Source organism: Pipistrellus hanaki (assembly GCF_964339955.1).
Source record: "Pipistrellus hanaki genome assembly, chromosome: 15".
NCBI lineage: Eukaryota > Metazoa > Chordata > Mammalia > Chiroptera > Vespertilionidae > Pipistrellus > Pipistrellus hanaki.
In genome coordinates, this window is record NC_140517.1 from 6,190,912 (window position 1) to 6,479,269 (window position 288,358).

Sequence of the window (288,358 nt, forward strand, 5' to 3'; positions counted from 1 at the left end):
TTTTTTTTTTTTTAAATATATTTTTATTGATTTTGTACAGAGAGGAAGGGAGAGAGATACAGAGTTAGAAACATCGATGAGAGAGTCATCGATCAGCTGCCTCTTGCACACCCCCTACTGGGGATATGCCCACAACCAAGGTACATGCCCTTGACTGGAATCGAACCTGGGACCCTTCAGTCCCCAAGCCGACGCTCTATCCATTGAGCCAAACCGGTCGCAGCAAGGCTAAGCTTTGTTGTCACTTCCTCTTCTCATGAGGACACCCATCATTAGGGCTTCACATTCATGACCTCCTAACACCATCATATTGGGAAGCCCAGTGTCATGGGCTAGGCTTGAGAAGGAAGGATGAGTGATCCACACTGAATCTTCAAAAGATTAAACCCATTGGGATCCCACCAGGAAAGGGGAAAATAAGACCAGAGAATGGGGCTTCCCAGTAGTTCAGTTCTGCTTCATATTGAAGCCAAATGGGAAGGAAACAGCCTTGAAATTCTGGAGCCTCCAAAATGCAAAGGAGAGAATTAAACATGGAGGGAGCTAGGATGTTCCCCCACTGCTGGGTCCTCCAGCATTTTTCTGATTGATTGGTCTTTACATGGATGGTCTATGAAGCTCTTCAGTGCCAGACCCAAATCCAAGTTCAGAAGACCACTCTTCCATGGGAGGTCTGCCTTTTCTCTTCTAAACCTGCCCCTACCATGCTCCCCATGAATCCTATACTCATGGCTAGCCCTCTGAGTGCAACTCCATGCTCCAGTGATTCTTTGACTACCACTCATCTGATTACTATTGTAGGTCTTCAAGCAGGACCGCCTAGAACACTACTGTTGATGAATTGTAATGTAAATATCTTGTGTTTTCCGATGGTCTTGGGCTCTACAGCAGCAGTTCTCAACCTGGGGGTCGAGATGATTCAAAACAGTAGCAAAATTACAGTTATGAAGTAGCAATGAAAATAATTTTATAGTTGGGGGTCACCACAACATGAGGAACTGTATGTATTAAAGGGTAGAGGCATTAGGAAGGTTGAAAACCGCTGGCTTAGAATATACTGTCTCCTTTAATTATCTTGCAAATTCCTAGTTACTTTTTAAAACTTGACTCCTGTGTCATTCCTTCCAGAGAGGCCATCCCAAGGCCGAGTCTGATGTATGCCATGACTTCCATCTTCACTTTTAAAAATGCTTCTTTGGCATTTGGTGTGTGTGTGTGTGTGTGTGTGTGTGTGTGTGTGTGTGTGTTTGTTTGTGTGTTTTATTTATCGTAACTAATTTAATGGAAGTGTTTATTTACTGCCTGTTAAACCTGTTAAGCAGAGAGTCTCTTAAGGATGAGGAGTGTGACTTATCCCTTTCCATATTATACTCAGATAATAAGGGTCCAGCACCTAAGAGGTGCTTAATGAATATGTAAATGAAGAAGTGAATAAATGAATGCACAAGAGCTACTCAAGTCTGAGGCCATGCTGCTGAAGTACAAGTCTCTTCAGCATCATGCCTGTTACCACAAGATAAACAGAGGAACCCCTCGCTGCTTCGATTTGATTAACATGTAGTTGTACCTCATTTAGAGAGGCCATGGTGAACAGGTTGGCAGTTACACACTCTTCTATACTTCTGGTTTTTGAGGACAATAGTCAAGTGGGATGTTTATTTTTGAAAAGTGATCCCACATATTAATAGTGTCACTGACTATCTTGCATGGGAGTCCTTACGGGTCAGGTGCTGTGCTAAGTACACTGGAACAGAATTAAGTGCTTAGAGCCATCTTCTTGCATTTACAGAGCGGGAGTGGGGTTAGAAAAGCGAAGAGGCTCCCCGCTGTGCTCCAGAGCCTCTACTAACCCAGGCTGGGGACCTAACCTTGGCTGTTCCCGCTCCAGAAGCTTCTACCCATCGTGAAACCCTGCCAGATGTGGGGCATCTGGGAGGTCTGTAATGCTTTGCTCATTTTTATATTTGATTTATGCCATCCACTTGAGTCAGAACGTCTATAGTTTTAATAGGGGAAAAAGACCATTGTAACTAATAGCCAACGGGGACAGGACCATTCAGAAGTAAAGCAAGATTCATATCATGTAGTTCTATAAGAGCAAATCCATGTTGCAACCTGGGCATGTGGCCTCATCAGGAATTGAACCCACAACCCTTTGGTGCATGGGATAACACTCCACGCACTGAGCAACACTGGCCAGGATTTAAGTGTGTTATCTTTGCACCTCATCACCGGTAGTAGTGTGGGAGGGACTGGGATGGGTTTTGGGGCAGGCAGACAAATTTAATGCCTAGGCAGGTCTTATACTTACTAGCTTATTGACACTCAGGTCTTTAAAATCTCAGCCTCAGTTTTCTCAACAGGAAACGAAGAGTATGCAATGCTCAGGTTGTGGGTACTAACTTCAGATATGTGGCAACACACTTGGCACAGAAAATGCGCTTTATCGAATGAGCTATAGTCATAGTTAATAACATTAACAATAACAATCCATCATAATGATAAAGATATTAGAATAGTAATGGAGCATTATTTTGTACATGTCACGTAATCATTAAACAGAATTACTTGCAATTTGTTTTCCATGAAGTGGTACAATGCGGGGGAAAAAGATGGTTTACTTGAGTTGTATCCCATTTGTGTACTTTATTTTAAAATGAGATATTCTTCCCTTAATAGGTACTTAAGAGTGTGCTGTCTTCCTTCATTTGTTTGAATAATTACTTTATGACTGAGACTTATAGAAACCTGATTAAAAATCACCAATAATACCGTTTCTTTTACCCTCTTCATGCTATGTAGGATGCTGTGAAAAACGATTACACCGGAATAAAAAGCTGATTATTTAAGCAGCTAAGTAGTCAGAATCAGTTATCCACTGCCTCCTTTTTTTTCCTTGCTTGGATTTTCAAGATAATAAGTGGCCTTTTTTTTGGTAACAGCGAGTAATTGAGCTTTCCTTTGGGCACCTGGAAATGAAAAAAATAGAAAAGGAAAAAGGAAGGACTTTAAAAATGCACACAGTCACAAACACTGGTCTTGCATACAAATCTCAATCCCTGCCCCAGGGCATGCAGAGCGCTCCCCATCAGGGTTCCGGTCCCCACCCCAGTGCCTCCGGGATTTCAGAATAAAACAAGCATCTATGCTAATCACACTTTCTAGGCATTTAAAGAAACCATTTATCAGAATCAGGATGTTTCTAAAGTGGTGTTTGTCAGCTGAGACATTTAGATTTGTTCTAATGACAAAGAAGAATGAGGTTAAATTAATCAAGTAATCACCAAACTTTTGCTTGGGTAAAGAAATTAAACACAGCCTTGGAATCAGATGAAGGGTCTCTAGAGAGCAGTGTTTATGAGGTCATTGGAAAAGTATTTCAGGCCTGCCTGGTGTGGCTAAGTGGTTGAGCTTCGATCTATGAACCAGGAGGTCACAGTTTGATTCCCAGTCAGGGCACATGCCTGGGTTGCAGGCTCGATTCCCAGTGTAGGGTGTGCAGGAGGCAGCGGATCTATGTTTCTCTCTCATCATTGATGTTTCTCTCTCTCTCTCTCTCTCTCTCTCTCTCTCTCTCTCTCTCTCTCTCTCTCTCTCTCTCCCCCCCCCCCCGCCTTCCTCTGTGAAATCAATAAAATATATGTAAAAACAAAAAGAAAAGGTATTTCAGCCAAAACCGGTTTGGCTCAGTGGATAGAGCATCGGCCTGCGGACTGAGAGGTCCCAGGTTCGATTCCGGTCAGGGGCATGTACCTTGGTTGTGAGCACATCCCCAGTAGGGGGTGTGCAGGAGGCAGCTGATCGATGATTCTCTCATCACTATGTTTCTAACTCTCTATCCCTCTCTCTTCTTCTCTGTAAAAAAATCAATAAAATATATTTAAAAAAAAAAAGAAAAAAAAAGAAAAGAAAAAGAAAAGGTATTTCAGAAAGGAGGAGCAATGTCCAGTCCTCTAGAATGCCTAGTGCCCAGGGAGGTTTCCCTCTTTGTAGTAAAAGCATAAAAGTAAGAGCAAGGTAGCAGGTGTGTCTCAAAATGATTTTTGCTTCACTTAAGAGGCACACATTTAGAGAGTAGATGATCTCTATATCTGTCTATTATCTATCTTTCTCCTTATCTATCTGTCTGTCTATGTCTGTCTCAAAATGTGGAGGCAGGTCTACCTCATTTTCATTTAACTTTATAATTTGATTGGTCCTTGAAATTCCAATTCTATAATAGGAACAGTGACATAGAGTCAAACTTGGAAGATTATCTTAAAACTCCAGACCTACTGTTCATTGGCTCACCTCTTGGTCACCTTCTTCACCTAAAACTCAGTTTCTCACGAGAAACTTATTGTCATGCTGTAGATAATCTGGCCCAGTGTTACACCACGTGTAGTCTGAGGGCCAGCACCATCAGCACCACTTGGGAGCTTGTTGAACGTGCAAATATCTCAGGCTCCACCCCACACCTGCCGAGTTAGAAATGCTGGTGTTGGGTCCCAGAAATATGCATTTAAAAAAGTGTATTAATGTCAGAGAGGAAGAGAGAGGGAGAGAGAGATAGAAACATCAATGATAAGTGAGACACATCGATTGGTTGCCTCCTGCATGCACCCAGACCTGGGCCAACGATGGAGCCTGAAACGGAGGTATGTGCCCTTGACCGGAATGGAACCTGGGACCCTTCAGTCTGTAGGCCAATGCTCTGTCCCCTGAGCCAAACCGGCTAAGGCCAGAACTATGCATTTTAACAAGTTCTTCAGGCTATTTGGATATACTCTACAGATTGCGAATTACTACTAATCTGTCCACAGTGATAAAAAAAAAATGTGGTTGATTAGATGAGGTGTATCCAGGGTTATTTAACTCTAAGTTTCACTCTTGTTGGAAGGATTGGGAGTCATAGTGAGTTGCCAATATGTCAACATGCTCTCACTTGGTAACCAGAACAGCTTGGGGGACTAAATGACTCCTGGTGGGTCAGGTTCCTGGCCACCTTTCAGTGTGAAGGCTCTAAGAGATGCCACTCAACCAACTGAGCCACACAGGCCTAGGATGTATTCCTATTTTCCTCAAAATATTTGGTTAAAATTAAGAATGATTTGTACTGGATATAGTTCCATTGTTGCCCAGTATCTATTGCCATTAAGCCTCTCATATTGAGCACACTCAGTCAGCAGTCAGCAAGTGTTAATTGAATGCCTATTGCCTGTTCGGTAAGGTCTTTCAAGAGGTAAAAAATAGGTGTTCACATGGCATTTGAGAGCTGGGCAATCCACGTGGTTAAATAACTCCTTATACCTTTGGAAATTGCAGCACAGAGAGGGCAATTGGCTTAATCCAGGTCACTTTCGCTCTCCCAGGCCTAAATCTCCCGAATGCCAATCAAAGTCTCTTTCCTTGGAATCCCATCGGTATAGTTTTGCTGTTAGAGGATTTATCATCCATTTGTGATACTCCTCCAAGCACAAGGCAGAGCTTAATTAGAACATAAATAAGGAGACAGGAGAAAAGGGAGAAGAGATTTAACGGTGAAGCATTTAATATGTGTCTGAGGATTTTCTGTTTTAATTCTCTTAACTACCCAAGAAGTCGATGTTTTTATCCCCATATTGTGGTTGAGAAAGCTGAGGCTCCCAGGGTTTCCATGACTGAGCTAAGGTCAGGATGGTGGAAAGTGGCAGAACCCAGGTAGGCCCGGCTCAACATCTGAAGCTGGAACACAGCAATCCTTTAAGGAAGTGATCTCAGTGAGAAAATATCAACAGCCCGTCTGGTGGGCTCAGTGGTTGATTGTTGACCAAGAAGTCACGGTTTGATTCCTGGTCAGGGCACATGCCTGGGTTGTAGGCTCAATTCCCAGTGTGGGGCATGCAGGAAGCAGCCGATCAATGATTCTCTCTCATCATTGACGTTTCTATCTCCCTCTCCCTCTCTGAAATCAATAAAAATATATTAAAAAAAGAAAAGAAAATATTCAACAGACCGAACGAACCAACTGCTTTTCTTTGTTCTCTGTAAGGAAACCAGTTGCAAAGCTGTTTTGAGGTGTCCGTGCAGAATGGAAGTCCGTGCCTGGTCAACACTGGCAGAGAAGGCAGGATGTGAGAGAGAGCACGCATCTGGCTGTGTTTTGTTTCTCTCTTGCATTCATGATGAGTGCCATAGAACTTCTAATCAAGCATTGACTTCTTTCTCTTTGCCACTCAGTAAAAGGCTTTTTATTTCAATTTGCCTCCTAGGTGTTCTATTATTCCACCAGAAGGTTTCAAAGTCTTAGAAATGAAATGGGCAGTTCATAAGCAAGACCTTCTTGAAAGCATAATTGCTGTTAAGTGATGACAAACCCGAGCGCACACATCGGATGACCTTCTCTCAGCACCAGGGCTCTCTCCATCATCATCATCAGAGCAAGTTTCCGGGTATCAGAGAGGAAACCAGAACCAGATGCCCGGAGCAGCTGCCCATGTGATCAGACCAGAGAGCATAATCCCTAACTACATCACATTAGGTTTGCAGAAAATTTGACCCCGTTTTTTTTTTGCTTGGTTATTTGCTGAGTTCACTGTATTTTTATAGCTGGAAGTTTGATGACTTGAAGCTCCAGCATGACAAGAGGCCCTAGAAATGTTCAGCAGTCACAGGGGCTGAGAATGGGGTTCATCTGCTTAGGAAAGTGTGAATGAAGAGAATTCATCATGCCAAAGGGTTAATTAATGCCAGAAGTCTTTTATGCCAATAAGAGGCATTTAACATTTGGTTAATAGCCCAACATTCGATTCACAGACAATTTTTTATTGTGGAAAATCAAGCGTACCTTAGCAAATAGGCCCACATGCTTAATTGGCTTGGACATTATTATCTTTCACTTCACATTTAAGATGCAAGATTCAAATATTTGAATCATTGGAACCAAAACTTCCATCCGCCCTGGCCTTTCAATATTCCGCATTTGCCTGTGTGTCCATGCCAGGCTGGTTCGTAACAGATTAGTATGTTTTCATCAAGATTGGTACTAACCCCCAAATGAATGTTGTGTATGTTTGTGTATGCGTATACTTTCCTGATTGCTTTAAATGACCCTTTGGTGATGATGATGTAAAGGTCTGCGGCAGCCAGAGAAGAAAGAGCAATAGTGCCCGGTCAGTGTTCATGACCTTGGACTCCAAATTGCCTTGCTTCTCTCTTCCCCTTTCCTTCCCCATCCTCATTGGTCAGGCTTGCTCCCTTTCCTTTCGACTTTGTCCAGTGCCTTCAGAGAGGCACTCACCAGACTCCTCCGGGCCTCAGAGTCTCTCTTCATTTCATGATCACTGGTTGACCATGTGCCTTGAGCCTTAGGTGGCAGCTCTGCAGACGGGTGCCTGGAGACCCCCTTCTCACCTCTGAACCTGTGTGTCTCTTAACTGTGCCTTAAGAGTCTGGAGAGCATGCTCCCTAACTCTGTCATATTAGGTTTGCGGAAAACTGACCTCTTCCTACCTTTAGTCTTGTCATACTCCAATCCATCCATTCCCCAGACTGCAACCAAAGAAATCCAAGAAGTTAATCTGGTTCTCCAACTCCATTGGCATCCCGCACCCAAACCCATTACCATAGCTTGTGAAGTTCTTCCTGACAGGCCCACTGCTTCCCCCTCTGACTTCACCCTTTGTGCCCTTGTCAATGACCCCATTTGTGCTGTGGAGGTAGTGGCTACTCCATTTAGCTCCTCAGTTGTTCTATGTCTCCTCTTTCCTCTCCAGTGTTTCCCAAAGTTTGGTACGAGTACCCCCAGGGGTACGGGAAGAGTTTGGTGGGGGTACGCATTGCACTGGAGTTTGGTGGGGATATGCACTGCACCGTGCTTAGCTGCGCCTAATTCTATGTTCTCATGAGTACGAGGGGTACTCAGCGTTACGAAAATTATAGAAGGGGTACCCAGATGTCAAAAGTTTGGGAAACACTGCTAGGCATTTGTATGTTGTGTCCCCCCAACCCCAGCTGGTACATTCTTTTCTTTCATCTCTTTTTGTCCACAATGACTTAAATGTCATGTCCTCAAGGTAATGCGCTCTGATCTTTGAGGATTTTATTAGACAACCTTTTCTATATCTGTATCACCATAAACTTGACCTAATTAGAGCATTTAACTAAGCATTATAACAATCTGTTAAATTTATTTTTGTTTTGTTCATCCTCACCCGAGGATATTTTTCCCATTGATTTTTAGGGAGAGTAGAAGAAAGAGGGAAAGACAGAGAGAAACATCGATGTGAGAGAAATATATCGATTGGTTGTCTCCTGCATGATCCTTGACCAGACCCAGAGGAGGGAGGAGCCTGAAACCAAGGTACATGCCCTTTGACTGGAATCAAACCCTGGACCCTTTGGTACACAGGCTGATGCTCTATCCACTGAGCCAAACCAGCTAGGGCTGTTAATTTATCCTAGCTCCCCAAGAATATGTGATGTTACTAAGATGGCCCAGAGAAGCCATTCAAGAAATAATAATTCAAAGAAAGCTGGGGGAGGGGGAGAAAGAGAAAAAGAAATGTTCATCATTCAAGAAACAAATGTAGAAATGTATGAGCAATGACTTTTCTCTCCTATAAGCATTAGAAATTTCCCCCTCATAGACACCTATAATTTATATGCATGGTTGAAGCTCACGTCCTGTATAAAATGAGATGGATGTTTTGAGGAGTGAAATGCCAGTGTTAGTGAGTAAGAATGAGGGTTGCTGGCATGAGTTTGACTGCAGGAAAAATAGCTGTGCTATCGGAAGGCCAGTTCAGAATTTAGAATATGGGTGCCAACAGACCATCAAACCGCGATCATCCCAAACATACAACTTCCCATGTGCAGGTCTCTCCACTTAGGAGATGATTGATTAATAGGTACAGTTTTCACGAGCCAGATGTAAATTCACAAACTGTGCTCTTACTGATGAACAGAGTCATTATGGATGCATTTGAATCAGAATGCTTGCTGGGCTTGTCTAATGCCTGCAAGATTTTCAGATAATCATTGTGCAATTTGGGCTACCGATGCCCTTGTCCTGTGGGGTGGAAGGACTCCTCTCTCTCTCTCTCTCTCTCTCTCTCTCTCTCTCTCTCTCTCTCTCTCTCTCTCTCTCTCTCAAACTTCACCCAAGGTTATTATTTTTCCCATTGATTTTTTTTTTTTGAGAGAGAAAATGGAGAAGAGGGAGGACAGCGGGAGTAGTGGGGAGAGAAAAATCAATGTGAGAGAGACACATCAATTGGTCTTCTGTGCACACCCTGACAGACCCTGGGGATCGAGCCTGCAACTGAGATATGTGCCCTGGACCAGGAATCAAACCTGCAACCCTTCGGTCCACAGGCTGACACTCTAACCACTGAACAAACTGGCCAGGGCCAATATCTCTTTTAAATAAATGAACTCCCTTTAATCCCAATGTGGCTTGCTCAGAATAGAGTGGGCTGGTTATCATCTTTGTTACGAATGCTAGATATATTTGTTCACTAGTCAGTACAGTATCAGGGCTCTTTTGGTTGCAGATTGCAAAACCATTTAACTAAAAAAAACCCCCCACAAATAATTTATATTAGAAGTTCACTGAGGCGTGGGATAGATTTGATGAAGCTTCAGGAGTCCAGGACTTGTGTCTTGAACCCCAACCCTTTTAAATTTTGGTTGGAATAATAGAGTAAATTAGAGAGCAGAGCACTGGATATCCTGCCGACTCTGAAATATCTTTTCAAACAATCCCCACCCACCCTTCCATCCCCTGATAACACGTTTTGTGGCGATCTTTACATTTCAATTGGGTTTCAGTAATGACCTTGAAAAGGAGGCTGTACTATAATTGTTCATGGTACTACTATCATAGATGCATTGTGATTTCATAGAAAATAAGATTCTAAGCAAATTAAATGCACCCCTCCCCCCCCCCCCCCCCAGCCTACCAGAGAGGTTAGGCTAATGATGGGGCATCCAAATGATGAAACATAATGGGCCCTTCAAAATCATGGATGGAGAATTTATACTGACACAGGGAAATGTTGATTATATAATTTCAGTGAAAATTGAAGGGCAAGGAACTGCATAACCTGTGTGATTCTAATTACCTTAAAAACCAGGACTTCTACATGGTAAATGAATAGAAGCTTAATAGTGATAATATCTAGACCTTAGATTATGGATGATTTATAGTTTCCCCTGAATATATTTCCACAATTCCTATGAAGAACGTTTTAATTTTATAAAAAAGTAAATTTAGCAAAAAATGCAAATATAAAAAATTATAAACATAGCCCACTCAGTGAAATGGCCATGAATTTTGATTCTTATGTGAGGATTACAAGAGATAATGCATGTAAAAGGCTTACAAGAAGGCTTACAAGTCATAGGTACTCAGTAAGTCCCCTTTTCTCTTTCATTTTCTCTGTTCAGTATTGAGCCTTTATATGAAATAATCTATGTAGATAATTCATAGAAAGGCCAAACTGACATTGAATAGAATTTAATGTAAGTCAACAGAATAAAAATAAAGTGTGTTGAAAAACGAAAATAGCCCTGACTGGTTTGGCTTAGTGGATAGAGCGTTGGCCTGCGGACTGAAGGGTCCTGGGTTTGATTCCGGTCAAGGGCATGTATCTGGATTGCGGGCACATCCCCAGTGGGAGGTGGGCAGGAGGCAGCTGACCGGTGTTTCTCTCTCATTGACGTTTCTAATTCTCTATTCCTCTCCCTTTCTCTCTGTAAAAAATCAATAAAATATATTAAAAAAAGAAGAAAAATAAATAAACTTTGTGGGTAGAAGTAGCTTCAGAGGTGACTTTAAAACTCTAGGTTTTGCCTGATTCTATGATCTACTCCAGTACGGTCCAATGAAATGTAGCATAATTAAGGGGGGGAAATTCAGTGAGTTCACAGTGCTGTCTGTGGTTACACGTTATCAAGGCTAATTTGTGAACATCCTTTAATGTGCCAACAATCTCTAAAGGGGACTTGTAACTACACATGTGAGCTTTTCCTATCAGGCTGGGATAAAATGATTAGAGTGTCCTTGATCTAAACATATGATCAAGATATACATTTGAGAGTAAAGAATTGAAACCTAGTTGCACCGGAAGTGTCTCCTCTGCAGTTTTCCTTTTATTTTCAAGTTAGGAACTCTTTGCTTGTTCATTGTTCTGCCAAACATCAGAATAAAAAAAATCCTTGGCTTTTGGTTAACAAGAATAAAAAATAAAAAATAAAAGATCCTTGGCTTTTGTACCTCTCCACTTTGCTTCCTTAGCTGGGAGTTTGAGGCCGTTCAAACCCGCCTCAATTTACCAATGGCAAGCATTCAGGATGAAACCGAGCTCCAGAGTGTACAAATGAAAGGAGCAAAAATTAACAGCATTTTGGATAAACAAGGGCAGAGAGACACTTTGTTCTAGTTAGAGATGAATACACTCTACCCAAATTACCACGTGTCAAACTCATCAGAGGGAGCGTCGCTTCTCCCATGCTATTGTGCAAAAATAATTGAAGTGACATTTTCCGAAATCTAGCAGAGGTACATTTTACTTTCTAAAGCAGGCCTGCAAACTTCCAGATACTCCAGCTCACCCTAAGAGCTATTAGTAGTGTGTGCCCGGCTGAAATAATTGAAGAGCATGGTTTCAAATGTGTCCTTTCTACCTCAGAGAGTCAGGCCATCTCTTGGGGTTCAAAGTAGACCCCCATATGTTAAAGGGACCTTCTGAATCCCCTAGGCTGTCCGCTTGAGAGTCACCCATGACAGTTATTTTTTTTTGTTTGTTTGTTCATTTCTATATCTTCCCATTATCTCTCAAAGCGCTCATTGTCAAACCTATTTGCTTGTCATCCTTTTGTGCATATTGCACAGGAAATGTCTTGGCAATGAATCAACTTTCTCAAAATTTGTGCACGTTTGATCCAGAAATTAACTTAGGCTTTTATGGAGGCAGTTATCAAGTAGGACGTTAGGAAGTTTAGAACAAAGATGAATAACATAATCATTTTTTTTCATCCTTCTTTCTGTCTATTCTTCTCTGAGGTGAATGTTGCTTAAGGTTATACAATGAAAGCTCTACAAATCACAATCACCAAAGTGACTGGTGTCTGATTAAATTCCATTCAGTTGTCCACCAGTTCTTAAGGGACCATCACTACCTCCCAATGTACCCGAAGATTGAATAGAAAACGGATAAAAAATTTATGGGATTGAAAAGCCATCCTAAATTTGATCTGCTGTTGCTGGAGAGAAAACGGGGCCAAGGAGCTTAGCCTGTTAGGCAGCGGGGCGCTTGTGAACAGAGGAGTGACATGATTACATCTGGCTGTGACATCCAAAATTGATTCCTTGATCATTGCGTACATGCTTTTTTTTTTTATTTTATTATAAAGGCATGAAGAGTAGAACAACAAGACAAAGCACACAGGCTCGTTGGAAACTTAAATCGCGGTGGCAGAAAGTACTCGCAAAAATATTCATGCAGTCCTCTGCACTTCCCTGGCTTCCTTGGAGTTGAGTAACTTGTTCTGGCTGACAGCCTCTGAGTGACATATGTCACGTCTGGACGAAGGCCAGAAAGAGCGGGTGTGCCCCCTCCATCCTCTCTCCCCCTCCGTGGCAGCGTTGGAGGCCATCTGTTGAGATAGTAGATCATTGACATGGATGCTGTCTATAGCAACCACCGGAGGCCAGTTGCCCTGGAGCTCAGCCCAATTTGTTGAATTATGCCACTGATATTTCAGAATGGCCTCGCTTGTCCTATTCCAATGACAAACAAGTACAAGAAAAGAGAGAGTATATTATCATGGAAACAAAATCCCCAAATTAAAACAATGAGATACCATCTCACCCATTATACTATGCTATCTATCTATCTATCTATCTATCTATCTATCTATCTATCATCTATCTATCTATCATATATCTATCAATTTATCTATCTATCTAATCTTAATTCTCACCAAAGAATATTTTTCCATTGATTTTTAGAGAGAGTAGAAGAGAAATATCAATGTGAGAAAAACACATTGATTGATTGCCTCCTGCATGTACCCTGACTAGTGCCCAGGCTGGGGAAGGAGCCTGCAACTGAGGTATGTGCCTTTGATCAGAATTGAAACCAGGACCATTTGGTCCACAGTCCAGTGCTCTATCCACTGAGCCAAACACATAAAATAGCATTATGTTTTACAAAGTTACATATATAGTCAAGGCTGTGGGTAGCGAGGATAAAGGATAAGAAAGAAAGAAAAAAGAAAGTAAAACAAGAAAAGGGCTTTGCCTAGAACAATTGAGGAACGTGCTTAATTCAGTTTTCTAAACCTTAGATTGTCAATTAAAAAAAACGACAGCCATTAGAACAATAACCATCCAGTGTGAACGAATCAAAATTACACCTATTTTTTTTTATCAGATTGGCAAAAGATATATTTTTTGGTAAGCCGCAGAATTTTAATAATTAGTTTATTACTAAACTAATGAAATGAAAAAGGTTGAAAATTGCTGTCTTCTACTTGCTTACAGAAACACCTTTGAGGTTAGATTCACCTTTATATAGTCTCCTTTTTTTGGAGACTATAGTCCCATTATAAGGAAATATTTCTTTTCAACATGACCTTGGTCAGAGATTCATTAAATATCAACTGAAAACTTCCCTAGGTAGCACCTGGTCCAAATAATAATCCATTTTACATAAATCTGATTCGAAGAGCTAATTTACTTTTTCAGACTAAAAGAAAAATTCAAGGGTCGGGGCCAGCATTGAAAGTTAAATTTCCCATTTCCACTAATCAGCCTTTTCCATATTCATGTTAAAAATAAGAGTGTGGTGAGTGTCTGAACAAGATCAAAATAAACACCATCAGTCTGAATATTAGTCGGACTAATTCATGTTACACCAATTATGCTTGCCACTTGAAAAATATATTTTAAGATGATTTTTCAAGTACTCAGGCAACATTTGCAGAGGAAACTGTGATGGCATTAGAGGCTGCACTCTTGATTACAAATGGGGTGAAATTTTGGCTTTCTGTGATTTGTCTAAAGAGGCAGAAAAAATGAATTGAAGTGGAAACGCAGGGTACTATCTGAGCATTGCTCATTCTTATGGAATTTGATCCTTACACTCAAATAAAAGGAAGCTCTTAAAAAATTTTTTTATTGGCTGAAACTGATTTGGCTCAGTGGTAGAGTGTTGGTCTGCGGACTGAAAGGTCCCAAGTTCGATTCCGGCCAAGGGCATGTACATTGGTTGCGGGCACATCCCCGGTAGGGGATATGCAAGAGGCAGCTGGTCGATGTTTCTCTCTCATTGACTTTTCTAGCTCTCTATCTCTCTCCCTTCCTCTCTGTAAAATATCAATAAAATATATTTAAAATTTTATTTTATTTTATTTTATTGATTTAACAGAGGAAAAAAAAAGAAGAAGAGAGAAAAATCAATGATGAAAGAGAATCATTGATTGGCTGCCTCCTGCATGCCCCCTACTGGGGGTTGAGTCTGCAACCTGAAATTGTGCCCTGACCTGGAATCAAACCATGACCTCCTGGCTCCTGGGCATATGTACTGGGATTTCAGTCAGAGAAGACATTCATTTTAATTCTAATCTTTTTACAGTATTAATTTCTGGAGTATCTCCAGGAAAGTGGCATGCTGTATAGGGATGAGATAGGTTCACAGTGGGGGAGGATCAGTGGCTGAAACTTCTACTTCCCAGCATCTTGCATTGAAGGTCAATATCTGATGGTCATAGGGTAGCTCTACTCTTAAATTTTTTATACTATATTTATAAGATAAACTGTAAGTGTAGTAATGTAGTAGGTCAATTGAACATACATATGCTTTCTAAGGATTTCATGAAGGTGTAGTCTCCATGTTCCCCTCTCCATTATCCCCATTTAAATTCACAAATGTAGATTCTTTTGAGTAACCATATATCAACTTAGGTCAAAGAATGAAAGCAAAATGATAATCCTAATATATATAAACCCTGGGTCGTAATGACCAGTAACGACCAGAGGCTGGCCAATCAGAAGTCAGTGATGGCCCCGCCCCCAAGCAAGGGGTAAGGGGCAATCAGGCAGGCAGGCAGGCAGCGTGGTTAGGGGCAATCAGGCAGGCAGGCAAAGTGGTTAGGGGTGATCAGGTAGGCAGATGGCCCCTCGCAGGGCTGGCCCTACCCTCCAGCAAAGAAAGAGAAAGGCCCAGGCCAGCCAAGCCATTGCACCCCAGCCTGTTGCCTGCAGAGAGAGGCTACTGGTGGCAGGGGAGGGAGGGCAGCACTGCACAGATGGCAAGCAGTGGCAGAGGCGGGGGTGGGGCCAGCTGCCTGCAGCCTGGGGAAGGAAAGCCCCGATAGGCCCTGATCTCAGGCTAGGCCTAGGGACCCTACACAAGGGGTCCCGGATTGTGAGAGGGTGCAGGCCAGGCTGAGGACCCTTCCCCCCATGCATGAATTTTTGTGTACCGGGCCTCTTGCAGATAATAAGACACCTGGGAGAACAACATTTTGACTTTATCATGTTGTAGTCTACATCTTATTCCTCAGCATAATTTATGATCTAGACTTTTATAGTCAGATAGATGCCTGCTCCCCACTGGGGATTGAGCTCACAGCCGGGGCATGTGCTCTGACCTGGAATTGAAGCGTGACCTCCTGGCTCCTGGGTCGATGCTCAGCCGCCGAGTCACACCAGCTGGGGTAGGCTAGGACACTTTTAATCAAATGGCACTGCCTAGGGTTGGTTTTCTCCCCCACCCGTTTAAGAAGGGCACCCCAACCCGATGTGATCTGTGAGCTGATAACGGGATGCATTTTCTTCCAACTTTCCATATTTGTTTGAGACAACCTCCAAAATACTGATTAGATCAAGGACGGCAAGATTTTCCAATCTGCTGCTTCCCTTTCTTTTTGATTGTCTGGAAGGAACCCAAAACACTAGTCTTTTCAGAACACAAATCTGATGTTGTTGTTTTCTGCTAAAAATCATTTAGTGTTTGTTGTTTTTTTAAAAAATCATTTAGTGGTTTCTGATTGCTCTCAGACTAAAGATTAAAATATTTACTCAAGTTTTCAAGCGGCATGATCGGGCCCTTGCCACCCCTGTCCCCGTCCTCACACTTTCTCTAGGCTCCGATGCTCCATCCCTCTTCCTGCGATAGGAATGCTTCCTTTTCTGAGAGACGTTTCTCTCTACTTGTCATCTATTAACTTCCTCAAGGAAACGTTTTCTCATATAGTTGATTCGTTTCCATGGTTAGATGCTCTAAGTATAAAGCACTGTATTGCTTCATAGCATTTAACTCAGTTCCTATGGACTTAGAATAGCCAAACTCCTTTGAAAAAGAAGAATAAAAGCAATGGATTTACCCTACCTGTTTTTAAGACTTACTATAAAGCTGCACAATCAAGATAGCGTGGAGATGGTTTCCCGAGTGTGTACATTTGTCAAAACGAGTCCAGTGTACACTTTTAATATGTGCCACTTATCAGATGTCAATTATGCCTCAGTAAAGCTGTTAAAAATGATTCCTGCAATGAAATCATGTATTTTAAGTTATATCAATAATGCAGGAAAGAAGCAAAGATTGGACAATGATAGAGCCATCTTTCTTCTACTTCCAGTGCAAGCCTGTTGGAGTACAGTGAGGTGAAAAACAACAAGCTCATGAAGCCAAACAAGAAGCAGCCAGAAAAAAATTTTTTTTTCTAGTACACGATTTGATATATGGATCACAGACTCAATTATTAATATTTGACATTCTGTTTATTTTGCCTTGAGATATTGATTAAAGCTTGTATGAAATCATCACCCTTAGCAAGATATTTAAAAGTGATAAACCCATCCTGCTCAGCCTGCGTGGCTTAGTGGTTGAGCATTGACCTAGGAACCAGGAGGTCACAGTTTGATCCCCTGTCGGGGCACATGCTGGGTTGTGGGCTTGATCCCTGGTGTGGGGTGTGTGAGAGGCAGCTGATCAATGATTCTCTCTCATCATTGATGTGTTTTTTCTCTCTCTCTCTTCCTTTCCCTTCCTCTCTGAAGTCAATACAAATATTGTTTAAGAAAGTGATACATCCATGAAGTGAACCCTGTGTGGTGGGATGAGCACCATGGCTTATTTAGCAAGCTCATGGTGCTCTTTCTCTTCCCTTCTAGAAGATTCCTACATGTAGCAGATAGCTCGTTTAATGGTGCTGGTTTCTCAAACACAGTTTTGAAATAAATTGAACTAAGAGCCAGACCTTTGAATCATAGTGATTCTTTTTTAGTGACAATTTCAAGGTTGCTTGTTCCAATAGCACATAAAATAATAGTTTTAAAATGTGGCTTATTCCAATCTTAAAAATATTTTTCTCTGTATTTATAAAGTATATGAGTAGACTTGCATATACATAAAATTTATAAACATTGTAAATTATTGCACAAATGATGTCATATTTATATGGAAATAACTATACATATATCGGGGGTGGAGGGGAATCCATAGCAGAAACACGAACCTCTTAGGAATATTCAAGTATTCAAGAAGTATGCAGACTGTCCGAGCGAATGATACTGAATTCGCAGAGAATTTATGAGTATGTTTCTTTCAATTCACCCTACAGGGCTAGTTCAAATTTGAGCTTAATAACATTGGAACTTAATAGCCTGAAAAGTATAGCATTTGGACATATTCTATTTTGTGTTTCATAGAAAAGTTGTTGAGATGTTGACCTACAACTATTTATACTAAACCTTCAAAGACTTCAAGTTGCAGAGAAAATACTGGAACTTTATCTAGTCCCGCTGAATGGTGAGCAGCATCCAGAATGTGGCATTAAGATTGTACCTCAATCTTTCAAATTTCTATTATTATTATTAAGGGCTGTCAAAGCTCCAAAGAACAATAGCCACACACCTAGAATTTACCAAAATCATCCCAAATCAAACAGGCAAATAGCAAATTTATCACAGAGTTTCTATTGTGATGGGAAAAATATTTTTATTAAATATTAAGAAAAATTTATTATATAAAACTGTGTAGTGATTATGATTTCAATGTTCTGTTTATGTACATTTTGATATCTGTCTTTTTAGTTACGTATTTAAACAAAGAGCAGTTGCTTTTGGGATATGGAACTATATTTCTGCTTTTTAAACTTATATACTTTATGTGATCATATATTTTCTAAGTTATCTGAAAAAGCTCACTGATGAACATATTTGAATAGCTTTATATACCATTTCATATTTTTACTTTTTATTATATCAATTAAATATATATATTCAGTGTGATTTTAATTTTATAACTAAAGCTATTTTTAAAAGAAATTAGGAACCCTTTCTGAGTACATCATGAGCAAGATGAATGACATGGATGCCTGAATAGCGAGAAAAAAACCCTGGGGGTGATCCAGGGGAAAAGCATTTGTGTGAAAGATAGCACATGGAAAGCCTTCTGGTCAGAAGTGAGCTTAATACTAGAAAAACACAGAGAAAATCCATGTGGATGGTGTTTATCGAGTGTGGTAGTCATGGTACCAGGTGAAGGTAGAGAGTGGTTAGTAAGGGCTGATTTTGCATCAATTTCTCTAATGGTAAGCCAGAATATTAAATATTCCTCTAGGATATCAATCAAACACATTACAACTCATGAGTATGTTTTATTTCCACCCTGACTGGGGACTAAAAGCAGAAGGAAATAAGTCGAGCCTCCCAGGGTGCTTAGCATCTGTACTGCATGCAATTTAGCTCTTGGATCCATGTTTCCATGTGTTCCTTGCAAATTGTATCATCTGTTTTGGCCTTTTCACTCCGAGCAGAAAGGGCCATGTTATATTGGTTCGATTAATGCTAGACAGCTTCTTGAAAGGATGTTATGGCTGGGAAAGCAGGGGGTACAATGGATTGGTGCAAAATTAGCATGCTTCTTGGCAGTTGTATTAACCTGTTAGCTCTTAGAAGGAGTTTAACTGGAATGTATTTCTGGAATGTCAATCTAGAAATATGTATCAACAAATCTAAGGATCATTTTAAAAGGTTTTAATTAAGAAACTATATGAAAGAAGTGATCAGGATAAAGATATGTTTAGCAAAGATATTCATTGAATTTTTTTTTAATAATAGCAAAAAATTGTCAACAAGTTAATGTTGGAAGGATGAGTTACCAAGAAATATTCTGTATTAAAGTTATATAGATTTATGTTTCTTGATATGGAAAAATATCTAAAATACTTTAAGTGGAGGTATGATCCCAGTGTTGGAAAATAACAAATTAGTGTATGTATAAACTGAAAAAGAAAAAAATTGAAGATACAAATAAGTGGAAGCATATACTGTGTTCATGGACAGGAAGACTTAACATCATTAAAATGTTCATACACCCAAAGCAATCTATAGATTCAATGAAATTCCTATCAAGATACCAATGGTATATTTAAAAAAACTAGAACAAATAATACAGAAATTTATGTGGAACCACAAAAGACTCTGAATAGCCACAGCAATCCTGAAGAAGGAAAAAGTTGGAAGAATCACACTAGTTGATATCAAACTATACAAGACCATAGTAATCAGCATGGTACTGGCATAAGAACAAACATATAGATCAATGGAGAATCCAGAAATAAACCCACTGTTTCATGGCCAATTAATATTTGACAAAGGAGACAAAAACGGAGTAAAGACAACCTATTCAATAAATGGTGTTTGAAAAATTGGACAGATACATACTAAAAATGAAGTAGACCACTTCCTAATACCATACACAAGAATAAATGTAAAGTGGATTAAAGACTTCAATGTATAACTCAAAATCATAAAATCCTAGAAGAAAACATAGACAGTAAAATCCCAGACTTTTCTTTTAGCAATTTTTTTCCTGATATGTCTTATGTAGGGGAAACAATAAAAAATAAAAAATTGGACTACATCAAACTAAAAAGATTTTGTACAGCAAAGGAAACCATCAGCAAAATGAAATAGGAGAACACACAATACAATATACAGAGGATGCATTCTAGAATTGCACACCTGAAACCTATATAATTTTATTAACCAATGCCACCCCAATACATTCAACTTAAAAAAAAAAAGAATTGTAACATTCTTCAGAGCAATGACTAAGTCTTGTTTACACGATAGCTCCAGAATTGTACAGCATGTATATAGCAAAAGCTGATGTACTGCCTTTGAATGCACCTCTCGTTTTGCTGTTTGACGATTGAAAATAGAGACTGGGCATTCTATTCTATTGGATTTCATGTAAACCATGAGAGCAGTATTTTCATAGCAGTTCATTTTAGTTCCTCCAGAGTACATCTCAACTGGGGAGAAACAGGTACACGGTGGTGTCATTGCCTTTCCTTTATGTAAATGACCTTTTTCTTTGCTCTTGCTGTTATTTCCCATCATCTTTTTGCACCGACTTAGTTCACAATGCAAATCTCTTCAGTCAATAGATACGCTTGACGTAGTTAGCTTCTGGCATGTGGTTTGAATAACTTTTCATTATTCAGCCTTCTGAATACCAAATCCTCTAGAAGGGCCTCGGAGACTTCTTTGGGGAGGGAGGACCGGCTGGAGGATGGGTTATGATGGAGAGTGGGAGAAGTGACAGCGGGGACTCTTTGGAAGAGGGTGATCATCTTTAACATGAGTAGCATACGTTTAACTTCTAAGGATGGGCTCTTTACCGGAGAAAGAACTGCCTTTATGCAATAGGTACCAAGGTGTGGGAATAGCAACAGCATCAGCTGCATCCCTCCACTCTGCCCTCCTCTTTACTCATAATTCGGCCACTTGTGAGCCATCACACCCACAAGGGTTCTCTAACCTTCTCACATTGCACCTGCCACTTCCTGTCTTCTCCTCCCCTCCCCCCCCCCATCGTCCCATATCTAAAATACTCCCATTCAGTCCTCAAATTCACCGCTCCTATCAGGTTTTCCTGCTTCCCCCTGGCTTTCCTCCCTGAATCAAAGCCACTTATTTTATCCTTTGTGATGTCATGTAAGTTTGTTTGCACACATGCTATTACTTAAGCAACAGCGTTTAATTATTTGTTTGCATGTCTCCAAAAAGGAGGACAAGTCTTACATTCTCAGAAGTTGCACGGTTTATGCGGCAAAGCAATCATCACAAAAATATGTCCCGAATAAATGATTCAGAAGAAGTATTTACTGAGGGTGTTTTTATTTTTGCATATCACCTAACAAAATTCTTCCAAAATGTTCACCCATTTCAAGACAATGCCTTGGTCTTACTAAAGAATCTGATGAAAACATTAGTACATGGAAAAGGCAGATTAGAATTATAAATACAACCAACCTTCTTTTTGTTTTTTTGTTTCCTCTCTCTCTCTCTCTCTCTCTCTCTCTCTCTCTCTCTCTCTCTCTCTCTCTCTCTCTCTCTTTCCCTCAGACATGAAAGGTTTTTATGATTAAACCAGGAAACTTCATTCCTAGGTCTAAGGACTGTTATTAGAAATGACACAACCCTTTAGTACGCTGATTATTTAGGAAACTAGAGCTGGGATATGATTAAAAACGTCAAAAAAGGAAACCTGACAGGAAACCTAACAACAGTCAGGATGTTAACATCGGCTCAGGTAAATGTGTATATGTATATACACCAAGTGGCCAGATTATTATGATTTCTGAATGCATAATAATCTGGCCACTCAGTGTATATCCTACATAGAGATAGAGAGAAAGAGACATTAATGATGAGAGAGAATCATTGATCAGCTGCCTCCATACTGGGGATCGAGCCTGCAACCTGGGCATGTACCTGACCAGGAATCAAACCACAACTTCTTCATTCATTGGTCTCCGCTGAACCATTGAGCCATGCTGGCCAGGCTACACTAGATTCTTAAGTAGAAAGCCATTCCCACGTAATCTCTTTCACTGAGTTAAAAAAACACAAATAGGACTTCCCGAATATTTGGAATAGTGGCTTTTAAGAACAGGGTTTGGCACTTGAAACCTGAATCCCCTGAACTAACCAGAGTATAAGGCACTGAAGTGGGAAACCGGTAATTCTGATGTATGGTCCTACTTGAGGCAAGCTGAACTCGAGAGGTGCTCTGGGAATTGTAAACTAGAATGTTCTATCTTCAGCCCTCAGTCAGGGTTAATGGAAGGAAAGCATCGTAGTCCGGGCTATTGCAGTGGGTCCCCACGGTCTGCTCTAGGTTACAATGTCATCTGGTCTGGTTTCCTAGGAGATTTGCCATTGACAAGGCGATAAGAATCAATCTGGAGGGAAAAACCATGCCATAGACTAAGAACCAGAAGGCACCAGCAGGCTGTTTAGGTGCTAAGGAGCGACATTCCATCTTGAAAATATCACTGTCCTGGCACTTATAACTGCTTTTATTGGTGATTATTTATTTACAGTTTTGTTTCTTCAATAATAGGCCATGAATTCCTGGAGAGTCCATTTTATGTCTACAGTGTTTGGAAATACACACACACACACACACACACACACACACACATGTAGAAAATGATAATTTGTATCCTTTGAATTCTACATTGATTTGACAATTAATTATTGAAAAAGGAAGGCCAGGAAGGATAAAGGAAAGAAACTATTCTTAACCTTGACTTTCCCATGAATTTTAACGTACTCATGACTTTTCCTTGGGAAAGTCTGGTCTTGTAGTCAGATTATCTAAAGTGGTTAGATAAGACTAACTATGTTTTCTAAACATTTTCCAGATTTAATGTTTTATGGCTCCTTTGGATAGACCATCAGCCTGTGGACTGAAGGGTTTTGGGTTTGATTCTGGTCAAGGGCACATGTCCAGGTTGTGGACTCGATCTCCAGGGTGGGGCGTGCAGGAGGCAGGCGATCAATGATTCTCTCTCATCGTTGATGTTTCTCTCTCCCCTCTCCCTTCCTCTCTGACATCAATTAAAAAAGCACACAAAGCACCCCTTCAGGAAATCTCTCGCAGACACATCACTGTGGTCCCGCCTTTCCTCCCTGTTCCTCTTGCTTGCTTTCGTGGAGGATTTGCTGTTGGCCTTCCCATTCGGTTTGGGTGCATCCCATTATGATCATTGATTCTGAGATAACTTTTGGTAAGTACATTAGCTTTGCTATCTGCCAATATCCTTCTGAGGAAAAGTCCCTCATCCACTCTGTACTGGATTACTCAAAAGCTGGTGATGTGGTGGGAGGAGTTATGACATTACTGGCATCTGCCACAGAGACATTCCCAAGACATTGAACCACCAATCAGCAAGTGCTCAAGTGCCCTGGAGCCCACCCCTTCCTGTTCTGCCCTGGGTCCAACCTTTTCCTGTTCCTCCCCTCAAAAAAGACTTCCCAGATCCACCACGTGTTGCTTCTCTCCATGTCCATCTGTGGAGGCAGACCGGCTGGGTCCTTTCTCCTTTCCCCACTCCTTTAATTCTGATTTCTCTACCTCCATAATGAGTCCCGCTCATTATTGGGGAATAAACTTTAACATGAAAAAGAAAGAAAGGAAGAAAAAGAAGAAGCTGGTGATAAGCACTTTAACTAGGAGAAGAAAATATGTTTCTCACATGTTATGGCTTTTACAAGTGAATGGAAGTGTGAGGTCAACAAGATAGAGGCAAGAGAATGGACTCAACAGATATTAAAAAGCATTCATAATAGAAGCACCATGTATTGTATGCTGTTATGTGAAGGCCGGCATTCTGGGTGCTTTTCCTGTTCGATTTGTTGTGTCTGAAAGCATACACTAGTTAGGTAGGGAAAGCACAATCTCTATATGAGATGGTTAATATTATCTCCATTTAACAGACGAGAAAACAGAGGCAGAGCTAAGTTATATGATTTGCTGGAACTCATGAAGCTGATGAGGATCTGAACTGAAATTCAAACCCAAAGGAACTCAGAGTGTAAGCTTTTCTGAAAGATACATTTTTTATTGATTTCAGAAAGGAAGGGAGAGGGAGAGATTGAAACATCAATGATGGGAGAGAATCATTGATTGGTTGCCTCCTGCGCAACCCAGACTGAGGATTGAGCCTGCAACCCGGGCCTGTGCCCTGACCATCACCTCCTGGTCATAGGTCAACTGACACTCAACCACTGAGCGACACTGGGAGGGCAGAGTTTAAGTTTTTTTTTTTTTTTTTTTTTTTTTTTTAGAGTTTAAGTTCTTAAATGCCATGTTTTCCTCCTTTCTAAGGATCGGCAAGTGTAGGTAGAAGGTAAGAAATGTGGGAAGAGGCGTGTTGAATTAAAAAATACCCACATCCTCTCTACACGATATCAAGAACTGCTTCTTTTAGTAGCCATTATAGGTAGAGAACTGTGCTAAATATTTTGCAAACATTACTCCATTTAACCTTCAAAATAATGCTGGAAATGAGATGCTCTTATATCCATGTTACAGATAAGAAAACGGAGCTGTGTTGGAATCTCAGCAGGGGCATTTTAAACACCACAATCTCAGATATATTTCATCTGTCAGGCTCCAGTTGATTCCAAACGCCTTGTTCATTCTATTATGCTGTGCTAAGGGAAACTATATATGATATACTAATTCCATTTGCTAGCTTTAAAAGCCGTAGCCAACTGCAGGCTACGACCAATAAAAATTTATGTGATCGCGCAATCCATCCCTAACTCTGCAGAGGGAGCCAGATTTCAGCTCGCGCCATAACCAAGAATGGTTCCTCCATGTCCCCTCCATGTTCTCAGGAAAACATGGGTGTTATATTCTCCTAAACAGAGAGGCGTATTTCTCCCTTAGTCCTATTACCGACAGCTTCTAAATTTAATAACACCAACGCTCACCTCCAAATAGGAGAAATAAAAGCTTAACTTGCCACAGAGAGGAAGTTGTTTCGATATAACGGGCCCAGGAAGAAGTGATATTCCCGGGAAGGTCACCGCCTGAGGCTGCTTGATAAATCCCAGCCCTTCCCTGCATCCGCTGTTGGATGTTTCAGCTGCAGATGCTGAGACGGGCCACAATAAACTGCCTAACAGTGTGTCCCTTAGACTGCCCAAGAAGGTGACAAAGTAAAATTAATGTAAAGCTGTCAGGAGAAAGGCTCATCATTGAGTTATTTTGCTCAAGTAACCCATCTGCAACCTGATGCGTCCTTTGCTCCACTCTTTTGAAAGTTCAGCCACTGGAGACATTGAGGAGCTGGCTTCACTGATCATTTCACACCCAAGTCCTTTTTAAGAAAAATGCAGGCAAGGACCTAGCTGGTTTGGCTCAGTGGATAGAGCACTGGCCTGTGGACTGAAGGGTCTCGGGTGTTCAGTTCCAGTCAAGGGTGCATGCCCAGCTTTCGGGCTCAATCCCCAGTGGGGGGCATGCAGAAAGCGGCTGATCAATAATTCTCTCTCATCATTGATGTTTCTATCTCTCTTTCCCTCTCCCTTCCTCTCTGATATTAATAAAAAACACAAATATATTTAAAACAAAATGCAAGGCCAGTTCCTGAGCCGACCTTGAGGCAAGGTCATCAGAATTCTTACCCACATTTTTGTGCTGTCTGGTCAGATGAGTCCGTGAAATGCACAGATTAACTCGGGGCCCTCACTTAAGACATTCTAAACGCACCAAATGTTCAAGTGTAACAAAAAAATTACACATCTGGTAATTCTGCACGTTATTTATAGCCTCCCTGATAGAGGCATAATTGATTCAGAAATGTAATTTACAACTTGGCATCTCCATTTCAGAGCCTCAGTTCTATGACATCCACCAAGAGAATAATCTCACTTTTGTGGGGAAGCAGAGATAATGGTCGTGAAGAAATTCTGTGCGTTAGCCTCCTGCTTCTGCGTAAAGTTTTTCTGGCTCCCTGTCTCTCATTTGCAAAGTGGGCAATATTCATGTCAGCCACACACTTTTAATTCCACGGTATGATTTATGGAGACATAAATGGAGCATAAAGTTGATCAACAAACCCTGGGGTGATGGCAAATGGCGAAGGCAAGCTTCTCTTGCCCTCTATTTTTAATTGCAGCCCTCATAAGAAAACACTCTGGAATTTAACTAGGTAATTGTTCTTTTCAAAAGGAACATTTATTATTTAGGTCCATTTTTGAAACGACTAAGGAATGCTAAAACGTTTTCTTTATCCAAGAACAGTCACAAAATTGCCTTTTCCTCTTTTGTCCCTGGCTTCTTAAACAGAAAATTCATGCTTTACATATGGCTCTAGCCCCTGTCTAGGCCCTGTGCACATTTTGAGGAAGATAAGTTAATATATGGAGCGTGGGGGGATTAATTTCCATTGCTAGTGTGATCCAGTAGGAGTTTTACTGAAATAAGTCTAGGTGTCTTATACTCATCCTCATGCCTTTACCCTAATTATGATCATACATATCTAATCTATATAATGGAAGTCTATTTCAGTTTCTAATTAGCATCTCTAATTTCTCTCTTGTCCCAGAAATTGATCTTTTCATTCCTTTATTCTTGCTGGCCCACTCGGATCCATGGACTAGGTTGTAGATTTCCACTCAATATCCCATCATGTCTATACGCCCAACTATGACAATTTTAAAAAAAATTTTCTTTATTGATTATGGTGTCACATAATTGTCATATGACAAAATTTCAAAACCTTTTTTTTTTTTAGAAGAAAATGCTGTTTTCTACCTTATGGATATGCCAAAATGTATTTACTCACTTCCATATTTAGGGGTTTTGCTCACATCAGTTTTTTGTTTGTTTTTATAGTCATATCTTGATGAATGTCTTGGTATTCATTAAAAATGCCTCATGGAGGACATATGTGTGAGGCTCTGTTTTAGGCATTGGAAATACAACAAGCACAATTGCTGAATTTAATAGCCTTAGAAAAGAAGAAGTATAGAGAGGAATAGAAACGAAGGCAATGGCGTAATTGCATGATCAGTACTGTATACAATTGTAAGTTAGAGAAAACTTTAAAGAAGAGGTACTCTAGACTCAAACCTGAACGTTGAATAAGAGTTAACCATATAAATGAAAATATTGGGGAATGGTTCACTTTTCTAAGTGTCATGAACAGCAGGTGCAAAGGCTTATGGGCAAGAAAAACAAGTTGGAAAAGCCCCAGATAATTTAGTACACCCGGACATTGTATGTGAAGGATAAGAGGATTTCTGGAGAAGACAGGTAGGGGCCATACCATGAAAGGACTTTCCAAAATTATAAGGAGTTGGTTTTTTATCCTATAGGAAGTGAAAATCTTTAAAATGTTTTAATCAGGGGAGTGTCATAATTAGAGATGCAATGTACAAGATTATCCGTGGCTTTGTGGAGATTTCATCAGTGGAGAGCAAGGTAGACAGGGAAGCTGGTTAAGAAATTATTCCCATAATGCAAGTCATAGCTTGTGAGTGCTGGAGCTAAGGTAGTAAGAGAGTGAGAAATCAGATGGAGTGAAATATTGCTTTTTTTTCTTTTTCTTTTCAGTTGATATTGATAGGACATGATGATTTTTATTTAATGGGGGAGGGATTTTTATTCAATGAGAAGCAATCAAGGCTGGTGTGCATTGGGGAAACTGTGGAGCATATGCTTAGAGAGGCCACATAAGAGAAGTCAGCTTATAAGGAAGTACTGGTTTAAAAGATGTGAGCTATTCCTGAAGAATAGGCCGTTTGTTATACAAAGTTTAAAAGAAATTTGCGTGGGGGTAGAACAGAGATTTGAGGGTGAGAAATATGTCAACCCTGATCATACTATTCGAAGAGAATGAATGCTAGAAGTGAAATTTTTCATCCAAGAGTGTTATGCATTTGACACAATAATATCCAGAAAGGTCACAAATGTTGGCCTGTTGGCGCAATAATTTGGACTTGGGACCAGCCTGTCAGTGTATTTTTAGAGACCTTTTGTCCTCTGGCTTTATTGCTTGAGGTCAGAATGTCTCTTTCCTTCCATCCCAGAATATCTGCAGGAGAACCATTAAAAAAAATTAAATTTATCGGGGTGACATTGGTTCATAGGATCCTATAGGTTTCAAGGGTACGTTTCTATGATACACGACCTGTATATTGCATTGTGTGCAGGGGAACCATTTTACATCTTGACTCATTCCTCTGGACCTTGTGAGACGGGGCAACAAAATGCATGGCATCTTGGAAGTGTGGTTTTAGCAACATTCTGAACAGTAGCTGGGGTATTTCTACCAACGATTAAATAATCCAGTGTAAGAGAGACCCTTTCCAGTATCTGGCTTCCACTCAAATGGTAGCCTCAGCTGTGATCCCTAAATATTTTAATTAATGTCTCTCAAAGGGAGATTTTGCTAAAGCAAACAGGAGGCACCTTGATACATATCCACTTATGTACTGAGGCTTATGAGCAGGAGGCTCTGACTTTCCCTGAAGATCTTAACTCTCATCTTGGAATAGATGATGCTTCCCACTCCGATGACAGGTCTGTATTCTTTCTACTGTGCAACTCAATTCCAGGAGAAAAGGAAAGGAATTAGTCCCTTCATCATCTGGCGAGCCACCAGCTGGAGAATTAGCTTTGCATTTAGATACATTTGTGACTTTAGGAATGTATTCATAGAGTTCGGGAGCTTATTCATTTCCTGCAAGGATAAAGTGGCTGGGAAAATATCATATTTGAATCCACATTAAATCCATCATAAGAAGAGTTGATGCCGTCTACTTGGGATGTATAGGTAGATTCATTTTACTTTAAGCAACCACTACTATTATATATTGGGTATTTATTAGGGACCCAGGAGTTAGGTTAGACACTTGACATGTAAAATTCGTTATGTCTAATTACATGTCTGTGGCATGCCTACTATCGATCTCACCATGTTGTAGAAGAGGAATCTAACTTAAAAGATGAAATATATTTTAAAATATATGTTTTTTATTGATTTCAGAGAGGAAGGGAAATGGGGAGAGAGAGAAATATCAGTGATGAGAGCGAATCATTGATTGACTGCTTCCTGCACACCCCTTACTGGGGATCAAGCCAGAAAACCAGGCATGTGCTCTGACTGGGAATTGAATGTGACCTCCTGGTTCATAGGTTGACAACCACTGAACAACACTGGCTGGGCAAAGATGGAAAAATTTGTTTAAGGTCAGAGTAGGAGTAAGTAGTGGAGCCCATATTCAAACCCAGGTAGCCTGGTTCCAGAGGATGACCTAGAAATGATCCAAGATTCAGGATGTAGGAGCTCCAGAGTGTCCAGGACAGAAGTCATTCCTTGTTCTCATTCCGGGACTCCCAATAATGGCCACCCAAAGGAAGGCAGGTTCCTAGTGCATGCTACCCAGTGCCAGTGTGGATGGAAGACAAGAATTTCTAAATGTCTTGTACAGCACACTTTAGAAGACATAATCCTCCTTGTATAATGTCTAGCAGGGAGTAAGCCGATTGACCTTCTGGTTTTATCTGTTCTTACCCTTAATTAGCACATATTTGTCTTCTGTGAGCAGAAACCGAAGAGTCACTGGGGTTTAAACAAGTCATAATCCGCATGAAAAGAAAACAGTAATTTCTCTTTTTTTGGGGAAGCCCTGGGGGTTCATTATTTGATTGGGTTCTTAAGGTCCCGACCTACTCAGAGAATATCCACTGAGTCCACAGTGTACCTCGGCTAAAGCAACAGGCCGAACTCCCTTTCTTTGATGAGGAAAGAGCTACTTGAGGTAGAGTCCATAGGAACTCCGTGCGTGTGAGGGGACTGCTGAGTAAGGGCCACGGACAATCCCTGCCACCACTGAACCCTTCCTGCTCAGTCTTCCGCATGCTCTCTACCCTTGACTGACCTTTGAAAAGTTAGTCCATGTCTGCTCATGGATATCTATATTTAAACATTCTCAATCAGCACTTTTAATAGCTCTTCCGTAGGGGTTGGTTCCGTGTCCCTCAGAACAAGCCAGCATTAATCTCTTGATGTTTAATAATACTGAATAATTCTCCAGGAATATTTCAATATTCATCAGTAATGAATTTTTATAAGGGCTGATCTTTGAGTCTCTCTCCTGCCATCCGGGATCAGCTCAAGTCAACCTGGTGTGTCTGTGTATGAAGGAGGATACCTGGCATTTGAGGACTTCTGAGGTCAAACAGAGAAAGTTACCAACTGTGTTGATCTATGGATGTGCTGTCAGTAGTTGACAGGGCGAGTTAAGATCACTCCTTGTCCTAAGGGCAAAAACCCCAGAAATGCTAGCAGGCTAGCTAACAAGAGGCAGCCCCACATTGCAATTAAGTGCTCATTTGTCAGTATTTCCTGGGAGTCACACGTGTTCTTCTCACCTCAGTGTATCAGTGGCTCTACATTAAGTGCCAGAATCAACACAAAGAGTCTGGGGTTCATAAGTTTAAGCCAAGGTTGGGTTTCTGTGAATGCCAATGCTACTTTTGATCTTTTTCCCAGCCCGGCGTATCAGAGTTCACCAGAGAATGAAATTGGTTAGACAGGCATGCCTGTCTTCTTATAACCGGATACTTCACTTGTAATGCTAATATCCTAAGCAGCATTCATGGAACTCATGACAATCACAGACATGGTCACGTTGGAATTTTAAAAACTGCATGTGTGGTGGGGAGTATAGTTATAAAATAATCAGAAAGACATAATAAAAAAAGATCTCTTGACATCAGAAAAAACTCAGGGTGGAATCGCATTACTGCCATTTACTCGCTGGTCAATGTAGATAAGTCACTTGTCTCCGTGTTAAATAATTCTGTTTGCCTACCCGATATCCAGCTCCATTTCTTCATTTTCTTATTACTCAAGTCCTCCATTTCTTCATTATTAAATACATATCACCTACTATGTGTCAGATCTTTTTTTTTTTTTAAGAAGACTCAAAGTGTGTCCCATGCTGCCTTCTTTTAAAATATATTTTATTGATTTTGTACAGAGAGGAAGGGAGAGAGATAGAGAGTTAGAAACATCAATGAGAGAGAGTCATTGATCAGCTGCCTCTTGCACACCCCCTACTGGGGATATGCCGCAACCAAGGTACATGCCCTTGACAGGAATCAAACCAGGGACCCTTCAGTCCCCAAGCCGACGCTCTATCCATTGAGCCAAATCGGTCTCGGCTATGTGTCAGATCTTATTGTGAGCACTTTTCATGTATTAACCCATTACTAGTCCTGATTGTGTACAGTTTAGGGCTCTCAATTTAAAACGGTCACTGGCTTCATGGGAAGATGGATTTTATTTGTAAAACAGAAAATAAAAAGCTTTGAAAACAGAACATTCTATTAGATGCAGAATCCTAATAAACATTGCCTCCTGGAGAGATTGAGGTTTAGAAAACAAAATGGAAATGCAGGCAGAAAAGAAAAAAGAGAAATCTGGAGCTCTCTCCTTCCACATCACCCTCATTGGCTTAAATAGAATGGAGACGTGCTCTGTCTGAAATAACTATTGACATTGGAACCCTTGCCAGCGAGTAACCTAACCATCTCTTGGAGAACAACACTCATCTTTAAGTGATTTTCTTATCTGCAGTGGCGAGCAGGGCAGGGAATGAATGGCAGAAAAAAGTGGTTGGAATCACATCAAATGATGAAATTTCCAGAAGCTTAAACGCTTACAGACTTCTGGTCACTCATTGAAATTCTGAGAGGAGGCAGATATATCATCTGCGCGACCCTAAGAGGCAGTGGCCTCACGCAATTCCCCAAAATACCCAGGGACGGAGAGAAATATTTAGAACGGTCCCCAGATGGGAGAAAGCTGCTTCTGTGGAAAGTGGCGACTTTTGCTCAGAGGAATTGCAAAGCGCGTTTGTCATAGCGGGTTAGAGACTCTTGCTTTTGATTTCCTTAGCAGATGGGGTCTGTTCAGTGTGAGCCTTCTCAAGGGCTGAGCCCGTGACAGCCTTTGTGTGCTCTGTAACCCTCCCTCACTGGGAAGACACGACTGGTCTGGGGTTAGATTCCCCAGGCCAACTGGATCAGTCACATTCTTTGATAGTTTGCTGTGGGAAGCCGTGTTCCGTGGGGCCCGAGGGCAAGGATGGAGCATAGGGTAGAGACGCCTACCTGCTCTCCTGCAGGGGATTGAGCGCAGGGTAGGGACGCCTACCTGCTCTCCCCTAAGCCTTCAGGGTCAACTAGGGACAGGGCAGACCATAGCCCCATTGTTAGAGAGTGCGCGTGATGCACGACTTATCTGGATGTTCTCAGCTAGGCTGTTCTCAATGATATCTAACCAGACGCTTGCTCTATGTATCTTTTCTAAGAATGTCTTGAGGAGCTGACGGGCGGCCTTGTCCTGGGAAAGGGGCACTTGGAGAAATGCCCAGAAAAGCCTCATAAATGTACGCTTGCAACCAATAAAGTTACTGCAGTCTCATCATGGACTAGCAGTCCTCCTGAAGTCCCGCTTTCTCTTTGTCTTTATTTCTCTTAAAACCTCCTAGCCCTACCTCCAGGACCTGTGATGCCGGCTGGATCCGGTAGTTTGCTACGAAAAATGAAGATGGGAACTCTGGCGCTGAGCCAGGGCAATGGCGGATTTCTAGATGGAAGGTGTATTGACCTTTAAATAAGAGATCCTTGGGAGCATGTCATCTTCTCTGAGACTTGTAAGAGGAGGTCTATGCTGAATATGCTCATGGTTTCTACTGTCTACCCTTTGCCACACAGATTTCAGAAACAACTCTTCCATGGTTTCTTTCTTCTTGAGGGTAACTTCACAAGGAATGAGGCCACTGAGATGAGCAACAGCTCTTGTCAGTGCAGTTCATCTTGAGGTTGCCACGATCCATCCATCCTCCACGATCCATTTTAAATTCTCTGTATCCTCACCTTGGAGGTGAGGGGGGCTTATCTGGTAGTGTGACCAAACCTTCAAACCTGAATGATGTGGACACTTGACAGTTATGCCCTTCTCAGCTAAGGGTTGTTACCTGTCTGTGCTCACAGTTACTTCGGAGCTTGAAAGAACCAGGGGACACTCAATGGATTACCTAGGTCAACATATATTTCTCCCACCCTTCTGCTCCTGAGGGTAAATTAGCCCTGCCAGTATGGAAACTCCTCTTTTCACCTGCTGGCCTCTGACAAGGTGTCCGAAGGGCCCTAGCGGCAGCTGTATCTTGTAGTTCTATTGAATGAACCCTGGTGATGTCTGCTCACAAGAGTATGCCCCCTCTTGGGACCAGCACCTGCATCCTTACAGAGCCAACAATTACAGGGGCAGGAAGCACAAAGTCCTCTTGTTGGTCATTGGAAGAGGGGGGAAATAGGGTCACTGCTGTTTCTAATTTTTCCTTCTCAAGCCCATGTATTCTTGCTACTACAGAGACAGTTTCATACAATGATCTCTAATGTAATAAATATATTGCATTCTGAAGAATGACCATCAATTCTTTCAGAGAGTTTCCTCCAAGCTGACACTGTACTTGTGCCTATAGAAGCTGTTCTAGTGTCTTGTGAAGCTATCTGGCTGATTTTGGATGGTGTAATATGTGATATGACTAGTAAATTCCATAGTCGTAGGCCAACTGCTACACCTCCTTTGCTATAAAGTGGGTCCTTTGGTTGGCTGCTATGCCATGTGGAATTTCATGATGTGGGCCTGGAACTCCGTCAGTCCCCAGATAGTGGTTTTGGAATAGATTCTATGTATGAAAGGCAAATGCATACCTGAAACAGTCATCTATCCCAGTAGGTCTGTGAGGCACATCCTTATGGTTGCCACAGTTTCTTAACTTGGACTTTGAAGCTCCCAATAATTTAGTACCAACCTTCTTTTTTTTTTTTTTTTTAACTGTTTCCTTCTTTAAGAAAAATATTTTGATTGATTTCAGAGAGAAAGGAAGAGGGAGCAAGAGATAGAAACATCAATGATGAGAGAGAATCATCAATTGGCTGCCTCCTACACGCCCCCTACTGGGATATGGAGCTCAAAACCCGGGCATGTGCCCTGATCAGGAATGGAGCCATGACCTCCTGGTTCATAGGTTGATGCTTAACCACTGAGCCACACCAGCAAGGCCCAACCTTATTTTTTGGTAGCCATTTTTTTCCATTCTTGTATTTTATGAGGCGTGTATTTTGGATAGACCAGAGCTTTGCTGCTTTGTGCCTTAATAGCAGTTTGACAAGAGAGGGAAGAACTGTAACTCACATTTACATAGGCCTCATGAATTAGGATTCAGCCTTATTCTCCTTTTAGTTTCTCTTCTTGCTTATGTGTATGTTTCTTTTACAGATAAAGAAACGGAACTTAAAAAGAAATTCTGCTGTTACAGACTTGCATGTCAGGAAACTACGTAGAGCTATTCAAGATGAGACAAGTAGTAAACACCTTCCAGTAACTCCATAATAAGGCCAACATAATCTTGGCTTTTTATTTGATAATGTTACTAGAGGCCCGATGAATGAAATTTGTGCAAGAGTAGGTCTTCCTTCCCCACGACTGCTGGCACCGGCTTCCCCCTGGCACCCAGGACCCCAGCTTCCCTCACAGCCCCGGCTTTGTCTGGAAGGAAGGAAGGACGTCCAGAAGGATGTCCGGACTAATTAGCATATTATACTTTTATTATTATAGGAGTCCCAAAGGAAGCTTGAAGATTTCTCTTTTTACTTCTCCTAGAGAAATCAGATCTTTTCCTAGATCAGAATTGGGACCATTTGGGGAATGCTGTATGTAGAGTTTTGGGAAACGGGTCAACCAAGGTGAGGCTACACAATCCCTCTAAGTCCTGGGAGATGTGAACTTAGGCCTGTATGGAAATAAGTGCACATTTTCTCCAGAGTTCAGAGGATTCACCATCTGGTCCAATCTGCTGAATTAAATTAGAAGAAGATCCCCTCTTCCACCACCCCTTTTTTCTCCTCAACAATTTCGCTCTATGAAATCAAGCTCTGAGTTTTGTTTTGATTTAACTCTAATTGGAGCCATGCTTTTACCGAATCTAATTTCAGTTGAAACTAATTACAGGGGAAAAGGTCATAGCTGTATGGAGAGGATTGCTCTGCTCAAAATATATTGGCACCAGATTATATTCACTCTACTGGTGCGGAGATTGGGATGAAGACAAGAGTAAGCTACCAAAACATCCTGCACCTTCCTTTTGTTTAAATCAGTAGGGGAAATCCACGCATAGCTATTGACAAGAAAAACTTTCTCGGGTATGAATAAATACAAGCTTTTCAGTTGATTTGTGTCTATTTCCCCGAGAACAGTCTGGGAATTGGCAAGCAAGAGATGTATTTTGTGCCTGTTGAGCTTTGAAATGATGATACAATTGTGTTTCAATTGGTGCACCGCACTCACCTATATAAAATGCTCTTTTATAATAACCTGGCAGTCTGTAGGGGGAAAAGAAAAAGACAAATACCATTCGCTTGGCAAGGGGTGAAAAGACATTTAAGTGCATGTTTGAGATAAACGTTTGTTCAAACTGAGAGTGAGGTTTTGACTTTTAAATAGTTACATGATATCTGGCCTAATGCTGTTACCTCTGAGTCCAAGGCAGAGTCTTCTTCCTGACCAGACTCCCGAGGATTCTTATGGATTTGCATCTATTAGAGAATGCTCTATCGGTTAGCCAATGGTTACGGCTCACCTCTGGTGTTTAATATAAGTCAGTGTCAATTAGTAATATAATGTTGGGGTCAGCACAATAACAAGGCAGCATCAGAGTGTACCATGGTCTCTGCAGAAGTTTGCTTTCATCTATTATCTAGCTCTGAAAATCATATAAATCATGTTCTTGTGAACATTTGGAATCTAATACTCTGCCTTGATTTTTTTTCCATTGTGATGGGGGAAGTGACCCAGAATGAGGCAACACAGATCAGATTGAGCACAAGGTTTCCTACCTTCCTTCACTGTCTGAACCTCCGTGCGAATTTCCCACCCTGCTTTTTAAAACATTTTTTTTATCCTCACCCAAGGATATTTTTTTCCAGTGATTTCTAGAGATACTGGAAGGGAGGGAGGAGGGAGAGAGAGAAACATTGACGTGAGAGAGACATGTCGATTGGTTGCCTCCCATACGAGCCCCTCTTATCCTTAACTGGGAATCAAATGCGGCCCTTTGGTTCACAGACCGATGCTCTAACCACTCAGAAACCCAGCCAGGGCCTACCCTGTGTTCCTTTGTCTGTAGTGGTAGCACTGGGGTGTTGAGAGCACTATTTACTTATCAAAAAGGAATAAGAGGTTGGTATCCTTGATGCTCAAGTACCAAATGCAAATAGAAGAAAAATATCAGTGGCTCCCAGCAATCTATCAGGCTTGGGGACCATTTACCCTGGAATGCCAGTAATTTAACATATAGTTTTAAAAAAGTATATTAATACTGGAGGCTGCATGCAGGCCCTGGGATATTCATTAAGAAATAATTACGTTGGTCCAGATAAAAGTGGTAAAATAGTTTTCTTTAAACCACATGTGTCAAACACAAGGCTCGCGGGCCAAATCCAGCCCTCCAGGCCTTGCAATGTGGCCCGCACCGCGCTGTCATCACTGCACTCCGCTGTCAGTTTATGACATTGTCAGTTTATGACTGTTCAGTAAACCATTCGGCCCGCGATTTAGGCTGGATTTTAGATTTTGGCCCCTTCTCTGATTGAGTTCGACACCCCTACTTTAAACTAAGATTTTACTGTTTTGGAAATATATATGCCACCCATATGTTGGGTCTCTTCAGATGTTCAAGTGCCCAGATAGCGAAGATGGAAATAGATGCTGTGGTAGAGGGAAGAGAAGGGCCATCACAGTCAAATATTGTTATGCATCCTTAGGAATTATTCGCAAAATCTTCCCTTGCCCTTATATATTTAATTATGTTTCAATCTAGCTGCCCACTGTTCAATGCCGAAGGTATAAAAGAAAGAGCCCACAGGCGTGGCTCAGTGGTTGAGCATCAACCCATGAACCAAGAGGTCACGGTTTGATTTCAGGTCAGGGCACGTGCCTGGGTTGTAGGCTCGATCCCCAGTGGGGGATGTGTGGGAGGCAGCCCATCAGTGATTCTCATCATTGATAGTTCTGACCCCCTCCCTCTCCAAAAATCAATAAAAATATGTTTTTAAAAAAAGGAAGAGTTACACATGAGTAATTAATGGTCCTAGTGTTGCCCAGCCAGGCTCACTATTAAACAGAAACAATCAGGTAGTTAGTGGAACAACCCAGTTCTCTTTGGTCTGATACAGAGCATATTTAGCTCCAGGGAGTCAGGTATGGACCCCAAACTGCAATCAAGCCCCACTGTAATTCAATGAGTTTTAGATTATCCTGCCAGGTCTCTCCCTGAGTCTTCTGGTCTATATAAAGCTGTGCGTTATGATTGTATGTATCATTTCAAATGAGCGAATTGCTATCTCCTGGTAAAAATGAAGCCATTAATTAGAGTAATTGAACATAATTTCCACTGGAGAGTGGAAACTTTTAGAAAAGAGTCATTCTCCACCAGGGTCCTATAAACCCCATCTCCGCCCACTCAACCCACTGACATTTTATAATGCTATCACGAGTAAAGAATAATCATAATACTTAGCATTTATGCAGCTCTTCACAAACATCAGCTAATTAATCCTCATGCCATTTCTGAGAGGCAAGCGCGGTATCTATTGTTATCCACACTCTGCAAAGCCTGGGACTGGAGAAATGTTAAGAGATTCTCGGAAAGGTTAAGAGACTTGCCATAGGTCACCCCACGAGCTAGCGGTAGAAGCTGGATTCCAGCTGAGACATCATGCCACGCAGACAGGTGGCCTCTTGGAAGTCTGAAGGCTCATTAGAAATGTGAGACCAGCATGGACTGCATGAAACACCCAGTCCTGCTGCAGAGAAAATATACAGTCCAGTCATCGCAAACAGGAGACGTGTATCCATCCATCCATGATCACATCTACCTTTGGTGGGGCAGTATGTGTCTGGCAAAGCAGCTTTCCCCCTCTTTTCTGCTCTTTATAAAATGTTTTTATTGATTCCAGAGAGGAAGGATGAGAGAGAAAGAGAGAGAGAGAAAGAGAGAAAGAGAGAGAGAGAGAGATCCTTAATGAGAGAATCATTGATTGGCTGCCTCGATCCCCTTACTGGGGATTGAACCCACAACTGGGGCATTATGCCCTTGACCAGAATTGAACCTGAGATCCTTTGGTCTGCAGGCTGATGCTCTATCCATTGAGCCAAACTGGCTAAAGGTTTTCTGCTCTTTTGAAAGCATAGAATAAAATTTGCAAAGCTCTTAAAAACTGCCAAGGAGTCAAGTATAATTTCAAAATTACACTGCTCTTCTCTGGCTAGTGTGAGACTACTAGAAACCCCCCACTGAGGTAAAATGCAAGGGTAGCAAATTTCATACCTGTAGATCCAAGAAAACTCAAGAGGAAGGATAATCACATGCTACTTGTAACAACAACAACAACACACACACACACACACACACACACACACACACACACACACACACGAAAAAAATCCAAAACAATGAAACAAACAAACAAAAAAATTTCCCTAAAGTTTACCTACTCAAATGTGGGAAATTGATTTACATAAGAAATATGCTTTCTAATGGCCACCAATTTATATGAATGAGTAACATGATAGATATATCCTAAATGATAAAACTGCCTTTCAAAGATAAAAAGGTTGAAATCAAGAATAGAGCTCACAGAAGAAATGAGAAAATGTTAAATTAGCAAAAAGTCAGAGTGACGTTAATATAAAAGCATCTGTGGGTCTGAAGAGTATTTGAGATGTCCTGCCAAACCAATTATTAAAAGTCACTTTATTTTCAAAAAATAATTTTGTACCACTCTTTACTGTTACTAACAGACAATCCTAGAATAAACATGCTCACGTTGATGCTGTGAAAAGGAAAACTCTCCTCTCTTCAGAATATGAATTCCTGGAGCACTGATAGAGGAAAACCTTCAGGTTGGGAAGAGGACACGGAGACGGTAGCTTTGACGCTCTCCTGAGATGTAAGAGGTCACCACTCTAGTTGCTGGGAAATATGCCTCAGCCCTGGCATAGCCCCATATAACACTCAGTGCTGATATGACCAAGTCCCTCGACTCCTGGAACAAACATGAGATAATCTGACACTGTCTAAAAAAAGACTTATAGTATAAAGAGAAAGGGAAAGCAGAGACAAATTAAACCTATAACTATAGAAAGCTAGAACATCCACTCAAATCCAATATTTAAAGAAGTTGTGGTTTCAAACAGTTGGCACACCTTTGTGGCATTTTGCCTGCATTACAAGGTCAGGATCACATACTTTAGACAAGATAGGTCTAGAGCTACTCTTTAAAGCTAATTTCATTGGTCAATAATCCACATGATCATCTATTCATCCATACATAGATGTTTACTTTTGGCAGAATCTAATATAGGGATAATTCAACTATTCCAATGTTTATTTCAGTTTATTGGTCACTCCTATATAGGGCATATCTAGAATGATAATTGTTTACTGAAACTTTCATTAAAGTCTCACTTTTTGTTTGTTTGTCAGAGATTGTTAGGATCTCGTAGGAAAAGGATGATATTTGGCAACTTCTATCCAGGGTGGTAAGTGTATTAGGAGCCAGTTACATGCCATGGTCTAAATGCCCAACCTCACTGGTAGTCTGAGAATGAACTGCGTGAGAACAAGCACACTGGTCATCAAAAGAGAAACACCTGAGGAGAAACGCACTGGGAAACTAAACTATGTAGGCAATTTTGAATTGTTTGTAACCGAGCTTTTAAATATTGTTTTCTATATTCAAACATGGACTGCCACTTAGAATGACTTTAAGAAGACCATTGTGATTTTGTGTGAATTGTCATAAATCAAACCAATTCCTCTTGGGCATCAACACATAAGTCTTGCTTATCTTGTATGAAATCACTCAGAGTTGGAGGGTAAAGATGGAACTTCATAATCAAGTAGAAAAAGATTGCTTCCTTTACCCACACGTTTTTGTATTAACTAACATCCAACTTCCTGGCATATCGGTGCTTTAGCCTAATAGGGTAGACATGTATTTGATTCATTAGTATTCATTAATATTCTTGGACTGACGGCAACAGGGTACTCACTTTCAATTCTGAAAAGGCCCTCTCTCTAAGGTGACTTACACATTCATTATATTCAGAAGTCTTGACTATGTAAATTAGTAATCAAATATTCTAAATGGGTGATGGAAAATAATTTTATCTGCCGCTGACATCCTAAATCACAGTCATAAAGTTTAAAAACTCTGATTGGGGAATTTTGTTAAAATGTCTTCCTAAATGTTATTTTGGTACATTTTCCAAGGTATTAAATCTTCTATAAGCATATGAAAAAAATATCTATATATGTACATGTAAAATTTATTTAGAAGGCAAATCAACTTGGATGTGAAAATATCTTACTATGTTTAATTTAGTCAACTTCCTCCTCATGAGATGAAGTAGCAGAACGAACAAACTTTAACTTACTGGTTCCTTGGTCATATGATTGCTGTGTTAATCATTTTAATAGGCTGTTTATCTTTTCTGGGTATTTTATAAATGTTTGAGGTAACCTACCAACAAATTAATTTCTAATAATTCTCTATTTGCACAATACTTCAAATGGTATCCATCATTCTCAGACATTTAATTACAGTTCTATAAAAGAATGTGAACAGACGATGTAAATGCTTCTTTGATTTTAAGGAATCTGAGAGAAAATAAGTAATTTAAATAATTTACCTGGCACTTCATTCTCACCACTGAATTACAGAACTCACTATGGATCAGGTTAATAGATGTTTCTAGTCAAGTGAGAGCTTTAGCTACAGAATTGAGCAAAGGGTCTCATGATAAATCACTGTCACCACCAATGTGCTCCCAGGTGGGTCCCAGAGAGCAACCTACAAAAGACATTAGTAGCCCACTGTGGCTCAGTGGCTGAGCGTTGACCTATGGAGGTCATAGTTCGATTCCTGGTCGGGGCACATACCTGGGTTTCAGGCTCAATTCCCAGTAGGGGGTGTGCAGGAGGCAGCTGATCAATAATTTTCTCTCATCATTGATGTTTCTATCTCTCTCCCTCTTCCTTCCTTTCTGAAATCAATAAAAAGACTATAATAATAAAAGCATAATATGCTAGTTAGACTGGACATCCTTTTGGGTGATCTTCCAGACAAAGCCCAGGCTGGGAGGAAAGCCCAGGTCCTGGATGCTAAAGGGAACTGGTACAAGCAGCCAGGGGAAGGAAGGCCTACTCTTGCATGAATTTTGTGCATTGGGCCTCTAGTTTATATATAAAAGGCATTGATAGCTATCTTTTATTTTTTAGCAACTTTTTATTTTTATTTTCTACTATGTTTTGAGCATGGTGCTAAAAGTCTGGTATCCAGTATCTTAGCCCTGACATGAACTATGAAAACTTGATATCATTATCTTTAGGACTGTGCAGTATGGACACAAGTATGGCTGTCAGAGTTCATATTTCATTTTCACCACTTACTTGCTGAGTAACAATGAACAAGTCACTTAACTTCACCTAATCCATTGCTTTACGTGTGAAACAGGGAACTAGGAACAACATGACTTAGTCAGTATGAGACTTAATATGATACCTTAGCATCTTTTCTGGTGCATTGTAACACTAAATCAAAGTTAGATATACTTTTTGTTATCTTACCAACGAGGAAATGGAGGGTGTGGAAACACATGTATGATACATGACTAACACGTTAGAGCTTAGATTCAAATGGAAGTCCCGCTGCTCCCAAAGCACCCTTCTTCCCTCCGAACATGCCACTGTTGTTTCATGCTCTCATCAGGGCAAAGGTATTTTGTTAATATATAGTTTATGTCTGTGGTCTTTCTGCAATTATTAATAGAGTCCCCTTTAACTTTCAAGATTATCCATTTTAGACAATCTCCCTATTAATAACCTATATTTTTACTTATGTTTTGGCAACAAATTATTATTTCTAGTTCTAAGTCTTCTTGTGGCCAAACTAGCACACATGTGTGCACGCGCACTTCAGTTGATGATAGATTTTATTAGGAAGTTGCAGATACTATGTGATAAAATAATTTGATGCATTTTACATCCAAGTAATTAATCACAATTTAGCAACCTGATGGCTTATGGAAAGTGAACATACTCTGGTTTATAAATCTTGTCTTATTCCAACACAATTGCAAGTCTACTCCTGATGTTGGGAGCTCCACACCAATTCCATGTGAATGGATACTGACTACTGTTGAAATCAATTTGGGCTCTTAATAAAAGGTTGTTGGTTTCTAAACAAGAAATATGACTAGTAGATGTTTGTAGTCTACAAATGGCTTCTAGGTGTGATTCTATTGGAATTTCTTCCAGAGAGAGGGGAAGATAAAGGCGATGCAGTATTTCTCATATAAGATTCCCCCCGATCCCCACCTTAAAAGGGGAATTTAGCTCATACTTAACTTTAGCGTTTTCTTAGTAGTCCTATAAATCAACATACATTAGTCCTTTGTAAACATCCTTATTGCGAGAAAAAAAGCGTCTCCCTTGTTGATTTCACCTCTAAACACAGTGCATTTGTATCTGCATAAGTGAATTGTCTGCATATGTCATCACTGAAATATTTGCATTCGTGAGAGCCAAGAATTTCTTTCTGTTCCTTATATACTAAATCCTTGGGGAAACCCAAATTCAACAACTTTATTTTTATTCCCTTGAGACTTGGTAATGTTCACACCTTTTACATTTCCCAATATATAGTCAGTATTTTATTTACAATGTATATCTCAGTTCTGGACGGTAAATAATTTCCTTTTGTACCATGTTTAGGAACACATGCTTTTCTATTGTCATTGGAGGCCAAACCATAGCAACGTGGTTAGCCTTCTACTCACCCAATCATATTTAGCCTAAAAAATAGACTTTCATCGGAAGGAATTCCCTGTGGAGTAGGAAACAGCTATTTCATCCTACCTGGTGCCCCGCAGAGAGATACTGTTTTCCTTCTGGGAAAGGATACTCACGTTTTGAGAATCTAGGTACCACATTATTGGGGAAAGAGCTGAAAAGGAAACAGACCATCTTCCTCAATTCTATTGTGCAGAATAGAAAGAAACTCTTTGTTCAGATTTCATGTCCTCCTCCTCCTTGCTCAATCTTTGGTCTTTGAAAATGCTACCCTTAACTAAATAGGTACGCTGCAAAAAAAAAAAAAGAATGCTTAAACATATACCAGGGACACAGAATGGAGCGGGGTGATTGATCTTTGAGTAGGTATCCAACGGTGCAATGAAATTCTCAAGCAGTCTCCTTTTTATTTCAGAATGGGTTTGATTCAGAGAGATTTTAGAGCTGCTAAATCATGCAGTTGGCAGAGATTGTGCGTGCTTCCCACAGTTACTTTGAAAGATGTCAAATTTGGCAAAGGCAGTAAAAATACTGGGATTTACTGAGTTGGCTTTTTTTTTTTTTTTCCTTTCCCTCCTCCTTGTAGAGAATGCTAGAAAATCCAGCGTGCTCAGAAGTGGCACAGCACAACAGAAGGGGGCGGAATCACAGATCTCACAGAGAGGGCAGCTTTCTCAGTCCGGGTGTGGCGGCTGCTTCCTTGGCAAAAGGCTGGCAGCCTCTGTGCTGCTGTAATGAAGATCTCCTCTTTGCCACCAGTGGATGTGGTTCAGTGTCCTCGCCATTGGCCTCTGAAAGCTGCTCATTTCCAGCAGAACAGCCGGCCCTGGCTCATCCAGAGAGAAGGAGGTTTGAAGCAGCACCTCCGGACAGGTAGGCATGTCTACACGAGATCACCGCCTGTGTGCTGGGTCCCATGGACTCATCATGAGCACGGCTCTGGATTTAGAATGCCTGGGTTTGAATATCAGTCCCACCAGCAACAAGCACAACTTTTCTGAGCCCCGGCGTTGCTATGTCAATGGACATGACAGATGATGTCACTAGGCTGCTAGGAGATTAAGTGAGATGCAACATACTTAGGACAGACACATAATAGATATAAAAAATGCCATTATAACTATTATTATTATCTGCAAGAAATAGAATTTATTATTATAATTATTATTACCGATCTAGAATAGATTATTACTCATAAAGTTCACATTTGTTTTCACAATACAAATTATATTATCATTGCTGCTATATAAATAATAGAATAGCTCACTATAACTTGTATGGAGCAAGTGGTACAGCTCTCTGTGGGTCCCTAGACACTGTTCTGCTATTGATTAGTTTAGAATGATATCACTCTGTGTGTAGTATATTTTTAAAAATCAGCTTTTTAAAGCTAATATTGTCTTTAGAGCCAAGCTCATGGCTCCGTTGATACCTAAAACATGTATTAATATTTAAGAACATATACAATATAACTGAAGAATGCACCCAACTGGTCTAGTTAACTGCTAAGAAATTGCTTATCTATAGCAGACTGTGTATAAGTCCATTCCTAAAATCCACTGGTATCTGAAGCTCAAACAATCCCTGATGATAGGGTGGGAAATCACAGTAGTGCTATACTTCTAAGCGCTTCCATTGCTGATATCAAGAGCTCTATAAATATGACTTTTAAATGTACTCAGCTCTGTGCAAGTCACTGTGACAATTTTTTTGAAATTTGGTTCTTACAATAATTCTAGTATTTCCATTTGCAGATGAAGCCACATTCTTATTTAAGAGGAAAAAGGTTTTTTGTTTTTTTTTTTAAATTCACATGACCTTTAACAATTTGAGATTCAGTCATTCAGTCACTTATTCTCATTCTGGTAAGAACAATCTATTTTATCAATTGCTGTGACCCTCACAGCTTGCACAGTGCCTGACATACAGGACACATTCAATATCTATTTTAATAAGTGTGTGCATACGTGTTAACACAGAGATGCTGGAGAACTACAATGTCTTCATTGTCTAGATCTCCTTTAAAAACCTATCCCCATCTATAATGAAGTATACCAGCCCCTGGTTCCTTGAAAGTGTGTCGAGGGTGATTAAGGTAGAAACCAAGACTGATAAAGCTTCAGGGATTATCCAAAACTGTGACTAATCCTTTATTGTTGGACTAAAGGGATTCAGGCAGAAATCAATCCATCAAACAAGTAAGAAGATGGAAGCATTTAACTAAATCGCCCAACTCTGCCAACTGAAATAAATATAAACAAGCAAGCCCAATCCTGTAGAGTGGTGATAGATAACTTAAGGCTGATATTGCTGACCACCTTCCCATTCTCTCTTCCCCATAGAAGCCACACCGGCCAGGCAGCATCCATAATCTTGTGAGCCAGTTCCTTAAAATAATTCCTTTTATATACACATCCTATTCTTTCTGTTGTTGTTGTTTTTCCTGGAGAATCCCGACAAATACAAAGAAATGGGGGTGAAGGATCCAAAAGGCTCTGAAAAGGTCAGAGGTAATTGCAGTAATCATGGCAGACAGTGTATCACAGTTGGTGAGCCACTAGCTGTGATGGTTGTACTCTGAAGTCCCCTGGGAGAGTGGTCATATCTGGGAATCCATCCAAAGGAAGTGACATTTACCTCAATGGTTTGGGAGTGTGCAAAGAAAGGTTCAGTTTCGTGAAGGAGCAGAGACAAAAGCAGGAAGTCATCAGATAAAGTTGAGTTGGAGCCAGAGATGCTCTGAGCAACTCTTTTGGGAAAAGATGAAATGGGAATCTCTAGTAGCTCAGCTAAGGCCATCTCATATGCTTTATGTGCATTGTCTTCTTTAATTTCTACAAGCAAGACTTAAAGGTAGACAAGACTGACTATTCCTACATGACGAATGAAAAAAGACTCAGAAGAGGGAAATTACTTGCCAAATTCACATGGCTGGTGGGTGCTGGCGCCAGGACTCACACCCACTCATGCTGCTCCCAGCATCTGTCTCGCCTGCTGTGGTCTTTCCTTTCTCCCTTTGGCTCTGAAAGTCTCTCAAAGGTAGGGGTTGTTAGAACTTCAGTACTTAGATGTTCATATGGAACCATCGGGTATACACAATACTACGTTCTGTATTTCTAGTGCCGCCATTACTGAAATAATTAGTATTATCCTGTGAACAGAACATCTTGAGTGATTTTTTTTACCATTGAAGTCTCTGACTGCATGAAATTTCATGCACTATATTTCAGAACAAGTGTGTCCAGTCCCTTCCATTAGAAGATCTGAACTTTACATTGGACTTGGGATTATTGCTAAATGGTGGGAAGGAAGGACACATGAAGGGATAACTGGTATGATGCCTCAATAGGTATTAAGTGTACTTGAGTGTAAGAAAATGTCTTCTTTTCAGAGGCGGGGCATTCATATGAATCACCTTTTCCCTATCTCCTCTAATTAGATATTCCGCTCTATTTCTTGTTTGTGAAGAAGTTCAGGGAAAATATAGGCTCTGACATTTATTTCAATAGGAAAATCTGTCTCTCTAAATTTCTAGTATTTTTATTCTGTGTCCTGTGTGGCTTTGTCACCAGTGTGATTAGCCAGAAGCACAAGGAACATTTGCTTCCGCTAGGTATTTGACTCAGATAGATCATAAGCAGAAACGTGGAAAAATATAGGTAGAAAAGTAGCTTTAGACCTTGTGTTTCAGAAGTAACACTCAACGCGATAATAACAACCTGGAAGTAGACGTCCCAAGAACGAGGCATGGTCCTGGCAGAATTGTGTGTCTTGTCACACCCAGTTCTCACAGCAGTTGTCTTTCCTCATTAACTGATTCATACATTGAGATTTGGAGACGTGAAGGTGTTACCAAGGTCACACATGAAGATGGGGATCCAGCCAGGATTCCCACTCAAGCTTGCCCGTTCCTCCAGCTCCTGTCATTTTCCTCTCTCTGAGTATACATCTAACTTCCCGAAAGCTCTACAAAGACATGTGCTGCCCAGTGAGCCGTGAGACAACGGGGAAGCCCCATGCTATCTCTTAGAATAACAAATCCTTAAGTCGCATGCAGCGAGAGAATGTGGGTATCTGCGACTCCAGCTGGGAGTGTGGCCAACCAGATGAGCTGACGCCTCAGGGAGGCTGCATGAGAATTTGGACGTTTTTCTCATATTTTTTAACAAGAAGCAGCAAATTGTTACGTGAAAAGAAATACCATTTGACACATGCACAAAGTCTGTTGGGTCAAAAATTCTTCCCTGGGATCTGCAGGCATCTGTTTCCCGGCATCCCTTGGAGGTCAAAGGCCACTTTCCCTTCTGGTCCCTAAACCCACAAGCCCGTCTCAGAGCTGCATCTTGCAGGCGCCTCTTTCCAAATGGAACGCGAAACATATTTTCTCTCTCGTTGCCTCTTCATGCAGTCAGTTCCCTTCTGTTGCTCGCTGGAGGGGTTATCTCCTTTTAGTTACAGCACACGGGTGATATTTTTGCAATCTTATCATGGAGCCGTGGCACATGTTTTCTTTTTTATCCAACGAGTCTGTCTAATAGAATCCGAGCGCACAGCCCTAGCTGTTTTGGCTCAGTGGATAGAGTGGCAGCCTGCAGACGGAAGGGTCCCAGGTTCAGTTCCTGTCAAGGGCACATGCTCAGATTACAGGCTTGATTTCCAGTATGGGGTGTGCAGGAGGCAGCCAATCAATGACTCTCTCTCATCATTGATTCTTTAATAATAATAATAATAATAATAATAATAATAATAATAATAATAGAATTAGAGCGCACAAACCAGTCTTGCCATCCTGCAGCTGTATGCCACAGCCCAGGACAATGATGACTGGAAATCCTCTCCACCTGAAGACGTGATGGTTCTGGAATTAGGCTTCATTTCTGTAGGAAAAAAAGCGCTGGAATAATTCCTTGATTCCATTTCTTTCTATCTTTCTTTTTCTCAAGATTTCTCAGTCTTGGCAGTCTAGACATTTTGGGGCGGGAAAATTCCTTATGGTGGAGGGCTGCCCCATGCCTTATAGGGGGTCTTTGGTACAATAGCATCACCTACTTCTAATCACTAGATGCTAGGAACACCTCCAGTGTGACAACCAGAAATATCTTCAAGCATTTCATGTTTCCTAAAAGGTGAAATAGCCCCTGGTTGAAACCACTGTCTCCCCTCTCTCTCTCTCTCTCTCTCTCTCTCTCTCTCTCTCTCTCTCTCTCACACACACACACACACACACACACACACACACACACACACACACTCACACTCACACACACTCACACACTAGCACTTGGAAGGGGCAGGTCTTTTACTGAAATTACCAGTCACTTGCGTGGTACTTACATGGTTTTGTGGGTTTGACTATAGGAGAAATTCCTCTACATCTAAAAATCCTCAGCTAGCTGTTTCTTTAAAGGCAAAACTTGGGGTTGAGTAGCCTCTTAGGCCTGTGCACAAGCCTGACACTATCTGGAGTTGAACCAACCCCGAAGCCTTGCACACCTGTCCTGGAACTTGCCGTTGAAAAGCCCGGGGGATGGGATGTGGGAAGCATCTCAACGTTATAAAAACAAAAGCTTAGGAATAAATTGCTTTTAGCTCCTGAAAAATTCCAGCTCCTGGATTTCAATCCAAGGCAGTAATAAGTACTTCTTTCAATGGCTCTCCACACTGCATGGTGGCACAGGGTCAGTGCTGTAGTGGGGAGGCCTGTGTGGTGTAGTGAGACAGCTTATAGGCCTCTGTCCCGATGGCACACAAAGAGAAGGCCCACTTCCCCTGGGAGCTGCTGTGAATGGCAGTTTCTCTCTCCTCTCTCTCTCTCTCTCTCTCTCTCTCTCTCTCTCTCTCTCTCTCTCTCTCTTTCGCATTAAGAATTTAAAACACATGCAAATGAGCTATTGCAGTTAATTCGACTTTCCCAGAGGTTGCAGAATTTCAGGCCCATCATGCATACTCACCTACTGAACTCCAAAGAGTGGTCCTCAGGGCTTGGGTAAAAGTTCTGGTTCTTGGATTCAAGTGGCTTGCACACCATGGTAGGAGACAAAAGTGATATATCACATCCCATGAAGCTTTCCTTTATTCTCACTGAGAAGTCACTTTCTCCCACGGCGAGGGAACTCTGTACTGAATCACAGTTCTGTCTTACATTTTTCTCACTCTACTGTCCCATTTTTTTTACCTTTGTTTTTTTGTGAAGGCTAGAATGATGATGTATTCAAATTATATTCTTACTGTCTTTTTAAAAAATATATTTCTGTTGATTTCAGAGAGGAAGGGAGGAGAGGGAGAGAGAGAAGCGTTGATGTGAGAGAGACACATCCACTGGTTGCCTCCTGCATGTGCCCTTACTGGGGTCAGAGATCAAGCTGCAACTGGGGTACATGCCCTTGACTGGAATTAAACCCACAGCTCTTCAGTCCTCTGGGCGATGCTCTAACCACTGAGTAAAACCAGCTAGGGCAACGTATGTTTTTTATAATTAGGCTGAATGCTCCCCAAGGGGAGGGACTGTCTACTTTTGTTGACCATGTTTTATAGCACAATATCCGGCATATTCTGAGCATTCCGCTAACGATGTGGTGACTGAATGAATGACTGTGAATATGGTTGCTGGTATTTATCATTTAATGTGCAGATTGTGCTAGGTATTAAGTCCATTTTTCAGAAGGAGAAAACTAGATTCAGAGAGAGTAACAGGCTCCTCATGCGGCAGAGCCAAGAGCCAATGGAGCTGGTCCTGGAACCCAGGGTAGCATGCATTCAAGGCAGTGCTCTTATCAACCCAACGAGGATCTTATTCCTGTCCTCAAGGGGATAATTTGTCTTGGGTAACCTTTCCCACCTCCCTCCTTTGTATTGTTTCCTGCAAGCAGCTTGCACTGACCTATAGATTCTTTCTCCCAGATTCGTAGCTGCATCCCCAGCTTTATTTTCCTTTCCTCCTATTTCCAGCTAAATGTCCAAGCAGCGCACAGCAGGAGGTGACCAGGAGGGGAAGGCTGGCAGGGGAAGGATTTGTAATTAGGCAAACGAGCAATAGCAGACTGTACCCATGGGCAGCACCACCTGGACCGTCCTTGCAGCCAATGCAAATGTGACCTTCCAGGGGCCTGGGCAGGGGGGTGTCAGGGGCTTTGGCTGCCACAGCAGAAATCACTCTGAGAGTTAGAAGGACCGGAGAGAGATGAGTTGGTTTCATGAACCACTGATTCCTGGGCAGAGACTTCTTTAAAGGCCTCCTGCTGTTTTGTGCAATTTGGAAAATGTCGTCGTGTCAACTCTACTGGTACTTCCTGCTCTCTAGGGGTTCTCATAAAAATAATCCCCTCTGAGGCTAAAAGTCACTGTGAGGTGTTCACAGCTCTGGGCTTCACTGCAGACCTACAGTTGCCAGAATTTTTAATGAACTTTATAAAGCTTATTGATTGTTTTCTAATTGGAAAAGAAGTGCGCACACAGTGTGGAAACACTTGAAGGTAGAGATAAGTATCAACCAACTGAAAAATATCTGTAATCCAGGGTTTATATTTATTACATAATTTACTCCAGGTTTCTCAAGAAATATATCCAAGTCTATTTATTAAATTTAGTGTTGGTGTTGTTTTTTTTGTTGTTTTTTAAAAAGAAGATTGGGAACTTGAAGCATTAAGGAACTTCCCTTCACCTGGTACATTTTCTATCTTCCAGATGATAATCCTCAACACAGCCTTCCCTACCTTCACATGGCCCCTTCGAATTTTTTTGTGTGGTTCAAACAGGTTGGAACAGCCTTTTTCCTTCCTCTCTTTATCTTTATTATAAGGTGTTAGCACCTTGAAACTCATTGTTGCATTATGTCTTCTTCTAACACCCAACACACAAAGTAAAATCTTTGTGAGTATAAATACTCTGGCTACTCTTTCCAGGGTTTATGAGTTTCAGATTTATTCAATGTTTTGCTCTCTCCCAGGCTTACCAACCAAGTCCCTTAGAACCTAGTGCATTAGTTATACCTTTCAAATAACCATAAAACAACACCCCGTGAGAATGTTCCTTTCAGAGAGCAAGGACTGCTGACCCTCCACATGGTCAAGAGAGAAAGAATGACTCAACGGAAGAAAGAGTTGATGAAGGAACGAAAGGATGGTGGAGTAGACATGATAAATTTTATTGGAGTGTCTAGTAGGGGTACCTTCACTTTAATTTCCTTCCCACAACTTACCAGGCGAGTGTGGAGTGTTTTCACAGTTTTTCACCTGAGGGGGATTTTTTTTTCTCCCAGGAGACATTGTTCGATATGACATTGGGCATTTATTTATTTATTTTTAATCCTCATCTGAGGATATTTTTTCTATTGCTTTTTTTTTTCTCCCATAGAGAGCGGAAGGGAGGGAGGGAGAGAGGGGAGAAAAAGAGAGAGAGAGGGAAGTGAGAGAGAGAAGTGAGAGAGACACATTGACTAGCTGCCTCCTGGTTGTGCCCTGACCAGGGATGGGGAGTGAACTGGCAACCCAGGCAGGTGCCCTTGACCGGGAATCAAACCCAAAACCTTTCAGGCCGATGCTCCAACCACACTGGCCAGGACAACATTTGGCATTTTGTGTTGCCACAACTTGTGTGGTGGGTGTGCTCTAGGTATCTAGTGGGTAAACATCCTACAAGGCACAGGATATCGTCTCACAACAAAGAATTATCAAAGTGCCAAAGCTGAGAAACCCAGCTTTAGCATAAAGGTGGGTATGTTTCATTGGTCTCATAGGGCAGAAGAGAGAAGGCTATCTCAGTGAGCAACATGAATACTTACGGGTCAAAGTTGGAGGATTCCTGGCAAGATGACAAGAGTCACAATAAAACAATACCATCTCTCCTATTAAGAAAAAAAAAAAGTAATCTTTTCTTTTCTTGGCACAGATGGGCTCGGGCCTGTAAATCTGCCATTCGTTCAGTAATCACATGAAGAAAACGGATGATTTAGAGCCGTTAGAAGGTTTATCTTGCAGAAGGAAAAGCGTGGGTGTCTAAAGAAGAATAGTAAACATAAATTCTGTTTTACATCCAAGCAGCAAAGCCGTTTCAAGTGTAACACAGCTTCCATCCGAACTACAGCTGAAAGGGAGGCAGAAGATATGGTCAATGATTTTAAATGATTTATGAGGCTTTCTGTAAAAGAAATACAAAGGCCTTCGGAGAGCCAGGCCTTTCTGATGTGCCATAATAGAATTTTATGCTGTTTTTCTCACAGTCAAATAAAGTTCAGTAGTACAGATAGATTGTTACCTTGTATTAGTACTTCCTAGGCTGCCTGTCAGAATGCTTTATTCAGAGAGACAGATTTATATTTCACAAGGAAATGATTCCTAAAGCTCTTCCATTAATAATATTTTATTGAAAGGGAAGCCAGATTTAGTCATTCCACGCATAGATTGAGAGATTAGCCCAGAGTGAGCTCTGTACATGAAATACATTTTTGGTATTTAAATAGGGAATTGTATTTTAAGGCTGTGAAAGAGGACACAGAAAAATGACTGGTTTCTTGACATAAAATTCCATTTTAATGTTTTTGGTTTTTCATTGCCAAGAAACCATCAGGGAACAGCCTTAACCATTCATGTTACCCACCCACATAGCTGCTGCTGCAAAGTTCTATAAACATGAGGATATCTCAAAAAAGTACCCAGGGCATCCTGGCCAGTGTGGCTCAGTGGTTGAGTGTTGATCCATGAACCAGGAGGTCACTAGTTTGATTCCCGGTTGGGCCACATGCCCTGGTTGCAGACCCGATCTTCAGTCGGGGACATGTAGGAGCCAGCCAATCAATGATTCTCTCTCATCACTGATGTTTCTGTCTCCCTCTCCCTCTCCCTTCTTCTCTCTCAATTCAATAAAAACATACTTAAAAAAAGGCAACTAGGGCAAAAAACTCATAAATAGGGAGAAAGAATATACTGTTTGCTTGGAACAACTTCTCCCTTTCTTTCTTTATCTTTATTAACAGTTCTTTTGCTTCTTCAACAAACTGTATGTAAAACCTGGTGTTCAGAGAACACGGCTGTGGAAATAAAGCAAATAAAAATGGTTCCAGTTCCAGATGTTGTGCACTGTCCAGGGTGCTGAACAGATGGCCTTGTCTGGAAGGAGAACTTGTCTGTGAGAATGACCCATCAGGAAAGGACAGGATCAGAAGCTGGGCTCTGGCCCTTATCAGTATTGTGCCTCATTAGCTCTGTGACTTTGAGTAAATTCTTTAACATTTCCTATAATGTTATTTTCCAGATGTGAAGTCAAAGTCTTACATAAGAGAGACTCCTTATTTAGTGAAAAGGTGGCCTCTGACAAACACTTAAGTCAATTCAATGGAATTATTACATTGATCATATTGAAAGGCAGTGAGAATGGAGATAAAGAAAAAATTGTATTAGTTTTAAGTATACAACATATTGTACTCAAAAGCCACCACTGTAAAAAAATGTCTTTTTAGTACTCCTATATGTGATTGGAGAGAGAGAGAGAAAAAAAAAAAAGAGAAAGAAAAAAGTGTAAACTATTGTACTTTGTAGGGTCCAAAAACACATTTGATATTGGAATAGAGCTATCTTTCCTACAAATACCCTTGCATACTTAGGCTACAAAGGGACATGATGGGATTGTGGAAAGACAATGGGCTTTTTAAGCCTCAGCCCAAATCCTAATTTAATTATGTTTATCATTGCAACTGTGTGACCTTTGGTACATTCTCTGAGCCTCAGACTTCATCACTTAACTAAATCCCATCTCCTAAGACTGATGAGAAGACGAAATCAGTCGCTGAATGCAAAGCACTTAGCACAGAGCAAGGGCTTAGAAAAAATCCCCAAAAGTTCTATTTTCAATGTTAATTTATAATAGCCATTGTTCAGTGGTCAAAATAAAATAGGTTTGGAAATGAATTCAGACAGAAAATACCCTTGCTTTTCCCCCAAGCTCTGACTCAGTTTTCATGACTGGGTTGCTTTGAAGAGCATAGGTACATGCATAACATGCAATTGGGTAGGGTGATAGTTAAGGGATCACTTTAGGACAGGGCTTTCTTTGGCCATCGTGGGCAGATCAGCTAACTCCTTTGTTGTGGTTAAGTATATTATTATTACTTGGTTAACTCATTGTCTTCAAAAGGAAATCCAAGTCAGTTGTTTATTAATGAAAAAAGGTAACGTGTGAAAGTACTCAGTTTTATTTTGTTTTCAACATTTTACCGAACAGTTACTGTTTGTCAAACCTTGTCCCATGATAGAGACTTCACTTTTATTCATTATCGCCTTCCTTAAACCAACCACAGTGCACCGATAAAAGGTACCATCCTGTTAAAGCCTTTCTGTAATACTTTTTGCCTTTTCTTTGTTCTTAGCACCAATAATTCCTCAGTCCTCACATTCATTTCTTCTTTATTTAATTTTTTAAAATTGATTTCAGAGAGAAAGGGAGAGTGAGAGAGAGACAGAGAGCTAGAAACATTAATGAGAGAGGGTCATTGATTGGTGGCCTCCTGTATGTCCCTTCCTGGGGATTAAGCCATGACTGGAATCAAACTATGACTTTCTAGGTCCACGTTCAACCACAGAACGACACCAGCCAGGCCATTTCTTCTTTAGATATACTTATATGATGCTTCCTATTTTTTTTTTTTTTAAAGTTGTGTGTGTGGAAATTTATATAATGATTCAGAATATTTTTCTTTTTAAATGAGCAATTATAAAACATAGAGGATTTAAAAAATAATCCTCTCCTAAGAATATTTTTCCATTGATTTTAGAGAGTAGAAGTGAGAAAGACTGAGAGAAACATTGATGTGAGAGAAACACATTGATTGGTTGCCTCCTGCCCCAGGAGGAGCCTGCAACCCAGATATATGCTCAGAATCGAACCCAGGACCCTTTGGTCTGCAGGCTGATGCTCTCTCACTGAGCAAAACCAGGTAGGGCTAGAGGATTTTATTTTTTTATTTTTTTTTAACGAAAAGCAGAACCTGCATTAATTCCAGTCGGAAAGTACTCATTCCTTCTGCTCTTTTGATTAAACTTATGATGGGTTTATGTCTCATTTTACCTATGTATTCCTCTGCAGACATTATCATTCTCTGAGGCCAGATGGGGCATAAATCCTAAATAAGTAAGTAAAATATATGATAAAAGATCACTACCCTGGTTAGCTCATACCATAAAAATGAATCTAATAAGCATATAAATATATGTGAATTCTGAAATAAAATACCATCTGCTTTTGTAGAAAAAACACACACATTAATTTTGTATCACAACATGTTATCCTGTGGAAATTCAGATCAGCAACATAAATAAAGTATCTAAGTAGGTGAAACTCTCAAATTATCTTCGTGCTCCTGCCAAATTAAAGAAAGTTTTTAATTTTTTTTTTCCTCAATAATATGCACTTAACTGAGTTAGATTTTCACAGCAGGAACTGGTAGATTTCCCCTGAGTTGCATCAGGCATCAGAATCAAGGGTGATTAACATTACAAAGAGCACCGCTATCCTACAGTGTCCCCTTTATCATTCAGAGCAGCTGCCTCAAGGCAAGGCATTTAACCTTGGGAAATGGGATCGAAATTCTGGGGAGTCAAAACTTGCCAGTAGATTCTCTCAAGTGGGATCTATGGGAAAGCTTCATTTCACTGCAACATAGGGAAGATGAAACTCTTGTTATCATGTGATGTTTTCCATTTCCATTCATCCCTTCCAAACTCCTCAACTATTGTTATTTTTATTTATAAGCAGCAACATTCCTTTTGCTGGCAGGACCTTGTTTTCCCCACTGAGAATGTCATTAGCAATAAAGGTGCCTAAAACAGAGGTGCTGAATACTTAAAAATGGATGCCCAAGCTATTTCCTTCCAGGTGTTTTAGAGCAAGATGCTAGCTTTGACTTTTTTTTTTTTTTTGTAGAACTTTATTTTTGTCTGAAAAAGGCTGGTGTTTGCGTGATGACTTACTTAAGATTAGCAATCATTTAGAAACAGTGCAGATGAGCCAGTTGTGAATGAGCATGCTCAAAAATGACTGGTGGCATCACCACAAACAGAAACCTTCCAGAAAGTAAGCTTGGCAAGATGGCTCAAAAGACTTGACACAGTGTATAGCTTCCAACCTGTATTTTCCCTTCTGGGAATCTTTCTTATGCAGATACTATTATTTCTTTCTTAGGCAGATAGTGTTTTATAGATGGGGATGTCATATCATTTCTTTTTTCCCCCTCATTTTTTAAATTAAGGTATTATATGTGTATATACCTTACCAATCCCCACCCCCCCACTCCCATATATGCCCTCCCTCATATAATCTCTTTTAAGTCTTAAAACAACCCTATGAATTCAGTATTACAAATGAGGAAACTGAGACACAGAGAGTTCTAGCAGCTTTCGAAGATCCCATAGATAGGAAATAATAGTCAGGTCTTTTCTAACACAAAATCACTAAACCCCAATGTTGTGTAATAGTATTTGTTGCCATTGTATTTATGCTGATCCAAAATTTAAAAAAAAAATATGTAAAGAGAGTCATTAAGTGAATTATCTACACTAATAAAAAGGCAATATGCAAATTGATTGTTCCTTTGTGACAACCACCAGCCAACCAGGAATGAGTATGCAAATTAACCAAACAAAGATGGTGGGTAATTTTCATACACAGGCACTGACTGGCTGGGGGTGGGGCAGGATGCTTGCATTGTCGCCATGGTGATGATGCCGGCATTCTATACCGCCCCAGCCACTCTGGGCCTCTGGGCAGCATGGGAAGGTGGAAAGGCAGCTCCAGGCAGAGCAAAGGCAGTGCAGGGAGCCAGGGGAAGGAAGGCCCATTCTTGCACGAATCTTCATGCTTTGGTTTTCTAGGATTATATAAAATGATATAAACAAAGTTTTTATATTGACAGCTTTAAAAAATAATACTAAATGTAAATGTAGGATAAAAACATATTTATTAAGCTACAAATAACAACAACAACAACAAAAAAATAAAATCAAACTGTCAATAGGGATTGTATTTAAGTTGTGCATATATGTTTGAATCTTTATTCTACTTTTTTACAAATAATTTCTGCTTGTCTGTAATGAGCATGTTATTTTAGAAATAATAAATATATTTATTTTAAATAGTGGCATTTAAAATATATCTGTCAAGGACAGAGGAAACATGTTTTTATTTTTATTTTTTAAATTAAAGACTGTAATTTCTACAGGTCAATCTGTAGTTACAAAAAAAGGGGGAAATGTTGATTTTCATCCTCATTTTTATGAGGACGAAAGAGTCATGGGATTTTTGGATTTCTGGAAGGTTAGAGAGAACAAATTTTGCATGAGATCACAAAGAGGTTTATGACTTGCAAAATTCTTAGTTTATATATACTTAGTGACATCTGGCGTTATACTGCATGTTAAATCAAGGGTTTAAAAATGTCTTATCTCCATTTTAAGATTATGGCTATTTGTACCTGTGAAATATCTGCCTATTCAACTACCTCTACTTGGGTATGATTGTTCATCTAAGAAAATAAAGAGAAAATAGATTATTTGGCATTTAATTCATAATAAAATTTGTAAGCTCTAGCATTTGACTTAAGATATGAAGATCACAGAGCACCAGGTCAATTAGCCAATTTACACTATATTCAATATATTTTAGTTTCATTGAGAAAAAAACCCCCAGAAAACAACCTACCCAACTCCATTTTATTTATTTATTTTTAATTTAAAAAATATATTTTATTGATTTCAGAGAGAAAGGAAGAGGGAGAGAGAGCTAGAAATATCAATGATGAGAGAGAACCACTGATCAGCTACCTCCTGCCTACTCCCTCCCTGGGATCAAGCCCACAACTCAGACATGTGCCATTGACCAGAATCGAACCTGGGACCCTTCAGTCTTCAGGCTGACGCTCTATCCACCAAGCCAAACCAGCTAGGGCCCAACTCCATTTTTTAGACATGGAAATCTCTCACTTTGAGAGGCATATCTCTGATCCCCAAGTTTGAGCCCCCTATTACAGATACAATTTTCTCACTTCCTAGCTCTAATTTCTCTTAGTTCTGTCTGCTGGTTTTCTGACTGTTTATGTCTCTAATACCCTGTTGATGCAGTATTCCCTGATGCCCATCAGAAAATTCATTTTCATTTTCTCCTTTTGTTTTCAATTTTGAATCTATGTTTCAGCATGAATAGTCCTTCACCTTATTTTGCTCACCAAATGAAGGCCTAAAATAGCTCAGGTTGGTTTCTCCTTTTTATAGATCAGTGCTAGCCAATGGAACTTTTCCAGTGGGGAACACCTTCTCTCTTCACACTGTTTAATATTGTAGCCACTCCCCACCTATGGTATTGAGCATGTGAAATGTGGCTTGTGCAACCGAGGAGCGGAATTTTAAATTTTATTTTATTTTCATTACATAATTTAAGTGCCAGTAACCACATGTATCTGGTGGCTAGCATATTTGACAGACAGATTTAGCATATCCTTTTATATAGATGCATGAAATCCTAATCTATTGTTATGTTTAGAGAGAAACTGGAGCACGATGGAACATTAATTTATTCTCTCATTTTATTGATAGGCTCTTCTTTCCTCTATAAACATTCCATCGTTTCTCTTTCCTTCTCTTCCATTATTCTTCCCTCTTTCCCTCTCAGTGGGACCTTTGATACTTGTTGAGCAGTGTGGGGACAGGAAATCTTGAGGACATATGGAAGCAATGATGATTGTTTGTTCATGAAAACCAAGTGGAGGGAATTGACAATGAAGAAAGCTCAAAACTTTCCTTCTCTTTGAATCAACTCTGCCTTCTAAGAGGAGAAATTCTGTCCAAGGACAAAATAACGGAAGTTTGACAAGAATGTCCTCTGAGGTACCTAATATTCATGAATCTAGACCAGCTAATAAATTCTTTTTATTGTGGAAGCTGGATTGAAATTAGTTTTTATCAACGAAAAAGCTGTCCCTAATTCAAAAGGTTAGGGTGAAGATCATTTGAATGATAGATGTGAAATAGCATGGCACTGTGATTACTTCAAAGTGATTGTTTTATTTTAATTCTCTCTGAAATTCATCTGATACCATGCATGGTGATATGCGCTTTTCCTGGATCCATTTCAACGAGCACCTTCCTGGAAATCCTATCATTCTCATGATTTGAAAAGAAATACACTGTAGAGCCGATGGTGCTTCTACAGGCTCTGTCCTCCGTTTCCCTTAAATCCTCTGATACGTGCAAGCTGTTTTGAATCCGAGTGCATCATTGATGTCTCCCTTTGGCTTGATGCCACAAGACAGGCGACAGGGGCTGCTGCTGTTTGGCGGTTTCCATGCTGGGCACAGCTGTCAGCATCTCTCTGCCTTCGTTTCAGAAAATCTGATGCTGCTGGCAAGGCATCAGAAGGCAAGCCAGAGAACCACTGAGGCTTCTCGTTAGCAAAGGAGAAATGGAAGCATCATCTCCTAGACCTTCCCCTTAGCCCAGCTGTTTGTTGGGCATTTCCTTTAAAAATCACATTTTTCTCCCTTGATTTTTCCCCCTAATCACATTCTCCAGTGCACAGAGGGGAAGCTGAATTGTCCCATTTTTATGACATTACTTGCTGTTTTAGCACAATACTGTGCTTGAAGTTAGAGCATGAAGAGACAGCTGTTGCACAGAAGGCATATGCCCTGCCTGCTGGGAACAGACTCTCCAGATTCATCTGTGAGCCATGGACTGTGAATCAACTTGTTATTCTTTCCTAAAAGGCAAATGGCAGAGGAAGGACTGTCCTTTTCAGTTAGTCGGTTGACTAATGTTTGGCTCATTACTGTGGTTTGGAATTGCAGTGAGACAACCAAGAGAAGCTGAAACCAGTCTATGTAAAGGCAAAGGGGTGGATAGTACAAAGGAAGAAAGAATGATACTCTGTAAGACGGAAGGGAAAAACGTGAAAATCCTTCAAGTAAGTACAAAATAAAAGTTAGGACATGGGACATAAAATTTATAAATGGCCAAAAGAGCCACCATAATGCTTGGGGGCTGCTCAGTATGACATATCCTATATGATAAAAGCCTAATATGCTAAGTTTCTGGTGATCCGTTCAACCAATCAAAGCATAATATGCTAATGATATGCTAAGGCCTTCACCCATTCTCTATGAAGTGCACTGACCACCAGGGTGTAGATGGTCCGACTAGTAGGTTAGCTTGCTGCTGGGATCCGGCTGATCAAGGACTGAGTGAGATGGGCTGGACATGCCCTGGAGCCCTCCCACAGTCCCTCCCCAGCTGGCCAACCTTCCACATCCCTCCCTGACCAAGATTGTGCACCGGTGGGGTCACTTGGCCTGGCTGCACCCTCTTGCAATACGGGACCCCTCAGAGAATGTTGGAGAGCTGGTTTCAGCCCAATCCGAGCCAATTACCTCACCTCTCTTCCTGTGCCCTTTCATTTGCAAATGAGAACAATAGGAATCAGATGACAGTTGTACCAGAAATATAATGTCTGCTTTGGGCCCTCAAATGTTAGATTTTTTTCTCTTCTATCAGAATTCTTCTCTCCTTGTTTCCATCACCCCCACGGGTCTCCTGCGGAAGTATGGGTGTTTGTGCAAAAAGTAAGTAATTGCACCATCACTTCATATATCCTTTTGTCTTATCCCTAGAGAGCTTGCTGGCGCTCTCTGGGGATAGAAGGATGTTCTGCTCCTTTCTCTTTTCTGTCGGAGGATTCTTTGTACCCTGTGGGTGCTCAGAATATCTTATTTGATGATGTTTGACGAGAACAAAGACAGTGGCTCTGCTTCTTCTTTGTGAAAGAGGCTTGCCTCCACTAGAATTCTGCATCTATGACCTGTCCCCTCCGTTCTGTGAGTTGTAGAGAAGCTAAAATCTAAATAGCTGTCTATTTTTCAATTATTTGCCATGTTTGATTTCTGGAAGATAAAACAGGAGATATTTTTTTGGGATTGGGGATAAGGTAAAGACTTTATTCTGGTATTTATTTATTTATTTATTTATTTATTTATTTATTTATTTTTGTCCTAGTTAATCACTAAAACCACAAGAACTGAGTTAGAGTCCAGTGCCTTAAAGACCCCTTTTATGCTTTTGGCTTAGCGTAATGGTTTAATGGATGTTATATCTCAGCATCCTACCTGAGTACTTCTTTTAACTTTGTTCACCCTCATCTTAATCGGACCTGCTTATCTGACCATTCAATTCACTAAAGGAAAGGTGATTTCAAAGCTATAGGTTCTCTCCACTGAAACCCCACATCCCAAAGGTGAAAAATAATGAGAATTATGTACCCTGAGGAATACATAATTGGGAAAAATAATGCCTCTGATCACACACACCTAGCTCCAAATCTTAGCTTTCTGATTTGCTAGCTACGTATCTCACCCAAACCTTGGTGCTTTAACACAGCCACTTTATTTATTTGGCTGATGATTTTGTGGGTCAGAAATTTAAGGAGAGCCTGACTGGGCAGTTCTCACGTGGGGTGTCTTGCGCAGTTGCAGTTAGATGTTGGATGGCGCTGCAGTCCTCCGGAGGCATGCCTGGGCTGAATCCAGGATGGCGCACTCAACGGACTGGCAGCTGATGTGGGTTGGCTGCAAGCTTGGGTAGGGCTTTCTAAGGAGCATCTACATGTGACTTATCAAACATGGTGGTCTTAGATGGGATTCTTAGTGTCTTGCTTCTCCCAGAGTAGACATCCCCAGAGAACAAGGCAGAAGTGGCATGGCCTTTTGCGACCTACCCTGGGAGGTCAAAGAGCATCAAATCACGTTTGGTTAGAGCAGTTACAAGATTCCCCAGAAAAAGGGGGAAGGGACATAGGCTTTATATCAGGTCGCACTGTAGAAGAGCAGGTGGAGATATTGTGACTATTGTTGGAAAGTATTGATACAATCTACTCTATCATGTGACTCCTTTTTAAGCTACTGATTCACTTTGAGTCTTGGTGTCCTCATCCCTAAAAAGATAACTTGGAGGGAATTTCATGGTAATCAGATACATAGGGACACGTTTGCTGAGCATGTTCTCTTAAAAGTTTGACCTCTTCAACAATTCTTCGGCATCACAACGTCGAGTTTACTATTATTTGCAGACATTTTAGCATTTGAGGCACATCTATGAATGATGGTTCTACAAAGAATTCTGAGAAGGTAGCTGCATTTTCATGCAGAAAGGACCTTCAAAGTTATTGTGACTGTAATATATCCAAATACTTTGGCTCTCCAATGGGACATCCCCTAACAGACTGTCATATCTAGTGAGTTAACCATCCACATTTAATTATTATTCCAGCAGTGAGACCTAATATTCATTTTCTTGCAAAGAACTTGGCTTTGGTACCTACGGGCATGTGCCAGGCAATAGGTTATTATTGAAATAGGAAAAGGGCCCTGGCTCCCTTCCTGGTTCCAAAATGGGGCATTGATGGTTTATGATCATGATTGCTGGATTCATTTGCAGTGTTGACGTTCAAGTTGACCCAACCTAGGCATTGTGCTTCCAGAAAATGAGCTCCCTACTCCCATCTTCACCCCAATCAGCAACCCTCAGGGCCAGCTCGCTTGCTCAGTTATAATTAAGAGAAAAGCAAACTACAGATTTCCAATGATCTTGTATGTCAGATTTATTTTCTTATGAATCATTAAATGGCTCATCATCCAATAACATACCTGCTAATTTGAAGGTGGGGAGGACTCAAATCCTAATATTTATTTATGGAATGGACATGGCTAATTGAAAAGAAAGGTTCGTCATATAAAAGTTTGCTACTATTATCAACAGCAGGTGGTCGGAAAGGATTACCATTGTAATACTCATAATTGTCAAGTTATAATGAGACTGTAAAGAAGGAGGCCTGAGTAAGAGCAAACTTTTGAAAAAAATAACCAATTTCTATAGAAGCCATGCAAATACAGAGATATTCAGAAAAATCCTATGTGAATTTTGCTTTTCCCGCTGAGGTAACTCACTCCACATACTGAAACTTTTTCGTTAGCAGATCAAGTAACCAAGTTCTAGGTCCTCCCTTTACAGAATGAAAGCAGGATTCATATGGATAGAATGTCAGAGGAAGCTAATTTTTAACCCATAGTTTTGATTGAATCAGTTTACATTGTAACTGATGTATATTGACAGAAATTAAAGGGAATTTGGGGATGCATCAAAATATGCTCAGTTTTCTGTTAAATTTTACAAATAGTGAAAGAGCATGTCTGAAAAGATCAAAATAAAGATGACTAGCCCTTGCTGGTTTGGTTCAGTGGTAGAGAGTTGGCCTGCAGAATGAAGGGTACCAGGTTTGATTCTGGTCAAGAGCACATGCCTGGTTGCTGGCTCAGTCCCCAATAGGGGGCATGCAGGGGGCAGCCCATCAGTGATTCTCTCTCATCATTGATGTTTCTATCTCTCCCTCTCCCTTTCTTTTTGAAATCAATAAAAATATATTGTTAAAAATGAATATGTTTTACTTTGAGAAAAAGAAAGAATAGGTTCTTTGTATACAGCACTAGCTCTCCAATCAGTTGTTTTATAGAAACTGATAATTAAAATGAAAGGCATCTATATTTATAAAAGGCTAATATGCAAAATGTCCCCTTGGGAGTCTGACTGGGAGAACATGAGTTCGATCGCTTGCCATGATGTGTGCTGACCACAAGGGGGCAGAGCAGAACGTGGCTGGTGACCAGTGGTGGTGGTGGGGTGCTGAGGGAGCAAGGGAAGGAGGAGTCAGGGAGGCAGGAACCTGATCCACCCTGATCACCGGCCAGGCCTAGGGACCCTAACCTGTGCATGAATTTCATGTACTGGGTCTCTAGTATTAAATAAATATGCCTCTTATAATCTGTGCATGTATGTGTGCTTGTGCATGTGTATACGTTGTGTTATTGTTATAGATAGCAAATGTCACGATAGAAGAGATTTCTTATTTTACTTGGATTACATACCTCCTGGGAATACAAATTGCAAATGGAGAATTTAGGGATGCTTTCTAGACATAAATTGTTGTATGTGAACCTGGATCCTTTTACAAATTGGGCCGTTTGCCAGGGATGCATGTTATCCTGACAATCGGAGTCCTGAGGAGAAAGCAAGCCCTAAGACTGACATAGTCTATTCTTCCTAACAACAAAAATCTTAAATTTAAATCACTGAGAATAAGTGGTTGGGAATATTTTCCAGCTCTTTAGTTTCAAGACAGAAAGGCAATTCAGTTTATGGGCAAAAAAGTGAAAAGGGCATTTAAAACTCTGCTTCCCTATGATTGATGTCTCTGAGTCTTAAATGTGTAAGGCTGTTTTACATATTTAATGTCGCTGATGTACATGACATTAGGATGAAGTGGTTTATATATATGTCAATCCCAATTATCTTGTTCCATGATATGGCAAGTGCGGGTAATGCAATTTCATGGTTTCCATTTGTTAAGAAGTCATCATACTTATTTGAATGCCTTTTGTGCCAACCATTGTGCTAGGTGATTTAATTACATGGTGTCATTTAATGTTTGCAATCCTATAATAGCTGGATATTCACAGCTGGCAGTTTTGTAGGCTGAATTCTAAAAAATAAAAACTCCAAAATGATAATTTCAAATGTGCTTTTCTCCCTAGATGAGTGACACATTCCATTTAAGTAAATTGTTAGCCTTATCTTAAAATTGCATCTCCTTCCCATGGAACCCATTTCACATAGAGAAACAGGCTCTTCCAGTTCTACCTCATGAGCTGCCCAGGCAAGGCTTTCTTCATTGACTTGGTTGAAATAGTGAGCATATGAAAGCCTTGGCAGAAACTGGTCTTATGTGAATTGAGAGAAGCATCATCAGTTTCAGAAGCAATTAATACAATTGGACTGGAAATTAGGCTGGGAAATTGCAGCTCTGAGGACTGGACTAGCAACGTTAAACATAGGATAGCCTATTCCCTAAAGCCCCTGAAAATTAGGAGTGGTTGCCCCCGTTGTGTAGGTGAAAAATGGCCCAGACAGATCAAGAACTTTGTCAAGGTCACACAATTAGTCATATATGTAATGAGCAGTATGTCACTTCCAGGGTACCTTACTATGTCTTGTTTGTTCCCTTTCCCTTCATCAGTTATTAATGGAAACATTCTCTTTATTATTATTTTAAATAATCTTTATTGGGAAACATTCACATTAAACATAGAGATAGTCTAGTCTTAATATTTTACTTAATATATTTCAAAACATTGACATAGACCAAGAATGAGAAAAATCAATCCAATTGATCAAAACTGTGTTGAATGTGAAAATGGTAAAATGAAAATCCAAAATGATAATGCACCTGGTTCCTTTTAAGGGAGGTAAAGATTCAGGAGGGATTCAGGTGGCAATTTGGCAGTTGGGTCATCAACACAGAGGAAATCTAGTTCCTGGATAACTTTATGCCTTGCATTATTTGATTTGCCATCTTTTTGGATTATGTTACACCAAATAATTGCCAAATCTCTTCTTCAGTCTGTGTTGCACAGACAGCTCAAGGGAAAAGGTTGGACCAGAAAAGCACTGAAGAGAAATGATTGAATTGTTTTTCCTACCCATGAAGCAATCTGATTAACGGTGTGGAACATCTTTGCTTCTGTGGTCACTGCTGTAGTCCCAGAGCAGGTGCTGTAAATACCACACAAACACCTATAGGGACGTGCAGCTACCATACATGCTTGAAACATGTTGGTGTAATGAAAAGGTGTTAAGCTGCAGGTACTTAGACTGATCATTACAGCCACCTATTTTCTTTCTTCCTTTCATTTTTAAAAAATACATTTTATTGATTTTTCACAGAGAGAGGAGAGAGGGATAGAGAGCCAGAAACGTCGATGAGAGAGAAACATCGACCAGCTGCCTCCTGCACACCCCCTATCAGGGATGTGCCCGCAACCAATGTACATGCCCTTGACCGGAATCGAACCTGGGACCTTTCAGTCCGCAGACCGACGCTCTACCACTGAGCCAAACTGGTTTTGGCCAGCCACCTATTTTCATTGTCTTTATATGTAGTTACACTTGATGCTTGAACAACATGGGTTTGAACTGTGTGGATCCATTTACACATGTATTTTTTTCCCAATAAATGCTGTAAATATATATAAAAAAACAGCAATACTTTGTAGTGTAGGATGTCATGTCCAATCATTTAAAAAATTACCTATTTTTAAATTCTCACTCAAGGAGAGAGAGAGAGAGAGAGAGAGAGAGAGAGAGAGAGAGAGAGAGAGAGAGAGAGAGAGAGAGAGAGAGAGAGAGAGAGAGAGAGATTGAGAAAGAAAGAAACAGAAACATCAATTAATTGCCTTCCATATGTGCACCAATCAGGGGTCAAACCTGCAACCCAGGTATGTGCCCTGATTGGGAATCAAACCAGCAACCTTTTGGTGCATAGGATGACATTCAACCAACTGAGCCATTCCGGCTGGGCCATTTGGCATCTTTAATAGCCCAAAGCTCATCTAGAATGATTGCTCATGTTGTTTTATGCCTTCTATCACGTGGTCTGAATTAGTCTGAAAGAAATAAATGGTGGGGTGGAGTTTTAGCACCATTCCCTCTGTTCCCTGCCTATTGAACAAGACATTACATTCTAGCCTCTTTCCCCCTAGCCCCCTCCTCCTCCTCCTTTAAACTACATTCAGGAAAAACATTTTTCCCTGACTTTAAATTCCTATGCAATTATTGTACCCTTGTTGACATTTCACTGTTACATCCACATACCCAAAAGGGTAATTATGAAAATATAATGTGAGAAAAGAGAAACATCATCATTTTAATTGGTGAGGATTAATCAAATTATAAGAATTAATCATATTAACCTCAATGAACTGTTTCAGAATCTCACCTCCAAAGCTGATATAAAGGTAACCTGAGCTCTCCTATGAGGGCTATTTATATCCATTAATTGTTACAATACAAGATGCACTGGGTCTCAGCTGGCTGCCATTTCTTCTGTATTTGAAATGCGCTTTTCAGCAGAGATCGGAGGACACCGTTGGGACTCATTTGAGTCTGACTTTCACATTAATTTTGCTGTGCTGTGAAGAGCAAAGACAAAATCAATGTCCATCAGTGATTATTCAAGGTAAAATATCTAGTGATATTGAGTACCAGTGGCAGCACCAGGCATAAAATTTACTTAAGATTTGTTGAGTTGACAGCCATTTATTTCAGTCCTGCTTCATTTTTCATGTTGCACATATTGTTTTTTTTTCTTTTTTAGGAAAATAAAGACAATTACAAGAAAAAAATAAATTCTACTTATTCAGTTGGCCAGAAACCAGATCTATTTCAGAATGGTAGAGAAGAATTAAAGTTGTAGGATTTTACAGAGCTAAGTATGAATAATATGTTTCCAACTGGCAGAAGCAAAAGATTTAACAGTGCATATTGACACAAAACCATGTGACTCAATTAAATTTTCATAATGAAGGGTCTTTGTAACTCGTGGCTGAACTTAAAAAAACAACGAAAAGCCTTGAGCTTGTTTCTTGGGCCCTGAATAAATATTCTTAAGCTGAACACATGCTTACGGCAAAAGAGAAATAATACATCTGGGATTATAATTTTGTTTCAATGGTATGCTGAAATCCAAATATGCCCTTTATGATATACTAGTAATATGCTTTTGAAGAAATTATGAACAACAAACCAACAACAACAGCAAGTGAATAGTAAACCCCCTATTTTATCATGCCTGAGGCTCCAGCCTAACTTTTTGGTCAGATAGTAGTATGAGAAGAGATGTGGGAGGGAAGGAAGTTCTCTAATGGGTCCATGCTGGGGCCACAAGCAACATGGCAGATATTCCTTCTCATCAAATTGAGTTGGCAATGCTAGGCAGACACACACCCCATTTCTACTCTTCCCTTCTGAACATTCAATGTGGTTGAACAGAAAAGACAAGGAAAACAGGTATCAGGCATTTTTTTGTATTTCTCACAGTAAACAGTCAGTGTGAGTTGCTTATGTCTCCATTGGTTATTTTGCCATGGTCTGCATCTCTCATGGGGACTATCTTACAAAATATTATCTTCTGAGATATATCCTTCAAAAATTATCTTTCATTTTTGGCTCTGCAGCATTTTGTAATTTCACATGAGAACTTGAGAATTTAGCCCTGAGAAATAGTTTATTCACATGGCTGTAATTACGGACAGACCTCCAGCCTCTAATGTCTATTAGAGAACATCTGGACCCGAGGACGGAAGTTGTTGCCTAGTAATTCTTCTCTCCCTGGGTAAGGCAAAGGTGAGGGCTTAAAGGTATGAGGTGAACAGCCTAGATCTATTTAAGAAGTTTTATTCTACATACGAAGTCCTATGCATTTCATTGTATATTTCTACTCTCCATGCTTTGTTCTCAATAAGGGCATAGGATAAGTTTATTTTGTTCATTTGGTTTTTCATGCCTCACACCTGGGATAAAGAGTAGGCTCCATAAACATGAGTTGTCATGGAATATGAGCCAAGAGGAGGGAATTCAGATCTCAGTTTTGTTGCTCATTATTCTTATAACCTTGCCAATCTGCGACACCAGCTCTAGTTTTCATTATATGTAGAATGAGGGGGTACCAACTATTTGTGCCCAATGAGGATCACTATTCAAAAATTTTTTTGCATTGATTTTGCTTGTCCTTGGAGTTCAATATAAATGGAATCATAGAGTCAGTACTTCTTTGTTTCTGACTTTTTTTCTCAAAATAAATTTTGCTATTGTACCAATAATTTGCTACTTGATATTTCCAGTACTAAAAATATGAAACACTTCATGCATTTGCATGTCATCTTTGCATAGGGGCCATGCTAATCTTCTCTGTACTGTTCCAATTTTAGTATATGTACTGCTGAAGCAAGCACACCATCTTAAATTTTTTTTTAAATATATTTTTTATTGAATTTGTACAGAGAGGAAGAGAGAGGGATAGAGAGTTAGAAACATCGATGAGAGAGAGTCATTGATCAGCTGCCTCTTGCACACCCCCTACTGGGGATGTGCCTGCAACCAAGGTACATGCCCTTGACCGGAATCGAACCTGGGACCTTTCAGTCCCCAAGCCGACGCTCTATCCATTGAGCCAAACCGGTCCCGGCCATCTTAAATTTTTTTACACGTTTATCACATGTAAAAAGTTGAGAGTTGGGCATAGTAGAGCCTGAAGGAATAGTAAGATCATGGTGTTTATCTATATACTAGAGGCCCAGTGCATGTATTTGTACACCAGTGGGGTCCCTCAGCCTGGCCTGTGGGGATCAGGCCAAAACTGGCTTTCTGATGTCCCCCAAGAGGTCCCAGATTGTGAGAGGGTACAGGGCAGGCTGAGGAACTGCACTGGTGCATAATGAGGGCCAGGGAAGGAGTAGTGGAGGGCTCCAGGGTGGGTCTGGTTTGTTTCGCCTAGTCCTGATTGGCCGGATCCCAGCAGCAAGCTAACCTACTGGTCGGAGTGTCTGACCCCTGGTGGAAAGTGTGCGTCATAGCGACTGGTCAAATGGTTGGACACTTAGCATATTAAGCTTTTACTATATAAATAGGATTATTACTGTCATTTTCTCCATCACCCCCATCTACTCCCACATCTTTCCAAAGCTGTGGAATTGGTGCAGTCACCACTTGTGAAAAGTATAAGCTCCAAGCAGAGGCTAGTGATGCCAATAGAAGTTTCCCAGTTTCCACTTAGAAAAATAGAAAATGACATTGTTAAATGTAGAATGAATATCTAGAGAGTTGTGCCAATATTCCCTTATCTAACCAGCCTTTCAAAATTGAACACAGTCCTGGAACCACTGGATCAGATACCGTCCCTTTTCACATTGTTGGGGAGAGAATTTCAGGGCTTCTCAGTCTGTCTCTGTTCAATGCAGATTGTATCAAATTTAAAAGAAGGAGAATGATGTTAGTTTCATTCCATTTTATTGGGATTTATGCAAATCCCATTAGGAAAAAATATTTTTCATCTAGAAATTTTCATCACACTCAGTGCTGAGTTAATCAGCTCATAGACAAAGCAGTTAGTTACTGCAAGTGTCTAAGATGAAAGGTGTTATAAAAAGTATAATTATAATAATTAGAATCATAAGATTAATGATAGTGGAATTAACTCCTCGACCTCCATCTTCCTCTACCAAAATCTGAGCACCATTCCTAAAGCTACAGCTGAAAAAGGCTTTTCTTCACCTTGTCCTTCTCAAAAGCAATTAATTTCCACATAAGAAAGTATGATTAGAATTCAAAATAGTTTGAAAATACAATATTATTTTATAAGGATGTTCTGACCAATTATTCAAAATAACTCTTGAGCCATAGTTGGTTTGGCTCAGTGGATAGAGCGTCGGCCTGCAGACTGAAAGGTCCCAGGTTCGATTCTGGTTAAGGGCACATGCCCGGGTTGTGGGCTAGATCTCCAGTAGGGGGCAGGCAGGAGGCAGCCTTTCAATGATTCTCTTTCATCATTGATGCTTCTCTCTCTCTCTCCTTCTCCATTACTCTCTGAAATAAATAAAAATATATTAAAAAAATAACTCTTGAAACTTGTAATGACATCATCCTTCTTATGATTCCATAGAGATAGGAGGTAAATGGTAGGCACTTCATTTGGGTTTTCTTGATGAATAAGTGAACCAACAATGATATACGTTGTGAGTGCTTACTACACAATGGTATCAAAGGACCTAAAAATGTTTTCTATTCATCATAGCACATTGGGAAAGTAAATATTAAAATATATTATAAAAGAAAACTGATCAGAACCTAATTCCACTGCTCAGAGCCCTTTTGTTACATAACATGATGATTCATTTCCTTCTAGTCTTTTTTTTTTTTTTACCGTTACATTTTTCCATTTTATTTGTAGTCCTACAATCTTATTAATATATCATATTAGCAGCATTTCTTATAGTTATTATTTGAGAGGTTAATAATGTCCTAATTCTAGGTAATTTTTGCAGGAATTCCAAATAAATGTAATTATACTCAGGAATTTAAGGGTTACACAGTTTTGTGAAGGATAGTTCCTCCACTCATAATAATTAATAATTCTATAGGAGCATATTTCTCTTTACCAAAACTTTACATATAATCCAGATCATTTAGATATCAGGGGTTCTATTCTATTTACTCCATTCTTTTGTATGTTGCATCTTATTTTACTCAGGCACCTGGGGGGATCTTGTTTCAGAGAATTCTAGCTAATGTAATAATGTAAGTCTGTTATACCAGCAAGAATTCATGTCTACAAAGAGAAATAAAGCTCTAGTCTTTTTTTCTTCCTAAGCATATTAAAAGTAATTATAATGATAACTGTGATTATATTCACACTAGTACAATTTTGTGTACTACTTATTCTAGTTCACCAGTTTTCAGTTGTTACCTTATCCCTTCAGATTGTAAAGTCCAGAAACTAATTTAGTTCACTTAAAGGAAATCAACCAATCAACAACAACAAAATGAAGAAGGTTGTGCCTTCTCGAATGGCCATTATGGCCTAGAATTAGAACTGAGAGCTGTTAAAGGTTGAGGCAGCTCTGGTCAGTTTTCCCTCCATCTTGACTTAGTTCTATGGCCTCTCTCTTTCTTTCTGTGACTCTTCCTTCCTCCCTTCATCACCTGGCTCATCGTTGCCATAGTCTCTAGAAAAAGCTTCAGAAGAAGCCAGTCTGGTTGGCATAATCATTTACCACTGTCCTTACTGAGCAAGAGGGACAGACAATTTGTGTATCATCCTTGAGGGCTATCCCCTGACCTGTGACCCTCCTCTGACTGTGTCCTGCTTATTGGCCACGTGCCTTTTAAATGGTGGGACCCGATATGGGAGTCCAAGATAAAAATTCTTGCCACCATTGGCATGAAAGTGAGCCTTCTACAGCCCTCAGGAGTTGAGAAGGAAACGGTAAGACGCTTCTACATTTGCATGTTGGATATAGATCTAAGGCAAGGGCAAACTTCTCAGAGGCATTTTCTGTGCATTATTAGCATTTATTCAAGTCTGACCTTTGAGCTGTGGGCTGAATTTCCCAGCCATGAAGGTGCCAGCAGGGCTGCGAAATAACAGCCAGGCTTTCCTCCTGTTCCCTTCACTTTCCCGAATATCTCATGAAGCATTCTCTTGTTTGATCAATTCTTTTCCCCTAGTCAGGAAGAAGCCCACGGAGCTTGCCTCAGCAAGACTTCCCGGAGGCTCCAAATGAATATCTAGGCTCCCTGCACTCTCACTAGTCTGGAGAAATGTAACACGAGTCAAAAAGCTCTGCGATGCCAGGGCAGCTTCCCACTGGGGTCACATTTTTAAATTGAATTCTGGTGGGGCACACTTCCTAGGCTTTCAGGACATGTCTCAGAAGGCATTATGGGAAACTTATTCTTTTGTTTTATGAAATAAATGTATTCATGTTTTGTTTTTAGGTAGTTCTTCTAAAACAGGGGTCTTCAAACTACGGCCCATGGGCCACATGCAGCCCCTAGGGGAGTCTGATTCTGCCCGCCAGGTTTTTTGGGCAGTGAGCGCAGCCAAGGTGTTACAGTAGGAATTAGTAGTTCATATAGTCCGACCCTCCAGCTCTCTGAGGGACCGTGATCTGGCCCCCACTTTAAAAAGTTTGAGGACCCCTGTAAACATATTCACTCAATATGTTTGTTTCTTTAGCAGCTACTATGTGCAGGAAACTTTGCCAGATGCTTGGAGTATAAGTGTGAACTGAAAAATCACAGTTCCTTCCCTGACAAAATTGACATTACAAGTACACACGCAGGCACACACATTGGCACTCCAAAAAAAGAGAATGAGAGAGGCTGACTTGGTATCAATTGTGCTTAGTACTTTGAAGGAAACCAAAAGGTGCAGATATAAGACTATTGAGAGATTGGTCAGAGAATGATGCCACGCTGAGGCTGAAGGGTAAAAAGAAGAAACTTTACAAAGATCAGAATACTTTTTTAGAATGTATTTTTCTTGATTTCAGAGAGGGAGGGGGCAGGAGAGAGAGAGATAAAAACATCAATGATGAGAGAGAATCATTGTCTGCCTCCTGCGCGTCCCACACTGGGGATCAAGCCCACAACCCGGGTGTGTGCTGTGACCTTCTGGTTCATAGGTCGACACCAACCACTGAGCCATGCCGGCCGGGCAAAGATCAGAGTATTTGTTGTCTAGGGCTGCTGTAACAAAATACCACAAATTGGGTAGCTTAGGTCAACAGAAATCTTTTGTCTCACAGTTCTGAAGGCCAGCAGTCTAAAACCAAGGTGGGGGCTGGGCCACACTCTCTCTGAAGGCGCTGGGGAAGGATCTGTTCAGGCGTCCTGGCTATCGGTGGTCTCAGGCAGTCCTTGGCCTGTAGATGGCCCTGCTCTCTATCTCATCACAACGTCTTCTCTTTGTGCGTCTGTTTCTATGTGCAAATTTCCTTAAAAAAAAAAAAAATAAAGACACAAGACATATTGGATAAGGGCCTACCAGATGACCTCATTTTAATTTGCTCACCTCTCTAAGGACCCATTTCCAAATAAGGTCACTTTTTGGAGTACTGGGGTTATGACTTCAACATATCTTTTTTTGTGTGTGTGTGTGTGTGTGTGTGTGTGGCGGCGGGGGAGGGGGGAAGGAGATACACAATTCAACTCTTAACCATTAGGTGAGGGAATGGTAGGCAAACTCATTTGTCACCAGAGCCAAATATCAACGGCACAGAGATTGAAATTTCTTTTGAGAGCCAAATTTTTTAAACTTAAACTCCTTCTAACGCCACTTCTTCAAAATAGACTCTCCTAGGCCGAAATATTTTGTGGAAGAGCCACACTCAAGGGGCCAAAGAGCCACATGTGGCTCGCGAGCCACAGTTTGCTGACCACTGGTGTAGGCAGAAGAAACACAGGCTCAAATCCCTGAGCCAGAGTGGGGCTTGGGGAGCTGGAGGGACAGAAGGCTGGTGGGCAGGGGAGACGCGTGGCAGGAGGAGACTGCAAAAACACCCCTATGGATAATCCATCCGCTTTTACATCTGCTGAAGGAGCTCTCGGGGGACTCGCAGAGATGGCTACGTTTTGTCTTTTCATCTCCGCAGTTCATGGAGCGCAGCTAGGGACAGGAGATCCCCCACTGGTCACGGTAGTTGCCAACTTAGATAGAGAAATTAATTTTTCTTAGACTTCAAATTGCCACTTTAGTGTCCCCTGGCCGGACCAGGAACCGCAGGAGCCATCCTGTGAATCACCTGCAAATAAAGCTCGAAGAGACAGCAGGATGTGGACTCTGCACCATGTCAGAGTCCCATGCCATGTGGCTTTCTCTGGGGATCGCAGCACTCACTGACTGCGGCATCTGCATCCAGAGCGCTGGGGATTGAGTGCAGGGGGAGAGGACGTGGACGAGGGGAAAATGAACATCGTGGCATTATCATCTCACGTCAGTCAAATGGTTCTGGGCTTAGGCTATTTAAGAAATTGGACTTGAGGTCATTTGTGCCTTCATTTTGCCCACCTTCCATCCCCAATGCTTTTCGTAAAAAAAAAAATAAAAAAAAAAGCATTTGCATGACTATTTTGTCTTCTTAATGGGGTTATTTCTATTTCCTTTACCCTGTCTTAATCCACTCTCACATATGGGAGTTTATATTTCTTATTTTATCTCAACTTAAGCCCTTGGTCAGATTCCTTCTCACTGTTGTGCTTAAATGGAACTTTTTTTTTTTTTTTTTTTTTTAATATTTTTGAATTTCATGTATATATTGGCCCTCTAATCCTTAAACACCTGTGCAGCAAGTGGCTTGACTACATTTCAGAGATAAGGAAGCTGAGAAGTGAAGTGGTAATAAGACAGTGGCTGTACACCTGGTGTTAATATCAGGCCCTGGAGCTGCCGGCCTATGTTCAAATCCCAGGTCACGTGACCATGAGTTTGAGCCTTAGTTTTCTTATCTATAAAATGAGGGTGGTGATCATACTTACCTCTCAGAGCTGATTTACACATTAAATGAGCAAACGTGTGTGAAAGTCTTAGCTCAGTGAGTGGCCCAAAGTATGTACTAAGAGTTGTTGAAAGCTGTGTCTGAACTTACTACTACATGCACTTGGGCAAATTTTTAAACTTTATTAAATCCTCATCTCTCATATTCTTTCATCAACCACTCTAATAAGCCTTATTGTGATGAATAAAGACGACAATCCTTATTAGATATTCAGCACTTTCTGGGCTGATGGGAGATGCTGCTTCCTAAGTGAGGACGTGTTTAAGGTGCTCTGTGGGGTTTATTTATACCACAATTCCTTCCCACCCTACAAAAAGTTGCGGAAGTTTCCATTGATATTAAAACGGACAAAGCATCAAATGAACTAGACATAAAGATGAATGCCCACAGAAGGAGGATGAACAATAGAGGTTAATGAGTGTTGTGTGAGCTGACGTCAGGAAGGGAATTGTTGAGCATGGTTTTGGAAACTAGGGCGCAGAGGTTGAGTTTTATTTTAATGGGCTGGGAACATTGGAGGGTTTTCCCTAGAGAAGTGATGCGACATACATGTTTTAAAAAAGATGGGTAGTGATGTCATTGAAAAGTTGGGATCCAAGGGTGAGATGGAGCAGCCAGGGGTGATGGCAGACTTCCGGTCAAAAATGTGGTGACCAGGACCCCGGGAGAAATGGAGGCTGAGAGAAGTGGCCTGGTTTAGGGTCTGTTTTTGCAGTGACAGTGGACACATTTGGATGTGGGAAGGGAAGGGAGGTGAGAAGTTGGTGCTAATGCCTGGAAGGGAGGTGCTGTTTTCTGGAAAAGACAAAAAGGGAGGGAGTGTAAAGAAGGGGTGACATCGTGAGTTCTACTGGGTTGTTTTAAGTTATGCCTGATGGGTGGGCCCTGGGTGGGTGGGCCCTATTCCAGTATGCTGTGTTCTTATGGAAAGGGGACATTTGGATAGAGGGAAGACGATTTGAAGAGACACAGGAGAAGACAGCCATATACAAACCCAGGAGAGTATTCCATCAGATCCTTATTTTACTTTCCCTAAAGGAATCAACCCTGCTGACACCTGGATCTTGGACTTCCAGCCTCCAGGACTGTGAGACAATACAGTCCTGTCGTGACAGCCACCAGTTAGAGGTGCTTTGTTATGGCAGCCCCAGCAAAGTAATACATACACCCAGGTCATGGGACCCAGGTTTCCACAGTTATATTTAGATCTCAGGATTGATGCAGTCCTCCCCCTGACATCTGAGCTACATGTAGTTTACCACGTGCTTCTCAAGTTTCATGCGCCTCACCTAGAAAGCCTATTAAAACACAGAGCCCTGTGCTCTGGGGAGATGCCCAGATTTGCATTTCCAGCAAGACGCAGGTGTGGTTGAGACTGCAGGTCTGTGACAGCATGTGGAGGAGCACTAGTCTTGCCCAATGCATAGACAGCGGTCGGCAAATTGCGGCTCTCGAGCCACATGCGGCTCTTTGGCACCTTGAGTATGGCTCTTCCACAAAATACCATGACCTGGGCAAGTCTATTTTGTAGAAGTGGAATTAGAAGAAGTGTAAGTTTAAAAAATTTGGCTCTCAAAAGAAATTTCAATCATTGTGCTATTGATATTTGGCTCCGGTGACTAATGAGTTTGCCAACCACTGGCCTAGGACATGGGAGATCGCCAATAAACATCAGATGAATTTCCTTTAGGGATTCTGCTTTAGAGAGAGAATCAAATAGACAAGCAGTCCTTCTCATCCAGTGATTTGTAAGTGGGGACATGCATGGGATCTGCAGAATTCACATTTCTTGGGAGTGTGTTTGGAATATGTACGTTTTGATATAGACTTGCGTCCAAGAGAGCTCCCGGCAAGGCCCCCCATGAGGCTTTAACAAACCGACTCTGACATTGAGGAGGACCAGGGTCTGAAGGAGAGAAGTAATTGCAGCCACAGGAGCCTCTCGCTGCACGTGATTGGCACTGGTGGCTGGGTCAGAGGATGCTAATCACCCATGAAGTGGCTCCCCGTCACTCTGACACCCAGTCTCCAGGCGCACTCTGCAGTAGGCACATCTTTGCTGCATAAATACAGAGTGAATTTGACGGGAAAGGAGAGCTCAGCAGTCCACACAGGCGATTCTGCAAGCTGTCCGGCTGCTGAATTAGTGGAACGTTTGCCCAGGAAGAAAAAGCTGACGTCAACTTTGCTCTCTTCGTTCCTCAAGGGCAGCGTGAGCCTTGCCTCCGGCCCGCACTGACACCCACAGAGGGAAGAGTGGCTTCCAGAGGAAAGGTGAAAGGCCAGGTCTGCGGGGCACTCCCGCACCCGTCCCCTCCCTCCCCGCGTGTCATCTTTCCTGCAAGGTGAATTTAATGCCCAGTAATTCCCTCTGACTTTCTAAGAGCCATGGGATGCACACATGGGAGAAAAGTCATCCGGGCACTAATGGGATTAGCACAGCTTCATAACCTAATCACTCTGACCAGAGAGAATAGAGGGGAAGGCCATGGGCAGGAGGCAGGAGACCTGAAGATAAGTGGGGAGTTTTCTTTAAATACCAAGAAAAGAGAGAGAGAGAGAGAGAGAGAGAGAGAGAGAGAGAGAGAGAGAGAGAGAGAGAGAGAGAGGTCTAACAAAGGCTGACCTCGTTTCCATTGAAGGGACTTGTTAAATATGAAATGGTGCCATGTCTTATCTTTGCTTCCCTGAGAGGCAATCCCAAGGACTGGCACAGAAGGTGCTGTAAGAGCTTGGCTGAAATATTAAATCAAGGCCTTTCTGATACAAACTTAATAATAATAGAAGCAGCAATTAATTAAGAGAGGCAGAGTGGTGTGGAAGAATGAGGACTAGATTTGTGGACAGGCACTGGGTTCTACTTTTATTTAACCATCACTTGCTGAGGGGGGGGACTTGAAATAATTTGAACTCTCAGGAACAAGATTTCTTTCTCCCGGCCCTCTTAAATCTTTATTGTTAAAAGAATTACATAAGTCCCCACCCCACCAACCTCATCCAGCCTGCGGCCCTCCCCCCCAGGCCTTCACCACCCTCTTGTCTGTGCCCATAGGTTATGCATATATGCATACAAGGTCTTTGGTTATCAACCCCCCCCCCCTCTTCCATCTGGGTAAGGCAAAGAGATTAGACTCATTTTTCTCCAGTGTTCTGTTGGATATCAACGAATAGGATATAATGAGTTTACTTTTAACTCTACATGTCTTGTATATTGATTAATAAGGTATGCTCCTGAGACTAAGACCATCTGTTTGGATATGCCATTTTAGGTGACATGAAGGTCTTGCATAATAAATAGATAATGAATAGAAAGAAAGCACATTGGGTAGAACATGGATTATGGAATTAGATACAACTGATGTTTAAATCTTGTCTGCCATTCACTAGCTGTGCAGCACTAGGCAAGTTGCTTAAATTTGCTGGTCCTTAGCTTTCTTGTCTAATATTGGGGAAATTGATACTATATGAGTATAACATTATTTGGCAGAGATAGGATTTTTAAAACTTTTGAATTAAATTTATCAGGGTGACATCGGTTAATAAAATTACATAGGATTCCAAGTGTACAGCTCTGTGATACAGCATCTGTATATTGATTGTGTTTACCACTCAAAGTCAAATCTCCTTTGTTCATTATGTATTCAGACATCATTATTCTTCATTTTCCTTGAAGGAGATATCAGGAGGGTAAAGTTTTTAGGTGGGACAGTTTAAGGATGTCCTATGCTAGGCACATTTTTTCTCTCATTCATTTCTTTCCTCATTTCATTCACGACCACAAATGGATTTACTGCTGTGATTTGATTAAAAAAAATGGGTAAGACACAGCCCCTGGATTCAAGGAGCAGATGGTTTCTTAGAGGCAGATATATTGTCATACTTATTCCCTGTGAACTAAGAGATCTTTGAGGCTTTCATAGGAAAATTATCTACTCTCCATATTTTAATGAAAGGGTAGGGGTGATATAATTTACCCAATGCCAGCCACGAGGAATTTCACATCACACAAATGTCTTGCTTTTCTCTTTATGGACTCTCCTTCTTCTGGTTCACAGACCTCATCTCCTCATCTCCAGACAGCCTTGAGGAGTGTCGTGAAGAAAGGCAGAACTAACTGAGCAAAATGAAGACAGGTGGATTGCTGTCTGGTAAGGAAATGACATCAAGAGCTGTTTTTGACTAGATGGTGAGCAAAAGATGTGAGGGAATGGATGCTACCTAACTAAAGTGGGTCAAGTCTAGCTTTTCTAGAGAAGTTCATAGTACATATGCGTGCATGACAAGCTAGTGTGGAAAATGCTTCCTATGAATGCTACTGAACTTATTTGGGTTCTACATTATTTAATAAATGGAAGAAAAGTTCACGTCTAGTTAAGTTTCTATTGGATTCTCATTTTGTCACTTTGTCATCAAAGTTTCTTTGGTGTTCTTTTTGCGATAGGTAGTTTTGGTCATGGATCAGAAGTAGAAAGAAATATATCAAAGCTTATTAAAGGCACATGACAATAACTTATGACAATAAGCAACATGGTTCAATATTAATTACTATAACGAAGGCATACATGGGTTTTGCAGGATGTATTGGGTAAATTGAAGTAGTAAGAGCAGATTTCTCAAAAGAGATATTTAAACAATTGAATGTAAACATATCTCTGTTTAAAAAGAGATATTTAAACAATTGAATGTAAACATATCTCTAGCTGGTTTGGCTCAGTGGATAGAGCATCAGCCTGTGGACCAAAGGGTCCTTGGTTTGATTTTAGGCAAGGGCACGTACCTTGGTTGTAGCCTCCTTCCTGGCTTAGGCCCTGGGGTGTGTACAGGAGGCAACCAATCGATGTATTTCTCACATCGATATTTCTTTCTGTCTTTCCCTCTCTTTTCCACTCTCCCTAAAAATCAATGGAAAACTATCCATGGATGAGAATTAACCAAAAACAAAACAAAACATGTCTCTAAATGGATTATTAGTTATTCTTGGTATTCTTATCATAAAAGGTAAGAAAATCTTGGGGTGGTTCTTTCTAATCAAGTACAACTTATTAAAGAATCCACATGTTAGAAACTTGATCGTATAGAGGGTGTAATGAATATAAAGTAAGCTTTAGTCATGGGTGTCTAGATTGGGTATGTGTATGTATTCCTTCCTCCTTTCCTCCTTCCTTCCCTTCCTTCCTCTCTTTGTATCTCTCTCTCTTCTTAGATCTGAGAGTCCCTTTCCAGGAATGCTTTCACAGAAATCAGATTACATACATTTCATCAAAATAGCACCTTTGGGATAATCTCCTCCAAATCTGTTTTTGTCGGGCATGAGAGGAGGATAATGCGCAGCTTTTAGAACGGCTATGAATGAATAATGAATTCTGACTTTTGCCTTGTTTGTTTCGTTATGAACATTTTGTGACCATTAAAACTACAACAACAACCCAACACAAAGCAAAAACCATTGTATCGTCGGAAGGCATAATAGAAGAATATCTAATTTAAGCAAAAACCCAAACAAAAACATTGCAGGCTTATGTCTGAGTTTTTCATTACCAAAACTGTAAAGTCTTTTTAATTTTTCTTTCTAAATGGAAGCTACCAGATGTTCCTGTGTTGCCACGAAAGTCTGTTTTAATTGGCGGTTGTGGTCTCGCAGTAATTTTAAATTGCTACCAGGCTGTCACTTGTGCTTTTGCTGATTTTGCTGCTTCCCCCCACTGGGCTAGATTTGATCTTTCCAGTTGGAGCTGTTGGAGCACCTCAATTTATGACAACCTCCAAAGAGATTTAAATAGTCCGCAAGAGTAGAAGTGTGATGTTTTAAAAGTGCTCTGAGATCCAGAGACGTACATGGGGAAATGCCCAGCAGATAGAGGCATCGGAAAGGAAGAAGGGCCTTTGGTCAGATTGCATTATTGTAGCATACTCAATAAGTGATCAGTCACCTTCACATATAAGCTGTCAAACGTGATCATTGGTGTGGTGATGGAATTAGAACATTGGTTTTCTGTCACTTCAATTGCTTTGTCCATCTTAAGCAATGCATGGAGAAACTTCTATGACAAATTTGTGTGACGAGGAGTTCATTCAAGGTACGGATGTTGCAAGGGACTGGGATTGGAAGATTGTCTAGGACAAAAACAAGTGTATGGAGCTGGGGACAAGAGGATCTGAAATTTAACCTCACCCTTCTGCTGGTTGGCCATGTGATTTATGACTTGCTAATTTGTGAAGGGGGAGGAATTAGGGGATATGAGTTTAGAGATATTTCTCTAGCAAATGTACTTTAGAATTTTTGAAAAATATATTTTTATTGATTTGAGAGGAAGGGAGAGGGAGAGAGATAGAAACATCAATGATGAGAGAGAATCATTGATTGGCTGCTTCCTGCACGCCCCCTACTGGGGATCGAGCCCACAACCCGGGTGTGTGCCCTGACCAGGAATCCAACTTTGACCTCCTGATTCATAACTGAGCCACATTGGCTGGGATAGAATTTTATTCTGACGTCATACTCTGAGCATTTTCCTGGTTTTACCTCTTTATACTCTGATGCTTCTTACTAGTACTTTCTCCAAATCTGTAGTCCAAATGCCTCATGCGTTCTCTGAGAAATAATTTTGTACCTAGAACAGGGATGTTAAAGCAAGGCAGACCTGGATCTTGGGAAAACTATTTTACCTGTTCTGAAATCCTTTTATCCTCACCTGTAAACTAGCTATATACACTTCAGATTGATAGACTGAGGGTTGACATAGAAAATGCTTAGTAGATTGAAATTGCTGAGTGATTGGTATGTGTATGTAAATACAGCCCTACAGTTTTCCAAAGTGGTTGTACTTGTTAATTCTCCCACCACCAGCACTTTGAGAGTTCTTTCACTTCCCTACCAAAGGTCTGTATTGCCTATCATTTTAAAATTGTGCCATTTTGATATGATATGGTTTTATTATACTTGATAAAAGACAGCATCTTTTCAGGCATTCATTGGCCACTTGTATACTCTCTTATGTGAATTTCCTGTTCAAGTATTTTTGCCCATTTTTGTACTGGTTGTCTTTTATCGCTATCTCTAAAGAACATAAATAGATTTCCTTGAAGAAAGAAGGAAGTTGATGTTCTTTAATGTGGCATTCCTGGCCATTCAAAATCTGGAGAGGCAGTAGCATGATTTCGGAGCATGTTGCTTTGGTTTGAACTGTGACTGCCCACTCACCAATTGGATAACCTTGGGCACGCTATTTCACCTCTCTCTACCTTGGTTTCCTCATGTAACATAGTAATAGTATCTACCTCACAGGTTGTAGATGGATTAAATGGGTTAATATATACAAAGCACCCTGCCTGATCACCTAAAATGTTTCCTCAAACATTCAGTTTGTTAGTGTGTTGTCAAGGCTTTCCATTCCAATAATACTATTGACAACAAATTATAATGAACATTTATTAAACACTTAGTATATACCAAGAACACGGTGAGACACTTTATTTGCACTATCTGATTTATTTGATGATAGTCCTGTGTCGTATGAATCTCATTCCACTCTAGGATTAAGCAGTGGTAAGAGACATCTTTTTCTGACTCTTCCCAAAGGTGCCTTGGACTCTCCTTTATCCACAGATTTCCTCACCTTTTCCCTATTCCTCTAAGTCCACCCTCTTTTATTATGCTGGAATAATCCTACCAACCCCGTGGTGCTCTGTGCAAACTTATTTTTCAACACAGAATTAAATGGAGTGGATGAAAAAATTAGATCCAGAGTCACTGACAATAAGATAAAAAGTCGCACTGTTAATTCTTTCCCCCGCAGGATGGAAAGGCAGCCTTACGCTAGCGTGTTAGACTTCCCGTGCCCCTCCATTAGCCAGGCTGATTCTTTACAAACGGACTACACTGACCTTCTGGCTCTTTCTGCAGTTTCTCAACAGCCTTGACTTGGTCCTTTCCAAGTGGCTCATCAGACGGAGCCGAGTCAGTGCAGAGCTCCTAGCCAAGGAAGCCCGCTCAGCACGAGGTGTCAGACATAAGACAGCTAATGCGGGGCGCCCGGGGAGGAAGATGCCTTCTGACCCTGCTCTGAGCCTCGTGCACTCGCAGAGACCAGGCTGGCAGGCTGGCTCCCTTTGATGCCTGGAACAATGAACAGCAGGAATTAGGTCTCACCATACCCCCCTCATTGCCTGTGTGTGTGTGTGTGTGTGTGTGTGACATACATGCACTTCATCCTTAGCAAGAACAATGTAGACAGCTATAACCTATTATTGAAAATAACCCACTGGCCATCACAACTGGCAGAGGGGTCCCACAGGCTGGACAGTGGTCATGGTATTATTTTCCTTAGAGTGTGTTTTACATATGAGGAAACTGAGGGCAAAGGAAGGGTAACACGTTTCTTGGGTAGAAATTCAATATCTCAAACGACCGAAGTGGCGCTGCTCTGCTGGGAGGTGTGTTGTGGGGATGGTGGGTGAGACTGGGAGGACTCTGAGTGCTGTGTCATTGGTCTCCTTCCGGGGCTCAGAGGCACATCTATAGAAAGCAGGCCTCTTAGCTCGAAAACCACGGAGAGAGCCTACCTTTGTGTTTTACATCAGAGAGTGGGGCCCAGAGGTTACTTGGGCGAAATTGCCAGGCAATGTTCTCTTTCTCTTTCAGTGCATCTAAAATCTCACCCAGTCAAACCTTTAAAATTAGCTCTATAAGCCCCCGAAAGCCATGGGCTTAATTATCAGGATCATTAAGAAATTTATATATTAAACATTTATGAATGTATAATCTACTTACAAATGAAAACCAATCTATTATTAAAATTACTTTATTTTATGATTTATTTGTGTATATACTTACTGTAATTTGTTTCATGAACTGGCCTTGTAAAGTTTCTTTGCATTCTGACTGTGGTATCTAATGCAATGATACTCACCCTGGAGGCCGTAGACTGGTTGTGTCTGTGTACTCCTTTTTGGAGTCCTTAGGTTTGCTTACTCTGTTAGAGTAGAAAGAGCATGAGGATTACAGGCCAGAAGACCCATCTGAAATCAGACTATAGGTCTTCTATCTGTGGGATCTTGGCAAAGCTGTTTGACCAGATCTCACTTATTGCTTTTTTTCAGAATAAAGAATCTTTATGCTTCGTTGACGGGGGTGTTCTGAATGTTAAGTTGTGTAATATGTTTGGAATGAAGAAGGCAGGCAGTAAGAGTCATTTCTGCCGTACGTATACCATAATTGTATGGATTGATTCATCATTGGAACCTCCCATCTAGCTTCTCTGCACTTGTTAGGCATTCAGGAAGTGTTTCTGAGTGGGTGAATACATATTACTGGGACGCGAAGAGGGGGGCTTGTCTTCAGACTCAAGCAGTGTGGATAGCTAACAATTTCCCTGTGTTCAGAAGAAAGGGTGGCGGTGGTGGGGGGTGGACCTGTGAATTCTGCCTGCCGTGCAGTAGGCATATTACAGACCAAAGGGGGCTATCTCAGAGGAAGGAAGCATTCCTAAATAGGAAAAGAAAAAAGAGAAAGATGAAAGATCTTTCTTTCAACAAAGAACTGCTAGTACTTAACTTGTCAGGACAGGATTTTGAAAAACAGCATTCCCAAGTATACCTTTGTCAAAAGCCTTAAAAGGAAGCAACGCGAACCTGGTTCCCACCAGCCTTTTATTATTTCTCACTGAAAATGGTTTGTAAGGGCCTCGTTTTTTGAAAACTCACCACACTACTGTGAACATGAAAAGCAAACCTGCTTTTTTAAAGCTGATGTTCCATTGGGTATGTGAAGGCTCAGCCATAGCGTGGCCAATTAGAGATTCTAGCTGTGTTTGCACCATGCCCAAACAAGGGAAGAAAACACAAAAAATTCACCCCAAACATGACCATTTTTTTGTGTGTGAAAAATGCAGGAATAAACGGTTGCTTATATTGAATGCAATTACAAAACACACATAACCGAAATGCTTTTCCCCATATAGATGCCACTTTCATGAGGAAGAGAAACACTTGATCAGAATTCTACAATCTTGAATGGTACTGTAATCACAGACATTGCTAGACATGAACGGATAAGATTCTTGAGTATTTTTTACACCATCAAAAGATGTTTACATAGCCTGAAAATTGACGGTTCGTTAACTTTTTCTTCAAATATTCATCACACACTCAGATGCCAGACGCTGCTCAATTTTCTGGTGACACAGGAGTGAACAGAACAGCATCCTTTCTCTCATGGAGCTTATGTTGTAGTAAGAATAATTGAAAACCAGTCTTAGATATTTTGGAGGGTATTGAATTAGGCAATGAAGGACATTCATTATAATCCTAGTCTTTATGTAGCAGATATTTGCTTAAGATTTGTTTACAGAATAACTTTTCCTGCTGCCTGGTTGTGTGATCTTGTACAAATCAATTCAGTTTAAGTTCTCCACCATCATAAAATATGAAAATTGTACTAAGTGGTCTATTGGCAAGTTCTCAATTTTAAGATTCCATGATAATGTAGACATGATGGTTTCATTTTCTGGAATCTTTAATTTTGTTCTAAAACACACATTAAACAAATTGTACATGACAGAGCTCTCAGTTCTATGGGAAATACACAAATAAAGAATTCATGAGGTTTATGCTAAAATAATGATCTGTGCCAGATTAGTCCACAAATCATTTTATTAAGTCTCAAGATTAACTAATATATAATATTTTATTTTAACTATTCTTGTATTTTTAACTAGAATGGTCTATGGGGAACGTTTGTTTTGAAGGCAGATGAGAAGTTTCTTTCCAACTTAATAATGTGAATATTTAGAAGGGTTGCTATTTTCTTTAAAAAATAGACTTTTAGGTTCTGGCATATAATCGGTGCTTCATCACCATTGTGGGTGTTAAAACCTTTCCTTTTCCATTGAAATCTTTATCAGAAAGTCAACATTAATTTAGTGTGAGCATTGATTCAATTATTTTCATAGATTTCTCTTTGCAGGTAATCAAAATCAAGTTGGTTGTATACTTTTAAAAAACTTTCTAAACTTGATTGCCATCTATAGCTACCCTATTTTATTGCATTTAAAGTTCATTGATTATAAGATGCAGTTGGTCATAATGGAAACCCCATATGACCATTGGTCACTGGCACAATCCTAGGAGATCCAGGCTACAAGGCATAGTGAAAAAAACACACAGAAGAAACTTACGTTTTCTTTGATAATGTAGCGTTTTTACTTTCTTAGGGAAAAATCACTCATAATCCTATGATATGGCAAATGATGTCTGAGTAGGCAAGGTTAGTTGTCATTTGCAAATCTTCTACCAAAATCTTTTATATGTACAAGTTCCACCACACCATGTCCAGTACCTCATCACCATCTATCTGCAAGGAAAACATGATTTATGAAAAAATGTTAGAAGTATTTTTAGCTAAGTTGTCGTAGTTTATGTTTCATATACCATATCAGAATGTGAAGTATATAACTAATGGGTTATTGCACTTTTAGAAACAATGATTTTTAGAATTTCCTGTAACTGCTGGGCTAGCCCACAAGCGCTGCTATGTGGAGGACATTAAGACAAAGGCTTTGGTGGGTTTCTTTAATTTGCCTCCAGTTTGAAATATAATAATAAATGCAGATGTCTTTCAAGCATTAATTTCTATCTATGAGGCAGAATTCCACCAAGTACGGCCAGCACATTTTAATTAAGTGCCCTTGCTTTGCTTGTATCCTGTCTGCTTTTGGCTCATCAGAACAAGCACTTAGTCAATTAACTATTTTATTAACCAATTGATTCTTGCTCCAGGTCCCTACCTTCTTTCACCAGTTAGAAATGATCACGGAAGGTAAATAAATGGGTTCCTTTCATCTCGAAAAAGCAACGATAAATAGTGAAACATTTCAAACAAGGTTTCTTAGGGGAGCCTAAACACAAATGGAAAAAAAAAATGTCTGCCATTTCCTCTGGAATGTAAAACCCAACTGCCTGGAATAGCATTGTATTTGAGTAAATCATATTGTCACACTGACCTTTATTGATGTACTGTTTCCCAACTCAAAGCATCAATCCCACTGCTTAAAAGATCTTTTGTTGTACAAGACTTGCAGATCTATCAGTTAGCAAAATAATGATTTGCTATCTGTGGACTTCATAAATCAATAATTTAACAAGATCCTCAGTACCTTTTTCCCAGCTCCTCCCTTCACTCTGCTGCCTATGTTGGTGATTTCAGTTTGGTGCAATTTACTGATATCCTTAAAGATCAAATAATTGTTATTTAGCTGAAGAGAAATACAATGTATGGCACTTGGTTTCTCAAGACAAGGCATATTTTTAGGGCATCCTTGCATCACCTTGTATTTGACCTCCTTTGCCCCATCTGCATGTCTAACTTTAGAGTTAATTTTGTGGATGTGACAACACTAGTAAGAATAATGGTCATTCTCTCCTGACCACCTAACATAGTACAAGTACTTATAGACAATATCTATAACCTTCACAAGGAATCTTTAAAGCCAGTATCATCACTATCCTCATTTTCCAGCCAAGAAGCCATAAGGACACTTTGCAGTGTGCTTAGGGTTACCTAGGCTGACATTGAAATTGAAATAGCGGGATTGAAATTGAAGTCGAAGCATGCCACACACTGTCTTGTGCTTCTTCCACCCACCATACTGCTTCTCCATGATGTAATGCCTGTAAAGGGGCAGCGTAAAAGCCAGAGCACTAGACAGATGCACCGTGGTATTCTAGCCATTAGAGTGATTAATAGTCGCCATGAAATGCAGAACCTAACACTCAGAGGTGACGCTGCCCTTTCCTTGAATGGGAGTTACACTGTGCCATTAGACTGATAATTATGGTGAGAACTTTCAAAGGCAAATTCCAGCCACTGTCTTCACGCCTGGCCTTGCTAGCTCTCCAGGGGAGGCAAAAAATGACAACGCTGATTGATTTCCCTTTGCCACTTGCTTCAAGTGGTTCCCTTTTTAATGCCCTTCCTGATTGTGACTTCATTGTCATTCCAAGCTGCTGATATTTCAGCCTCCAAACAGAGGGAACAGTTGGGCTCCTCAGCAAGTTCAAATGCCTGCACAGCAGGAGAAAACATACCAGCTTTTCTGAAAGCTGTTCTGGTGGTTCTGTTAGAAGGCACAGCTCTTCCTTCTCCATACTCCGGTGGGCAGTAATCTGCCCATTCCCTTCACGTGTTCTCCGCTCCCCCACACTGCCCTTCCCCGTTCTCCCCTCTCCCCTCCCCCCCCCAAAAAAGAAAGACTTAATAGATGGAGACTTTCTATGACCAAACCCAAATGTCCCAGAAACACCAAGTCTAGCTGATTTGAATCATTATATATATATTTTTATTATAATCTAGCCATGAATTACTTCTAAATCCTACATAAAAAAAATCCATCTTGTAAAATGCACACATACTATTATTCCATGACAGAATAGAAAGGATCAAAGAAGTTCCACAAAATGCCTTGTAAAGTCCAATACTTTTACCCAAGGCTGGGGATCGCCCAACCCTGGCCTGTACCCCCACATCTCCACAGCATTCCCTGTGTCATTTCAATGAGTGCAACCTTGGATACGAAGGGCGGTGGAATGTTTGGTTCTCTAACAAGTAGGTTGCCTCTCTTGAAGATCTTTACGTTCTTTTCTTTTTCTAATATATTTTTATTGATTTCAGACAGAGGAAGGGAGAGGGAGAAAGAGATAGAAGCATCAATGATGAGAGAGAATCATTGATCGACTACCTCCTACATGTCCCACACTAGGGATGGAGCCCACGATCCAAGCATGTGCCCTGACTGGGAGTTGAACCATGACCTCCTGGTTAATAAGTCAGTGCTCAACCACTGAGCAATGCCGGCTGGCCAGTCCTTTTCTTTTTCTACTTCTTCCTGTAGGGAAGTCAGTAAAGTATACTGAAGATCAAAAGAAGATCACCACATCGAGTGTAGGCGTGGGCAGCTTTTTCTTTGTATTCATGTTTACCATGTGATACACTGGATTAACAGTCATTAAACCGAGTGGGTAAACTGCATCTCGCTACCCAGGTCAAAAGAAGACTCACCACTACACAAAGCTGAAAGGTACATTGAGATGAAAACTAGAGCCCTGGCTGTTTGGGGATGTGGATGGCAGGATTGCGTCATTCCCATCTGCCCTCCTCTAACAAATAAATAGAGGCAGTGTTATGCCCAGATTTCGTGATCCCCAAAGACCTCCAGGAAGCCGAGTCTGATGCAATAGCAAAAAGCCTGTATTCGGACTAGTCCGAGCTCTGTCCCACTTACATCGACAGTGGCATGGTGGAAGAGAGCGAGCTTCAACAGATCAAAGGGTTTTATAGGGGTGGTGATGTCACTGCTTTGGCTGACCCTGATTGGTTGGGTTAGGGCTAGGGTCCAGTTACAAAACGGAGGATCAGGCGTTAGCCCCACCCTACCCTTTCATTATGAGGAGTTAGCCCCGCCCTGCCCTTTCATTAGTGCTATTTATAAATGGATTGGGTTTTAAGTGGTCTTTGTAACAGGAAGAACAAAGCCTCTCCACTGTACTCAGTACTTATAAATAAAGCAAAAAGGCAAAAAAAAGTTCAAGTGGAGGAGGAGCCAGTAAGTGGTCTGCTTAATTCTTATTCAAATCTGTAATATTTTGTAATAGATGAAGATTAAATTGCCAGGGCTTTCCAAGTTCAGTCCCCTTGCTCTGTTCCTTGTGATTTTCTATGCCAATGCTCAGAAATGTGGGTTCATTATTGACTGTTGAACCATCGCTAAAATGCTCCAGTGCAACCTAACTAAACTTTGACAAGCTTAATGGCACCACATAATTATTTCCTAGCCCCCTTTGAATTTCTTATTCTATCACCATGGCAGACATCAGTTAATATTTAACAGAGATTTTTATTAAATTAATTCACACCAATGTATAAATGATGAATATCCTCCTTCTTGTTCCAGGAATAGTTAAGTTTTCAGGATGAATGCCCATTATCACAGAGGATTTGCCAGAGATGTCCCATGAATGAGACCTGAGACAAAACTGCAAGAAGGTATTACACACAAGAGCACACTATCCATTGAGGTCGTCGCAACCTGGGACACTGACCCAAACACTTTGCAGTAACTCATTTTATTTATTCAACCAGAATTTGCTTCATATAAGACAGTGAGGTAGAAATAGAGCATACAAAACAAATATCACCCATTTGTAGCTGAAAGAATTTCACTTCCAAGGAGAGGAAATAGATCATGGAAATAATGAGCGACAAGGGCAATTATTCAGCTATCAGAAGACATTTGGCATATGTTTCAAAGATTCCCCCCCACTTCCAGATAACCTTTCTGGGTTTCTCAAGTTACAATGAGTCTGAAAGGATGAGCAGGAGCTAGCCAGATAAAGAGAGCGGGGAAATAGAGGGGTGGGAAACATGTGTTAGTCAAAGTGTTCTGTAGGTCATAATCTCTGCAGGTAGCTCATTCAGTAAGGCCATCAAAGAGACTTTAATGAAGGGGATATTTGTGAACTTAAATGTGGGGTGAAAGAAAGTCAACAAGAAGTGGGGAAGCATTCTCAAGCTGAGCTTTTGGTGGGTGGAGCCTAAGGATGCTGCTAAGCATTCTACACACACAGGACAGTCTCCACAGCAAATACTTATCCGGTTAAAAACCCTGCTCTTCAGCATAACCACCAAGCACTGTCTGCTTTCCTGTCTCAGCAGCAAATCCGAGCAGACAGAGGCATGTCTTAAGGAAAAAAATTTAACAGTTTAGAGATGAGAAGCAATTGAAACCATGCAAGTTTAAATTATGAATACTGTATTCACCGAAATCATATAAAGCTAGCAGTAATGAATATATGGTGTTTACTTACAAGGCAAAGTTGGTGATAAAAAAAACCCAAGAAGAGAAAAAGACACTAGGAAATAATCTGGCAGGCCCAGCAGGGTAAAAATATTGAACCGCCTTTCCTTCTTTCAGACCATTGACTAGGTCTGACCCCTGTGGAATTGGGGGATTCAGAAGTTGGTTTCAAGTGAAAGATCTACAATGTTAGATACCTAAGCTGTGCTCTTTCTTGCAAGAAAATAAAGTGCCAGAATACACATCGTGGGGCTTTGGTGGCACCTTGAGATGCCATGATCCCTGCCAGAATACAGGGGTGTGTGTGTGTGTGTGTGTGTGTGTGTGTGTGTGTGTGTATATGTGAGCACACATGGGTCTTTGCTTGGAGATGGTGCACGCAATATCATTCATGTGGGCTGCAGAGTATATCAATAATAATTTGGAAATACTAGGGGAAGGAACGAGCTTTTTCTACTTTAAATATGGTCAGTTACAAGCAAAAATAGAGAGTTTACCTGTAAGCACAGGTCAATTTACCAGTAATATAGTACCCGTGAGGCTACAAAATGGAATACTAGTTTCTTTTGAGAGTTGGGAACTTCACAAAGAATTGAAAAGAAATGAAAGCAAGAATCAAAGTGAAAGAAGAAAGAGTACACTTAATTAAAAAAAATTTTATCTTTATTGTTTAAAGTATTACAGATGTCCTCCCTTTCTCTCCCCCCCCCCCCCCCATTGATTCCTCCTCCCTTCCCTGCTCCCCCCTCAGGCATTCACCTCTCTATTGTCTGTGTCCATGGGTTATGAACATATGCATATAAATTCTTTGGTTAATTCCCCCCCCCCCCCCCCCATCCTAGGGGGTTGAGACCGAAACCCAGGCATGTGCCTTGATCAGAATAGAACCTGGGATCATTTAGTCAACAGGCCAACACTCTATCCCCTGAGCCAAACCAGCCAGGGTAGCATTCACTTTCAGACACTGAATTCGAAGTGACCTTTGAGAGCAAGATTTTTATATTCTTTTAGGAAGCCAGTCACATACTTAACTTATTTCACACACATTTATTGAACACCTACTATTTTTTTCTCCATTTTTTTTTATTGATTATGGTATCACGTAATTGTCCTCATCCCCCCAATCCCATCCCAAACCCCTCCCTACATATGCCCCCCCCCCCCCCCCCCCCCCCGTTGTCCATGGCCACTGGCCAGGCCCATATGCATACACACAAGTCCTTTGGTTGATCTCTTCCCCTTTACCCCCACCCTCCCCTACTTTCCCTCTGAGGTTTGAAAGTCTGTTCGGCACTTCTCTCTCTGAGTCTGTTTTTGTTCATAAGTCTATATTGTTCATCATTTCCTCTTAGATGTGTGAGATCTTGTGATCTAAGAAATAACCTTGTAAGAACCTAAACTGAGAAAAGCCATAATGGTTATGCTGAGAGGCAAATGAATCAGTCTGTAGTGAGTTCCTTTCTGGACCAACAGTTCTTTTGAGTCCCAATTTCAATGTCAAATAGTTCCTTATGTGTACATGTTAGCCATGATATATCAGATCTGGTTGGTGGACAAACAGTGGTGATGCAGGTCTGACCATCTCTGGTTTGGTCCTGGGCATCCTTCCGCAACACGCAGCTGCTGTCTGCTGGTATGCTGAGGCATCGTCAGCGTTTTCCATCTCTGAATTGTTTCTCTTCTGTCTTCATGGCTGGGGCACTTCTATCTATTCCTCTGTTACAGAATTTCAGATGGTCTCGGAGTTGTTTTCTGAAAATATACAAACATATTCTTGACCAAAAGTTAATAAAGGGATATTTTCTATAAATTTGACTTGGAATCCTTTTTCTTCCCTCCCCCCACCTCCCCAAATGATTTTCCTCTGGCTTGTGAACACCTACTATTTTAAAGCAATGCACGCATTGTATGTATTCCGTAGAGCAGTGTTTTTCAACCTTTTTTGGGCAAAGGCACACTTGTTTCATGAAAAAAATCACGAGGCACACCACCATTAGAAAATGTTAAAAAATTTAACTCTGTGCCTACATTGACTATATATAAAGTAATTCTCTTGAATAGGAATCAAATAAACACAAAGAAAGTATTTTATAATTACTTTATTATGAAATATTAAGTAAACAAAATAGTGAAAAATTATAAAATTCTTGTCTTGTCTGCACCTACGGCACACCAGGCAACATCTCGCGGCACACTAGTGTGCCGCGGAACAGCGGTTGAAAAACGCTGCCGTAGAGTGAGGAAGTTTGAGACACAGGATTCCGCAATCCGGAGCTCACTGTGGCACGCTCAAGCTCATGGCTTCGACATTTCCCCTAGTTCCCTCTAGTCACCCAATTAAATAGGTCAGCTAGTAAAGTTGGATTAGACATTAAAAGATTCTGTTCCTTTTCAAGGCCTTATCAAAGATTTAATATGTCTTTCTAAGTGAATGAGGGAGCCATCCTTTGAAGTACCTGCTCAGCGCCAGAGTGTCACCTGTTGAACAGTGGAGGAAATGGTAATGCAGAGACTAAAAATATGTAGGGTCCAAGGGAATTAAAAGCATAGCGATAGCAGAAAGACTTTGGATGGTTAAGAAAGGCAGACAGTATAGATAGACTTTTCCTGTAAAATAAAAATAAGAATATTAAGTACAACACAGTGAATAATTAATATGTCTAACACTGTGTTGTTTTATTCTGTTACTATTTTATTTATATCTGCTTACTTTTAGTTGTATGTCTAAATAAAATGCTCTTTACAGTATTTCTTTATAATAGTTTGTGGAGAAGGAAAACTATAAGCTACATGAATTTAATTTTTAATTCATTTGCTCAGTTAAAAAAATTTACAGCCCAGGTGGCATAGCTCAGTGGCTGAGCATCAACCTATGAACTAGGAGGTCAAGGTTTGATTCCTGGTCACGGCACATGCCTGGGTTGCGGGCTCGATCCCAAGTGTGGGGATTGTAGGAGGCAGCTGATTGATGATTCTCTCCCATCATTGATGTTTCTCTCTTCCTTCCTCTCTGAAATCAATAAAAATATATTTAAAAACATTTACAGAGTCCTTAATAGAAAAATATTGACATGAAACCAACCAGTTGGAAATGCATAATCTTAGGTCTCATTCCAGACGTTCTGAATCAGAATCTGAGTTGTAACCCAATCCTCAGGAGAATCATATGCATGCTAAAGTTTGAGAAACAAACTACTCTAATCAAGTCAGATGTTTTAAAGTCTTATTGTTTGCAGCTTGTTGGCAATAAAAAACAAATTAAAAAACTCATCTCAGAAATATATACCACCTTAGAAGAATCGGATCAATTGGAAAACAGTTAAACATGCTAACAGCCCTCAAAAATGTTGACTGTGAAATGTGGATCATGCAGGTAGCAGAGCACACTGCGTGGTTCTGTAATTATTGGTCCCATGGAGAATCGAGCAGCTGTTTATTTGTTTTCTTTTTAATTTTCCTTTTCAAGTCGGCCGGCTTTATTTTCTGATGCACACACCATCAACAATCAGCTGCAAGAACCAAACAATTATTTTTCTCTTGCAGAGTGCTTTCTTTAATCACCGTGATGCCTTAAGAGCCACATTAGCATGGTATCTCTAGAGCCTGGTGGTCTCATGTTCTGACTTCTAAATGGAGAGCTGTCATTTTAAAATTTCTGCCCTCCTAAAAGCTGTGCTGTGAGGCATACGTTTCTTAATTTGGCAGTACATAGATGGTGTGGCCTGTTGCTGTTCACTTCTTTAATTGTAAGCAGTTTCCCATGGTGGAAATAATGAATTGGACCAATGCTTAAATTAATCTGAAGGTGCCATTTTTGATTAAGAATTTCTAGTTATAATATACAAGAGAGTGTGTCATGGGTACCAGAATAAAAAATAGAAAAACATAGAGTCTAGAAGTAGACTTTTTGAGATATGGTCAACTGATTTGCAAATACCATTCTGCTGCAGGCAATAAGTTAGATACCTAGACCAACTAAATCATGGGTACCAATCAATGAGGTCCATTAATTAGAGATTAAATGTATAGAATGAGAAGAAGAGTAGTTTCTGGATTTGAGAGAGAGGTTTTAGAGAATCTAGAAGAGACAGTGCCCTTCCATAATGTTTTGTGTAGCTTAAAAAAGTGAAGTTGGGCCCCAAAACTCAAAAGCATGTGGGGAGTTTAATTCTGAATGAGCCATTCTTCCTGTTTTCATCTTGCCTTTTTCATTGGCATGAGATACAAACTGGCACATCCAAGCTACCAAGTGAGTGGATAATATATCTTTTTTCCCTTAATCTAAGTTCAGCGCCAGTGAATTCAGAATTTGGTGGGGCTACCAAAGAAACAAAACAGGATGAAGAGTTCGTGTAGATATCAAATTCTGATGATCAACATCTGATTTTGGAAGCTTATTTTTGAAGATTATTTTATGAAATTTAAAAAGTAGTCTAACAGAATATATGCAATTAAAGGGCAGGGAAGTAAAGTACATGCATTCCACTCATTGGATTCCATTTGTGCTTATGCTTCCCCAGTTACAGGAAGGACGATAAAATATTAAAAATGTAAGCAACTTTCAAATGTGTCTAAATGAAGTTATATTAATTTTCTCTTCTGACTCAATTAATTCTTGCCTTAACACTTCAATTTTATTCTCCAAGCACGCACATCCCCACAACTACCAATTGTTGGTCTCAATTAATGCACCAATCATAACCCACTCTGCTGGGATATCATGATATTGGGGGAAAAGGTTTCTAAACTTTAATAATCTAGATAATTGCTTCAACTCTCCCCTTTGCTCGTGAATCTAGCCATAATTAACCAATTAAATCACATGAGCAGTTCACTTTCCCCCTCAGCGTAGAGTTTAGAAGGATAAAAGAGAAAGAGAGAATGGGGAATCTATCTAAAAACAAAAATGTCATTCCATTATAGAACCTTATTAAATACATTGAAGTATTTTAATTTCTAGCACTCTGTTGTTCGTAATGAACTCTGCAGGGATTGAAAATGAATTTTTTATTCTGAGATTTTTGTCTCTTTTGAATTGCAAAGAGCATTCCTCTTGAATTTCCACCAGATATAATGAAACATATTTTAATATCACATCAAGCTAGCTCCCTGGGGAGACAACTGTCAAAAATCCGTGGTATCTTTAAATCACTTTAATTACATTTTGCTCAATACAAAGTAATATGTAAGAAACTGTTTGCTTAACGTTATTGATGCCACAGTATTTTCCATACGGTTATGTTATACACACTATCCAAGTAAGATTGAGTAGTTTAATTAGGACGGTATCAGGGCGAAGGTAGATATATAGGAAGAGACGGATTTGAAAAGAAAGGTTCAGACCAGAACTCAGTGATCTTTGAAGGCCATGTATAATGTTTTAATATTCAGGAAGTCATATGGTACCAAATAACAAAACAGATACTATTAATTTAACTCCTACTAGTGCCATATATGATATGTGTTTATATCATGTTTCCAATTAATCTTTCCTATAGGTGTTTCAGGAAGGTACTATTATTATAACCTTCATCTAATGGATATGGAGACCGAGGCATAGAGGGTTTAAGGTGACAACAGTGATAAAGCAAATTTATAGTCAGACATCAGTCCTTTAAATGCTGTGTGAATGGTAAAACTTGGCTTTGTGCTTAGACATTCTACAGTCTATACTCACTGGAGAAAGGGAGTCAGAAGAGCCTGTTTGCAGTTAATATCAGTGGCGGCAGTTGCCAAAAAGAAAGGTAAAAATGTAAGAGGATGGATGTGTCAATTAGCTTCATTTTGGTTGTTCTTTTGCCTCAGTCTTCTCAATTGAAAAATGGGTAAAATGTCATCTTATTGAGTTTTCTCCTAAGCATATTGAGAGTAAGCATTGACTATCACAAATCATCCAGACAAAAATAGAAACAGTGAATCTTTTTGTTATCATTACATTTATTTTAGATATTTCAGGGGAAAAAGGCAAGAACCTTGAGTGGACAAATATGTCTCGGTGTCAAAAAGTGAATACAAGAATTGTTATAGAAGAATTACCCATGTAGCTGGTAGACATGTAGTATGGACTTTGTGTTTTCTCTCTTTCCTCCTCCTCTTCCTCCCCTCCTCCTTCCCCCCCTCCTTTCCTTTCTTCTTCCTCCCCTTCTTTTCCTTCCCTTCTTCCTCCTTCCCTCCTTTGTTTTTCCCTTTTATAAAATTAAGCCTCCAAATTAAGATCCCCTTCTCTCTTAAGATAATGTGGAATAAGCATTTGTGAATTTTTTCAGTGAATATTCTATGATTAGCACCTGGCTTCAATGGCCATGATCAGAGTGCAGTCTTATTTGGACCACTTATTTGTTATGTGACCTTGGCTAAGTCATTTAACACTTGAGAAAGTATGAGTAAGTTCTATGGTGGGGAAAAGAAAAATTGGAAATAAAGGTGAGCATGAATGTCATCTATATACCTACAATGCTTCCTGTTCATTATCAGGCCCACGGTAGAGCCAGAACGTAAACCCTGATCTTTCAAACCAGTCCAGCTGTCTTTTCATTGCCTTTCACAGTCTTCAGAGTAAATGTGGACTAGTATGTTTTTCAGAGCTGTTGTAATCTGTTGTAACTTAGGCAGTTTATATATGGCTGAGGGAGGAGGGAGGAGGTGAAGGATTATTGTGTCATTGCCCCTTTTACCAGGTCATCAACCAGACCTATGTCTTCACTTTATATGTTTTATGCATCAAATTTACATGTAGAATCAAGTTGAATCAAATAGTGGTATAGCTAATACATCTGGACATCACTGTCTCAGCTCAAAGCTGGCTGTGCGGGGCCTCTCACGGCCCAGGGACACTGCACAGTACCTTGGAGAGACTGGGAGCCAGCTGCTTTGTGTCCATAATTGGCATAAAACATACTATGCCTAGCATCCCAAGCTGGGGATGGTAGACAGCATTGTTTCCAAGGGACAACCTGGAAATGACGAGATTGCTAATTCACTCACCTGGTGCTGCTTCTCTCTCTGGCCTTGACCTGTGCTCTGTGTAGTCAGACAGTCTCAAGAGATGGTATTTCATTATTAGCTAATCCTGCCTGGGGAGCCCAGGACGACTCCCCACAACATGTTACATCTCTCCTTTTGAGTGCTCTCTGGAACATGTCACCTTATTGTACCTTTACAATAGCTTGTATTGCTCTCCCTCTGGTCTGAAAACGGTGTGCCTATTTAAAGGGGGGAAGGCCATTCTTTGTCATTCATCCAACAAGCATTCTGGCTCTGCTGGCTGAGCACTTACCCACAGGGGAGGAGACATAAGAACGCACTGGGAGTCCTGAAGTGTTATTAGGTAGGCTGCATCCCTAGATGTGGAGGCACTATAGACCCAGGAGCTGCAGGCTGTCCTCCGGCATGTGTTTATTCTTCCTATGCTGCTTAAATGTTATGTCTTCTCTGTCTGTCTTTTGTTTGTGCCGGGCAAGGAGGATAGTAATACATTTATCCAACCCATGTCAGTTCAAATAAAAAACTCAGAGTCATCTGGGAAATGTACATTCACTGGTAATTTACTTGAAAGCTCTTACTCTCCACCCACTCGAGTGCCTTTCCCAAATATCCATTCAATTTATTTTTCCATTTCCCTAGATCTCTCTCTTGTTGGATGCCAAGGCCACTGGCACCGAGAGAACTGTAAGGTTTGAGGAGCAGGAAACTGACCACAAAGACATATCAAAGGAAAGTTTATTCTCCAGTAATGAGCGGGACTCATTACAAAGGTAGAGAAATCAGAATTGAAGGAGTGGGGAGAGGAGAAAGGACCCAGCGGGGCTGCCATCACAGATGGAGATTGGAGAGAGTAGCAAATAGAGGGCTGGGGGAGCCTTTTGAGGGAAGGAACAGGAAAGGGTAGGACCCAGGGCAGAACAGGAAGGGGTGGGCTCCAGGGCACTTCAGCATGCGCTGATTGGTGGTTCAATGTCTTGGGGGTGTGTCTGTGGCAGATGCCAGTAATGTCATAACTCCTCCCACCAGTTGGGGGGAGGGAGGATCTCACAAGAACACGGAAATCAAGCAAATCACAGCCACCCAACTTTCTTTCCACCACTGAGCTAGTTAAATGACTTCGTGTTTCCATCACTCACATCTTGGGATGTAATTAAATATGCATTTTAAACAGGCACTTTAAAATTTTATAGGACAAAAGCATGAAACCCTTTAAGCTTTGTAGAGGAGGAAAAAAGAAAATACGAAAGAATAATGTTTACAAAGTTCTGAAAAAACAAAGCTTGTCAGCAGGATGTAGCTGCTACTCTGAGCCATTTTGGACTGAATGGTTTCTCTCTGTTTATAATAACTTGGATTCGTCTCCTGTTAAAATGTCACATGGATAAAGGCATAAAGTCTAACAGCTGTGACAGGATGATCCTTGCTAAGAAACTTGGACACGGTGGATTCATGTGTCAGAGACATCTGCTTCATTGTCTTTCAGCCGGAATCATCCCAATATTCCCCTCCACACTCAGGAAGACTAATGATGAGAACCAGATAAAAGCCCATGATTCTGACGTCTTAGCCCTTAAGTTTGTTGTATAATCAGACGATTGGCACCAAGAACCTCTTTCGTTTCTCTGAGGAAGTTAGTGGAGGGACTCAGGAAGAGACCACTGTTCTTGTCTCAGTGCACTTATTCCACAAGTTGGATGGAGTTAGTGACAAACGTTAGCAGGAATATACCAACAGTCATGCTATTTTTAAAATGCAATATAGAAAAATAGAAAAATGGGAGTCAATAAAAATCAGTGTGGGAGCAAATGAGAATAAGGACCCAAGATATATCTTCCCTTGGTGGGACAGGAACTTTCACAACATCACTAGCTTTGAGAAACAGAAAGAGGCAAACTGTCCTGATGAGCATGTACTCATTATGATACAGAGATGAGCTTCTGAGTTCCCAAATTCACAGGATTTTGAGTCCTAGGTTCTTGTTCTTCTCAACACAATTCTCCTCTGTCCTCTCTGCATTTTGGATATAGGAGCAAATGAAGATTCCTTTTGCATAGTAAGCAAGTTTGAGCGAATTATCCTATAACTAACAAATCAGAGATTGTTGAAATGATCATTTTCAAGATGTGAACATTGAGGCATTCAGAGATCAAGAGACTTGCCCAAAGTCAACTAGTGCGGCAAAAATTGCACCAAGATTGAGACAGAGATCCATCTAAGCCTGTGTCTGCTGAGCAAACACGTCCTCCATATTTTCATTCCAAAGGACAGTCATTACGGGAATGACTGTGCCTTACTCAAGCTTTTATGTCTCACAACCACTGTTTCATTATTACATAATAGGTACTTATTTAACGCATGCGAAATTCTTGAATGAAGTCTAAATCTATAAAAACACCACACGTACTCTTTTTGTTGCTAAGAAATAATAAGTAAAGGCACTTCCATCGCTCATGCGCACGTTTTTCTTTGTACTTATTCTTAAACCAGAATGTGTGTGTCTTAGACGTACACTACCATTGGTTGGTGCAGATAAAAGCATTTTATTGTCAGCTCTCCCTGTAGTTTTCTGCCTTTTTGTTCCTCCATCATTTTCCTTTTATCAGCAACATCTTCTCCAGGAAGAGAAGGAGCATTTTATAAACCTGCCTCGGGCTGTAAAATATACATATACCTTTAATAGTGACAGAGGCTTCTTTGGCACATCCTCCAGAGTGAAATATCCTTCAGAAATTTGCATTTAACAGGCAAACATATTGTTGAAGAACACAGAATTATAAATTCACGGGCGTTTGGGTACTGGGGGTACTTTATAATCCACACATCCATACTTCTGACTGTAATTTTTATGGCTATGTAGTTCAAATTACCCAAGATGGATCAAACCAGCACTTCCGTTATTAACTGTGTTTGAGGGTTTTGGAACAACTGCTCCAGGAAAGCTCATTATAACTTGAAACTCACACAGGAAGTTGGCGGCCAAGTAACGTGCTTTCTGCTTTAGGAATGGATTGGTCGCCTCTTGACGTCAATCTTCCCCCGATTTGATTGGCCTTAGAAGGATTCATTGTGAACAACATTGAAAAAGTCTCCTGCTTTAAAAATGAAAAATTTCAAGTGAGTACTTTACAGCCCCTTTTAATTGCATTTGGAGATGTTTCTGCCCCTGAAAGTCTCCTGGATAACCATATTAATGCTGTCCCCAAACACACTTTTAAACAGACTTCTGTTATGAGTAGCATCTGACCTTTCTGCATAATTGCATGTGGTCCAAATTAATTGTTCAGTTCTATTGTGGATTGAATAATAGGCATTCTAAAATGAGACTAATTATGCAGATACCTGATAGAGAGGAGAATCTTAAAGTGAGCTCTTCTGGGTGCCTGGAATTTAGAATAGAAGGGGTAAAATGACACTTAATTAACTAATAAGCCAACTGACAAGACTGACTCCACAGGAGACTTCTAGTCAATATAATTCAGAAAATTAGGAGATCCTCCCTTAACTGAAATGTAATAAAATGAAGCTTACCCATCAAACAAAATATTGTCACAAATCTACATGTTAGTGATTTGTTTAGAAAAACCTAAAAACAGTAATTTTTGGTTAACTATATCTATTGCTTATTAATATTTACTCCATTCATTTATGTTCAACTCTGTTGATTCCTTTTTCGGAATATTTTCATGGCTGTCAACATGATATTGTATAACAAGCACCAAAGTGCATCTTTTTTTTTTTTTTTTTAAAATATGTTTTTATCGATTTTAGAGAGAGGAAAGGAGAGATATATAGAAACATCTATGAGAGAGAAACTCCGTTGGCTACCTCTTGCACGCCCCCTACCGGGGATCTAGCCCACAAGCAGGGCATGTGTCCTGACTGGGAATTGATCAGTGATCTCCTGGTTCATAGTTTGGTGCTCATTCACTGCACCACATCAGCCTGGTAAAATGCATCTTTTAAATCTAAGTTTGATGTCCATGTGTTGTATGATTAACTGATTTAAAGGCCTTAATGACTGTGTAACTAAACCAAGTACCTCAGAGTGTTTCTTTTCTCCTCGTCTGAAATGACTGGTTAGATTCTCTCTCTATCTGTTTGGTGCATGTAGCTGTTCCGGAAATGAGTAAAACTGATGTCATAGCACACAGTGCTGGGAACATGCAGGATCCTGGGAAAAGTGGAGTGGCTGCCCATCCCCCCATCCACCTTCACTGCTGTTCCCTGACCAAGATGGCCTGAAGGGCCCCGTAGTTTGACTCCATTTTAGACAGGCTTCTTCCTAACGCTAGGCCCCAATCTCACTTTTGAGCACCTTACTTTAGAAAACTTGTAATTCTAAATTATTTCTCTGCTTTTGAGATATATGTAAAAAAACAAAAACAAAAACAAAAACAGTAAAACAAAAAAACACCTCTTGCCAGTGTTACAACCCAGGAATGTCTTTCTCAAGGACCTTCGAGCCATCCTTTTGAAATGTAAGCATCAGGGCTATGCCATCGCTTTCTCACAGGGTCTGCGGGAAGATGGGATCATACCTTTCCCAGATGCCTTGCTCCAAGTTGTAAATCTGCTTTCTGTCACAAAGATAGGAGAGACTTTACTTTTCTTTGGGGCAAAGCCAGTTAGCAAACAGATGGCCTGTATTCTCCCTTCACCCTAAAAACCCTTCCACCCTTTACTTCAGTGGAGTTGAGCTCAGACTGAGCACCGGCCTCCTCCCCTTATTGCAATAGGCTTAAAGTCTCCCTTGCCTGTTTAACTTTGGTGCAAATTTTCCTTCGACAGTCCCTGCTGTCAACATCATGATGTTCTGCAACATACAACCATTTCCAGTCACTTCAGCTCTCGCGCAGTTGCCTACTGGCTGCGTTGAATGTATAACCTAGTGTGGCAGGGGTGCTATAGAATTTAAGTATTTGGTTGTGTTTTTACCACATGGGAGACACATGCTTGTTATGTTTGCTGATTATAGTTTTGGTACTAATAGCCTAAGCCTTTGTGTAAGGGAATTAACATGTGTGACACTCCAAGGATGTGCCACGTGACCGGATTTGTGGTTCGCAAGCTGAATGGCATCTAATCCTGCCTGTCAATATTTCCATATAGTGAGTGATTTTATCTGTGTGTGCAGATGTGAAAACTGGCAGGGTGCTCACTTGCCCAAAGTCAATCACTTGAAAGTGCTAAAGACCAAGGTTGGTTGCATTCAATCTTGGGAAAAGGACCTACTGGCCTGGATGTGAATCCTGTCTCTTCTAGTACCACCTAATCAGCTTATTTACTAACTAGAGGCCCATTGCACAAAGATTCTTGCAATAGGCCTTCCTTCATCTGGCTGCTGGCACAGGTTTTCCTCTGGCACCTGGGACCCAGGCCTTCTCTCTGGCCGCCACCTTCTGCCTTTGCTCTGGCAGGAGTCTTCACTCTGGCTGGAGTCTTTGCTGACTCTGGCCGAAGTCTGGAAGCTTCACTTTGCTCTGGCCAGAGCACTGCTTCTGTAGCTCCCTCTGTCCCCTGCGCTCCCCTTCATAGCAGGCATCCTGCCCAGCCCTGGCACTCTGAGCCTGGAATGGCTGGGGGGCAGGGCCACTGCCATTTTTGTATCACTAATTTGCATATTCCCTTCTAATTGGCTGGTGGGCGTCATGGAGGTACAGTCCATTTACATATTTATCTTTTATTAGTGTAGATTCACTCCCATTTCAATTTGAGAAAACTAAGGTTTACAAAATTTTTTAGTTTAATTTATTGAGGTGATAAAATTATATAGATTTCAGGTGTACAATTCTATAATACATCATCTGTATATTGTATTGTGTGTTTATCACTCCAAGTCAAGTCTCCTTTCATCACCATTTATTCCCCTCTGACCCTCCCTAGCTCCCTTCTGCCCCCTTTCCCTCTGGTAATAACCATACTGCTGTCTTTGTCTATGAGTTTTTCTTTTTTATTTGTTTAATCCCTTTACTCTTTCCACCAAGGTTTACAAATTTTAAGTTCTTTCCCAAAGAGGCGCTCTGCTAATAATTATCATGTATGGGTTCTGTGAAGCGTAGAATGAGACAATGTATTGTAAACTGCTTAGGAGAGGTCCCAGATCTCATAAGAACCCAATCAATGTTAAATATAATAATTAGTGGTAGTAAAAGTATACACTCTACTGTCTCTTCCTCTGGGAGTGATGAAAACATGTGGAGTAGCACAACTGACAGTGACTTCAAATTCATGGGAGGGTCAATACGGCTTGCTGATTGTTTGAAAGAAGATGGATGAAAACCATCCTTTATACAGGGATATCCCACAATGAGGAGAAATACTTGCACTGAGTGGATAGAAAATTTTTTTGTAAGAGCCAATGTTGGTAAAAGAGTGTATGAGAGAAGCAAGAAGGTTTCTAGAAACAAAGGAGATCAGTACCCCTCTTGGCTTGTTGAATTGGAAGTGTCCAGTTTGGCTTTTGAACTTAGTTCTGTTGAGTTCAATGAAGTCTAGGACTATACAATTTACAATGTAATTTTAAATACTTTAAAATGAAACAATAGTATTTTTCACTTTTGGAGGCATAAGAAATAACTTTTGTTTCAATTGATAGTTAATAAAAATGATTCCTATGTTAATTTAATTCATCTTACTATAGCAATAACTTTCAATGATTAACATTTGGACATATTTTGGGATTAACAGCCTAAAATTATTTTAATTTCAACACTTACCTAATGACTACATGAAAATTTAAAAGGTAGTCAAAGAATCCAGACTATGTCAACGTATAACACATTATTTTCCCCTCTATAATACTATAATGAGTTAATTAATTCTTTTCACATAATAAACAAATTATATGTGTTAACAGCATTTAAAAAAATGAACTTAATTCACTTAATCGTTCACAATTATCTCAGGTTTCTTTGATTTGGGACTGTGTAGTTTCTTTTTGTTAAGAATAAAATATTAGAAAAGAAAAATCAGGTATTTTAAGTACCCGCCAGGCTACCTGAGAATTTTGCCATGTTAGCGCCCTGTATTATTGTAGTTGACTAAGTTGCTCAGTAATTTCGCCTGTGGCAAGATAATCATGCAACTCCTAAGAGAACAAAAGAGTTGGAATTGCTCCTTTCTTCCAGCCCAGAATGCCTTTCTGGAATTCACAAAGACAGAGGCGCCCACCATTAGCTCTCATTGTATTGGAAAACAATAATGTCAAGAGAGACTGAACATGGAGATTAAACTTTTTGGCTTTTGGAGAGTTACTAAAATGTACATTTTAAAACTTTAATCCTGGTGTTTAAATTGTGTGAATATGTCTGCCTGGGAAATGTGATTGAGCCCAATTGCTATGAAATACATGCATTTATGCAAAGGTCAATTTTGATATAGGCAATCTATTTTAGGGTAAGCTTCCTTGCACCTTTGTAAATGATTCCTTTTTTTTTTTTTTTTTTAAAGCTAAGTGAGAATCTCTCAAGGAATACAAAAATTAAAGAAAAAAAGCCAAGCACGCAGTCTTTATATTTTTTTCTCCCAAGTCTCCCCAGTAGAGGCCGTCATAGGCATTTATTCAGCAAAGGCAGCAGGTTGCTGAGCCTAGAGTGCATTCAGCAATTGCAGATGGGTTTGTCTTTCTAAATAGAGAGATGGGGAGGAATGTAAAGCTGAATTTCAGTGAATAAGGGATGCTGGTATAGAATTAATTAGAAAAAACAATCAAAGTGGGATAGAAAAGAGTGTAATTCCAATCTTGTTTTTAAAGATGTTAGCACACCTATATATGCATTGCATAAAAAATACTGAGAAGAAATGTATCAAATTTCTAATGATCTTTATATCATTATAGAAAGACTGGTGTTTTGCATTTTTTTTAGCTTTAGAATTTTTCCATATTTTAGCAATATTAATATATGTCTTTTTCATTAAAAGAACAAGTCTTACATACTTTAAAAGAAGTAATAAAAATCTAATCTCTTCCTGAAAAAAAGCCTCTGGCTATTTTAAGGTTCATGATTAAGTAGATTACCTGGAAAGACATGTAGGTTTCGATTATTTTATTTTACTCATACTTTTAATTTATTTTTATTTTTTTAAAATATATTTTATTGATTTCTTACTGTGAGGAAGGGAAAGAGATAGAGAGTTAGAAACACCAATGAGAGAGAAACATCGATCAGCTGCCTCCTGCACACCTCCCACTGGGGATGTGCCTGCAACCAAGGTACATGCTCTTGACCAGAATCAAACCTGGGACCCTTCAGTCCATAGGCCAACGCTCTATCCATTGAGCCAAACCAGTCAGGGCTTTACTCATACTTTTTAGCTCCTCTTATGTGTCAAGGTACAACATGAACACTGACCCTATAAATTTCATCCATGTGAAAGATCTCTCTTTTTCTTTCTCATCTATTTTATTTTATTTACTTTAAAATATATTTTTATTGATTTCAGAGAAAGGGAGAGGGAGAGAGAGATAGAAACATCAACAATGAGAGAGAATCATTGATTGGCTGCCTCCTGTACTCCCCTTCTCGTGCTCCGACCAGGAATCAAACTGTGACCTCCTGCTTCATAGGTCAATGCTCAACCATGGAGCCACACCGGCTGAGCATCATCTATCTTTCTATCTATCTAGTCTACCTTCGTTATCCACGGCTTTCATATTTTCAAATCCACCTACTTGCTCAAATATATTTGTAGCCCCCAAATCAATACCTGAGGTGCTTTTGCTGTTATTGGTAGATATCCACATGATCTAAGCAGCAAAAAATTGTGAGTCTTCCCATGTGCACATTGCTGACTGAGATTGAATTAGTGACATTGCGTCTTCTTATTTCACTCTAATACTGCAAGTGAGTCCTTTCCATGATCTGTGCCACATTTTTTTTTTTTTTGCATTTCTGAGGCTTTGTTGGTGATTTTGTTGTGTAAGGGGACCCCAAGCACAGTCCTGAAGTGCTGGTTAGAGTCTCTAAGGGCAGGAAGGCTGGGTTGCATTTCCACTGACAGCCAGGAAAGTAGTACAGATTATGTTTGGGCTAGGACAATAGTCTCTTCCTGAATATGAGTTTTTGACTCCTCTTTTTCTTTTCTTTTTTTTAAAAAAAATTCATTTCAGAGAAGAAGAGAGAGGAAGAGAGAGTTAGAAACATCAATGATGAGAGAGAATCATTGATTGGCTGCCTCTTGCATGCCCCTGCAGTGGGGATTGAGCTCACAACCTGGGCCTGTGTCCTGACTGGGAATCAAACCGTGACCTTCTGGTTCATAGGTTGATCCACACTAGCCGGGCTTGACTCCTCTTTTTCAGAGGCTGAACATTTCTTCTGGTAATGGTCTTTGCATAATGTGTGTATACTTCATCCAATTAATATATTTCTAAAGGATGCCTGTGACCAAAGAGGAAGTATACACTTAGTGGCCAGGTTATTGTGATCTCTGAGCATATAATAATCTGGCCACTCAGTATATATTAGAGGCTGGGTGCATGGGTGGGGTCTGGCCAGCCTGGCCAGGGGGAAAGGACATAGGCAGTTGGCCGGCCTGCCTGCTGATTGAACTCCTGGTCGAGGGGACAATTTGCATATTAGCCTTTTATTATATAGGATATACACTGAGTGGCCAGATTATTATGTGTTCAGAGATCATAGTAATCTGGCCACTTAGTGTATATCTATAAGTCAGGCGCATGCATAAGGACTCATGTCTGTGTACAGTCTTCCATTCTGAAACTGAGGTCCTTAAACAAGGTTTGAAAGATAAGGATGAGTATTCCAGGTAGAAGAACAGTATGTGGGAAGCCATGGATAAGTGGGAGAGAGTGGGAAGTCCTTGGAATTGCAAATCTTCCGCTCTATGCGTCTATTATACTGATTCTGAGTCTATGAAGAAGATGGGAAAGAAAAGACCAGAGGACTGTGCAGCCCGACAAAGATGGCCCACCCTGGTGTTTTTGCCACGAGGCTTGTTCTTTATTCAGAAAGCCATGTGGAGCCCTAAGCAGGGCAGCCTTGGTGAGATTTCTATCTCAGAACAACCTCTCTGCAATCATGTGAAGCCAAGACAAAGAGACAGTTAAGAGTTTATTTCAGGACCAGGGCGGAGTGACTAGTGGCCCTAATTTTTCCAGTGCTTGTTGACTTTTGTGTACATATGACCTCGCTCGCTATAGGGGCCTCCTCTGTCCTCTGAGGCTCTGCCTACCCCACTCTTCCCTGTTCTTGAGCTCCTTGCAAGACATGAAAACAACAACAACAACAACAACAACAACAACAACAACAACACAACCCTTAGGAAGGTTAAGCAGAAATGTCCACAGCTTGTATTTTATAAATCCAGGGCCAAATTATTGGTTGTTGCTGTTTTGTTTTGTTTTATATATTTTTTTGATTTTTTACAGAGAGGAAGGGAGAGAGATAGAAAGCTAGAAATGTCAATGAGAGAGAAACGACCAGCTGCCTCTTGCACACCCCCTACCGGGGATGTGCCCGCAACCAAGGTATATGCCCTTGACCGGAATCGAACCCGGGACCTTTCAGGCGACGCTCTACCACTGAGCCAAACCGTTTTTGGCCCAGGGCCAAATTATTGGATCTTTCTGCAGATAAAGCACCAAATGCAAGTGGAATATTCAGATATTTATTTATGCCCTTTATTAATTTAGTCAACAAATATTTGTTAAGTGCCAATATGTTCCAAATACTGGATTAGGCAACTAATGAATGAGTGTTGACACAACATAGAGAAATCTCGCTCCTAATTGAGTTTTTGTTCTAGCAGGGAGATGAGAAAAAAATCAAACAAGTAAAATAATTGCATACTGTTATTTGTGTGTGTGATGAAGAAAATAAACAGGATGGAGGTTTGATTGTGAATGAAACAGGGAAGCTTTTTCTAAACGGGGAAGGGAGCAGGGATGTGCTGAGAAGATGGTATTCAAATAAGACTTGGATGAGAAACATGCAGATGTGAAGAATCTGGAGAAAGAAGTTCCCGAGAAGGGGGCCTCAAAGCACCATTTCTTTTTGGGCTTTTGAGATTAGAGTGTACTTGCAATTCTACCCTTTTTTCCTTTATAAAAATCGTTTGCATCTTTTTAGGATTTTTTGCTTAATTATTACAGTCTACACAAAAAAGAGTTAGTGTATCCTTTTAAATTTTAACCTTAAAAATATAAAAGTAGCTTTAAATTCTAATTTGAAAAATGTAAGTGATGTGAGTTATTCGTTATGGAAAAGTAGTATTTCTGAGTTTATATGTACGTGTATGTGTATCAGAAATGGTTCTTCTTGCTCTTTGAATTGACAAAGATTCTGTGCTCTACAAGGACTCCTCTGGAAACAGTAATGAGCAGTAGATGACATTGAGTCTTTACTAATTATAGGCACTATTATATACACATTAACATATTAGTTCACTTAATCCTCTCCAAGTTTAGCATTAAAATTGTTCCCATTTTACTGAAGCCCAGAGAAGTTATGTAACTTGTCAAGGTAGCACAGCTATTAAAGATCAGTGCTATGACTAGGTTCTAGGCAATTTCTCTTTAGAACCCACTCTGAATCCACATAGCACATATGTCTTATGCTGGTAACCACACGTGAAAGTATAGTGGCAATAATACTATCCTGCCATCAAACAAATAGATACCTTTCCAAAATTTCAGTATGATATCCGTATAGTAAATGGAATCCCCATTCGTACTGACTTTATTATTGTTACTATAGGCCAGTGCATGAAATTTGTGCATGTGTAGGGTCCCTAGCGTCTGCCAGCTGCCAGCTGCAGGTCTCCTTTCTCGTGGCTGCCTGTTGCCTCCTGCCGCCACTGGCTGTGACCTCCCTTTGCACCAGCCTTAGCCTGGCACCACCTGTTCACTTGCTCTACCATCCTGCCATGGGCCGGCAGTGCCTCCACTGCCACCTGCTGCCAGCACCGTGTCACTGAAGCCTGCCATGTTCTGTGCCACCCCCTGATGGTCAGCACATGGCTAACTCCCTGTGGGTTGAACTCCTTCCCATAGGGACAATTTGCATATTAGCTTTTTATTATATAGGATGTTTTATTGGCACCTACAATGCCTTGTCTATGTTAGTAAAGGATCAGTAGATATCAATAGCCAAGCACTGTGGAAACACTTTTCACGAGTTCTTATTAAATCTCACAAACACTTTTCTACAGAGTTGCCTTCGCATTGCCTGGGCTTGACTCTTGGCTTTGCTACTTCATCGCTATATGACTTTGGGGAAGAAGCTTATTTCATCTGTGTCTTGCTTTTTCCATTTGTAAAATGCCATCTGATTTCAGAACCCGTGACCTTAACTACTTGTACGTTACCTTCTACTAATATAAGATGGTATCTGATTAAATGGGAATAATATATTTAATTATTTTTAAGTTGAACATTTTGTAATTTATGATGTTCTGAGAGCATGATAGCTTTCAATTGCTCTTTCAACAGGAAGGCATGAGAACCACTGATCTAGTGTCTTTTGTGGAAACAGCTTCCTCAAATCCAGGACATGGGTCACTGAGAAGCAGTGAACCTTTACCCAGAGATATCCATACTTTTAAAGCCTTGTAATTATTGCTCTGAACTCACTGTGCATTAGCTGGACCCACCAAATAACCTATGTTCACTTCTCGGCATTTTAAATGGAACGGAAGGTGTGTTCAGCAGTCGGTAATGCCAATCTCAAGCCTATAGCAAAAACAATCAATTGCGAAGTGCTAAACCCAATTATATAAACCAGAATGCAATTTAAACGTGTTTTTTTTTTTTTTTTTGTTGTGACACATCAGTGCAATTTAAATAACCAGACCATGGTGTTTTAATGGTGATTTGGCTTACCCAATGGCCAAGTCAATGAACTGTAAAAATTGACTATTATGGCTCATGAAACCAAAGTATAAATAGACGATTTCTCTTTTGGAGCCAGAGTAAAAGCAAATATTCTTCAAATATGGGGAAGCCAAGTAAAAGGGATTGAATGTATTTTTAAAGATTATTTTCATATTCATATAGGGTTTGTGTTGTTCTGCACAGCGTATGTTTTATTAATTCAGTTGGCCCCTCTGGATAATCTAATGAGAGAATGGTAACTAACGTTTATTCGAGCTCCTGTTTTGTGCCAGGTACTTACTATGTGGAGTGATTCTAACTGTAAATTGAAACAAAAACAATCTTTAGAGCCATTCTCTGAGTTAGTGGTTTTCTCTTTTATGGAGGAGGAAACAGCCTCAGGAAGGCTGTTTAATGTTTGCAAGTTGTCACAGGCGTTAAATCCAGGAGTCAAATTAGAGCTTAGCATTCTTCATTATATTTAACTACCTTCAACTCCCCAGAAGAGATTGTTTTTCAAGACTAAGAATCCCTAATTAGACCACTGCACAGATCGAACTAAAATATTTATTTTCAGATTTGATCTCTAGAGCATCTCTTCTGTAAGAAACACCACTTAAAAAAAAAAAGTGATTTTTTTTTGGAATACATGAAGCTGTCTGCTTTTTGTATTGTTCCCCAAAGATCTGAGTTTAGCCATTTTCTCATCCCAATCTGCAGACTCTTTCTGGGTATTCTTGACTACTGGCTTAGCCATCAGTTATCAACAGTAAGCTGCCCATTTCTGAATCATCATTTCGTGCCAAGATCTCTGGAAGGTTCCGCGTGTGTACCTTCAGTTCCCACTTGATATGTAGCTACCTGGATGCACAGAGGACCTCAAACAAAACATCAACTACTGAGCACATCAATTGTTCCAGAAAGTAGCTCTTCCTTTAGCCATGCCTACCTACCTCAGTTGACCTTCCTTTGTCTGGACTAGAAAGTTGGACTTCATCCTCAACTCCTTACCATGCACATTCCATTTTCTATATATTTTCAAATCCCCTTTTTCATATTCAAAGTGACATACTTTTTCCAGAGCACCATCAATCTTTTGCCTATTTGTCTTTTATTGACCTTCAAACACATCTTTGTGTCTTTTAAGACCAGTCTTCTACCTCTAGTCTTCTCCAATTCACTCTTCATACTCCAACAAGAAAGTTCGTTGGGAAATCAAATATGATAATTAATGCCCTGTTCTTCCTTTGCTGGTCCCGTCCTAATCTGCTGCTTTCTTTCTTCCCTGATCTCATCTCTTGGCTTTTTCCCCCCACCCTCCACCCCCCCCCCCAACTCCTGCCCCCAATATCATGTTTTATTCCTGGCTCCTCCCAGACTTTTGCATGCATGTAAAAAACTATTCTCTCATTTTTTTTTCTTTTTGGTTAACTCCATCTCATCCTTTAATTTTTTAGTATAGGTATCATCTCCTCTTACAATTCATCTGCGATTGCCCTGTCTCGATAAGAAATCAGTTCATGTGTTCTTGTATCACCCTAGATTTTTCAGATCAGAGCACTTAGGGCACTGTATTATGATTTGCATATTCTTGTTTTTAACTGCCAATAGATTGCAAGCTTCTTCAAAGGCAGGGACTGATTGCTTGGTGCATAGAAGATTCTCTCTCTCTTCACATATTTATTGAATCATGAATGTATATTATATAATTCCTACTAATGTACATAGCTAATTTACTTTTCTTATTCAATTATCTGCCCCCCCCCCCATTATAACACTTAATCTGCATTAACAGAAAAACGTGGACTCCTAGAGTTGGGAAGGACTTTCAAATGTAATGCTCTTTATATGAGTTACAGGACAGTTTAAAAAAAAATACATTTTATTGATTTTTTTTTTACAGAGAGGAGAGGAGAGAGATAGAAAGTTAGAAACATCGATCAGCTGCCTCCTGCACACACCCCTCCCCCCCCCCCCCCCCCCCACTGGGGATGTGCCTGCAACCAAGGTACATGCCCTTGACCGGAATCGAACGTAGGACCCTTCAGTCTGCAGTCTGACACTCTATTCACTGAGCCAAACTGAGTTATGGGATAGTTTAACCACTTATTTTCTACATAAATTTAGACATATCATTTGCTCTTCCTGGGATTTAGCAGCCATCTGTTTTGGTTCTCTCACTGTCTCTGATTCTAGCTGACTTTAGAAATGGCCTCAAATTATTAACATGCTTTTAGTCTTCGTCAGCAACAACAGAAGAAGAAGCTTCTGACTGTATGCTCACAGTAGTTACTCTTCCATAATTTTTGTCAATTTTTGTCAACCTTGTTTCTGGTAATTATGTGCATCATTTTAAATAAAGCCTGAAATAAAATCTCACTAAATTTTATTTCAAGCACAAAGGCTGTTTCAATGTTGTTATATGTTCGAATGTAGCCACAAAGGACCTCAAATAAAACATATCAATTACTGAGCCACCAACTGTTCTCAGAAGATAGCAGACAATAGGTAAGACATGACATGATTAACAAGTAGGGTTGATTGAATTCATGGCAATTCTGGATATGAATACTCAGAGCTACATTTTAAGGTATTAATACTTTAAAAAAATTAGCATTGTTGGGTAAAGCATCTATTCTCTTGCTCTGGAATGGGCAATGTTATTTCTATCCAATATTAGCCTTTGACATATCAAGAGTAATCACAAAGATGTCTCTTCCAATTCACTCTGGTAAGTGATGGATGAAAATTACTATTTGGCTAGCACTTTGTACTAAATCGAGTCCAGGGATAATTGACCACTGAGATTTTCTCCTAAATCAAACAAACCAATCCTTCAGATATAAAATTACTCATCTTATCGATATCAGCCTTCAATTCTGACTCGATTAAATCCTTAAATTCATGTTATGGATGGCATAAGAAGCAAATTAAAACAGGATTCTTCTAAAATGAGAAAGATAAGCTCATGCCTTCAGAAGAAGCAATGTAATCTTAATGAATTATTTTTAATATTCTTTTTTTATAAATGAAGCATCACATTGACCATAAAATAAAGTGTAAAAGGGCACCGATTGAGGAAACGAAGTTATAAAGAGACCACCGCATTCTTGCACAGTTATACCTGCAATCATTTGCTTCATTAAATTTTTATGTGGCAGTTTACATTTTTTAAGAAAGCCAGAATCCCCAACAGTGCCGTAATTAGAATTGTGTCAGTATGAGAGCAACTAAGGGAAATTATATTTGATCTCTGGAGCATTCAGTTCAATAGTAAAAATTTGTTGCTTTGTTGAAGACAGATTGGAGTCCGCACAAAAGACATTCTTTGAATGAAAAGCCTTTGGTCTCACACGGTCCACACCCACAAACACAGCTTCACAGAAGAGCTAAGTGTCAATTAAGAAGACCTACAAGATTTATGGAGTATTTACTGAACTAAAGGGTCTCAGTCTTTAAATGTCAAATGTTAATATGCATCGTATGCAATTCTCATGAGGTTTCGGTCAGACCATTGCAATGGTCGCCTAAGAAGATTCCACATGTGTAGCCTGGATCACTCCATCCCATTTTCCATTTTGCTACCAGATAATTACATACTTAAAAAAAGGATTTTTTAGTGGCTTAACTAACATTTCTTTTAGGACGAAGTCCCAAATCCTTAGCAGAGTACACAAATCCTTCAGTGAGCTGAACTTTGCCTGCTTCTACCACTAGAATAAGATTTTTACAGGAAGATTAAATTAATTCACTTAAAAAAAAAGTTCCCAGGAGCTGGTGTGATATTTTATAAGTAGCAAACTCTCCACTCTTTATTAAAATGGAATCAAATTAATTTGTTTGCATGGAAAATAATACTTGAAGAACTAAATATTTGTAGCGTTCAAGTCCATTGTGGAATAATTGTCTTTGGTGCCATTTCTGGCCTGCGATGTAGTTCTTGCTATCCCTGGAGATATGATCCTCATGCCTCCTCTTTCTCTGTTGGTGAAGATTATACCTGCTGCTGCTTTATTTCAGAAACCGGGTAACCTTCTGCCTTGTTTTTGTGCTGAGTGACCCTTTTGACAGACCCTGTGGCTGTGACCCTTTAAACAGTAGAAGTATCCTGGTGTTTTCACTCAGTGGTAGATCGTGATATTTAGAAATCCCTTCCTCCAGCACCTTTGATTCTCCAGGGTTGCCCATAATAAATATTTGCATTATTTAAAGAGTTCTAAACACAGTGTAAAAATGAGTGCACAAGGAAGTCACCATTTGGCTTTTGATTATGTCTCCCCAAATGAAAAATGAATGTGCAATGAATAATACATGTACCTGTGTTCTTGTTTTAATTCTAACTTATCAGAGAACGTTAAAATTACAGTGGAGCCAACATTTGCTTTATTATTTTAGTAAAGGCTGAATGTGGCCCTTATATAACTGATTCATGCAACTTTATAAAACATAGACTTCTAATACCTATATTGCCACTTATTAGTTGTTAAAATTATGTTTCTTATTCTCCACTAGGGGCCCAGTGTATGAATTCGTGCACCTTGAAAGGAACTGTAGACTGCGAGGCTGCAGTGGGCACAGGGGCAGGCCCTTCCTGCTATGGCTTCCAGGCCCCTGTCTGCTTGTAGCCCTGTTCCCACTGCCGCTGCAGCCACATGATGACGGCGCCGACCCCACTTGCAACCGCTGACAATGCAGAGCGATTGGGGCCAGAGCCAGCAGCAGATGTGAGCAGGGCCAATGCTGTCAGTGGGTGTGAGCTGCAGCTCTGGAGCCAGCAGTAGGTACAAGTGGGGCTGTTGCCATTAGCAGGTGTGAGTGACAGCTACCAGCCCTGATGGCCCCTCAGGAGCAGGGGAAGGTGGATAAGCCCTGAGGGGCCATCAAGGGCTGGCAGCCACTGTTCCCATCTGCTGATGGTGCTGAGTGATTGGGGCCATTGTCAGGTGCTGGCAGTGGATGTGAGTGGGGCTGGTGCCAATAGCAGGTGCAAGCACTAGGTGGGACCATAGTGTGTGGGAGCAAAGAATTTTCAGGAACCACCAGAGGCTTGCCCCGATGACAGCACCTGGCGCCTTGCCTTGGTCTGGTGCCCCCGCTCATTTGCTCCACCATTCCACTACAGTCAGTGCCTGCCATGTTTTGCACCCTGCCCCCTGCTGCCAATGCCCACTGTGTTACATGTGCTCCCCCTGGTGTTTAGAACATATCATTGTGACCAGTTGTTTGGTTGGTTGGTTGTTCCACAGTTCGGTCTATTTGCATATTAGAGTTTTATACATATAGATTAGCTCTAGTTTCCTATATAAATGAGGATAATTATGATGCCATAGATTTCTTGATATTTAAAAAAATATTTTTTGTTGATTTCAAAGAGGAAGGGAGAGTGAGAGAGATAGAAACATCAATGATAAGAGAGAATCATTGATTGGCTGCCTCCTGCATCCCCCCTACTGGGGATGGAGCCTGCAAACAGGGTATATGCTCTTGTCTGGAATCCAACCCAGGAGCCTTCAGTTCGCAGGCTGATGCTCTATCCACTGAGCCAAACCAGCTAGGGGTGTCTTGATGGTATTAAATGAAGTAGCTGAGGCATAGAAATCATGGAATACATATTAGAATGATAATTTTATCTGAACCTCACTCATTGTGAGGTAAGCAGTCTAGTATTTCCTTGCTTATTGCAGAGTTGAAGCAACGTTTTTCATTGAAGACACTCTGTCAAGAGCAGTTAGCTCTTCTAAATCCCACTGTAATTTCTTTCAGTTGAGACGAGTGTGTCCAGGAAAATCTCCTTCTATACTCTCTACCATCCAGTGTCTATGGTTACTGATTGATATAGGAGGGGAGTTTTGCAAATCCTGCCTCTCTGGCTTTTCTTTCATCCCTTGACTGGTGTGACTACGGCTTCATTTTTCATTAGCAACATTTTCTTCCAAACCTGTCTGGACCTGCTTGTGCCAGTAGGTTGGTGATTGGCTGTGGCTAATTCAGTGTGTACTGCCCTTCAATGCACAACCATCCTTGGAAATGCGATCTTTCCTAAAAGGTCACACCAAAGCCAGCATCTCATCAGGATCTAAAACTCTGTCTTTTCTTCTGTCAAGACCCTGTAGAGGGTATAAATATTTTCCTGTGGAACCAAGCCAGGGGGGAGAGAAGTCAACACCAGTTTGGATGAGTATTTAAAACGATCAAACACTGTTTAACGTGGTTCCTTGGGGATGAGGTATGGTGCCTTTTCCCACTCCAATGCAAGGGAGGCATATTGCACAGAAAAGAAAAGCTGCTTCCGGCTGCTTTTTGGAACAGCACGATTTCAGGAGGACTGCTTTAAAGTCTTTCTCTGCATAGGAAATCTCATCTTCTTCTCAGAGGCCTTTGCCATTCCTGAGATGAAAATGGAATATTATAGACATTCTCCCCAGAGGACGAGAAGGCCACAAGCTTGGAGCCATAAACCTCAGCACTGGGGTTAGCTGGCCAGGTTCTGAAAGGGAGAAATCAGTTCAGTGCTTTTGATCCCAGTACCAAAGAACTGATACCCCAAAGATAGGAAGGACTGGGAGAAGAAGGAAGAAGGAAGGAAGTGAGAGAGGAAGGGAGGAAGGGAGGAAAGGAGGGAGGGAGGGAGGGAAGAAGCAAGGGAGGAAGGAAGAAAAGAAGAAAGGGAAGGAGGAAGGGAGGAAGAGAGAAAGGGAGGAAGGGGGAGTAAAAAAGAAAGAAAAGAAGGAAAGAAGGAAGGAAGGAGGGAAGGAAGGAAGGAAGAAAGAAAGGAAGGAAGAGAAGCAGAGAGGGAGGAAGGAAACGGGGAAGGGAGGGAGGAAGAGAGGGAGGGAGGAGTAAAAAAGAAAGAAAAGGAAGGAAGGAAGGAAAGGAGGGAAGAAAAGAAGAAACAAAACTAAGGGATTTTTTGTCTAGAAAAACATCAGAAAAGATAATGCCAGCTTGCCTCTAATTAGTATAAAAAAAAAATGAAGAAAGTGGACATTTTCTTCCTTTTGAGAAAAAAAACAAAGCACCAACATTTGAACTTGGAACTGTTTATAAGACAAACTAAGTTCTAGGTGAACAGCACTCTCGTTCCCACACCCCGCCTTGCACCGTATTGTGTATCCACTTAAGAGAAACTGGCTCCAATTAGGGATCTCCTGTCGAGCATCTTATTTATCGGCTTCCAGAACAGCTGTGAGGCGTTCGGGATGACACGGGTTTTTCCTCATTACATCCTCCTTAGAATTACAGATGTGCCCGGCTCCTCCCTGGGGAGCCACATGCTAGTAAACACATCCTCCTGCGTTTCAGGGCCTTCTCTGAAATCAGCGTGGGGACACCGGCTGGCGTGGGCTGTGGGCATTGGCTTAAGGGACTTAGAGCTGTAAATACCCCCTGGAATTGCTTGGAAGAGACAAGCCGGGTAATGAAAGGGATTTAGAATAGGAGGGGACCCATCAAAATAGTAACACGCTTCTATTGTTCATCAGCTTCACCTAGCGAGTCGCACAGGGAATTTGCGACTGAGAAGCCACTTTATTGTCACACGTTTATCTCATCAGGGGTTAAGGAGAGAGTCTGAGGCGCGTTACTAGTAAAGGGAATGCGTGAACCAGTATGTTTCAGGCAATGCTCCTGTGTTTGCTTTGATGGGACAAACAACTGTTTTAAAATCTTGTAAAGTGAGGTGTTATTTTGTTTGTTTTGTTTTTCTCCCCGAGAATGGCTTAGCAGGAGAGAAATAATATATGTAGCAAGCAGCCTGGCAATCTTATTTCCTCCCCTCTTCCCCACCACTGCTTGCTCTCAAGAGCAAATGGCTGTCAGAATTAATGAGTTGTATTTGATATTGATAAAAGAAGTCGCTCGGATGTGCACCCATGGCGTATCTGGAGAAAAGAAGATGGAGCCGTTAGTTAGGGGATTTATCGACAAACCAAAGTGGAGGGAGGTTGCGTTGTTGGCGCCAATTTTGTTCCTTTGAGTGGCCCTCCCACGGATTTGTCCGGGTCATGTGACCAGCTGTGACCAATGGGATGTAGCTGATACAGAGACTTGTGAGTACAACCAGCAGATTCACAGAAACCCGAGCTAAGTGAATGATGGCTGTCTCAGAACACTAAGTCTCAGGGTTGTTATTCTAAACAGCAACATCACATACAGAAAGCCAGAAAACGAAGTGGATTGGGAAGTGGATTGGAATCACCCATCCATCTATGTCCAAAATCTCCCATTGGCCAGCCCCTGTGCAAGATATTGGACAATAAGACAAAGATTTTTCTTCCACTTGTTCTGGAAAACAAAGTTACCCGCAGTTCCACCTGAGGGTTATAACTGTTATATAAGGAGGAGACTAGCGCACAGGCCCGAGTTGGGGAACGCTATTCAGGTGAAGGTGGGTCAGACGTGCAGAGTTGGGGTTGGCTGGGGTTCCAGACAGAGTGAACAGCGCTCAGGAAAGCCAGGGGAGGGGTACATTGAGGATGGTGTGTCGGAGGAAATGGAAGTTCAGAGCCAGGTCTCAAACCAGTTGTCTCCGGTCGCACATTTTATGACTTTGCACTGAACTTCACTCCAGGAACACTTGGCACCATTTACCCAGGTCTCAGACTTACCCAGTCTTCCTCCAAGTCTAGGAAGGTAATGCTGGAGAGATTGTTAGTGACAGCAGCTGCGGGAATGCAACGTACTGTATTGGGGAATTGGTAACTCTACTTCAGACAAGTAGAAAGCCGCAGGGCATTCCGTTCCCACATGGATGTCCTTGCCTGGCCCATGGCAGGTGCAGAGAGAGAGGGTGTAGAAGGGCATAAGAGTCAGACCGGTGTTCTCCCAATGTGTGTCCATCATGATTAAGCTCTGGGATGCTGGTAACTGAATCGCCCTGCATACATCCCAGACTCATTTTCGGGCTGAAGACAAGGGAATAAAGCACCACATTAGCGTCTTCAAGGCAAGGCGATATTATAACTATAATTTAATTGGATCTGATGGTTACTCATTAGAGTAACACCAGCTTGATTGGCCAAACATATTATCTTAATACATTTCCAGAGCAGAGACAAGCTAATAATGGCAGTATCTCATAACAGTGTCTTGTTTTAGAAACCTCAGCTTCCCACCACTACACCACCATTTGTTAATGACTATAATCTGTGTTTCTCTCTCTCTCTCTCTCTCTCTTTTTTTTTCTTGTCTTTTATTTTTCAATTGCAGTTTACATTCAAAAACGATTGTGTATTAATTCCAGGTGTTCACACAGTGGTTCGGTAATCAGAGCCTCTGCAGTGCCAGCCTCCAATATTTCAAGTGCCCACCTGGCACCACACATACTTCTTTAATTTGTGTCTTTCCATTTCCAGGTCCCCACTGAACATTTCCCCCCACATTCTTAAGTATTTGCAAAAGGAACCACTAGGGAAAACGTGTTCCTTTGGACCTTTGACACTAACATTCCTTTAAACAAAGCACGTGGATTTATCCAGGCCAAGTAGTAACAGTTCTTTATTTTAGATCAACTCTTTAGAAGTTTTGAATTTTATTCATCTACTAGAGGCCCGATGCATGAAATTCGTGCAAGAGTGGGCCTTCCTTCCCAAGGCTGCTGGCACCGGCTTCCCTCTGGCACATAGGACCCAGGCTTCCTTCGTCCGTAAGGTCTTCCGGAAGGACGTCAGGTCTAATTAGCATATTACGCTTTTATTATTGTAGAGGAGCACTTTAGGGCAGTGATTTCTCAATGGGGCACGACTTTGCTCCTCTCTCCCGGTAGACATTTGGGGGTGTTTGGTGACATTTATGGGTGTCACAGCTGTGCATGTATGGCATTCTCCTATGAGTAGAGGATATATTGATAGATGCTGCTAACCATCCTACAGTGCACAGACTGTCCCTCACAATGAAGAGTTACCCAGCCCCAATGTCAAGAGAGCTGAGGTTTAGAAACCTTTTGATAGAGATAATTTTTTTTAAAAAAAGTATCACTTATTATACCATCTAATTACAAAGATATACATATTCATTGTAGAGCATCTGATGAAAAACAAAGTAAGAAACCAAAGCAGGAAATTAAAATCACCCATAAGCCCCTTCCCAGAAATAACCTCTGTGAATACTTTCTCTTTCTCACTCACCCCCAACATGTCTACTTATACTTTTTAAAAGGGGACTGCTGCTTGCATATTTGGTGACATATTTTGTAGCTTGTTGCTTTCCTCTACCTTGAATGCCATTCAGCATCACTCAATAGTTTCTGCAAAAACCGTTTGGAGTGTGGTGCTCTGATTTCTGAATTGATACGGATAATTTAGCCCATTCACCACAGTTTGGTTATTTGCAAATAAATGATAGTGCAATGAAGACTCATAAGGCTGCATCTTTCCCAACATCAAAGAGAATTCCTTGAGGATAAAATCTGGTGGTTAAAGTATGTGCTTTTTTTTTCTTTTTTCTTCTTCCCCCCTTCACATTGTATGCTAAGAAGCCATTTGTCAGATTTTCCTTTCACCAGCAACACACAAGAGCTCTCATTTCCCCGCCCCCTCATCAACTGGAGAAGTTAGTGCTTGAAAGTAAAAGTCATGATTCTTAAAATGTAACTATTGTCTGTTCAACAGCAACGCCAGAGACATGAATATGCTCAGAAACCCTCCCTGCACTGGTGGAGATCATTCGATATTTCAAAGGTAGCCTCCTTTAATCCCTGGAGGACATCTCTTAGAGAAATTATTGATTGATATCATCAAAAAGCAAGTATTCAAAAAGCAGTCCTAAGACCCTGGCTGAAGGCAGAGGATGCGGGTTTCCCACGAGTCCCATCTGTAAAAGGATCATTGATTTTTTGACCTTTTGGGATATTTCATCTCTCTCTTTTTCTCCCTTTGAAAAAATGCTCCTAATGTTTTATTATGTGGGTGGATCACATGAGGAGGATGAGAGAGACACTGAGGGATAAATGGTACAATTTCCCTGGTTTTCGGTTAGCACATGCTGTATGAGGTTGCATAGTTTAAAATTTTTAAACAAACAAAAATCACTGAGTCCAGGCAGATAGTTTTCTCCAGTAATCAGCACAGGGTCTTGGTCCCTTTTTAATGTTGAGAAAACATTCCAAAGAAGCCAGGAAAAGCTTCCTAGGAGCAATTAATCAACACAGCACCCCCACGTTCACACAAAGATCTTCACCCCCAAAGTGTGAGCCATGGTCCCCAAATTGGAATAGAACTTATTTATAGGATCATAATGATCCAGGCTAGATTTTCAAAAGTTTAACATCCCCTCCCCTAGATTTGCTTTGACAATACCTGCTTGGCAAATGTGAAATTTCGTATTTTTAGGCATCTCAGACACCATAAGCAAAGTGCTCCCATTGAATATAAGGCTGTAAAAATGTCACTTTCTAAACACATGTCAGAAAGGTAATGGAGAGAAACAGAAGACTGATCCCCTGTATTCATTTGAAAAGATTTGCTTCTTACATTGATACCTAATGCACTTATCAGCCTTTGATGTGTAACAACCAACCTCAGGATCTCAGCGTAGATTTTCCTGTTCAAGTACTTCCGTTATCTCCAGATGCTGTGCTCAGCTTGGCTCCAGGCTGCATGTTGGGCTCAGCTCTGTTCTACCTGTTTGCTCATTCACCTCGGATCACAGTCACCTGATCCACGTTCTCCTCGGGACAGAGGGCAAAGTTCAAGAGGTCAAGCCAAGCACACAGGTCACTTAGAGCCTCTGCTCATGCCATGTCACCTACTAGTCCTCTACCCAAAGCAGGTCAGGTGACCAAGACTAACATGCAAAATATCCGTTGCCTATTCTGTGTGTGTGTGTGTGTGAGGTGGTGGTGCTTCAGAGGATAACAAGCTTTTATTACCTGCCCAAGGTCATACAGAAATAAATGCCAGTCCCAAGATTCATACCTAGCGCTGCATTATGCCTTCTTGATTTAGCTTAAAGGGGCTTCTATTTAAAAAATCATAATGATCCTTCCACATGCCTGTTCTTATGCCACCGTTAAATAATGAAATCCTTAAGGCAGAAACTTAATTTTATTCTTAGAGCCCACCTCAGGCAAAGCATTTAGAGAGAAAATCTCTGAACTTGGTGCTAATGAAATAATTGTTTTAATAAATACATTTCATAAATCAAGTCTAGTAACCACACTGACAGCCCAGCCAAATGGCTGAGCAGACTTCGACCCTATAAATGTTCTCTAAAAATGAAGCAGTTGAAAAGCCTGTGCTTAGGATGCCATAATTACAGTTTTTTTCATGTGTCTGTTTTAATCTATTGTCAATATGTAATGAAAGCATACAACCATGACTTTATAATCACAATTCCCTAAATTATTTTAATCTATTTATCCCGTGGTGTTTGAGTATGATTCTTTTTAAAAAAAATATTTTTATTGATTTCAGAGAGGAAGGGAGAGGGAGAGAGAGAAACATCAACGATGAGAGAGAATCATCAATCAACTGCCTCCTGCATGTCCTACATGAGGATTGAGCCTGCAACTCAGGCATGTGCCCCGACTGGGAATCGAACCCATGACCTGATTTATCGGTCGACGCTCAACCTCTGAGCCATGCTGGCCGAAAACTGATGCTGAAAGGAAGGAGAAGCTATTGAGTCAAACGAACACTTGACAACACCAAGAACCTCACCGTGGCTCTTGCCTTGAGACACGAGCTCCAGTCCTGTGATTTGTAATCCCTCATGATTTCTAGGTTCCTGGCTTCAAGAAGGATTTATTTATTGCAAGTTGTTATGTCTAACATAACAACTCCGAAAGCAAGAGGAACATGGAAAATAGTCCTTTTCTCTCTCTCTAAACGTTTCATGAATAGTATTTGGGACAGAAAGACATAAGGTTGTCATTATATTTCAAGACTTAAATAAGCAACACAAATACCACACAAACCTATAGAAACATGTAAAACTTCCTGTGCTTATATAACAGGGTGAAGATAAATAGAAGATTTCGGAGGAGAAACACCAAAAGAGGAAATGGATAATAAATCTTTGCCTTCCAAGATATATTTGTCCACATGCATGTCAAAATTTGGGGTGGGGGATTTCAGGCCTTTGCTATGTCACACTTAAATCACCAAATACCGTCCAAACCATTGAGCCTGTGTATATCCATCAGCAAGAGTTCCAGGGATTCAAAGCCTGTCTTTATTTATAAATCACAAGAATTATGGCTTGGATGCTGACCTTGGTTTGAATCCTAACTCCGCCATATTTTGTGTGTTTTCTAAGATCACAGAGTGAGAGTCTTAGAGTCTTAGTCTCTTTATCTTTAAAATCACCCCAACGGGCAATTGTAAAGATTTGTAGATATCTAAAGCGCCTAAGTTGGACGTGTGGCAGCCAGCCAAGGGCCAGATAAATTGTGTTTTCCAAAATGGCCATATAGCAGTAAAAAGAAATTTCCAGATCAATCAAATTGCACTTGTAGTTTTAGCATTAAAGCTAAGTTTGAAGTGGGACATAAAACCCTGTCTGTCTCGGCATATTTACCGCTGATAAACATATTAGTAATTCAGTACCCATCATTTGACCTGCCCTGGTAAACAGATCATTAGCACCAGAATGAATATTCTAGTCCATGTTGTGTAGCAGAAAATACTGGGCTTCGGAGTCAGAAATTCAGCATTTACCAGGAGTGCGCCTCAGACAAATTATTTAACTTTTCTAAACCTTGATTACCTAATTGGTAATTATAATGCATTTATGGGGAAATTCCGTGTTCTAGGCACTGTATTAAACCTGTTAACATGCTAACTCATTTATTTATGGATCAAGCATCTACAAAGTGGTAGCCACTGTGGGAGGCCCTCGGTCTAGAGGAGTGATTGAATGACATGGGCACCATCCAACTTTCACCCAAGGAAGGGAGACATGAGTTTCCCTTGGTGGTGATTTCTCATTTTAAATTTACATATTGGTAGTGAATAGGCAAAAGAGATGCTGAGAAAGACAAAACAAACAAACAAACAAACAACCCCCCCCCCAAAAAAAAACACAAAACACAAAAAAAGCGAGACAGACACTAAAATAGGATTAAAAGGAAAATGCTCTTAGAGAGGCTATGTTTAAGTTGACCTTGATACATGAGATGCAACTAGATAGAAAACACTGTGGATATCGAGGTCAGCATGTTTGAAGAGTATGAGAAAACCCTAATATCCTTCAAAGTGAACCTTAAAATGTGGGTGCTATTAAATATACACAAATCACCCTAATGCCGTGATTCCACGCAAAGCTATTGGTTTCTTACAGGCATTGGTGGAATCCAAACTCCCTTTCTTAACACCTGGGATGGTTCATGGACCTTCCTGAGACTTTGTTTCTCCGTTTTGATTCCCAGTAAAGATTAGTTTTCTTACATTGTCCAATCTGACCATGTTGAAATAGAATAGATACGGTAGAAGGTGGTAGTTTGTAAGTAAAAAAGGTGATGAAAACAAGACCACTGAAAATCTTCATTCCATTCAGTGTGCACGGTCACCCATAAATGTTAAATATTTGTATAACTTTAAACTTTGCTCACGTTTACCACAATAGAAAAGATATTTCACTCTCCCTCTACCCCAAGCAAATCCTTAAACATGTGGAGAAACTCTGCATGTGAAATCTGTAATTGACAGCTGAGATGCTTGGATTCTTCATTTTAATGATTAATATTTAAATAATTAACCCAAATTTAAAGATGTGCAAATAACTGCTGTTCTCAACCACAGCCAGTCACCTGAAGGAATCAAAGAAAATCATGGCATTCTGTTTTGGAATTCTGATATTAGATAGAATTGCAAAGTTTTATAAGCACAGGAAAGACTTATTTAGAGATAAAAATCAATCATTAGTATTTGCCTTTTGATATGAATTCTTCTACCTGTGATTTGCAAGTTAATGTCATATGATTTATGAAATAACTTGGATTTCTTACTATTTTGCAGGACCTCATCACTTACACTTAATGAGCTCAGTAGCATGGGCTCAATGGGCTCATAATTCAGTGGCACTTAACCTCTTAATTATTTTTTATGTTCATTTGTTTGCTTAACTTTGTAATATGTGCCAACGTGCTGACAAAATATTCCCAGAAAATTTCATAAACGCAACCACACAAGTGCATATAAAATAGGACACATTATTTGAAGGAATAATAGTCCAGCTGAAGCCATTCATCAACCCTCCATGGCTCTACAGACGCCAGGTTACAATTTCTCTTATTAGAGGATCTTGGAGGATCTAGGGATCCAAGCTCCTTAAAACATAAGAAGCAACCAGTCATTTGCAACACATCCGTTTGTATAATAAAAAGCCGTTTACTCCAATCTCTTTTCTCAGTACAACTTGCTTCATCAAGCATTCTTAAAATCTAAAAATTATTTAGAGCTGAAACCAGTTTGGCTCAGTGGATAGAGTGTCGGCCTGTGGACTGAAGGGTCCAGGGTTTGATTCCGGTCGGGAGCATGTACATTGGTTGTGCGTACATCCCCAGTAGGGGGTGTGCAAGAGGCAGCTGATCTATGTTTCTCTCTCTTCCTGTCTGCAAAAAAATCAATAAAATATATTTTTAAAAATTATTTAGAGGGTTTTCTGCTTGGCACAAAAGGATTTCCCCCCCTAGGAGTCAACAATGAAGCACATATCTTACATGTTCATTGGGGGAGATGGAATCTTTATCACACCGCTGAGACAAAGCTCAGCTGCATAATGGCAGGGTACAGGATAGGATTTCTGAAGGCAACTTGAGCCCAAAAGGAAGGAAGGGGATCAATTATGCACACGTAGCTTATCTTTCCAAATTCCCAAGTGAACTGTGTCTTCCTTATGCACAAGAGAGAGACCCAGCTGAGGGTAAGAGAGAAGGTAAAGGAACTTTCAACACCTGGAACAGAACCTCTGCAGTGAGGAAGAACCACCCCTCCAGAGGAGTAGACACCATTGTTATACTAGGATAAAGATTAAATCACGAGATGAGTCCAATAAAAGATGTGGATATCGCCAATGAAAACCAGGGTAGCCCGACTGGCATGGCTCCGAAGTTGATTGTGAACCTATGATCTAGGATAACTGTTGGCAAACTCATTAGTCAACAGAGCCAAATATCAACAGGACAATGATTGAAATTTCTTTTGAGAGCCAAAGTTTTTAAACTTAAACTTCTTCTAATGCCACTTCTTCAAAATAGACTTGCCCAGGCCATGGTATTTTGTGGAGCCACACTCAAGGGGCCAAAGAGTCGCATGTGGCTCGAGAGCCACAGTTTGCTGTCCATGGAACTAGGAGATCATGGTTCAATTCCTGGTTGGGGTGCATACCGGGTTGTGAGCTCGTTCCCCCATGTGGGGAGTGCAGGAGGCAGCGGATCGATGATTCTCTCTCATCGTTGTTTCTATCCCTCTCTCCCTCTCTCTTCCTCTCTGAAATCAATGAAAATAATTTAAAAAACAGTGTAAAATTAGAGTGAAGTTAAGTGCCATATAGAATAGTAATTAAAAAAAAAATCCAGAGTCCTTTTCCTTGAGATAGATAAAAGTGGTCAGAAAATATATAATTTTTTACTACCTAGTCATAATTTTGGTAATTGTTTTCTGAAATGATATAATCTAGCAAAAATCTTAAATTAGGACAGCATTGAAAATGTTTTCTTGGATGCTTTGGTTAAATATTTGAAAGATAACAATATTATGATTTGTTTTAATGTGCTTAACAGAGTATTTAAAAAATATTTTTATTGATTCCTTTACAGAGAGGAAGGGAAAGGGAGAGAGAGTTAGAAACATTGATGAGAGAGAAATATGGATTAGCTGCCTCCTGCAACCCCCCCCCCCCCCCCCCCCGCCCACTAGGGATGTGCCCACAACCAAGGTACATGCCCTTGACTGGAATTGAACCTGGGACCTTTCAGTCCAAAGGCTGAAGCTCTGTCCACTGAGCCAAATCAGTTAGGACTTAGAGTATTTCTTTCGTCAATTGCTTATGATCCCCAAAAGAGCTCTTGAATTGAAGAATGAGAGCCAGACCTCTCCTTTTGTTGTAGGAGAAAGTTAGAAAGTTAAGAGGAGAGTAATAGCTGAAAGTTGAGATTTGGCAGCCAGTATGATGTGATCTGATTTTCAATCAATCTTGAAACCAGAGAATTTAAACACCTCCATCTGACATCAAATAGAAATGACCCACTGGTCATGCGGTCAGTGTTTCTGAGCTCAGGATGCCTGGCAATAAAAGATTTTTCTGCTTTATTTTCCTTTATTTTTCTCTCTCTCCTGCATCCCTAAATTCTCTCACCTGCTTTTTAGTCCAGACCAACAGCTTAATGAAATAGGGTTGTGTAGTGAAAAGAGCATTGGGATAGAATATTTTTTTGTTTAGAGAGAGGAAGGGGGTGCTAAGAGACAGAGAGAAACATCGATGTGAGAGAAGCACACTGATTGGTTACCTCCCACACGCCCGGACCAGGGCTTGGGATAAGCCTGTAACAAGGTACATGCCCTTGACTGGAATCGAACCTACAACCATTCAGTCTGGGGGCTGATGCTCTATCCACTGAGCCAAACCAACTAGGGCTGTTTTTGAATAGTAACACCAAAATTTTTTAGTCCAACAATTATAACAAAAATGCTTCCGGTTCACGACTAAGCTGATGATCCTATGTTGCTGCTTTACTATAAGGGACTTTTAGTTGATAGTATGGATAGGCATCCATTGTCCTTTTGTCATTCATTATGTCTTGAACAAGTACCACCATGCAGGGCACATAATAAAAACTCAATTATTTTAAAATAGAATTATATTGACTTGAATTGAACTATGAGGATTAAATATAAAAGTATATATTGAACCTGGATCACATAGTTGTGTCCTAAGTGTTACCAGATAATGGCCTGAGATGTTTAAAGGGACAGAGGTGTGCCAAGCCTTTATTTTTGCATTCACAAATCTGAGCTGCCAGGGAATCAGCAAAGTTTTCCATCTCCTTGGTGTAAGAAGTTTCAGGCATATCCAACGCTACTAAGGGAATGTAGGAATTTAAATCACTTTCATTTTTTTTGGTCTCAACAAATATATGACAATAATAACCCTTTTCATCTATGAAGTTCTTTTTAATAAAAGAAATATGTGTATACTTTCACACAAAAACCTTCTTGCATAGAGAACTCATGCTTTCTTTCATTCAGTAAGCCATAGAAGCAAATTATGGTAGATAGGAGCTCAGATTGTGGAGCTGTTGGAGGCGAGGTTTATATATATATATATTTTATTGATTTTTTTACAGAGAGGAAGGGAGAGAGATAGAGAGCTAGAAACGTCGATGAGAGAGAAACATGGACCAGCTGCCTCTTGCACACCCCCCACCGGGGATGTGCCCACAACCAATGTACATGCCCTTGACAGGAATAGAACCCGGGACCCTTCAGTCCGCAGACCGACGCTCTACCGCTGAGCCAAACCGGTTTCGGCTGGAGGCGAGGTTGAAATGTAAGTAGTTTAATCTCCAGTGTGACCTTGGGAGAATTACTTAACCTCTCTGAGCCTCATCATCCTTATTTTATAAGTCAGGATACAAATCATACTGACCCCATGTCATTATCGTGAAAATGACTTAAGATAATACATGTAAATCACTCCTTGCGGTGGCAAATAGAAAGGGATCGTCAGTTTGGGGTGTTATTTTCATCAATGAATACTTATTGTGTCCCAGGCATTATATTAGGCTGGTAATATCACTTGTTACCGAAATTGGAAATTGCAGCTGAGCAAAAATGATTTTTTTTCTAGGTCACGAGACTATTCAGTGTACAAGGCTTTATAGTCCAGATCTTTTGATTCTAAATTCCACTAGCACAATATTTAAGATGAATACCATGCAAGTGCTCTGCCCAAGAGCACAGCAATTTGGTACTGTAATTGTGGATCCATGCAAGATTGGACCCTCTCTCTTTATCTGTCCCTCCACCTGTAAACTTGGAAGAGTTAACAGGTGTATGCCTTGATGCTGGGATAATGATGACACTGGCCACATGGAAGCAGGTGCCTCACAAAGTCTCCCTCCTTATGGAATCTGTGTGAATGGAATGGGGCCAGGGAGGATCAACTAGCAAGTTCATTCGTACAGAGTACAGCTTCAGTCAGCCCATCCAGTCAGTAAGGTAGAAATGAAGCCTCTATTGTATAGATGAGTAAACTATAAGCCAGGGGCGTGTGACCAGCTTGCTTAAGACCACAAAGCTAGTCTTTGTACTTTCAGTGCTGGACAGAGTCAATCAATGAAATTGCTCTTAAGGAGTATATTTCTTTTTTTAAAAATATATCTTTTGGCCGAAACCGGTTTGGCTTAGTGGTAGAGCGTCGGTCTGTGGACTGAAAGTTCCCAGGTTCGATTTCGGTCAAGGGCATGTACCTCGGTTGCGGGCACATCCCCGATAGGGGGTGTGCAAGAGGCAGCTGGTCGATGTTTCTCTCTCATTGACGTTTCTAGCTCTCTATCTCTCTCCCTTCCTCTCTGTAAAAAATCAATAAAGTATATTAAAAAATATATCTTTTATTGATTTTAGAGAGGAAGGGAGATGGATAGAGAGATAGAAACATCAATGATGAGCAAGAATCATTGATTGGCTGCCTCCTGCATGATGCACACTGGGGATGGAGCCTGCAACCCAGGCTTGTGCCCTGACTGTGACCTCCTGGTTCATATAGGTCGACGCATCAACCACTGAGCCATGTCAATCAGGCTATGTTTCTAATGTACTTTTTGTTTCCTAATGTACTTTTTGCAATTAGTTTAGCTGAGATGTGGATGTGTCAGAACAATGCTATCTGGTAAATTTTCAAGTGTTTTTGGGTAGAAGGTCTCTCAGCTGTGAAATGCTCTGGTAGAATGGACACTTTAAGACTAGATAAGTTCCAGACAGATTCCAGTGCAATGTGTCTATAATTATTCAAGTATTAGAATGCCTTGACTTAAACAAGTGATTGATTATCAATTATCAATATATGACTACTAGAGGCCCAGTGCATGAAAATTTGTGCACTGCTGGGGAAGGGTGTCCCTCAGCCCAGCCTGCACCCTCTCCAATCTGGAACCCCTTAAGGGATGTCCGACTGCTTGTTTACAATCTGGGACTGCTGGCTCCCAATTACTCACCTGCCTGTCTACCTTATTGCCCATAACTGCTCTACCAACCAGCTTGATAACCCCCTAACCATTCCCCTGCCATTCTGACCAATGCCTAACTGCTCCTTTGCTGGCCTGATTGCCCTCAATTGTCCTCCCCTACCAGCCTGGTCACCCCTAACTGCCCTCCCCCTTCAGGCCTGGTTGCCTCCAACTGTCCTCCCCTGCAGGCCTGGTTCCCCCCAATTGCCCTCCCCTGCCAGCTTGGTTGCCCCTAACTGGCCTCCCTTTCCGGCTATCTTGTGGCAACCATCTTGTGGCCACATGGGGGTGGCCATCTTGTGTGATGGTGTGATGGTCAATTTGCATATTATCTCTTTATTATATAGGATTGTGTTACACCAGTAGTGAATCAGTGCAGTTTTCAGGCCTGCACTATGTTAACTTATATTTCTTGTGCCTGGCAACATCCAACACACTGCTTATCTAGCTATTTTTTTTTAGGGGGGTAATAATTATAGTATTTGTACTGCATGAGTTTTAAAAATGATCTTTTATTTAATGTCTGGGATATCAATTATGAATAAAACTATACTGATAACGAGTAAAGAAGACACACATCTGTAACTAACCAGAAAGCCCGAGTTCTATCCACCGGAGGGCAAGCTGGAAACCACGCTTGCTGCGGCCTTTTTACCTTTATGCTTTGTTTTCCCAATTGTACAAATGGAGAGACTGTCAGATCTGTGTCTGAGGGCTTCCCTCTTAAACGCTCTGAATAAATGCCTTTATGAGGGCTCCTTATATTTCAGTTCAATCCTTTCTGTAGATCACACACACACATAGATGTGAAGACAAGAATAGAAAATCGACAGGGAAAGTGCAAAGACTCCATGAGGCCAAGTTTACCTTAGAAACCCTTGGGTTTCTTTGGTCCTTTAGGCAGGACACGGTTTTGAAGTTCAAGGGCAGAGTCCTTGTGTTAAAAGGTGAGTATTTTCAGAGTTAAAACCAATACTCTTTCATGTTTTGTTCTGTTTTGTTTTTCAATGTCTCTGCAAACCTCCAAAGGCTCAGAAAAGAGAATAAAAGAGTACTCTTCCCTCCCTCATGTTTTGTTTTATTTTGTTTCCTTTTGTTGATGAGGAGGTGGAGCTACAGCTGAGGTTAGGACTGTGCAGGCCCCGTTCAGGGGCAGTTGTGCTGAGAGGAGGATAAAGCACCGATGTCAAGGTGTGGCCCGAACTGGCCAGCTCAGGACGAAGGACATCTATGTCACTCACACCCTTAGAAAAAGGCAGGTGGAAATATGGCCGGGGCAAAGGCGGGTACAGATGTGCTCTCCTGACAAAGCCTATGGTTCTGGAAGTCGTCAGGAGCTACTTATAAGAGATGACATTCTCATTTTTTGCCCCAAGAGTACAATTGAAGAAAAAAAAAATCTTAGGAAGAGAAGCTGAACTTCAGACACAGTTTTCAAAAAGAAAATCTAAGGACATAGCCCAGATGACTATTTGATATTCTCTCTCCGTCTGGTCAAATTACCCCTCAGGTAATGAGTACTTGATTCTTTGGCCAAAGGGGAAATAGAAAGCTAATACAGAGGAAAAATGATTACAGACAAAAATGTCGAGCTGAGAGGGAGGAGAGGTTTGGGGATGGAGATGAGAAATAAAATCTAGCCCAAAATGCGGCTGTATAATTAGATGAAGTGAAACATATACTAATACGAAAGGGCATTCATGGACACATGCACATATTAAATTTCTTCAATTGTTACCACGGGGAAGAGAGGATAGGAGGGGAAGGAGAAAACTTAGACATGGTGCCACCCATGACTTCACTCATGTTATGAGACGCGAAGCAGGAATAATTGGGTTAATTACTTAAGTTTACTTAGTTAATTTTAGGTAAAAACTTCTGGCTGAGATAAATAAATAAAATCTGAGCTGAATGTTGAAGAAGGAATAAGAGAGGATCACCAGGTGAATGAAGAAGGAGCAAGGGAACTCCAGAAAGAGGATTTGTTACATCATAGTAGCAAGTATAGAATGTGTCACCTTCTGGAGAGAAGTTTGCTGGAGGAGAGAGTGGAAAGCTAAGTGGATCCAGACTGTATAGGATCTCTCATCCAGGGCAGTATTTAAGAGTACAGCCTCTGGTTTCATAGAGATATGGACTCCAATCCATTTTCCAACAAACAATTGAGTTTGGCTAATTCCTCTACCTTTACTTTTTTCCATCAGTAAAATGGGAGTGATAGTACTGACTCTAAATATTAAATGACATAATGAGTGCAAAGTACTTATCCTCGTTCCTGGCACATAGTAAACATTCATCAGTAGATAATTTTTAAAAAATCAGGGTACACATATCATTACTATTATCCTAGCTTTAGATTTCAGTCATTGTGTTTATGACTTAACAGTATGCATTAAGCACCCATACGCATCATATTCTTTAAATGCGAAAGCCATGTCTCTCTTATGACTCTCCCCTGTATGAGGGAGTGTTCACAGCCGTCTGCAGTCTGAGCAGTGGGAGGGAGCTTCAGAAACTTGCCTTGAGAACTGCAAGCTGGTTGTGTGGTGCTAATTCGCAATGCAGATGGTGCCTATTGAATTGCACAGCACTCATGGCTTTAGATTGCTTTCCCAACACCCCCAGAGGAACAGTCTTCACCTGTCTATTTATTGTATTTCCTTTCCTATAAATTAGTGGAAAGCCCGTGGCTATAATCTTTAGGTAGTTGAAAGAAATAAACAATTCAAATGAGGTCTTTGGTTTATGCTTGTTTTCCTCTCCTCTGATAAGTTGGGGATGAATCACGCTTTAGATTTGCTCCCAAATGGAAAATGCCCATAAAACGAACAAGACACAAACAGCCAATTAGTAGGGTAATCTTTTTTTTTTTTTTGCCAGTCACACTTTTCTGTTAACCTTCCCCTACCTACCTGCTCCCATTCAAAGTTATTCCGGAATATGTGGTTATTTATCTGTCATTTTGTAAGGGTTGATTCCTCAAAAATTGTAAGATGATGATGAATAAGACCATAAATAGTACAGTGGGGCTGCTTGAAAATGAATAAGACCATTTTCATCCTACCCTTCCTTTGACCCATTCCCCAATGTCACTCTCAGGCCAACTTGTTAAGAATTGTCAATCTGGCCAAAACCGGTTTGGCTCAGTGGTAGAGCCTCGGTCTGCGGACTGAAGGGTCCCGGGTTCGATTCCGGTCAAGGGCATGTACCTTGGTTGCGGACACATCTCCGGTAGGGGGTGTGCAAGAGGCAGCTGGTTGATGTTTCTCTCTCATCGACATTTCTAGCTCTCTATCTCTCTCCCTTCCTCTCTGTAAAATATCAATAAAATATATTAAAAAAAAAAAAAGAATTGTCAATCTGACCCTATAAGCCGCCTGTTTCAATCCTACCTTTCAGGGATTCGTGCTACTCTTGTTTTCTAGGTATAGTTCATAACCGGAGCCTAGTGTTCAAGACTCTTTCCCACCTACCATTCTTTCTATTTCATTCTTCACTGTGGATGGGCAGAGCTACCAGTGGCAGCCTGAGCTTCCATGCCCAGTGCCTTTGCATAACACCCGAGCTTTTGATTCCTTTCTAGTGCTTGCTCCTATTTCAAGATGAACCCAAGGGTTGTTACTTTTTTTCTACTAGTAACAGTTTTCCTTTGCACCCCCCACCTAACTTGACTAAATTTGAATTCTTTTTTTTCTGTTTTCATACATAACCCTCCTTAATAGTCATTATGACAATTTGTTGGAATATAGTGGCATCTATAATTTGAGGCAAGGAGAGGGAAGAGAACATTAAAGTAGGATTGATGCCCAGAATTAGACACAGCAGCCTTGATAAGAAAGAAAGAAAGGTAAAATGAAAGATAACACCGTAATTGTTGAAGAATATTTTGAAGATCTGGTGAGAAGGATGGCAGAGCTTTCTCTTGAACATGCTTGCCTAGCCCTGCTTCATACAAATATCATGGAACAGCTTAAAACTAAAACAATAAGTCATTTTAGTGTTATGTTACATATGCTCTACATGTAACATAACACTAAAATGACTAATTGGTTACATTTATTGAGAGCCTGTAATGGGGGGTAGAATAATACCCCGTGCCCTTAGGCAGGTGAGAAGATTGATGCAAACAGTGCCATATCTCATTTAGTAATGTGAGAACTGGGAGTCAGACCCTTTTCCACTCGATTATAATGTCTGTGGTGGTTGAGATGAGGTTGGCCGAAACGAAAATCTCCAGTGTGGGTTGATAGATCTGTTTTCTTTAGCATAACCTGCTCTATGGTCTAGGCCGGTGGTTGGCAAACTGCGGCTCATGAGCCACATGCTGCTCTTTGGCCTCTATTTCTCTTCCACAAAATACCAATGGCCTGGGCGAGTCGATTTTGAAGAAGTGGTTTTAGAAGAAGTTTAAGTTGAAAAAATTTGGCTCTCCAAGGAAATTTCAATCTTTGTGCTGTTGCTATTTGGCTCTGTTGACTAATGAGTTTGCCGACCACTGGTCTAGGCCACTTAAGGAGTGACTAGGCTCATCTGACCCATCTTTATTTTATTTTATTTTATTTTATTTTATTTTATTTTTTAAACCAATCTTTATTGTTCATATTATTGCAAAGGTTCCTCATTTCTTCCCCTCTCCACCAGGTTCCTACCCCACCCTCTGCCCTTTCCCCACCCCCCATTGTCCTCATCCATAGGTGCACCGTTTATGTTCAGTCTCTTCCCGCATCCACCACTCCCCTTTTCCCTGATAATTGTCATCTGACCCATCTTTAAATATGTCCTGATTATTAATTATGTATTCTAACAATCATCAGGAGACCATATCTCTTAGGGGGGATGCTGAGGGAGCTCCGTACTGACACAATACATTTCAGTTGTCTTTTCAGTTGTGGTTTTCCTACCCAACAGTGAGCATTAACACAGAGATCCTTTCTCTTTAATCCTTGATTCCCTAATGTCAATTTTAGTAGGTGCCTCATGGAAGGCAATCAATGTTTCTTAAACGGTATTGAATGAATGTAGTTTATCAGTCTTTTAGATAGAGCCCAATGCCAAAACAAACGTTTAGAACTCTCTTTGACAGTAGATTTCTAGATTTGTAGAGCTGACAGGAAATGCAGAAGTTGGGTGATCCAACACCTTTCTAAGTCAGTGACCAGCTACATTTAGAAGCCAAGCTTCCAACTGCCCACCACCATACCTTATCCTTGTTTAGTTTTTCTCAGAACTGAATGACTCAGAGATTCATAGCATTAGAGACCAATGAGGGATGCTGGTGTTCAAATAGTCCACACTCTTATCTGATAAAGAAACACTTTTTACAGATCTCTGCTCATTGTTGGGGGGGCTTGACCCCTAAGCAGTGTAACCTGGAAGGGGTCTCCTCCTCATGCCCAGGATGATAGTAGCAAGAGAGCACATGGAGCCTATTCTTGAGGATGCCAGCTGAGGACCAGAACAACAGTCTGTTCTGAAAATATTTCCAGAGCTTTTCGGCTACTTGTTTCAAACCAAAATATTGAAATGTGGCATATGGGCAATATTTATAGTCAATTCTGCCAAGGAACCTTCACAGAGCTTATTGCCAGGAGGATTTTCATGATCACGCCCATCACAGTAAAAAAAGAAAAAAAAAAAAAAAGAAAAAAGAAAAAAAAGAAAAAGAAAAAAGAATTTGCTTGAGAAATAAACCCTTCAGCTTAGTAAGCAAAAATCGCAACTACATGTAGAAGCCTGGGTTACCTTTGTCAGATTCTTCCTCAACATCAGGCAATTAATTGCCCAACAAAACCCCGACTTCCAGCCAAACTGGGTTTCATAGAGAAATACTCAGACCTCTTCTCTCTTAACGTTATTCTTCCTTTCATGATTACCTTTTAAAAATATCTTTATAGAAAGAGTCCTTATAGGCTTAATATTCCTAAATCCATGAGTTCCTAGATTTGAAAGATGGGGACATATGATCACATTTCTAATAAATGCTCTAAGCCAAGCTGATGATACTTCTTCCCATTGCCCAGGCCTAAGGGATACTATTCCTGGGTCTAATCATGACTCTTTGAACTGGGGGTCGGCTAAGAGTACTTCAAGGGTTATCTGGTGCTCTTCCCTAAACCACTTTTCCTTCAGGGCAGCAATATGTCCTTCGGTATGGGGATGGTTGGATCCTTTCAATTTAATATACAGCTTTAAATTCATAAGAGGAGTTGCCTGAGATGAAATTCATCAAGCAGTGGTTGGTGTGCTGGAGCTGGCTCAGGAGAGCTAATTGCTAACTTTTCAGGAATTTTGAGAGCTGGTTGCTGTCCATGGTAGGGGTATTCACAACATGGAAATTATCAAATGCCACAAATCAGAGCTTTTAATTTATAATTTGCTTTAAGAGCATGCCACTGAAAAGTGTTCAGATATTAATTCCTTTCCTCCAAGGCTTTGTCAAAATCCCACCTCCTGTTTGAAGCGTTCTCTGATGCACTGAGCTAGCCCAGATCCCTCTCCCAATAGTACTTTATTTTGAAGCTCTTTTATGAGATAAATCATTTTCACCCAGGAGGCATGGACATCTATCCACATTCACATGTTTTATTTTCTTTCTGGAATCTTAGTTGATTTTGTGTTGGATTGCTGTCTGATTGATCAAACATCCTTTAAAGTGTCCGCTGTAATGCCTTGCAGGTTTAGCGCTTAGAAAATATTTTATAAATCGTCAATAAAACATTAGTTCACCAGCAACTGAAGATTCTAGTTATGCTGAATTATACCATTGCTGCCATTAAAACCCCAGTTGACATTCTGCCTGTGGGAACCATAGCAGGGTCAGGATATTGACCTGACGTTATCCGAGGAAGGTAGGCGTGAGAGTGGAGTAGAGGGTGGTCAGCCCCTGCACTTAGCTTTATTTTTATTTTTAATTTTATATATTTTATTGATTTTTTTTACAGAGAAGAAGGGAGAGAGCTAGAGAGCTAGAAACATCGATGAGTGTGAGACATCGACCAGCTGCCTCCTGCACACCCCCTACTGGAGATGTGCCTACAACCAAGGTACATGCCCTTGACCGGAATTGAACCTGGGACCTTTCAGCCCATAATGTTCTATCCACTGAGCCATACCAGTTTTGGCAACACCTCTAATCTTTAGAAGACTGGTCACTTGCTCCCTTCTTTGGCCATAAAATTGCTCTCACTAGAGAAGAAGGTAGGAAGGGATATGCCATTCTCACGATAAATTATTTCAGAGGGTACAGAAGCAAGATAGGACAGCTGTGAATATGCTTAAAGAAAGGAAGAGGTTGCAAAGAAGAGTAAATGATGAACATTTCATTCAGTCATTTATTGGGTGAATAATGTATTCCAGATTTTGTTGTAGGCACAGAGGATATAGAGATAAATAATAACTTATGCATCCCCATGGAAATGCAAGTTGAAGGTGAGGAAAATGTATTTTAGAAAGAGATTTCCTCTAGATTATAGGAAATCGAAGAGCCACAGAGGATGGCAGATTGATGGACCAACAGAAAACAGTTTTAGAAGGTGAAATGTGTTACATCTAATAGAGAAATATACAACTTGCCCCCTGTATAATTGGAGTTGAGTTCAGAGGGAGAAAGGGAGATCGGAATGTGGGTTTGAATAGACCCCTCCTTCCTGCTGCCCAGATTTAGACTTCCAAAGAGAGATATATATATATAGAGAGATGCTGTGTATACCCAGTGGAGCCATTAGTGCTGAAGAGCTTAGCTACATGGCTAGTAATTAGGAAGAGGCAATGAGGAAACCTATTTCCCAGAGGCCTTTGCCCTGCTTCACTCCCACAACTTTAGTCTGCCCATTTGTGCAATGGAGGTAGCTGTAGCAATTCTGTTCTGACAGTGGCACAAAATAAATCACTGAGAGCCATTTTGCACTTGCCCAGGGACTTTCAAGAGAGGATCTCAAAGTGAATCTGGGCTGCTGTGTGCCACAAAGAGGACCAACATTTCCCTTCGGCTTTAAAGGATGCCCCATGGTGCCCATGAACTTTGGGCTTTGTCTCTCCCTTTGAAATGGAATACATCAAAGCGAGACATCTGAAGGCAAAGACACAATGATCCCCAATCCAAAGCCAAGTTCAAAAGCACAAGAGATGAGTTGTGTTATTATGGAATTGTATCTGCTGGCCGAGATGGAGGACAAAGAAAGATTAACTTACAAACATCAAGCAGGCCTTGAAATCCCTATTAGTCCCAGGCCCCAGGGCATCCACGTTTCCAGCAGGACACTAATTTTTTTTTTTTTTTTTTTTTTTTTTTTTTAGAAGTAGGGGAACAATGGTGCATGGAACACAGGAAGCCTCATTTTCTTCTCTCAGCCTGAAATGTACAGTTATTAAAGCCAAGTTTATTAGTGATTAGATGATGGATGAGGAAAACCAGGTTTGGTAAGTTGTCATTGAGACATGTTTCCTTTGTGGAGCTCAAGTTCATGCTTTCGAGGGCTGCATCCAGTGTTAAGCACTGTAACTATAGCAATGGTTTTCCATGTGCCAATGCTCTATAGCCTAATTCCAAGTAAAGTATACAAACTGTCACTGTGCTGGACAGTTTCTGTTGTAATTGAATTAAGCATGTATCAGTCATGTTACAGGATAAATGCTTTCCAGCCCAGTTGGGTTTCAGTATAGAGCAGAGCATTTTAAATCTATTCATTTAATAAAACTCCTTGTTATCTATTACTCTGTCTACCATTTGCTACAGTAATACTGGGATAGTTGATTTATTCATTCCACATGTATCACATAGGGCAGGTACATTTTTGATTCCTGAATCACACATTCTTCTGTTGTCTCAATGTGGGTACCCCAGAACCAGACCCTGACACAAGGATTTGAATGCAAAGAGTTGACTTGGGAAGTGAAAAATACAGGTACTGGGAAATGGATGATGACGCTCAGAAGGTAGGGCAACCAGTGAAAGGTACTCATCCCCTGGCTAACTGGAGTCACTATTACCATTTGCACTGGCCAAACTCATCTTCCTCATTGGTACCTGAATTCATATCTTGCAGGATTGCTTTGAAAATTCAATAGGCAAAGCCAATTCCTGGGGACAGGACCTGGCACCTAATGACCACTTATCGTTATTATCACTGCAACAAAATAATGAAAGAATAAGTGACATATGCACAGATCTTCTGGACTTAGACATTGTCTTAAAGACAGAATGATTGTGTCATATAAGGGAAATGGGATAAAATTCAGCTGTTATATTTTCCCCCTAAACCTTAGCTCAAAGATCTGAGAATCTTCACTTTTGTACTCACTATGCTTTCATTTGGACACTGTACACATTTCATCAGAGCTGTAGGAGAGCTCTATGACTCCTTCTCATCTCCCATTGAGAGTGAAAGGCATGCTCTCAGAGATGAGTGGGGCCCACCTAGGCATGAACGACAGGAACAGAGGAGGTTCCCTCGTGACATCATTTCAGGGGTTAGGAATTTGTTCAACTCTGATGATGCAAAGAAGAGCATGGAAAGCCATTTCTTTCCTTTTTGTCCAGTCTAAAGGCAAACTTGAACTTGTATGGTGGGTTGTTTGTATGGTAATACCCATGCTCTGTCACCTTTCCATGTCCTACATTCCGCTGGGTGGTTTGGGGAGTAATTGCATTGCTGAAAATCCATTCCACAGGCACCATGCACAGACATGGAAATCCATAGGAGCTTGGTTTTATCCCAGGGAGGTGGCCTGGCTGAGGGTAAGGGAGAGGAGTGTCAAGGGCCAGGCAGCTTGGCCCAAAGTAGCCTCCAGCATGCCTCTCTAAAGATGGGGACATGTAGCAAATGGAGAAAGGGTAAGAGTACACCATGGTCTAATTAGCATTTGCTTCTCGTAGTCCTGGAAATGTCAGTCACCAGTTGGTGGCAAAATAAAGATGTAATGCTAGTGATAATGAATTAAATTGTGGCCATTTGCATGGGAATGTCATGATAATGATCTGAAATTGCCATTGTCTATATTCCCCTTGACAGTTCGAAATTGGACTCGGAGCTGATAGTATTTTGGATGAACTTTAAACCAATGAAATCGCTCAGAGTGCACTCCTTTTGGCAAGCCATGTGGGTTTGAGGAAGTTAATTTACCTCTGCTTTTGTTCAAGCTGTTTGGTAATTGATGAACATACCATAAAAGTTTTAATGAATAACCACAGGGACCATTTAACTTATTTACTAGGTAGAAGTGAAATGTACTTGATTACCTTCCCTAATCTGGCTCTGCAAATGAAGCCACCCAGAATAAGTACTGTGTGTGTGTGTGTGTGTGTGTGTGTGTGTGTGTGTGTGTGTGTGTTTATGCACACACACTCTCTATTGCACAAAACAATAGAGATTAATTTTGTATTTCTTCAAATAGTCTCAGAAGGTCTGAATGGAGGAGTTGCATTTTCTCCATTAGCTTCGATTTATAGCTCTGTTGCAAGCATCAGGCATTGCGTAGGGAGGACTTATGTCTGTGGGCACAAGGACCGGAGGCTGTGTTGCAGTGGGGTTATGTAGCAACCCACAGAATCAGCACATATCTTCCCAGCATCTGCTGTGCGAATAGCTCTCCATTACTATGAAGCAGTTAAACTAAGAGCCATGTTTAAAAAATTTATTGAGGTGACTTTGGTTAATAAGATGATCTGTTTCAGGTGTACAATTCTATAATACATCATCTGTATATTGTACTGTTTGTTCACCAACCCAAGTCAAATCTCCTTCCATCACACAATTTTTTTTTGTTTGGTTTGTGTGGGTTGTTTTTGGTCTGGATCCCAGAGTCTAATGACACTGCAGCATCCTTTCATAAGCAGAATTGTATTATGAGATAAGTGCCCACATGTATCTTAGTTTCTCATGTCTTTTTTATTGTATTTATCCTCACCCAAGGATATGTTTTATTGATTTTTAGAGAGAGGAAGAGAGAGAAAGAGAGAGAGAGAGAGAGAGAGAGAGAGAGAGAGAGAGAGAGAGAGAAAGAGAGAGAGAGAGAGAGAGAGAGAGAGAGAGAGAGAGAGAGAGAGAGAGAGAGAGGGAGAGAAACATCAATGGGTTCCTCACGTACATGCTCTGATGAGGATTTAAACCCACAACCTTTTTGGTACATGAGATGGTGCTCCAACCAACTGACCCACCCCAGGAGGGTTCCTTGATATCTCTTTGTAGAGTGTTTTCAAGGTGCAGACACATGCTAACAAAGAGGATTACACTCAGGTTTTGATGATTGTTTTTTTTTTTTTTTTTTACCTCTTCCATAGGTAATCACACTAGTGTTTAAACTACATTAGTGTGTATACCTCCCAAATTTTCCTATGTAGACACACACACACAATTTGTCTATGAAACCAACATTATATTTTTACCCATGCTGTTTTTAATTTGCTCTTTCTCTATCAATAATATATCATGGATGGCTTTGTATATTAAAAAATAATCTATGCCCTGGCTGGTATTGCTCAGTGGTTAGATGTTGTCCCATGCACTGAAATGTTGCTGGTTCAATTCCAGGTCAGGGCACAATGCCTGGGTGGTGGACTCAGTCCTCGGCAGAGGGCATGCAGGAGGCAGCTGATCGGTGCCTCCCATTGATGTTTCTCTCTCCCTTCCTCTCTGTCTAAAATCAGTTTTAATAACAGAGCTATTGATGGTGCCTATGCTCAATTCTCTCCTTCCTTTCTCCCTTGAGCCTCTTCCAAGCAGTCTTCTTTATTAAAGAGGAAAAAAAAAAAGAAGAAAAGGAAAAATAAATTACCACCTTATTGTAATGTCTACATAGACTTCCATTAGAGGATGTATCATAAGTGACTTATCAGATCTATGAACTCCAGTGTGATGTATACTTTACATATATACATATATCTTTGCAACTTTCTCATAAATTCTTTATGATGATTCATGAAACGTTGAATGGCTCATCAAATATTATGCAAATCGCAGGGATCTGAACAATAAAGGGAAAGCTTATTTTATTGTAATATTTTTGCTAGCCAGTGACCGCTCACTCATTTAGTCATTCATTATGAATGAGTTCCTGATGTGTGCCAAGCCTTTGATGAGAACAGTGAATAAGTGGTGATTAAATTTTTCAAAATAGTGAAAAGGTCAGCGTGTTTTCACTCATTGGGATACCATGTGTACTTCACTCTTAGGAGGCAAACGATCTTGTCCAAATTTGCTTCTGTCACCTTATGGCTACGTATTAGCATCACCTGGGAGACTGGCCTCCTTGGAAGCTCTTAGTGCTGAGCATCAGGCCATTTCAAATTTCCCTGTGGATGCTAGTGAGCAGCCAGCTTTGAGAGTTCCTGAGCTAGGGCACTCCCCTCCGTCATCTGTCACTTGAGTAAGACCCTGGCCCCAAACTGCCACTCCAATTAAGCTTCAGCCTGTCTTTGTGTCTGGGCCTCATCCCACCTGGGGAATGTGAGGAACATTTTGTAACTCTGTAGGGGCAACATGGGAAACCCTTTTTTCCTTTGGGATAAAACTGAAGATCACCAGTGTTTCCTTTCCTGCTGAAAACCCCACCAACTTGAGGCATGTGGGCTGAGTCTGACTTTTCTCCTGTTTCCAGCTGTGGTTACACACACAAACACACACACACATACACACTTTGAATTTTATGTGGTTGGGGCGTGTCAGTCTTTCGCTGGGAGACTGAGTGTCAAATCCCCATGTTCCATTGGCTACATAACTCTGAACAACTGAGAATCTATTTTTTTTTTTTTACAATGTGTCTTAAACACTTGCTTAACTAAAACCAAATATGCTTCAAAAATATATTCTGCTTGAATGGCAAAGAGGGTTCTCTACGAATCCCAGTAAACAATGAACCACTCAAAGCCCGCAGTCTGTCTTCTCACTCTCAGCATCTTTGGTTCTTGTTCCCTATTGGATTATGTATGTTCAATCCAGGACTCTGTGTGTGACAGCTTGTCTTAGAACATCCTGAGACTTGGTCTCCATGTCTTTTCAGCTCAACAATTTAATATATATTTACTTAACACATGCTACATGCCAGTACCCTGCTCTTAAGCCCTGGAGATACAGCAGTGGAAAACAAGTAATGTTTGAATGCAGTGTTGACGTGGTATTAGAATTGCCATTCCTTTTCCTTCCTTTCTAGTGGAGTTTATTAAATATAGAAAAGAAATAGTTTAAGCCTTCTTCTACCTGTTCCTTCACCCCAGTAGTTGACTTATCAGAAGTGTAAATTTGACCTGACATTGGATTGACCTCAACCTTGATTTCCTTATCCCCTTAATGGGGATTATAACATGAAACTACCGCATAGGTTTATTGTAGAAGTACAGACAGCAAGAGGGACTGAAATATGATAATTTAGGCATGTAACAGTGTGGAATTTAACAAGGAGAAACCGCAATATCCATGTGATAGAATACCGTGAAGCAATGAGAATCAGTGTGCTAGTTTGTCATGTACTTACATGACTGTGCCTGTCAAACAAAAAATATGCAGTGAGCATTTAAGATCTAAGTGGAGGTGAACAGAGTGGTGCTGACAATGAAGGGTGAAAAAAGAGCTCACTCTGCAACATTTCCTGTTGGGTGTGGACACACACATGTTCATGAAGGTGCCAGAACTGGATGGCAAGGATGACACTAGCTTCCTAAGGATGTTACCTGGGAGCCCAGAAGAAGAGGGATTTATCTGAGCAGGACAGAGAGATTCCATCCCATGACACGTGACTTCTTGCAAAAAGGTGCTGATTGATCAGACATGGCAAAGTGCTAACTTTGCATCTTTGGGATGAATATGTGCCATTTTTCTCCTTCTCCTTGGAATTTACATCCTTCTCAATGACAACACGAAAAAGGAAAGGGAGAGGGAGGTTAGGGAAAGGAACAGCAGGAGGAAGAGGGAGTCTGTCTCTCAGAGAGAAGCCAGAGGGTGGGAAATGGGGAGTGGGTTTTAGGAACCACCCCACGCAGCACTCTGCCTGTGACATCAGTCCCACAGAGGCATTCAGACAGGCTGCTGGCAGAGCGCTGATGGTTTTGGCTGCTTCTGCTTTCCTGTGATGGAGGCAGCAAAGGTTTTAAGAGCTTCAAACCCCAACTCTGATCTGAAAATGAAGTTAGGTGTTTGGGAAACAGCTGGCAGAAACAGCTCAGCTCCCTCTGGAGCCTCTGATCGGCTTCAGAGCAGCTGTTGGGAGGGAGGGAGGCAGGCACACTATCATGGGCATGTGTGTGTTAATAAAAACAAAACGACTCTCTAAATAAAGCATGGCTGGTTTCCTTGGGATGAAGAATTCGCTTCTAATTCCATAGTTCTGTCTCTGGAGGTTTTGAGCAAAGAACTAAGAGCATCATCTTTTCTTACTCCTGGGGGCCTTTGGATTCAGTCTTGGACTCCTAGCACTCTCAGCTCAGCCACTTCCCATCTGTGGGAGTTGGGGCAAAGCAATTAACCTCTCTGAGGCTCAGTTTCCTATTTTGTCAGTTTAGCTTAGACTATTGAGATGATTTATATAAATAGTTTGAAAAAATGGTAGGACTTCTCTTACTTACCTTATCCGTGTATATATTCATTTTTATTAGACTTTTTTTTTTTGTTAAAAAAAAAGACTAGTTCTTACTGATTTTTTAGAGAGAGGAAGGGAGAGGGAGAGAGAAATATCGATATGAGAGTGAAACATCAATCAGCTGCCTTCCTGCCCACTCCCTCTCGGGGATTGAGCCCAAAACCCTGGCATGTGCCCTGACTGGGAATTAAATCAGCAAGCTGTCAGTGCATGAGATGATGCCCAATCAACTGAGTCACTCCAGCCAAAGCTAGACTTTCTTTTGATTGTCTTACTCACTAATTTGGTGGTCAGCTTGTCCTGAATTGCTTAGGACTTTCTGGTTTTAGTACTGAGAAATCCTGTTGTCGTGGGCAAGCCAGGGTGGTTGATCATCCTGAGAGTGTATTCTGGCATATGATAGGCAGTTGGTTGTCTAGTTATAATCTAACTAGAGGCCTGGTGCATGGATTCGTGCACACTGAAAGGAAATTAATTAGAAGGTGGTTGGCGGGGTGGGAATGGTCTAGATGGGCTGGACACACCCTGGAACCAACCTCCTGAGATCTCTTCCTGGCCGGCCACACCTGGGGTGGCGCCAGGGCTCGAAGGTCTTCTGCAAAGTGAGCAGGGTCCCTCCAACAGGTGGGATCCCTTGGCCTGGCCTGCAGGGATTGGGCTGAAACTGGCAGTCCGACATCCCCCGAGAGGCCCATGAGTGTGAGAGGGCACTCTGCAAAGTTGCTGTGGCTCTGCAGCTCCTGCGTTGAACGTCTGCCCCTGGTGTGTCAGACCTACCAGCCGGTTAGCCAGTTTGATGGTCAGCCATTCGCTTAGCCATATATATATATATATATATATATATATATATATATATATATATATAAATTCTTAATCCCCTCATCACCCTTGATGTATAAATTGTTATTGTTTATTTGATTATTGTTATTACTTTACAGCCTCCCATACTAGACTACAAATCTGTAGAAAGCAGGAAATACATTATTTTTCTCCTCTTATCTATTATAAAACTATTTTCTATTTACTAGGGATCCAATAAATATGAACGCATACATTAATTAATACATGAGACCAATGGGATCCTTTTCTTCCCACTTTTTATCATCTCAATAATAACTCTGAGCTATTTTAGTCTTCACATTTCTATGTGAATTATGTACACAATTATACAGAAACACTGAACTTGACTATCTCATCCACTGGTGTTTAAATTTTGTATATTTAGGAGTCACTTTGAGGAATAGTTCAAATACAAATTTGGGGGCCCTGTGCCTCAGATTCTGATACAGTAACTAAGAGATAGGATCCAAGAATCTGCAAACACTCAAAGTGATTCTCATGTCCAGTAACTCTGGGAAAAACATGGAGCTGTCCCTTGCCTTATGAACAGGGCACATTCTGGTTTGCTCGGTTGATTCAATGAAATGATCAGTAGTGACCCCTTTTATCTTCTGATAAAAGTATCACTGATCTGATGGATACATATACGGTCATTTCACTGATGAGTCTTCGCACTGGAAAACTTAATACACCCTACAGATTACAGATAGAGAGCTTTTGTTAGCTACCTCCCTAGGGATTTTAATTTATTTTTTCATGATGTGCAGCCTTCCTTACTCACCCAGGTGGTAAGGTATGCTTTCTTTCTGACTTTTTAAAAATTGTGTATCATTTTTAAAGTTAATAGCCCAAGAGATTGTTTTAATGATGTTCTTTTCTCAGTGGAATAGAAATGCCAGCTCACTTCTGTTCCCTCAATACAATGCTTAGATTTCATCACAATGGAGATATTCTAGCCTGGAGCTTGAACAGAATCGTGATTATTATGAAACATCTTGATATCCTTATAGATGGGAATATCTTCCCTGTGCAGATAACCCCGGAAGGCCAGTCAAAAACTCTGATGGGTAATTTTATTAGGAGCCCCCATTGGAAGCACCACATTCAGTCTTTACCTTAGTATGAGCCTCAACTAAATTCTCTAAGGTTTTAAGTTATTTCCTTCTTAAAGATGAGTTAGGATAGTTTATTTAGCTCTGAGCTTTATATTTGGGAAAACAAATTTTTTGTTCTCTGTGTTTTTTGTTTTGTTTTTGTATTTAGCTTAGTAGAAATGAGTCTTTTGGACAAGAGGTTGTGAAGATTAGGTTACTGGTGGCAGGTAATGTGGGGATTGACACTTCAGGTTTTAAGATCATACTACTTGGGTTCCACCATTTACTAGCTGGAGTTTATTGTGTGAAGTTGAGCAAATTATTTTAGTTCTCTCAGTCTTAATATCTTCATTATTAAATGGGGATGATGATGGTAGAATAGGACATACAATAAGCCATGTATGTGGAATCTCTTTTTGCCTTTGCAATCTCCCTGTGGCACTCTGATTTCAGCTAAAGTTTTAATGGGTGATTTTGACTCATACCTATCGATCATGTCTCATGTCAAGCATTGCTTATCTCCTTGTTTTCTTTTGTTCCAAACCTTGGGAGCCCTCTTAGCTCATGTGCAAGAAAAGTCCAGAAGTGCAGAGGAGACAATTTTAACCAATGAAAGTCAGTGGATACATGCCTCAGCCCCAGCCCCTGGCTGTTCAAAACAATTCTAGACATTATTTTGCGTGCTTTTCACAAGTTTTGTCAAGATCAAGACCATGTTGCCCAAATCACTGACCTACGTAAAGTATACTCATTAACGTTTGCTCCCTCTCCATCTCATTCCCCTTATCCTTCACTTCTGTTTCCAAAGACCAACCTCCTCCCCCAAATCCTCTCCCCACAAGCCTGGTCTCAAGCTCTAGGAAAATCAAACTAAGCTTTCAAAGGCACTAAGCACTGTTTTTGGCATATAATAAGGTTCCAACGAAAGTTACAATAAGGTCCCAATGAAAGTAGCTGTCACTACTAATAGTAATAAAACTTATATTATTTTTCTTTTGCACTGAAGAATGAGCTAGAGATCTTTATAGTTTACTAAACTTTAGAGGAAAGGAAACTTTCTGATTCTTTTTAAAAGTAGACTTGAGATAAAGGTTGTTGTTTTTCCCATCCAATCAGTTCACACACCCTTTATAGTCTTCATCTTACCAAGATAGATATCTACTGTTTTCTATTTTCTACCTCACAGAGATGTCCTAAGAATCACAAATGGTCGCTTTTACTTAGTTCTTTCATCCCTCAGGCAGAAAAAAAAGGGACCATGCAAATTCAGAGGAGTAGTTGTAATGGAATACCTGTTTGTCTTTTTCATATTTTACCACTGCTTCTGCAGCATGAAAGAGACGAGTTTCACTGCCTCCACTGGCAAATGTTATTATTCGCTGAACATCCACTTGTCCTTGTATTTAGAGATGTAGGCCATCATTGACTTTCTGTTTGTCTAATCACTTCACTGAAACTCCTGTGGGCATTCCGAAGCTGAGACACCTTCTCAGCTTCTCCTAAACATATAAATCTTATCCTCAATGACAAAAATATTTCAAGAGTCTAGACATGTTTCCTGACCAGTTTCCCAGGTAAATAAGATTTTGAAAATTTATTAGGCTAAAAGAGGGGTACTATCTCATTGCAGAAAGATGATTTCTAACACTCTTTTTCCTCCTGAAAATTTCAGTGTCTTAAACGTTCTCCTAGTTGATGATACACCTTCTGATTGATCCTTGGTGGAGTTAAAAAGAGACCATCTCAATTTTGTTTCCCAAACCATTTGTTTTCTAAAACATTCATTATCTCCAAAATAATAAGAAAAATGTGTCTGTTTTCTTTGTCAGCTTTTACTATTAAAGGGTTGTTTGTATGAATCTCAAACTACTCACAGCTAGGTTGGATGTCTCCCTGTCTGGTCTGATACCGCCTTGTATTTATCCAACCACAGTCAAGTAAATTGCCACCATTGTCTTTCTTCCTGAACTATAAGTTCCTTAAAGAAATATCTTTTTACTAATTAGTTCCCGACACATGAAGGAGCTTAATGAATCTGTGGCCTCATTTCCATGTTATGTTTACTTCAGTTCCCTAAATCCTATTATATAGCTTGGTGTCACAAAAGTGCAAGAAATAAACTGAAAATTTTATAATCTGGTCACTTATGTCTATTATAGGAATCATTTTCATTTGGGGAAGACATATTTTCCATTTAGTGTAACTGATGGAAAAGCATATAATGAACAAGAAAATGATCAACATTATGATGAGCTAGTAATAACGATTGTTTGTGTAATACTTTTAACATCACAAATAATTTAAAAGATAATAACGGATAACATTTAACAGCAACTCTGTTCCAGGCATTGTGCTAAGCACTTTGCATACAATATTTTCTTTGTAATTCACAGTGATGCTATGAACTAAGTGAGACAAGATTAAAACTTGTCTGTAAAAGATGGACCTGGGATTCCAACCAAAGTTTTCCTGATTTCACCATCCATATATAAACTATGTCATAATCGATCTTACTTCCTATACATGATCTCAGGTGATTGATTTTCCTCTTTAAGGGTCAGGGAAACAGATTCAGGAAGGTTCAGTGTTTAGCTGTATGAAAGGAGCACAAATAGTAGTGAATTTGTCTCATTTTTCTCCCTTTCCCTGTCACCTTTTCCCCTACCCCTCCAATTTATATACTGTTTAAAGCATTGAGGACTGTGCTACACATTTGAACTAAGCATGCTTTTTTGACCTAAAATAAAACTGGGGAATTATATTAGAACAGGTTCCCTAGAAAGCTGAGCCTGGGACACAAGCTATGTGCTCACATTTTATTGGGGAGAATAACTTTTAGGAAGCTGAGTGAGGTGAAAAGGAAATTAAGAGGGAAAGCGGGGAGAGAAAACATTACCCAGCTGGTCCCAGCTTTGTGAAACTGAAGGTGATTCCTCAGTCTTATACTGAGGAATGTCTTCTAATTGTATGTGTGGACTTTTTTTTCAGTCTATCTTGAGGGAAGACGGAGAAAGAATGTATTCACGGATTCTCATCTCCCATTGTCCTTAGTTCTCCCCATGGTATGTCAACTTCCGCACACTTTAGGGTTACTCTCAGCTCTTCTGGGCAGTTACCAGGAAAGCTGAATCCCAAGACACTGAAAGTATGTAGCAAGCACAGTACCCTAGTGTCATCAGCAGCTACACTGATGCCTCCAGCAGGCATGAGCAGCAAGGGTGTATCTTTGCCAAGGAACTAAAGGCTCTAGAGGCAGACAGCCTGGTACAGGTTAGGAGCATCTTTTCTGAGCGGCTGAAGGACAGGGGAGCTGGCTAATGGGGAATGTTGACTATGCCTACCACTCCCTTTCATGGCGATGGTGTTGAGGGCATCTGAGAACCACTCAGTTGCCTAAGGAAACCTACCCGGCACTTTCTAGGAGGCAGATGATGGGTATTCATTCAGAGGCTCACATACTTTTTTTTTTTTTTTTTAAAGGGCCAGGTAGTCAATACTTTAGGGTTGGCTGACCTGACCATCTCTGTTACAACTACTCAACACTACTGTTATAGCACAAAAGCAATCGGAGAAAATACTTAAGAGGACGAGTGAGGCTTTGCTTCAGTATAAATTTATTTACAAAAACAGGTCAAGGGCTGGAGTTTGCTTACCCCTAGACTAGTTAAAGCATCAGTGCAGTTAGATCAAAGTAGAGGCTTCTTTTAATCTCTTATTCATAGCACACCAGAAAGCAAACCCCCCTTCTGCTTCCAATACCGTGCCACTGCTTTCTCTGCCATTAACATTTTATTTTGACTTTATAACTCTTTAACTGCATGAAACATTTACATCAGACAGTAAAGTCTGGAGAAGTATTCATTATTTTTTATTACCTGGAGGATAAGTGAAAATGAAATGTACTCACCAGCTGCCATAGTCAACTGATAAAATTATATGTTCTCCATTCATTGATCAGTTTATAAAACAGTGTAAGAAATATATGTTCAATTATTTTATAAGCATAATGTGTGGAAGTCATAATTGCTTATCACACTAAATCTCGACCCCTTCTGTGAGAGACATAAGGCAAGGGAATAACTGAAAAATCATATAATATAGGCATAATATAATCTTCAGGATTATGTTCAATATGCACTTTAAGTAAAGTGAAAGCAAACCATAAAATTTAGCACCGAGGGAATACTCTTGCACAAGTTGACTTGAATATTTCTCCCTCCCAGTATAATAGACAGGGTGAATAATCAACTGTAGAGGAATGTGGCATGCTTCATGTATCACTAAATTAGGGTTTCAAAAATACATGGCTGCCTCATATGTTTTTATACAGATACATACATATTTATACACCCTTACATACACCACACATGCTAACTTATGTACATACTTATGTGTACCTGCACACACAGAGATATGCTAGTACATACACATATACATATATTTCAAACTCTGTTGATTTAATCTTATTTTATTTTGGCTCCAGTAGCCTGAAGACACCAGTATCCATCTTTTTTAGCAATCCAAGGCAGCTTGCAATTAAATATAGTCTATTCAAGACATTGGTGCCAAATGAGTCGGGATTCAAAAGAACTCCTCCATTCTTGCTACCACACCCTGCCTCAAGCTCTCCAAGTTTCCATGTCCTGTCAATAACTCTTTTCCCTGCTGGAAACCTCTGTTTAGTTTACTACTCTTTTCATTAGATTGACATTTTCTTCATTATTTTTTATTTCAAGCCAGCATGGACTTCATTACTTATTTGTCATTAGGACTGCAATAATGCAATCACTTTAAAAAGATTTATCCTTTCCCAACACTGGAACACATTTCCTGCTATTCTGCTATCATGTCGTTATAGATATTTATAAGTATTCGGAGGCAGCAAGTGAGCTTTTAATAAATATTACCATTTGCAAGTACTTATTTGTGATTTATGGTCTGCTGAATATTATAAAACTAAAAAATTGTGGAAATAAATTAGCTGAGGCTGATAACAGACTAGTTCTCATGTTTAATTTCTAATTTCAAATGACTTTATTTATTGCAGTGCTCTCATTATTCTCATGGATTGACTTTGTAATATTACGCTTCTGAGATTATAAAATAAACATAAACTAATATATTTTATTAGATTTATCAGTTTTAACTTTGATCAGTTTTCCCATGTGTTTCCTGTAAACACCCAGGGAAAACGTTTTATAGTAAAACACTACATGTTATATTTTGAAAAGTTTTCTGCTGCTTACAAACAAAATGAAAAATCAGTGAAACAATAAATATAACGTTATGAAGGGGGGTTGACAAATTGAATGTGCCATATGCTAAGATATTTAAACAAACTAGGTTCAACAGTGTAAAATGAAGAAGTAAATGTTTTAAAGACTAGTTTTCTGAAACAGAGAAATAGCCCAATTCTCCCACAGAAACTCATTCGTGGGTCCCTGGTTTACAGAAAAGTGAAAACCAAGACTGCCCTGTTAGAGCTGGAGGTGGAGCAATTGGCTGTTTCTATATCACTCCAGTTTTATTCATTCATCTGACATATTTCTAATGGGTGTGGCACTTTTCTATGCACTGGGTTAAGTAAAAACAGATTCTTGCCCTCAAGGAGCTTATATTCCAGTGAGGAAAAAAACACACACCAAAAACCAAGAAGCATAACATAGACATTACTATTATAATGATAACATTAGCAATGTGATAATATTACAAGATGGAGACAGTAAAGCAGGTTCATTTCAGGAAGAATGCTAGGCTGGAGAGGTGTGCCACACAAGTTTTGGGTTACGACTCATTGAGGAAGTGACATTTCATCACAGACCTGAAGCTGATGAGGGAATTAGCCATGTGAACTCTGGGGAAAATTATCATAGGCAGAAGGGGTGGCCAATTCACAGGTGCAGAGGAAGCAGGAGAAATAGTGAGGAGCCAAGTGTGTTATAGTGGAAAGGTCAAGGGTGAAATAAGAGGCCATGCCCACTCACCTTTTCCCACTTTCATAGATCTTACAATAACTTCTAGACCCAGGGTTTTCAAACCATAGTTACAATCTGACCTACCATTCAACAAATGAAGACTCTGAGTCAAAGAGTATAAGCTACTGACTCAAGGACACAAAAATAGTATCTTATAGGTATATTTAGCCTTTACAACACCACCTTACTTTTTGAATCTTAAAATTCTTCTTTTACTCATAAGAAAATACCAAAGAATTTAAGGAACTCTTTCATGACTGCGTAACTAATAATTGTTGGAAATGAGGTTAAATCTGGTTCTCTCTGGTTTTAAATTTAATGTTTCTCCCCTTTTTACACCTCAGCATACTTGTACATGGGGAGAGGGAGTCTTGTGAAATTGCCTAATAACCCCGGACAGATGTAACTACAAATGGGCAATACACAGTTGGTTAAACTTCCTGGGGAGGAGGGTCAGGGCCTACACTAATAAAAGGGAAAGATGCATATTGACCATTCTGCTGTGACACCCACCCACCAATCAGGAGTGAGTATGCAAATTAACCCAACAAAGATGGAGGCTTAATTTGCATACTCAGGCACAGAGTGAAGACTGAAGGCTCTGGCCTGAGTGAAGACTGAAAATTGAATACTGAAGGTGACTGAAGATTGAAACTAAAGATGACTGAAGATTGAAGAGGCTTGGTTTCTCTGCTGCAGCCAGAGTGAAGGCCTTCATCCTGGGTGCCCAAGAAAAACTGGTGCTGGCAGCCAGAGGAAAGAAGGCCTATTGCACGAATCTTTGTGCAACGGGCCTCTAGTAGTAATATAAAGGTACAGTTCATCCGACTGAAGAATCTGAGTCTTTTAATGGTTTATAACTAAAAGAAAGGATTTCTTTAGAATTTGTGAATGAATTCAATTAATAAAAAGAGAATCCAGACCCTGGTCTAAAGTGTCAAGTGCTGGTTGAATTCTTTACATCAGTGATTCTCAATTGTCAATGTCCAGGGAGGAGTGATCATGTTTGGAGACATTGTTGAATGCCATGACGTGGCTTAGGGGGTGCTACTGGCATCTAGGGAGTAGAAGTCACAGATGCTGCTAAACATCCTACAGTGTACAAGAGGGCCCATCCTCCTGCCTCCCAAACAAACTATGTAGCTTAAAATATAGTGGGTGCCAAGGTTGAGAAAGCCTGTGTGAGTAGACAGGGGAGATAAGATGTTATTTTGGAATTAGAGTGTCTGAGTTTAGAAAAGCTACTATTACTATTATACTCTCAGACAGGAAGACTGATATAGTTGATTTGTAAAAACTGAGAGAATACAGGCCACGTTTCTTGTCATGGATGAACATGATTAATTTAGCAAAATGCAAATTTCAAAATGCAAATTTGTAGGAGTGCCATTACTTCTGCAATTCTTGGTTTCTTCATTTACAAAATGAGAAACATAAAATGATCTACTTTGCTTTTCCAAAAACCACACACACATACAAAACACCACACATTTTCACTCATGTTTGGAACCGCTAAAAATGTTAGTTATCTTTACTGAACACTTATTCTACTTGAGCAGATAATACTATTAAATTATGGGAAACCAGGTACAAATCACTCTCCCGGGTTCTATGAGAAACTCTGAGAAATGTTCTCAGTTAGACAACAGGTTTTATCTGGGTGCAACCAGACTCAGTTTTGATCTACGCGTGTCACTTGGTTGATGTATGTTCTACCACGTTTCCTACCTTCCTAAATTTGGCGAGGAAGAAAGAGCAGCTCACAGAGAAAATGCAGGCCATATTTCAAAGATAGAAATCATTTGTGATATTTTTAAGTGCTGGCTGCTAAAAGGCTACCCTTTGCTATTCTCTTTCTCTTCTACTTATAACAATTTTCGAAAGGAATTGTAAGTATGAGTAAGCACAAAAAATGAAGAATAACTTCAAGATCAACACTGAGTAAAAATCAGTGGTAATGTTTTGGGTTAAAGCTGACTTAGTAGGTGGTCATTGGTGAGTTTCTTTGCAAATCGCTCTCCTCATTTTAGGTGGGCTGATTTTTCACTATTTTTTGTTGTTGTTGCTGAAAGCAAAGATAAGGATTCTGACTCTCTGTTGGCTTGGAGAGGAGGAGATTGATTACCTTTAACTGAAAGGGCAGTGTTGGTGCAGGGACCATGTAAGTAAACTGTAATCAAGGTGCTCCAGATTGGCTGTCCCACCTCCCACATCGTCCCTAATCTGCCCTGCTGCTCCATCATCAGCGGTCAGGACTGTGTGTCCACAGAAATTCTGCTGAGAGAGACTCAGAAGTGTCCAGCTTTTTACTGGTTGCGTGTCATGGTCCTGATGACTACTGATTGCCTTTCAATGTGTCTTGTGTCATACCTCGAGCTGAATTGTCAGCTGTCCTTCTCCAATGACAGATTAGAGCTGGGCAAGTCATTGTTCCTACTACCGCTGGTAAGAAAGAGATCAGTTTTTTGTTGGAATTCAAAAACAGTCAAAAGATGCTAGAAAACAAAATTTCCCTTTCTCTAAGGAATAGGGCCGTAGGGTCAGCCTAAATGCTAGTTCCTTATTTTTGGCTCCAAAGAGGTATTTTGTTTTCAGAAGCAGGGCCATATTCTGGTCGACAGGGCTCCCCTTCCATGGCAGAAGAGGCTTTGGGTAACATTAGCTACTTGTGAGAATACATGCAGATGACCATAATTCAACATAGGTTGAGCTGTTTGCAAGCTAGCTTTCAGTCCCTTTTGGACCTGTTCTTTTCAGAATTCCCTCTTACCTCTAGGGTATAGTCTTTTAGGATTCCAAACTGAAATCCTGAGGTTTTTATTAGGGCCTTATTCCCTCCTTGAGACCTATACACCATATTTACACAACCCAATGACATATCTCTGTCGACTCTCCCACTTCTTGGCTTCTGATTTCTGCTAAGATTTTCTTCATCTATGCTTATATCAATTAGTGAAAAACCTCAAGGGGGCAAATGAGCAGGATTTGGGGTCACTTCAGTGAATTTTCTTCTATAATATTTTGGCTCCTCAAGTGTTGGTGCCTTAAAAGTTCTCATGGCTTCAAGCCGATATTCAGAATAGAATTTATCTTGTACAAGTTAGTACATTATTTAGAAATGGGAATTCTAGATATTCGTTTGCATCTCAGTCCACCATACACTTCTCTCTTCCTATTAAACACAATTGTGATTTTTACATTTATTTTCATGGTCCTGTGAATAATATATGTCTCTCCCTTCGGGCTGTAGGCTGCAAGAGAGAAGCATTCATACGTGCTTTTGTGAATTATTGAATGCCAGGTAACTAGCATAGTGACTAATGCAGAGTATGAAATCAAATAGTATATGAATAAATGAATGACTTGGGAGCTTTTGAGTGTGTAAAGTGATTAGAATAAAACATTAAGTTCAAGTAGCAAGGCAAGAGTGAAATTCAGACCCGGAATAGAAAAACTGAAAAGGTCATCAGGAAACATATTAATTTGTCTCATGAGATGGAACTTGGAAAGACGACTGCAGATAGTGGTGGAGAGTGAGGACAATATTTTATTCAAGCATTTAGGAGAACTTATAGGCAGAGAGGGTATTATTAAAGGCTCTGGAAATTTAAATACCTGGACCCTCAAAGACTTATGAGGATTAAAGAAGATACTGCTTTAAAAGTGTACTTCACAATGCCTGGCTTGCTCAACTTTGGTTGAGCATTGACCCATGAACCAGAAGGTCACTGGTTCAGTTCCCAGTCAGGGCACATGCCCATATTGTGGGCTCAGTCCCCAGTAGGGGACATGCAGGAGGCAGCCAATCCATGATTCTCTCTCATCATTGATGTTTCTCTCTCTCTCTCCCTCTCCCTTCATCTCTGAAATCAATAAAAATAAATTAAAAAAAATAAAATAGAATAGGTATACAGCCCTGTTTTAAACCTTCTGTTGTAGTTGGCTTTCTGTAATTAATATTATTCCAGCAATAGAAATGGAAGGGTGCTACCTTATGTTATAAACAGGCGAAGGTAGAAATTTAGGTTCCACAAAGAGTCAGAGATGGAGGTGGGGCTCCTTGTTACTGCTGGACACAGGTGGATACCCCAGTTTCTTTGGTCTCAAAGGCCCATGCGGCCTTTGCTGTGTACGTGAGAGTGTGGCTAGACCACAGGTTTTTCTGTGGAGTGACGAAGACAGCATCAATGTTTTCCCCTGACTAAATTGTAGACAGGCTTCTTTCTGCCTCTAGGTCCCCGGCTTTCCTTTCCTTGGAGCAACTACTTTAGAAAACTTGCAATTTCTTTCTCTGCTTCTTTGAGATGTAAATCTTTTTAAAACCTTCCTGGTAGTTTTGTAACCCTGGAATGTGTTTCTTAAGGACTTTGAATTCCACATACGAGTGAGATCATGTGACACTTATAGGTGGACTCTAATGCACAAAATAAACTGATGAACAAAAATAGAACCAGAGACATAGAAGCATGAAACAGACCGACAAACCTCAGCGGGAAGGCAGGGGAGGGTGGATGGGAAGAAATCAGCCAGTGAGCTTGCATGCATATATGCATAACCCATGGACACAGACAGGAGGGTGGTGAAGGCCTGGGATGGGGGAGGGGGCGCTAGAATAGGTCAATGGGAGAAACAAGGGGACTTATGTAATACTTTCAACAATACAGATTAAAAATAAAAAAAGGACTTTGGAGGCATCTGTTTGAAATGTAAATATGAAAGGATAGAGTATCCTTATTTGGCAGTCTCTGTGGCGGAGTAGAGCCTAACTTCAGTGGTAGGCGCAAGCGCAGTGACCTAATTACAGAGAACACTTGCAGACCACCACTCCTTACCCCCAACACCCTTCAGTTCCTTTCCACTGGCTCATCCCCAGCACTTACAACCTCCTACTTTCTGTTTTAGTCTACCTCACCGATTGCAGTAGTCTTGAATAACCAACTCTGTCCCATGCAATTTTTGTTTTGTCAAATGTCCGGTTGGAGTGATTAGTATCTAAAACCTTACAGTTTGTTAGGCTGCCCCTTTCTTGTTTCTTTGGCTAAAGAAAGTAAGGTTTTATTCAAGTTTTTCATATCCGCATTTCTTGGTGTTTCTGGATTGTTGACTTTTCAGCTCCAAACCTGGGGTATATGAGCTCAAAAGGAAACCCAGGGAACTCACTACTGTCATTCCTCAAGTCCCATGGTCCTTATTCAGTCTAATGTCTTCTCTCCGCCCTTAAATATATATATATATATATATATATATATATATATATATATATATATATATATATATATATATATATGTGGTTTTAGTTATACTTAGTGGGAGAAATAGGGAAAAAACTCCTACCCATCTTTCCAGAAGTGAAAGTCTTAACTCTTTTTACATTTGCCCTTCCAATAGCTACTTGACCTCTTCAAACTTCTGGCATTTGTCATTATGAAAGGAACTTTGTTCAAATAAGTGATAACACATTAAAAAAATTTTAACAATCATTCAAAAATGTACAGCAATCGACATTATAAGGAATCAAACAGCTTTTTCTTATCTTTCCTAGCTAAATGTACCATTGAAACAAGTTATGATAATGGGAATAGGTTTAGAATTTAATCATACTCTTCCACGTCAGAGATTTCAAAAACAGTGACAGGGCTGTAATTTGCAGAGTATGTTTCTGTTATTAAAGCCATCGTCTGGAAGTTAGCTCAGGTACTGAAACAACAAAAATAACAATAGCCAGGGGCGACAAACGGACAGAAGTGACAGAGATAAGATAGTGTTTGGCCTGTTGTATAGAGCTGTTTCTCATAAAGACCCCTGCCTGACATCCTCACCTTTTCCTCCACAAATCACACCTTGGGCTACCTACCATGTTCTTTGGGGATCTTGATCCATCTCTCTTCCAGCAACTCCTCAGACACAGATTTCAGATGCCCAAGGACGCTTTTGTATCTGACTGTTGACACAGTTGCCTGCTGGTAGAGGACCTCTTTGGCCACATTCTGAATGTCACTCTGGGCTCTGCCAGATGATGCATGCTGGATGGTCCAACTTAGCAGGCTGGAGGGGAGAGCAGTAATCCACCTCTGAGCAAAGGCCAGCCTCCCCAGACCCCTGGGAAAGCCTACTTATGGAGAGAGGTGATTCACTAGGAACCCCTGGTCTTTCTTGCCCCTGTGAAGTCTGAGATGACCAACAACCCATAGCACATCTGTAACCCCGTGCTGCATAGCGATTGGCAAGTTCTGTCTTGAGTTCAGAGTTGATGGCTTCTCTTCCTTCCTTTCCTCTCCAGCTCTGACTGCAATACCAGGCATCCAGGAGATACATAAGCTCAGAAAATGGCCACTGAAAACATACGAAAGAGTGGATGTCATCATCCCTAGATTTTCTATGTGTGGGATGGTCAGAATATGGAAACTTTTATTTTTAAATCCTCACTCCAGGATATTATTCCATTGAATTTTAGCCGAGGTGAAAGAGAGAGGAAAAGACAGAGAGAAATACCAATGTGACAGAAACACATTGATTGATTGCCTCCTTCATGAGCCCTGACCAGGCCCCAGGGAGGAACCTGCAACGGAGCTTCATGCTTTTGACCAGAATCGAACCTGGGACCCTTCAGTCTGCAGACTGATGCTCTATCCATTGAGCAAGACTGGCCAGGGCAGGATATGACAACTTTTATTATTTATAACAGTCTCCCAATGAAAAGAAATGGTTTCATAGAAATAGATTTTTTTTTTAAGCCAACTTACCTTTGTATTTGTCAAGTTTTAGAACATCCACATCCAGGGAAGAAAAGAAACAAGACCACCACTAAATTGTCAGACCAATATACCGGCATTTTAGCTACACTAATGTAGAGAGTGTAATTCCATCCCGGTACCTCAAGTGGGAGGCACTTTGAAATTTCTCAACTGTGCACAGATGTAGTCTGCAGTTGGGATCCTCAAACCCTGGGCTGACAGCTCACATCACAGATGTTTCCAAACAAATAAAAGGCAAATGTGGTTTGATGATCTGTCTGTTTCCCAAAGATCTAAGCTCAATGCACGGACATTTCACTTGGCTGCCAGAAAATGAAAGGTCCTGTGCGCAGACCATAGCCCTCTCCCCTCACCCCCCCCCCCATCCCCCAATGGCCCTGTTCTGCTGCTCTTGTTTTTGTGTGTGACTGCTCCTCATTTCCTTGAAATATATCCCCAGTCTGTCCTTCAGAAACTGGTATTTCTTAAAAAGCCCAGCTTCAAAAATGTCAAGCATAATGAAAAATGAAAATCACAAAAGAGAAGGTTGTTCACAGCCACTCCCCTGGGGTTCCCTCGTGTTTCTGGGTCACCACGCCAACTCTCCGTGCGTTAGAAATAACACCCACGGTACACGTAGCAGGCAACCCCTGGTGACAGGGTCTGCGTGATCTCCAGATAAACAAAGCGGCCCATCCCTTGAAGACAATGCGGTGTCTGCTCAGACATATGCCGCACCATCCACCAAAGCGGTCCCCAAAGAAGGTCTCCTTTCAAAGCAGAAGATGAAGAAAAAAAGCTCCTTTGGAAAAACTGTAAAAGAGGCCCTTTATTTTTATCACTTCGGGGGAGAGTAGATGAAGGACACACGGGAAGGGAGTTGGGGTGAATTTGGTGAAGACCATCTGAGGGAGGCAGGGACTGAGCACCGAGGCTCTGATGAACTGACGATTCTTTGATAAGCTCCAATCAATACTGGGGAGAAATGCAAGGCACAGACCCTCAGAAGACTGAAGCTAGAAATGAGCTCTAGGGATTATAAAATCCATCCCTGCCTTTTAAAGATAGGGCATCTGGAGACCAGAGGGAAGTAACGTAACCTGCACAGGATAATCCCACGTCTGCTTCTGTGCCTGAATGATTAATATTTATATTAATATTTGAGCTCAGCTCCAGGCTCCAGGTTGAGCCTGTGCTTGTGCCACACCCTGTACAGAATTACCTGAAATCTCAGGTTCTGTGTCTGAAGAGGATCGAGTCTGAGTACCCCTTAGGCCACTTGCTGGGTACAGGACCTTGGCCAGAACAGATAACGACCTTTCTCAGATGCGGTTCCTTTATGGGCAAATGGCTTGACATAATCACAGCTCTCTCATTGGTTTTGATTACAGTTATGTAGAAAATGCTGCTAAAAAGCTTAGCAAAGTACCAGGCACACGGTAAATAATCTATAAATGTTATTATTTATATCAACTATAGTGAGTTATTATATTTTTTATTATTTTACATTCTTATTTATGTAAATGATCACTATGTAGTACCATTTTATATTGACTTATATCAACTTACGTTTTCATATGTGTATTTATATCAGTATTCAATATTACATATATTTCTATTTATATCCATGTTTATATTTACATGAATATTCCTGTTATGCTACATGCTCCACACACTGAAATGAAAGACAATCATATAGTTAACTTCTTACAATTCTCAATAAGCACCAGCAGCTTTTGTACAGAGCTCTAAGTATAGGCAATTGTATCTGCCATTACATTCATTTGATATAATGCTTTAAATATTGAATGCAGTGCGTTACGATATATGTTCTGTATATTAAATCACTGAAACTTTTCATAGCTCCTGCGAATCTTGCAGTGTCTCCTGAAGACTGCCCTATCTTGGTATTTGTAATAGACCCCAGAGGATCTGCATTTCTTCTGATTCTCAAAATCACGCTGGGAAGTGATATTATAAAGGGGACTCACACAGAGAAGACACACCAGGCGATCCTGTTAAACCCAAACTCTCCCTGCTGCCAGCGAGCAGCCTAAATGGCCAGATGCCCCTCACAGCGTTTGCGAGGGCCTTTCTGTCTGCCAGCTTCGACCCAGATTGCTTCCTCTGGAAACCTCCATGGCCCGTCAGTGAGCTGCTGGAAGGCCCGGGTGTGGATCTGACTGCCGAAGGCTGGGTCCTCCCTCAGGCTTGTCTCAGCTGCCAGTGCAGTTGGAAATAGCCTATGGGACAATGAGCACCAATTTCTAAATGGGTTATATGGAGAAATCCATAAACTTCATCATTAGGCAGTGCTGGTGGATGAGCACTAGTTCAGGATGACCTACATGGGCAGAAGGTGGGAGATGGGGAGGAGCTGAGAGTTTACCCTCCATGTACACTCACGAGTTAGTTCACCACAGTCTTTTTTTTTTTTTTTAAATATACTTTATTGATTTTTTTTACAGAGAGGAAGAGGGAGGGATAGAGAGTTAGAAATATCGATGAGAGAGAATCATCGATCAGCTTCCTCCTGCACACCCCCTACTGGGGATGTGCCCGCAACCAATGTACATGCCCTTGACCGGAATCGAACCTGGGACTCTTGAGTTTGCAGGCAGATGCTCTATCCACTGAGCCAAACCAGTTTCGGCTCACCACAGTCTTGTACATGCCGGCAGCAGACACAAGATTCCCGGGTCATCAGAGACATAGGATTTTATTACACACACCGTGGCAGACAACATGGTCTTCATGTTCACACTGACCCCCTTTGTCTGGGGACGATGCAGAGTAGATGCTACACACACAGCGGGTGTCTGTCTCAGCGGAGGAACCCGAGTTAGGAAGACTCACAAGGGGAGGCGCCAGCAAACCTGCCCAACTTTTGCCCCTGAGACTTTCTGCTCAGAAAACAAATCTACCCTCTGCCACCGAGGAAGGCACTATCTTTCTCTTCCCAGTTGTTGCTCTACAAATATCTAAGCGAAGATAGCCCAGAATAAAACCCATGGATGCTTTTGCTCAAAAACTTGGGAGGAACATAAGCAACCCATGGAGAATTGTCCCTCTCTCTCTCAACAGGATATAATATAATGAGGTTCTGTGATAGGACTTCAGATATGGGCAGGATGGGATGGGTTTCTCTGTAAGCCTTCATTTACAGAAATATCTCTGTGGTTAACATCAAACCAACGTAGGAGATAAGAAAAGCTCAAAAAAACAAAACAAAACAAGCATGCAATATTACTGGAGTGAAAGGCCATGAGCTATGGATTAAAGAAGACCTTGTAAACAGACTCTCCCATTAACTAATGTGTGGCAGTGTATAAATTCTTTCAACACTAAGAGCCTCAAATTTACTTGTACAATGGTGAGACCTGGCACACAAGGTCATCGGGAAGCTGGAATAAGATGATGCATTAGATTCATCATTTCAAAAACAGGGCCTCCTTCTGGGGCAGATCCTGGTGGTTCCCCGCTCAGATGTCCTGGGATTTCTTTTATCTGTTTGATGGATCCACCCAGCAGCTGATGTAGGTGCCTCTCTGCTTATGGCTCATCCCTACAGCTTTCTCTGGAGGACTTCTCTTGGGTGACTGGACAGCCTTTCCTAGAGGCCTCTTGGAATTTAAGACCCCTCCCCAGTGTCGTGGCCAATGGAATTAAGACCTCTCCCCAGTGTCATGGCTGCTGCGGGGATTCAGACCCCAGCTCCCATGCCTCAGGATGGGACAGACTCTGCCATGCAATTTATACTCCAGTGCACTGAGGGGGATGTTAAAGTTAGACTTCACCTCAAATTGCATCTTTACTATTATTATTTTTATTTTTAAAAAAATATATTTTATTGATTTTTCACAGAGAGGAAGGGAGAGAGATAGAGAGCTAGAAACGTCGATGAGAGAGAAACATCAACCAGCTGCCTCTTGCACACCCCCTACTGGGGATGTGCCCACAACCCAGGTACATGCCCTTGACCAGAATCGAACCTGGAACCTTTCAGTCCGCAGACCGACATACTACCACTGAGCCAAACCGGTTTCAGCTACTATTATTTTTTTAAATCCTCACCCAAGGAGTAATGATATATATATATATTTTTTCATTTATTTTTCTTTTTTGAGAGAGTGGGAGGGGAAGCCAAGAAAGAGAGAGACAGAGTTAGAGAGAAATATAGATGTGACAGAGATACATTGATTGGTTGCTTCCCACGTGTGCCCTGACCTGGGTGGGGGGAATTCATCAGACCTGCAACCCAGGTATGTGCCCTGGACTGGGAATCAAACCCACTACCTTCTGGTACACAGGTCAGCACTTTAACCACTGGGCCACGCTGACCAGGGCATCAAATTGCATCTTTACGTAGCTTCTTCCTCTCCCTTTTCTCTTGGAGTGTGCTTCCTTCTTCATCAATCACTTGACCATGAATCCCCATCTTGTGTTCTACTTCCAATGAACTTGCCTTAGATTCTGTTTAAACACTGGCCCCAGGGTAGACAAATAGAACAATGTCCACATACCCCAGAGATACTGATAATCTTGATTTCTTTAGCATTTGTTTCTAATCTTTCTTTATAAGTTCCAAGTATTGCAGATAAGAGGCAGGCCCTGTGTTCTGTCACCATTTATTTTTTTTATTATTTATTTTTTAAATTTTTTATTTATTATGGTATTATATATGTATCCTTATTCCTCCATTACTCCCCAACCCTCCATTCATGCCTTTACCCCCCTGTTCTTTCTCCATTTAAACCAAGAAATATTTCTCTAACATAAATAAACTGAAGGAGGCCCGATTATTTTAGCAGAGAAATGAGGTGGCATATTCTTTTCTTTATTTTGTTGACTTGGATATGTAATTAGCACTTTATTTTATATTATATACACACATGCACATACACACATGTTATGTTTTGCTCTTCTTTTGTATTTGTGAGCTCCTCTACATGAAATCTAAACATTTATTCAACATCCCAAATGTGTTTTAGAGTCCTGGGTCAAAATCACCAAGCGATGCAGACAAAAGGAATGCTTTAAGTATTGAAAGAAATAAGAGAGAATGTGACACCCCCCCTGAGCAATAGGCATAAAGGAGCCTGCACTGGGGACTGTCAGAGATAATGCCACAGGAATAAAAGAAAGGTCTGTGGCTCCAAGTCCTGTGAAGCCAATAAGAAGGTGGTCTAAAGAGATAAAAGAAATGGAAAGACTATTAAGCATATGGATTGAAGACCAAAGAGAGGAGAAAAAGAACAGGAACAATCTTTCTCACAAAGAGAAAGCACTCTCTATACATGCAGACCTTATGTGAAATCATCTAATCCTGGAGATGTGGCTTCTTTTAGGCCTAGCTTGGTGGTTTCAAACATTGGGACAATTTCCAAAGCCTTTATCTGTTGGGTAGAGCTGAGAGTACAGATGAGAAAGCTCCAGAAGAAACTTAATCCAGCCATGGTAACTTAATCAAAGAAGATATTCATTGGGTCCTAGCTGATTTGGCTCAATGAATAGAGCCTCGGCCTGCAGACTGAAGGGTCCCAGGTTCGATTCCGGCCGAGGGCACATGCTGGGGTTGTGGGCTTGATCGCCAGTAGGGGGTGTGCAGGAGGCAGTCGATCAATGATTCTCTCTCATCACTGATGTTCCTATCTCTTTATCCCTCTCTCTTCCTCTCTGAAATCAATAAAGAAATATATTTTTTTAAAAAGAAAATATTCATTGGACTGAATGACCAATTTTGATGTAAAAGATATCGATTGGGAATACATGCCACAAAGGACAGGATTTAAGTCTTGAAACAATCTCAAATCTTGATAATCTCCTTCCATTGCTTCAAGTAAGTCACAAGCTGCAACCTGTCTCATGTCCACTTTCACAAATGATTTTTTTAAAGTTTTATTATGATGTTTTTAGTTCTTCTGCAGAATGCATTTGTGATGCTCATTTGATACAAATAACCTACTTCCAAGTAAGACCAGTGCTCAAATATAGGTTTTTTCAGCTACCATTTTATACTTCAATGAATTCAACACATCACCACTTAAACATGTCATTTGTCTCAGATTTAGTGAATACTGACATTTAGCAATTCTGTTGCCACTAGTCTCTTACTGATTAAAAGGCCAATTCTGTGTCTACTTATGTCTCTTACTGAATGTTACTTATTCAGTCTGCTTGAGGTTGCCAAAGGTCTTGTTTGTTTCCTTGGGTTATGTTTTTAATCATCTAACATGTATCAAGCCATGCCGCCACCTTTACTAGATCCTAATAATTTTTGTGTGCCACTCATGAAATTTTTGAATGTGTTGTCCTTAACTGCATTTTTCCCCCTGATACACCCCATGGTTTTTATTGTGCAATTTGCATAGCCTATTGAGTTTTAGGCATGTGCATGCCATGTTATTTATAGGAGTATATATGTGTGTGTCCTTCCATGCTGTTCCCTCTACCTGGAATATCCTCCCTCCCTATTCTATGACTCTTTCTTCATATTGATCTCATTTCTGTAGAAAAGATTACTGTGTTTGGCTCATTGTCCATAGATCAGACTTGGTGACAAAGATCTGGAGCGCAAGTACTTTTTTTTTCTTTTTCTTTTTTAAAAAAATATTTTATTGATTTTTTACAGAGAGGAAGGGAAAGAGATAGTTAGAAACATCGATGAGAAAGAGTCATCGATCAGCTGCCTCTTGCACACCTCCTACTGGGGATGTGCCCGCAACCCAGGTACATGCCCTCGACCGGAATCGAACCTGGGACCCTTCAGTCCGCAGGCTGACGCTTTATCCACTGAGCCAAACCAGTTTCGGCACAAGTACTTTTTTTTGGGAGGTGATTCTAGGAAGAACTTGTAGAAGAGGGTACCAGGCATACCCTGATGGGAAGGAGCATTCATGGGCCAGTTACCTGGGCAGCTCAAGCTCAAGCCTGCTGAGGCATTCTGGGAGAAGATGGTGAACACATTTCAGAGTTGTCCCACCTGGGGACAGTGAAACTGGGTTGTTTATTTTCTTGCTTTCATCTGTCATTGTCTCTAGAAACCCCATAGATGGAAAGTCGCAGGTGTTTTCAGCAGAATGCTATGAGCATACAATGAAATGGTGAATTCCCATGGGGTATGGTATGTATTTGGGGGTGGGTGGAAAAGAACAGCAACCCTCCTACTATACATTTCCTTGAAATAACATTCTAACAGTCTTTTCTCTGTAGCACTTACCACATTGGCCATTTTCATTTATTGACAGAATTAACTCACCCTGGCCCAAGAGCCCATTGGTCTGCAGACCCATTGATATGTTGCTAGGTTGATGTAGGCTGATTGACGTATACACAGCATGGAAATGAATCTCTCCTCTCTCCCAACCCTTCCTCCCACACTTCCTTCTGGAGGGCTGGCTTAGATATTTATAAGCACAGCCAGTGTGTATTTCTGGCTTGTATCACTAGTATATCATCACTTTCCTTTTCTAAGTCACCCAGTAGACTGGGTCTCTCCAATGACTAAATTGATGCACTGGCTGGATGAGGGGATTGGGAAAGCCTGCTTGGATTGTGAAGAAAGTCTGCCTGAAACCACAATTTAGTCTTGGCAGAGTAGATATGACCTCTTCTTGGCAGTAATTAGGACGCAGGAGCTGTTACAGCTTGAGGCCACCATGTTGTCAGGGAAGGGAGGGTATTTGTCACCCTAATTGCTCTGTTGAGAGGACATTCTTTCAGAACATCCTAATGCTGAATATTATTTAGCTTCAGAGATGAAGGGGAAGGAGGGCTATGGATTCTTGAGACAGTACTTTAGCATCTAAAGAATATACTTTGGTTTTTGACTTGTTATTACATAGATCTTGCAAAATCAAATCAAAGCACAGAGAGGTTGAACTTCATAACTAATAAAGCTCCTTATGACTCTAAATATCTGTGATATCCTGCCAATAACTTTGTTTTCTTTTAAAATATATATTTTTATTTATTTCAGAGAGAGGAAAGGAAGGAGGAGAGAGAAGATCAATCATAAGAGCGAATCATTGATTGGCTGCCTCCTGCACGTCCCAGGCATGTGCCTTAGCCAGGAATCAAACCATGACCTCCTGGTTCATGGGTTAAACTCAACCACTGAGCAATACCAGCTAGGCTGATTGTCTTCTTAAAATTGTTATGTTAAGATACATCGCTTGGAATGAAATATCTGCAGCAATAATAAGAACCACCCCAAACATGTGCTACAATCATGTCAGCGAATGAATGAAAAATTTTTTTGAAAAATAAAAGCCTCTGGGGAAAATGATCCAAATGCATGTGTTCAAGCTGATTGCCCTAATTGGATATCCTTTTACACATCCAGACACAAGTTTTACTGGGTCTAATTGATTCTCCATATGTCCAATGCTCACAGTCATACTTCAGAGATACGTACAACTTGCTGTAGAACAGGCAAGTATCTAACTTCCAGTGAACATGCAAAGAGCAATATTTTTCACATGGAATATATTGTCCTTAGTGTGCAGTTGTTGTGTGCTCAAAGACCTGGAGTTAGCTATGTCATAGAAGAGGGTGCAGGTTTTTAAAATTTAAGGTCTATGAGAGTGTGTCCATGTGCGTGCATATGTGTGTGTGTGTGTGTGTGTGTGTGTGTGTACAAGCACAAGACTGTATGTAAAGCTTTCAATTTTAAAAAAATGATCTTAAAGTAAAATCCTTGCTTTGACTCCAAACATAATCAGCAACTTCATACCAATCTGGGGATTCCCGAGTAACTTCTCTACTGGGAATGTTACAGACATGGGGATGTCAGGTATTTGGTTATAACCATGAGAGTCCACATTGGGTATTGCAAAATGTTATCTGACTCCAATTACTGCTGGTGGTCCTCATGTCTGCATTTTAGCAAGCCCAGAACTCTCACTCACTGGGAATAATTATCAAGGGTCCAACAGTATGGCCAGTGTTGGCTTGAACAGACTGAGGCATTCCCATTTCTGCCTCTGAATTAAAACCACAATAGAAAACAAATGGTGCATGTTTACTTTTAATTTACTTTTAATCAGCTTTGTTTTGATCAGAACACTGTATCTAGAAAAGCACCTCACGGAATGATATCTGGAAGAAATGACATGAACACAATGCTGTGTTGGCATGCTTTTGAATGCAGTGTTTCAGTGTGGATTTATGCAAGGCCAATCAGACGTGTTTAAGGAGAAGATTAAATATTTAAAGTGCAAAGAAAGGAGGAAGTTTTCTAGCCTGCATGATGCAAAGAATTAGCCTCAGGAGTTACATTTCTGTAACCTTCTTCTGACACTTTGCGATCTCATTTTCTTATGCAAAGAATGCACACAGCAACTATAAAACAAAAGAATTTCGAAATTTTGATAATATAACACATTTTATGGACATGATTTTAAATGACTTCTACAGCTTTTGCAGCCTTTATTTATTTATCCATGAATCATTTATCTAACAAACAATGATTGGCCAACTAGTGTGGATAAGCAGATGCTAATTAAATATTCAAACTTTGTAGAGAATATACAAGAGATTTCCTACACGAGTCAACTTGTGTTTGCAGAATTCATTAGCTGTACACTGCACACTAAATTTCCTTTTTAAAAAAATATATTTTATTGATTTTTTTACAGAGAGGAAGAGAGAGGGATAGAGAGTTAGAAACATCAATGAGAGAGAAACATGGATCAGCTGCCTCTTGCACACCTCTACTGGGGATGTGCCTGCAACCAAGGTACATGCCCCTGACAGGAATCAAACCTGGGACCCTTCAGTGCACAGGCCGACGCTCTATCCACTGAGCCAAACTGGTCTAAATTTCATCATCTCAAGCAGGATATCACATGCGACATGGATGAGTATGGGCTGAGACATCCTGGTGGCAAAAGTCACAGGATGTGCAACCAGATCTTTTAGGCTTCAACCCAGCTCTGCCTCTACTAGCTTTATAACATGTGTGTCAGTTTTTGTGCCAATAATATGGGGATATGGATAACGGCACCTATTGTGAATTATATATTGCCAAGCTTACATATAGTAATTATCATTACGTTATTATCAATAGCTAACAAATACACAGTGCTTACTGTTCAGCACTCTGGTTTATGTTACTAACTAGAGAGAGAACTCTCCAAAGCAGATGAATACCTCCCATTTTCGTAGAGGGACATGCCATCTCTCAGTGACTGTTACACAAGATAGTAAATGATCCAACCGACGAACAGGTTCTGTGTGGCAGGAGTCAGAGAAAGGAGCACAGTTTGAGCTGGTATCAAAAATAAGATTCATAGTTTTACCCGGAGAGGAGAAGGAAGTGCGTTGCAAGCACAGAGAACATGCCCTCATGCAAGGACCATTCAAATAGACAATTGAGCCATGTGTTTTACAACAATTAAGACACATTCACAATGCATGCTGTGTTGTGGGGGTGAATTTAAAAAAATATATATTTTATTGATTTTTTTCTTTATGCAATTTTACTTTATTTATTATTATTTTTTTAATTGATTATGGTCTCACATAATTGTCCTTATTCCCCCATTCCCATCCCAAACCCCTCCCTAGATATGCCCCCCACCCCCCCCTGTTGTCCATGGCCACTGGCTAGGCCCATATGTATGCACACAAGTCCTTTGGTTGATCTCTTCCCCTTACCCCCATCCCCCCCTTATTTTCCCTCTGAGGTTTGAGAGTCTGATCGCTGGTTCTCTTTCTCTGGGTCTGTTTGTATTGTTCATTATTTCCTCTAGATGTGTGAGATCATGTGTTATTGATTTTTTTATAGAGAGGAAGAGAGAGGGATAGAGAGTCAGAAACATCGATGAGAAGGTATCATTGATCAGCTGCCTCTTGCACCACCCCCACCAGGGATGTGCCCGCAACCAAGGTACATGTCCTTGACCGGAATCGAATCTGGGACCTTTCAGTCCGCAGGCCAACGCTCTATCCACTGAGCCAAACTGGCCTTGGCTGGGAGTGAATTTTTATATTCAGTTTAAAACGACCCTTTCAGGGACAGGATGAAGTATTTTGTAAGCCTAGGGAAAGAACCCGGGTTTGAAGAGGTAGAGACCAGATTTTCTTTGCACCGGCTGACTGTGAGGCGTGGGCAAATTTCCCCCAGGGCCAGCTGACCTCGGATGTCCTTCTGCCTCTCCCGCTCTGCTTTTTCTCAACACTTTTCGAGTAAAGTTTGCAATTCAATGCAAACACTCAACAACTTCTGTGCAAAATGAGTTTTCAGATCTATAAATACAATCTCGTATGGATGCTAGGGAGAACGGATAAAAATGGATTTTGATGCTTGCTTTGTTAATTCACTAGGGTTTTGACATGACGGCAATGCTGACGAAGAAAATCTCTATTTAGTTTGAATATTTGTTGATACATTGATAAAACAGTATATTGGTTAAAGTGTCCCCCGCCACCTCGGGGTACACTGTATTTGAATTCTCACAGTTCTGAATTGGATTATTAAATTAATTAGCTATTCCTTCTATTGTGCCCAAGATTTCTGTTGATAGACACAGGCTAGGGGGCACTGTGTGGACAATCAGCCCCTTGAGGCAAGGAACTGCAGACACTCCACACTTATTTTCCTATCAAGTTAGCAAGTTCTGTGGAGGAATATCTTCTCTCTCCCAAATGTTCTAGCAGAGACCCAAGAATTGAGTGTCACTGGCTCTGGGTGCCCTGCCATGATGGGTCAAGGGTCTATCCTGAAGGATCTGGGGCCAGAGGACACGAGGCTCTGATTCTCCTGGCTTTTATTCTAAGGCTGCCCCTCAGGCTGGGGATGGGTCAACCTCACTGAGCCCTGTGCACGCAAATCAAGAAAGGGTGGTCTCACCCAGCTGGCGTGGCTCAGTGGTTGAACACTGACCTATAAACCAGGATGTCACAGTTTGATTCCCTGTCAGGGCACACGCCCAGGGTTGCGGGCTCTATCCCTAGTGTGGCGTGTGCAGGAGGCAGCCCATCAGTGATGCTCTCATTATTGAGGTTTCTGTCTCTCTTCTCTCTCTTCCCTCTCTCTTCTTTTCTGAAATTAATAAAAATATATTGGAGGAAAAAAAAAAAGGAATGGGGGTCTCCAAGTAGAATATGCATAGGGTTCCCTGCAGAAGTGGAAAAAATATGTCCTTTGGAAGAAAGCAACAAGTACCCCTTGCCGATAAGAGCAAGCTAGACACGCCATTCCACAAAGGGACCACCTTCCGTGTGTCATAAAATAGCAACAGAATCCATAAATAACTTGACATTTTCTTTTCACTCAGTTGTCTCACTTCAGCGCTGTCTTTCAGGAGAAAGCCTGAGAATTATTACACCCATTAGCATCTGAAATGATGTAATGGCCCTCTACCTGTCAAACTGCTTAAAATTATTTGTGTTCAGGGCACAGAATGGGTCCCCAGCCTTTGTTCAAATAACATTTGCCTTCTTATTTAAAAATAATATATCCTATAAACAGAGGATGAATGGAGAGTAAAATAAAACCGAGAGGCACATTCTACGCAGACCCAGAGGAATTAGAAACTGTAAAAATTAGGTGTAGAGATTAATCATCGAAGACAGCGCTGTGAGATTAATTCAGCTAACATATTTAATATTAGAACGTATGGCTTTTAGTCATTGTTGTTGCTCAAACATGAAGTCGAATGAAAGAAATAATTGTCTCCAGGGCCCAAATACATCCTGCTAAAATATAGATAGAGTTTGGGCTAGAACACATAGATGCTATTCTTACTGGAAAGGATGAAAAATAGTCAGTTTACTTTATATTCTTATTTCATATGTTTCTCATGAAAGCATCACAGAGAGCAGATCAACGTTGACTCTGGAATCCAAAAGACCTTGATCTGTATCCTCCATCTACAACTTATGAGCTGTGTGACTTTGGGCAACTCATTTAAATTTCCGTAAGCATGTCTCTCCAAATGAATAAAATGAGAGCGAAAAACAGTGCCTACCTAAAGGAGTCATTGTGGGGAATAGCGAGACAGGCTGCTTAAGGCACGGGACATGCTACCACACGCAACTCTTAATTGCTTTTATTTCTGACGTGGCTATTAGATAGACATACTGTTGTTCATGCAATCATCTTATTGAGGTTCAAAATGTCTATGGGTGCATAGAAACCCTAAAATGCACATTGTGGTCCATACATAATTTTTCTTGATCATTTGACTTATTTCCTCAGAATATAATCCAAAAAGGTGCTCCCAGGGCAAGCATTTCTAGAGTTACAATACTAGTTTGAAATTCTATTCCGGTGCCCCCGGCTGCCAGGAAATGGTTTACTCCTGGACCTGAGCTTCTCCCTGCATCGCAAGCAGCCGCAGGAGCCTGGCTTGTTTTCTGTGGAGTGACCCCCGCTCAGTGGGCTCCTTTTCCTGGTTGCTGGCCTTTTAAAAGGCTAACTAACAAGCTGTTAGACCGCTGCCCTTTGAAAGGGCAAATCCCAGACTGCATCCCCAGACCGGAATGGCTTATTTGCTCTAGCCTGATATTTTTGTCCTGTACACGCCAGCAGGTTTTCAGGTTGGCTGGTGTTTGTCCCTGAAAGCTGCGAGGGTCGCAGCTAACAGCAAACTAATAACCACATGGCATACCTGGGCCTAAAAGCTAACTTTGCTTCCTGCCCACCTCCCCCGCCCCCCCCCCACCCCCCCCGCCGCCGCCCCTTTAGGTCATTGGTTTGGTCTCTGCATTCGTGCTCATGTTGGTCTTTCTGAAGGAAATACTCTTGGAGAGAGGGAGAAAGAAGGCTATATAAGAGACAGATTATGGAAGATTTGAAGTCATTTATACAAAGAGTTGAAAATAATAAGAATCCTATTTAAAAAAATATATATTTTATTAATTTTTTACAGAGAGAAAGAGAGAGGGATAGAGAGTTAGAAACGTCAATGAGAGAGAATCATCGGATCGGCTGCCTCTTGCACACCCCCCACTGGGGATGTGCCCACAACTAAGGTACATACCCTTGCCCGGAATCGAACCTGGGACCTTTCAGTCCAAAGGCCGACGCACTATCCACTGAGCCAAACCAGTTTCGGTGAGAGTCCTATGTTTCTTATACTGAATTAGAATAGGGCAATATGCAAAACTGAGCCAGAGTCACCCAGTAAGTTTTCGACAAAGGGATTTCCCGGGATGCGATGCTTTCAGTGCTGAGACTGGGAGAGTCCTGGGCAAACTGGTGGTTGCCTTAGGGGAGGTTTTGCTAGTACAGCAGGCTAAACATGTCCCTAGTCTACATCCTTGTAATGAGAGTCCCCTTTTACTAGCACTTCATCTGTTATACACGGGATTTCTGCCTGTTGGTGGAAGAATGATGCTTAATTATATACCTTGCTGCCATGGGAACCCTGCTCAGCCACACCTGGGCACTGCTGCTTGGGCGTGGTGGGAGGGGCACAAATTCTCCTTATACAGCATCTTTTGGAAACCCCTCCTCCACTCAGATTGGCTTCTCTCTGGTCACAGTGGGTTGTGCTTGTTTTACTCTCTGCCTTCCAAGGAGCCATTGGTCTGGTTCATTTTTTTCTGGTTTTTTTTTTGTTTGTTTTTTTTTTGTTTTGTTTTGGATGTCCAAGAGTGTTATTGAACCTTTTCTGCTCTGGTCCTTCTCACTGATTAATTTAATAATTGATTAACAAGTCCTCTGTCACCCAGCACTTTACCTGGGACATCATGAGTATTTAGTGATTCGAAGCTTGTTGAATTCGTTATGTCCACACAACATTGAGTGATCCACATAAAACCCTCCACTTCTTAGGATGTGCCATAAAACAAAAGGTGTCTGTTTCAAATAAGTTTTGGAAACTGCATAGCACAGTGGTCGGCACACTGCGGCTCACGAGCCACATGCGGCTTTCACAAAATACCATGGCCTGGGCGAGTCTATGTTGAAGAAGTGGCATTATTTTGCACCGTTGACTAATGAGTTTGCCTACCACTGGCATAGCATACCCGGTTCCTGGAACTTCATAGTATATTGTGCGTAAAATTCTCCAAGAAACCTCGCATCAATAAGTCCATTTCATGGATTGCTTTTTTCAATCATGTGGCCAAGTTTTAGGGACCTCATGAGCCTAGAGTTCTGATTGTATGAAGGAGGTATGCTATAGTCACCCTGGCCTTCCCTCCATCAACTGAGAATCAGCATTCTACGGCATGCACATTTTCAGACAGAACCTGAACTAAGCGCCCCTTGCTTCTGGCTGCTTGCCTCTTCTCATACTACTCAACTTCATGCAATGTATGATTTAGTGCTCAGGAAGCCACATCTTGGGCTGCCTGAGCACTAAAGAGTAAGGTCTGTGGACATAAATTTGACATCTCAATTTGCCTTGAGCTTGTCTCTGAACCATTGAGCCCGGTTCTCTGTTTGTGAATCTGTAGGGATAAACACGCACCTGACTTTATTGCTGGGAAAAATATCTATTCTCTTGATGAGTGAGGAGTAGCAGTTTTATTTTAAAATACAATTCAATGAACTAATACACATACACACTTTAGTACTGTATCTACTATAACGCATTCATTTTGCTATTTTTATTAGTATTATTTCTAGGTAGAGGACAATGCTCATTTTAAAAACATTTATTATTTCAAGCACATTACCACTATGAGCAGCTAGTGAGATGCCTCGTGCTCCATTCAATCATCCCATCAGTCTTTAATTAAAATTTGCCCCTGTTTGTATTAGTTTTTATGACCATCTTTTACCATTATTACTGTATTCAGGAAAAGTTGACATTTTCACGAGCGCATGCCATAAAATTCCTTCCATATAAGTTAAAAAAAAACTACGTATTGAAGGGATAATATTGAAAAATAAGCACCTCCATAAGGGTGATCTTTTTGTTTAGTGGGAAGAGAATTAGACTGGGGATAACAGAAGCTGGGCCATATTCCTAGTTGTGCTCCTCTGGATGCCCCTGGGACAAGCCACTCTTTCTGAGCTTCCTCCCCTTACCTCTAAAATGAGTGGATGCCGAGAGCTTCCTTTGAAAAGTGGCAGGAACACCCCTGTGGAAGGAACTCCTTGGTTCAACAATTACCTTGTTGGTGTGTAAAATCTCATCCTTTCTCTGGGTCCCGGTTTGCCTATTTATAACAAGATGGTGTTGAAATTGGCTAGATCAGTGGCCGGCAAACTGTGGCTCATGAGTCACATGTAGCCACAGTTTGCCACTCTGTTGACTAATGAGTTTGCCAACCACTGGCCTAGAATCTCGATTCCAATAATTACAGGCTGTTGTTGTTCCTTGTGATTAAGCCCTTATCCCAGTGGTGAGCAAACTCATTAGTCAATAGAGCCTCAGTTTGCTGACCACTGAGCTAGATGATTTCATCATCTTTCCAGATATTAGACCCAGAATCCTTGGCCTTTAGATCCTAGAACCTTATAACGTGGCGCCCCCTTTCACAGTGGAGGCCCATGCAGATCAAATTTGAGCTGAATGTCTTGATCCTGAAAAAGAATTTTTTTTCCCAAAAGAGAGGCGCCTGATAATTTTCAGAAGGTGGTTATTTAATTTAGTGTGACATATTCATGTGGGGATATAATTCTTACCGAAATAGTATGCAAGCTCCTTGAAAATAGGGGTGCTGCTTTGGTCAGTCCCAACTTTCAACACCTAGAACAGAGCCCCAAAGAGTTGTAGAGGAATGATTGCTTGCTGGGAACACCTGAGAGTGGGAGAAACTAGTTTTCTGTGTGGACTTGACCTTATATACTAGCAGCTTATCTATAATAATAAAGGGTAATATGCTAATTAGTCTGGACATCTTCTGGACATCATTCAGGCGACCTTCCTGATGAAGCTGAGGCTGGGGGAAAGCCAGCCTGGGTCCCGGGTGTCTGCAGGTGGCCCGAGGAGGGAAGCCTGGGTCCCTGGTGCCAGAGAGAAGCTGGTGCCATCAGCCAGGGGAAGGAAGGCCTACTCTTGCATGAATTTTTGTGCATCAGGCCTCTAGTCATTATAATTACAGTGGTAAAGGCAGCTCAAAGGAGTGAGTGTTAATGTCTGGAGATGTCACAACCACCAACACCGGAGATTCCCAGAGGGGCTAAAATCTACAGGATGATTCTAAATTGGGGATTGTTTTTCCCCTACCCAACACTGTCAGTGTTGAGAGCACAAGAAATAATGGGGGATGACAATGTCTTTTTCCGCTTTGGTAAGGGTGGTTAAATCACCATGGTGATTACTAAATTACAATACGGCTTCAATGAGGCATGTGAGCAGAGATTTCAGAATTGTCAATCATGAGTGTTCACACACAGAGTCCACAGTAAAAACAAGGGTGGTTCTACGTTTCATCCATTAGACTTACTAGAACTAATGTTAAAAAGCCATTAAATAATATTAAATATAGAAACCAAACCACTATGTTTAAATGAACTCTTCATTGCTTTGACCAATTCATTGTTTCACAAACCTGCCTCTGAAAGGTGCTTAAGTGCTCTTCAATGGTTTGCTATAGACATTAGAATGATATTCAGATGTCTCTGAATTACATTCTCATTACTTTCCATGTTCTGTAGGCTCTGTTTATCCCACCATATGTCATTCTTTCCCTTGCCCTGTCCACTCAGGCCATATGACTTTCTGACAATTCCTTGAGCACAGAAAATTCTGCCTGTGAGTTGCTCTTGCTATTCCTTATTTTGGAAAAATTTCCCTGTGATGTTTTCCTGCTGGGCTCCTTCTCCATCCTTAGGACCCCATTCAAGTGCCCATTTCCTGAAGAATCTTTGCCAATCACTCTATTCAAAGGAGTCCCATACCATGTAGTCATTTAGTATTGATCGTTTCCTTTGGATCAAAACTTATCCTCAATTTTTGAATTAGTTGCTCTCTTCTTACTTGTCTGTCACCCCTTCCCTCACTAAAATGCCACTTCCTTAAGAATAGGGACCCAAATGTGCTTATTTATATTTTACCATGTGCCAGGCACAATGCTTGGCCCTAGGTAGAGAGTGCTGGATTAAGTATCTGTTGAATGAACAATAAACCTAACTAGAATAGAAAAAGGAAACACAGTCTGGCCATTTTTTCTTCCTGTAGGCATAGGAAGTAAACATGGAGGGTAGGGTTCATGAAGTTCTAAAAGCTTTACTCTGGCGCCCAGATCCCAGGCTCTCCACTTGAAATATTTCCTCATCGCAGGCTGCTTAGAACTGCCTGAGGCTTAGGGCTTGTGAGGAGGCACTTAAGTCAGGTGATTCTTCCTGAAGGAATCAGCTTATTATCTTTCAGGTATTTAGCTGTTTGATTAATAATAAATGTGAGGCCCTAGCTGGTTTGGCTCAATGGATAGAGTGTTGGTCTGAGGACTAAAGGGTCCCAGGTTCAATTCTGGGCAAGGGCACAGGACCAGGTTGTGGACTTGATCCCCAGCCCGGGGTGGAGTGGGGAGGGTAGAAGGCGTGTGCAGGAGGCGTGCGGGAGGCAGTTGATCAATGATTCTCTCTCATCATTAATGTTTCTATCTTTCTCTCTCTCTCTCTTCCTCTCTGGAATCAATAAAAATATATTTTTAAAAACGTGTGGTTTTCTTAAAAATAAAGCCTATGTGAGAATAAAATAAACAATAGGAAAAGATCATCTATTTTGGTTTTCTTTAAAATGGCAGTTCTCAAACTGATATTTTAAAGACACCCATGTTATTATATTTTCCTGAGTATTTGTATGTATTTGTGAAATTCAAATACTGCAAATCATATTTTTCTTATTAATGTGAAGTGTAGAATTATTTATAACCAAGCTTTGAAACGTACACACATGGGAGTGTGTGAGTGTGTAACAGTGGTGTGTCTTCCCTAAGATAAAAAATAAGGCACACTAGTGATTCTCTAGCACAGGGAGAGGAAAGCTGCTGCATGTGGGTGAGATCCAGTCACCACTCTGTCTCTCGTGTATGGTGTTCAATTAAGACTAGTGTTTACAATTTTATTGTAAAATATGAAAGAGACTATCATTCATTCAGCAAGAACAGTTTCTTAAAAAGTTGAGGCAATTGTCTCTCTGGCCCTTTATGGAAGAAGCCCACCCCTTTTCTAACACATGAGCTTATAATACAATGTGCCTGTTGAGAACCCTGTAATAGTAATAGTCTGTTAAAAAAAAAAAAATATATATATATATATATATATATATATATATATATATATATATATAAATTGATTTTAGATAAGAAAAAGGGAGAGGGAAAGAGAGAAACATCATGCTCCCTACTGGGGATTGAGCCCACAACCTGGGCATGTGTCCTGACAGGGAACCGAAGAATGATTGATCAGAGGCAGCTGATCAATGATTCTCTCTCATCATTGAGGTTTTATGACTTCCTGGTTCACAGGTTGACACTCAACCACTGAGCAATTGGCCAGGCAGCAGTATATTTTTAAGGACTAACCCAGTGCCTGGAAGAGGAGGCACTCCTTGGCTATGTGTTAATAAATCAGGAAAAATGAGTAAGTAAAAGAAGATTTTCTATTTACCTTCTTCTATTACCTTATTTATACACTGGACTCTGCCAGCTCCAACCACACAGCCATTTCTCAAGCAGATCAAATCCTTTCAAACTTTCTTAGTGTTCATCCTACATGAGTCCCAGTGTTCCAGAAACTTTCTATTCCAAACAACTCGCTTGTACATCCTGACCTTTTCTGTGAAGACATGGTCAACATCCAGAGACCAAAGTAATCATCACTCCTGCTCTTTTTTTAAGGCTTTCCTCCCCTGTCTGTTCCAGTCATTGTCAGCTTATTCCTGCGCCGCCTCACAAGGAAGTGAAAACTCATTGATGTGAGGGACCACGCTTGTTTTAGGAACATGGAGTTGGTGTTTATAACAGTCTGTTTTTAATGTGGATTCTAGGAGACACTAACCTTTATTGGAACACCATACCCAAAGATACATCTTATTATTTAAATTTTTATTTTTAATCTTTCTTTATGGTTCACAGTGTTCTTTCAGGATGTAGGAAATAGGGAGTTAGAAGGAGTGATAAATTCTAAGGATCTTGAAGATGTCTTCCCTCATCACCTCCTTTCTGGTTAAGTCTTTCCCCAGGAGACGCTCAACCTCCTTTACGGAGTGGTTCAAGAGTTCAGCTCAACCTACTGCTTCAATTTGTGTGAAATCACTTGGATTCCTCATTTTTGACAACTATTCACAACTCATATGATAATCTTTATGAGGACTGTGGTTGCCTGTGAATGGGGTTCAAGTAAAGAAAGTACATTTTCCATTAGGTGCAAAAGATTTCATAGGAGAGGAAGTTGTAATTAATTCTTAGACATGGAGTCAACTATGATTGCAGTTAATGGTGTATGAGATGAAGCGTTTCAAATAACTCTAGTAAAAATGGATTTTTAAAAATTTATTTAATCTTGTTGTTCTGGAAACATTCTCTCTCTCATCTTCATCTACTTGCTTACTATAAGTGGTAAAAATTAGTAGATTTTTTTTCGTAGGGATTCATTTTGAGGAAAGTATAATATGAAATAGGGATCAAGGAAGTGTTTTTGGTGTTATGCTAGATAATTAAGGAGAAAAATAATTTTAGGGAAGAATGAAGCAAGTGCAGCAGAAGTAACATAAAAAAAGATCGCACTTCCTAGTTTCTTCATAGTCATTGTGTCCATCAATAAAGCCCCCTTTTTTAGCTCTAGCAATTTAAATTTTAGCTTGTGTTATTGCAAGTAAGAATCCCAACTGAGAAAAATACTTCAAAGACACATTCTGGTATTTGAAGAAAATGAAGACTCTAGATACATAAGGACATGATTTGATGAGAGCATTATCTCTCTTTTTTCCATTCAGCTTCCTTTCAGGTGGCTGTGATAAGGAAGCCGTCTTATATTAGTATGTAAATGGAGACTTTGGCCAAAAAAAAAGTGTCAGTTCATTATTTATAGATGAATAAGTAAGCTCCTACCAATGACTCTTTCAAGTGACTGACATCCACCTACAGGGCTCTTCCCTGAAATTAATAAATCTGTAGACTAAGATATAGCTACAATGTGCCTCATATGATGGGGAATAATTTTTTTCTTTTCATTAAATGTATAGGGGTGACACTGGTTAACAAAATGATATAGGTTTCACATGCACAATTCCACAACACAACATCTGTATACTGTATTGTGTGTTTACCACCCAAGTCAAGTCACCTTCCACTGACATTTATCCCCAACATACCCTCCTTCACCGTCCCCCGCCCACAGCATTCACCACACTATTATCAGTGTCCATGAGTTTTTCCTCTTTTTCTTTTTTTTTCTTTTTTGGTCAATCCCTCCATCACCCCCAATCCAGCCCTGCAAGCCCCCTCTCCTCTGACACCTGTCAGTCTGTTCTCTATATGTCTGTCTCTATTTTTCTTGTTAGTTCATTTTGTTCATTAGTTTCAACATATGATTCCACTGTCTTTCTCTGATTGGCTTATTTCACTTAACATAATGCCATCCAGGTCCCCCCCATATTGTTGCAAATGGTAGGGTTTCCTTCTTTTTTTATGACCAAGTAGTATTCCACTGTGTAAATGTACCACAGCTTTTTATCCACTCATCTACTGATGGACATGGGCTGCTTCCAGATCTTGGCTATTGTCAATAATGCTGCAGTGGAAATATTAGAGGGAAGGGATGGAATTGCATAATCAGAATTTGAGTATGGATAGTTCACTGAACTTGCTGATGGTTTTTGTAGGAAAAAGTGGCAATTTTTTGGCAAGGTATTTTGTTTCATACATTTCTGTAAAACTCTTATGTGATGTTTTCTGATCCTAACTAGACACATATTCATAGTTTCAAGTTCTTTAATTTTTCTCTTCGCTACATCTGATGCATATCACCATTTTTGCATGATAAAATATTTTGAGGATACTTGTGTACTGTGAAGGAAGTTTACTATTTTGTTAGATTCCTCATTATTTCTGAACTCTTGGCTTTTGGATGTGCAATAGTCTTCTAATAATTAGCCACATTTGTGTAATTATGCAGAAGCAGTGTTGCTTAGTAATAACATCTAACATATATTAAAGAATTACTGTATTGTAGGTAGTCTTTCAAGCACTGCTGACACATTAAGCTATTTGATCCTCACCAATCAGAACGAGGTCGACACTTCTCATATCACCTGCCTGAGGTCACATAGCTAGTCAGTGCCTGTCAGGATATAAACTCAGAGCCTGCGTCTGGGATCCTACACTCTACACCACTCATATTGAAAAGGTCAGTGGATTAGAAGACTGGAGTTTGAGTCCTGACTGTACCATTCCATGTCATGGTACCTCTTAGCCTAGTCTCCTTTCTGATGGGTACAGGAAGACCTCCCTCATTGGGTGGCATTGCTTAACTCACTGTATGAGCATTGCACAGGAATTGATCAATATAGTTTTATTGGTTCTGACATCTACATCAAAGGTTCTCAACTGGAGGTTGCTGGTAAATGAGATCCAAATCATAAAAAGTGCACATCAATGCACTTTTTATGATATGGTCTAAGTTTGTATGTTATTACCTAAGGAATCCATAGCACCAAAAGTGACACAGACTAAATGAACATCTAATTTATCCTCTAGATCAGGGCATCTTTGAGTATGAAAGGAGGTGATGTTATTAATTATACTGAGACACCAGGTCCAAACCATGTGACCAGGACATATGGTTACTCTATAAAGGATGGATGAAAATACACATATCTTAATTGTAGTTTGCTCTTATATACAAATGAAGAAGTCAAATTAAGTTATTCCTAAAGGCTCTTCCAATTCTAAGATGATATAATTTTCTTTCCAGTTAAATGTAAATCCTACTGGCTCAATATGCCAGTCAGACCACTTATGCCTGCCTCGTGCTGTCATCTGTCATTTGAAAGTTAAGCCACAATTACCATTTCATTTAGCGTAAATGTGATTAGGGAACTAAATGTGCAATGACAATAAAGAAAAAAAAATAAAAATGCAAATCCAAATATAAACAAATTTTTGATTATTCTGTGATGTATCATTGGGGATGTCCAACTCACTCATTCACATAAAGGATTGTGGGATGGTTCTGTTTTCTTTCAAAGTCCCGAATATCAGAATAGAAATGTTTCGGTTTTTATTAAGGTTCAGATTGGCAAGGCTTTCCTTCAATCTCTAAGTGTAGTATTTATAATATGACAGTTCTACATGGGCTGTAAAACAGTATCACAAGAGTATCAGCACACTCGTAGGCTTCTAGCAGTCAAGGATCTCGAATGGCAAAATGGACCAAGAGTCTCAGTTTGTGTGGTGTGTGACAAGAGGGTGTTGTTACCGTGTGGGGCTGTCGATAAGGTTCTATTAGTATCCATTCGGAACTGGGACCTGCGTCCTCTCTAAATGTTCCTTGGGACTCTTCCAAGGCTTTGAGTTTGTGGTAATGTCCCAATTAAGTCCCAATTAATTGATTATGTGTCTAGACTTAGTGGGACAAACACAGGTGACCAGGGGTCAGCAATAACGGCCTATTCCCTGGTACTTCAATGTCCAGACAGCTGAGCCTAAGCAGAACACATGACACACCAGACAGAAGTAGTGTGCAATCACACAGGGTTTATTTCCCTATTCCTAGTGGGTCCTAGGCTCCAGCAAAGGACACCTGGCAATACATACTGAAGGACACACGATGAAGACAGAGACAGACAGGCGGCCACAGTTGGTTCAGGCTCACACAGCAGAGCAGTCAGGGGCTCGTCTCATGGAGCGACGTGGAATCCTCCTCTATCAGGCAGGAGATGTCGACTGAAGAAGTGTCCCAGGCTTATATAGGCCATAGTAAACAACTTGTGTCCTTGTCAGTGAGGGCCAGACGGTGTGCCTTATGCTAGGAGCAGGGCGTTTACACTTTACGGGCTCAGAGCTTTCACATCAAGAAAGTGGGGTGTTCATCACTTTTGGAAGTTTCAGAGTATTGGGGTTTCCACACAGCAAACAGTTCACACAATAATTATTTCATACATTAGAGTGTTTCCTTATGACCATAACATTATTATAATAGGTAAGAATGATATCTACAGTATTTTCAACACTGGAGATAAATTTAAAAAAAAAGAATGGACATCCAGACCACTGCCTGGAACCAAAACGTTGTATTTGTCATATCAAAGGAAGAAAGAAATAATGAAATTCTACAAGGAAAGGGAACGATAAGGAATAGTGCTAACCATTCTCTTTGCTTGAGATTTTATGCTAATATTTCTGTCATTAAATATAATAAAAAATGTAGGCTGAAGGTTTCAGTACATCCCCCAGAAAGCTATGTTGTCTCACTTTTAAAATTGTGGTAAAATAAACACAATATACGATTTATCATTTCAACTGTTTTACAATGTGCCATTCATTGGCACTAAGCACATTCACAGCGTTGTGTCATCATTTCCAGTGAGTATCTAGTTCCAGAATTTTGTCATCATCCCAAATAGAAACCCTGTACCTATTATTGTGCAGTCCTTCTCCATACTCCTTCCTCCGAACTCCTGACAATCACAAATATACTCTCCATCTGTATGGATTTGCCTATTATGTATAATTCTTATAAACAGAATCATAAAATGTTATGTCTCTGATGTCTGCCTCTTTCACTTAATGTAATGTTTTCAAGGTCCATCCATGTTGTAGCATCTATCATTTTTTCCTTCTTACTGCTGAATAATATTCCACTTTATGGATGCATCGCATTTTATTTATCCATTCATCCTTTGATGGAGATTGGGGTTGGTTCTGCATGTTGGCTATTGTAAATAGTGCTCCCGTGTACATATGCATATATGTTTTTGTTCAGATTCTTATTTTCAAATATGCTGGGAATATACCGAGAAGCAGAATTGCTGGGTCATATGGCCTTGGTGGGACTTTTGGCACCACAGGCTGAAAATCAAACATCATAAATCACCTGCCATGTCCCCGACTCTACACCAACCTGTCTCTCATCCTGATCTAGCTCAGTCTTACTCGCCAAGCAAAAGATGCCAGGGGTGAGCTTCTTGTTTATCGCATGCTACCCCAAATTCAGTGCCATCCCTTAGAGAAGGAATCAGGTTTGCCTAAGACAGTGGCCGGCAAACTCATTAATCTACAGAGCCAAATATCAACAATAAAATGTTTGAAATGTCTTTTGAGAGCTGAAAATCGACTTCTGCACACGGGCCACGAAGTTTCAATCGCACTGTACCTGCGCGCCCACACGTGGTATTTTGTGGAAGAGCCACACTCAAGAGGCCAAAGAGCTGCATGTGGCTCGCGAGCCACAGTTTGCTGACCACTGGCCTAAGATATTGATCCCCTTTATAACTGAGAGCAGACCTTAGCATTGATCAGATACTTACCTATATTTAACCACAATCTTTCAGGGTGATAAATGCACATACAGTGTTCCTTCTTGGTGTAGGTCCAAGAGAGAGTATTCTTTCTTTAGTACATCTATTAATTTTTTTTTCTTAATAGTACCATTTATCAACTCATCATAATGAGTTTAAGTTTTCCTCAATTAGTAAACTTCCATTTAGACTTCACTAAGGCTTCCCTTGCTTTCTTTAGCGAGACGACATGCGGTTTCCTTTTCCTAATGCATCCTTAAAAGCACTCTTTATTTTGCCTTAGAAACCATTTGTCCGTTATTTTTCCAAAAGAAATATGTGGGGTTTAATTAAAACCATCACAAATGCTGTTAAATGAGCATTAGTACAAACACCTGCTGCCTTATTACAGCGCACTCTCTCCCCAGCGCCCAGAGGAACTGGCTGTGTGTGGAAATGAGGGTATTTCGTGCTTTATGAAATTGTGGTGCTGGGTCTTTTTAAAGATTTGGAAATTTTCATCGACACGCCTCAGAAAGGCCCGCTTTGGACAGTCTGAGAAGTGCCACACCCAAGGGAAGAACGAAGTTATTACAATTTCTGAATAAACTGGAGGTCTAGATTATTCAGAAATTGTAATCTAGATTCAGGCTTCATTAGAATTTCCCCTTCAGTTTAAAATCAGGAGCAAGAGGAACTGGAGAGAGTACAGGGACAGTCTTTTTAAAAAATATATATATTTTATTGATTTTTTACAGAGAGGAAGGAAAAGGGATAGGAGAAATTTGAAACATTGATGAAAGAGAAACATTGATCAGCTGCCTCTGTATACCCCCTACTGGGGATGTGCCCACAACCAAGGTACATGCCCTTGACCAGAATCGAACCCGGGACCTTTCAGTCAGCAGGCTGACGCTCTATCCACTGAGCCAAACCAGTTTCAGCTAGGGACAGTCTTTACACAAGGCTGCACTCCTGACTCCAAAGAACCATCCAGGACTCCACACGTCTGTGATTGGCCACTGGAAGGAGCTAGAGGGAAGATACCGAAAGCACACACTGTCATTGGGTAGCAGTGGGGTTAAAAATGATGTAGAGAAAAATGATGGGGGACAAGGGGAGAAAGAACAGAAAGACTGGCCTTACCCTCTGAAAGGCAGAGACGCAGCTTTGAAATTACATGGCATCGAGATACATAAGGTCTTCTTAAATATTTGAAATGTGGAAACTTGTTTGAAAATCCTTAAGACAATAGCTTGAAAGCCTGGCATTTCCTTTTATTTTTGCTTGCACCAAAGATTCAAAGGGGAAACATTACAGGAGATAGAGAAGGCACCGGAGATCTGTACTCTATGTGAGAGAACCCTTAAATCTTCACAAAAAAGAGATCTCGAGAAAAAGATCTGACACAAATATTTAACCCTTTATTGGCTAAACTTCACAACCTTCCTATCTCAGGGATGAAATGTATGGAGCTTAACTGGGAAACTTTTTCTGAGTCAAGCCTTTTGAGATCACAGAATCTCAGTAAGCATGAGAATACTGAAGGCCGAAGCAAAAACTAGATTCAGACGGATTGTAAAAACATTATCATTCACACTTGTTTTTATTTTTTCTTGAAAAAGAAACAAAAAAGAGAGCTGCTCAGTAACACGCTGATAAACCCTACCGCCGACATTTATAGTCAGAAATTTCTTCCCAGTTCTAAGTTATCTACTTTGACTTATCCTCATTGATTAGAGGTAAATTGGTTAAGGTACAGAAGAATTACTCATGACAGCTCATGCTTATCTCTGGACAAAGGTTTCATGCATAAAACATTAGGAAAAGTAGAAAATTGTAATTATTGAGTTACACATGATGAGGTGGATAGCTCAAATCACCAACAGTATCCCAAACATTCAGATAAGAATTCTTTGTTCCTGGTTACTGGAATGACAGAAAATTAACCAGGAAGATTCTAGGCTCCTCAAATACTACTTTGAGGCCTTACAATGTCTCCATGATAAAGTTGACAGAAAGAATGTCAAGCCCAGCCTGTGTTGCTCACTGGTTGAGCATCGATTCATGAACCAAGAGGTCCCTGGTTCAATTCCCAGTCTGAGCACATGCCCAGGTTGTAGGCTCGAACCCTAGTCAGGGGCGTATAGGAAGCAGTTGATTAATGATGTTTCTCTTTCATCATTGATGTTTGCGTCTCTCTAACCCTCTCTCTTCTTCTTGCTCTAAAAATCAATAAAAGCATTAAAAAAAAAGAATGTCAAGAATGAGATTTCCTTTTTTCTTAAGGCCAAGTAGTATTCCACTGTGTAAATGTACCACAGCTTTTTATCTACTCAACTACTGATGGGCATTTGGGCTGCTGTAAATAACGCTGCAGTGAACATAGGAGTGCATATATTCTTTGGAATTAGTGTTTCAGTTTGTTCAGGTAAATTCCCAGAAGTGGAATCACTGAGTCATATGGAAATTCCATTTTTATATTTTTGTCTTTCAGGAAACATTCTATCTAGGCATATAATTAATTTCAGTAATAATTTTGAAAAATAGAATTACTTATTATGCACTCAAATTTTATAGCCATTATCTTCTGACTTTTTGGTGGAACCAGCATTTCCAGAAGTTAATCTTTATCTACAAGTGTGATGTGTCAACCTGACTGGGCTAAGGGATGCCAGAGAGCTGGCAAAACATCATTTCTGGGTGTGTCTGGTGAAGCATAATTTCTGGAAGAGATTGGTATTTGAATTGCATGGAGGAAGCTGATGCCATCCCCAGGGTGGGAGAGCATCAGGCAATTGTTGAGGGTCCGAATGGAACAGAAAGGCAGAGGAAGGACAGGTTGGTGGTGTCTTTGCCTCAGCTGAGCCATCATCTTCTCCTGTCCTAGGACATCAGCTGTTCCTGGTTCTTCCATTTTTGGACTCATGTCTGGACTCACACCATCAACCTCCACTCTCAGGCCTCTGACCTCTGACTGAATCACACCACTGACCTTTCTGGTTCTCTAGCTGATAGAAGGCAGATCGTGGACTTCTCAGCCTCCAGAACCACGTAAGTCAGTTCCTATTAATTACCCCCTTATCGATATCTGTGTATCTTGTACATCTTGGTTCTTTATTTTCTGGATAACCCTGACTAATACAACAAGGGAGGGAAGGAGAGAAGGTGTGAAAGAGAGAGATGGATTGATTTTGAGGGATTTGATTCAGATTAGCCTTCATTTTGAAAGTTATGATTTTTCTTTAGTATATGAACATGCTTAGACTTTCTGCAGTTAATTTTGTTAATTATCTCATCCATTTCTAAAGTTATTTGCTCTTAGAAACATTGAAAAAAATTTATCAAATAGCATACTTTGAGAAATGTTTTATTACACTTCTAGGGTTTACCTTTTATGTGCTAATGAAGGATGGCCATTAAAAAAACATAGATGCACACACATCGGTTGTGTTATACAATTTGGTTCATAATCGTATGCCATATTGTTGCTCAAAAATAGCATTTCTTTGTGTGTGTGCATGTGTGGGAGAGGATTGTTTGTTTTGATTCTTAATGCTTGTTCTTTAATGTGGATGCCATTATTTGTACATAACACTATTTTGAGCAGAAGGAATCATATAAATAACAAATAAATTATTGCTTAACACTGCTACATTTCTAAAAGAGTTGGTAAAGATGTTGAGAGTTAATCAGTGAAGCAATATTACATAAATATTCTGAGCATAGTCACCTCTGAAACCACACCCTTGTAGTTTTCTAATCCCTCAGTTGGTATAGAGTCCTTTCAACTTCTTTCTCACAGTTACGTTTGGAATTATTTCAATCCTGACTTTTATGATTGCAATAGTTAGAAGTCATAGTTAAGCAAAAACGAGTATTCTTTTACTTCATCTTTATTAAAGCTCACACAAAATGTTTTGGAATTTCCTATTCATGCTCACTCATACGCTTTGGGAGCCTAGAAAGCCACTGTTTATTTAGAAAATAACCTAAAATTAACCTGCCTGGGTTCTGGATCATTTCCAGTGTGTCCATCCACATACATTTGTCATTGTATTTCCCCAGATGTCCTCAGTTCTTTCTCATAGACTCATCTTGGAACCAAGGCATTCACATAAAGTGCCTCCCCAGGAGCCAGTTGACAGAAAGCTCATTAGTCATATACATGGAGCCTTCTCCAGGTGTAGCATGTTTCCTGCACACTGGAAAGTGACACTAAAGAAATAAAGGATTTTGAGTACTTGCTCTTGACTTTTCCAAGATTAATTCTGAAGGATGAGCAAGCAGTGAAGTGGCTGCAGTTGACTGTACATCTTAACTAATCAGTGTGGCCAAATTTACTTCTAAAAAAAGCTTTCCAAGTAAGTGACCATGATATTTTTAAATTTTAAGACTTAGTTTTGTGTGTGTGTGCATGTGTTTTTTTCCCCCAGAGTAGTTTTAGGTTCACACAAAATTGACAGGAATATACTGGTACAGAGATTTCCCATATACCCCTGACCCCAACTCGACATAGCCTCTCCCATTATCAATATCCCCACACTCCAGAGTGGAGCATATGTTATAACTGATGAATCTACGTTGGCATATCATTATTACCCAGAGTCCAAGGTTTACATTAGTGTTTATCTTGTTGAACATGCTATGAATTTGAATAGATGTATAAAGACATATATTCATTAACATAGAATCATACAGAATATTTTCACTGCATTCAAATCCTCTGATCTACCCAGTCATCCTTCTCTCTACCTGGCAATCACTGATCTTTTTATTCTCTCCATAGTTTGCCTTTTCCAAAATGTCATATAGATGGATCAGACAGTTTGTAACTCTTCAGGTCAGTTCAGTTTACTTAGTAATATATATTTAAAATTCCGCCTGCTCTTTTTATGGCTTGATAATACTTTTAGTGCCAAATATGTAAACTATGGTGCATTTCTGGATGCACCATAGTTTACATATTCACTTACCTACTGAAAGACATCTCAGTCGCTTCCAAATTTTGCCAATCTACACTAATAAAAGAGAAAGATGCAAATTGACATACCTTTGTGACGCACACCAAACAATCAGGAGTGAGTATGCAAATTAACCCAACAACAATGACGGGTTAATTTGTATACACAGGCACCCAGTCGCTCCGGGCCTCTGGGCAGTGTGGGAAGGCAGAAAGGCAGCTCCAGGCTGAGCCAAGGCAGTGCTGGTAGCCAGGGAAGGGAAGGTCCATTCTTGCACAAATCTTCATGCATTGGGCCTCTAGTAATGAATAAAACTGTTGTGAACATCCATGTGCAGGTTTTGTGTGGACATAAGTTTTCAACTTCTTTGTACAAATAGCAAGAAGTATGACTGCTGAATTACCTGGTAAAAATATGTTTAGTTTGTAAGAAGCCACCAGAGTGACTTCCAAAGTAACTGTACCATTTTGCATTCCCACTGATAGTAAATGAGAGTTCCTATTGCTTGATGTCTTCATCAGCCTTTTAGGTTGTTAGTGTCACAGATTTTGGTAATTCCAAGAGCTGTGTTTTTTCAGTGCATTTCCCTGAGGACATGTGATGTGGAGCAATTTTTTATATGCTAGTCTGTTATCCGTATGTCTTTGGTGAGGTGTGTGTTAAGGTCTTTGCCCATTTTTTTCTCCTTATTTTTGTGTTTTAAAAGAGTGCTATGTATAGTTTGGATAACATTCCTTTATTAGAGTTGCCATGACTTTCTATTCAGAATGGTGTGGCAATATATTTTACTCATTATTGTGTACCTCTTTTCTTTCTATTCCAGAGGTCCCTAGCCTAGTTCAGGTAATAGTATCTGACCTAGAACTTTAAAGATCCCCCTTACTGATCTTTCCCCTGAATTCATCTGTTAAAACACCAGTTTGAGTATATTGCTTCTGAGTCTTAAATCATTCAGTGTCTTTATATGTTTCTAAATAATGGCTAAAGCATAATTTGTTATTTCAGGTTCTTCATTTTCTGTCTCCGTTGACACTCACAGCTTTCTCTAGAACTCTAACCTCTAACACTCTGTAGCTTTATTCAATTAGGTCAAGTAGATTTCCCTCTGGTCCTTAATCTCTACTTTTTAACCAAAAGGATTATGTTCATTATTGCATTATCATATCATATCATATCATATCATATCAATAATGTCATATCATATTTCTGTAGCCTGTGTACATGTCTTCTCCAAAAACTTAAGTTTATTACTGAGGACACATTTTATTCCACACCTGTTCATCTTTTGTTTCTCAGTAGCACTCAGCAGAATTCCTTGCATAACATTTTCAAAATTTCAATAAATTAATTGGATCAACTGCTATATCATTATGACCACTCAAAACCATTTTAAATGAGTGATTTGATTTGAACTCATCCATTATATTTTTAATTTATTCTACAATACATTTACTTTTTATTTTAAATATAATCTGAGAGCATTTATTTGAAAATTACAACACTAAGTAATGAGTTTAATTCTAAGTGAATAAAAATAACTACAGTTGGGGATGGTATTTGCTTTAGAATTTCTCCAGATTTTTCTTATGTTTATATATAGTATGTATAAAATTATCTGTAATATATTAAATATCATGTAATATGCTATTATATTATGCCACAATATGTAGATATAGATATGGATATAGATATAGATATAGATGTAGATATAAGATAGATATTCAAAAGCAAAATAATTTGAGCCAAGGCATTGGATTAAAGTTTTTCCACTGGTCACATTATTTTATATACACTTAAAGCTAGTTTACCTTATTAAATATAGCATGCACTTTACTTCCTTGTAAATAATTCTTGACTGAAAAATCTCAAATATTATACAATTTGATCTTAGACATTATGTTTAACATAAGAAAAGCAATCTGTAAGTATAAGAATGTGTATGTATGTGAGAGAGAGCCAAAGGCAGACAGTGTTTGAACAGTGGAAATGGGGAAGAAAATGATTAAAGGGACGATGCCATCTGCCAATTAGGCACAAGGTAATGTATATAAATGACTGACAATCCAATTTGAGAATTATTTTTAGGCAAAAAAGTATGTCAGAGTATAAAGTTCTGAACTACAGAACAACCACGGCTCAGAATCTGAGGGCAACCAGCATCATTCCATTTTCAAATGTATGTATGAGAGAGGCATGAATAATGGATCACATATAACATCTTTGCTATGCATTATTTAAAACATTTGAACTGACTGGAAGTGATCATATATGTTTTCATTACAGTTTTGTGATATGGACACTACTCTCTGCTGGTGATATTAGTATAGAAACATGATATCAGATGTTGTTTTAAAGCCTACAACTGATGATCAGAATGTAGATGGCATTGTAAGCATTTGGAAAAATCCATTGCAATGCAACACAATTTTTTCCAAAACTGCTCAATATTTGTATGTGTGTCCCTTCCCTTCTCCCCCTTCCCCTACACCCCCCCTATGTTGAATATATATCTATAGATTGCTCTCTAAGAGATATGAGGAAACTTGCTGACCTCTTGGTGATTTGCAAAATAAGATAGGGTACTTTGAGATGAACAAATACACATTTCTTCTTCTAAAGCAATAATCCTATCTAATAAAAGATTAATATTCAAATTGACCATCACTCCAACACACAAGGTGACTGCCCCCATGTGGTCAAAGATGGCTGCCCCCATGTGGACACAAGATGGCCACCACAAGATGGCCAGCAGGGGAGGGCAGTTGGGAGGGACCAGGCCTGCAAGAGAGTGCAGTTGGGGGCAATAAAGCCTGCAGGGGAGGGCAGTTAGGGGTGACCAGGCCTGCAGGGGAGGGCAGTTAGGGACAATCAGGCTGGCAGGGGAGCAGTTAGGCATCAATCAGGCTGGCAGGGAGTGGTTAGGGGGTGATCAGGCTGGCAGGCAGAAGCAGTTAGGAGCAGTTGGGAGCCAACAGTCCTGGATTGTGAGAGGGATGTCTGATTGCCTGTTTAGGCCCATAAACGGGCAATCAGACATCCCTTGAGGGGTCCCAGATTGAAGGGGATGCAGGCTGGGCTGAGGGACACCTCCCCCCCCGCCCCCGGGCCTCTAGTAATAATAATAAAGACCACTTGAAATTATTTTTCAGAAAAATCCTGAACAACCTAGTCTGAAAATTCAGACAGTAATAAAATTTTGAAACTGAGCAAGCTGATCCAAATACTTCCTACTCTTAAGCAAAACCAAGAATTAAATGAGAGCAACTTTTACAAGTCTTGGTTGAGTTTCAATGCATGAACATCAAACGGCATCAAATCTCAATTGCTGACGGTTAGAAACAGCAAGATGCCACCTGCTCTTTCCACGGTAAGACTCCCAGCGTTCTCTGCAGTGCTCGCATTGTGCGTGTCCCAGTTGCTGTCAAACAGGCTGCTATGTATCTTGCTAAATGTAGTTCAAATTAAAAATCTTCAGGCTTTTATACAAAAGTAGTTTAGATATAGCCAAGGGGACTCTGGGAAAAGATAAATGACTTTGCGTTCTTCCTATAAGAACTGACCAGAACAAGCTCAGTGAGTGCGTTCTGTTCAGAGGGACAAAAGAAGACTGATCATTTAATTAGTTTAAAATAGGTTGTAAGTTATAAATCCTGTGCTCCAAATAGCTAGTAAATGTCATTATGTATTTTATTATTATTTTTATTGTCTGAAGTTTTACATATGTCTCCTATCATTATATATTTTAAAACAATTGAATTCTCCTCCCAAGTCCAAGGAAGGAAGAGTTTTTTTTTTTAAAAAAAATATTAATATTGACTTCAGAGAGATAGGGAGAGAGAAAAGGAGAGGGAGGGGGAGAGGGAGGGATAGATTGATTGATTGGTTTTCTCTATGTACACACCTTAACAGGGGGCCAAACCCACAACCTGGCTATATATCCTGATTAGGAATTGAACCGTCGACCTTTTGGTGTACAGGATGAAGCTCCAACCAATTGAGCTACACTGGCCAGGGCTGCTTCTCCATTCTTTCAACCCTTATATTATACATGTATAGTACCGCATTTTCATACTGTATTTACCTCATTTATGTAAACATCTTTCAGGACAGAGACTGCTTTCTTTAAAAAAAAAAATATATATATATATATATATAATTTCAGAGAGGAAGGGAAAGGGGGAATAGAAACATCAATGATGAGAGAGAATCATTGGTTGGCTGTCCCCTGCCCACCCCCCACTGGGGATTGAGCTCACAACCTGGGCATGTACCCTGACCAGGACTTGAACTGTGATCTCCTGGTTCATAGGGCAATATTCAACCACTGAACCACACTGGTCGAGCTGTGCTTTTTTTTTTTTCTGTTCTTAGCTCCAAGTATCCACACACTTACTACATGTTTGAATGAATGGATAAGTGGTTTACTCTTGAATCTTTCCTGTGAATGCCGCCTCCATTAAAGATATCTCAATTTATTCATTATTTACTTTAACTGAGATTTAGAATGATGAGACTACACAGGTAAGTATATTGTGAAATCTCTGTCCCTTTAGATCCTCTTTTTTTACATGGCTATCTTTTGGAGACTTAAAGGTGCAATAGATAACGGAAACATTTTATAAATTTATTTGGAGAAGATGTACATGAACAGCCATGATAGACACACAATATGCATTTGACCCTATCCTATAGACTGGTCAAGTACTATTTGCAATTTCTTTTTAAATCCTTGTTGGAAAATTTGAATGTTATCAAAAGATGATGCTATTTGACAGAAACTCCTATGGATAAGGTTTTAAAATAAGCCACTTAGATACCCCAATTCCCTACTTTCGTAGGAAAATCCAGCCTACCATGAGAGCTGACTTCCGGGAGGTAGATTTTAGACAAGGCCCTGGGATTGAAGATGCCACATAATAGCTGCCAGCAGCTCTGGTTATCTATATCCTGCTATGGGAAACACATGTTTGTCTGTTGAGCTTTTATACAAATTCAAGAGAAGCTGTCCATTGTGAGACGTGAATAGAATGAAGGAAGGGCTGCTGCTGTCATCCTGGGCAGGGCGAGGGGGGCTATCCACAGGTAACAGCATAGCATTTGACAAAAGAACACATTCTGCCTTCTTGCCTCCAGAGAAGTGATCCTGGACTTGAAAGCAACTCCCTAGGGGAGTTTTTTTAATTGTTACCCTGCCATTCTGAAAAAGGCTTTTAGATGGCTGACTTTTAAAGTCTGCTATCCTAGCAAGGCAGTGAAATGGAATGGAAAAGGTATATATATATATATTTGCCATATACTTAATGCTTACGGTCAAGCACTTACACGCTCTAAAGTTTAGTTTTTGAATCTGGAAAATAGCACCTACTTCAAAAAGGGTCGTTGATGACTCAGTGAAATGATTCTGGGCCTCTGTACCGTGGGTAAATCCATGTAGTATGTGACCCATTATTATCATTTGTTATTAGTATTATTTAGTCTTTTATCCTTTGGGCAGGGATTGATGATTGATACCTCCTACTCCCAAGGTTCTGACAGTGTTTAGGGAGGTAAGGCACACACATAAAAACTAATTGGGGGGTGAGGGCACAATGCAATATATGAATGATGTGCCATAGAATCATACATTGGAAACCTGTGTAATCTTATTAATCAATGTCACCCCAATAGCTTTAATTAAAAAAATATATAAATCTATTCTGTTAATTGAATCCATGATTACTCTAAAGGGGACTTTGGGAATTTTGATCTAGATGAGGTTATTTTCAGCTTCGGGTGTGAAGTATGTGGGGCCTCCTGGAATTGCTGGTTTGGAAAAAAAATTTTTTTAAAGCTGGATATGGAAGAAGGAAGAAGAGTTAAAGGCCTTAGATGAAGAAGCCCCCCATCTCAGAGGGAACACCATAACCACATTGAGTTTGGGTGGAAAGGTTGGAAGTGTAGTTTTGGTACCTGACTGTGATCACTTGGAATGGTAGCTAGGCCTGAAACATTTGTTTGTGTAGCCACGTGGAAGGCACTCATCTTTTTGACAGGAAGGATCCAAGCCATCCTTAAAAAAGATTAATCTTCTTTCATCTGAAATTTGGGTAGGAAAAAAGAGAAACTAAGGGCTGAGACTCCAGACAGAAGGATCTTCTCGCTAAACTAGACTGGTTTAGACTGGACAGGAAGTATAGAGGACTAGGATAATCGTATGGGAAAAGATTCTGGAAGTAAAAGCAACGGGCTTGGAAGACAGAATTATCCTATATGCAAAGGAAATGTTATACTTTTGAACTCAAATCCCTGAGAATTTTTCATTGTTGGAGAAGGAAGTCAGTGAGAGTTTCTATTATTTAAGAAAAGGGGATCTTTTTAGTTTTGTGCAATGGGACATCCCTGAGGTGCTGTCTAGCACTCCTCTGAAATGTGGGGGTAGACTTCATAAGCTGGAATTAGAGCTATATACTAGAAATTGGAGGTAGTTGGCCAATGGACTTAAAGTATATTTGAGATCTGCCCTACTGGTTTGGCTCAATGGTTAGAGCATTGGCCTGTGGACTGAAGGGGCCTAGGCTTGATTCTGGTAAAGGGCACATGCCCAGGTTGTGCCCTAGTAAGGGGCATGCAAGAGGCAGCCAATCAGCGATTCTCTCTCATCATTGATGTTTCTCTCTCTCTCTCCCTCTCCCTTCCTCTCTGAAATCAATAAAAAATTAAAAAAAATACATACCTGAGACCTGAATTTTAATCCTCACTAGGGACACACAAGTTCCCTTTGAATGTGATCAGCCTCTTGGAGACAGCTTGGAAAATAGCACAATTTAATTAGAATCCAACCTCTAAGTTTTAAACAAAATGTCTCTGGGAGATAAGCCCCACACAAAGGGAAACTTTCTGCTTTAGAAGCCTGGGCAGATAAGGAGACGTTGCAGGGCTCTAATATTGGTATTCTATTTATACATCCACTTGTCATGGTTGGATAAGTCCTCAAAAGATTGGAAATGCAATCTTTTGATTCAGTCATTTTAGAAGATTCAAATGCTTGAAGAGAATTTGCTACCGTTTTCTAGTTGATTATTACAAGTATATGGAGGCACAGATAGCCCTCACTAACTCCCTCACAAATTCCAATTTCAGATGGATAAAAGGGTAAATGAGTTTTTTGTACTTTCTGTACATTCAAGAAGTAGCCAAAATTAGAGTCAGGAGACCTAAAATCTTGTCTGTCTTCTAGCCTAGTCCAGTGTGGAAGCTGCAGCAAGGCCTTTGTCCTTGTTTTTTTTTTTTTTTTTTTTTTTTTTTTTTTTTTTAATCATGTAAAATAGGGAGGGGGAAGGGAATATTGTCAGTTAACTGACTGCATGGGGGTAGAATGCACCTTATGCAATAACTAGAGGCCCAGTGCATGAAATTTGTGTATGGCTAGGGTCCCTAGCAGCTGCTGGCTGCCAGCTGGGTCCTCTCTTCCCCAGGTGCTGGCCAGGGCCTTCCTTCTTTCTGTGCTGCTCCTGGTGGTCAGTTGTACTTCACAGTGAGTGATTGAACTCCCAGCTGGTTCAACTCCCAAGGGGACACTTTGCATATTAGGCTTTTATATACACTGAATGGCCAGATTACTATGATCTCTGAATGCATAATAATCTGGCTAATCAGTGTGTGTGTGTGTGTGTGTGTGTGTGTGTGTGTGTGTGTGTGTGTGTGTGTTATATTAAAGGCCCAGTGCATGAATTCATGCATGGGTGGGTTCCAGCCAGCCTGGTCAGGGGGAGAGGCAATGGGCAATTGGCCGGCCTGCCTGCTGGTTGAACTCCTGGTTGAGGGGACACTTTGCATATTAGCCTTAGATTATAGAGGATATACACTGAGTGGCCAGATTATTATGCATTCAGAGATCATAATAATCTGGCCACTCAGTGTATATAGGTAAGGTGTATTTGTGAAGACATTCAGCCAGTCCCAGAAGCAACAAGGGTGTCTGCATCTCACTGGATGGCATTAGGAGGAAGTGTGAAGGCAGTGCCTCACTCAGTCACAGAAACATATGAGGCACATTATAAATATGTGCCATCTTGGGGAACACAATTCAATAGGCATGAAGAAAGGCAGGGAGAGGAAGCAGTGAAGGCAAGTATTGCAAGTGTGCGACTTTGAAAATCAGTGAAACCTTGAAAGTCTGATTGGGTTTCCTGAGTGCCTATACCTTCTGGAAACTGGGAAGTCCTGGCTTAAAGAGGGAGGGATTCATCATCCCAATTTAAAAAAATTAACTTCTCACACATGTGTTCCAGAATTAGCTAATATTCTCTTTCCTTTCAGTGATAACCTTTCAAAGCAACGATTGTCACTGGTTCTGATGAACCCTTTTTCTAGAGGTGACACCGAAGTGGGAGAGAGGTTAACTCACTTGTAAAGAGTTGTCAGGGGAAGCCCTGAGTTCTGTCATCTGCCAACATTGAGGTTTTTTTTTTTTTAATTAAGTATATTTTTATTGATTTCAGAGAGAAAGGGAGAGGGAGATAGAAACACCAATGATGACAAAGAATCATTGATCGGCTGCATCCTGCACACCCACACTGGGGATTGAGCTCACAACCCAGGCATGTGCCCTGACCTGGAATCCAACCGTGACTTCCTGGTTCATAGGCTGATGCTCAACCACTGAGCCACACTGGCTGGGCCCCGTGCTGAGTCTTTGGAGGCGACAACTTTGTGCATTTCCCCCCTCATTCTTCACCAATAGTAACAGAGTCATGGAGAGTCTTTGGCTGTCTAGACATATAGTTCTCATGCCGACTTGCTTTTTTGAAATAATAGTTTAGCAAAGTGAGTTCTTTTCAATTCCAACTGACTTTCTGCCAAACTCTGAGTCTATGGGCAGTGGCCAATGCACAGGACTGGGAAGTGTGATGCAACGGCGCCTGCAGGCTAGGAGTCTGGTCTGTGGAGCATATTGTTTCGCTGTGAAACTTGGCTGGTGACCCAGCCCTCTCTATGGGAGTCAGACTCCGAGTGTCTTTGGCTGATCAGCGTGCTTCCACAGAGAAAAAAAAAATAATTGCTGCTGAGCAAAGACACTGCTCATCATTAACGGGGTGCATCTGCTCCCACAGTCCCATTTCTAAAAGATCTGGACAGTCACATTCTTTTGAAAATGGTATAATGCGTGTGTGTTTGCTATTATTATATTTTGAGTCTTGGTAATATGAAGGCTTCCAGTTTTGCTTTTTGCAAAGATATCTTATTGATTGACAGAAATATCCAGGGAAAGTGACACCAGTCAACGAAGACTGTGATGACGCTAGCCCTTGCCAAACCTAAGGAAGTAAACTGAGTGCTTTGTGCATCTGATTCTCTCACAATTTACTCTGGGTATGATCAGGAATGTGTCCAAAACCAGACAGATCTTCCTGTGCACACATGCAGAAGGGATAGAAGAGATGGCTCCCTCGGGACATTGGGTTTGCATCTCAGTCCTGACACTAACCATCCGGGTGACAGTGAACATAAACCTTTTTCGATATCCGTTGCCTCTCCTTTACAGTATGGGCTGTAATCTGTGTCTTTATGTGTCCTTATGAAGAGTAAACGAGATGGCATGTAAAACCTACTGGCACAATCAACTGTACTCAATAATTCATTTAGTACTCAGTCCATTATAATTTCCTTTCTCTATCACATTCGGCTATTGGTATAATGTCCCCATTTTTATGTTTCATGACCTGGCCAGTTGGAGTTTACTTTCATGGACAGTAGAACAAAATATATTGCTACTTGGCCCATCCAGGATGTGTGGTTCCCAACACTTTTAGCCATTTGGGGAGAGAACGAAACATTGTGTGGATCTGTTTTAAGTAGCAGAGCATTATGGCATCAGTGGTATCCGCTGAAGCACTGGATGTCAGGCTGAGCATTAGCCACCATCAGTGCCCTGGCCTCTCCTGGCGGGGGCATGTGATAACACAAGCCACCCCTCATCTGCTACATTCTCTTAGACCCGTAGTTGGCAAACTCATTAGTCAACAGAGCCAAATATCAACAGTACAACGATTGACATTTCTTTTGAGAGCCAATTTTTTAAAAACTTAAACTATATAGATAGGTATATTGTTATTAACTTAATTAGGGTCCTCCTAAGCTGGCCTTTGCTAAAAACTCAAGGGGGCCAAAGAGCCGCATGTGGCTCAAGAGCTGCAGTTTGCTGACCACGGCCTTAGAGTATGAATGAGGTAGAAGCATAAACTGGACAGACTGGAAATGAAACCATTTACTCTCTCTAATCCAGATTTGAAAGAAAATGTGAAAATTTGATACATCTAAGATTTAGGTAATTTTCCCTATAGAAGAGAATTAAAAGTAATACTAATATTGCTTATGTTTATGGTCAGCTTATTCTATGACAGTACCAATGGCAGCTTTATGTTTTTAGTCTCATCACAACTATGACTTCTGATTTTTATAGATACAAACACCAAGGTATAGAAAGGCTAAGTAGCCCTGGCCCATGTGGGTTAGTTGGCTGGGCATTGTCTTGTACATTGAGAAGTTGCTGGATCAATTCCTGGTCAGGGTTCATGTCCCGTTTGCAGGCTTGATCCCCAGTAGGGCACATGTAGAAGGCAGCCAATTAATGTTTTGCTCTCACTCCCTCTCCCTTTCTCTCTCTCTAAAGATCAGTAAAAAATATAATTTTAAAAATACAAAGGTTAAGTAATATAACAATGCTTGTAACAGAGCTTGGATTTAAATCCAGAACCTGTGCCTATTCAGAACTAAACAACAACAACAACAAAACACTCCATAATATTTCGAATAAGGAAGAAGCTTTAGACAGAGTCCAAGAGCCCTAGAGGTGATTTTGTGTGTGTGTATATGTGTGTGTGTGTGTGTGTGTGTGTGTGTGTGTGTGTGTGTGTGTGTTTTAATCTTAGGAAATTTCCAGTCCCCGTTCATTTTATTTGGTTTTATACTTGCCCGGGTTTTGAAGAACCACAGGCATTTGGACTCTCTTGTATTAGACAGCTCACAACAGGTCAAGTGCGGGAAGTGTCACTTGAGAAGAGTGAGGCCGCCAGAAGTGTCCTCTGTGAGCCCGGGCCTCCCGGTGGGAGACAGGTGTGTTGGAAGCACACAATAGAACATCACGATTGCTCAGTATCTTGATGCTTTTTTTTTTTTAAAGTAAGATTTCCAGTTTTGTCAGCACTTCAACCCTCATTTCCCAGATGGCAAGCCTTGTGGCAGCTTCTGTAGGTACAGCCTGAGCCAACTGGGATTCATCCAGCTTCTTACTTTCCCCAGCTTCTGGGCTCAGACACATTCATGCCGTCAGGATCTATGGAGCAGGACATAGACCACTTGGTGCCCATTTTTTTTTTAAATCAGAAACTTCTTAGCTTTAAGTTATTATATTATGAATATAGTACATGCACACAACAATAAATAGATAAGTGAGCACAACAAAAGGGCTGCAAAATAAAGGGTTAATTTCTCCTAGATTCTGTATAGATCCAGTGAGCAAATAATGAAGAAAACCATACTTAGGCAAATCGTAGTCAAACTGCTGAAAAATCACAGATAAGCTGGAACGCTTTGACAGCAGACAGAGAAAATGGGGACATTTCATAATGTTTGAATAACAAATGCATAATTCATCAGAAGCTATGCAGGCCAGAAGACTGCGGAACTACATTTTAAAGTGCTGAAAGAAAAAAACACACAAAAAAAAACCACCACATACACATAATTTTTTTTATCCAGTACAAGTCTCCTTCAAGGAATGGGCACAGACAGGGGAGAATGAAGATGGAGGCAGAGATGGGAGTGATGTGTCTCCCAGCCAAGGAACACCCAGGGTTGCCCACCACCCCCACCAGCGAGGAGAGAGGAATGGGACCTCCAGAGAGAACCAACCCTGCTCACACCTGTATTTCACACAGAAGTAGGATCTGTATGAACACTGGCTTTGTTAATGAACACTTGCTTGTGGCGGTCATTTCACAGTGTATATGCATATTAGGTCATCACACTGTACACCTTTAAAAATCTCATCGTGCCACTTAAAGCATAAATATAAAAACAAAGCCAGAGGAAATGAAAATATTATTTCTTAGAGAACTGCTTGAAAGTTACTTATTTTTTTTTCTCCTCTCTCTTTTCCCTCCATCACCATTTATCCCTCCTATAAAATTACTTTTGATTGAAAATAACCACTATCCTCCATATAACCATCAGCATGTCATTTTGCAGGTACACTGGTAGCTTATATGCCCTCTCTCTTGCTGCTCAGATTCCTGAGAGGCAGGGGTGAGGTTCAGAGAGGGAAGTGACTTACCTAATGACACACAGCAGGCATGTGAGGACATCAGGATTTGAATCCAATCCAGATTACTTTTATCTTCATTGTACATAGCAGAAACAGAGACCAAGAGTGGTTGGGTTACTTATATTGCCCTATCCTCCAGAGGGCTCTGTATGATTTTTTTTTAAAATATGTGTCTTATTATTTTTCCCCCCAATGATCTCTTTATTCCTGTTGTCTAGAGTTTTCTGTTGTATTCTTTTACAGTTTAAAACATTTTTCTTATTTATCTCTTATTTCATAGAGATTACAATTAGAACTATTATATGTATTAGGAAGAAGTTTGTTCATTCATTCATTCATTCATTCATTGGTTCAGAGTGGTTTGAATCATAACATTCCATTAAAGAAGTGGTCTTGGCAAGGGGTCTAGACTTACCAGCCAGGATAGGAATGTACGTGAACATACACATACATACTGGATTTCAACCTCAGATATGCTCCCTAATTAAAATTTAGTCTGTCCCCCCTAAATCTCTTAGAATGTCATGTCTATGCCCTAAAATAATATCCAAAAAGATTTTAAAAAAGTATGTTTTATTGAGTTTTAGAGAGAGGAAAGAAAAGGGATAGAGAAACAGAAACATCGATGAGAGAGAAATATCATCAATTGGCTATCTTCTGTACTTCCCTCCCCTCCCACTGGGGACCAAGTCTACAACCGGGGCATGTGCCCTGACCAGGAATCGAACCAGGAACCTCTTGGTTTATGGATAGATGCTCAACTACTGAGCCACAAGGCTGGGCCAAAGCGTTTTGATGATACCAAAATTCTATAATTTAGTAGAGATGGAATATAAAATAAGATCCCAATTTCTTCCAAATTGCAGCTTTCTAAAACTTAGAAGAAACAGCAGTGAATGGATTTTTTTTTTTTTTTTTAAAAACTTGGCTTTACTTTTTTGCAAATTCCTCTTTAAGGGAAAAAAAGCATAATGTCCATATTCTTTTTCAAAGATGATAGCACTCAAAAACGACTATAAAAGGACCAAAGGACAGTTTCATTTGCAATTTATAGTTTTCCCCCAAGTCATAGCCCACCTACCTTTTTGATTATAATATTATAAGAGGTATAATTCTTTGGTATAAATATTTGCAATTTGGTGGTATTTATAAGAACAAAACATGCAGAACCAGCAATCGATGATACCTATCAATTGTTCCCTGACATAATTAATTTTTTGCTCGGCACGCTCAACTGATTTGTAACAATAGCATTGGGATGGATGCTGGTAGAATATTTACATGATAAAGTCTTGAGAAATAGCGAAATTGCTTCCCAGTTCCGGGCTATTGTTGTGAGGATAGTGTCAGACAATCAAAGCGGCCTGGAACGAGCGCCACGCAGACAAAATATGGGCAATTTCCATCCTGCAAAATTGAAAATAAAAGAGACAAGCCTTTTCAGATGACCTGTCGTCAATCTGTGTTAACTTCCCGTCAGATTCAGGGGGGAACAAAAGTGCCCTTTTGGTCTTCGCCTCGACAGAGAGCCATCACTCTCTGACTACCGGAGAGTAAGTGCTTCTGAGAGCCGCTCCCGCCAGAGCTGCTCTGGAGTGTTAAGTCCATAAAAACATATTTTCTTTAAGTGGCCTTCGCAACCCCACACTTCACAACATCTTATTAGCTCTGGCTTTCAAGTATCTTTAATTGAGAGCATGCATTTTCTTTAGAAGCTACATTCAAATATCTTTTAAAAATGCGCGTGGAAGTGATGATCTTTAATAGAGAATGCCAATGACTTAAGAAGATGCTGGTTAATTTTTTTTTTTGTGTCATAATTCTTTTCTGTTCTTTTGACCTTTCCTATATATCGACTCACGTTACAAGCTGAATAGGGCTGAGTTAGAATGCCAAAGATGTGACATAACTCAGGAATTAAATCTTATTTATTGATTGTCTACTTTTGGCCACTGTGCCTTCTTACAACTAAAAATGATGAACACAATGTAGTAAAGTCTTGCTCTCAAAATCTCTTTAACCTGAAGGAAGGGGACAATTAACAAAATGCACATGTTTATTTCACAGAGTTGTAAGTACTTCATTGCAATGTGCTATCCAGGAAGGCAGTGGTTTTGTCTTGTTTTATTCAGTGCCCAGACATGGCCTGGCCTGTGATAGACCGGGAATGTAGTGCCAACGACCCACTTTTGTTCCTATGACTCAACCAAGGTCTTGTCAGTTTACAGAATCAGTTTGGGATTTGTATTTACACCTTTTGATGGTTACCTACATGTCATTGCTCATAATGGACTTTTTCATTAAAACGTGACTCGTTAATGGAACTACGCTGTGTTTTTTTCTTTACTACTTGGATAAACTAAATTCATTTTTAGTGTTTTGTTTTGTTTTAAACAACTTAATTCTTTGAAAAAATGGATCAGCTTAGTTATTATCTTTTGACAGTGTCTGGGAGGTCAAAAAGGAAGAACATTCCTCCTTCTGCTGAATATTCCCTTTTTCCCTATATTAGGAGTCTTTTATTTCTAACTAGAGGCCTGATACATGAAATTTGTGCAAAGGACTTGGCCCTCGCAGCTGTGGCGGCAGCCCTGGCTTTGTCCAGAAGGTCATCTGGAAGGACATCCGGAAGGTCGTTTGGCTGTCCAGTTTAATTAGCATATTACACTTTTATTATTATAGATTTCCCTCTTGATCTGAATTTATAAATGAACAGAGATGAATAAATATTGATGAACTCTGAATATCCAAAGTGGCAAGACAGTGGAGAGAGGAAGTTGAATGCCTACAATGCAGCAGATTTTCCAATGGGCATGATGAATTTGATTAGATTGCATTTGATTTTTTATGTGTCATCTCTTTGCCCCTGCCATCTTTGCTGCATAGTGCTGGGAAGTGCTTTTAAGACAACTCGTAGCACCATCAAGGAGATGGACAACCAAACATGCGTCAGAACGAAACTCAAGCTAATAATGCAAATACAGTTTTATGTTTTGTGCTCTTGATTGTCCACTCTGATTCTCTGTTTATCATTTTCTCGTTTTATAGCTTTGACATTTGCTTTACTGACTCTGCTATGTAGATCATCCCCTTCTTAGAAATTTCTCTCTTTGAAGAAAAAGTGACCCTGGCTTTTGCCCTGGGGCTAACCTCACCACTCAATCAAGATTCAATAACCAGTGGCTTTAGCCTCAAAACTAATAATTTAAATTATATTCCCACTCGTCCTTCCTTACGCACCATCCTCAACTCTAGCTTTCACAATTGCCACAGAATAAACTTTTGACTTCAAACTATTGGGGAGGTTACCATTGCATTTCTCGGTGTCGATCAGGCTGTTGCTTGGCTTTGCATTAGTTTTCAGAGTAAACGCGGGAAAGAAACCATCTATAACAGCCTTCACATTGAATCAGTGTGTGGGTACTGCTGATATTCTGGAAACCCGTTCACCCATCTTATTAATTTATATGTGGGGAGTAGGCAATGTTAAGGTTTTATTTTGAGATGATAAACCATAATGGATTTAAGCATGTGCAGGTACATATTTAATGCACTTTAATGCTTTATGGTCTCACTGTTAAAATGTGGAGCCCTAAATAATTCCGTGTAGGAGTGCTTACCCTCTCACTGCTCCGCTCTCTATAGGGCTATGAATATGTCCCAGTGGGGGTTCTACTGCTCCAACTTGTTGAACTATTTCTATCTCTGCAAACTTTTGTTTGGTCCTGGGATTCCATCAGTCAGTGAATTTTAGGCACTACTGTGTTTAAGGCACTACTGTGCATTGTGAATTCAAAGATGGAGATGGGGCTTGGTTTTGTGTTCTACAGAAAATTTAAGGCTAGTGCTTCACAGAAAATAACTTGGGGAGTGCAGATATAATTATTATTGTGGATATTAGAGGTCTACTAGAGGCCCGTTGCATGAAGATTCATGCAATAGGCCTTCCTTCTCCTAGCTGGCAGCACCAGTTTTCCTTTGACACCCAGGCCTTCACTCTGGCTGTAGTAGAGAAGCCAAGCCTCTTCAGTCTTCAGTCTTCACTTGGGCCGGAGCTTTCAGTCTTTGCTCCACATCTGCATGTGCAAACTAACCCACCATCTTTGTTGGGTTAATTTGCATAACCACTCCTGATTGGTGGTGGGTGTCATGGAGGTATGGTCAATTTGCACATTTCTCTTTTATTAGTGTAGATTCTTGTTGATGTTCAGTTTTGTCTCTCATCATGGAAATCAACTTATAGTTGTACAAAATCTATGCCATAGGTACTGCTATTCACTTTGAATTTAAAGGATGCCCATAGACCAGCCACTTTGAATAATAATTGACTAATACTTATTGATAAATTATCAGTGAAACGCCATATCCTGATGTTTTTATTGCCTTATCTCTTTAAGTGCAACAGAGCTCTTATGTAGGTATTTTATTAATGCTTCTTCATACACGAAGAAACTGAGCCTTAGAGACCTCTTTCCAAAGTCACACACTCAGCCTATATTGGAATTCTCAGTGCAACTTGGATCTTTCTCAACTGGAAGTGAGCATGGGCTTTGGGGTGCTGGTTTAGGAGGAAAAGAAGAGCAAGTAGAATATGAGCTATTTTTCTAGATCAGTGGTTCTCAGCCTTTCTAATGCTACGACCCTTTAATAGAGTTCCTCATGTTGTGATGACCCCCAGCCATAAAATTATTTTTATTGCCACTTCATAACTGTAATTTTGCTACTGTTAATGAATTGTAATGTAAATATCTGTGTTTTCCGATGGTCTTAGGCGACCCTGCTAGTGGTTGGGACCCACAGGTTGAGAACTGCTGCTGTAGAGCCTAAGACCATTGGAAAACACAGATATTTACATTACGATTCATTAACAGTAGCAAAATTACAGTTATGAAGTAGCAACGAAAATAATTTTATGGTTGGGGGGGCCACCACAACATGAGGAACTGTATTAAAGGGTCATGGCACTAGAAAGGTTGAGAACCACTGATCTAGAAGCTTGGGATCCAGTTTAGCTTTTAATGCTGACAATGACTGTATATATTATTATGAGTTGTGCCATTCATAGTGATATAAATATATACTGTATATTATATATTAGAATGTATTTTTATATATTAGTATTTATTCAGAGAATATATGTTCTATTCCTTTTATGGATTACTGCCCTAAAATAAAAGAATTAAGAATATTAAACTTAGGAGATCCTCTTAAAGATCAGACAGATGAAGCCTTACATTTTACCAATAGCAAAGCTATAGATTAGAGAAGAGAAATTTTTTTTTCAAATATAGACTTGTTTTCTTTACTTTTACTTTTTATATCATTTTCTCCACAGCAGAAGGTGAATTGTTTAAGAGTAGACATTGTGCCTAGCAGGCCAGAGCTCACTAACAATGTTTGTCTGTAATATATTAAATGAATGAAACTACTTTCATAACATTTTGATACTATTTAAATAACTTTCCAATTTAAGTGATGTCTAACAATAATCAATGAGATAATTTCTGTAATGGCTTTAAATGTCTGAAGATTTGCATTTTCTTTGTAGCATAAGCCTCCAGGTTATATCCCTTATAATCAAATGGTCAATCTGTCTTTTGTCTCCATGTTGAAAGTAGTGATAATAAATGTTAGCTAATATACTTATTCCTTTTTTCAATGAGTTGCTACAAAATCCTTGGCCATGGCCCCAAGTGTTTATTTATTTATTTTTTTATAAGTATCTCAATTAATCCACAAACCAATCCCAATGCTGTAGGTGATATTATTCTACCAATTTTATAGGCGAGGAAATGAAAGCTTAGAAAAATTAGATAACTCACCCGAGTAAGTGAGGAGCAGAACTAGAATTCTTCTCTTTGAGTCACTCCTCATTATGTTGGTATCTTAATTATTTACTCAATAGACTTTGCCAGGATGTGCAATTATCTACTTTGTCTTTCTCCTTTTTCTTCCACCAAAAGTAAAGCTTCATAGCAGTAGAATCTATTTCCATGTTTTTTTTGTTGCATTCCAGCCTGTAAGGTAGTGCCTGCCACACAAAACACACCTCTCACTTAAATAGTCAGCACTTGTTAAAAGAATTATTGAATATTAATCCCAAAGCCACATCTAGGCCGCGATACACATGAGAGAACGTTCCCACTAAACAGACGTATCCATTTTAAGGGCGGATATTCAGGTTTTAATGTAGGTAATGATTTTGGTTGCTAAATGTAGAAGTGAGGTAATTTCATAAGAATTTTATGTTACAATTTAGTGTCCTGAATTATTGAGTCTCAAGAATGCAGTGTGGAAATGTGACTTAATTACTGCCATCGTATATTTGAGGGAAACTGTAATGAGAGGGGTGACGACCAGCTGTTCCCCATCTGCATCGAGGACAGAACAAGAGGGAAAAGGCTTATATCAAAAGCTCAAAAAGGAAGCCAGTCTCTGAAAGGGCCGGAAGACACTGGGGTACTTTTTTGACATGCTATCAAGAATCTGTTTTCTACATGTTTTTTGTTTACTGCATCTCTAGATGCTGTCAGATGATGTGCCCAACAATCTGAATCTTTTTTCTGATCCTGAATAGCCTTGAGTCATCAAAGGCTAAGTTACCAAGAACACGCTTCCCAGGCCATGGCCATCACTGCGAAAGGCACCATTCATAGGATGAATTCTGTAGGCTCTTGTACCAGCCAGTAAGATGGGAGATCATTGGTTCTATCAGCGAGGCAATTTGCAGTTTGTGACAAAGTCAGGGACTTGCTTGAATATCATTTAGACTTTATACCTTGGCTGGGTTTAATTTTCTTAATGCATTTGTACATCTCATGTTTCATAATAATACTATGGAATAGATGTAATTTTCCAAAATGATGATCAATTCTGAAATGGACAATTAGTTGAATCAAATATCCAAAACTGTAATTGATTATACAAGACAGAAATATCATCTTCTCTGGCATTCTCATTTTCACTCTTGTAGGACTGCCTTCTGTGTTTCATTTGGTTTGAGCTAATCAATGAGGGCATTGCATAAACCTTTCCTTGGCATCCACCCAGCATTGTTTCTCATGTATCTTTTAATTCAATTCATATTTTTGGGTGCCCACTATACTTCAGGTGACACGTTAGATGACAGCAATAAAGGCAATGTATAAGCAAAGTTGAAAGCAGAAGGTCAGTCCCAGCTCTGGTTACTCACAGAGGCCAAGCCCTAATAAACATCATGTGACTGTACAGTATTTACAATATATTTCACAGGTGAAGGAAGTAGAGTGCCATCTGCACGTTCCAGAGAGGAGAGTCTCTAGTGAAATGTTTTAAGAACATGACATGGCTCTGGCCAGTTCAAATCCTGCCTCTTCCAGTTATTTGCTTTATGACTGAACAAGTTACTTAACTTTTTTTTTTATAGCACAATTTCCTAACCTTCTGAGTTGAGATAATAATAGAAATGCTTTATAGGGTTGTTGTGAGGATGAAATGTTCTCTCTCTGGGTATGTCTACACCTGCTCTTCAAAAGGGGTTGGCAAACTACTTTGTGGGCCAAATTCAGCCATCCGTCTGTTTTGGATGAGCCAGAAATAGATTTAAAGGTTGGAAAAAATTTTAGAAATATACTTTTTGATACATGAAAATTATATGAAATTCAGTGCCCATTTATTCAGTGCCCATAACTAACACAGCCATGCTTATTTGCTCATGCATTTATTGTCTATAGCTGCTTTCACTGCACAAAGGCAGGGTTGAATAGTTGTAACAAAGTCTGCAAGACCTAAAATATTCATTATCTGGCCATTTACAGAAAAAAAAAAAACAAAAACCAAAACTGTCGAACTCTGGTTTATACTGTCCAACATAAAGTAAAATCTATAAGTTGTTACCATTATTATTAACCATTTTCTAGATTAAATAATTATATGGCTTGAACTTTTACACATCTTCATTTTAGAAACCAAGTGTGTTGAATTAAAGAGTATTCATATGATCCCTGGCTGGGTAGCTCAGTTGGTTAAAGCATCATCCCAACATGCAGGTTTGATCCCCAGTCAGGGCACATATGAGAAGCAACCAATGAATGCATGGATGAGTGGAACAACAAATTGATATCTCTCTCTCTCTCTCTCTCTCTCTCTCTCTCTCTCTCTCTCTCTCTCTCTAAAGTAAAAAAAGAGGATTCATGTGGTTGTGAATTACAAGCATATATCTGATTCAGATGCCTGTCTCTTAGTTGTATCTTCGAATTTCATCAAGAATGAATTTATCTCAAACCATTGGTCTAGGCAGGTGAACCTCTGAAGCTTCGTGGATCAAAATAAGTTTAACAACTGGTCTAACTGGTATGATTACATCACAGAATATGGTTGTAAAATGTTAATGGAAGCTCATGGGTTTTATCCATCAAAACCCTCTTCTTTCAACCCACGCAAGAGAAAGGAATTATCTAAGAGAATACCTGAGGACTGTGCACAAAGAGGAGTTAGAATTAGACTCCTGGGGCAGACCCAATTATCGCCTCTGTCAGGATGTAACTCAAACCCAGTGTGATGTTAGGCCAGCATGATCTCTTGTGCGAGACCCCTCTCCAAGGTCTCTCTAATTGGAGGCCCATTTTGATACCATGATCACTCAACACATTTGAGGAAGTGTTCGATTCACCATTATTTCCAACTCTACTATGAAGTGTTTCTTGAGTGAGGTGACTCATTCGTTCTGCTATTATTTATTCATGCGTAGACTTTGTATATAAATTGCTTCACTTACTGCTTTTGGGCTCCCAATTCTGAAGCTCTCTTTTGAAAATCAATAACACCGATCTTCTGAGGGAAATCCTCGGCAAAGCAAGCTGTGATGGCTTTTGTTATACTTCTTGGCATTAATTATTCATGGTTATTTATTGAATAATTCAACATGCTATATGATAATTTTAGAATTCTCTACCATGTTACGGAAAAGGGAGGACTTTTTGGGCCATCAATTGATTCATCCCAAATGAAGCTATTATCAGTGAGAGCGTACAATCTGTAAGAAAGTGACATTCATGTTTCAAGTCTTCATTAAATAAAATAAAGGTGATTTGTATATCCCATGGTCTTCTAGGAGAACAGGGAGCTTATTTCTATCCTAACTGTACTGTAAGAAAAGGGGTGTTACCAGTATAATGTTCAGGCAAGACTTTGAGAGGAAAAAAAAGGAACACTTTCTTGTGTGATAAAATGCCAATAAAATAATATAGTAAAACAACTTTCCTCTATAGTTAAATGACATAAACATTTCCCACAAGATAGTCCCTTCTTCTAAATTTATTTATTTATTTAATCTTCACTCACAAAAAAAAGCTAAGTGATTTCTTTCGTATTTGTTTTTGTTATTTTTAATTATTTCTGTGTCATCACTCAGTTTTATTCCATGATTTATTTCTCTGTTCTGACACAATTTTATATTAACTGTCTTTCTGATGTTTATGGATCTTTGTAACTTCATAACCCTACCAATGAAATAATATATAAACCAATAATAAGTTACAATATCACGTAAGCTCTTTGATGTAAAAAGCAGCAAATAGTTTCTTGAAAAACACAGATAGCATTTATTTTTTTAAAATATACCCATCAGAATGGAAATATTACTCTCTATTATATCTTATTATACATTGCAAACAACCAAATATAGCATCAACTTATAATTTAAAGATTATATCAAGGCAACATTTAGTAATCTATTAAAATTTACTATAATTTATAACATACTTGATAAACTGGTTATTGTTTGAAGACCATGATAAAAGAATTTTGTATGCCTGGAAAAGAGTACTATACAGATTTTGTATGTATATAATTAATAACTGTAAAAATCATATAGAGGATATTTAAAATCAGTTCTGTATGGCCCTGGTCGGGTAGCTCAGTTGGTTAGATAGTCCTGATATGCCTAGGTTGTGCCTTCGATCCCCATTTTGGGCACATACCAGACCTAAATATTGTGGAACAAATTTATGTTGATTAAGGAAGTAAACATAGTTAATTTTTGCAAGGGCAAACCAGATTTCCAAAATAAGTTATCTTTATATTCCACCCCATCTGCCTATGAAACTTTAAAAAACCACAGCCCTATGTGGTAGAAGGGGCAGATGTACCAGAGCCAGCATAGATGCCATACAAGACCGATTTATTTGTATTGATTGATTTAACAGAGAAAAAATTGATTTGTTGTTCCACTTGTTTATGTATTCATTGGTGTATTCTTGTAGGTGCCATTGTCATGACTGGGTAGGGGGTTGCTATTGGACTCCATTGGATACAGGTTAAGGATTCTGCTAACCATCTTATAATACCCCTGACAGCCCTATGACAAGGATTTATCTGCTCCAAGAAATAAGTGACCCTATTGAGAAACCCTGGTCTAGAATGATGGGAAGAGACAGGCAGAGGAGTGAAGCTTGAGAATCACGGTGGCAACCCGATAGCCGAGCAACTACATGCTGGGTGGTGATACTTTTAAAATATACCACCCATTGGGTGTATAATTTAGTAATCCCATTGTATTGAACATCTAGATAAAGCTTTATAAAGGCGTAATGAATGAATAAATCACAGTGTCAAGTGTTAATCAGAGACAGATGGTACCCAACCTTCATTGTACTTTTATACACCTTTACTCATTGAAAAAATAATCAGTGTTCCTAGGTTTGATTTGAGCTCTGGTTCCTGGCTTGCATAATCTGCAATTGTTATTGAACCCGTAAAATGAAGGCAATGCTATAGCTTCCCTTACAATTGTTGTGAGAATTAAATGAGAATGTTCAATAAATAGACACTGTCCCGCACAGTCTCTGGATAAATGGCAGCTATTAATCAGAGAAGATCACATTATGCTCCAGAATGATGTGTCACGGAGCGTCCGTGGCCCCATAAATTACAGAATCATTATATCTCACGCGGAGACAGAAATGGAAATGATTACCTCTTTTGATGGAGAGCCGTGTTGTGAATTACTTTTCTTAAACCTTTGGATAGATGAGTTATGTGTGAAAAGCCCCAGAACACTAAGTGTTTTTATAAGATTTGTTACGGGTAAAGAACGGGCGAGCATAAATGAGATCAGTCCGAAAAGATTACCCTGAGGACTTGCTGATGTGCAGGTCTGCCAGGGCAGTGACAGGTCATAAAACTCCTGAGAAACACAGAGGTGCGGGGCCCTGGAAATATAAAAGGCACTGTCCCCTGGCCTTTGTGAATGCAGCTTTGGGCAAGGTTGACGCTGCTACACTGCTATGTCTCGATCATGCTTCCTTTTATGAGTGGAGCTGGAAATTGACCTGAGTTCGAATACAGGTAAGAATGATCAGTGGCGATGATGGCACTATGACTGGGCCAAACCAGCTAGTTGTGATGGGTCAGAAGTTTGAAATAAGCTCCAACGTCCAAACTCTGCTGCCTTAGAGCAGGGTGACCTTGAGGAGGGTCAGTATCTCAGATAAACGTTACCTGCTTGCATAGCCATGTTGATGATACCTGCTGCTTCACTGTTTTGATGAACTTGGGTAATTTATGAGAAGCACTTTGTATAGTGCCTGGGACTATGTATGTTGTCATCATTGTCATTATCATCACCACAACCACCACCATTTGTCATTTTTACCCTCATCTCTTAAAAGCTTTCTGTTGTTGAAGTAATTTGAACCACTTAACTTTTTAGCTTTGTTTAAAGGAAGAATGTTTATATAGTTCTTCTGTATTTTTTCCCAACTTCAACATTATTAAGTTTCTGGATGAATGAGTCTATTTGATATAAGTTTTCCCATTTTATGAGTTTTCTCACTGTTTGGGAAGAATAGAGGATCTGTCTGTCTGTGAGTTTTCCCATTTGTAATGATTAAATCTGATAACTAATATCTATAGGATCTCTCCTCATTAAAGAATCTGTCTTTCATTTACTTTTTTTTTTTTTTTTTTTTTTTGCCATTATCTGTTTCTCTTTCCTCCATGTGTATAATTCATTAGTCAAACAGTATTCATGACTGCATTTGGCTTTAGAAGAGCTTAAATGCTTACAACGTGGACATGTATGAACTGAGGTTCTTTTTGGTTTGTCTGACTTTTCAGAGAGTGGGAGATGGGATAGATGACAGCAGAAAGCAACTCACAAAAAGCCCACGCTGACCATGTATCCATGACAATGTTCCTGTATTTGTATTTGATATCGGCTCTTAAGGGAAAAATGACCTACAGGCAGATATTATACTTCCTGTTCTCCTAACTATGACAGGTATAGTGAGTTAATTATAACATTCATTTTCACTGGCCTCAGAATACTTTTCAATTCATAGTGGGAGCAGCCACTATCCATTGATTAATTCCAGCAAGCTTAATGAAATCTCTTCCTCATCTCCACTTGTACAGAGATCCAAAAAAATGCTGGCATGGACTCTAAGAAAACTAGCAGAAGTAATTTAAACTATTTGGATTGGATCTAAACCTTACCTGAAAAAAGTTTAGAGGGAAGAGATAACACAACAGAAACTTTTATAAGGAAGCCATTAGCTTGTTGTAGGTGTTATATACATCAACAAGCACAAACACTGGTGTGAGGGCGATGCTAGAGGATTGATTGGCTGGCGATCAGATGAGGGCATCTGAGGACACACAGTTTTGAGAAACATACCACAGATATGGAAAAAAATCCACTTTTGCCAAAACCAGTTTGACTCAGTGGATAGAGCATCTGCCTGTGGACTGAAAGGTCCAAGGTTCGATGCCATTCAAGGGCATGTACCTTCGTTGCAGGTACATCCCTATAGGGGGTGTGCAGAAGGCAGCTGGTTGATGTTCCTCTCTCATCCATATTTCTAACTCTCTATTCCTCTCTCTTTCACTCTGTAAAAAATCAATAAAATATATTTTAAAAAAGAAAGAAATTCACTTTTATGACATCTGAATTTAGTGGGTTTGATGGCTAATAATAATCAGAGATGTCTAATGACCTGTAGTTTATCACATAGATACTCCATTCATCATTTCTCCCACCTCAACCTATCAATTATCTAAAGGGAGAGATGGGTCATAAAAACCAAGCCACAATTATTTGTATTTGTATGAAAAGGAGATATTCCTGAGTTTCCTAAGTATGTAAAAATATCTAAAGTAAAGAGAGTGGAGAGGAGTGTATGAACTTGAGGTTGTTTTTATTGTTTGTTTGTTTGTTTTTTAAATATATTTTATTGATTTTGTATAGAGAGGAAGGGAGAGAGATAGAGAGTTAGAAACATCTGTGAGAGAGAGTCATCGATCAGCCGCCTCTTGCACACCCCCTACTGGGGATATGCCCGCAACCAAGGTACATACCCTTGACTGGAATCGAACCTGGGACCCTTCAGTCCCCAAGCCGACGTTCTATCCATTGAGCCAAACTGGTCTCGGCGTGTTTTTGTTTGTTTTTTATAGTTGTTGTTCTTGTATCTGTTCTTTTGTTTTATTAACTTGGTTGTTGGGCCTTATTGTGCAGAGCTACCAAACAAGCAGTGGATTTAGCATCCACTGGACCATCCTGCCAGAGCAGCAGTATCCAGGCTGGTTTTGCTCCTTTGATTAGGAATGTACAGGGCTCACACCTAGGCTTGAGACCGTGTGTAGCTATTTCCCCGCTGAGTCCACAATGCTATAGCTTATTAGCTTCTCATTGGATAATCATGAAAACATTCTTCCCGACAGTCTGTAGATGTCAGGCAACTACAATGGTTATTTTTCATCTTATACTTTCTCACTTAATCCTCAAAACAATCCTGTGAAAATTAGTACTGTTTAGTCCAGTTTCTTAGTGTATAAATTAGAGATTGAACTGGATCTTAGAGATTCACATCTAAAAGTTGGGGCAACAAAACCTGATAATATGAAACTTATTCTACTCACATTTCTAGTATGTCACAAGAAATGCTAGAAAAGAAATCTTTAAAAATCTCTACTACCAACATCTTGATGCCTAAGAGCACTTTAGAAACTGCTTTATGCCTTTCCCTTAATTTTAAAATAAAAATGATGACTTTAAGGGAATAATATATTGCTCCAAAGAGTGTTTTTTTTTTTTTTTTTTTTTTTCCAGATGGAGCTGAAGAATACATCATAATTCAGACATCTTCTGTAGCCTCGGGTTTATTATTCAAAATTCAAAGTGTAAAGACACATAGCAAAGTAATTAATTTAAAAAAGTAAAAATGATAGCAAAAGTTTAAATCTGAACCGATAGTCAAAGATATAGTAATATGAGTTTACTCTTAATACTCAATTCGAAAGATAGATCTATCTAATTTCTCTCTACATATATTATACTATATCTAGCTCCTAATCACCATATTCTCAATCTGTTGTGGAAGATCCTCTACAAGTGCCTATTAGTTTTAGTGCTAGCATATTTTTAAAATAGTCTTAAATTTTGACTCTGAATGGTGGACACCTAGGAAAATATATAGACCTTGTAACATAGAAACCCATACCTGAAACCAATATGTTAATGTTGACCAATGTTACCCCAATCAATTTAATAAATAAAAAAATTTTATATAAGCAATTAATCACTCTGTGGATAAAACACTGGTGCTTATGAATGCTGGAATGTGTAACTTTTTTTTTTAACCAAATCTTGTTTTGTAAAAGGAAGCTACATACATGAACAGGCAATTATAAAGAGTGAGGTGCAAGACCAGACACATACACCCAGTGACAACTGAGGGGTTGTTTTTTTGGTGAATAAGTGAGAATGCATGAAAAAAAAAAAAGTCCTTGCATGATTCCTCCTGCAGGGATGGCACACAGCAAGTGTAAGTTCTCTATAGGAAGCTGATGGTGATTTTTAAAAAAAATATATTTTATTGATTTTTCACAGAGAGAAAGGGAGAAGGACAGAGAGCCAGAAACATCGATGAGAGAGAAACATCAACCAGCTGCCTCCTGCACACCCCCTATCGGGGATGTGCCTGCAACCAATGTACATGCCCTTAACTAGAATTGAACCTGGGACCCTTCAGTCCACAGACCTCTGAGCCAAGCCAGACTTGGATGATGGTGATGTTTTGCTTTCATTAATGCCTCCTGAATAGACTCACACAACATATACACAGAAGGAAATAATAACAATGGCACTGAACACTAATGCATCATTAAGGGCGAATACAGAATTTCAAGGGAAAATTCCCGACTGAGCATGTATGTCATTGAAACACCTTCTGGGACCTGTGGCAGGCCCTGATTGCTCTGAGCCATTGAAAACCGGAGCCTGCAAAACCTCAGCAGGATAATTACACAACTCTTGTTAAGAAGCTGCCTTATTAGCTTACAAGTGGCCGTCCTCTCCCTTGTTCCCAGCATTTCATAGTGGTTTTCTGCTGAAGAAACTTTTAAATACTGTTGACAAATTGATGAAAGGGCTTTATGCAGAGGCCAGTCGCCCTTCAGCAAGCATTTGTAATGTTGATGAAAGGCAAGTGCTATTTCAATGCGTGTCCCTTAGAAATAGTCAACAGTCCTGTCAAGTCCTTAACCAAAGTGCTCTTGCATAAAAAATACAAGTACAGATGCAAAAAGAGCAAACATAGTGATCTTTAGAAAAGGGGTTTGCAGTTTGCTTTATAAAATTAAATCACTGCTTATCCAAAGCATATTACTACGTTCATATATAGCATTGATATTTTAATAGCAGATTTATGATCTTGTTGGTGTATATTTAAAATAAGTAGTACAGGAGGGATACATGAATATGCCACTGTTTGTTTATTCTTTCATTCACCACTTGATGGAATTTTAATTTTTTCTCCTTCTTTTGGCTACCATGAATAATGTTGTTATAAATATTCATGTGCAAGTGTGTGTGTGTGTGTGTGTGTGTGTGTGTGTGTGTGTCTGTGGTGTGTGTGTTTGTTTTCCTTTCTCTTGGGTATAGAACTAGGAGTAGAATAGCTGGGTCATGTGATAATTCTATGTTTACTCATTTGAGGAACTGCCAGATAGTCTTCCAAGGTAGATGCGGCATTTTATTTTTCTACCATGATTGTATGAAGGTTAATTTTTCTCCACATTCTCACCAGTACTGTCATTATCAGACTTTTTGGTTCTAGTAATCCTAGTGGGTGCAAACTGGCATCCCATTGTGGTTTTGATCCATAAAAATTTAAACTCATTTTATTCACCTCAAAATAAAAGAACTTACTTCTGTTTCATTACAGTCATAATTTAGAGAGAATTGACATAGTTGTATATCTGAAATAAACATAATTATCATATGTGATAAATTGTTCTTCACATAGTTCTTATAGACATTTCATATTTACAATTTTCTACATGGGTTTTATGTTTATTTTATAAATTCATGTATTAAGACTGTTACATGTTTTAGCTGATTGTGTTGCTTGTAGAAAAGCTATCATTTGAAATTTAAACCTGTGCATTGCCAGTTACTAAATTTAGTTTATAGTGGTTTTTCAGGTATAGGTTTGATGATCAGAAATGAGATTGGTTTGTAATTATCTTTGGGGACTGACATTGCCAAATTATCTATCAAAATTACTAGTGACCCGTTGCACGGATTCGTGCACATTGAAAGGAAATTAATTAGGAGGTGGCAGATGGGGCAGGACTGGGCTGGACAGGTAGACACACCCAGGAGCCAACCTCCCATGGTCCCTCCCAGGTGTCTGCAGAGTGAGCGGGGTCCCTCTGGCAGGTGGGGTCCCTTATGCTGGCCTGCAGGGATCAGGCCAAAACCAGCTCTCTGACATCCCCTGAGAGGTCTCAGAGTGCAAGAGGGCACTCTGCAAAGTTGCTGTTGTACAGGGTGTGGAATGCAAATGCAAGTGTGCAGTAAACCAGATTCGGGGCGACAATGCCCCAGCAACAACACAACCCATGGCTGAAGGTGGAAGCCCCATGAGGAATGGGGCTCCCTCGTGCGTCACCAGAGAACCACAGCTGCCAAGTCACCACAGTTCCGCAGCTCCTGTGTTGAGCGTCTGCCCCTGGTGGTCAGTGTGCATCATAACGACTGGTCAGACGGATGGAGGGACACTTAGCATATTAGCCTTTTATATAGAGAGATTATGTTTGATGAAAAGAAATAATTAAGTTTTAGTTCTTTGTGTGGTCAGAAGCAGTTAAAGAAAAGCATTATCATTATTTGCTCTTTAATATTTTGACCGAATTCTCTTGCTAAAGAGCTTGGGGGTTGGTGGTGGGCAGACTAGTGGCCCTGCAGTCATGTCCATGTCTAGAATCCCTAGAACCTGTGAATATACTAGGTCACATGGTGGCAAAGGAGAAGTGATGTTGTAGATCAAATTAAAGCCTCTAATCGGTTAACATTAAAATAAATAGTTCCTCCTGGTTTATCAAAGAGGGCTTGGTATAAGTATGTGTCTTTTAAAGTGGAAGATGGAGGCGGAAGAGGGAGGAGACAGACAGATGTGAGGATGCTCTGCTATTGGTTTTGGAGGAAGGGACATATGCCAAGGAAGACAGGTGGCTTTCACAGCTGGAAAAGGCAAGGAAACAGGCTCTCTTAGGACCTTGATTTTAGCCCCGACAGACCCCTAGCAGGCTTCTGACGTCCAGAACTAAAACAGTAAATGTGTGTGGTTTTAAGTTACTAAGCCCATGGTAATTTATTACAGCAGCAATAGGAAACGATATATGGTTTATACATATGTATAGTTATAGTTATGTATGTAAATACTTGTGTATATATACATATGTATTAGAGTTGGCAACATCAGTATGACTTCATATTTAGATGAATATATATTAGTACATCAGTTTGAATTCATGAATCCAAAACTACTATACACATAAGGTAGTTTCCTCTCCTGTGAGAACAAATTTATTAACTAGAATATAATGTTTTGTGTGAGTACATACAGTTTTTAATATTTTTTTGCCTCATTGTTTGGTCAAAACAACATTTTTATAAAGCTACTTAGGTTAGCTCCCTTTTCCTGCATAATTTGTGTAAATAAAATGCCTTTGCTAATACTGATATATACATTTAATTTTCCTCAGAATGGCTTGATATTAACTACAATTCACATTACTACAATCAATTTTACTGGGTTGTGGGTTTTTTTTCCTTTCTTTTGTGTGTGTGTGTGTGTGTGTGTGTGTGTGTGTGTGTGTGTATTCCTACTAACTTAGGAGTGTTTTAATATACTTTCCTTTTTTTAGGTGAGATATTCTGGTTTTTCTAAGGTACAGGAAAGGTATTCTGGTTTTGTTATTTTTTGTTGTTTTATTGCTTTAGAGAAGACTTTTATTTTTACATTTCTGAAATTGATGATTTCTGTGGCATAATCCTATATAATAAAAGGTCATCCACCATAAGTGTAATGACTGGAATGCCTAGAGACCAGAACCACCATGGCCCCTTGCCAGGCTGGCCCTGTTCCCAAACAAGCAGTTAGGGGCACTCAGGCAGGCAGGCAGAGTGGTTAGGGGTGATCAGGTAGGCAGATGGCCCCTCACCAGGCTAGCCTTTCCCCAAGCAAGCAGTTAGGAATGACCAGACAGGCAGAGAGTGGTTAGGGGCAATCAGGTAGGCAGACCAGTGGTTATGGATGATCAGGTAGGTAAGCAAGTGGTTAGGGATTATCAGGTAGGCAGGCGAATGGTTGGGGGCAATCAGGTAGGCAGATGGCCCCTTACAGGGCTGGTCCCACCCCCAAGCAAAGAAAGAGGAAGGCCTAGGCTACCAGCGTCTACTCTGTGACAGATGTGTAGCCGGCCAGCAATTGCCCAGCAGAGGGAGGCCCAGGCAAGCCAAGCCATCACACCCCACACCTGCCACCTGCAGGGGAGGAGAGGCAGTGCTGCACAGATGGCAAGCAGTGGCAGAGGCAGGGGTGAGACCAGCTGCTGCAGCCAGGGGAAAGAAAGCTCCAATAGGCCCTGATCTAGGGACCCTACCCGAGGAATCCCAGATTGTGAGAGGCTGCAGGCTAGGCTGAGGGATCCTCCTACCCCGAGTGCATAAAAGTTTGTACACCGGGCCTCTAATATGTATATTCCATTTTATGACTATCCCATGAACATATGAAAAGAAAGTATGTTCTTTATTTTCAGGGAAGACTATTTACTACATATTAGTTAAATATTTTTACGTTTTTTAGTGTTCTTTTGTAAATTGGTTTTTATCCACTTGATATCCCATAGGTCAAGATCTGTGAATACAAGCTCCCTACTTGTGTATGTCTGTGTATTCCTCTCTGGCATAGTTTACAGTTTTTGCTTTATCACCACTGATTCGGCATCATTTGGCTCTTGCATATTTATAACTGCTATATGTTTATTCGGAATGCTCCCTGCAGTATGAATTGTCTCACTTAGTCTAGTTTATTCTTGGTTTTGGTCTGAATTCTACCTCTTCAAGAGTCTTGCTATCTTTTGTTTGCTTCTCTCCCCACCACCTCCCTTAAATTTTTCTGGTTTTGATTTTCCATTGTGTCCAACCTAAAATTTTTCATAGTTTTCCTCATCCCTTTTATATTAATTGACATGACAGATATATCTAGTTATATATATCAGTATATATAGCTTTTTAAAAATTACTTTTAGTGTTTTACTGCGCTGTTTGCTTTCTTCTTGTCTAATAGTTGTCCTTTATAATGGTTTCTGAATTTGGGTAGCCCTCTATTTGTTTAAGCAAAGTAAACGGCTTCTTCACAGGAAGTTGTGTGATAAGTGACCTTCCCAAGGTCATCCGGGAGTGAGGGGTGGAGCCACGATGAGGATCATTGGTTATGTGCGGTTTGCTTGTTTTGTTTTGGTTGGAATCGGCACGGTTGCTAAGGGCGCTCAGTCTGGAGGTGTATTTTAATGATCACGTACGCTTTCTCCAATTCCCACCCCCTCTCCTGCATCCTAAGTTAAATTAATGCACAAGCCAAATGAATAAATGAATGACCTGAATAAATGATTGGTGGACAATTTTTAGGTAATTGACAATGTTATAAATATTTTAGATGCAAAATTTCTTTTCGTTGTTGATATTGTTTTTTTTATTTTTATTTTTGTGCTGATTTTGCCAGCTTTTGAACGATTTTATTCCACCTGGGATGGAGAAAACTGGGCTGTAGCTCTGTTTCATCTCTCAGAGCCTCTGCCTGTCTATGTCGAGCACTAAAAATTAGCGACAAATCATCCATCGAAAACAAATGCTTTCCTCGATCTGTGACAGCTGCAAATGATAGATGAGAGGGCTGCTGGTTTCAGGCGTTGTACAGAGGAAGAAAAAAGACGTACAGCTTATCTGACAGCCACTTTAAAAAAATGCCTTTGAATGAATTGGTATAAAATAAAATCTGTGCTAGATTTAATCACACAAGGACAGTTTCCCGAGCTTAACATTTTCTTTCATAAAACGAGCAATCCATCCCATTTGGAATGTTAACACATTTGTCATTTTGCTCAACTTCAATTTAGGGGCGGGAAAAGGGCATAGATTTCTCCAGCTAGAAAGAGTAGTTATATTGGAATGAGACCCAACTTTAAAAAAATATATATTTTATTGATTTTTTAGAGAGAGGAAGAGAGAGGGATACAGAGTTAGAAACATCAATAAGAGAGAATCATCCATCAGCTACCTCTTGCACACCCCCTACTGGGGATGTGCCCACAACCAAGGTACATGCTCTTGACCGGAATCGAACCTGGGACCTTTCAGTCCACAGGCCAATGCTCGAGCCAAACCGGTTTCAGCGAGACCCAACTTTTTTAGAATCAAAGCGCCATTCAGGGATGGAATGCTTTTTAGCTTCTCTAATACTTGTTTTTCTCATCTGTAGAATGGGGTTAATAAGACCAGCCTTCCAGAAGGAAGAAGCCTTAAATAAAACAGTATATTAAAATTGCTGGGCGTAAGTGGGCAGGAATAAGAACTCCCTTTCTGCAATCCTGAGTACCCTGGGCCTGTGAGGGTGTCACAGCCCAATCCGAGGCTTCTACAGAGTAGCCCATTTCACATACATCCAATCAGGAAACTCGACTCAATAAGCTGACCTTCGTATGACTGTCACAGATGCTCTGTATCAAAGGTCCTTTAGGGTTACAACACTCTCCTGCATTGGGTGCATATATGTTTATCAGGGTTATATCTTCTTGTTGTATCCATCCCTTTAGTATTACGAAGTGGCCTTCCTTATCTCTTGTTATGGCCTTCACTTTGAGGTTATTTTGTCAGACAGAAGTATTGCTACCCCTGCTTTTATTTCATTTCCCTTTGCCTGAAAGATATTTTTCCATCCCTTCATTTTCAGTCTGTGTGAGCCCCTTGTTCTGAGGTGGGTCTCTTATAGACAGTATATATATATATATATATATATATATATATATATATATATATATATATATATATAAATGCTTTAAAAAAATTTTTTTTTTATCCATTTAGCCACTCAATGTCTTTTGATTGGAACATTTAGTCCGTTTACATTTAAAGTTTTTTTTTAAAATATATTTTTATTGATTGCAGAGAGGAAGGGAGAGAGAGAGAGATAGAAACAACAGTGATGAGAGAGAATCATGGATTGGCTGCCTCCTGCACGCCCTTCCACTGGGGATGGAGTCAACAACCCGGGCATGCGCCCTGACCAGGAATCAAACCGTGACCTCCTGGTTCATAGGTCACCGCCCAACTAGTGAGCTACGTTGGCTGGGTTGTTGATGTTTTTTCCTCATAAGTAACCACTCCTGTTCTCACATTCCCTCTTCTAAGACATGCTGGTGTTTCCATCACTTGAATTTTCTTCCTTGTGGCTTTATATCTTTTTCTTTTGTCAGTGATTCAGGAAGGAGAGGAGATACCCTGCGCGTACTCTCTACCCTTTCTATGATAGCTTTCTTAAGCAAACTGCCTGATGTACATGTTCCTGTCAGTCAGTTTGTTTGCTAATACACATAATAATAATAATAGACTCAGCAATGAGATTAAGTTTGCTTTATTAATTTTTCAATATTAAATTTCACTAGCAGATGCATTAAAATTAATTGTCACCTTCATTATGCCATCTCTAATGAAAAGACATACATCATTAGTGATATGCCTACAATATGAAGTGTGTAAGAACATTTATGAGGGAAAAAATCAATAACCTCATTAAACATGTTGATATTTGTTCCTAGTGCCAGTTATCCCCACAGTTATTACAGAGTCACATGATGCCAAAAAGCCAATAAATAGCATTTTTTTTCCATACAGTGACCTGATCTTGTTTGTCTCTTTTAATTCACTTGTGTTTCATATTTTGTTTTATGTGCAAAATTTTATTGTTAAAAGAGTTTGTTAATAAGATTGAACTAGATTTACCCTATATTTGCATTATACGTTTCTAAACAGTCATAAACCTGAAGCCACCATATATATATATTAAAATTATGTATATATAAATGACTTAAAATTTACCTTCTATCTATAGACAAAATGAATCTAAATTCTGTAAAATGGCCATATCTTGAAATATCTCATTACACTTTGGATCTAGAAAGGAAATAATATCTTACGTTTCTCCAGATTTGAAAACTTAAAAAAGTCATTATACCTTCTGCTATGGACTACAATTATTTATTTATTTTAAAATAATTTATTATACTCCAGTAGCTTTTGGTTTCCTATAGAAAATTGAGCACACAGAATAGAATTTGATTTAATTTTCAGTCTAAGTTTAATCTATTTGTTGGGGTGACACTGGGTAATAAAATTATATAGGTTGCAGGTATCCAATTCTATAAAATTTTATCTGTAAATTGTACTGTGTGTTCACCATCCCAAAATCAAAGCTGTCTCCATCACCATTTACCTCCCCCTGTTCTACCCTCCACCCCTTTTTCCTCTGATAATTGCCATGCTATTGCCTATCTATGAGTTTTTTTCTTAATCCCTTCACCTTTTTTTACCTAGCTCCCCAACTCACTCCCCTCTGATAGCTGTTAGTCTGTTAGTCTGTTCTCTATATCAGTGCATTTGTTTCTAATTTATATTACTTTAAAAATATTTTTAAATGAAATACAATACCCAAACCACTAGTTGTACAACAGCAGAAATAACAAATACTTTTTAATACTGAGTTCTATTAAAAATTTTAAAACTTGTTAATTATAGGTTTATTTTAAGTCTATATATTTTGTGTGTATATGTGTACGTGCTTTATTGAAGTTTACTATTATGACAGTTCTATACTGAAATGTATTGTCTTTTATAGAAAACATCACAATATTATAATTGTTTTTTATTATAGACTAAATCATTGTACTCAACCTAAAGAGTTGAAAGACAAGTCACTATAATAATAATAATGCAAGAAGATAGAAACCCTTATCTAGGAGAATAATTAGTAAATATGCTTGCATATCTAGCAAACACTATATGAATGTGTTCGCCTCTGAAATGACAGAGCACTGGATAACCAATGGTTAAAAGAGAGCAGGACATTAAAGGATATATTAGAATAAAAAGAAAATGTTGACCAAAAATTGATGGATGACTCCAATAAACAGAATAGTCAAGGAATTCTAATGACCTAATATTTATTATAATCACTCAAAGCAATTTGAAGTTAGCCAAAGGACCTCCAAACCTTGTGCTTTAATTCCATGGTTATAAATAATCCAGTAGCCCTTGGAAGTTGTAACGGAAGGGAATTATGACCATGTACTTGGCCTCTTGAGCCACAATAAATGTGCTATAAGAATGTCAAATCCATGCAATACCTTTTGTGAGAGATCATTTTAGTGGCACAGACTGGAACTTGAAAAGAGCGATGGGTAAGTATAGTTCTATAATTCTGATAAGAAGACAAAGGGTGTGAAATCAACAGGCAAAATTTCATAATCTCTCTGCATTTCACCTTACCCAGGGGATAGACTCTAGATTTTGGATTTTAAATATTCACATTCAATATTTTGCCTTAGCCATACTTCTTTAAAGCTTTTTCTCCCTACTCCCACACCCACAGAAAAATACCAGAATAGGATGTTGGGTTTACTAAAGAAAAAAAAAAAAACCCACAAAATTTTAAGTAGTTAAAGTTTCCTGAGATATTAAAAAATGTTTAAGGTAGGTTAAACTTAGACCAAAAATTAAATCAAATTATATTCTGTGTGCTCAATTTTCTGTAGGGAACCAAAAGCCACTGGAGTATAAAATTCTAATTAATTATGTGGAATGCTAATGGATTTTAAATTAAAAATACGTGCTGTTTAACACCGCCTCACTCCACACCGTTTTGCAAATGGATATTACAACAAAACCGTCCTCTGAAATCTGGAATGCAGGGAGGTATGCTTGTCACTCCTTCTGTTTCTCCAAGGAGAAGAGCTGTCTGCGCTCTGCATCAGTAGGGCTCCTGCAGATCTGCGTTGACAGTTCACCCTGGAGGCTTGTTTTTCTGCACCCCGTGCAGCAATGAATTAACCAGTAACCTTCTTTCTAGTTTCATAGTCGTTTTTAAGCCTTCCTTCTTTTACAGATATGGAAACTGAGGTTCAGCACATGTAAATGTTTCAGATGCCATAACTCATAAACAAGGCCTTGCATCGCAGGCGGGGTACCCAGTGAACCCCAACCAGCCCGCAGGGAGAGGGCACAACCATTAGGTTTGCCTCCATGAGGAGCAACACATGTGGACTTCTCCCAAGATGCCCTTTTCCTTGATACCAGATAAATCACACATTGATACGAATATCCAGGGATCTATGCAGTTAGGTAATATTTAGTCTTATTGTATAACTGTGTCATAGTTTTAGAAAGGTTTGGTTACATTTACAAGTTAACATTATTTTTTTAAGTCAACACTAATTCTTCAGACTCCTAATATGCATGATCTGACCTATGAAAATTATACTTATGGTCTACTACCCATCCATCGTGTATCTTCCTCCCTCCCTCCCTCACTCCCTCCTTATCTTCCTTCCTTTCTTTTTTCCTTCTTTCCTTTCTTCCCTTCCTTCCTTTCTTTTTTTCCCTTCTTTCCTTCCTTCCCTTCCTTCCCTTCTTTCTCCTTTCTTTCCTTCCTTCCCCCTTTTCTTCCTTTCTTTTTTCCATTATCTATCTCATTGTTTTAAGACACAAACACATTAACACAATTTCTTTGGCATATTAAGGATTCTGTAGCAGCATTAATGTTTGTCAGGAATCTCAAGGTAGAGGGTTAATATACAATTTATTTTATTTTTTCTCTTTGACTCCCTTTAAATAATGCCAAGGAGTAAACTTGCATGAAAAATAAACTTTGGTAAATTATTCCTTAATACTGTGATAGAGTAAGAATTCAAAGAAGTCATGTTTGTTTAATTAAACATAAAGTTTAGAATAGAACAAAAGTTGATAGCTGTTAAAATTGGGTGAAGGCTATGTGGAGGCTCATATTATAGTGTTAGTTATACTATTACATGCCTGAAATTTTTATGATAAAAAGTTAAAAATTTAAAAATTACATATGATTATCATTTACTTGTTATTTTATTGAGAATCAGTAGTTCTTTCATTTTGGATTTTTAGCCTAAAACTCCATGTAGATAGCTCCTTAGTAGTCATGTGGCCATATCCCGTATCATCTAAATCAGGACCCTGCTGGGAACGTTGAGGAATGGTAATTGTGAGTTAGGGCTGTTCAAAACAAACTGAGATCGATGGCCTATCACTTGGTAGGAATTCTACTTAATATTGTTTAAAAAGGCATTTTCTGAAAGTCAACGAGTAAATGAGTAATGAGCAAATAGTTTGTCTAGTGTGGCTCAGTGGTTGAGCATTGAACTATGAACCAGGAAGTCATGGTTGGATTAATTGATCAGCTGTCCCCTATATGCCTCCCACTACAACCTAGGGTCGATCCCCATTGTGGAGTGTGCAGGGAGCAAATGACCAACAATGCTCTCTTATCATTGACTAGAAGCCCGGTGCATGAAATTCGTTCATGGGGTGGGGGGGCTGTCCCTCAGCCCGGCCTGCACCCTCTTGCAGCCCAGGACCCCTTGGGGGATGTCTTAATAAAACTTTTACTTGCAATTAAATTTTGACCTAGCATTATGTTAAATTATAAGCAAAATGTCTCAATGAACATTCATCATTCCAATAATTTAAATTCATATCAACTGCTATAAAATTATATTTCTTCTTCAAGAGCTTTAAAAATGTCAGTACACTTTGATACAGGAATTTAACTTTGAGGGATGGATAATGCTATCTATAAGTTTTCTTTGCTTTATAAGCTTTTGGAAATGGTCATTAATTAATGTTATTATCTATAATAATAAAAGCACAATATGCTAATTAGAGTGAATATCCTTTCGAATGAAGCTGGGACTGTAGCCAAGGAATCCAGGCAGCTGCTGAGGCTGGGAAGATCTACTCTTGCATGAATTTCCTGCATCGGGCCTCTAGTTTAAAGTAAGATCTCAATGAATTATATATGTATATATAATAATACATATATGTGTGTCTATATACATATAAACATATATACAGACATGCATACATGTATACATATGTATATATGACAAGATTTTTACCCACAAGTCTCAAAGTAGGTTGGTAAAATGTACCTTATTTCCAAATTCTGTCATTTAGAGGTTATAATGTTGAAGGAGGTCTATGCTCCATTATTAATGTGAATTATTTACTTAATACTGTTGGTTTTAGACCATTTATATTATGTGCTTACATTAACCAAAGTTCTTGCTATTTCTTTGTTATGTATAAAAATATCTTAGTTTATAAATCAGGCTTAGCTAACTGGCTGAGAGAGATATATTTCTATATCTAACTGTTTCTAACTCATTAATATTATCTATTAATGGCTTATCATTTTTATAAAAATCCTGTTTTCCTGAATTCTGTGCCATTCCCCAAATTGGTATAGACATATTGTAAATCACTTATAGAAGATACTTGACATTTGACCATGAGTTTGAGATCTTTGAAGATTAAAATAATAGTATAAATATCCTTAATATAGTATAAATTTGTGCCTATTATGTGTAAACATATAAAATAACACAGTGCAAGATGATGAATAAAAAAGTGCTTTGATTTATATTTTTACTCTGTGTACTTGTATAATAAATGCCTCAAAGAAACAGCCCTTGTCTACAAAGGGCCTAAGAGTAATGTTTTGGGAAAGGTATTGAAGGGAGAGGAAGATGCCAGTAGCATCCTAAATGCTACTCAGTTACCAACTTGAATAGCCTAGATCATCTTTTCATCCATATTGCTTTTGTTCTGTGACTCAGTTTCCCCCCCCCCCTTTGCCTGCTATGTCTTCTGTATCTTGCACCAGTGAAATCCCACTAACACATGAAAGCTCATTTCAAAAGCCATTCCTCCATCCAGCCTTCTTTCATCCCTCACCAGCAGAAAAGAATTTTCTTCTTTTCATATCACTCCCAGGACACACCACTATATTCTGCAGTGTATGTGTGTGTGTGTGTACATGTGCACTCAAGTTTTACATACACTCAGTTTCAGTTTTGGGGGAAAGTGTGAGACTTGGGCTCAAACAGATTTTGACTCAGATATACATGTCCTCAGAGATGCATGACCATGGCCCTAGGCCAGTGGTTGGCAAACTCAGTCAGCAGAGCCAAATATCAACAGCGTCAACAGTGCAACGATTGAAATTTCTTTTGAGACCCAATTTTTTAAAACTTAAACTATATAGGTAGGTACATTGTTATTCACTTAATTAGGGTACTCGTAAGCTGGCCTTTGCTAAAAACTCAAGGGGCCAAGGAGCTGCATGAGGCTCGTGAGCCGCAGTTTGCCGACCACTGTTCTAGGACATCAGTAATTGCTTCTTGCACTGAGACCAAAGCAGACAGTTCTGCAGTTTGTGTGAGATGAAGCAGTGGGTGTCAGAATCATTTAACATGCCTGGTTGGTTTTGCTCAGTGGTTAGTGTCAACCTGCGGATGGAAGGGTCTTATGTTTGATAAGGTCAAGGGCAGGTACCTGGGTTGCCAGGTTCAATCCCTGACACTAGTAGGGGCATGTGCAGTAGGCTACCAATCGATGTTTCTCTCTCTTTTCCCCTCCTCCCTCCCTTCCACTCTCTCTAAAAAGCAATGGAAAAGTATCCTCACTCCTCAGGTGAGGATTTAAAAAAATGGCTTAATGTTACAGAAACATAGCAGTAATTCAACTATGGCCAGTTTATTATTGTTGTTGTTGTTATTATTATTATTATTATAATTATTATTATTATATTAATATGTTACTATTTAATTTTTTGTATCGCCCAGGATGCTAATCACAGTGCTTATATTGGAAGTTTCAAAACATTTAAAATTTTAGTTGACATACATTTTAATACATAAAACTGAGTATTTTTTATGTTGGAAGCTAATTTAGCAAGACTCCTTGTTTTAAATAAATGTCAAATCATTTAGCATGCGATAAATGCATTATTTCTTAATTTGTTTAGCTTTCTTGGCGTATTATTAACTTTAACCTTTTAATTTGTATACACATTACATTAGGTAAATAACTGTTACAGCTACTCCAGTATGCTTTGTGCTAACTGCTTTTTAATACTCTAATATATGCCTGCATATAACTAAGCTGCATTTTGGGACTTCAGTATTAAAGGTTTGGTGTTTTATTAATAATATATTTGAGTAGGTTAGGAAGAAGGCTAATCATAATTGATCTTTTCTTTTTTTTAATGAATATATTTTTATTGATTTCAGAGAGTAAGGGAGAGGGAGAGAGATATGGAATCATCAATGATGAGAGAGAATCACCGATTGGCTGCCTCCTGCACACCTCCCACTGGGGATCCAGCCTGCAACCCTCCCAGGAATCAAATCATGACTTCCTGGCTCATAGGTCAATGCTCAATCACTGGCCAGGCTGTTCTTTTCTTACAATTAGCAACAACTACAAATTTGCACAGAAATATTTAAGATTGTCAAATACCGATTTGGGGGTTTTCTGTATTACAATCCATTCAATGAAAAGAAAATGTTTTTCATGATGTCCATTGCTAAAGTGGTGCTCTTAGTTAAATCTTATTCACTCAGTTGTGGTATGATCTCAAAATTGGAGTGTCTAAGGGAACAAGACACTTTATATTATTTTTATCATGCAGCAGATCTCATTTAAGAAAAATGTAGTATTTAGATTTTTTCCACCCAAATGTCACATTTCATTTATTAGTTCTTTTATTTATCCACCCAAATGCTGTTTATCAAACACATACTCTGTGTTAGACTAGACTGAATAAATATTGGAGACCCAGCAATGAATAGATTTTGATAGAACTTGTTTTACGTTCTGTTTTTCATAACTATGATTTTATTTTCAAGTACACTGATGGTGTGCTCCACTTAAAATTGCGATTCTGCCAAAACCAGTTTGGCTCAGTGGTAGAGCATCAGTCTGCGGACTGAAAGGTCCCAGGTTTGATTCTGGTCAAGGGCATGTACATTGGTTGCGGGCACATCCCGGGTGGGGGTGTGCAAGAGGCAGCTGGTCGATGTTTCTCTCATTGACATTTCTAACTCTCTCTCCCTCTCCCTTCCTCTCTGTAAAAAATCAATAAAATATATTAAAAAAAGAAAAAAGAAAAAAAAATTGTGATTCTGTTGAAAAATGCTTTGGCTCAGTGAATAGAGAGTCAGCCTGCAGACTGATAGGTCCCAGGTTCAAATCTGGTCAAGGGCATCACCTTGGTTGCGGGCACTCTCTATCCTCCTCTCTTCCTCTCTGTAAAAAAAATCAATAAAATATATTTAAAAAACTGTGATTCTGCTTTGACTTCAAAATAACACTACCTACAATTGTCAGGCTCTGTCATTATGGTAATTAGAAGACTCCTCAACAGACCGATAAGAAGCAAGAGATTGAGGGTTAAGCCTCTATCAAACTCATGAACATTGGTTAGGATAGTCAGGACGTATCACAACCTTTGTATTTCCTGAAACACCACACTGTCTGTCCCTTACAATGTATAGGAGCCCAGGAAAGTAGAATATGTGCCCTTTCATCCCAGCCTTCTATCTTTCACTCGGAACAAAACCCTCCATGCAATCAGCAGTAAGTGCGGGTCTGCCATGTTTCACTAGACTCTGCAGCAGAATGAGCATCAAAGGTTGGGCCAGAAACAAAGCTGACTTCTATTTCTATTGTTCTTCCATGCAGACAAATTTTTATTTCTTGGTAGAAAGAAAAATAAAGCATTCTTTGTCAAAGTCAACTGATTTAATTCTTTTTTAAAAAAATGTGTTTTTATTAATTTCAGAGAGGAAGGGAGAGGGAAAGAGAGATAGAAACATCAGTGATGAAAGATAATCATCAGTTGGCTGCCTCCTGCAAGCCCCTTACTGGGAATCAAGCCCACAACCCTGGCATGTGCCCTTGACCGGAATCGAACCTGGGACCCTTTAGACCGCAGTCCAATGCTCTAGCCACTGCGCCAAACTGATTAGGGTCTGATATAATCTTTAACAACAACAACAACAAATCCTGAATATTTTTGGAGCTTCAAAACAGTCTCTTAGTACACTAGGTTGTCAATAAGATTAATTTCATGAACTGTTCAAGCGTAATGAGGAGCTAATATAAATATATTTAAAACCAGTTATTAACCAGCTGCAAAGTTAAGCCACATTTAGCCTAATTAATGAACCAGGTAAACTATCCAATTTTTCCCACAGAACGGTTTTCTCTTAAGAATTTGTAACACATTGCATATTAAAAAATACACAGCTACGTTCGGTGGATTCTAAATCAAGCACTTCGCCTGCGTTCTGCTCACTTGACTGCCTTTATCCCAGCTTTGGCCTTCTAAAACGTGTCATATTTTATGTACCGATGACACCCCTCCATAGCCAACTGATTACTCATCGCACATATTCTAATGTCAGACGCTGTTTGCGAGAAACGTACAGTGAGCACCATGTAATTTAAATGGCTATTAACCTGAAATCTATATTTGGGGGGGAAAAAAACTAATTTCCCACCGTTACTGATTGCATATCAGTTCAGCCTTAAAAGTGCACTTACTTTGATGATCTGTTTTCCTCCTTAAAAGGTAGATGTAGTTTCGTTTCAGCTTTTCCCACTCCCGTCTCTCCTCATTGCATTTGCCACCGGGAATCACTGGTGCAAGTCCTCACTCCCCTGACTAGGCCACGAGGGGAAACCACGCTGCGGTCGGCACCTCCATTGTCACACATCCAGTTGCAACCTACCGCAACGGACTCCGACTCCAAGGAGGCTTGCTGAGTGTGTTTGCAAACGAGTATGCAGTACTTACACGTCTGTGGTTTTATTGACGTGTTCCATTCTGTTCCTGCGGCTTTCAATGGAAAACCCCACCGCTCTGCCCAGCTTTCGGGATGCAGGATATAGGGGTTTTACATTCACTTTCCAACTCAGACAAAGGGAACTCAGTTCATTGTAACATAATCTATAGGTTGTAGTGTTTCGTTTGGTCTGTGGATAAAATGAGGAGTCTTAGCATGAATTAATGGCTGCATTAAATCAGTTTGTGAAAGGTTGAATTTTTCAACACATACAACTTGTCGTGACCCATGGGTTTGTGTTCTCAACAGCCTATTCGAAACATTTCCTGTCTGTAACAGTCTGTAGAAGTGCTGAGACTCAGACAGGAGGCACACATGGTATTTGCTCTGAACGCAGTTGAGCTGCTAACACTGATCATTGCTACTTGGGACCAAGGAGCCCGTGTCATTTGGCTGTATTACCAGATTGCAGTGCAATAGGTGTTTATGTTTATTCATTTGTCTCTTGTCCCCTCTGCCTCCTGTGATTGGATTTTAGAAACACAGAATATTCAGTTGGGCGTGAGTTCTATAACAAATGACCGAGTGGCTCATAAGGATTAACGTTGACCAGTCTTTCCTTTCTTCTTCCTCCTCCCGTCCATCTATATATTCTAGTTTGGCCAGTTTTCAAACTATGTTAGAAGTGGAGTCTTGTTTAATTGTTAAACACTTCTATATGAACTTAAAAAATTTGAATCTATATGAAATGGAAGGAGAGAAGGGGAACCAAAACTACCACCTTCCTCCTGTGTTTCCTCGGCCCAGTTCCCAAAGTCATCTTAATTTAATGTTGTCCGCAGAGAGGACAGAGTCAAAGGCTGTCATACTTGTCCTAGAGACCCGACGTACAAAATTCGTGCAAGAGTAGGCCTCCCTTCCCCCAGCTGCTGGCACCAGCTTCCCTCCGGCACCTGGGACCCAGGCTTCCCTCGCAGCCCTGGCTTCGTCTGGAAGGTCCTCCGGAAGGATGTCCAGTCTAATTAGCATATTATGCTTTCATTATTATAAATGGCAATCTCACCAAGAATAGCAGGTGGAACATTAGACTATTCCAAGGACATCCAACATCTCCCCCCAATTTTCCTGGCCAGAAGTTCAGCTGGATTTAAAGACATTATATTATTGACCAGTTTTCTATACATCCTCATTTAAGTTCTTTGATAATATGGATGACTATTTATAATAATAAGGGTAATATGCTAATTACACCAGATGTCCTTCTGGATGACCTTCTGGATGAAGCCTGAGGCTGGAGGGAAGCCCTGGTCCCGGGTGCCAGAAAGAAGCTGGTGCCAGCAGCCGGGGAAGGAAGGCCTACTCTTGCACGAATTTCATGCCTCAGGCCTCTAGTGACCTAATGAAACCAGGAATTCCTGTATCTTGGCAATCATCATCATGCCATTTTATCACGTCCTGATCTAAGTTCTATGACAAACTGCATTCTTCTCCCACCAGCAAACAGATTTAACATCTTAGTTTTGACTTTCCCAGAAGCAGGCTGAGTTAAGATGCAAATGCAAGGAGTTCATCTGAGAAGTGAAATAACACTGGTAAAGGAGTTGGGGAGTGAACTAGAGAAGCAGAAGCAATAAAGAGGGCATTATCAAGCCACATTCCCCTGGCAACTGGAACTTACTTCCCACAGGAAACTAAGGGAACCAGTTCAAAACATGTGCCTCAGAATGATCTCACTCAAGAGGCAAGCCAGGTAGCCAGTCATTAACATACCAACTCCAATCATCGATGCTGGGTTGGGGAGGCCTGATCTCAGACTCCAATAACTTGATCTGCCAGGGAGACAGCCAAGTGGTCTCTGGTGGCAAAGGAATCCTCAGCAAATGAAATGTTGGTGCCTCCAGCTGGCATTTGTGCTGCTATGCTCTAAGTGTTAGGAGCAGAGAGTTATGTTGAGGGCACCAACGTCTATGCAACTATAGTCAATGCAACAAGAAATGCCTAGCTATTCACCTGCCTCGCATCCCCCATGTGGGATTGTCCATCCAGTGTAGGGCAGATCACTTCTAATTAGTTATACACTGAGTGGCCAGATTATTATGATCTATTATTATAATAATCTGGCCACTCAGTGTGTGTGTGTGTGTGTGTGTGTGTGTGGGTGTGTATTAGAGGCCCAGTGCATGAATTCATGCATGGTTGGGATCTGACCAGCCTGGCCAGGGGGAGGGGACATAGGTGATTGGCCGGCCTGCCTGGTGGTCAAACTTCTGGTAGAGGGGACAATTTGCATATTAGCCTTTTATTATATGGGACATACACTGAGTGGCCAGATTATTATGTTTATAGAGATCATAATAATCTGGCCACTCAGTGTATATTGGAGCATCTATTCATAGATACTGTTTAAGACAAGGATCTTGCTCTGGGAAATTCAATCTCTTGAATTTCCCATATTTTTAGGCATATCTAATGAGATGTACAATTAATCCTGGGATTCGATTCCTTAAGGGGGCTCCAAGTCCCAAGGAGTTCACATGCCCAAAAGTGCTGGCGCTTCAGAAAATCCCCAAAGCTTGGAGAAATCCCTTAGAGGGCTGATGCCCCTGACATCCATTGACATCCAAAGTGATTTACTCTGAGAGGTGGTGTTGTGTGAATTCATTGATTTCACTGTCCACTGTAAAGGGACTTGCCTTTTTCCTTTTGAAGTGTTTCCTTCAAAAGGTCGTGGCTTCCTCTATGATAAGCAAAAGAAACCTTTCACATTTCAGAACCTGACTTATTGAATGACATTTGGACAATTTTAGTCTCTCCTTTGTAAAAAGGATGGGAGGAGGGGCAAAGGTATTGTATACATTTACATTTTAAATTGTGTAATCATGTTATTATCTGAAACTAATACCACGCTGTTAAAATTTAGATAAAGTGTCCTGTAATGCATACAAAATGTTCATTTGTTGAAGGCCATTAAGTTAATTTCCTGGCAATAAGATTAAATGCAAGGCATTTACATAATCATTAGTCGAGAGGTGTAGAAAAGATAATTAAATATTCCACCACATTAATTCATATTTAATTAACTATGTTTTAGAGATCCTTCTGTCTGAATATTAATATTTTGTAAATAAACAATTAGAATGCATACTGATTTTTATTAAAGGTTTATCTTTAAGGTTAAGTAAAGGATGTAATTATTAATTTAATGATATATAATTTTGAAACTTGATCAGTTTAAAAAGGCCTTTCATGGGCCTAAGTGATGATGGCATCATATTTTATATTCCCAACTGCAATGTACCCAATAGATCTAAAAGTATATTTATTTATTTTCATGATATTCTACTCTGTGGTTCCTTTAAATAAGGATTGATATTAAACTTTAAAAGTTAAATTTAGTTATTATTGTACACTAAACCTCATTTAGCTATGGCCACATTCACTTGGGACATGTGATATTTCTGGGAAATGCATATATATATATATATATGAGGCTCGGTGCACAAATTGGTGCACCAGTGGGATCTCTTGGCCTAGCCAGTGGGATTGGGCTGAAACTGGCTCTGGCTCTCTGACATCCCCAGAAATGTCAGATTGCAAGAGGATCCCAGATTGCAAGGGGGTGCAGGCTAGGCCAATGCATCTCACCGGTGCATGATCGAGGCTGGGGAGGAATGTGGGAGGTTAGTCAGCCGGGGAAGGGCTCCAGGACATGTCCCACCATCTTGCTCAGTCCTGATTGGCTGGACCCCAGCAGCAAGCTAACCTACCAGTCAGAGCATCTTTTCCCTTGTTGTCAGTGCACATCATAGCAACTGGTTAACTGGTTGACTATCTGCCCCATGGTGGTCAGTGCATGTCACAGGAAACAGTTGAGCTGCCTTAGTATATAATTTGCATATTACACTTCTATTGGCCTACTTGCTAACCAAACACTTAGTATATTAGACTTTTATTATATAGTATATATATAAAATTGATTTCAGAGGAAAAGGGAGATGGAAACATAAATGATGAAAGAGAATCATTGATCTGCTGCCTCCTGTGCACCTCCCTCCCTCTTCTGGGATGGAGCCCTCAACCTGGGCATCTGGGTATGTGTCCTCAAACTGTGACCTCTTGGTTCATAGGTTGACGCTCAACCACTGAGCTATGCTGGCCGAGCTGACTTTATTATTTAGAAAGCAGTAACAACTAAGTAAGCCCAAAGAAGATCCAATTGGTAGAAACTATCGGTAATGTTTATAGCCAGTGAAGAGTCTACTAGGAGATACAATTTTTGAGGTATTAAGAGGTTTTTTTCATGTAGTATTAGGGAAATTCTTGCAAAGATAATTAGACATCTGTAGGAGCAAGAACCCTAGTGTTTCCTAACCTTAGATGCAAAACATTTGTGGAGGGCATATATTTTAGTAAAGTGTAATTCTAAAAAATATATGCACTGTATCTTTAACTACTATACTTGCCTTTACTATTTGCCTGGACAATTTGGAAGCCAGGAAATGAATAGTCCAGGTCTTCACTGAGCATTCCCAGTAAGAGAAGAAACTAAATATAAAGTGGAGGGAAAAGGGAGATTGCTCTTTCTGAATTATGAAAATGTCATCTTCACTAAAAAAGAAAGTTACATTAAAACATCACTAAGCAACAGTCATATTTTCCTGTCAAGAGAAGTTCTTTCATATTAAATTGTAACATCCCAAGCAAAAAATGTGGGTGTTTTCAATATGAAATAGTTGGGCAAACAACTCAATATTGATTTTAACCGTCTAAATGGAATTTCTAGGGAAAAGCTTGTTTCACTAGCACACATTTCCTAATGGAAACATTTGTTTCTAGAATTATAGGAAGGGGAATACTAAGGTTGCCTTTGTTTCATTTTAAAGCTGTTGGGACTTTTATATTTACAGTATGCTATGGTTAGTGTTCCCCTGGGCTGTGGCCAAAATAGATTCCCTCCTGGTTTGTGAAAACCACTGTTCTCAGGGTTGGAAATCACTCTGCTTGTGTGGTGAATTCCTGCTTCCATGTTTGTTAATCCAAAGTGTGCCGGCATCATGGAGAAGAGAGGGACACTACAGGGCCCACTTGCACAGGTGAAGTTTTGAAACACTCTGTATACCCCTCCCCCGACACCTCATAAATCCTAATAGTGATATTCCAGCCCTATTTTTTAATTTTGATTTTGCCCCTTCTTCATCCCTGTTCATGGCAGAATCCCACCATTGTCCTCACTTTGGCAGCTTAGCTTCCCTAGAGATGGTTGGATTGATAGCTTACCCAGGTAACCGTGATGGCTCATTCATTCCACAAATAACTTTTTTTTTTTAATTCTTTATTGTTTAAAGTATTAAATGAGTCTCCTTTTTCCCCCATTGACCTCTCCCTGGCCGCCCCCACCCCCCAGCACATGCCCTCACCCCCCTACTGTCTGTGTCCATTGGTTCTGCTCATAGGCATCCTTACAAGTCCTTTAGTTGATCTCTTACCCCTTCACCCCCGCCTTCCCTCATAGGTTGGACAGTCTGTTTCATGCTTCAATGACTCTGACTCTATTTTTGTTCATCAGTTTATGTTGTTCATTATATGAATGAGATCATATGATACTTATCTTTCCCTGACTGGCTTATTTCGCTTAGCATAATGCTCTCCAGTTCCATCCAGGCTGTTGCAAATGGTAAGAATTCCTTCTTTTTTATAGGAGCTTAGTAGTCCATTGTGTTGATGTACCATAGTTTTCTAATCCACTCATCTGCTGATGGGCACTTAGGCTGTTTCAAATCTTAGCTATTGTAGATTGTGCTGCTATGAACATAGGGGTGCATGTATCCTTTCTGACTTGTGTTTCTGGTTTCTTGGGATATAGTCCTAGACCACAAATACTGTTGAACACCCACTTTCCTAGTTTCTGATGCTCCCAAGATGAACAAGATGAGTTTCATCACTTTAGAGAGCACCTATAGATTCCGGTGGAGTGCACACGGGTAAATGTTTATGATCCCCCTTCTGTAATGAACGGGTGTGCACACGGATAAATGTTTATGATCCCCCCTTCTCAGTTATGAAGGAAACTCCCCAACCTCTGGGGTTGGATGACAATGTGTAGGCGGAGGGTATGTTGAAGTCATTTTAGAGGACGCACTTTCCTTTCCAAGAGGAAGGTTGCTTTTAAAAAATATATATTTAATTGATTTTTTTTTACAGAGAGGAACAAGGAAGGAAGAGGGATAGAGGGTTAGAAACATTGATAGCTGCCTCCTGCACACCCCCTACCGGGGATGTGCCTGCAACCAAGGTACATGCTCTTGACCGGAATCAAACCTGGGACCTTTCAGTCCGCAGGCCAATGCTTCATCCGCTGAGCCAAACCGGTTAGGGCAGAAGGCTTCTTTTTCCAAGCTTCCACTTAATTGGAGGCTAATCCCCATATTGCCAAAGCAAACCTGTAAACAGGAAATGACAGGGAATGTGTCATTTGCTTCCTAGTGGCTGAACATTTCATTGTAGGAAATGATGAGCCCCTGCCCACAGCTCTTGGGACAGTGTTCCCATAGTCCCTCAGCAATCCTCTGAGTGCCCCCTGGAATGCACAGACCAGGAAACATAAATAATTCAAAACCATGTCATAAATAATTGAAAACCAACACTTCTTCTTTCTTCTGTTGGAAATGTTAATTTCATTTTGCCCTAACCAGTTTGGCTCAGTGGATAGAGTGTCAGCCTGTGGACCAAAGGGTCCCGGGTTCGATTACAGTGTAGGGCACGTACCTCGGTTCCAGGTTCCTCCCTGGCCCGGGGCCCTGATCGGGACACATGCAGGAGGCAATCAATCAATGTGTTTCTCTCATATGGTTGTTGCTCTCTGTCTTTCCCTCCCTCTTCCACTCTCTCTAAAAATCAATGGAGAAATATCTTCAGATGAGGATAGAAGAAGTTTTTCCTATTTGATAGAAATAAGCAGTTTTGCTTTTTTCATTGCCAAAGACAGACTGGTAGACTGGGGTGAATGAATGCCCTACCTGTGACAAAGAATGAAGTGCCAAGTTAAAAAACAAACAAACAAACAAACAAACAAACAATAACCAGGACAGCCATGTTCTCCAGCCTTTCCTTTTATCTTTTGGAAATTATATCCTTTTGATAAGATCTAAATTAAACTTCCTTGCAACTAAAATTATATTTCTTTTAGGAAAATCATACCTCAAATCTCTCCAATAGGTATTTGTAAGTCCATTCTCTTTTATTTAATTTATTTAGTCTTATATACTTACATTACTTATCTGTTACATATGTTCACTATATTTTAATTTAACCATTACATTCATAAAATGCTTTAGATTAAAATAAGGAGCAAATTCTCTAAACATTAAAAGCCAGAGGTAAAATGTAAAAATCTCACCTGCAGCACAATTTATGGGGATAATTGTAGGAAATTCCCTAGCAGAATGTAGATCTTACAACAATTCTTCAGTTCTGATAAGCGTAGGAAATATAACCTTTCACTTAACCACTGATTTTAGTAACTTAACCTAGAGCTACCCATGGTTGTATTGTGTTCTAAAGCTTCTAGGAAAGAGATATTCTAATCTTTTCCTGAGGGATCTTTATCCTGTTACAGTTTGCACAAGAGTGTGACTGGGCTTCAGATAAAAATGAGACAGTTTGTGGCAAAATATCTTGTATATGTTTGCAATTTGCTAGCCTGCTCTGTGGCAATATTTTGATTATTTTATTACCTCTGACAATGAGCTGAAGCACCTTGACTAAGTAATTTCTCTTTTGTGTCTCAGTTTCCATAGTGATAAAATGACTAAATTGAGCTACTTTAACAATTTTATATCTGGTGAGCTAAGTTATTCGATTTCTCCCCTGGGGTTTGATTATCACATTAAGATATTGATGCTGTAGTCATGTGTAAACACATATTTATGTGTGAGTAAATGATACTATCATAATGGTGGAACAATTTTTGAATACTTTTCAAAGTTATAGATAACATATTCATGCAAGTGTCAGAATAAGAACAAAATAAAATGCAAAGAATGGTAGAATGGAGGATAATGCCCCAGGTCTCCTGGCTCCTGGTATAAATGCTCTTTAAAAATTTCATGGAGCCCGGCGGCATGGCTCAGTGGTTGAGCATCCACCTATGAACCAGGAGGTCATGGTTTGATTAATTGATCAGCTGCCCCTTACATGCCCCATACTGCAACCCAGCCTGGATCCCCAGTGTGGAGTGTGTAGGAGGTATCAATGATGCTCTATCATCATTGATGTTTCTATCTCTCTCTTCCTCTCCCCTCCTCTCTGAAATCAACTGGCCTGCAACCCTGGCATGTACACTTGACTGGAATAGAACCCGGGACCCTTCACTCCGTAGGCTGACGCCCCATCCACCAAGCCAAACCAGCCAGGACCAGAATTCCTTTTAATGGCAAAAAGAGTTGGAAGGAATGTGAATACTCAACAATAGGAAATGGTGTATAAACTACAGTTGGGATAATAGAGTGCCATTTAAAAGGAAGGCTTCGAAGACTTTGCAGCAACATTAAAAAACCCCCCACATATGATGCTACATCCAGTGGAGTGTAGATCACACACAGCCAAGAGAGCTGGTGTGGGTATGTGAGATGGTGACAAAGACATGGGTATCCCAACTGGATAGAACTGGTACTCAGTTCCCATTTCTCCAGCTCATGAACTATGCAATCATTTGCAAGTTACTTAACTTCTTTTTAAAAATGTAAATAATGTACCCGAACCTGGTTTGGCTCAGTGGATAGAGCGTTAGTCTGGGAACTGAAAGGTCCCAGGTTTGATTCCGGTCAATGGCATGTACCTTGGTTGCGAGCACATGCCCAGTGGGGAGTGTGCAGGAGGCAGCTGGTTGATGTTTCTCTCTCATCAATGTTTCTACCTCTCTATCCCTCTCCCTTCCTGTCTGTGAAAAATCAATAAAATATATTTAAAAATAATAATAATGTAAACTGGATTATCTTGAGTAGTAGATAAGATAATGCATGTGAAAGTACCAGGCGGAAATAAGACTAGGAGCTCAATAGCATTAGGTCACTTCTACTGTACTTCCTATATTGTGTGCTTAGAGGAAAGGCCGAGGAGGGTGGGTGGGTGGGGAGAGATAAACCAAAGAACTTGTATGTATATATATGTAACCCATGGACACAGACAACAGGTTGGTGAAGGCCTAGAGCAGGGAGCAGGGGCAGGTTTGGAGTCAATGGGGGGAAATATAAGACATATGTTAGACTTTCAACAATAAAGATTTAATTTAAAAATATTTTTTTTAATTTCGTGTTTTTTTTTGTTTGTTTTTTGTAAACAAGAAAACTTGTCACTAACACCTCCCACAACTACCTAAATCTCTACTTGGTGTCCTGACTTAGAGAAGGATGTTTTTTGATATATTTTACTTCTGCATTTCATCTTATATTGTTTAGTCTTCGTTCACTATGGTAAAGAGATGATAGGTGAGAAGGCTGTGGTGTCATGGTGACATTATAATTAATCTTCTTTGTCCCTTAAAAGCAGAGGTTGCTTAAAAATTGATGTCGGCATACTTTTAAATTGACGAAGGTGGTAATGGAGCTAGATCTGAAATAATGGCTCTAATAAAATCTCCTGGGCACAGTGGTGTCAATTTACTGTTCTGCTCTACTGCTCTTTTCCACATTTTCTTCCATTGAGCGGATTTAATTGCTTACCGCGCATGTTCTATAGCAGGCAAATTTGGGAACGCATTCTTATTTAGCTCTGAGTCGTTCAGAAAGGGAAGCTCTTTAGATGGATAATGGAGAGGCATTTAGAGCGGTGAAAAGGACTTGGCTTCACTCCAAGCAGAGCCCTTCTTCACCTGGAGCCTGCCCAAGTGCCCGCTGACTTGTGTGAGTTGGTTCATACCTTCTCCATTCTTTCTTTCTCTTCCCTCTTCCCTCTTTCCCTCTCTTTTTCCTTCCTCCTCCCTGCCTCATTTCTTCGTCCTTCCTTCCTTTAACCCTCCCCTCCCTTTCTCCTCCTCTGTTACTTTCTTCTTTCTTTCTCCACGAATCATGTTCTCTTCCCTCCTTTTAAAAACATCATTGATAGTTCTATCTCCCCCCCTTCCTCTCTGAAATGAATAAAAAAATATTTTTAAAAAATAGGGCTTTCTGGTTTGTTTGTTTTTTCACTCTGAACATTGATGATTGACAAAAAGAGAACGAGAAAAGAAAAACCAGCTAAGAAAGGCTCCTGGTGGCTAAATTACAAACAAAACAAAAAACAAAATACAGCTTCGCATCCATGTCAGTAGAAGGTCCACTCACACTGCAACCCCGCAACCTGCACTTCAGTGAGCGGCCCACATGGTCAGCACCTGCCTTTTTTTTTTTTTTTAATATATTTTATTGAGTTTTTTACAGAGAGGAAGGGAGAGAGAGATAGAGAGCTAGAAACGTCGATGAGAGAGTAACATCGACAAGCTGCCTCTTGCACACCTTGTACCGGGGATGTGCCCGCAACCGATATACATGCCCCTGACCAGAATCGAACCTGGGACCTTTCAGTCTGCAGGCCAACGCTCTACCACTGAGCCAAACCGGTTTCGGCAGCACTTGCCTTTTAAAATAGTTACACAATAACACATATCACGCCAACAAGTCAGTTCTCACTTACCTCTGCTAACCTGTGGTCATGTGTGCAAGACTCCAGATGCCAGTTAAAAGCCGGGCTCTGAATCACCACCACCGCCACAATGATGGTAAAGAGCACCACGATGGATTTTGACCACCCTGGCTTTACAGATGGATCCTCATGTGTCTAAGGAGGATACTGACAGTATCTTTCACAGAGTTGATGGCGTCAAGGATTCGCCCATCATCTCACAGGGAGCGATGGTCAGAGGTAGGGTCTAACTTGAAGGCTGCCTGCATCCAGATCATTAACCCTGACCCATGTAGACACATCCTCTGTCTCTAGCAGAGTGAAAAGTAATTGTCCTGCACCATGACTCAATCACATAATTTCATTTCCCCCTAAAATATCATCTCCCTTTCATACTTTTTAAATTTCTTAACACATCTGAATCCTGGAGCCAGTTAGCCGATGGGAAACGCGTAAGAATGTTAAAACTGTGGTCGGAATTGATCAGCGCCACGGGCCTGCAATTTGTTCGGTTAAGGAAAACAAACATAGATACAGACAGATTTCCCCCTTTATTTTCTTTTGAAAATCAATAATTTTGTTCTAGGCGGTTAAGTTATTCAAATAAATCTCAGATTATCTGATGCCGGAGAACAGTTTTCTGTCCTCCAGGGTACGTTCTGAATATATTGACTATTTGGCTTCAGGGTTGAGAAGGAAAAAAAAGTGAATTACCTACTTGTTTCTTTAACAGTTATCAACTTTTTTCATCTCTGCATTTCCGTGTGTTTCTAGAGGCAAGCAAGCAAACAAAAAAATTATTTCTGTCTAGTAATTACAGATTATGACTGATAAAAATAAAGGTAGCCTTGTGGGTGAATTTAGGTAGAAAGTTTAGGATGAAAGTGCAAACAGCTTTGCATATTAATTGAAAAGAAAGCATTTACTATATCCGAGACTTTCCATTTGACTTTCACTAGCAGCTTCGAGTAGTAAGAAAGGCATTCTCATTTCCAGTTCAGTCATTAAACATTTTCTTAAATTTAGCATCAACTCCGTAAGAATTTTCAGTTAAAGTGTAATTGAACCTAGTGTTATCTCTCTACTTGCTTTTCCCTCTTCTTCTTCTTCTTTTTTAAAATATATTTATTGATTTTTACAGAGAGGAGGAGAGAGGGATAGAGAGCTAGAAACGTCAATGAGAGAGAAACATCGACCAGCTGCCTCTTGCACACCCCCTACCAGGGATGTGCCCACAACCAAGATACATGCCCTTGACCGGAATCGAACCTGGCACCTTTCAGTCCATAGACCGACGCTCTACCATTGAGCCAAACCGGTTTCGGCTGCTTTTCCCTCTTCTTAAAAGGAGTCTTCCATGCCCTCACCCCCCCCCCCCCTGTTGTCTGTGTCCATTGGTTAGGCTTATATGCATGCATACAAGTCTGTAGGGCATGAGTGAGGGGGATGGAGGGTAATGGGAGGATGAGGATACATATGTGATACCTTAAGGTATAATCATATATGTGTCTTCATCCCCCCCCATTCCCATCCCAAACCCCTTCCCACGCATGCCCCCACCCCCCTGTTGTCTGTGACCACTGGTTAGGTTCATATGTATGCACACAAGTCCTTTGGTTGATCTCTCCCCCTTACCCCCACCCTCCCCTACCTTCCCTCTGAGGCTTGACAGTCTGATCGATGCTTCCCTGTCTCTGGGTCTGTTTTTGTCATTCAGTTTATGTTCATTATTTCCTCTAGATGAGTGAGATCATGTGATACTATAATAGAAATACACTTATAAGAACCGAAACTGAGACAAGCCATAATGGTTATGCTGGGAGGCAAATGAATCAGTCTGTAGAGAGTTTCTTTCTGGGCCAACAGTTCTTTTGAGTCCCAATTTCAATGTCAAACAGTTCCTTATGTGTACATGTCAGCAATGATATTTCAGTTCTGGATGGTGGACAAATGGTGGTAATGCAGGTCCGACCCTCTCTGGTTTGGTCCTGGGCAACCTGCAGTGATGCACAGCTGCTGACTGCTAGCATGGCAAGGCATTGTCAGCATCTTCCATCTCTGGACTCTTCCACACTCACTGTCTACTCTTCCTTACCCACACTGCCTCTGGCTTCTTCCATATTCATTCTTGCCCTGATCTGCCCTCACTTGTGTCATTGATGATCTCTTCTTGGTATATTTTAGTGTGGGGATTTTCAACCTTTTCCATCTAGTGGCACACATCAACTAATGACGAAATTTCTGTGACACAGCAAAATGTGTATTTTTTTGCCAGTCTGACAGAGAAATGGGTATATTTTGATTCATTCACACCGACAGCTATAGTTGTGCCAGCAGTTGTCATTTTTAAAAATTTGACAATCTAAGGGAAAAGAGGTCAGTATCCCTGACTAGTCAGGGATTGCATGTTTAAAAATTCTTGTGGCATACCGGTGGGTTATCACTGGTTTGGTGAATGATTTTCAGTCTTTATCTTTGCTGACCTTACTGCCATCTTTGATTTCTCTGAATTGCTTAAAACGTTCAGATTTATGTTTCTTTAACACATCCTTCGATTCTTTTGTGGTTTTCTTCTTACCCCCTGACAATGCATTTTGAGACTTATCCATAGATTTTCCTTCCACCCGCTTTTCTTGTAGAAAATCCCTATCATTTTCCCCATGTCTAGCTTCTTATCTTTTCCGACATACTCTTTTCAGAAGGCAATTACATCCATGCAAATTGCATATTGATAGTGAAACTCAACAACTCTTAAATACGTATTTCCAAAGCGGAACTCTCACCTGCAATCCTGCTCCATGATGTCTGTGTCTGCCTCCTCGAGGTCATTTGTACCGCCTACAAATGGACTCTTCCCAGATGTGCGTATGGCAACTTCCCAGGAACAGCAGGAATGATAACACAGCTTTTTCCTGTGTCCTTAATATCATGTCCACCAAGTACTGTCAATGGGTCCTTCCAAATTTTTTTTATATACAACCATTTCTTTTTAGAGTTGAGCATTTAAAAAAAGTATTAATGATTCTTTTTCTGCTTGAGTTGTTGTATCTAACTCATCTCCCATCTTTGCCTATGTCCCTTTCAAGTTCACCTCCACATAACTATAAAAATTAAAAACAAACTTTAAAACATTTTCTATTGTCACTCAGATTAAAGCCACCCCGAGGTAACCTCATGCTGAGATGGCAGGCTCCCAGGTGTATTGTGTTGCAAAAGGTCCTTCAGGCCCCAACTGATTTGGCTTAGTGGGGAGCATCGGCTTGTGGACTGAAGGGTCCCAGGTTCGATTCTGGTCAAGGGCATGTACCTTGGTTGCGGGCACATCCCCAGTGGGATGTGTGCAGGAGGCAGCTGGTCAATGTTTCTGTCTCATCGATGTTTCTAGCTCTCTATCCCTCTCCCTTCCTCTCTGTAAAAAAGTCAATAAAACATATTTTTTTTAAAAAAGGTCCTTCAGTATCTGATGCCTGAATATGGCTTTCATGACTCCGCCACTCATTTAGACTAAAGACAAGTGAGCTATTTGCAGGTCTTTGTACTGTTTTTCCCTTCACTCCCCTGTGTCTGTTCTAATAACTGCCTGCTGATGGATGGAGAGAAGTATTTATCCATTGCCTCTCAGCCTCCATTGGTCAAGGGTGGCCCTATGGGGTTGTTCACTGCTCGTCTGGATTGCTCATGTGTTTGAGTGCCATGCAGATTTGTGCCAACATTACACTTCAAGGTTTGCTGAGAAACAAGGAGCAGGGGTCAAAAAGTCATAGCGTAGGCCTGAGCAAGGCCACCCAGCAGTGGCTGGAGTACCAGGCAGAGCTGAGGACATTTGAAAGGCTGTACAAGAGATAGTCAACTCACCCATATTCCCCTTTCAAGAATCAACTCACTTTCTATTTCTTAATAATACAGTTCTTGTAGCTTTTTCTCCCTGCGCTATCGTAGCATGTCTCTGGCATGCTTCTGTGACCAGTGTCACACTGGGTCATGGCCATGCACTTCATTTCCTAGCTCCTATCCTGGGTGCTGCTTGAGTAAAATGAGGGATCTTCAGTTCCATTGGTATCTTTGCGCACATTGCTAGTTGGTTATATACATAGATCTATTGATCTAACTGCTGCCTATGAAATCTGTTATGATACATTTTATTTATTCATTATATGGTACATTGTGTTTATTCATTCCCAGTTAATATGCATCTCAGCTTTTCCCAATTTCATTGTTTCAAACAATGCCGCAGTGATTACACTAGGACAATTTTCTAAGTCTTAGTTTTTCTTTTTCCATATATAAACACACAGAAATTAAGAATACTTGTTTAATTACTGGGTGGATGTATTTCTTTCCTTTTTTTATTTTAAATTGTGAATCAAATGCATTTTCTAGCTGTTAACGGTTGTAAATATTCAAACTCGGGAAACCTTCTCAGTGCTTATGGTTAGTTACTCAGTTTCCTGATCTTATACTGGATGTTCTTAGACATGAATGAACTTGCCATGCTTCCTCCTTAGTATGTACAACATTTAAATTCAGTTAAAGTGTAATGGAACCCAGTGTTTTCTCTCCACTTTCTCACTGATCACATTGCTCCATTCATCATTTTAATCCACTTAAAGATTTCTCGATCCTTTGGTCTGTTTGGAAAAGGACCGTAGCCCTAACCATCACAATAAAACACCCCCCCCTTTGTTCAAAGCCCAGCTTATGTCTCTGCATTACTTTTATTTCTTCTCTTTCCCAGATAATTGATAGGAGAGACTGGGAAGTGCTTAACTTTGCTTCAACCTGTTTGAAGTGTATTACCCTAGTGACTCACACATCACAACCTCCAAAACTGGATCAATTGTAAAACCTACCAGAGTAAATCTCCCTCCCATTCAAGGGCGGGAGCTCCCTACTCTTCCAACAGCACATTTTCAGGCCGCCCTCTCTACTAATGCTGATGTGGAATCAAACCATGACCATTGAGTCATAACCGGTTGGGCTCACTGTCTTTTCAGTGCAACATTGCTTCTTTATCACCCCACTAAACTGTAAGCTCTGACTCAGTGTCTCTCATTCATGAGGGTTCCTGACGGCTAGCTCCAGGCCTGGAACATAAAGGCAACACAGCTGGGCATTGAATTGAAATGTATTCCTCATGCTGGGGAACCCTGTTCCCTTTCTCCAAATACATTCTCATCCCAGTTCATGTCCTATCTCTTCCATGCAGCCTTCTGCATGAGTTTATCTCACACTATTCTCTCATCAGCCCTCTTTTCTCCCTTCATTGTTTTATTGCTTGGGTATTTTCCCCCAAGTACCATCTTGGAAAAGGAAGGCTATTTTGAGTAATGGTATTCAGCAGAGGTTTACCTTGAGCTACATGCTATGTTTGGAGAAGTATGAATAAGGAAAAGATCTGAACTCAGGGCATTCAGAACCTAATACATAGGACAAGATGTAAACAGATAAATACATGGCAGTAGTTTTATTTTTATAATAGGTGTGCAAACAACATTCTGTGTGTTCGGAGAATATAACTGCTAACAATACTTTAATATATAAAAGGCATAGAAAATGTCTGTGAAGCAATAAAGTGAATTTATGGGGAATGTAATTATCTACATTGTCAATCCTGGTCAAATGAAGTAAAATTTCAAAGAATAATATATTCAGAATTCCTGGATTTGTTTCCATAATCAAAAAGGAAGCAAGAAAAGAATTCCCATTGTTTCTCACTCATTTCTTTTCCTTTAATTATTTCTCCTCTACTGTATTATTCTTACTTTTCTTCCTTTCTCATTTACAACACAAATCTGTTCTGGTTCTGCCATTCCCACCTATTCAAATCTGTGCTGGTCTCTCTCTCTCTCTCTCTCTCTCTCTCTCTCTCTCTCTCTCTCTCTCTCTCTCAGTTTGATTTGCTAAACCATTTAACCAGTTAAATTATTCTCTATCTTTTCTACATCTCTTATCCTCTTATCATCATGGCCCCATAAAAAATATGTAGACATAAAAAGTGGTGACAAAAATGGCTCAGTGGTTGAGCATCCACCTATGAACCAGGAAGTCACAGTTTGATTCCTGGTCAGGGCACAGGCCCAAGTTGCAGGCTTGATCCCTACTGTGGGGCATGCAGGAGTCAGCAGATCAATGATTCTCTCTCATCATTGATGTTTCTATCTCTCTCTCCCACTCCCTTCCTCTCTGAAATCAATAAAAACATATTTTTAAAAAGAATTAAATAAACAGTGACATTTTAGTATTTCACTCGTTATCCAAGATTGTGCTGAATTTCTCAGTAGATGCATGTATGATCTTTTAGAAAGATCATTTAATTTTTGGTGACATGTTGATCCTAAATAGACAGATAAAATGTTTGCTATTTAATCAGCACTGGAATAGTTATAAAAGTGTAAAATAAGGGCCTTTTTGAGCTAATGAGGAAAGAAGAGGTGGCATCTAAGCCAACCAGAAGGTAAAAAGCCCAATTTATTTGACATAGAAAACCTAATTTTATATTATGAATATTCACCCTTCCATATTATTCTGCACATGTGAAATTGCTCATGGTTTTATTTACTTATTCCTCACTTTGTTCTAAAAAGGATTTAAGATAGCTTATGAGGATATTTAAAATACATCAAAGCAACATAATTAGAAATAGGCGAGGAAGTAGAAAAATAACAAGACTAGAAACTTCAAATCAAAGTAGAAATAGGACAAAATACAAATAGACTTTAATGAAAGTTTTATGCTAGCACACTTACTCTTGTTTCTGAGATTTTCAGCAGCCCAAGTTGAAGGAATCTGATAAGTTTTGGCATTGACAATATCCAGAATATCAAAACAAATAAACTGTCCAGGAAGAGATAGTCAGAAGAGGTGAGATATTCTCAAGAGACTTCATGAAAGACAGTATATGATGTGATGAATAACATTCTCAGCAACATTGTCAACAGCCTTGAAGTAACCATGGTGAGTTCCATAAAACAGTTCCCTGTAGCATTTGTCTGCATAGACTGATGGCATTGTATTAAAGTAAATTTCAGTGTGAGACAGTATTATTCCACTCTGCAGGAACATGTAGGGATAGAGGAGCAATATGATGTAGTTCAATATGTTACTATATACGGGTTTGGCTGAATTATTTGTCCAGTTTTTAGGATATTGAGTGCAATAACTTCTCACCATGTTCATCTTATTATTCAAAGTTACTGTTACCCATTGTCTATGTAAAATTTGGCTGAAAATTCTTTTCTAAAGAAATTAAGTTCCACCTGACTTAACATACATTCCAGTTAATAAGTTAAAAAAGAAGAGGTAACAACCTAAAAGGTCCTCACACCGACCCTGGTTGTTGAAATGAATACAAAGGCTATAAACACTTTGCAATGAATTTTAACAATTAAACAAGTAGAAAAAGGAGAACAAACATGTCAAAGGACAATAGAGAAAACATGTGTAGAACTACAAAAAAAGTGATTCATACTCAGAGATATAAATGTAAAATAACACACTTCTCCGTTCCCCCCACGCCAATAATTCCACAGGTTAAAAAAAAATACCCCTTTAGCTGAAACCGGTTTGGCTCAGTGGATAGAGCGTCAGCCTGTGGACTGAAAGGTCCCAGGTTCAATTCCGGTCAAGTACATGTACCTTGGTTGCTGTGGGCACATCCTCAGTAGGGGGTGTGCAAGAGGCAACTGATCGATGATTCTCTCTCATCAATGTTTCTAACTCTCTATCCCTCTTTCTTCCTCTCTGTAAAAAATCAATAAAATATATATTTTAAAAATACCTCTTTAGATTTGTTTTGGGGTACTGTCATATATATTTTTAAAATGTATTTTTATTGATTTTTTTTTAGAGAGAGGGAAGGTAGAAAGAGAAAGAGAGAGAGGCATCAATGTGAGAGAGACACATTGGTCAGTTGTCTCCTGCATGCACCCCAACCAGAGAGTGAACCACAACCTGGGCCTGTGTCCTTACTGAGAATGGAACCAGAGACCCTTCAGTGCAAGGGACGAGGCTCAACCAACTGAACCCACCAGCCAGGGGTGTCCTATTATTTACACTAATACCCAGGTGTTGCCCTGTGGAAGTTGGGGATTTAGTCAGGGACTCACCAAGTTTAGCAATGTGGAAACTGTATGTTTGACTTCTAGCCCTGAAATTAGTTCACTTCATTATGTTGTATCTTAATTTCATCATGCAACGATCATTCCAATATTTTCCCACTCAGAAAATTGTATGACATATTGTCAGTTTGGTTAAGTGATTGGCAATTCAAAGTATTTCCACCTGACCAGTGTTCCATTGTGCATAATCAAACTACAGAATTGTACAAAGGATATTGTTGGAAAGCATCCATCTTGTTATTGACTTGCCTATCAATATCCCACGGTTAGTTAAAAGGCAGAAAGGGGCAGAGACTTTTCCAGGGATGTGACAGTCAGCTTTTCCTGCTGGAACAAGGCTGGCCCTTCTTTGCATCTTCTCTGCCTGTAAAGCTGCTCCTTCTTGTTAGGGCTTATCAGTCCTGAGCGATGCTTTGAGAGGGCAGCTTAATGAGTTGCCAGGAGCCCTACAGCAGTGATTGCAGTCTGATTTCTAACCCTTATTTGGCCGATCCCTAGAGCCATGACTCTAAACAAGTTCCTCTCCCCTCTGTGAACATCACTCTCCTCAGTGGAAAATCACAGATTGGATTGAAGAGTGCTTGGAGAAGACACTCTTTTCTTAAATATATATTTTTATTTAATTCAGAGAGGAAGGGAGAAGGAGAAAGAAATAGAAACATCAATGAGGAGAGAGAATCATTGAGTGGCTGCCTCCTGCATGCCCCCTATGGGTGATCAAGCCAGCAACCTGGGCATGTGCCCTTGACCGGAATTAAACCTTCTGTCCACAGGTCAATGCTCTATCCACTGGGCCATACCAGCTAGGGCTACACTCTTTTCATTAGCTATTTATTTTGTATCAGGTGTTTTAATGATGAGCTCATCTAAACTTAACAGTAATCATTGGATAAAATGGAACTATAGCCATTTCATAAATGAGAGAAAAAGAAACTAAATATCTCTGAGCGTCAAAGTTGTGTATCTAGTGAGTGATGAGTCATAATTTGAACTCAGGTGTCCTGTCCCAAGCTCCCTACATTTACCTAAAAATATGCTGCCATTCACCTACCTTTGTTTCTGTCATAACCCACAGCTCTTTACATCTAAAACACCAAAAAAAATCCTCAGATTTCATCACGTTTCTAATTGGAGGTATTTGTTTGCTTAGAAAAGGAAGCTGCCTATTAAATTTCTAATGATAAAAACAATGATCGTTATTAGATTAGGGAATATTATACTATCACTCCAAATCGTGTTTGGTACATTCTGATAATAGATAATGAATGAGAAAGAATTCAGTGCAACTCCTCATTTAATGAAATGGCTATTTCTCCGTGAGATGTTTCATTACAAAACCAGAATCAAGGACTCGAACATTTATTTTTTTTCTCTCTTATTACTCAAGAAACATTGCGAAATGCAGTTTCATTGTCATCAGGATGTACTTAAACGACTGGGTGTTATAAGATCTAATCTCTGGGATAATGTCTGCGTTAAAGAACCTGTGTCAGCTCAACCCTTCTTCTTCTCCGAGAATAATAACAGGAAGCATAACTAAATGATCTGGAAGGCGGCAATAAAAGCTTTCCTTGCTTCACAGTCTCTCACTGCTGCTTTCTTTTCTGGTGAGCTCTCAGAATTCCAGAGCTAAAACTTTGCTTCAGAGAAATGAGAGAAACATTTGTTCACACATTCCAACTCTGGTTATTTCCTTCTCAATCATTGTATAGAAGAGAACAGACTTTAAAAAGAGCCATTTGAATCTCTATATTTCTAGTCAAAATGGGTGGGTTGTGTCTTTATACACAACTATCTTTAATTAAAGGAGCATGAGACGTAAGAGCCTTGGCAGAATATATTCGACCGAGATGCCTGCTTTGGAAAGCGCGTGTCTGTCTTTCTTGGGTAGAAATCTAATGGTGACAGAGCTCATTTGGCAGTTGAAGGCCTTGTTGTACTCATTTGTTTTCTATTCCCTCGAAGTAGGTCTTCTATTCACCCGGGGGCAGAAGGAGTGGGCTCTACAAATGCAGTCTTGAGTGTTACTGGCATAGCTGAACATGTGTGTGTGTGTTTAAATGCAAAAAAAAAAAAAAAAAATTCTGAAAGATTTTAAGTGTGTCACCCTTCACTACTAATGACCAGTCTTTCTCTTAGGAGCCAGGAAGGGAGACTCGGCTGGTAATGTTCCCATTTTCTCTGAGCCCCTGTTCTCTCACATTTCACTTATGGTTGAGCTTGTCCTGTAAGTCTTACAACACGGGACTATGACAATAGGTTCACACTGTACTCTCCATAATGAGAAATCCCTAAGGGGAAATCTTCATTACCTTTTATGGCTGGAGAGCAACTCATCGTTCACTTTTTATAAAGTATCCATGAGTCCTAAATGCAGAAAAAAAAAAAAGAAAAAAAAGAAATAAGGTCGAAGATACTGAGTATAAAATGTATATATAAAAAAGGAACCTCAAGTTGGCTATATATTATAACTGTCTACACACACATCCTCACTCGAGCCTAGTTACATGATTTATTGCTGTAGGGACTCAGACCAGAGTAAGATGACATCTCTGGAAAAACAACAATCTTCATTTCTTCAACAGATGTTTATTGAGCTCTACCGTGGGCCAAACACTCTGCAGTGGCTGGCAAGGATTATGGAGTTCATTTTTGAACTGCATTATGCCTTTCTTAATTTACAGCTGTGAAAGACAGGTAAACCATTTTAAGGCAGAAATTGGTGCATGACCCAAATGAGGCAAAGCTTGTCAAAATTGCAAGAGTTTCATCTAAAGGTTGATGGAACTTGGGACTCAACAAGGGCTGAGTCACATATGTTATTGCCTCTTGGGAATGGCTAAAGGCATTTCCCCAAACCTGAAAAGGATGATTTATTGCTACCACACAGCTCAGGGCATCTTAATCTACATGTTATTTCCTCCTACTGGCCAAACTCCAGAACAGCCTTGGCTATTCCCAATCTGACAATGGATTCTGTAAGAAACCCTACCCTTTGATATGTATATCTCCACCTCGCCCTAGGACAAATTGTGTTAAAAAAAAAAAAGCAAGGGTTCCTGAGACAAGGAGAACTTGGTTTCTTCAGCCAAGCTCCTCTGCCCTCCTCCCCCATATGCCTTTCAAAATTATGTTTCATATCTGGACTCTTATTTAATTTATGCATAGTCCCTTCTTCAGATTGCTGAATCCTTCTAGAGGCTGGATTAAGACCATAGGCATTAGGCAAGAGACAGAAAAGGGCTGTGGACACTTCGGTGAGGGCTTGGGAAAACTAACAAAGGAGACAATACAAGCCATTTTGATAAAGATCTGATAGAGAAGGGAATCTAGTGGAGCAGCAGTGCATTTGGCTGATAGCCTTGGGGATCTACTATAGTGCCCCAGCCCAACCACACCCTTCCTGGACAGATATGGAACATGGGTGGGCACTAGAACATATATGGGCACTTCTATGCAATGAAGGACTCTCTTGGGCCATCCTTGTGCCAGGGCTGCCATTACGGCTGCCGAAGACATGCTCAGAGCTGCACCACCGTCTGCGGTTCTGTGTTTCCATCTTTTCTCCTGCCCTCTGTCCATTCATGTTGTAGTCTGAAGGCTCTCCTGGCCCATTCCAGCTCCCTCTCTCTTTTACATTTGAGGGGCCTTGCCCCCAATAATTTCTTGGTGTCTGCTTTCTGGAAGACCCAAACTGACAGTAAAGCTGTTATGTATTTAGTTCTCAAAACCCACATCTAAATAGTACAAATTATTCTTGACTGCATTTTATTGATAAAGGAACAAGCAAAAAGGCAGGTTAGTTGGTTTGCCCACTGTTACAAAGCTGGAAATCTATAGAAATGGGATTTAGTCTCATTTCTAAACAGAGTATCCATGTCCTCAAATACAATTACATGTTTAAAAGGAACCTGTTGTGATTCTTTTTTATAAAGTGGAATGCCATTTGAATTGCAGCAATCACTTTAAAAAGACTTTTTACATTTTTTGGGGGGATATATTTAGATCTGCACATGTTGGGTTAAGAACTCCTTGTACTTGATTTGGATTTTTTTTTTTAACAAAAGGGTTAGCATGTATTTCTCAGGTAAGACTGCCATTATTTTCACTTCATGCTCTAGTTTCGGCTGCATCCTGATCCATAGGTTAAAAGAAAAGCACGTGGGCAAAGTATCACATGGACTCTTGTTGCCCTAATGATTTCCAAGGTTAAGTACAACTGGCGTTTATCCCTGGAAGGCTCCTCTGTCAGAGAGATGTGTGAACTCTTTAGCTTGACATTCAATGTCTCATCTCCGGCTATGCCCAACTCCATTTCATAACCTGTGTGACTACACCAGGCTTCTGGTTACTCTACACTATTTCTTCTTTCTCTGAGCATGTCCTCTTTCCACCTAAGCACACTATTTCCTCTCACTCAAAAAACCTTTTCATGATCAGTACTCTCTCTCTCTCTCTCTTTCGACAGTTTAAGAAAGGTGAATGGGGAAGCAGGGGACAAAAGAAAGTGCTACGCATGACCCAAGTCCCTGTTAGATGTCATTTCTACCAGAAGACTTTACTGACTCATTAAAATTGGTGTGATATTACTCTTACCTCCAGAGTAATATCACACCTCTAGCCTAACGTGCATGTACTTATAATAGGAGAATCCATTAAGAGCAGAGGGGAGTTGCCTAGTTGGTGTGGTTCATTCAACTTATGAACCAGAAGGTCACAGTTTGATTCCTGGTCAGGGCACATGCCCTGGATTGAAGGCTCGATCCCCAGGGTGGGGCCTGCAGGAGGCAGCCAATCAATGATTTTCTCTCATTATTGATGTTATTATCTCTCTCCCTCTCTGTTTCTCTTTGAAATAAATAAAAATGTATTTTTTAAAAAGAGCAGAGATGAATCTAATTCAACCCTTGTGACACAGTTTAAAAGTGCTCCGTGAATGAATATTAAAATGATTTTTATTGTAAAAATATGTTTGTGTCACTAGACTTTGAGTCACTGGCAAATAGAAATTCCACCACTTTATCTTTCAATCTCCCACCCCCAGCAGAGTCTTACATACAGTGGTTGTTCAACCAATCCAATTCAATTAAGAAAAGTAATACATAGAGCTAAATGTTATTACCACTTGTAGACAGTGAAGTATAGTGGGAAGAAAATCTATAGTGACTTTTCAGTATTATCTGTATCCATAAGTTAAAATAGACAGAAAACGTAAAGCATCATCATCATTATTTTGTGTTACAATTTCACTTTGTTAAAGATTCCTGTCCTTTGATGGCCTAAACTAAAAGTTGCCATGAATTGCTACTCTTCTTCAGCCATTAGATGTTAATAGTTATCCAAGGATTTTTATAGCCATCCCATTAATTGGAATTGAGCAGGGGAAATCACCCAGGGTAGCATTAACCTCTCTGACTCTCTGAGTATCTCTCCCCTTAGGGGCAATGAATTCCCTGGAGTAGGCGTTTGAAACTGGTCAAATTCTCCAAGAATTGTAAATTCTCTGGATGGCATGCTATTGTAAACTTTCCTCTAAATAATAAATGTGCAGCCCAGAAACAAGCTGGTCACATCTGTGTGACATTTCTATCTTCGTGTAGACATAGTATGCCCAGCCTTTGGAAAAATGTTTGGTAAAATACAAATTTGTTGGGGGGGAAAATATTAAAATACCAACCTTCACTAGTTTTAAAAGAGAAATATTTACAATAGCTAGAAGTCATACTTAGGATTATAACATTCTGGGGTATAGTATGTTTGCACTCAGATGTGAAATCAAAGTACAATGGGTCAAGACAAAGAATATTTCTCCTCTAGGCATTTCTATAAAAGCATTAAAAAAAAGCCCACCCCACTGTATAGCCTCAGTGTCTCTGATGACCTAAATTTTCCGGGCAGTTACTATAAGATGAAATTTTTAAAAAAGAACAGTATCGTGATTACCAGAGGGAAAAAGGTTGGGGGAGGTAGAAGAAGGAAAAGGTGGTGCTGGTGGTGGGGGGAATAAATAGTGACAGAAGGTGACTTGACTTGGCTGTGAATACACAATACACAATACAATATACAGATGATGTGTTCTAGAGTTGAACACTGAATCCTATACAATTGTATTAAACCAACTACATTCAATACATTTTTTTTTTTTTTTTAAGAAAAAGAACACGAGAGAGAACAACATTTCACGATTCGGTGATGTTTGCCGGGGGAGTCAGGCTGCAGAAACAGAATAGGAACTTCATCCTAGGCTGGCTGAGTCCCACCATTTCTCCTCCTCTGCTTCTGCACATTAACTTGCAGCAAGTTGCGCCATAAATGCAGCGACTTGCAAGGAGCAAGGTGACACACATTCTCTTTATAAAAGGAAGAAACTCTGTAAAGTTGGGACTGGGCATAGAAAGCCCAAGCCCTCGGCTGATAAACTACTCGTCATTTATCAAGACTCTAGGACTTCGTACGAGGAGACGGTCCAATTCTCATAAAGCCAGCTAGACAATTCCAGTGATCTATGGGGACTGACCAGCACCTTTCTGAACTCTGAGGATCATGAGTCAGAAGAACAACTGGGGTGGAAACTCTGGGTCTGACATTCGGAAAAAATAAAATAAAATAATAAGGCAGATGTAAAACAAAATTAAAACAGCAATGGTCATCATGGTGGTAAAATATTATTCATCAGAGGTTTGTAGAATTAAATGAGACTGTCATTGGCGTGGAAGGATTGAAGTTTAAATGCCTTTTATGTTTGTAGGAGCGTGACGTTGACAGCATGTCCTTGAGTCCCTTTGAATTCTCTTTGATTTTCTTTAATGGCATTCTGGGCTTCCATCATCTTTCCTCCGTGTAGTCATTAGAATCGGCAAGGATTGAGGGCTAGGAAAACCTCAAATCCAGCCAGTGTGGAAATTAAATATTGATAGTAGGTATAAGCGCTCCCCACCTGACCAGTTCTATAAATGGAGGATGGACTTTGATTTATTTTTTAAAGCCATGGGTCACAACAGAGCATATTTTATCCTCCAGTTGTTTGTAAGAATGCAAGAGTTGTAGTTTATCTTCTGTGCCCTATAACTCCATACATCTGGAAAGAAAGGGCCAACAGGCATCATAAATCATCTGCTCAAAACACAACCCCTTTATTTCACTGATGGGGATACTCAGGCTCAGAGATCATACGTGAATTATGCTGAAAGTTAGGGTAGGTGCGAGCCAGGAACAGAGTCTAGGTGTCCATGTCTCATTCTCAGAAAAAAGTATACGAGGTTAGTTGTTAGTTTTGCTCTTCTTTATTTATCCAAAAGAGGAGTTGATATGAATGGTACCTATCCCTGGCCATTTTTCCAGAATATGATCATTTTTTCCCCCACTTAACTTTTTTAAATGAATGAAGAAGTCCCTTAGCTTTTAAAATATTCCCTAATGCCCTATAGGATAAGTATTAGTGCTAAGTACTGGATATATAGAGATGCAGATGTTAATGCTGTTAACAAAATAATGGACTTTATTCCAATGGCACTTTGTGGGATTTCATCTTTCCATTTCTAATAGATGCTGCATGGATTCTTGTATGCTGAGTGGGATCTTTTTAAAAAATATATATATTTTATTGATTTTGTACAGAGAGGAAGGGAGAGAGACAGAGAGTTAGAAACATCGATGAGAGAGAGTCATCGATCAGCTGCCTCTTGCACACCCCCCACTGGGGATATGCCTGCAACCAAGGCACATGCCCCTGACCAGAATCGAACCCGGGACCCTTCAGTCCCCAAGCTGACGCTCTATCCATTGAGCCAAACCGGTCTTGGCAGAGTGGGATATCTTGACGTTGCTAGCTCTCCGCTGATTGCCAACGTGTGCTCAGGACTATTTAGGGATCACCAACTGATGTCTATTATATATTAAGGCAGGTAGGTGTTTATACACAAAAACTGATGCACCATTGAAAGGAAGGAGAGATGGATTTGATACTTTTCTGCCTCTAATAAGCCATGTGATTTTGGTTAAGTCACCATATTTCCCTGAACCTACCTTGGCTTTTTTAGGTAATGTTCTCCAGGTACGCTTCATAGCTAAAGAATAGTTGGTGATACCTTGAAAGTATCATTAGGCATTGACTTAAAAAAATCACAACAAAAGGTGTTGAGCATATGATATTTGTAAGTTCAGCTATTTAATTAGGAATATGATAGTTGTAGGCCTTTGAAATATAAGGCCATTTCACTGAGTAATTGCTCATTATATCACAGTGTTAATGGACATCCAGACCAGTAGCTTTGCCTTTTATTGGCCATACAGAAGATGTTTCTGTATTATTCTCTTGCATTGCTATATTGAAGGACATGGTCCCAATGCTATTTCTCCAGGAAGGGCAAATTATTTAAATTATTAAGGGGTCCCTAGACTGAAATATAGATAGCTAACTTCTTGTGTCTGTTCCACTGTTTATGAAAGTTTGAGTACGAGGAAATTACTTAAAATCACTGAATCCCAGGTGCTTGTGCTGGTTTTATTTCAACACCATTTCTCATGGGTAGAGGACATTAATTTACTTCCTTCACTAGGGCCTTTCTTACCTTGAAATGTGGGAATAAAAATGTGGGGGGAGGGTTAGGATGTGGGAGGCATCTAGAGTGAATACCTAGGATTTGTCTTGAGATTCATCTTGTATCATGCATCTACTGTTGACCAAATTCTATAGTATGCTATTGCCTCTTAAAATTATATGCCTATTAAACAGTAATGAGATATTAGTGTCACTGTATCCAGGAAGAACAGAAGTTAAGAGAAAAATACGTAACTGAAGTTCAAAAAAATAAGTTTATAATTTGCATAAGACAATTCATGACGCATCAACAAATCCCAGAACTTGAACTTGCACCCATTTCCAACCTTATCTTTGCATGTACAGAAGGCACTCTACCATAAAGAACATTAAAATTAGGAAAATCTATTTCAGACAATATCCTGTCAAACACCTTAATTTTACCAAGCAAGTCTCTGAGATCCAAAGAGATGGAAAGGTTTATCTTCCCAAGGCCAGCAAGTGTCAGCCCCAGAAGTAGATAATCAGGATTCCTAGCTACCAACCCAATACTCTCCTCACTAGAGAGATTTTTTTTCCCCCCTCAGAAATACATGACAGTTTTAGTTCTCTCTCTCCAATCTGGAGAGTGGTTATTATACATGAGTTTGTAGATGATGACAGTAAGAGATGAAGTGGAGAGGGTTGATACTGATTGAACACCTATTTTGTGCAAGTCTGGATGCATTCCTTCTGCCCTGCAATCCTCAAAAAAAAAAAAAATCACAACATGGCAGAGGTGGACAGGGACGCTGTGGTCAGAGGTGAGTTACTGGACTTGATAAGAGCAAAAGTAGAGCCAGAAATCCAAGTCCTTACTGTTTTGACTCAAAGGCGCTTCAGATAAAATACTTTGGAAAGTTGACATTTAAATTAAAAAATATATATTTCAACTTCACAACTTATCTTTTTTTTCCTGTTCTTATTAAAACCCTTTCTTAATGGATTATTTTACAGGAGATTGCCTTTGGGGGTAGGTGAATTATTAATAGCCCATTTTACAGATGAGGATATTGAAGTTAAGTGACAAGTTCGTGATTACTTAGCCTTTCGGATGTGTGGGTAATATGAACCTCCAAATTGCATCTAATAGTTTAGATGAAAATATCAGAGCACTTATAATCAATGATAAAATGTGGTAATGTTTATCTTCTGCATGAATAAGATGACTTCAAGATGAATAAAGCTCTCATTTATATCCATATAATTTACACACAAATAAAATGCAGGGAAAACTTGATTTGACAAAGTCTCTGGAACAAAACCTACACAGATTTTTTGTTTGTTTTAGACATAAGTCCATTATAAACTAAGCGTGCACAATTATTGTCAAAAACAGTGTCTAGAATAAAGATAGTCATAGTCCCTTGGAACTGTATATTGGGGAAGTTTGGTTCTGCTATACCTTTAAAACCATGAGGATTTTAGGAAAAGCAAAGGGCACTCAGCAACTTACACCTGGATAGTGAACGGGGTTGAATTCATTCATATAAGGCAGGGGTGGGGAACCTTTTTTTCTGCCAAGGGCCACTTGGATATTTATAACAACATTCGTGGGTTATACAAAGTTATCAACTTATAACTTAGCCTGCTATATGTGGTCAAACATTTAATTAACTCACCCCTAATGCCTTGGCAGGGCCAGACCAAATGATTGTGCAGGCCTTCTACAGCCCACAGACCGGATGTTCCCCAGCCATGAAAATAGACTTCTTTAGTATGGAAACACGAATACATTCCGGAGATAGGAGATTTTGCAAATGGAAGGCTAGATTCACTGTGTTCTCTGGGCCAGTAATTGCAATCATTCAAAAGTCTGTGATGAATGATAAAAACGGAATCCTGAAAAACTTCCTAAATGACACACACCAAGTGGGGCACAGACACTTTGTCTTCATTATAATATAATCAATAATGTGGATGATGATTTAGGAAGCCTCATTAGCAAATATGTAAATTCCACAACACTGGGAGAGGAGTCTCATTCAATTGTAGTGAGTTGTATCAGGCTGTTCTGATACGGTTTAATGTTTTGTACATTCTGCCTCCAAACTGTAATATATGTTTCAGTTGGGTAGACACCAGGAAGTTTCAAAACACCAGTTGCTACCACAGCTGTTTGAGACATTTGGCTGGACATAAGGCATGGCTGTTATCTCGGGTGACACTTTTTAATGTCCAGATTAATGAAAGCAGAGTTCTAGTTTACTTAGCGCCCATCATTGGACTTATCATTAAATAAATTTTAAACAATCTATCTATATAAAAGCCCAACAACCATTACGGTGGAATGACGGGAATGACCAAAACAACTGGTCACTATGATGTGCACTGACCACCAGGGGGCAGATGCTTAACGCAGGAGCTGCCCCCTGGTGGTGAGTGCACTCCCACAGTGGGAGCACACTGACCACAGCAGGCAGCTCCTGTGTTGAGCGTCTGCCCTCTGGTGGTCAGTGTGTGTTATAGCGACCGGTCATATATATATAATAGTTATATATAATATAATATATAATAGTTATATATATGTAATATATAATATATATGTAGTTAACATGTTGGAAACAGAAAAGAAAGATGCTGTAATATTGACTCAGACTGCTCCCTGACATATACAGGAAGGAAGAGAGAGTCATCTGTTACAACTGTATTATCATTCAAGACTTTGAGTCATGGCCCACCAGTGGCAGCAGTCTTGCTTCAGGTGAGTGGAGCTTTAGAAATGACCATCAGATAAATGGCCAGAGGAGTGCTGACGTTTCCTAATGTTAGAACCCACGTAAGTGCCGATTGAGCACAAATCGTTAGGAAATAACCCTGTGAAATATAAAACTAAATCGCTGGGGACAGAGGCTCGTTAGGAAAGTGACGGGCCATTGATACCATTTAACGTGAGCCTTCTGAAAACGGTAGGCTCTCCTGCAAGCCTCGTTCTCTTCGCAGAACAGCCCTTCCTATTTCCGAATCCTTATTGTTTTCTTCTTGAGGACAATCCCCCAACATATGAGTTTGGTCACTTCTCTTTGTGACCGACAGGAGTCATACAGTTAAAGGAGGTTCATAATGTGGGAATCCACTGTTCCTGCTTCAGAAGTAGTGCAGGCAGATTTGAAAGGAGGAAAGGCAAGGCCTTGTATGGTGGGGAGCAAACTGGACATATTACCATCACTTGAAGAAGGGTGATGTCACCAGCCCAGCTGCCTTAGACTGGTTGCAAGCTCCACGGGGGCGCTATGTCAACAATATTTCCAATTTCATATCAACATTCTGGCACAGTGCTAGACACATAGTTGGCATTCAAAATGTTATGAAATAGCCCTACTTTGGCTCAGTGGATAGAGCATCGGCCTGGGGATTAAAGGGTCCCAGGTTCGATTCTGGTCAAGGGCATGTAACTTAGTTGCGGGCACATCCCCAATGGAGGGGTGTGCAGGAGGCAGCTGATCTATGTTTCTCTCACAGCCATGTTTCTAACTCTCTATCCCTCTCCCTTCCTCTCTGTAAAAATAAATAAATAAATAAATAAATAAATAAATAAATAAATAAATAAAATTTTAAAAAATCAATAAAATATATTTTTAAAAATGTTATGAAATAAATACCTGCATAAGCCAGCAGATTCAGGAAGTAGTTCCTTTCCCTCCTTCCTCCTTCCATAGGACCACAGTACTGCAGGCTGGAAAATATTGGTCATAAATTAAAGTAAAATATTAAGCAGACACAGGCCCATTATATAATTACAATTTGATATCATTTTGGAGATGTTTTCTTTTCTTTTCTTTCTTTCTTTTTTTTTTTTTTTTTTAACAGACACTTGACTTTGTAACCAATTTTTATTGATTTGGCCAGCCATGTGAGTACACCTTTGCTTTTTAAAAATTTGATTGTGGCAAGAAGACTTACTATGAGATGTACTCTCATAACAGATGTGTAAGTGTGCAATGCATTGCTGCCAATGATAGGTACAATGTTATGTGGCAGACCTCTAGAGTTTATTCATTTTATTTGACTGAAACTTTATGTCCTTTGTATAGAAAATTCCCATTTCCCATCTTTCCCCAGCCCCTAGCAACCTTCATTCTGTCCTTTGAGTCTATGAATTTGAGTTTAGATACCTCATATAAATAGAAAAATGCAGTATTTCTCTTTTTGTGGCTGACTTATTTTATTTAGAAATAAGTGTTTTTAAAATGGAGATAATTGAAGCTATTTTGTTAGACACTCTTGATTAGACAATTGTTTGTAGGCTTATAATTTGATGAAGCATTGATTTGCAAAAATATTTTCCAAAAGTAATCAATTTATCTTTTTTTTCTCTAATAAATGATTACATTTTTTTGTAGATGGATTTTCTCCCACCCTTAGGGAGATTTGATTAACTTGACAAACTCTCAGAGCTAGTCAGCGCTTAACTTCTATAAGTCAAATCAGGTATTTGAGCCTTAATTATTATTTTTTTTTTAAAAATCTTTTTTGTTGAAAGTATTATATATATATATCCCCCTTTCCCCTGCATTGACCTCTTCTAGCCCACCCCTATGCCCCACCCATGCCTTCACCAACCTATTTGTCTGTGTAAATGGGTTAAGCATATATGTATATAAGTTCTTTGGTTGATCTCTCACAACATACCTACCCTCTCCTGCCTTCCATCCTTTTTTTTTTTTTTTTTTTTTAAATGCTTTTGTTCTTCACGTGGTATATCTGAGTAAGTCTCAGAACTCTTATTATTCAGTCAACCAAGGATCAGTGAATTTGGAGTGAAGGTAGAACAAAACTGAGCCACCCACAAAATGAAAGAGATAATGCATTATCCTTTATGTGAGGAGTGAGGAGAAGGAAGTTTCCATTCCATAGGATAAGTCCTTTTGCTTAGAATGTGTACTCATAATGAAATCCCATCAGGGTTCATCAGTATCATCATGGTACCTACCATCCAAGAGAGCTTAGCACAACCAGGGAATCAGTCAACACCATTCAGATCCAACTGCTATCATCCTATTTACAACCAGCTTAAGGACAGAGTGGTAGGGAAACTGAGTCTGATGAGAGCCATGCAAGTAGCTCAGCAGAAGCAAAATGTTCACCTTCCTGAGTTTGGAGTCTGTGAGATTCTTCTTTCATCCATATTGACAGTGCTCTCCATGTCTCTCTTAAAAGGAGAAAATACAATAAACAATAATTTAAAGTAGCTGATATCCCTGCAAGCAAAGCTCTTGTCCTATCTTGTCTTGCCACATGTGCCTAGGAAGCCTTCATAGTATCTGTGAACTGAAGAAGCAAAGCTAACAGCTTTTGATTTATCAGGTTGAAATCTGTAGCCAAGAATAGTTGCAGCTTAAATTTGCAAATTTGCAGTCAGATTAGGGAAGGTTCAGTCCTTTCAAATTCTGACATGGCGTATTCTTCAACTAAAAATCTCAATATTTTTATTACTTCCAGGCATTAACCAAAAGTTTTAATTAGTTTTTACCAGCATACGTACATTTTTATTTCAAGGTGATATTTTTAAAAAGGGACGCTATGATGTAATAGTTTTTGGAAATTACCACTGTAATTTTTGTACTTGACAGGAGGTGTTCCTGAAAGCAATTACAATGAATTCATCTTCCAACAGAGCAAAAGTGAATGTTCACAGAGCACGTATTGTGGGCAAGGCACTGGGCCAGGCACTTGTCATGCAGGAACTCATTCAGTGATCTCACTATCCTTTGTATAAAGTAGTCGAATTATTTTTGTTTTCCAAACAACTATTAGAACCTCAGAGAAATGAAGTAATTTACCCAAGTTCCTACATGTAATGAATGGGGAAAAAAATCAGAATTATAATTCAAGTAATTGGTTTTATAGCTCATGTTCTTAACAACTATGCTATAATGCTCCCAAGAATAATAGTTAAATATTAAACCCAAAACAAAAATATATACTCTCAATTCTCTACCCTGTTGATTTCCATTATTCATATTCTTTCTCTTATACAGGAAACATTTATGCATATTTTTAATCACATGTCATTTTGTAGTTTCTTTTCACATAAGCAAACAGCAAAAGTTGATGATAAAATATTATTTTAGATGTCATAATTTTAATGTTTCCTTAACATTTTATCATTTAAGATAATTTAATTAACATTCCCCTATCCTTGACCTTTTAAGTTATCATCAACCTAATATTGTTGTATCTAAAACTTCATTTACTTATTTTTTAATACATTTTATTGAGTTTTTACAGAGAGGAAGAAAGAGAGAGAAAGCTAGAAACATTGATGATAGAGAAACATTGATCAGCTGCCTTTTGCACACCCCCTACTGGGGATGTGCCCACAACCAAGGTACATGCCCTTGACTGGAATTGAACCTTGTACCTTTCAGTCCCCAGGCCAATGCTCTATCTACTGAACCAAACTGATTTCAGCTAGAACTTTACTTTTAATTATTTCCTTAGAACAAGCTACCAGGAAAGTGACTCTTGGTTCATGATACACACAAGTGACTCTTGTGTGTAGGTATTGAAATCTCACATTTATATCTGAATCACAGATGTTCTTTCTGAATTTTTTTTCATTGTTGGGCAATACTGATGTTTTGCTTTAAGAGCATCTGTTTGTGGCATCTGAGTGATGTTGACTGTAGGGCTTATCTGCTTAATTGGTCAGTGAGAAGGCTCTCTTTTCTCCCTCGCTACTATATTTAAGTTGTCCTGGATCATGGGGCCCTGTTAAACCTGTCTCATTGGGGCTGACTTATGCTCCGTCGAGATGCAGAAGCGGCCATGGTTAACCACAAGATCTTTAGTAATTATCATCTGTCATCATGAAGAATATGCTAATTAACAGCATAAGAAAATTCTTGTAAAGCCTGGTTTGGTTTGTTAATAAAAATTAATAGAAGTTTATTTTTTACAACAACCCACACATACCTCTTGATATTAGCTTTTAAATCTCATAAACAGATATAATTAAAGAGGCCAAAATTCACACAGCTGGTAATAGCGGTAAACGAGAAGGGTCCTTAGAAAGAATACTATGCTCCACTTTGCATCCTCTTGGCCCAGTCTTTTTACTCGAGATGTTGCTATAGCAAATGGCCACACATAGTGATTCTGCTGCACATGCAAACCTGGAAATATGAAGGAATTAACACTGCATGGGACAGCTCCTGACTAGGTTCTGGTATTTTCATACCCCCCTCTTCCTTTTGCTGGGGGGATTTGAGATGCATTCTATGTGACTTCTAAGCGTCTCCCCCCAAAAGTTTCTTCTTTTTTTAAAAATATATTTTTATTGATTTCAGAGAGAGGGAGAGAGAGAAACATGAATGATGAGAATCATTGGTCAGTTGCTGCTGGGTTGTCCTCTACTGGGGATCAAGCCCACAACTGGGCATGTGCCCTGACTGGGAATTGAGCCCTGACTTCCTGATTCTTAGGTTGACATTCAACCACTGAACCATACCGGTTGGGCAAGAAGTTTCTTCTTGTTTCATGCATTCCGGTTTCCCACACTGGTGACCAGATCCATAGCACAGCTTTGAATTTGTTGTTCCTCCTTCCTATTTACCTCTTTCAATTCCCTGAATCCCATTCCTTGGGATAGTTTCAAAACTTAAACTACCTGCATGAACAAAGCCAGGCTCAGTTACCGAATCCCGCATGAAGCCCTCAATCTCTGGGCAGTAACCATTACTCACCTTCTCGTGTGCCTCAGCATTATAGCAACAGCTCTCAGATTTTGTGAAGTGGCCACTGAACAATATACACTGAGTGTCCAGATTATTATGATCTATGAACACATAATAATCTGGCCACTCAGTGAGTGTATATTATATATTAGAAGCCCCGGTGCATGAATTCGTGCATGGGTGGGGTCCTACCAGCCTGTCCAGAAGGAGGGGACATGGGCGGTTGGCCAGCCTGCCTGCTAGTTGAACTTCTGGTCGAGGGGACAATTTGCATATTAGTCTTTTATTACATAGGATATACACTGAGTGGCCAGATTATTATGCATCCAGAGAGCATAATAACCTGGCCACTCAGTGTAGTGTACACACAGCTTTTGGTATAATGCCCATGATAGTGACTACCATCATCATTGTCAACATCATTATTCAAGAGCCACCGGGAGGTGACAGAAAGAGACTAGATGAACTCTACTCATAGTTAACACTGCTTTGGTTTGTGTCTATTTTTTTTTTTTTTTTTTTACATCCTTGAAGACTAATGTTTATTATTTGCCACAATAACAGCAGTGGCTGTACATTCTAACTCCCGTTGAGAGAATAGTGAAATGCAATCTCCCTAGAGCGTGGCATTCAACTTACTCTTCAGCAAAAAGACCCGAGTGGTTTCGTTGTGTTTCCACACACCCCATTTGGTGCTGATTTTACTGAAAACTATACTTCTCAGATGTTTAAATTGCATTTCTGCCCACTGAAGTAAAAAGCTACCCTTTCACAAATGGGCTGTACGATAGCTGACTCCATCAACCAGTACACTTCAACCTTGTGCACTGGCGCTGCTGGAAGCATCTCACGCACACCATGGAAGAAATAGCCAGGAAATGAATATGGAAACAATGACCTCCAAAGCATTTCTGGAGGACATTTTTCAGGCAGGAAATGGCCCACGATTTCAACTGCATCGTGAAAGCGAACGAGGATGAGGAAGATGGTGTCACTAATGCTCAGGGAATGAGATATGAAAAGCAAGGCCAATCTCCCCCACAGAGCCGTGCCACAGACAGGTGCGGTGATAGATGGACACCTCAGAGCATGTGTTCCCTACGGTTCAGCAGAGGAGAGGGGAAGTGGAGTTAGGAAACTGCGGAGTAACTTCCTCGGGACTGCATTTGGACTGCCGTGGAGTGCATACAGTGGCAGTCTTTCTTGTTTTATGTAAAAGTGTACGTGGGTGGAAAAGCAAGAATTACGGCCTCTAGAAGGCTTAAGCTATCAGGGGAAATGCCTCTTGCAGAGGCAGAGGAACTGAGTTGGGAAAACACACAATTTATTGGCCCCTCGCTCATACTTTCTCTCTTTGCAAAGCAACTCCAATCGATAGAAGCTGCTCCATAAGAAACAAAGAAAACAACAAAGTTGTGGGCCTTTTCTTTTGGAACTTGGTTTTGTCTTTCCTCACATTTCTCTTTATATATATATATTTGGAAAAGGAAACCAGAGTGACACACCTCCGTTTTTAAAATTCTGTGGCTTATACATGTTTCTGTCGTTAGGAAAGAAAGATACTCAGGGATCAGTTTGAGGGAATTAATCTATAGGAGGTGAGAATACTAGCATTCTTGGTCATAAATCCTCTTATAATAGAATGGTGTATCCTGACTTTCCTTTGCAGCACTGGTGAATTTGGAGTCTCACTTGCTTTCTCGGTAGCTGCAAAATAAAAATAAGCCTGTATGTTCATCTCTGAATTGGCAACACCTTTGCTAAAAGGTTCTGGACTCTATGAACCTTTGTATTAATGTCTTCCCTTGTATTAAAATGAGGTAATAATGACAGTAGTCAGATATTCCAACTTGCATTTGATGGCATGATTTTGTTTTATAGATTTAGTTTTATGAAAAATCTTACCAATAAAAAAATGCCAATAACCTTAATTAATTTACTGGATAGTACAAGTGTAAAATAAAACTACACAACCTAAGTTGTGGCAAAAATCCAGAATGTATTGCTTCTTCGGTTAAATTATGTTAAGACAGAATGGCAAGAAAGAAATCTATTTAAATAAAAAGGTGCTTTGCTGGCACAATTAAAAGAAAAATCTCAGCTACCAATCTGCCTCTCCCAGATGCCCCCTACCCCACAGTGAGAATCATCATGACATACAAGGATAGCAATCAGTATTAGCTCAGTGTAGGCTTTGGTATTCTATAACTTAGCTACTCTCTCTGCAAGGCACATGAGATTCAGAAATAAAGCTAGAAATATTATTCTCCTGTAGAAGACCATGGTGAGGGCATGCAAAACATGCTAAAAGCAAATATAGTTACTGTACATCAATACTTAGGAATTATGAACTTACTAATGGCTTAGTTCAGCCTGACCAAAATAATAGACTAGTGTGGTTTTCATATAAAAAACATGCCAGCGAAAACTGGTTTGGCTCAGTGGATAGAGCATCAGCTTGCGGACTAAAAGGTCCCAGGTTCCATTCTGGTCAAGGGCATGTACCTTGGTTGTGGGCACATCCCCGGTGGGGGGCATGCAGGAGGCAGCTGGTCAATGTTTCTCTCTCATCGATGTTTCTAGCTCTCTATCCCTCTCTCTTCCTCTCTGTAAAACATCAATAAAATATATTAAAAAAAGAAAAGAATTATGAGAGCCTCTACAACCCATTTCCTGTGATTAGATTACATTTGGAATGATCAGAGTTTAAATGACCTATCAAATTTTATGTAATCATCCTTATGTAATGCTATTCATATTAACCTGTATCTACTGGGTCAGTTACCTGTCTTTATTAACTCTAGGCACTGGAGTCTGACAAATTCCACATTATTTTTAACAAACGTTTGTAGCACTGATAAAGAGCCGGATTCACTACCTGTTACTTCAATGGCTCGGAAATAACATTCTTGTCACAAATTCAATGTTGACAGATATAAACTCCTGTTATTAAAGTAGTAACAATATATAAACCTCGTAAATGTCTAAAGCAGAAAAACACACTTTGATGGAAAACTAAACTTAACATGCAAAAAAAAAGACATGATTATTGATGCCATTTGTTTAAATTTCCCATTCTAAAAAAAAAAACAACCACATTAATTACCATATTCTTATCATGTTGGTTGGATTCTTTTACCGAGAGAATACAATCATTAATTATCATAATTAAGACACCTGAATTCAAAATAAATGGCACTCATTCTAACCCCAGTTGTAGCTATGTTTCATCTTTGACAGTTGGGTTTCCAATCAAATGTTATCTGATTTTTCCCCCCTTAATCATTAAGAAATGCTTTACTAATTAGCACATGAAATTCATGCCACATCAGACTGAATTGAATCAAGGCCTATTATCTTGAGCAGTGAGACCCTTTGAAACTCTCAGTAATAGGGCATGAATATGTTATACGGTTCATACACATTTCATGAACCTCCGCATTAGCACTTTTTTTTTTCTTTTCCAAGACAGTTCCATTAGTTATGCCATTTTCAGGACCTTTAATTCGATCATGCTGTTTAACAGCCTGTTCGATTGTGGAGCTATAAAGTCATACATTAATTTATCTTTGGTTACACTTCGGCGAAATGATTGTATTTGGTTATAAATATCCTGGACGGAAAGAAAAAAGAGCAGGCTACTTGCAAGGTACAAGGCACTGTTGACATAAGCTCTGGCTTTCATACTTTAGGAGCAGTTATCTCGGGTTTGTGCCAGGTATTCTCTCTTGCCCCTCTGGCTCCTCTCTCGCTGACCTCATTCGCCCCACTCTCTTAGGGGTGTCGAACTCAATCAGAGAAGGGGCCAAAATCTAAAATCCAGCCTTAATCGCGGGCCGAATGGTTTACTGAACAGTCATAAACTGACAATGTCATAAACTGACAGCGGAGTGCAGTGATGACAGCGCGGTGCGGGCCACATTGCAAGGCCTGGCGGGCTGGATTTGGCCCGCGGGCCTTGTGTTTGACACATGTGCTAGCTTCTCTTTGGGCTTAGCTCAAGGGGAGCTCAGGCTGGAGGTACAGAGAAGGAAGGATGGGGAGGGCGGGAGAAGAATGATGTAGGGCAGTGTTTCTCAAAGTGTGGTACGCGTACTCCCAGGGTACGGGAAGAGTTTGGTGGGGGTACGCGTTGCACTGGAGTTTGGTGGGGATATGCACTGCACCGCGCCTAATTCTACGTTCTCATGAGTACGAGGGGTACTCAGCATTACGAAAATTATAGAAGGGGTACACCTAGGTCAAAAGTTTGGGAAACACTGATGTAGGATATTATTTCAAGGCTCCTTCCTTGTGATGTGGCTGGAAAGTGACCGTGTCCATGGAAGGTCCTGTTTTGGTCAAAACAAACTAGTCTTTAGGATTGCTGTTTCTAGATCTGGCAAATATCCTCTTTTTCATTTCCTCCTATGCTTTTTGTGTTACCAGTCCTACATTACTGCACACAAAATTTTGCATGCAAAAGCATGGCCATCAGGGTGTTAAAAATAACAGCGAAGACAAAGGTTAGCAGTAGAGTTGGTGATTAATGCTGAGAAACTGCCAATAATGCTGGATTTCTTGTCAATGATCTGGCTATGCAGAAACCACTTGCTCACTCGGTGGCCGTCAGCAGGGGCTCTGTGGGAGGAGGGAAGGGGTAGGTGTCCTTTGGACACGTGGAAGATGTACTTTCTGACCTGCCCCATTTCTCACCAGTCCTGTGGCCTCTCTTTGCTTCATGGCTAGCTTCAATCTTCTGCGTTTCTTGTAATACTTTGCCTTCTTTGTAGACATTTGAGTTTGCACCTTCTGCATTCAAGAGCCTGATAATGAGTGGAGAGTATGTATACCTGTGCAGTTCACTCATTCGTCTAGAATTAATATGATGTTTCAATCTATGCTTCCACGCAGGTTCAATAATGGTTGAGTGACCTGCTCCATTTGGCTAGTTTGCCTTTTTGATTAGGTCATCGGTCCAGGTCATTTTCAGTTGAGCCTCTCCCTTCATTTCACAGTGAAGGCACAGAAGAAAACTTGAGTTGTTCAAGCCCCACAAATGCTGAGTAGCAGTATAAAATTGAAACAGAAGTATGCAAAAGAAGGGATCAGGGAAAAAGTAATCTTTTAAATATTTACACAGAGAAAATTTGTAAGGGGTATGAAAAATAAAATCTATCCATAGCTCTAGAATTTAAGATAACTAATGTTGATATTAAAGAATTTTTATTTATCACATATAAAGTGTGTTATTCATTTTATTATTCATTATGTATATGTAACATTAAATTTTGTTACTTGCAATATAAGTAACAATATTTTAAAGTAAGCAAGTATTTTACTGTATAAACAATTTTAATGCATTATATTAGCAAATCATATGACATTTCAAAAAATAAATTTAAATCAGTGTCAGGCAATAACTACACGATTTCTATTTTACTTTTTAGTTTACAATTAGCTATTATATATTATTACCCCTTTAAAATGCATAATATAGACACCCAAAGTTACCATGATCAACACAGGTTTTAACAAATTATATAAAATATTTTGCTGTTATAAATTTCTGGGTTGATCATTCTTATACATATATCTTTTGTATATTTTTAAATCATTTTTTTTGAATGATCATGTTCACAATATAATCCCAGAAACAAATAAAATGTTGGCCTTCAAAACAAATATTTTAACAACTTTTTTGTTCAAATTTCTTTAATATTACTTATTTAAAAGTTAAGTTTGCCACGTATCAGGCATTGAGCACACTGCGCTGTTTTGACATGTGCTAACTGACATTTTCCACTCGGATAATTATAATCATGGAATCATAAAAATTTAAAGATCAGCAAGTATTTATTAAATATCTATTATATGCAAGGCAAAACTGTAAGCTCTAATAGGACAAAACGTGGATGAGCTCAATGTCCTTCACTTTTTGGATCCTTAATATAGTTGAGGTTTGATTATTATTGAGTTAATGAATTCTATACTCCATTATATCAAATGCAACTATAAACATATGCAACGATATAATAACATACGCATATGGGTATTTCTTTGTACAGTGAATTAGACTTACTTTTGTTCACATATTTCCACTGCAGTATTCTTCTAGTAACCACCACCACCATCAACAAAAACACACACGTCAAGATGCTATAAAATCAAGCCTGGAATTAAATGTTGAGCAAGATGTCACTTTGTGAATCTATCAAAGCCTTGATTTATTGGTGTAGAAGTCTTATTCTATCTGTGTGTGTTTGCAGACAGAGCAGCAACTTGTAAGTACGGGTAGATGACACTCCATGACTCATAGACGCCTTATCTCTGGGAAGTCCTTTAGTTTTCATCTAGTGTGTCTGTCCTTTACACAAGTTGAGAACACAGAAAAATCAGCAAGATAAGTTAACTTACCTGATGTCATAAGCTAATCAGAGGCAGGGCTGTTTATCAGTCCAGAGGCTGTGGTCCAGATGAAGTTGGAGAACATACCGGGTTTCTGCAGTCGACTTTGTGTCCCTTCTTTCATGGAAACGAGTGAGGCTTGTCGTCACTGTGTGGGGGCATCCACATCATCCCAGTGGACTGAATAAAAGACAGTGGCTCACATGCAGTGAGCACGAGACATTTAAAAAACAGATGGCAGTACACGGGAGAGATCACAGGAGAGAGCACCTCACAGCAGTCATGAAAAGGACCCTTTACGACAGAAAAGCTTTTAAATTAAGCCGCAAACTTGACATAATTAGGTATTTATTTTCTCCTCATTCCTGTTTCCCACAGAATTTAGATAGGAAGTCTTTTTTTTCTGCCAACAGTATCCCTTCCTTTGAAAACTTTCTCGTGGCCATGTAATGGCAATAGAAGATACTTCCACTAATTTGCAGTTCTGAGAATGGGCTTTGTTTCTGAAGAAAAACATAGACAAAAACAGTAAAAAGTTTTTAAAAAAATCAACAGATTTTATAGGTTGATTTGCTAAAATGCACAAGTAGAAACATGTCATAATTTGCTACATAGAATAGAACTTCCTCTAAGATTGAGCATCTGTTGACATGTTGTGTGTGTATGGGATATGTGTGGGTGTGTATGTGTTTATGTGTGTGTGCCTGTACTAGTTCCCTGCATGACACCCCAGGAGGGGGTGTACAAGAGGCAGCTGGTCGATGTTTCCCTCTCATCGATGTTTCTAGCTCTCTATCCCTCTTCCTTTCTCTCTGTAAAAAATCAACAAAGTATATTAAAAAAAAAATAAAGACGCGTGCTTTGGGACAGTTTACATAAATGGAGAATAAGAATATCTGCATAGGTTTGTTGGGATCATTAAATATAATGGGCAACATGCTTAACACTTGGTAATCAATCAACACATGTTAAAGCATAATGGTTATTATCACTTGCTTTTGTTGAAGCTAAAGGTTTGTTTATCAATCACAGTTCTTAGATGTGTTGGTTCTGTAAAGCTTAAATCCAAATTTTTGCATTCGCCCATATGGGCTTCAAAAATGTTTTCTTGCCAAAACCAGTTTGGCTCAGTGGTAGAGCATCGGTCTGCAGACTGAAAGGTCCCAGGTTCGATTCCGGTCAAGGGCATGTACATTGGTTGCGGGCACATTCCCGGTAGGAGGTATGCAAGAGGCAGCTGGTCGATGTTTCTCTCTCATCAACGTTTCTAGCTCTCTATCCCTCTCTCCTCCTCTCTGTAAAAATATCAATAAAATATATATAAAAAAATGTCTTCTTATGTGTGTATATATTTGTGAACTACTTATTGCTCAAGAATATAGTGTTTCCTGGGTTTTTCTGATTCATCTGAAATTACATCTTATTTTATGAAATGCAAAACAGCATATCCTAACCTGATTCTTTTAAGACTAATTGCATTTGTTGGAGGACTATTAAACACATAGAAGTATAATTTCTGATATTTAATTCCCTAGTCCAAAGTGAACCTTGAATTGAATCTAGGAAAATGTCATTTATTTTTAAAGATGAGCAGAAGGTGATAAAAATAGTCTTTCAATTAATGCTGATGCCCTCAGAGTCATACTTTAAAATTAATATAAATTAGTCCCCAGAAATCTATTTCAGCAAGTCACTTGAGGGGAGAAAAAATCATATCCCCTGAGAAATAAATAACTTTTCTTCTAGATGAACTTGAGCTTGTGGGCCAAAAGTAACTGATCAAGAAATGGTTTGACCCTAACTGGTTTGGCTCAGTGGATAGAGTGTCGGCCTGTGGACTAAGGTTCGATTCCAGTCAAGGGCATGTACCTTGGTTTCGGACACATCCTCAGTAGGGGGTGTGCAGGAGGCAGCTGATTGATGTTTCTCTCTCATCAATGTTCCTAACTTTTCTTCTCCCTTCCTCTCTGTAAAAAATCAATAAAATATATTTAAAAAAAGAAAAAAGAAATGGTTTGAATCAGAGGTAGGAAAAAGAAAAGAATGTTATTCTTAAGCCGTAAGGTCTTTTTTTTTTTTTTTTAATCCTCACCCAAAGATATATTTTTATTTATTTTTAGAGAGAGGAAGGGGGAGAGAGAAAATGAAAGAAACATCAATGTGAGAGAAAAACATGGATCAATTGCTTTCTGGAATGCCCCAACCAGGGATCAAACTTGCAGGTTAGGAATTTGCCCTGACCACATTTGAACCTGCAACCATTTTTTGGTTACAGGACAATGCTCTAACCCAGTGGTCGGCAAACTGCAGCTCGAGAGCCACATGCAGCTCTTTGGCCCCTTGAGTGTGGCTCTTCCACAAAATATCACAATCTGGGTGAGTCTATTTTGAAGAAGTGGCGTTAGAAGAAGTTTAAGTTTAAAAAATGTGGCTCTCCAAAGAAATTTCAATCAAATATCAAATATGTTGATGTTTGGCTCTGTGGACTAATGAGTTGGCTAACCACTGCTTCAACCAGCTGAACCAACAGGCCAGCGTCAGGATGGGTCTCTTTTGATGAAATGGACATAAGTCTCAAAGTCCAACAGAGAAAAGTGGACAAGAAAAAAAAAATGACAAGCGAGATTATAATTGCTTCATAGAATTCAGAAGTCTTAGAAGATTAACAGAGAAACAATAGAAGACCACAAAGCCATTCTGTATCCTCAAGAGGAAAGCTATTCCGAAGTCAAAGGAGAAAGTCACTTCTAAAATATATATCCGTAGGAGGAAAATTAAATTTGAGCACAAATGAGATTTACCATTTTTCATGAGTCCTTTATCAATTCTTTAAAAAATACAGTATTTGGGCGGGACTGGTTTGGCTCAGTGGATAGAGGATTGAAAGGTCCTGCGGATTGAAAGGTCAATTGAAAGGTCCCAGGTTCGATTCCGGTCAAGGGCATGTACCTTGGTTGTGGGCACATCCCCAGAGGGGGGTGTGCAAGAGGCAGCTGGTCGGTGTTTCTCTCTCATCGACATTTCTAACTCTCTGTCCCTCTCAATTCCTCTCTGTGTAAAATCAATAAAAAATATATTAAAAAAATAAAATAAATAAAAAATACAGTATTTGATTTTTAAACATTATCTTTATTGTTAAAGGATTACAGATGTCTCCCTCCCTCTCCACCCAATCTCCATCCACCCCATCTCCATCCCTCCCCTCACCTTCAACCACTATTGTCTGTGTCCATGGGCTATGCATAGATATGCATATAAATTCTTTGGATAATCTTTCAGATTGCATCCACTTGAAAACTTCACCTTCCTAAACATTACTAAATCTCTACATTGATAATTTCAGTATCAAGTTATATGGTGATTGAGTCTATTTTTTTTTTTTTTAATGACACAAAGGGAGTTATCCAAAATTAAAAGATTGTTTCTAACTTAAAGGTAGGACAATTCCAGTTTCTCTACTTGTACATTTGTTTTTGCCTCGAGCATAGAGAAACCAAGAGTTCCCTTCTACAATAAGTATTTTATTTTGTTGTATTTTACAATTCATGTTTGTCTCCATGTTTATTTTTTTCCTATTTATTTTGTTTATTTTTTCAGCCAGAGGGACATTTCCGGAATCCAAACAATGACTTTAAAGAGATAGACATAGGAAAGCAGTGTTATTAAATAATCTTCCCATAATTAAAACTATTTCCCTAAAGCTCTTCCCACATGTAACAGGAGGAAGGAAGACTATTAAGTGACAGGACAGGAGGTTCTGATTCTGACCAAGCCTGGAACCCAGGATCATGTTTCTGCTAATGGGGACGATCCTTTTGTTGGGCGACTTTGTCATGGTGTGGAATTCACTGTGCGCTTACCCAAAATTATACCTTTATTGCGCTCTCTCTCCCTCCCTCCCTCCCTCCCTCCCTCCCTCCCTCCCTCCCTCCCTCCCTCCCTCCCTCCCTCCCTCCCTCCCTCCCTCCCTCCTCTCTCTCTCTCTCTCTCTCTCTCTCTCTCTCTCTCTCTCTCTCTCTCTCTCTCTCTCGTCATGGTGTGGAATTCACTATGCACTTACCCAAAATTATACCTTTATTGCTCCCCCCCCCCCCCCCCCCCGCCCCCCTTCTGCTATAAGCCCCACAGTGGCCTTTCCTTTTGTGATGCAAGTGCCTAACTGCAGTTTTGATTGCCCAGGCCTGAGGCCTGCTCTGCAAAGAGGCACCCAATGGCTCTGGAATGAACACATTGCTACCAGCCACAGGGCTAAGAGCCAGGGTGCCTCCCGCTAACGAGGCTCCTTTGTTGTGCAGATCTTCATTGATTTAAATAACTGACCATTTGGACTGTGTGTTTGTTTGTTTTCTCCTCTTCCCATACTTTAAATTCCCACTCACCTGTCCTAAATTAACCATTAAAGAGGGAGCCTGTGAAATAAGCTGCCCCTTTCAACCCAATAAACGCAGAACCTCAGGCTCACGTGCACCTTGCATGGTACCTGTTCTCCGCACTCACGCGATCTCTGCACTCTCGTGATCTCTGGACTCGTGATCTCCAGGCTCTCAAGCTCTTGTGCTCTTGCCAGGTGACCTTGCTTGGTGCCCCCCTGGAATGCCTTGTAAGTAAGAAACCCTTTTTTCCTCCTTCAAACTTTAATCATGGCAATGTGTGTGTTGGCATGCGGCTCAGCAGCCGCAGTTTGCTGACCACGGAGCCAATATACTAACCAGAAGCTGCACAAAGGTGGGTCCAGGGGTGGCCCTGGTTTAGGAAAGAGAGCTGTGGGTGGAGAGCTCGCCTGGGCCCAGATGCCTACTCCCCGGCATTTTTAGCCCATGCATGGCTGTGCATGGACCGAGATGGGCTCCGGGTCAGTGGATAGAGCGTCGGCCCGCGGGCCAAAGGGTCCTGGGTTCGATTCTGTTCCAGGGCACGAACCTTGGTTGCAGGCTTCTCCGCGGCGGGGGTCTGGTCAGGACTTGTGCAGGAGGCAACCAGTCGGTGTGAATTCTCATCGGTGTGTTTCTCTCACATCCATGTTTCTCTGTCTTTCCCTCTCTCTTCCACTCTCCCTAAAAATCAATGGAAAAGTATCTTTGGGTGAGATTGAACAAAACAAACAAAAATGTAGCCCGAGGTGGCACAAAACTAATGCTTTGCAGTATGACTTTAGGCCAAGCAATTCGGAATGTTTCAGCTCCATGATCATCTTATGGGCCCACCGTCAGACGTGACCCCTCATTGACCAAAAGACTGTTAGGAGACACAGGATTGCACAGTGAGTAGAGGAGAAGGACACGAGCCAGGGGGCGAGAGTAAGTTTAGGAAGTTAGCCATCAGACCAGGGCCTCAGTTCAGAGGGACCCCTTTCCCTCTTCCCTGAGACCCCACACAAGATAAAAAAGAGGAGTTAACAATTGGGGAGCTAAAGAACACAGAGTAGCCAAAACCGGTTTGGCTCAGTGGATAGAGCATTGGTCTGTGGACTGAAAGGTCCCATGTTCAATTCCGGTCAAGGGCATGTACATTGGTTGCGGGCACATCTCCAGTGGGGGGTGTATAGGGGACATCTGGTCGAAGTTTTTCTCTCATCGATGTTTCTAGCTCTCTATCCCTCTCCCTTCTTCTCTATAAAAAAATCAATAAAATATATTAAAAAGCAAGCAAGCAAACAAAAAAAAACGCAGAGTAAGTTCTTGAGGCTATAGAGTTTCCCTTAGCTTGAGTGGTGGCTATGAAAATCACATGGGAATCTTGTGCAAGGATAACCCCAGGTTTCCACCATGGAGACCATAATTCAATAGGCCCGGATTAGCGTCTGCTTGGCCACGAAGGAGGGAGGCTCCAGCTGAACCTACTGATGAGGTTCGGGCAACTGTTCTGAGGGGTGTAATGGAGCTGATGAGGCACATGCCTTTTTTGTTTTTGTTACTTTTCTTTTTTCTTTGGGGCATCAAACTTTGAGACTATAAATTCTTTGTTGTGCTTCTCTTTGTTCCTGTAGTGTTCCTTTCCTTTCCCTCGTCATTGTTCTTTCCTGAGATCTTAGTCGTTAAGGTTTTCAGTCCATAAATCTGATAGCTGCATATAGGAATCAGCAACGATACTTCCTGGGTCAAATCTGGCCACAGCCATTGTTTATGCAGCCTCTGTGGCTGCTTCTGTGCAACGATGGGATGGCTGAAGAGTTGCAAAAGAGACCAACTGTTTATTATCTGGAAAGCTTAAATATTTATCATCTGGCTCTTTATAGGAAAAGTTTGCTCAACCCTGATACATTCATGACAGAGGGCATCACTGGGCCTACTTAGAATAATCTAAGAAGTTTGAAAAGGGATCTAAAGGTGAAAGCTTGATAGCAGTCAAGAAACTCAGGTGTATTCTTTTAAGTCCATGTATTAGGTGAGGTGTAAGGCAACTCCAGTCTCAGGAGCAGAGTGTTATATACTAGATATTTCAGGAGAGAAGACTTCGTCAGACCAGTTCTTACCCTAAACCCTGCTGAGTGGCTAGCTAGCATGCAGTTATTCATTTAAGTCTGAAATTCTTTTTATAAAGAGTCTTTTTTACCTTGAGTCTCATAACAGATTCCCTGGTCTGCAGCAGCAGGGCTTACACAGATAAGAATCCAAGTTGATAAGGCATTAGAAAGGGATTATAAAAGCCAGCTTAATTAAAGAAACTTCTATGGGATCATAAATAATCAGTGCAAGTTATTAACTTTTGACAACTGCTCATCCGTACTGAGTTCCAATGACTTCTGGCCTCTAAAGTCTTTAATCTAATTCTGAGTGAATACAGTACATAATGGGAAACATTCCTTATAGTACATTGACTATAATCAACACATTTTTGAAGCCGAAATTTCCCCAAATCATACCTAAACATACTATGTACTTTCTTATATTTATACTTTTGATTCCATTAATTTTTTTTTTTCAACTTAGATGAGCCATCTGCAAAGGCTTAAATGCAGAGTCTGTTGGGGTATGTGCAGGGAGTCTGCCACAGGGGGATGGGGGTGGATTTTGGTGGGTGAAGTACATAAAGCTTTGGGGGCCCCCATGGGCTCATTGGGAGTTCCTGAAGGTGAAGTAACTTATGGATATCTTTCTGATGGAGTTTGTGAAACACTTAGTAGGATCTACAGCCATTTGAAATTTGTGAGCCTTGACTGCTATGCTCCTGGCTTCTCTCAACCCCTTAGCTGTGTGGTCACCTCAGTATACCACTTTGGGTGAGAAAGAAGGGACGAGGGGTTCTTGGGTAGTGTCCCACATGGAGCCTGGCACTCACTACACTCTCATTTTCCCCCAAGTAGGACAGTGCCAGGGGTTTATCTTGGCATTGAGATGTGCCACCTTGTGGGAGAGGTGTTGGCGCTAAATTAAAACTGTTCTTACCCTCTTCAATGTATTTATTCTCAGATTGTTTTGCTGCTGTGGCATGCTGGAATGTCTCTGCAGGACTGACCGTCAGACTCCTACAAAGGTACTGTCACGTCTGTGGGTGGTTATTGAAATCAAGTTCTGGGGGGTTATGATGGTAGAAAACTCCTATTATCTTGCTATTGACACTCCTTGGAATATATTTTTTGAATGAACACTCTCAAGTGATGAGTAGGATAAAGCAAATTTTGGGAACTTGTACCTAGAGAAAATGTCCTGGAAAAGTTTTCCCATCAGTCCTAGCACCCACAGAGATTTTTCATACAAATGGCCCTGAATGGAAGGGTCACGTTTATAACAAGACTGAGTGGATCAGACACAGTTGAGAAACTAAAGACCTTATAGATGCTTGTTTGGAAATGGTAGAAAAGAAATAAGGACCCAAAGGAGCTTGCATAAGGGAAGAAGATGGTTCTGTGGAATTTCAACTGATTTATGCTTGTTTATAAATGGAAATTAGAGACAAATGTGTTATTGTCACAAAAATGTCCATGAACTGAACTGAATGGGGATTGTAAATGGAGGTTGGGAACTCAAATTCTGATCTATTCTGTTCCCCAGGTGGGCAGAATCACCATACATCACTCCTCCTTTCCCCTTTTAGGGCCAATGAAAGTGTTATTGGTTTGCTCTTTCATTGATGTGCAATGCCATGATAATGAAGGTGTGGCTATGGAGAGGAGAAACCATGTGGCAACCAAGGTGGTGATGAGGTGGATGGAAGAGAAGATGGTTATTTCAATGTGGACAAGGACAGGATGGGTTAACGTTTTATTTTATTTTTATTTTAAAAAAGTATTTTATTGATTTTTTTTACAGAGAGGAAAGGAGAGGGATAGAGAGTTAGAAACATTGATGAGAGAAACATTGATCAGCTGCCTCCTGCACACCCCCTACTGGGGATGTGCCCACAACCAGGGTACATGCCCTTGACTGGAATTGAACCTGGGATCTTTCAGTCCACAGGCTGACGCTCTCTCCACTGAGCCAAACTGGTTTCAGCTGGGTTAACGTTTTCAAAATTTTTCAAAACCTTACTCCTGTGAGATGGTTTTGTGGTATTGCTTTTAGCCCTTCTCCCTCTAAGCTTCTGGCATGTATCATGCCGTCCAATGTCACCTGTGTTGTTTCAAGTAGACATTGTCTGTCTTTAGCATTACTGTGTGTCTTTAGCATTGCGGTGCTGTGATGGCCCCAGGGGAGATGTGCCTAGGAATGTAGGGGAGCAATCACAGCACCGGTTCTACCTACCACATTAGCACAAGGGCAGGTCTACAAGAACATCAGCTTTGTGCAATAGCAGCGTGGGTATTGAAACATATTGTTTTTAAAACACACGATGTGACTTTTGCTGGCAATGAACAAAGCTGAATGATACACAGCTCACAGTCTGCTCCTCTTTCTCTTTGTGATGGAAAGGACTGCAAAATAAGATTTTTAAGTATTTGTAATCATCTAATAAAATGCTTCATGAGTATTTATGAGGTACTTCTTTAACTGGATAAATTATAATATTAATCAAAATCAAGATTACTGCTTGGAATTCTTCCAAGAACCCAGATCAGAGACAAAGCTTTTCAGGTATTTCTCAATTCATTAATTCTCAGTTAAGTTGTTTATCCCATTCTTTCTGCATGTACAAGAAGGCAGCTATTTGACAGGCGCTCAAACGATCCCAATATGAATTGCTGTTTGCTGGTTTCTTAGCTAAATAATGATGACTTAGGAGGGATTTTATTTAATATTAACAATATCCTAAGTGAATATGCATGAATGCAATTTCATTCTGTTATGATTTCCTCTCTATTCTGTGATTGAGACCCTGCGGGAGGCAAATTCATACATCAAAGTTAATTCTTCATACATCCTCTTTTCTCTTCCTCCTCCCCCTTACCAGCAGTGGGGTAGGGATTGAGACATAATGTTCTATGAAAGTGAGGCAGACCATGGTGGAAGGCACCTTTATCTTAGAAGAATTAAGTGCATTAGACCCTGAAAGAATCTCAGAAGTGACTTCGGTGCTTTAACTTTTGAAGTCCAGCCTGATAGTATATAAGGTGAGCTACTATTCCACAGGTGTTTTGAGACAGAGTACAATAATTCTTACAGAAAGGAATTTTAATTTTGTCTTATTTTAACCCTAAACTGTTTGTTTCAGCAAAACTGGTTTAGAGTCAGCTGGAACCTCTCAAACAAAGTTTACAATTTACTTTGCTGGAATCTCTCAAACTAAAGTTTATAATTTTCTCTCCCAAGGAGGGAGAAAAAAGTGAAAAGGCAGAGTTAAATCCCATGACTTGTCATGTTAAGAATTCTATTCCAAAATGTCTGGTGACAGTGTTGAGCTTTACCTGAGCTCTATTCTCCTGGAAGACAGAACGACAGTCAAGAAATGTCCCCCATCCCTTTTGTGTTTCTGAGAATTGCTTATTGGCAAGGACTACCCCTCCCCATAGTACTTACATGGAATTCAAAGATGACTTCTTGCTTACTTATGCCAAGGCCAGATGTAGGCAGGCCTTTCAAATTCCTCTTCTTTGTCTCCTAAAATGATTAACTGAATATTTTGTCCCCACTTAAAATGTTGCCTGGTCAATTGTCCAATCACTCCACCAACTCATACTTTTCCTATATCCAATTCCTTGTAGCCTTGTTATCTTAAAAAAGCACCCAGGATTTGTTTTAAGTATGGTAAAACATGTAGCTGTGGAGATTATTGTCACTGAGAGAAGGTTTTAGAAACAGGAAGCAGTCCATGCCATGAAGGGCCATCAATGGAAGCATCAGGGTCATTCAGGAGGCAGAGAGAGTAAGGGGAGCACATGGACAAGAGCCTTTATGTAGTCTCTGCAGGAAGGAATGGATGAGGCAGGTGAGCAAGCTTACGGTTGCCTAGTTTGAATTACTTCAGTAGGTTTGGGACATGGAGACTGTTCCATATTGTGTGGTCCCTGGCCCTGGGATGGTTAAGGTAAGGAAATAGTGGCCCCAAGTTTAAGAGCCCAGGAAAGGCTGTGGTTGGGGCTTGGGCTATAGATTGCTTGCATATGAAAGGAAGTCTGTCTCTAGCAGGCAAGTCCTTTATTATGTCTAGGACTTGGCTAGTTCTATCAAGGCCAATCCCTCCAAGATCAGCAAGTCCCCCAAAGTATAAAATATACAGAATAAAAAGATACGGTTAATATTATTGTTAACTCCTCCCTATAAAACAAAGACAATTTTCTGCCTGACCTTTGAGATCCAGGCAGATACTATGGTCAGAGCATTCTCCTTGTTGCTATAGTCCCCTTTCTCTTATTGCAGTGTGCTTCTTGAATAGAATCTGTCCTTACCTAGGTCCCAATGTATATTAATTTTGCACTGTGAGGACTGACCAGTAGCTGTTTAGTTACGTTAGCAGTTGGGGTGGTGGTGGATTGTGGCAGGTGGGCCAATGCAGGCCTATACGGGCAGAAGCATTCACCCCAAGCTTTGTCAAGGGAAAAAATAATTTTAAATAGTTTTATGAGGAAGATGCTAAAACTGAGTTCAAGGGTGAATTTTGAAAGAGATATAATCAGGCAATTGGGCATACTGAAATGGATGTAATAATAGATGCAAAACTAGCTAAAATCCTCTTGGGCAATAAAATGTTATGTTTGGAGTCATCTTTTCTAAAGATTGCAAAGTTAATTTTATCTTTACTAGATAGCATTTATTTTTATTGCTATGGACAGTGATCATTTGCATGATACTCAGTTTTCTACAACTTAACTCCTACTATAAATAGAGGAATATAGAAAAACTAGAGGCCCGAAGCATGAAATTCGTGCAAGAGCAGGCCTTCATTCTCCCAGCTGCTGGCACCAGCTTCCCTCTGGGCTTCCCTCGAAGCCCCAGCTTTGTTCGAAAGGTCATCTGGTCTAGTTAGCATATTATGCTTTTATTATTATAGATTGATTGGAAGACAATTAAAGATGCTTATCTGTAGAATGAAATAATCTCCAGAGGGTCTCATTCCTGTGAAAGGATATCCAGTAATCTTTCTTGCCATTTTCAAGGTATTTGACAGTTTTTTTTTTTTTCCCTGGAAAAAAAGTCCATTTACTTTTGTAGAATTTTAAAATTTTATCTTTATCTTCATCTCAGAAGCCTAGAGTACTATTTGGATAAAGCTATTGTTAATCCTGTTAAGGTTTAATCTTTAGATCTTAAATCTAAGAATTTGTCTCTTCATCCAACTGCCAAAAAATAGTATTTTGATTCCTTTTGTATTAGTTGAGAAATAAGAGCATCTAGGTAAATAATTTTGTCAGGAAGAAAATGATATATAATTTGCCCACATTTATCACTTGTATTCCTTTCTGGGGAACAAGGCTGACAGAATGGAAAGACAACCAAGTTTACATTTCCCACTTTCATAAGTGTGTTCACTGAGTCTATTTAACTGCTCAAGCAGGATGTAGTCATATAATGGTCATAAAAATATTTTTATGAAAATGAAAATAAAGGCCAGAAGGGTTAAATTCCCAAAGCACATTGGCATCATGGGGAAAAAAAAATAATTCTAAGCAGAACTAGCATAGCTGCTTCTCCAATTGATGGCCGTATGATTTTGAGCAACTGACTTACTTTCTCTGTGCCAAGATGACCCTAAAGTCCTGATGCTCCAGACTCGTAGCCCACATTCCTGGGTGAGTCCGAAGCTACTGAATAAGATCTTACCAGCAAAGGCTTGCCGGTAGACATTCAGTATGAGGCTGTTTCCTATGGATATTTTCCAACTATCAATAGAAATAGAATTGAATCAGAGGAGTGAACTAAATAACAATAATTTGAACTCCATAGCAAAATTGGAGGCATATAGCATTTGCTAATAACTAAAGCCACCAGAAGTTTGGGCTTGTTTCTGCTCACATGTATGATATTCCTGCACATGAAATTCCTGCACTTATTTCTTGTTAATCCTCATGAGAGGGTATTTTTCCATTTATTTATTTTTATTTTTTTAGAGAGAGTGGAAGGGAGAGGGAGAGACACAGAGAGAAACATCGATTTAAGAGAGAAACATCATTGGTTGCCTCCCACATGCATCACGACTAAGGCCAGGGATTGAGCCTGCAACTGAGGTACATGTCCTTGACCCAGAATCAAACTCAGACCCTTCAGTCCTTAGGCCAACACTCTATCTATTGAGCCAAATCAGCTGGGGAGTTCTGCACATTTTTAGTTGTAAGAAATACAAATCCTTTTGTTGGATGGGTGGTGGTTATTGTTCTTTTGGCTTTTGACAACGTTATAAAAGCAAAAACTAACACACATGGCCTTGAGGAGAGATAATTAGTCAAATATTAAGTATCAAATGTATCAAGGCATTTAGCTGCCTAATAATAGACACATATAAGAGCTAGAGTTTAGACAATTACTGCATTTGATGCTGAAATGGCTCACAATATTTTCACGGGGTGCTTGTAGCTACCTCTTTCCAGATAGTCTTCTTTAAGTTGGTGGGATCTTTCATTTCTGCTATTTCAAAGTCAAATGATTTGCTATTGATTTTGCTTTGAACCTGCAGTGATAATATGGTGTTGGCAGAGACTATAATGAATGTGGATCCTCGTGTTGCCCCAGGGTTTATTTTCAGACTAAGCCTTTTTCCCATGTAGCCATTGTGGGTTATTTTTAAAAACTTAAATAAATTTGAAAGGATTCATGTTATCTTCTTGTTCCCAGTAAGACCAGAGTTTTCAAGGTGCTCTCTTAAGATGAGAAAAAACCCTCAGACATAAGTAATCCTCCTGGAAAGATTATATGGGATTTGGTCTAATCCTTATTTTTCCCCCCACATTTTTATCTCTGACTTTCATCA